This window comes from Mustela erminea, chromosome X, assembly GCF_009829155.1.
Source record: "Mustela erminea isolate mMusErm1 chromosome X, mMusErm1.Pri, whole genome shotgun sequence".
NCBI lineage: Eukaryota > Metazoa > Chordata > Mammalia > Carnivora > Mustelidae > Mustela > Mustela erminea.
In genome coordinates this window covers 41,817,235-42,058,503 of record NC_045635.1, presented here as the reverse complement: position 1 = coordinate 42,058,503, position 241,269 = coordinate 41,817,235, and the positions used below count along the sequence as shown (strand labels likewise).

General features: G+C 41.9%; 1 protein-coding gene, 1 long non-coding RNA gene, 1 other non-coding gene and 2 pseudogenes across 5 annotated transcripts; 1 reads left to right on the top strand and 4 right to left on the bottom strand.

Moving 5' to 3' along the window:
• Window positions 1-78,189: 78,189 nt before the first annotated feature.
• ZNF81 (zinc finger protein 81) lies at window positions 78,190-184,512 on the bottom strand. Of its 3 annotated transcripts, none has more exons than XM_032330322.1 (6): window positions 184,230-184,512; window positions 182,750-182,777; window positions 178,137-178,373; window positions 112,068-112,194; window positions 104,006-104,101; window positions 78,190-81,487 (listed from the first exon to the last, which is right to left on the bottom strand). In XM_032330322.1, the coding sequence occupies exons 3-6, from the start codon at window positions 178,206-178,208 to the stop codon at window positions 79,779-79,781; spliced, it is 2,004 nt and encodes a 667-aa protein (XP_032186213.1). In that variant the 5' UTR covers window positions 178,209-178,373; window positions 182,750-182,777; window positions 184,230-184,512; the 3' UTR covers window positions 78,190-79,778. The 3 variants fall into 3 exon arrangements, with proteins under 3 accessions (XP_032186213.1, XP_032186211.1, XP_032186212.1); XM_032330320.1 differs by having other exon boundaries at window positions 184,366-184,512; XM_032330321.1 differs by having other exon boundaries at window positions 184,386-184,512.
• LOC116583865 lies at window positions 83,731-83,944 on the bottom strand. Its single transcript, XR_004282949.1, has one exon. It is a non-coding gene; the product is annotated as a small nucleolar RNA U3 (small nucleolar RNA).
• LOC116582670 lies at window positions 112,668-114,170 on the bottom strand (annotated as a pseudogene).
• A 3-nt stretch (window positions 184,513-184,515) lies between the features above and the next one.
• Window positions 184,516-185,174, top strand: LOC116582671. Its single transcript, XR_004282491.1, has 2 exons — window positions 184,516-184,714; window positions 184,917-185,174. It is a non-coding gene; the product is annotated as an uncharacterized LOC116582671 (long non-coding RNA).
• Window positions 185,175-215,561: 30,387 nt separating this feature from the next.
• Window positions 215,562-220,221, bottom strand: LOC116582240 (annotated as a pseudogene).
• Window positions 220,222-241,269: the final 21,048 nt, after the last annotated feature.

Below are 241,269 nucleotides of genomic sequence, written 5' to 3'. Positions count from 1 at the left end.
ATGATATACATTGCTTCATTTTGTGTTTGTGCGTGTGTATTTTTATCGTGAGAGAGAGAAAAGTGTGAGTATCCAGGCAAGTTGGGCAGCTCACGCCCTGGGTCACATGACTGCTGGTGACCTATTGAGAGCCGTGGTCTGAACGGACATAGCCGAAGACCAGACTGCAGCATGTCTGCACCAGAGAGAGAGGTCCCACTCTGTGACTGTGTTCGTGGCCTCAGGCTGCTGTGGTTTTTAACTGGGGCTCAATCTCTGGTGGGACGGGGGAACCCAAGCTGTGTAAATCCAGGGCAGGGGAAGGATTTTGATTTAACCAGACAGGTGAGTGAGTCAGACCTCTGAGACCCTGCCTGTCTCCTGCCGGGCCTTGTTTTTTCCCTAAAGTATCCTGCAGGAAAACGAGCTGTGGGTTTGCTTTTTTGGAGCTACGTAAGTCAGACGTGTCCCATTTGGTGTCTTCCCAGGGAGGAGGAAGCTTGGGGAAGAAGCGTGGGGCTGACAGCCTTACTTCTGGGGCCGTCTGCTGAGAGGATGCCCAGGGGCACCAGAAAGGAAGCATTTCCTCTTCCCGCTGCTAGGGAATATCCCTGGGGTTTCAGGCCTGTCCAAGGTCTGAAGGGCGGTGTGGACAGGGGTCAGGTCTTGCCGTTTCATGTTGATCGTGGATACCAGCTTCCTGGGACACAGATGGCTGGCTGATGGGCCCTGGGTGTGAGCGGAAGTCAGTGAGGCATGGACCATGGGGCGAAAGGGGGAGGGGAACAGCAGGATACGGACGGATGGACAGAATCAGGAACATAGATGGAGGTAATGAAGGGCCAAGTTGGGGGGGTGGGGCGTGGGGGAATGAGAGGGCAGAAAGAGGGCGAGCAGGGAAGAGTAGGCAAAAATGTGGTAAATAGCCAGTGGGGAAGGTGCTGGAGAAAGAGCGGAGTAGCCGGGAACGTGAGTAATGGCTCGGAGAGTGAGTGAGTAGTCAGAGTGAATGGGCCGAGAGCGGATGTTGGCAGTGTGGGCAGAGCGGTGTAAGTTGGGACGTGAAGCTTGGCGAGAATGCTAGCGGTGAGTGGGGCGGAGTAGAGAAGGGTCAGACACGTGGCAAAGTGTGGCAGAGCACTGGCGAGTGTGAAGAGGAAGAGTACGGGTGGTTGTGGGACGGACCGCTGGATCTGGGGAGTGAAGGGTGCTCTGTGAGTTGGGCTGTAGGGTCTTGGGCTTTCAGGGATGCAGGGTCTCACGGTATTGGTGATGAGCGTTTGGTGAGGACTGAGTGGAGGAGCCAGGAGGTGGTCTGCACGGGTTTCTGTATGAAGAGGAGCTGCCCCGAGGACCGCAAGGTGACTTCAGGCACACGGGATGGGAAGAGCCCATGCTCGGGACACAGTGTTCAACAAATGTGCCTCCCATGTCCCACATTCTTGTTCCGATTTGTATATCCTGGGAGAGGGAGACCCCCTCCCCCACCGCAAGGATAACCCCGATGCCACCCCCAAGTCAGCTCTGCTGTGGCCATAGGCCAGCCCTAGTCCTGTCATCTTGTTTTACCTAAAACCTCTAAAATGGTATAAGTAATGATGGCTCTTCAACCTGTTTCCCAGGACCATCGAGACTACCCTCAGATCCCTAAGCTCAGCCCTGTGACCCTTGATTGGCCCTGTGACCACCCAGATCAGCACTGGGACCCCAGTATTTTAACCAGTTACTTTCTAGTGTCTTATTTCTTTAGGAAGGATCTCCAAACTGAACTATGACCCCTTCTCACCTCCTCCTCTGGGAATGGTTACTATGAGAAATTCCCTCGATAGAATGATGGCCTCTAATACACGACCAGCCAAGCCGCCCCAGAGGTCTCAGAATAGGAAGGCTCACAGACCAAAATAAAAATGCTCCAGTGATGCGGCTTATTGTCACTTAAAAAACACAAGATCCATATATTTAAAAACCCACCAAGAAGCAAACAGAAAGGGACGGGTAAGTTAACATTTAGAACAGGGGGCAAACTGGGCGCAGGACCACGTTTCCTGACTCCTGTGTTACGTAGTGTTCATACACCCTTACCTCCGTTCTCGCTCGGTCTCTCCCTGTCTCTTGCATCAGCCTCACTGATGACCAGAGTCGAAATTTAGACAAGGGGGCCAATCAGACTGAGGTTGCCCAAGGCCAAGGACATCTCCTACTGGCCCCAGCTATAGCTCCCCAGTTAGCTTCCGGTACAGTCCTGGGTTTTATCTGTGATCAATGGAACAATCCCGAGTGTCAGCAACTGGCGGTGAGTTTAGGTAAAATGCAGCTGTTGGTTTGGGTGGTAGGACACCTATGTCCTAGTTTTTGCATTCCTTTTCTGTCTTTAAGTGACACTTGTGTTTGTTCCACCACATATTCCATTTATTCTATTTCTCTTTAGCGTATCCTATCACTTACTGACTTACTCGCTAACTATATTTAACACATCGTACAAATTCTGCCTGTGCCTCCGAAGCAGCCTGCCCACTCCCTGTTGATACCTGACGCCTAATGAGTTCTGGTAGATCCCAAGCTCTTTTCTGTGCTTTACTCTTAGGAGTTTCCTCCCTCACATTTGCTTTCCTGTCCTCTAGAGGACAAGCAGTAAGAAAAATCAGAGGGAGTTCTTTGAAGAGGTTAATGAATAGGAGAAACCCAGACTGATCAAGGAGGGAAAACACAAATTGTCGAATTAGGAGTGATATAGTGGACTTTACAGATTTTATAAACATCAAACAAATTGGGGAATTATGAAAAAAAAACTTTATGCCAATAAAATTGACAATTTAGCCAATGTAATTAATGGAGAAAGTCACATCCTAATCTCTACAGATGCGGAGAAGGGAATCTCCTACGATTCAACATCCATTCATGATACAAATTCTTGGCAAACTGGGAACAGGAGACAACTTCCGTAGTCTGATAAAGGGTGTATTAAAAAAGAAAAACTTGGGGCGCCTGGGTGGCTCAGTAGGTTAAGTGTCTGCCTTTGGCTCAGATCGTGATTCCTGGGTCCTCGGATGGAGCCCTGCATGGGGCTCCTTGCACAGCAGGGAACCCTCCTCTACCTCTCCCTTTGCCTGCCACTCCCCCTGCTTGTGCTCACTCTGTCAAATAAATAAATAAATAAATAAATAAATAAATAAAATCTTTGAAAAAGAAAAAGGAAAAACTTAGTGGTGATAGAAAAAACTTTCCTCCTGAGACTAAGAATGAGAACTAGGATGCCTGCTGTGCCCACTTCTGTTCAACACTACAGGAGGACTTAGTGGCATACAGTGAGACAGAGGAAAGAGTGACTGGAAAGGAATAAAGCCCCCAGGGTTTTTTTTTTAAGATTTTATTTATGTATTTGACAGAGATCACAACACAAGTAGGCAGAGAGGCAGCAGAGAGAGAGAGATGGGGAAGCAGGCTCTCTGCTGAGCAGAGAGCCCGATGCAGGGCTCGATCCCAGGACCCCGAGATCATGACCTGAGCCGAAGGCAGAGGCTTAACCCACTGAGTCACCCAGGCACCCAAAGCCCCCAGTTTTTACAGATGACGTATGTACACAGAAAAATCCAAAAGCACCCACAAATGAACTGTTAGAGTTTTAAAAAGATTTATTTATTTATTTGACAGACAGAGATCACAAGTAGGCAGAGAGGCAGGCAGAGAGAGAGGAGGAAGCAGGCTCCCTGCTGAGCAGAGAGCCCGATGTGGGGTTCGATCCCAAGACCCTGGGATCATGACCTGAGCCGAAGGCAGAGGCTTTAACCCACTGAGCCACCCAGGCGCCCCTGAATTGTTAGAATTAAGTGAATTTTGCAAGGCTGCTGAATATAAGCTTGAACACAAACTGTTTTTTGTATTCAACTGACAACAACTAGAAGACAAACACCATAGCTTCAATTTGGTGAAAAATAATGGATGGGGCTAGGGAACGGGGATCCCCGAAAGGAGTTTACATGTGGGTGGGGTGGATTCCAACTGGGAAGCGTAGAAAACAGCTTAAAGCTTCTTACAGGGAGGAGAGAAGAAAGCAGAAGAAGCAAAGGTCGCAGCGTGAAGGACAGATCTGTAAATGTCTCATGCGTAAAAAGGATTGACGACAACGGGAGGGTTAGAAAATGAAAAGGCCAGGGAAAGGGAGAACGACCCAGAAGGGCTTGTTCCAGCTGCAAGAGGCAGGGATGACATCTTGAGGAAAAGAAATGGTTTCCTCAAAGGTAAGCAAAGAACATGGGGGGTGGGGAGGGTGGGAATGTGGAAAGGAAAGTTATTCCGAGGAGCTCACACCCATGTTCTATAACCACCAGAGGCCTACGTCCTCTCTGTTAAAGGCCCAAGATCTGTCAATTACGTGTCAAAGACATCTCCCTCTTCCATCATCACCCAGGGAGGATCTTGCCCTGCCAGCTGGCTTCTGTACATAGAAGGCAAGGAGAGAGCAAAAATAGAGACCGACTGTGCCACTAAACGTGGCAAGTTTAGTAAGCCAGGGGACTTACTTATGAGGCTTGTCTGGGGTGGCTATAAGAGGAGTCCATCTCCACACCCACTGGCCGGGATCTTGAAGGGATACAGAGGCCGTAAGTGGGCTCAGCCACATACACCAATCAGATGGTCTCAACTCTCTGAAGTCTGCATTCTTGAAAATGGCTCCCACGGTAAGGATGGTGGAAGAGTATACATTCCAAGGACAGGAGAGGGCGTGAGGAGCCTCTTGTGGCCTGGGTCCCACTCATGGATGAACTGGAAGTCCCGTCCTCCTGATGACCTCCTCCCACACCCCAGTCTTTGTGATTGGTTCTTATACTCTTACCCATGCCCGTCTTCTGCGGTGGGTCCCGAACAGTCAGCAAGAGCTATGGCTGGCACAGAAGTGCCTCATCTGTAGGCCATTGGGTGGCACTGGAGGCAGACACCCACAGCAACAGGACAGGCACTGCATTTCAAGGGCAGTGGACAATCCCACATAGGTGCTACGGCGGCCGCTCTTCCTACGCACCCTGCTCTGTTGTGTCTACTGGAGGATCTGTTGCTAGGGCTTGTACCCACGCTGGGGCATCAGCTGCCTCATTGCCTGGGGGTGTCACTGCCTTAAGGCCCAGGATGTAGAAGACAGAGAAGACTGCCTCAGGTTCTCGAAGGTGAAGCCAAGTGCCTTCCAACCTATCCCGACCCCCAAGAGGGCTTATTCCTGATCATCCACCACTCAGCTTCCTATTGTCCAAGTCACAGGGTCAATCCCTGTAGAACAGCCCAACTGTAAGGGCCAAGGGTTAACAGCGGGGGCTCAGGAGTGATCACCAGCCAAGCCACTCAGAGTTCAGCCTTACAGCTCCTGTGGCTCGTTCCTGTTTTGAGGCATCAACAGGAATTGCCCCTGTGCCCACTCTGCGGGCTGCAGGATGGCCACAGTAATTAGGACGGGGCATCTGGAGAATCTACATAATAAAGGGCCCAAGAACCCCCATATTTCTAGAGACAGCAGGCTGGCAGATGGGGTGTTCTTCTGCTGCAAACAGACATGGGACTTCATCAGAGTGGGGGGTTTGAACCATGGCAGAGGTAGGCAGACGGAACGTCCTCTCAAATCACCCTGTGGTAGGGAGGGAAGTTCTTTCCCTGATGTGTTGCTTCCTTCACAAGAGGCTTGACCCAAAGGAGCGCTATGTGCCCCGTTAGAAGCTGTCTCTCTGTGGGGGTATACTGGGCTTCTGCCCCCGTCCAGAGCTGGAACCCAAATCCTAGGGGTACTCTCCCCTGTTATTTCTGCCACAGTGCCCCAACCCGTGCCTTCTGGAGTCACATCCAGCTTAAACAGCAGCCTTCCCTCCGGGCTTGGGAGATGCCCAGAGTTTTCATCTGCTTCATCTTACCCAGACAACTTCCCCAAACCCCAGTGCTGTCTGGGTCTTGAAGGTCCTGTGGGTTCACGGCCCATCCTCTTCCTCACGGATGCTCCAGCAGAAGGTCCTGCAGCAAAGGCAAGACTTCACGTGTTAGCATGACGTCATCGATGCAACCGGCCCATCTTACCAGTGTGGGGAAAGACCGGGGACAGGTCTCGGGCTCCCAACCCATGACGCACCATGGGGCTGTGCAGGCCGCCTTGGGGAAGCACTTGGAAGACCCACTGGTGCCCCTCCCACATGAAGGCAAATTCCTCATCCTTATCGGAAAACTATACCTGTCAGAGTCTTTTCCATGAATCCCCATCAAGACGATGCACTTTTATAGGAACACTGTTGCCAAAGCACTTTGGTAAAAGGATGACCGTCTATCAATGACAAAAGACTTAAAAATGGTCATGACTAAAGATCTGATGGGAGTTCATGATAATACAATGGACAAGGGAATTTTTTTCTTTTTCTCAGAGAGACCAGCTCTAATGTATCTTTTATTTATACAAAAAGGGCCTATTAAGCAGGAGACACACCAAAAAAGGGTTGTTATGGCCAGGAGACAAGGAAGGAAATGACAGGCCTTTTGAGGCCCTGCTGGGAGAAGAGGAGTCTGGGGAAAGTGACGAGAAGAGGAAAATTGTTTTCTTTCTGTGACATCCTTAAAAAAAATAACAACTAGAATTATGATCAATAACATTATACCAGGAAATATCAGAGTTTTAGAAATTTCATACAATTTCTGGAACATTTATATTTATATAACATATATTTGGGGTGCCTGGGTGACTCAGTCAGTTGGGCATCTACCTTCAGCTCAGGTCATGATCCCAGGATCCTGGGATCGAGCCCCACATCGGGCTCCTTGCTCAGCAGGGAGCCAGCTTCTCCCTCTGCCTGCCACTCCCCCTACTTGTGCTCTTTCTCTGACAAATAAATAAAAATCTTAAAATAAATAAACATATATATATGAATATCACCTAATGAAAGTTTAGCATTACTTCTTATTTGATAATGCTTCCCATAAAATTTAATATATCAAATAAGCCTAACTAGTTTAATACCTTTCCTTTTTAAGGAGAGAGAACACATCTTTTGAAATGTTCCAGGGAACATCTTGGAAATCCCAAAGTTAGTCTGAGATCAAAAAGACTTCAGGATGGGGCGCCTGGGTGGCTCAGTGGTTAAGCCGCTGCCTTCGGCTCAGGTCATGATCTCAGGGTCCTGGGATCGAGTCCCGCATCGGGCTCTCTGCTTGGCAGGGAGCCTGCTTCCTCCTCTCTCTCTCTCTGCCTGCCTCTCTGCCTACTTGTGATTTCTCTCTGTCAAATAAATAAATAAAATCTTTAAAAAAAAAAAAAAAAAAAAAAAAGACTTCAGGATTTGGGGCACTGCCCAGGTGGCTCAGTGGGTAAGTGTCAAACTCTTGGTCTGAGCTCAGGTTGTAAACTTGGGGTTGTGGGATTGAGCCCCACATCAGGCTCTGTGCTTAGTGCACAGTCTGCTTGAGATGATCTCCCTCTCCCCCAACAATTCTCTAAAATAAATAAAATCTCTAAAAAAATAGCACTTCAGAATTTGTCTTTATAACATTTGTCAAAAATATCAAAGGAATTTAAAACACTTCATTAAACAGAATCATAGATTACTTTGAAACAATACTTAAATATCCATTTAATCAGAGACAAAGACTTCAAAGGCAAATGCAAAAAGTTACATAGTTACAAAAAAACTTAGCTCTTTCAATAGAGAGTTTTTTTTAAAGATTTATTTATTTATTTATTTATTTGACAGACAGAGATCACAAGTAGGCAGAGAGGCAGGCAGAGAGAGAGAGGAAGGGAAGCAGGCTCCCTGGTGAGCAGAGAGCCCGGTGCAGGACTCGATTCCAGGACCCTGGGATCATGACCTGAGCTGAAGGCAGAGGCTTTAACCCACTGAGCCACCCTGGTGCCCTAGAGAGTTTTCTTAAGTAACGAAAGACACTGCGCATGGGAAAGAATTTTGATAAAACATAGGATCTTTGTTTTCTAGGCAGGTTACTTAAAAGGTAAAGAAAACCTTTTCATAACTTTCTTAAGAACAGACCAATAGGACAAGAAAACTTTGTCTTTCTGGCAGATGAAAGAAAGTTAAGTTTTCATTTTACATAAGTACACCATTAATATTAAAATTTATTTAAGCCAAAATTATTTAAGCCAATTAAATCAAGCTCTTTTACAAATTAATTTTAGCAATATCCTCCAGATATAGGAAAACATCAGATATATATATATATATATATCTCCTAATATCCAGAGACAAACATAAACATAGAGACACAGAGTCTCTATAGCTTTCATTCCAGAACTTTAGTCACCAATCAGGTACAACAACAATGCAAAACTTACTAGTTGATAGCTAACAATTGACCAAACTGTGTCTCTAGCAGATGGAACAAGTTAAGGTCACCAGCTTAACATGGCTAAAACTTTTCCCCAAGATTTGTGGAGATTTTAAGATTTGTATTTGCCCTTGACAAGTAATCTTATGGATGCTTTGGGCTAGATTTTGGGCAAGGGAGCTTCTAGAGTAATATTTTAAAAAAGCCTCTTTCCCTTTTTTTCTCTTCAGTCTCAAGCAATTATGGGCAGTGATTACTTTATCTCCTGAGGTGTTTCCTTTCCTTTTCTTTTTTTTTTTAAGTGTTTCCTTTTCAAAGACGCAGTAAGATTCATGATTTCAAGGGACAGAGAGAGAAGGCAAGTTTTCTCCTAGGAGTTTTGGGGACATATTTCTCTATTATCTGAAATCTAGGATAACTCCAACTTTTCCTTTCTATCGGGTCATATGGCATGGGGCACTTCATCTCTTCCACCATCAAGGACCACAACACCCTCCTCTTCACTTTTCTCACTTTCCCAGGAATCCCGCCTCTCAGCATCCTTATCAGATTTTGCCACAAATGCTCAGACCCTTGGGGCGCCTGGGTTGCTCAGTCATTAAGCCTCTGCCTTCAGCTCAGGTCATGATCTCAGGGTCCTGGGATCGAGCCCCGCATCAGGCTCTCTGCTCGGCGGGGAGCCTGCTTCTCCCTCTCCCAGTACCCCTGCTTGTGTTCCCTCTCGCCGTCTCTCCCTCTGTCAAATAAATAAAAATCTTAAAAAAAAAAAAAAAACTAAACATACAAGGTCCTATGTAGGACACAATAATCATGAATACTGGATTACCTGGGCGAGCCTTCCTTGCCTAGGGACCAGGCGGCTGTCGCTCTGTGGTATCCCCTCTCCACCCAGAGGTCTTTGAGCGGGGCCTGCGAGCGGCCACTCTTGCCAGCCGGAGTCCTCAGCCTTCTCCTCAGATGTCACGGATCTGGTGGTGGCTCCATCCGAAATGGTCTTCTATTAGAGAAGGTCATCAGCAGGACGTGACTGCCAGGTGACCTGGGAGCTGGAGCCTGGCAATGGGAGGCTCCTCACCCCGTCTCCTGTCCTTGGAATGCCCGCCACTCCCACAGCGGGAGCCGTTCTCCAGGATGCAGCCTCAAGAGAGTGAGGTGTTCCCGAGACCACTTGGATTGTACACATGACTAAGCCCCGGTAAGGCGTCTCTAGAAAGTTTTATGATTCTGGCGGGAAGACACGAAGATCTCCTCATCTCCCGACCGCCCACGACATGCCTCAGAAGTCGCCTTGCTTATTTAGAGCTGCTGTTTGCTGATCTGGAATGGGCTGCCTCTTTCTTGGGGCTCCCCTTGTTCTCCATGTACGGGGGCCAGTTTGTGAAGCAACAATTGGCGAGCCATCCCCAAAGTCCAAAGAAACGCACCAGCTTGCCTCCCTGTCAGGAGTTTCCAGGGTATAATCTGGAACCGGCCCCCGGCACTCAGAGGGCAGGGAGAGAACAAAGAAAGAGGCAGGCCCCTCCAGCTGAGTATGCAGCTGATTTAATAAGCAAAGGAAACATCTATACAGGATTTGTCTGGGGGAGAAGCAGGAGGAGTAGATCTCGGCACCTGCCAGCATATCCTTAATGTTTACACGGAGAGAGGGTTTAACTGGGTTCAGTCAAGCACGCTTGCTGGTGTTCTCAGCACTGCATCACTGTCTCAAGGCACTGTCTCTGGAGAAGCCTCTGGGAGCAGGTAAGGCAAGTGGAACCCACACTTCAAGGACAGGGGTGGGGAGTAAAGAGCCTCTGATGGACTGGCTCATGGGTTAACTGTCGCACATGTGCTCTGGATGACTTTCCCCAACAAAATGGGCCTTGGGGAAGAAGAACCCACAAGAGAAATCCTGAGTTGGCAGTCAAGCTCTCTGCCAGGAGAGGGTAGGGATGGCCCAGAGGTTAGGGGCTTTCGGACTGCCCTGTGAGTATGGCGATGCCCCATGGTCCTGGCTGGTTTGGGGTGCTGGCCTGGGGAACCACGCAGAACGGACTGCAGCAGAGACGGCGAACAAATGGCAGCCACGGTGGGCTGGCCACTGCTTGAAAGGGTTCATCTGCCCAACTAGAGGCAGAAGCGCGAGTTAGAAAGTCAGGTGATGCGCTGAGATTAGAGAAGAACATGCAGTTATCTATTGCTTTGTGAGCTTCGGGGCTGGCAGACCAGATGGGGGGACAGGATAGTATGTTGGAGAGCTTAGCATGCCATTTTTCGAAGCTAGGAGGGTGCAAGCTGCTACAAATTAAGGAGTGAGCATTTTTTAAAAAGATTTTATTTATTTATTTATTTGACAGAGATCACAAGTAGGCAGAGAGGGAGGCAGAGAGAGAGGAGGAAGCAGGCTCCCCGCCGAGCAGAGAGCCTGATGCGGGGCTTGATCCCAGAACCCTGAGATCATGACCTGAGCTGAAGGCAGAGGCTTAACCCACTGAGCCACCCAGGCGCCCGAGGTCTGAGCACTTTTAAAAAACATTTCATTCATTTATTTGAGAGAGAGAGAGAGAGACAGAGAGAGAGAACGCACAGAGGGAGAGGGAGAAGCAGGCTCCCTGCTGAGCAGGGAGCCCGATGCAGGGCTGGATCCCAGGACCCTTGGATCATGACCTGAGCTGAAGGCAGATGCTTAATGACTGAGCCACCCAGGCACCCCTTCTGTTTAGGTTTTGAAAGCTATCTTTTTTCCTCATCCTCAAATGTTCATGAGTCTGTAATGACACATGATGACTACATGTAAATGGCCGTCCCTGGGTGATGAGGAAAACGTATAAGGGGATATCTTCTCTGTTCAAGAAAGAGCGCCTGTGGGGCCCCTGGGTGGCTTAATCATTGGGTGTCTGTCTTTGGCTCAGGTCACAATCTCAGGGTCCTGGGATCGAGCCCCGAGTCGGGCTTCCTGTTCAGCGGGGAGTTGGCTTTTCCCTCTCCCTTTGCCCCTCCCCCTGCTTGCATTCTTTCTCTCTTTCTCACTCTCTCCTAAATAAATGAAGTCTTTAAAAACCAAAAATAAAAAAGAACGCCTGTGCTCAACCTGGTTTGTGTTACATGTTGGAGGAGAAACAAAAATCTAACTGGAGAAAATTCTGCTTTTGGTGATGACAGAGAAGCTTTTAGCAGACCAGTTTTCCTGCTGAGATAAACTGAACAACTGGATAAAAGACATTATTTAGTTGGAGGCATCATAAAGTTGCTGGGGAGACAGAGAAGTGAGAGGCCAAGAGCACAGAGAATTCCAGGCCCCACACTGCCAGGCCAGATGAGTGTCCGGCCCAACTATAGTGCGCGCCACGTGGGAGAGACCACGTTCTCTGGTCTTGCCCTTACACACTGCACGTGGGGACTCCAGGCCCCGTGTGGGTGGCCACCTCAAAACTAAGTCTCTCTCCAGTGCCTGACACTAGCCAGGGTGGTGTCCTCTGGGTAGGTTCCCTGGTGTGGTGCTAGCACTGCAAGCAGATGGCCCTTACTGCATGGTACCATGTTTCTCTCATGGGCTCTCATGTCGTGAGGCCACCGGAATGGTACCACTGGCACATCCTAATTTTGGATGATGCTCGCAGTGAACATGGATGCCTTCTGGGCTCAGAGCTATAAAGACCCACCACCAATCCTCGGGTTTGAGCTACATGTGCGGGCCCGTGTATCAGCTCATCTGTTAGTGTTCTGACTATAGTGCCACCTCTGGCTTCAGCATTCAAGAACAGTGAGGTGTCTTTATTATAACAAAATGTAGAGGGAGCCTGGGTGGCTCAGTTGGTGAAGTGTCTGCCTTCAGCTCAGATCATGCTCCCGGGGTGCTGGGATCAAGTCCCACATTGGGTTCCCTGCTCAGCGGGAAGCCTGCTTCTCCCCCTCCCCCACCTTCCTGCTCGTGATCTCTTTCTCTCTCTCTCGAATAAATAGAATTTTTTTTAAAGATTTTATTTATTTATTTGACAGATAGAGATCACAAGTAGGCAGAGAGGCAGGCAGAGAGAGAGAGAAGAGGAAGCAGGCTCCTTGCAGAGCAGACAGCCCGATGTGGGGCTCGATCCCAGGACCCTGGGATCATGACCTGAGCTGAAGGCAGTGGCTTAACCCACTGAGCCACTCAGGCGCCCTAGAATTTTTTTAAAATGTAGAGAGCAAAAGGATAGAGAAAGATATAGCATGTTGAGACTAACTCAAGAAACTAGAAGTATCTATACCAATATCAGGCATGAGGACATGAACCTCCAAATTCAGGATATTCATGAACACTATGCAGAGTGAGGTGAAAGACAGAAGGGAGGTATATGCAGGAAGTTTCAACTGCATCTGTAATCGTTTATAAAAAGAAGAACTATCTGAAGCAAATATGGCAAAATATTAAAGCTAGGCTGGGGGCACCTGGATGACTCAGCGGGTTAAGCCTCTGCCTTTAGGCTCAGGTCATGATCCCAGGGTCCTGGGATCGAGCCCCACATCGGACTCTCTGCTCAGCGGGGAGCCTGCTTCCTCCTCTCCCTCTGCCTGTCTCTCTGCCTACTTATGATCTCTGTCAAATAAATAAATAAAATCTTTTAAAAAAATACTAGGCTGAGCATTCAAGTGTTTTTTTCTCTATACCTTTTAATTTGAAATATTTAATAATTTCAAAAAAATATAATGAATCAAAAAATTAGACAAATGCTCACAAAATGAGAAATGGGCATACATTTGAAGGAGGAAACATTAGGCAGGACGAAGAAGGATATTTTATATTAATAAAGGTAAACTTCATCAAAAGATATAATGGCAACGAATGTTCATGACCCAAACAACACTTAATATGAGTAAAGTGAGGGATGAGGAAGATGGCGGCACAGTAGGCGGACCCTCGGCTCCTCTGCTCCCGTGAACACAACTAGGTGACTACCAAATCCTTCCACATATTTCAGAAAGACCTGAAGATGGACAGGACAAACTCCATTAAAAAAAAAGGTGGGGGGGAGGGAGAAGCAGCAACACCTAACAAGGTTAAAAAAAAAGAAAGTGGAGATGTGATTTAGGGGACAAATGGATTGTAGGTGTTATGAAGGGGAGGGAGCTGGGCTCCCAGAGAGGAAGGGGAAGGAGAGAGAGAGACTGGAGAGAGAAGGGGAGAGGAGAGGAGAGAGAGAGAGGAGAGACAGAGGGGAGAGGAGAGAAAGGGGGGACATTATTTGCTCTTCTTGGAGTTCTTCCCTGACAGGCCGCATTCACAGAGATGCCTGTCGCGCTCCATGTCCCTCTCCCCCTCCTCCGCATAAACACAGCCGCCCCAGGGAAGCAGTGCAGTGCTGATGGCTCCTAACTTGCTTACACCAAGCCCCAGCCCCTGCACTCTGGCAGACTGCGCTTCTCAGTCAAGCTTGCCTCAGTCCCAGCACAGTGGGCCCCTTCCCCAGAAGACTAGCATCAACCCCTGCCCACACCACGTCTCCCGGCCAGAGAGCTCTGTGGAGCCTTGGTCCTGGTGGAAACAGTACCAGGTCTTACTTCACCAACAGATCAGAGCACGCCTAGTTACAATTCTCTACATTCTGGTCAAGGACCAAATGACACCTCACACAGCAGGCAAGGAGAGGCTTTAAAGATGACTGCCCTGAAGGACAGAGCAGCCAGAACACAACAGCAGAGCACACACAGCACACACCAGAGACGTGCTCTGAAACATCAGGCCCTGGGCACTCCATGACCTTTCTTTTCTTTTCTTTAAAAAAAGATTTTATTTATTTATTTGACAGACAGAGATCACAAGTAGGCAGAGAGACAGGTAGAGAGAGAAGAAGGGAAGCAGGCTCCCTGCCGAGCAGAGAGCCCGATGTGGGGCTCGATCCCAGGACCCTGGGATCATGACCTGAGCCGAAGGCAGAGGCTTTAACCCACTGAGCCACCCGGGTGCCCCCATGACCTTTCTTCATAAGGCCATTCCTCTCAAGAGCAGGAAACATAACTGACTTTTCAAATACAGAGAAGGCAGAGACTTAGACAAAATGCCATGACACAGGAATTCATCCCAAATGACAAGAACAAGACAAGGCCACAGCCAGAGATCTAACCAAAACACATATGAGCAGCGTGCCTGATGGAGAATTGAAAGCAACAGTGATGAGGATACTCGCTGGGCTTAAGACAAGACTGACTGGAAGACCTCATGTGCGTCCTTACCACAGAGAGAAAAGAGCTAAAAACCAGTCAGAAATGAAGAGTATAACTGCGATTGGAAACAGGCCTGATGCAATGAACAGCAGACTGGAAGAAGCAGGGGAGTGGATTCGTGACAGAGAAGACAAAATAATGGAAAATAAAGATGCTGAACAAAAGAGAGAAAGAAGAATGATAGAACATGACGAGAGACTTAGGGAACTCAGTGACTCCATCAAATGGAATATTGTATTATCAGAGTTCCAAAAGGAGAAGAGAGGGAAAATGGGGCAGAAAATTTGAGAAAATAATGGTGAAAACTTCTCTAATCTGGGGATGGAAACAGATACCTAGATCCACAAGGCACAGAGAACTCCCAACACAATCAACAAAAGCAGGCCAACACCAAGACCTACGGTAATGAAATCTGCAAAATGTGCTGATAAAAAAAAGCAGCAAGACAAGAGAAGTCCTTGACTTGACTTACAAGTGAAGACCCATACGGCCTGCTTCAAATTTATCAACAGACACTTGGCAATCAAGAAGGCAGTGGCATGATATGTTCGAAGTGCTGAATGGGAAAAATCTGCAGCCAAGAACACTCTATCCAGTAAGGCTAACAGAATAGAAGGAGAGATAAAGACTTTCCCAGACAAACAAACACTAAAGGAGTAGTGCCTACTAAGACAGCCCTGCAAGAAATATTAAAGGAGGCTCTTTGAGTGGAAACAAAAGACCAAAAGTGAAAGAAGACAATAAGGATTCAGAGAAAATTTCCAGAAACAATGACAAAACAAGGGGAAAAATGGCACTGAATACATATCAATAATTACTCTGAATGTAAATGGGCTGAATGCTCCAATCAAAAGACACAGCTGGAAGAATGGAAAAAACCAGATCAATCTACATGCTGCCTACAAGAGACTCATTTTAGACCTCAAGATGCCTGCAGACTGAAAGTGAGGGGGATGGAAAACTATTTATCATGTAAATGATGTCAAAGAAAGCTTGAGTAGCAATACTTACGTCAGACAAACTAGATTTTAAAACAAAGACTGTAACAAGAGATGAAGAAGGCACTATGTTATAGTAAAGGGGACTATCCAACAAGAAGACCTAATAATTGTAGATATTTATGCACCATTAACATAGCGTACCCAAATATATAAAACAATTAACATAAAGGAACTAATTGATAATACAGTAATGGTAGGGGATATTAACACCCCACTTACAAGAGTGGACAGATAGCCCAAACAGAAAAGAAACAAGGTGGGTCATGTGATAATTTCCAGAACAGATCACATATTAGTACACAAAATAGACCTCAACAAATTAAAAAAGACTGAAGTCACACCATGGACCTTTTCTGATCATAATGTTACAAAAGTTTAAGTACCGGGCACCTGGGGGCTCGGTTGTTTGGGTGATTACCCTCAGCTCAGGTCACGATCCTAGCGTCCTAGGTTCAAGTCCCACATCAGGCTCCCTGCTCCATAGGGACTCTGCTTCTCCCTCTGACCTTCTCCCTTCTCATGTTCTCTCTCACTCTTTCTCTCAAATAAAAATAAATAAAATCTTTTTAAAAAAAACTTGAAGTAAATCACAAGAAAAAATCCAGAAATACATGGAGGGTAAACAACATGCTAGAAAAGAATGAATGGGCCAGCCAGAGAATTAAAGAAGAAATTGAAAACCACATGGAAACACATGAAAATTAAAACATCATCATCCAAAACCACGGGGATGCAGCAAAGTGATTCTAAGAGGGAAGGGATGCAGGTCTACCTCATGAAGCAAGAAAAATCCCAAATAAACAACCTAACCTTATACCCGAAGGAGCTAGAAAAAGAGCAACAAACAAATCCTAAAGCCAGCAGAAGGAAGGAAATCCTAAAGATTAGGGCAGAAATACATGATAGAGAAACTAAATAACAATAATAATAATAATAATAATAGAAAATACCAATGAAACCAGGAGCTAGTTCTTTGAAAAAATTAGTAAAATTGATAAACCTCTAGCCGGACTTAACAAAAATAGAAAGGACTCAAACAAAATCACAAATGAGAGAGGAGAGATCACAACCAACACCACAGAAATACAAACAATTAAAAGAGAATATTCTGGAAAGCTGTATGCTGACAAATTGGACACCGTGGAAGAAATGGATACGTTCTTACAAACATAGAAACTACAAAATGTAAACAAGAAGGAATAGAAAACTTGAACAGACTGATAACCAGCAAAGAAACTGAATCAGTGATAAAGGTCTTTCAACAAACAGAAGTCCAGGTCCAGATGCTTTCACAGTCAAAGTTTACTAAACATTTATTTAAAAAATTTTTTTTTAAATATTTTATTTATTTATTTGTCAGAGAGAGAGGGAGAGAGAGCGAGCACAGGCGGACAGAATGGCAGACAGAGGCAGAGGGAGAAGCAGGCTCCCTGCCAAGCAAGGAGCCCGATGTGGGACTCGATCCCAGGACGCTGGGATCATGACCTGAGCCGAAGGCAGCCGCTTAACCAACTGAGCCACCCAGGCGTCCCTATTTTAAAAATTTTTTAAATTTTATTTACTTATTTGAGAGAAAGAAATAGTGAGAGAGGAAGGGCACAAGCAGAAGGAAGAGGGCGAAAGAGGCTCCCCACAGAGCAGGGAGCCTAAAGTGGGGCTTGATCCCAGGACCCTGGGATCATGACCTGAACCAAAGGCAGACGCTTAATGACTAAGCCACCTAGGCGCCCTGAAATTTTACCAAACATTTAAAGAGGAGCTAATACTTATTTTCTCATACTCTTCCAGAAAAATAGAAAAGGAAGGAAAACTTCCAAATTCATTCCACGAGGCCAGCATTACCCTGATACGAAAGCCAGATAAAGATTCCACTAAAAAAGAGAACTATGGGCCAATGTCCCTGATGAACATGGATGCAAAAATTTTCAGTAACGTACTAGCACACCAAATCCCACAGTACATTAAAAGAATCATTCACCACAATCACCTGGGATTTCTTCTTGCTTTGTAAGTGTGGTTCAGTATTCACAAATCAATCAATGTGATACATCACATTAATAAAAGAAAGGATAAGAACCGTATTATCATTTTAATACATGCGGAAAAAGCATCTGACAAAGTACAACATCCATTCATGAAAAAAGCACTCAACAAAGTAGGTTTATTTATTTTTTTTTAAAGATTTTATTTATTTATTTGACAGAGAGAGATCACAAGTAGGCAGAGAGGCAGGCAGAGAGAGAGAGAGGAGGAAGCAGGCTCCCCGCTGGGCTCGATCCCAGGACCCTGAGATCATGACCTGAGCCGAAGGCAGCAGCTTAACCCACTGAGCCACCCAGGCGCCCAACAAAGTAGGGTTAGAGGGAACATACCTCAAGAGCATAAAGGCCATCTACGAAAAACCCACAGCTCCTATCGTCCTCAGTGGGGAAAACTGAGAGCTTCTCTCTACAGTCAGGGATAAGACAAGGACGTCCATGCTCACCACTGTTATTTAACACAGTACTAGAAGCCCTCGCCACAGCGGTCAGACAACAAAAAGATACAAGGGACATCCAAATTGGCAAGGAAGAAGGAAAACATTTACTATTTACAGATGACATGATACTCTATAAAGAAAAGCCAAAAGACACCACCAAAACATTGCTAGACCTGATACACGAATTCAGTAAAGTCGGAGGATATAAAATCAATACACAGAAATCTGTTACATTTCTATATACGAGTAATGAAGCAGCAGAAAGGGGAACGAAGAGATCAAGCCCATTTAAAACTGCACCAAAAGCCGTAAGATACCAAGGAGTAAACCTAACCAAAGAGGGGAAAGACCTGTAACCAGCAAACTATAAAACACTGATGAAATAATGTGAAGACACAAAGAAAGGGAAAGACATTCATGTTTATGGGTTGAAAGAACAAATATTGTTAAAATGCGCACACTACCCAAAGCGATCTACAGATTTAAGGCAACCCCATCAAATTACCCACATCATATTTTCACAGTGCTACAACAAATAATCCTAAAATTTACATGGAATCAGAGAAGACCACAAATAGCCAAAACAATCTTGAAAAATGAAAGCAGGGGCGACCGGGTGGCTCAGTCACTTAAGCATTTGCTTTCGGCTCAGGTCATGATCCTGGGGGCCTGGGATTGAGTCCTCTGTCGGGCTCCTTGCTCAGGGGAGAGCCTGCTTCTCCCTCTCCCTCTGCTGGCCGCTCTGCCTACTTGTGCTCTCCCTGTGTCAAAGAAAATAAACACAATCTTAAAAAAAAAAAAAAAAGGTGTTGATAAGAAAAAAAAAAAAGAAAAATGTAAACAAACCTGGAGTCATCACAATTCCAGACTTTAAGTTACACTACAAAATTGTGGTAATCAAAACAGTGTGGTCCTGCCACTAAAGAGACACAGAGATAAATGGAACAGAATAGAAACCCCAGAATTGAGCCCACAATTATATGGTTAGTCTTTGATAAAGGAGGAAAGAATATACAGTGGGAAAGAGACAGTGTCTTCAACAAATGGTGTTGGGAAAACTGGACAGCGACATGCAAAAGAATGAGAGTGGACCACTTTCTCACACTGTACACAGAAATAAACTCTAAATGGATTAGGGACCTAAATGTGAGACCTGAAACAATAAAACTCCTAGAAGTGAGCCTAGGCAGTAATTTCTCTGACATCAGCTGAAGCAACATTTTTCCAGATGTCTCCTGAGGCAAGGGAAATAAAAGCAAAAAAATTAAACTACTGGGACCAAAATAGAAAGCTTCTGAAAAGTGAAGGAAACATAACTAAAAAGCAGCCTACAGAATGGGAGAAGATATCTGCAAACGATATATCTGATGAAGGGTTACTATCCAGTACAATAAAATAGTGATACACGGGGCACCTGGGTGGCTCAGTGGGTTAAAGCTTCTGCCTTCGGCTCAGGTCATGATCCCAGGGTTCTGGGATGGAGCCTCACATCGGGCTCTCTGCTTGGCAGGGAGCCTGCCTCCACCTCCCCGCCTGTCTGCCTACTTGTGATTTCTGTTCTGTCAAATAAATAAATAAAATCTTTTTAAAAAAATAAAATACTGATACAACTGAACACCTGAAAAACAAATAATTCAATTAAAAAATGGGCAGAAGACATGAGCAGACATTTCTCCAAAGAAGACATCCAGATGGCCAACAGACACATGAAAAGATGCTCAACATCACTCATCATCAGGGTAATAGAAATCAACCTATAATGAAATATCAGCTCTCACCTGTCAGAATGGCTAAAATAAAAAAAAAATACAAGAAACAACAAGGGGAACCTTTGTGCACTGTTGGTGGGGATGCAAACTGGTGCAGCCACTCTGGAAAATAGTATGGAGGTTCCTCAAAAAATTAAAAATAGAACCACCCTACAATGCAGTAATCATGCTACTGGATATTTTCCCCAAAACAGAAAAACAGCGATTAAAAGGGATACATGCACCCCTGTGTTTATAGCAGCATTATTTACAATAGCCAAGATACAGGAGCAGCTAGAGTGTCCCTCAACTGATGAATGGATGAAGATGTGGGGTGTGTGTGTGTGTGTGTGTTTATGTGCGTCTATTGTGTAGACACACACAATATACACATGCAATAGAATATTATTCAGCATATAAAGGAATGAAATCCTGCCATTTCTAACAACACGGATGGAGCTAGAGTATGATGCTAAGTGAAATTAGAAAAACACAAATGCCATGATTTCACTCATATGTGGAATTTAAGAAACAAACGAGCAAAGGAAAAAAAAGAGAATGTGACAAACCAAAAAAACCACACACTAAAGTGTAGAGGACTGGTGGGTACTAGAGGTGAAATGGAGGGGGATGGGTGAAATAGGTGATGGGAATTAAAGAGTACACTTACGATGAGCACTGAGGAATGAACAGCAGTGTTGAATCACTACATCGTACACCTGAAACTAAGTAACGCTATGTTAGCTGTACTGAAATTAAAATTAAAATCTTAATTAAAAAAAGAGTAAAAAAAAGTTAACTAGAAATAGACAAGAGCTCCCCAATCCGACAAAGGGTTAAAGATAAAGATCTATATAAATCCTACAGCAAATATTATAGTTAATGGTGAATGAGTAAAAGTTTCTCCTCGGATCAAGATCAAGAAAAGAATATCTGCTATTGTTATACCATTTTTATTCAGTGTTGAACTGAAAGTCCTATCCAATGCAACAGTTCAAGAAAAAGAGGTTGAAAAAGCAAGGATAGGAAAAACTAACACCATCATAATTTGCAGATTATACTTTTTTAATGTAAAAAGATTTAAAAGTATCTTCAGATCTATTAGATTGTAGAAGTGAAGTTAGCAAAATTACTGAATAAAATGTCAATATATAAAATTGTATATACACAACTGTATTTATTTTTTTTAAAGATTTTATTTATTTATTTGACAGACAGAGATCACAAGTAGGCAGAGAGGCAGGCAGAGAGAGAGGGGGAAGCAGGCTCCCTGCTGAGCACAGGGCCTGATGCAATGCAGGGCTCAATCCCAGGGCCCTGAGACCATGACCTGAGCTGAAGGCAGAGGCTTAACCCACTGAGCCATCCAGATGCCCCATACACAACTGTATTTCTACATATCAGCAATAATTAGAAAATAAGTTTAAAATTATGCAATTCACAATTATATCAAGAAATGTAAAAAAAAAACAAAAAAACCAAAAAACACTCCAAAGAATAAATATAACAAAATAAGTACGAGATCTCTGTAGAGAAAATTACAAACATTACTGAAAGAATGTCAGGAGCTAAATAAATATATAGCCTTTATTGGAACACCAAACATTGTAAAGGTATCAATTTCCCCCCAAACTGATGTTTAGTTTCAATGTACTCCCAGCACGCTTTCTGGACAATTGATAGATTCTAAAATACACGTGGAGATACAAAGGACCTAGAATATCCCCAGATCATTGTGAAAAACCAGACTGGAGGACTCACACTGCCTGATTTCAGGACTTACTATAAAGCTACAATGATCAAGACCTGAAGAACAGGGACAGACCTGTAAAGAAACAGAACAGATGGAACAATCTAGAAATAGAGGTACAAATCAGTTGAACTGCAACAAATTCAATGAACAACAAGCAATGCAACCTAACAGAGGAATTATAGTCTTTTCAAAGCAAGTGATGCTGGAACAACCCTATCTCTATTTGAAAAAGAACCAATCTTATCATTACCTCACATAAAAGCTCAAGATTGTTACATAAATGAGGCAAGTGTGGCCTGTATCTATGGGCCTTCTCTTGGTTGCTTCTTCATAGCGAACCGGGACCATTGCTTCAAAGCTTGCCAGTGCCAAACTCAAATCTTACAAATCCACTTGCTTTTAATATAGCCCAAATCATATTTTCGGCCAGGTAGAGTCTGCCCGCTTCACGTACCCTGCAAAACTGGACCCCAAATCCACCAGCCATAGATATGACAAACTGTGGGATCATAAGGGACACCAGGCAGCTGTTGCTGGCCTTGCTGCTGAGTGACGTCGCCCAGCTGTAGTTAGTTCCCCATTCTCCAATTCCCCTCCCCACGGGGAGTTGCACTGTTTTCTCCCCTTTCTGGGAGGGGGCGCTGTGCCATCGCCTCTGGAGTTTTCCTGTCATGAGGGACTTCAGTCACATGCCACCTGTCTTAGCACCACCAAAAATAAATAAATAAATAATTCCTGCTGAGAAATACTGACATCCTCTTGTGATCCCATCTCTTCTTTGATTAGCCCTAAATCCTCCAACTCACTACATGGGGTCATAAGGATGGGGCTTTGGTGACGATCAAGGAATTGGCACGTCTGTCTAGTCGCTAGGACACTCAAAGCGCGATGTGATTCTGGATGGCTTCAGGTGTTCGGGGCTCAAATTTGGACCGCCTCCATGTCACAGCCCTGTTCTTCTTAGTGGCTCCATCTTCTGTGGGCTTCTCTTGGGCCTCGTTAGCCTGGTCAAGTGGTAACCCCAGTATGTGGATGAAGCCACATCGTTAGAATGGACTTTTGGCATCAGAGGTGCTGAGCTGCCCAGGGAAGGAGAACAGCTCACCTGCTTGGGTCTTTGATACGAGACAGGGGCCAGATACCCTAAGGCCCGTCGTAGGCCTGATAGAAAAAGAAGAGGAGTGCAGGCCCCTAGACCGAGGGAGGGCTACTCCTGACCCCATGACGGGCCATAGAAGTAGGAGCTCCCCTGTGGCCGGGCCAGGGATTTGGGGAACATGGAAATGAGAGGATGCCCTCATCCCTGGAGACAGCTGTGACAGGCCAAGGCCAGCTGCCAAAGCGCAGCTGTGGTTGTGAGGGGACACACGCCTCAGATGTTGTGACATTGATCTATCCAATTGCAGATGTCATCATTCTAGCTTGTCCCTGGAGGGATATCAAGATCCTAACCCTTGGGCTTGGTTGGGTGAAGCATTACTTAAGGGGACCAAGGCAAGGAAGTTCTTATTCTTGACCCTCAACAGGACTCCAAAGGGGGTTGCTGTCTTCCTGGAAAGGGGCCCCCCAAGTCACCGAGAGGCGTGCTGGGCCTTGATTCCAGGCAGCGTCTCACCAGGACACAGCCTGGAGGGGAGTAAAAGCCCACATTCCAGGGGAAGACAAGATGGAGATGGGGGAAGGGCTGGCGGTACCCTGGGAGGCAAAATGCTAAAGATCTTTTTGTCCTGACTGTTCCCTTGGAGATGATCCCTCTTCTCATTATTGGAAGGGGCAGTCTCAGTCATCAGTGAGTAACAGCCTAAGGTTTGTATGCTGTTGGCGGGCACAGGTAACCAGTGAATGTTCCCATACTGGTGTGGGTGGTAAACACACCCCAGTAACAATCATGGCAAGGCACTGAAGGGTGACATCCTGTCACAGCAGACGTGAAGTGCTGTCCTGTCATTCCATTCCCTGACAGCCTGTGCTTACAGCCACTACCAGTGAGTGATGGCTACTTACAGATTATAGATGATTAAATAAGGCTTTCCCTACATTAGAGCTCCTCTACCAGATAATCACCCCTTTAGCGAACAACACTCAAAAGAATATGGGCAGGGCGCCCAGGTGGCTCGATGGGTTAAAGCCTCTGCCTTCAGCTCAGGTCATGATCCCAGGGTCCTGGGATCGAGCCCCACATCGGGCTCTCTGCTCAGTGGGGAGCCTGCTTCCTCCTCTCGCTGCCTGCTCCTCTGCCTACTTGTGATCTCTGTCAAATAAATAAATAAAATTCTTAAAAAAAAAAGAATATGGGCAAATGGTCTGGAGTTACAGACTTGGCTAATATGTTCCATTCAGTGAAAAGTCTCACAGGAGAGTTGACCATAATCTGCCTTCACCTCTGGGGGTCAACAACAGACCTTCTCTTGGTTGTCTGGGGGCGGGGGAGGGTAGACTTCAATAGTCTCACCATTGTGCATGGGTTTTTGCTGACAGGACCTAGATGCCTGCCCCTCACTCCCACCAAAATGCCTTTGGCATTAGATTGAGGACATCCTCTTCCCTGCACCTGCCAACTCTCCGTCTTACAGACCCACAACGAGTGAGCACCTTCCTGAGAGGGCACACAGGCCACTGCGTCACTTCAGAATGTGTAAGGTATAAGGTACCCTAGAAGGTCCTTTTACTCTGTTAAATTTGGGGGCTACATTTGGAACTGAAAAGCGTAAACTATGAGGTGCCTGGGTGGCTCAGTTGGTTAAGCATCTGCCTTCGGCTCAGGTCATGATCCTAGAGTCATGAGATCGAGTCTCAAGTCAGGCTCCCTCTCAGCGGGGAGCCTGCTTCTCCCTCTCGCTGCTACTCCCTCTGCTTGTGCTCTCTGTAAGATATGTAAATAAAATCTTTTTCTTTTAAAAAAAAAGATTTTATTTATTTATTTGATAGAAGACATAGCAAGAGAGGGAACAGAAGCAGAGGGAGTGGGAAAGGGAGAAGCAGACTCCCTGCTGAGCAGGGAGCCCGATGCGGGGCTCCATCCCAGGACCCTGGGATTATGACCTGAGTCAAAGGCAGACGTTTAATGACTGAGCCGCCCAGGCGCCCAACAAAATCTTAAAAAAAAAAAAAAAAAGGCAATCTATTCCCAATCTGGTAACAGAAAATCTCCTAGCATTCCAACCTTCCACATCCATAAGGAGGCTCGACATTTCCTAGAAGTTCGGATTTTGACACCAACACATTCTTCAGCCATACTATTTGCTAGGCCCTATATACCAGGTAGTCAGTCCATAAGTCTTCCATATTCAGTGGGGACCCGAGTGACAAGAGGCTCTAGATAAACTAAGGGAGGTTATTCAGTTCAGCTTTTACCCTATGTGCTCTGAGGGCAAGAGATACAATTAGAAGTTTCTGCCACCAGAGTTTGCTTCCTGAGGCCTCTGGACCAAAGGAACAGGCAAACTCCTACCCATGGACTTTTACTGTAATCAGCTTCCGGTCTCAACCCAAATGTGTTTGCCATTGGAGAGGCAACTCCCAGTGGCCTACAGGGCACTTTTGGAAACCTTGGCCCTTTCTGGGGCAGAGCGAGTTACCCCACAGACCAGGATTTCTAGTATGTCCTGCACAATGGAAAAGGTGGCCTGTGAAGTCAGATCAGCAACAGAGACCTCATTATTAAAATGGAAAGGATACGTACAAGGGCAGGTCATACCCAGCCCTCCTGGAGATTTACAAAGTCCACGAGGAAACAACCTCATATACTGCTACTGAGGTTGACTTGCCCCAAACCCAGAAATGCCTCTGCCTCCCACCCCCTGCTCGCTCAATGGGGACAACGGGGAGGATGCTCAGGACTCTCAAAGCAAGAAAAGCAATGGTCTTCCTTTATCAATGGAGTGAGCACTGGAGTATAAGAGGCCAGATAATGGACAGCTGTAGACTGTCGCCCCTATTCAAACAGTCCAAAGTCCATATGGGGTGGAGGAGTCAACCTAGCTCTTCCATCAGTGCCCCGACCCATGAGAGGTCGGGGCACTGGGGCATCATGGGCTCATGAAAATGGACTGTTAACAGGAGGTGTCATGGCAGAGAACAAAGCCATTAGGGACTGTACCAAATGCCAACCGTCTCTTCAATAAATGGTCTTGAGGGAACTGTCCAGGGACAGGCAAAATAAGATTAGACTATCTTATACCATGCATAAAAATTAACTCAAAATGGATTAAAGACCTGAATGTAAGACCTGAAACCATAACCTTTCTAGAAAAAAACATAGGCAGGAAGCCCTGTGACATCTGTCTTGGTGATGATTTTTTTGGACTGGACTCCAAAAACAAAGGCAACCAAAGCAAAAATAAATAAGTGAGGCTACATAAAGCTAAACGCTTCTGGAAAAAAAAAGGAAATCATCATCAAAATGAAAAGGCAACTCTTTTCCACATTGTATATTCTTGCTTCCTTTGTCATATAAGTGTGGGTTTATTTTTGGGTTCTCTACTGTTTTTTTTTTTTTTTGCCAAGACCCTACTGTTTTGATTAATATAGGTTTGCCATATACCTTAAAATCTGGAGCTGTGATGCCTCCAGCCTTGTTCTTTGTTTCAAAACTGCTTTGGCTGCCTTTCAGGGTCTTTGGTGGTTCTACAAAAATTTTAGGATTATTTGTTCTCATTCAGTGAAAAATGCTATCAGTATTTTCATAGGGATTGCATCAAATCTATAGATTGCTTTGGGTAGTATGGACATTTTAACAATATCAGTTCTGCCAATCCATGAGCAAGGTATGTCTTTCCATTTGTATCATTTTCAATTTCTTTCAAAGTACAGGTCTTTTGCCTCTAAATTTATTCCTAGGTATTTTATTCTTTTTGATGCAGAAGCAAAATGCAATTGTTTTCTTCATTTCTCTTTCTGCTGCTTCACTGCCAGTGTACAGGAACAGCATTAGTTTCTTGGTATCAATTCTGTATTCTGAAACTTTACCGAATTTCTTCCTTCTAGTAATGTTTTGGTGGAGTCTTTGGGTTTTTCCTACATGTATATCATCTGAAAATAGTGACAACTTTGTTTCTTCCTAACCAATATGAATGCCTCATTTCTTTTTCTTATCTGACTGACTGCTGTGACTAGGATTTCCAGTACCATGCTGAATAAAAGTGATGAGCGCGGACATCTTTGTCTTGTTTCTGGTCTCAGAGGAAAAGATCTCATTTTTTTTACCTTTTAGTAGGACGTTAGCTGTGTTGGGAGAACTGGCCAGCAACATGCAAAAGAATGAAACTGGACAACTTCTTTACACCCTCTGCAAAAATAAATTAAATTCAAAAATGGATTAAATTCAAAATGGATTAAAGATCTAAATGTGAGACTTGAAACCAGAAAAATACTACAAGAGAACACAGACAGCAATTTCTCTGACACTGGCTGTAGCAACATTTTTTCTAGATCTGTCTCCTAAGGCAAGAAAAACAAAAGCAAAAGTAAACTATCCAAACTACACTAGAATGAAAAGATTTAGTACAGTGAAAATAAATAAAAAATAAATAAGTAAAACAAAACAAAAAACAAACCATCCACAAAGCAAAAAGGCAACCCGCTGAATGAGAGATGTTTGCAAATGACAGATCTGATAAAGGGTTGGTATCCAAAACATATAAAGAACTCATACAACACAACACCAAAAAAACCCCCATCCTATTAAAAGTGAGCAGAGGACAGGAACTGACATTTTCCTAAAGAAGATATACAAGATGGCAAACAGACACATGTAAAGATGCTCAACATCACTGATCATCAGGGAAATGCAAAGCAAAACCACAATGAGATACCACCTCGCATCTGCCAGAATGGCAGTTGTAAAAAAGAAATATCAAGTGTTGGTGAGGATGTGGAGAAAAGATAACCCTTGTGCCCTGTTGGTAGGAATGTAAATTGGGGCAGCTACCACGGAAAAGAGTATGGAGTTTCTCAAAAGAAGTAAAAATAGAGCTACCATATAATCCAGGAATTCCACTTCTTAGTAATTATCCAAAGAAAAACACAAATGCAAAAAGATGTATGCAAATGAATAAAACACACAAACAAAAGGCAGAATCAGATCTATAAATACAGAGAACAAAGTGATGGGTATCAGAGCGATGGCGGGGGTGGGGGGAACAGGCAAAATGCGTGAAGGGGAGGGGGAGATCCAGGCTTCCAGTTATGGCATAAGTCCAAAGAATAAAGGGCACAACATAGGGAATATAGGCGATGGTACTGCAATAGCGCTGTATGGTGACAGATGGGAGCCACCCTTGTGGGGAGCACAGCATAACGCAAACACTTGTTGACTCACTATGTTGTACACCTGAAAGTAATGTAACTTTGTGTGTCAACTATGCTGAAGTAAAAAAATAAAAATTAAAAAATAAAACAAAAATATTAAAGTAATTTAACCATTAAAAATTAAAAAAAATATGCATCCCCATGTTCATTGCAGCACTATTTTTTTAAAAGACTTTATTCATTTATTTGAGAGAGAGAGAGAATGAGAGAGGGAGAGAGAGCATAAGCTGGGGGAGTGGGCAGAGGGAGTGGGAGAAGCAGGCTTCCCGCTGAGCCAGGAACCTGACACGGGACTCATTCCCAGGACCCTGGGACCATGACCCAAGCCAAAGGCTGACGCTTAACCGACTGAGCTACCCAGGCGCCCCTGTAGCACTATTTTTAATAGATAACATACATAAACAACCTAAGTGTCTACTGACAAATAAATGGATAAAATAAATATGAAATAAATATAAAATATGGTACATAAAAAAATCCTATTGACATCAAAAGGAATGAAATTTTGCTGTTTGCAACAACTTGGATGGACCTTCAGAGCATTATCCTGATGTATGTATGTACATATGTATATGTGTATGTATATGTGTGTGTGTCTGTGTGTGTCTGTGTGTATGTACGTAAGCAAGCCCTACGCCTAATGTGGGGCTTGAACTCATGCATGACACTGAGATCAAAACATGCTCGACTGACTGAGCCAGCCAGGTGCACACAGAACATCATTCTAGAAGAGATAACTCAGACAGGGAAAGATAGATGCTATATGATCTCACTTATATGTACAATCTAAAAAAAACCCTAAAAACTAAAACCAGACTCAGACTCAGAGAACAGATTGATGGCTGCCAGCGGCAGGGGCTGTAAGGTAGGCAAATGAGCGAAAGGAGTCAAAAGGCACAAACATGCAGTTATAAACTGAGTAAGTTCTAGGGAGGCAGGGTCTGCCATGGTTTCTATAGTTAATAATACTATACTGCGGGGCGCCTGGGTGGCTCAGTGGGTTGAGGCCTCTGCCTTCGGCTCAGGTCATGATCCCAGAGTCCTGGGATCGAGCCCCACATCGGGCTTCTCTGCTCAGCGGGGAGCCTGCTTCTCGCTCTCTTCTCTCTCTCTGCCTGCCTGTCTGCCTACTCGTGATTTCTGTCAGATAAATAAATAAATCTAAAAAAAATAATACTATACTGCATATTTGAAAGTCTCTAGGAGAGTATACCTTGAAAGTCCTTTAGCACAAGGAAAAAATGGTTTTGTAACGATATATGGTGATGGACATTTGCTAGCCTTCTGTGGTGATCATGCCACAATATATACAAATACTGAATTGTTACATTATATACCTATAGATAATATCAATTAAACCTCAATAAAAAAATAGCACAGCTTAGATTCTCCACCTATCCTGCCATCCTACAGCAAGAACTATCATAGAAAGAAATAGAGGCATTTTAAAACAAGAACTCCTGAAAGAACAATGGTCCCTCAGGTTCAAAAGTACAGGGGCGCCTGCGTGGTTCAGTTGGTTAGCCATCGGCCTTTGGCTTGGGTCATGATCTCAGGGTCCTGGGATCAAGCCCCACACTGGGCTCCCTGTTCTGCGGGAAACCTGCTTCTCCCTCTCCCTCTATCCCCACTTGTTCTCTGTTGCTCTCTCAAATAAATAAATAAAATCTTAAAAAAAAAAAGATCGAAAGTACTGCCCACAGTCCTGATTCCATTAAATTCGCACCCCCGTGGCATAACTTCATCATACGAAAATTCACAACAAATGAAAAGACCACCAGTAGAGATGCTCTGACTTCGGCTAGCATCCACATCCGCACCGCACCAGCCACAACTCAGCACCAGATCTCACGGACTGATTGCCCGCCCTCTCCCCACCCCGACTGCTGCACACAGATGACCCATGACTTTCACCTCTAACCTTTTGCTGTGTCCTCTCCTTACTGGAGAACTTCCTACGTACGTCAGCTCCACAGCCCCCAATACCCTACTGGTGACGAGGTTTGTCTGAAAACAACAGGCCACACACATGCCACAGGGTGACATGCGATGTGGGTCAGCGCGGAGACCCCAAGAACTGTGCCATTGCCTATTCAGATTGGTCTGTCCTGCTAACACGATCACAGACACCAACACGGAGGCTGGCGCTCCTCACCCTCCTGTCTCTACAACTAACCAGCAGCTCCCACTCTGGCTAAGCCAGACTCTACCATGTGGCTGTGACTCACCCAGATCTTCCAACTCTGGGGGCCAATTTTCCTCCAAATCAGATGAAATTGACTATTACCAACCAGTGCCAGCAAATGAACGGAGCAAAGGGCCACCAGCCCCGAATCTAATTTAAGGCAAGCCCAGAGATGGCATTCACCGGTATTACCACCGGGATGCTCGTGATTGGGGGATTCAAATTAGAAATGCCATCGTCCACAGCCAACACCAATAAACCCTACGGGATCACACTGAGAAAACGAGAGCTCTCACTAGTTCCCCCCCGCCCCGACGATGATAAATCAAACTTGGCCAACAACGTATGCCCTTAAAACTACTGGGCTCTTTTCCCATTCATTGTAATGCTCTCTTTTGTCCTTCAAGTACAAGCCACTCTCACTGAGGCAGAAGGAAAACTGTTCTCACCAAGTGACCCAGGGAAACTTACCATGAAACCTCCTTCCCGGCTGCTAATCTAGACACTAGGAGGGCCATGTTTACTACATCTCACCCAGGGCAAAGCAAGCCCAAGATATCAGTGTCTACAATCAGCTTGGGAATTCCTCTCTACCATTCCCTCACAAGGCCAAGGGCAAGCTGACACGTGGGGGAAATGTGCTTTGCAAACATTGCTGCATTCCTTAGCCACCACGGTGAACCAGCAGAGCTCCAAGGTGTCACAGCAAGGACAAGCCCCATGAAAAGCAGATCAGATGCCATGGAGAAATCTATCCGCCCACCTGAATGGGAGTCTTTCCACCCAAACCCACATCTACTTGCTTATAGCTACTGTAACGTCTGCTGAGTCCACCAAAACCGTCAAATGCCTTCAGAAATATTTGAGTGAGATGGTCACCCTTCTGGGGGAATTCTTGAAAAAAACGTCCAGGACTCCATAAGGGAGGAGATGGAAACAAGAATTCAAAATTTAGAGGCAAGGTTAACCTGGGAGGAAATTGACTGGTGTGGTCACATCACCCCCTCCCAAGGGGCACCCTCTGAGTCTGCCCTAGAAAAATGGCCCCTGGGACAGAAGTGGTAGAGTCAGGATCCCCACTCCGTGGGGCGTCTGCTTCTCCCTCTACCTCCTCGTGCTCTTTCTCTCAAATAAATAAATAAAATCTTCCAAAAAAGAGACAGAAAATGGCCAAATGTATAAAACAATTAATGTCTCTTTGGAAATAATTCAGTCCCTCCCCATAAGGATCCCACGAGTGTCCCACAGTTCATGACATCATTTGATGTGTGGCTAAATTAACAACTTTTTTTTCCAAACTGCTTAGAGTGCCTGCACAGTTTATTCCCCATACTGGAATCACACCGATGCTGCTTACTACACGCAGCCAGCAGGAAACCCAGACACCAGCGCACACTTAACAGAAAAAGGAGGAGGATACAGATTTACCCACCAAACCAAAGCCGTGTCTTGCCTTAGCCACCGCCATCCACAAGATGGCGCATGCTGGCCTTGCCAACCCGATTTTCAGGGGCATAGCGTAAGAACTACCTGGCTGAGCTCCTCCATCAACTTCTTTCATCAAGATAATCCTATTCCTGTACCCCCAACACCCAGCAACAATATCCAGAGGCTAAGCGTACAGAAATATGGCGCCAATCGTGGGCTGTGCCCATGACCAACTGCAAAGCTATTTGACTGCAACACTCTTTTTTTAAGATTTTATTTTTATTATTTACTATTTCTTTCTTTCTATATTTGAGAGAGAGGGGGGAGAGAGAGAGGATGAGAGAGGTGGGAGGGTCAGAGGGAGAAGGAGACTGCCCGCTGAGCAGGGAACCAGATGCGGGACTCCATCCTGGGACTCCAAGATCATGACCTGAGCTGAAGGCAGTCGCTTAACCGACTGAGCCACCCAGGCACACCAACACTGTATCTTTCTATTAAAACTCCCTGGAGCTTCAGTAAAGCCATACAAACTTAACCTTCACAGGAACACAGAGAATGTTGGCAGCAGGAGGAACCTGGTGAGTTTGGAAGGGAATCAGATGGTTTCCTCCATCATAAGCCTCCCTTCATCCAACACAGGACAATATTTCATGTACATGGGCATGGCTAAAAATTCCAGTAGCTTTAACCCCCCTGCCCAAGGACTTGCTCCCACAACTCATGCTAGCCACCACTCTCCATCACTGCAAATGAGCTTTTCAAACAGCCCCTCTTGTTCTAACCACCCCGCAATCACTAATTTTGGGGGCAAACTGCATACATTTGGGGTTTGGGACACTAAACGAAAAGTAACACAGGTAGCTATGTTTACAGAAATTAAACAAACGGCCCAAGAACTGAAACTCTTTGTCAAACCTTATCACAGTTTAGGGGCAACGGCGTTGGATACCCACCTAGCCCTCAATTGCTTATTGGTTGCTTGGTGTGGTGGGGTGAGGGGTTCTGTGTACTTACCAATTCATCTCTCTGCACGCAGGTAGATAACACTCATCCAGTTTCACTAACATTCGGGCATATGCACTGTAGAGGCCATAAAATCACTCTGTTGACTAAATAGATTGAACAAATAAAAATCTTTTCCGAGTCTCTGATTTCCCCCCACTAAATCCACTGACTGTCAAGGAGCTTTGCATTTTCAGTTTGTGCCTTCTTGGAATTCTGGTCTTGAGAATGGTTTACACAGTCCCCGAAATCCTGTTTTAAGAAATAAATTACAGGGGCACCTGGGTGGCTCAGTCAGTTGAGCGTCTGTCTGCCTTTGGCTCAGGTCATGATCTTGGGGTCCTGGGATCAAGTCCCGCATTGGGCTCCCTGCTCAGCACGGAGTCTGTTTCTCCCTCTCCCTCTGCCTGCCACTCCCTCTGCTTGTGTGCTCTCTCTCTTTCTCTGTCAAATAAATAAAAATCTTTAAAAAAAAAAGAGAAATAAATTACAACTTTTGTTATAAGACTATACAGGGACAGGGGATGGATTGCTATATAAATGAGCCAAAGAGAGTCCCTATATATTGGTCCTATATTGTTTACTTTTTCACGACAGGTCAGTACCATTAGCTCCTTGTGCTAAAGTTTTACATATCCCTGTGCTTTAAATATAGCCCTGAGAAGCAGATTTTTAACCATTTAGAGCCTGTCTGCTTTGTATACCCACAAAACTGCAGGCAAAATTTGCTAGCCATGGAGAAGATAAATCCTAGATCTCTAAGACTCCAGATCACTGCTGCTCTTCAGAACTCTTTAACAAAGAGACTCCCCATCAAGACACGGAAGTCCCCTCTCAGGTACCCCTTGTCTGGGATTTGCCCTGCCCTCCTCCCCTTCAGAATGGTGTGGCCCTTTGGAAGGTCTCCCCCTGTGAGCGATGGTCCCCATGTGTGCATCCTTTTAAAGATGGTTGTCTGTTCCTACCAATCTGTGGCCATATCCTTCTCCTTGATTGGCCCTGAAATCCCTTGGATTCATTATAAACATCCAATAAATCCATCAATGAGAAGCACCATACTAATAAAAGACAAAATCCACATGACCATCATCCGACAGACACAGGAAAAATACTTACTAAATTTCAACACTCTTTCATTTGTAAACGCCTCAATAAACTAGGAATAGAGGAAAATGTCCTCAATCTTATTAAGTGTGACTTTCCGAAAAACTACAGTTGATATTATACTTGCTGGTGAAAGACAAATTGTTTTGGACCTAAGTTTAGAAAAAAGGCAAGAATATCTTCTCTCCCTACTTCTACTCAAAATTGCATTGGAGATTTCAACCAATATAATAAAGAAAAGATACTAGAAGGAATACATACTGGAAAAGAAGTAAAATTGTTTTTATTCACAGACAACATGATCTTTTTATAGAAAATTCAGAGTTATCTACAATAAGAAAAAATCTACTAGAACTAGTAAGTGAGTCTAGCGGGGTCATGGGATAACAGATCACTATACAAAATCAGTTGCATTCTATATATTAGGAACAGTATAAGAAGAAAATTAAGAAAGTCATTCCATTTATAATAGAATGACAAAGAAAAATACTTAGGAATAAAGTTGACACCAGGAATGCAAGACGCATGCACTGAAAAAATACAACACATTACTAATAGAAATGGAATAAGAGCTTTTTTTAACAAATGGAGAGATATACTATCCTCATGGATTGGAAGACTCAGTATTTTTTTTTAGAGAGGGGGGTCAGAAGTGGTGGGGGGAGGGAAAGAGAGACAGAATCCTAAGCAGGCTCCACACCCAGCACAGAGCCTGATGCAAGGATCAGTCTCACAACCCTGAGATCATGACCTGAGCTGAAACAGGAGTTGGACACTTAACCCACTGAACCACCCAGATGCCCTAAGAAGACTCAATATCGTTAAGATGTCAAGTCTTCCCGAACTGATTTATAGGCTCAGTGTAATCCCTATGAAAATCTCTGCAGGATTTTTGTTTTGTTTCATTTTTTAGAAATTGACAAACTGATTCTGAAATTTATATGCAAATGGAAAGAGTATAGAATAGCCAAAATAATTTTGAAAGAGAACGATGTTGGAGGACTTACACTACCTGATTGCAAAGCTTAATATAAAGCTACAATAACCAAGACTTATATTTTTAGAATAAGGATAGATATATAGCTTAACAGAACAGAATAGAGTCCAGAAATAAATCCTCACATTTTTGTCATCTGACTTTTGGCAAAGGTGCCAAGGCACCTTTGGATAATCTTTCCAAAAAATAGTCCTGAAAAACAAAAAGTCCTGAAACAACTTCATATCCATATGCAAAACAAAACACAAAAAATGAAATTAGACTCATATCTCACCATATGTGACTCAAAATGAATGATAATCCTAAGTGTAAAGGCAAAGATGAAAAAAATCTTACAAAGGAAACATAGGAGAAAATCTTTGTGACTGTGGTTTACACAAAGATTTTGTGGATATGATTTTAAGAGTGCAATCCATACAAAATGATGGCATTGGACTCCACTGAGATTTTAAAAATATTTCCTGCAAAGACATCACTAAGAAAATGAAAGGACCAGCCACAGACTATGTGGAAATATTTGTAAATCATATATTGCATAAGGAATTATATCCTGATTATACAAAAAAATCCTTTTAATGCAGTAAGATGACAAACCGCCCAATAAAAATGAAGGTAATTGGGAAGAGTTAAGGTGGTGGAGGAGTAGGGGGATCCTAGGCTTGCCTCATCCCTCAAACACAGCTAGATAAATATCAAATCATTTTGAACATCCAAGAACGATCTGGGGACTGAGAAAGCAAACTGCATATCTAGAGGTAGAAAAACAGCCACATCATGGAAGGTAGGAGCTGCAGAGAGTTGATTTGGAGGAGCAAAGAATTGTGGGTGATAGGGAAGGGAGGGAGCCCTGATCATGGAGAGAGGAGGGAGGAGGAGAGAGAGAACAGAGAGGGAGGGAGAGAGAGAGAGAGAGAGAGAGAGAGAGAAAGCAAGAGGAGAGAGAGAAAAAGCAGTATGCAAGTGATTGCACAAGAAAAACTCTTCCCCCAAACCACTGAGTGGGAAAAGGAGAAGGGCTGACTACTGCAAGCTTTTATAAGCAGTGGAGCTCTAAGTCTCAAGTTTTAGAAGTCTGTGCCATCACTGGGGTCATGCTTGGTGGGCTAAGCAGTGCTCTGGTGGGGAAGGAGGGTGGAGGTCAGGAAGTGTGCAGCATGGCCTGAGGATCCCCTGGGTCGCATGGAGAGAAAGGTTTCCCCTTCTTGGAATGCATCTGGGAGAGATGGCACAGCCTTTCTGGGGACCAAAGAGGTGGCGGGCACCAACATGGTATCCTTTTCACTAGCATAGGAACAGAGATTACCTGCTGAGGGCAGCAAATCTCAGTGGTGACTTTCTGCTACACTTTATCATTAACTCTGAATTGCTGTGCAGTCGTGGACTGCTTTTCAGGGACAAACTGGCACTGGCCACAGTGTGGCAGGACCCTCCCCCAGGACAATCAGTGTGGGTCTGTGCCATGCAGGTCCCTAAAATTTGGAGTTTTTTTTTAAAGATTTTATTTATTTGTTTGCCAGAGAGAGAGAGAGAGCAAGAGCGAGAGAGAGAGCTCGAGCACATAAGCAGGGGGAGCAGCAGGCAGAGGGAGAAGCAGGCTGCCTGTTGAGCAAGGAGCCTAACACAGGGCTTGATCGCAGGACCATGGGATCATGACCTGAGCGGAAGGCAGACACTTAACTGATGAGCCACCCAGGCATCCCTAAAATTTGGAGTTTTGAAACCCAGCGGTGCGCCTGAGACCAAACATAGGCAGGCAGCTTGGACACAGGGTGAAGGCAGAGATCTGATGGAAGCCAGGGACACAACAGGGGAGAGTTTACTCTTCTGTGACGGCTTCCTGAAGAGTGGTGGGCACGAACTCCCCACTCTGGGGCAAGACAGCAGGGTGATGCCATTGTCCCCCCCCAACCCCACCCCCCCATCAGCACTGACCAACTTCAGTGAGCAACACAGTGTCCCCCAGTGGACACTGGAGCTGTCAGCACTAAGCCCAGCGCCCTGCAGGTAGAAGTCAGTGGGAGAATGAGCAAGTCCACTGATCACAGAGTGCCGCACAGCTTCTATTCTGGGGGATATAGAATCTAGTTTCTTTTTGCAAGCAGACCCAAACACACCTAGTTAAAACCTGCCAAACAATGAACAAGGTCTCCGCAGGCAAGGAGAAACTCCTCAGAGGACTGACCTGAGGGAAAGGGCAGCCGAAACACGACAGCAGGTTGCAGACTCTGAAACACCTCCTGAAACATCAGGCCCAAGACAGTATAGCACCACTTTCTAATAGAGCCAATACCCTCAGGAGCAGAATTATAACAGGCTTTCCAAACAATTACAGACACACAAAGGGACCCAGACAAAATGACAAGGTGCAGGAATTCACCCCCAAAGAAAGAACAGCAAGAAGTCATGGCCAGGGATTTAATCAATACAGACACAAGGAAGGTGTCTGAACAAGGATTTACAACAATAATCATAAGGAAAGTAGCTGAGCTTGAGAAAAGCATGGAAAAAACTAGACATTCTCTTACTACAGAGATAAAAGAACTAAAAACGAGACTGAAATTAAAAAATGCTATAACCAAGATACAAAACTGATTGGACATAATGACAACAAAGACAGACAAGGCAGAGGAACAAATCAGTGATAGAGAAGATAAAATTATGGAAAATAATGAAGCGGGAAAGAAAGGTATCAGATCATGAATGTAGATGTGGGAACAAAGTGATTCCCTAAAGCATAATAACATTCATATCATACAAGAGGAAAAAATGGAGGTTTATTTGAGCAAATTATAGCTGAAAACTTCCCTAATCTGGGGAAGGAAATAGACATTGAAATTTGAGAAGCTCAGAGAACTCCCATTAAATACAACAAAGCCCAGCCATCACCAAGACATAGCATAGACAAATTCATAAAATACACAGACAAGGAACAAATCCTGAAAGGAGCAAGGGGAAAAAAGTCCTTAGCCTACAAGGGAAGACATATCAGGTTACGGCAGATCTCACACAGAAATGTGACAAGCCAGCAGAGACTGGCAGGATAGATTCAAAATGCTGAATGGGAAAAATCTGCAGACAAAAACATTCAATTCTGGGCAACTGGGTGGCTCAGGTGGTTAAGCATCCACCTTTGGTTCAGGTCATGATCCTGCGATTCTGGGATCAAGTCCCACATCAGTTTCCCTGCTCCTTGGGGAGCCTGCTTCTCCCTCTGCCTCTGCTTTTCTCTCTCTCTCTCTCTGTCTGTCATGAATAAATAAATAAAATCTTAAAAAAAAAAGAACACTCAATCCAGCAAGGCTGTCATTCAGAATAGACGAAGAGATAGTTTCCCAGATAAAGACTAAAGGGGTTCATGACCACTAAACCAGCCTTGCAAGAAATATCAAAGGGGACTCTTTGAATAGGAGAAAAAAGACCAAAAGCAACAAAGATTAGAAAGCAACAGAGAACACCAGAAACACCAATTTTACACATAACACAATGGCACTAAATCTACATCTACAATAATTACTCTGAATGTAAACAGACTAAATGCTTGAATCAAAAGACATAGAGTATCAGAATGAATAACAATAAAAAAACACAAGACCCATCTATATGCTGGCTACGTTTTAGACCTCAAGACACCTGAAGATCAAAAATGAAGGGATAGAGAACCATCTGTCACTCTAACGGACGTCAAAAGAAAACCAAGTAGCCAAACTTACATCTCACAAAATAAATTTTAAAACAAAGATGTAACAAGAGATGAAGAAGGGCACCATATCATAATCAAGGGGTCTATCCACCAAGAAGATCCAATAATTATAAATATTTATGCTCCCAACTTGGGAGCACCCAAATATATAAATCAATTAATAACAAACATAAAGAAACTCATGGATAATAATACAATGATAGCGGGGGACTTTAACACCCCACTCACAGCAATGGACAGATCATCTAAGCAGAAGATCAACAAGGAAACAAGGGCTTTGAATGACACACTGGACCAGATGGACTTAACAGGGATATTCAGGACATTTTATCCTAAAGCAGCAGATACATTCTTTTTGAAAGCACATGGAACATTCTTCAGAACAGATCACATACTGGGTCACAAATCAGCCCCTGACAAGTACAAAAAGATGGAAATTTCACCATGCGTATTTTCAGACCACAACACTATGAAACTTGAAGTCAATCACAAGAAAAAATTTGGAAAGAACACAAATACACAGAGGTTAAAGAACATCCTACTAAAGAATGAATGGGTTAACCAGGAATTTAAGAAATTTAAAAATACATGGAGGCAAATGAAAATGAAAACATGATAGTCCAAAGCTTTGCAATGCAAAAAAGGTGATCCTAAGAGGGAAGTATATTGCAATCCAGGCCCACCACACAAAGCAAGATAAATAATAATCTCAAATACACAACCTAACCTTACACCTAAACAAGCAGAAAATGAACAGCAAATAAAGCCTAAACGAGAAGGGAAATAATAAAGATTAGAGCAGAAATAAATGATATAGAAACAAACAAACAAAAACCAGTAAAAAAGATCAACGAAACTAGGAGTGGATTCTTCGAAAGAATTAATAAAATTGATAAACCTGAGCCAGACTTATCAAAAAGAAAAGAGAAAGGACTCAAAATTAAATGAAAGATCCCCATGAAAAAGGAGAATTACAGCCCAATATCCATGATGAACATGGATACAAAAATTCTCACTAACATACTAACAAATTGAATCCAACAGTGCGCTAAAAGAATCATTCACCTCAATAAAGTGGGATTTATTCCTGGGCTGCAAGAATAAATTTATATTCATAAATCAATCAACATGATATACATTAATAAAAGAAAGGATAAGAACCACATGATCATCTCAATAGATGCAGAAAAAGTATTTGACAAAATGCAGCATCCATTCTTGATAAAAACCCTCAACAAAATAGGTTTAGAGGGAACATACCTCAACATCATAAAGGCCATATATGAAAGACCCACAGCTAATATCATCCTCAATGGAAAAAACAGAGAGATATTCCTCTACAGTCAGGAACAAGAAAGTAATGTCCACTCTCACTGGTGTTATTTAACATAGAACTGGAAGTCCTAGCATCAGCAATCAGATAACAAAAAGAAATAAAGAGCATCCAAATCAGCAAGGAAGAAGTCAAACTTTCACAAGATCTTGGGACATGTGAAAATGTTGTGAAATTCAAATTTTAGTGCCTGTAACCAAAGTTTGAGTATGACACAGCCATCCCTGTTTGTTTTCAAATTGTCCAAAACTGCTTTGTCATTACCATGGCAGAGCTGAGTAGTTATGACAGACACCACACACAGCCTAGAAAACCTAAAGTAGTTACTACCTAGCCCTTCATAGAAAAAGTTTGCCGACTCCTACGGTAGAGGACATGAAACATCGTTTCTTCAGATCAGTGGTTCTCGGCTGGAGTCGGTTTTGTCCTCCAGGAGCCATCTGGCAATCCCTAAAGACTTTTTTCATTGTCACAACTGGAAGGGATGCTACTTCATCCACTGAGAGGCCAGAGATGCCGGCAAACATCCTTCGATGCACAGGTCATCCCCCACAAGAAAGAATGATCTAGACCCAAATGTTAGTAGTACTAAGGTTGAAGACCCTGGTTCAGAGAACAGAGACGATGACATGTTTAAGACTGGATACCACGGCCTCATCCTGAATAAACTAAGTACTTTATGCCTACCCTTGACTCCACCTCTATGTCCAGCCTCTCCATCCCTACACTACACGTCACTACAGCCTGACTCCCTCCAAGGTATGTTCCCAGCAGGCCCTGCACACGGCCCTCACAATTCCTCGTCAGCCTCATTAACCTTCCATCCTTGCTGCCATGCTTTGCTGTTCTCTGGGATCTCATCTAATTTCACACAGCATCACCCTTCCAGTCTCAATTGGTCAGGCTATGTCAGTTCGGGCCCACCCACCCCTTCCCTGCCTACCTACCCAGCTGGTTCTCCTGCTTCTCCATCATTCCCCAGGCCCAGGCTGGGAAGGTCTCATTGGCTAGCCCATTTCCAGGGCTGGGAGGGGCAGAAACTGCACCTCACACCATCTTGATGGACCCACTCCCAATTTTTGCCCTGGGGAATGTTGCTTGGGGCAGAGCAGAGTCAGGGCTAAGTATTCAGGGATCTGTCCTCTTCCGTTATCACCCTCCACCCCAGAACACTGGTGCCGAAAGTGCAGTGGGGGATTGTGTCATTGAGAGAGCAAGCATGCTGCATAGTGGCCTAGCTATTAGGTCCAGCTTTAGGGCTCCAGTCACCCACGGGAATCTCTGAATCCTACCTCAGATGCTTGTGACAGGGGAACACCTGAACACCTTATTCCTAGGCCTTTTTGAGACTCCATTTTCTAATTTTTGAGTAGGCAAGGGTGATCACACACACACATGATGTGGGATGGCTGTGAGGATTATAAATACCAAGCATTATCAGGGCACTGATAGTATCACTGGGGTGCCAACATTAGTCAGTTGAATGTCTGACTCTCGATCTCAGCTCAGGTCTTGATCTTGTGCCCGTGAGTTCAAGCCCCACGGGGGCTCCATGCTTTACTTAAAATTAAATAAATACAGGGATTATGATTATTACTGGAATATGGTAGTAAGCAGAGCATTCAGAACAAGGCTGTAAGCATCCTGAGGAGCCTATGGGGGTTTCCAGGGCGAGAATGGGGCATTCTGATTGGGGGGGGATAGGGCTAGGCATGTGGTAATAGAAATAATAATACTAATAATAGCCAAGGCCCACATAGCCTCTACTATGTTTCATGATGCCCTGTGCTAGGGGCTTTCTACAAGAAGTTTGTTGAATCCTCCCCAAAGCCCTGTGAGGTAAATATCCCAACTTCAAGTGTCAAATGTTTTAGTCACCGGAGCCATCTCCCAGCTCGCAGAAACCAAGAAGTAAAAGCTCTGAATGGAAAACACCAACCTGCACTACCCAAGTGCACAGGGAAGCCAGCCTCACCCATGGGCACCAGCACAGAGCTCCTGAGAAACAGCAAGGTTCCTCCAGCCGGAGGGACAGCCACATCCTCAGAGGGCACAGTTTGTAACCACACATTCCTGTCCACTCTGGTGATCAACACTGGGCAGTGTGGAAAACACAGATGGGGATTTCTCATTGCTTTCCTAGACACACTGCTCTGGGGTTGGGGCATGGGGGAGTTAGATAGGGTTCCTACCCTAGAACAAGTCTGTGTTACACCTTGGGGAGAAACAGAAATCAAGAGAGGAAACGATGCCTCTAGATAGGAGGCCTGGAGAAGGACAGGGCTTCACTTCTGTGACATTCCTACCAAAGGTACAGAATCTGAAACCAATCAGGAGAAAACACCACACAGATCCAAACAGAGGGCTGTTCTAAAAGTGGGTAGAACCTTCAAGAGGGTTGAGGTCACGCAAATCAGGGATATTGCTTTGCTTGGGACACAATAATGAGGTACCACAGGCTGAGTGGCTCCAGCAGAGATTGATTTCCTCACAGTTCTGGAGGCCAAGAAGACCAAGAGGTCTGGTTTCATTCTGAGGCCTTACTCCTTGGCTTGTAGATGGCTGCCATCTCCCAGTGTCTTCCCATGGTCTTCCCTCTGTGTACATCTGTGTCCTAATTTCCTCTCTAAACTCTCAAATGGTTTGAAAAAAATACATACAAAATATATATGAACATGTATAGAGAGGGAAGGAGAGAGGGAAGAATCTTAAAGCAAATGTATCAAAACACTAACAACCATGGAGCATAAAGGGGTTCTCTGTATTGTTTATGGAAATCATCTCAAAGTTTGAAATTACTTGTAAATAAAAGGAAAATTAACTGGTTAGTTCCTTTGGGGTACGGGATCATTAGGAATAAGAGCTGTATTTTCGAGCAATATTTATGGCATCTTTCCAATTCGGCTAGGTTCTCTTTATTGAAGATGATCCCCTTACTTGCCCATGATCTCGGTACCTTGTTCCTACACTTTTAGTGACCCTATCTTACTTCACACTCTCTGCAGTTCTGTGTCTATAAGATAAGCAGCTTAGCACCATTCTAAAGACAAAGCTGTTGCAGCTGAGTGGGTCACCCAGGTCATCTTCATGAATCCCAGCCTGCTAGGACGGCTACTGCCCTGAAATTCACCCAGGGCACTACAAAGCATTTCCCTGTTCCCTGCAGGCATTTCGAGACATCTGTGTGTGTGAGACAGTGCACGGGTCCCTGACTATGCCCGTCTAGAATATGACAAGGACTCAGGACACTTCCTCTTACCACCTCCCCTCTCCATCTCACCCAAACCAAAAGGCCATCACCTTGACCCTAGAACCCAGTGATACCACTTTGTGTCTCCTGTCCACAGGAAGGAAGAGCCCAAAGTCTTCCACACCCTGGCCTTGGCCAGGAAGATGGGACATGCTCAGAACCCTTCTGGAAGAACCCAGCTAGCTTCCGCCTGGCCTCCAGGTCATGGTCAAGGCTCTCTCTGCTGCTGAGGGTGGAGGAGCACCCTTGTCAGCTCCCTTCACCCAGAGGGCCTCTTGGGGCCCATTCCCTAAGGGTCATCCAGCCCTGCCCTCCCTCTAAATCTGGGAAACCTCTGCCCACACCCTCTTGGAAGAGTGACCCCTCAGTCCTTCCTGTGTGCAGTGTCTGTCTGTCTGCAACCGTTGCTACAACTACTCTGCCCAGCACAGAAAAGACTTAAATTGAGGGGGGAGGCTCTTCTGGGCCCCTCTGACCTCCGGCTGGGTGATCCCCTTCACTCCCCCACTCTCTGCATAGAGAATAGCCATCTCTTTTCAGGGAAAGCTTCAGAGACTTTGACTTGGTGTAAGCCTCAGGCAGAAATTTCCATTTACCAGCTGAGAAGCAGATGGGCCTAGGTGAGGAAGAGCAGAATGGAGCAGGAAATGCTGTCACTCTGGCCTGGCCTGCGTCAAGATGCCCGGGGCGGTTGAGGGAGAGGAGGTGATGAAAGACCCGGACCCAGTGCAAGGGAATGCAGAGCTCACTGTTCAGGACGTGGGTCTATACTTAGCACGAGGCAAAACAGGTGCTGAACAGATGAAAGGCTTCTACTGGTGTACTTTGAACAGTTCTGATGTGTAGTTAATAAAAAAAAAATCTTGCTCTTGGGGCACCTGCATGGCTCAGTCGCTTAAGTGTCTGCCTTAAGCTCAGATAGTGTCCTGGGATGGAGTCCTGCGCTGGGCTCCTTGCTCAGCAGGGAATCTGCTTCTCTCTTTTTCTCTCCCTCTGCCACTCCCCCCAACTCATTCTCTCTCTCTTTCTCGCTCGCTTGCTTGCTCGCTCTCTCAAATAAATAAATAAAACCTTTTTAAAAAATCTGCCTCTTTTTCTTTTTGCTTTTTTTTGTATGAGTGGGATAGACATTGTTGGGGTCCTTTAGGGGTTCTGACACTGTCCCCTCCAGCCTAATGTTGGCTGCAGAGGGTATATCTGGTACTGATGGCATACCCTTGGTTTCTGTCTCTGTCAAGCCTATATTACACGAGAAGCATTTTCTGGGGGTATAGACATTTTAAATAAAATAACTTCTCCATACAGTCCACCCAAGTAACCGTTGCCCTCTAGAACAAACAGAGTAAAATTTGAGCTATCCATTTGTAAAGAGCAGTTGGTTTCTTTTGTGCAGGCCCTCTGTGACGGGATTTGTGTCCTCACACCCTAGGACCTTCAGGGCTTCACTTTGGAAGAATTCCTTGGTGCGGAGGGGCAGATGAACCCGGGGTCCTGACTCTCCTGAACTGTACCTTCCCACACTGGGGTTTTCCCACTTTGATAATCTCTGGCTCAACCAAAAAAAAAAGTTGTGTTTTTTTTTTTGAGGTGGATAAATGAGGGCAGAAGAATCCAGTTAACTTTGAACCTGACCCCATTTCCATACCACCAAATGGACTGGAGATCAGTAGGTCTCACAGGTGTGCATAGCTCACAAGCAAACAGAACTCAGTGTGACCACCCCCATGCCTGATACCAAAAGACCAGACAACAAAAGCAAAACCAAACAAGTGGGACATCACACTAAAATGCTTCCGCACAGCAAAGGAAACCATCAACAAAATGAAAAGGCAACCTACTGAATGGGAGAAAATATTTGCAAAGCATGGGTTCATTAAGGGGCTCGTATCCGAAAAACATCAGGAATTCATATTTGAAAGTTGCCAGAAGAGTAGATCTGGAAAGTTTTCATCACAAGAACTTTTTGCAACTATGGATGGAAACAGATGGTAACTAGACTTACTGTGATCATTTCGCAATGTAGGCCAGAGTCAAATCATTACGCTGTACACCTGAGACTGACATAATGTGATGTCAATTACACCTCAAGTAAGAGAAAAGGTCAATCCGCAGCAGAATGGATGAGGTCATGTGGTACGTCTATAGAATGGTATACTTGAAAGTAATGGATATAAACTACAGGCAGATGCAACAATGTGGGTGAATCTTATAAAGATAATGCTGGCTGGAAGGCTGAGGGCAAAGAGAATATACCACATGATACCATTACACAGACACAACTAAACTAACCTAAGAGAACTCAGGGTAATGGTTACCTTTGGGGGGGTGCAGTTACTGGTGGTAGACAGGCGGGAAATTCTGGGATGCTGGTGAGAATAGGGCAGCCCCTGAGGCCAGGAAGCTGGCTGGACACAGCTGGGCTTTGGTGTTCACCTGCTGAACCAGAACAATTTTGCAGACAGACCAAGTCCTTCTAGGACTGTGACGGATCAAGACAAAATCTCTCATCACGGCTGACAACAAAGACCTGAATCTTGCCCAAACCCCCAAAATGATCAACCCCCCCCACCTTTGTTACTTCATATGAGTGACTCATGCTTCTCTACCAATTAGTTGCAGTTTCTCTTCATTCCCTCCACCATATAGGTTTCCCATAGCCCTGCTTCCTGACAGCACCCAATCTAGATCTACATTTGGCTTCTCCAATCCTCCCCCCAAATCACCCCTCAGAGATTTCCCTTCCTGGAGGGGTTTATAGCCAGAGAGTAAGGGAGAGGTGAGGCTAGGTAGGGAGAGTCAGGGAGTGGCTCACAGAAATCCCAGATGTGGAGAAATGTTACAGACAAGATATTAACCAGAGAGGAAGGAGCATAACAAATCCACCTGGTTTGTCTTAAATGTTATAGACAAGGTATGTTACCAAGTTCCCTGGTCAGTCTTCTATAAACTACCCTCCACAAAAGCCCTCAGTAGCAACCCATTCCAGACCCCTCTCACTCTAAAGAGCTTTTTTTTCTTTCCTTCCTGTTCTCACCTTCACTTAATAAGCTTTCACTTAACTTTACCCTTTTGTCCGCAAGATTCATTCTTGGACTCCATGAGACAAGCACCCTTCAGCCTTGCAATACCAGGAAACCTCGACACTTACATGCTGTGCAGCCATGGAAAAGTGGTTTTGAAAGGTACATCGTGTCCCCCAGGCTGCTTGGGAAAAGGCATTTCCAGGTGGTCACATCAGGAGGGACAGGGTACAGATGCTGGATGAATGTGGTAGGTAACTGCGAACACCTGGGAATGAAGAATCTGGAACAGAGGGTATAAGATAATAGGTGTTTCGTTTTCTGTCTCAAAACCAAAACACCACAAAAAGGAAGAAAGAGTCTACAGACGCCTCAAATTAGATTAAAATAAAATTAAGATGAAAACAAACAGAAGCAGGAACAAGAACAGAAACATAATTAAGATACCTAGAGACTTCTAAAGTATGAGAACACGATATGACTTTTCCAATTAAATATGGCGGACTGACCACAAGCATTTAAATCCGTTTTTTCCGAAGACACAAAAATAACAACTGTAAATGAATGCTCTTTTTAATGTATTAAACTCACCATATGGGCAAAAGGGATAGAAGTCTTCAAAGCACAACAGATTTCTGGAAAGCAGCAGGGTGGGCACAGACCCGTTGAGGAGAAAATCTAGCCCAGATGGCTAGCGGAATCCAGGAGGGGCACAAGACATGGCAGACACCAGGTCCTAGGAAGGCAAGGGTAGGGGGTAGCTGGCAGCAGGGAACTGACTTTGTTTTGTAGAGGGGAATTGACTTGACTGGACCCCAGATCCCACCCCAAGTTTGGACTTTGGGCAAGTCCAAAATCAAGTAAAACAAAGTTGGTGAAAAAATTGATTCAGGGGCGCCTGGGTGGCTCAGTGGGTTAGGCCGCTGCCTTCGGCTCGGGTCATGATCTCAGGGTCCTGGGATCGAGCCCCACATCGGGCTCTCTGCTCAGCAGGGAGCCTGCTTCCCTCTCTCTCTCTGTGCCTGCCTCTCCATCTACTTGTGATTTCTCTCTGTCAAATAAATAAATAAAATCTTTTAAAAAAATTGATTCAGTTTTAGGGGGAGTGCTCAGTGGATCCAGTTTCTGTATCCAGGACAGGTCAGAAAAATGAAATAACATGGGTAAATGTTAGATGTCCACAGAGCACTGTGGTGCTGTATGGTGTGTGGTGGGTGTGAGTTGGGTCTGGGAGGGGCCGATGTATTGTGACCTTACTGTATCATGGGAGTACCACCAGGTCTGGTTGACCTTGTAATTCAGGTGGGTCTTGTTCTTGTGTGGTCCCCACATCCGGCCACTGCCTTCACAGCTGTAGGAACCACCATAGTGTCAAGGCAAGTCCATCCCTTGGGAGAGCATTCCGCCATCCCAAGAGTGCCGGGAGAGCAGAGGATTCACAAGCAAGAGGATGTCACATAGGAAGGTTAAGAGCTCAGCAGAGAGGCCCAGCACCTGGAAGAATGTGTCATGCACTGTCCTCCTTGGACTGATAAAATGCGGATGGATAATGATAGTACTCGGTACCTTCCTAGAAGATTAAAAAAAGCTGAAGAAAGTAAAGCACTTAGCACAGTGCTAGCACCTAAGGGCTGAATGTTAACCGTATATATTATTTCTGTTAGCACGTGAATATATCCCCCTAATCAGGATGCCCCTTTCTTGCTCTAGAAAACCCATCACAGCCTAGGCTGGAACGCTCTGCACCAGTCAGGAGGTAGCTACAGCTACCATCTTCATTTTAATGTCGTAATTGAAGAAACTGAGGCACGGATAGGAAAAGAAAACAAAGTGGCCAAGTTTACGCAAACCATGAACTTCAGAGATTCAGTGTGTCCGCAGTTCAAGCTCAAAGGCTAGGTAAGGCCGCAGCCACCCCGCAAGTGGGCGCAGCTCTCGTCCCGAAAGAGACGCTCACAAGGGCGCCCAAGATCATCTCTTGCTCTGGAAGGCTCCCTCACCCGTCTGGTGGGTTGTGAGAAACCGTAGTGGTAGGGGCATGTGGGGTGCCTCTGAAGGCCCCACCCCCATTAGAATGCCCCTGGACTCCCCGCCCCTTACGTAGGACTCTCTGAACCAACCTTCTTCCAAATACACCTCCCCTAAATGCCCGCCCTCCATGTAAACGCCAGCCCCACACGTCCCGCTCTCCAAGAAGTGTGCCCATGCCTCGCCTACCACATTGGACCGCCCCACTCATCCCGCCCTCACGTAGAACGCCCCACACTCCATCCTCAACGTAGAACGCACAGGCCCTGCCCAAAACGTAGAGCGTGCCACTCGTCCCGCCCACACGTACAATGCCTTTACATGCCCTGCCCACTACGTTAGACCGCCCCACGCGCCCCGCCTTCCAGGTAAAAAAATGCCCCTCTCGCCCCGCCCCCCATGTAAGTCCCGCCCCCACCCCGCCCTCCATTTAGAACTACCCACATGCCCCGCCCACCACGTTAGACCGGGGCTCTCGCCCCGCCCTACACGTAGAACGTCCCTCTGGCCCTGCCCCCGCGTAGAACGCCCCGCTGGCTCCGCCCACACACAGAGCATTCCCCCCCTCACCCTGCCCCCTACGTAGAGCCACCCACATGTCCCGCCCACCACGTTGGGCGCGCCACTCGCCCCGCCCACACGTAGAACGACCTCTGCAGCCCCGCCCACTACGTTAGACCGCCCCCACGCCCCTTCCCTGCACATAGACCGCCACGCTCGCTCCGCCCGCACGTAGAACGCCCCCCACACCCCGCCCTCTACGTAGAACAGCCCACGTGTCCCTCCCAGCACGTAGAACGTTCCACCTGCCCCGCCCACACATGGAACGCCTTCACACGTCCCTCCCACCACGTAGAACGTCATGTTCGCTCCGCCCCCAACGCGGACCACCTCACACACCCCGCCTCTCACGTAACACGCCCCGCTGACCCCGCCCCTCCCCCGTAGAATGTCCCACGGGTTTCGCCCACCTTATAGATCGCTTGGAATGCTTCGCTCTGCACGTAGAAAGATCGCCCAAGTTGTAACCTTCCTAGTCCCGAGAATAGACTCGTACCTGAGACTCCCGCTGCTCCAGTACCTCGGAGCACTGCCTTTACCACCCCTCCGTGGATGGGGCGAACCTGAGTGGAACCAAACTGGCCAATGAGAAGAGAAGGGCCGTGCTCTATAGAATTGGATGGATGGTGGAGGATTCTAGATTGGTGTTCAAGTGAGGATAGGACCTGTGAGAGCTGCTTCTGGGTCCTATGGGGAGCGTGAATAGCAGCGGGGCGGGATTTAGTGGATTTCAAACGACGGTGGAGAGGCGGGACGCACAGGTGGATTCAAGGCAGGAGTGAAGCTGGAGTATGTGAAGGATGGGGACTTGGGTGCACCCCTATGTATGTAATAGCAGGGGCATCTTAGCAGTTGGAAGTAATAGATGAATTAGATGTAACAGATGAAAATAGTAATAGATGTAAATGGTAAAGTGGGTCTAGGGTCATTGACAAGAAAGCAGTAGTAACGAGAAGATGGTCTCTTTTTGGTATTTTAAAGCTGCTGTATGACTTTGGGAGAAACAGTATTTCCTGTTAATTTCACGTTTGTCTTTATCTGTGCCCGTCACCTCACCCCAATTAATAGCAAAGCTGCTTTTTTCTTTCTCACTCTGAGCTGATTTTCACTCTTTTACTCTTCTTTCTAGCTGAGGGCAGGTGAGGTCAACCATAGAACATTATTCTGTGAAATTCAGATCTTAACCATTGTCTGGCTTCCACTCATCTAATGATGGTTTGGAGAACACAATAAGTGGTTGGATAAATGTACATTCTTCACATTGCTTCAACAGCAGCTTAGTGCTGGATCCTCAGACAGGACAGTGGCTGCATACCAGTATTCAAGACACTGGAGGGCCCACATTTGAACCCTGTAATATAGACAAATACTGTCAGAATGATGATAGAATGTGTAGTCCACTTGTAAGTCAGCAGCCAAGTTTAGCCAAGTTAAACGAAAAGAGCAGATCCCATTTTTAATCTGAAGAGCGTGCAGAATCAGATGTTGGGGCACTAGCAAAAATACCAAATATATTGATTTGCTTGTTTGTTTCTCTGATTTTTTTTTTTTTTTTTAGTAATGTTCAACATCTCAGAGAATCTGTTGCCTGGGTAGCTCTCAGTTGGTTAAGCAACAGCCTTCTGCTCAGGTCATGATCCTTGAGTCCTGGGTCTAGTCCAGCATTGGGCTCCCAGCTCTGGGGGCAGTCTGCTTCTCCTTCTGGCCTTCTCCCCTCTCATGTTCTCTCTCTCAAATAAATAAATAAAATTTTTTTAAAAAAGATCTCAGAGAGTCTATTAGAACATAGGTACAACATTCCTCCACCCTGATGGTGTGGTTTGGAGTTGTGGGGTCCGGACCCGATGGCCAAGAAAGAATTCTTGAGGCATCTTTGGTGCAAAAAGGTGGTTATATTAAAGCGTGGGGACAGGAGCCATGGGCAGAACGGGCTGCACTGGGGTTGTGAGGATCAACTGATTATATAAGATTTTCTATCCTATGGAGAGGAGGGTGATGATAGGGCTCCGAGAAATTGAGTCTACAGGTTTCTGGAGATTGCTTTTTGTTCCCTTGTAAATCATTAAGACAGTTGCAAACTGATAGAGACTCTTGCCCTCCATGACTGTGCTCTCCATCAGTTAACCATTTGGTTTTCTCTTTCAGGCAGCCAGGAGTGCCTGAGGAATGTGACACACATCCCACATGGGGCGGGGTGGGGGGGTTTGTTAGCTTCAGCTTTGCCCTCAGCTTGCCTTCTCTTCCTCATAACACAAACAAATGGACCGATATTCCATGTTCACGGATTGGAAGAATAAATATTGTTAAAATGTCTATACTACAGAAAGCAATCTGCAGATTTAATGTAATCTCTATGAAAATACCAACAGCATTTTCCACAGAATTATAACAAATAATACTAAAATTTGTAGGATATTTATATTTGATGTAATTATTAATATTTGGATTTATGTCATAACTTATTATTACTTTGCTTTTTTTATTAAAGATTTCATTTATTTGAGAGAGAGAGAGTGCACAGAGTGAGAGTGAGAGAGTGCAAGCAGGGCCTGGGGCAGAAGCAGACTCCCCGCTGAGCGGGGAGCCCCTTGATCCCAGGACACCGAGATCATGACCTGAGCAGAAGGCAGACGCTTAACCACTGAGCCACCCAGGCACCCCTATTATTACTTTTCTGATTGTTTCTTCTGTTTTTTCTCTCTTACTCCAGCCTTCTTTTTAATTATTTAAATATTTTCAGCATTAATTTGGCTTAATACATTTTTTGCTATATCCCTTTTAATATGTATTTTTAGTGGCATATCTATGATTTAAATATATATTAACTTTTCAGGGACTCATTAGAATTCATATTTTAAAACTTCATTTGAGAGACACCTGGGTGGCTCAGTTGGTTAAGTGTCCGCCTTTGGCTCAGGTCATGATCCAAGGGTCCTGGAATTGAGCCTTGAATCTGGCTCCCTGTCCAGTGGGGAGTCTGCTTCTCCCTCTGCCTGCTGCTCCCCTGCTTGTGCGTTCTCTCTTTTCTCTCTCTCTCTCTTTCTCTTTCTCTCTCTCTCTGGCATATAAATAAATAAAATCTTAAAGAAACAATAAAACTTCATGTGGAATGTAGAAAGCGTTCTCCTTTGTATTATTATCCCTATATGTTTTACATCTATGTGTCACTTATCATTTTGTTATATCCCAGCTGTGAACACACTCCTCAATATAGACTTTATGATCAACAGCCAATTTCCTTCAAGCATTCCTCCTTTGAAGTGAGCATGTTAAGCTTTCTCCTTGGAGGGCACTCACTCACCAGAGTGACAGGTCAGGAGGAAGCAGCTTCCTACAATTTCCGGTGTAGGGGAACCAAGGAATCTTCCCTGTGGGTTTTGAGGGCATCCAGTGGAACCTACCTAAGTCACAGGCCCAGAACATCATCTCTTCTGTGACCTTGCAGCCTCAGCCTGGCAAAAACCTGCCCACTGCCCTCTCAGCACAGATCTCCTACTCTGCAACCCCCCCACCCCCACCACATTCTTTGACCCTGCAAAACCCATATGCTGTACAAGTGACCAGGAAGAGTAGTTCAGTCGTATGCAGGTTCCCCTTCTGCACATTGTACCTGGGCTCTGAAGGCCATTTGTCCAGAGTGACTGTTGAGAAAGAATCCTTGAGACATTTTCAGAGCAGAAAGGTGTTAAAGCATGGGGGTGGGGGGGAGACAGGATGGTGGGCAGGAAGAGCTGCACTGGGATTGTGAGGAGCAATTCATTAAATACTTTTAAGTTGGGGGGAGGGGTGTAGAGCTCAAGGAAGTTTCCAGAAGGATTTTTGGATGTTAAAGAAGACATACTGGGGGCGCCTGGGTGGCTCAGTGGGTTAAGCCGCTGCCTTCGGCTCAGGTCATGATCTCGGGGTCCTGGGATCAAGTCCCGCATTGGGCTCTCTGCTCAGTGGGGAGCCTGCTTCCCTCTCTCTCTCTCTCTCTCTGCCTGCCTCTCCGACTACTTGTGATTTCTCTCTGTCAAATAAATAAATAAAATCTTTAAAAAAAAAAAAAAAAAGAAGACATACTGACTTGGGCGCCTGGGTGGCTCAGTGGGTTAAGCCGCTGCCTTCGGCTCAGGTCATGATCTCGGGGTCCTGGGATCGAGCCCCGCGTCGGGCTCTCTCCTTGGCGGGGGGCCTGCTTCCCTTCCTTTCTCTGACTGCCTTTCTGCCTACTTGTGATCTGTCTGTCAAATAAATAAATAAAAATTCTTTAAAAAAAAAAAAAGAAGACATACTGGATCCTGGAGGTCTGGCTCTTGTCAAGCGAAGGTGGCTTTTTGCCTGTAGCAAAGCATTGATGTGAAGGCATTTGGGACCTCCTTGACCATTGTCATACTCTGCCTGTCTCTGGTATTTATCAATGGGATGCAAATTGTAGGGAAAATTTATCTCCATTTCTTTTGCCTTTGTTCTCCTCCTCAGCATCAAGACTCCCACTGCGTGCCCACACGGTAAGCTGCTGATCATTGTACCTCCACTTCTGCTCCTGTTTGTCTAGGAATCTCAGACCAGCTCAAGTCTGGCTAAACCAGCCAACTCTTCTGCTCTCTGGTGGTAGAAACACACCTTCTCCAACAAGGTCTGAACTTCTTCCAGGTTTGTCCTGGATTGGTGTTTTAATCAGTTAGATTTTTAAAAATATTTATGTAATCTTTTCACCCCATGTGGTGCTCGAACTCACAACCCTGAGAACAAGAGTTGCATGCTTTTCCCCTCAGTTTAAGCTTGTTCAACACAAAAACCCAGCACTTGGGCCAGGCCAAGTCAACAAGCCAGGGCTTAGTATCTAATCTAATTGCAGTTTAAACTTCCTCCAGAATAAGTCTTAACCTGTCAACCAGGAATTTTCTGATCAGTAGCAATAAGGTAAAGTGACACATGAACCCTCTCCATCCCCCAAAGGAAGATGAGGTAATCCACCTAAAGACCCCTTGTCCTTCCACCTAAGGGAAGGTGAACTTGCTTGGAACAATCCTGTCTTTTCTTTTGCTAATAACTTTCTTGACTCTCCTTCCAAAAACACTTCCATTTTGTACAACTCCTCAGAGCTCCCCTCTACTTGCTAGATGGGATGTTTCCCCATGCATGAATCACTTAATAAAGCTAGTTAGATCTTCAAACTTGGTTGGTTGAATTTTTGTTTTTTAATAGGCTTCTATAAAAGAATATCATAGACTAGATGGCTTATAAAAAAATTTGGGGGTGCCTGGGTGGCTCAGTTGGTTAAGCAACTGCCTTTGGCTCAGGTCATGATCCTGGAGTCCTGGGATCAAGTCCTGCATCGGGCTCCCTGCTCAGCAGGGAGTCTGCTTCTCCCTCTGACCCTCCCCCTTCTCATGCTTTCTCTCTCTCTCTCATTCTCTCTCTCAAATAAATAAATAAAATATTTTTTAAAAGCCCAGAAATGTATTTCTCATAGTTCTGGTGGCTGGGAAGTCCAAGGTCAAGGTATTCAAGAGATTCTTCGTCAGGTGAGAGATTTATTTCCTCATTCATAGAAGACAGTCTTCTCATGGTGTCCTCACATAGCAGAAGAGGCAAGGGAGCCCTCTGAGGTCACCTTTGTAAGGGAACTAATTCCATTCATGGCAGGTTCACCCTTGTGACCTAATTACCTTCCAAAGGCTCCACCACCAAATGAATCATGCTGGGGACTGGTTTCAACATATGCATTCTGAGGGCACACAAACATTTAGTCTGTAGCATTCTGCCTCTGGTCCTCCAAAGTTCATATCCTTCTCACATGCAAAGTACATGCATTCCATCCCAAGAACCCTCAAAGTCTTAACTCATTCCAGCATCACTCTAAAGTCTAAGTTCAAAGTCTCATGTAAATATCATCTAAATCAGATATGGGTGAGACTCAAACTATGATACTTCCCGAGGCAAATTCCTCTCCAGCTGTGAACCTGTGAAACAGAACAAGTTAGGTGCTTCCAAAACACAATGGTGGGGCAGACATACAGTACACATTCTCATTCCAAAAGGGTGAAATAGGAAAGAAGAAAGGGGTAGTGGTTCCAAGTAGGTCCCAAACCCAACAGGGCAAACAACAGGAAACTCTAAAGCTGGAGAATAATCCTCTGTGCCTCAATGTTCCACCCTGTGGGCCCTTTGGGGGGCAATGTCACCCCTACCGGGTGCTACCCACAATGAAACTCTCTGAGGTGGCCCCACTTGTGCAGTCCCATCCTTTGAAACTGTTCTGGGCCACAGGGCACAGCACTCTGGGCCTGTGGTGGCAGTGACAGCCCTGAGGATCTCTAAATCACCTGCAGGGTCATTCTTCCATAGTCTTGAAGAAGAGTGCTTGGCTTCTGTTTAGATGGCTAGTCCATACTAATTTCCTTATCCTTGGCCACACTATTGGTGTCCTGATAGGATCCAGAATGCAACAACTACATACATTAAAAACCCTATCAGACAACGCTTTGATTTTTACTTTCAACCACAATGCACATCTTAAAGAGCTCAAGAGAACAGAATCTGTACCTAGCTATTTCACTAAGTTGCTTTTCCTTCATTCCTGATGTTCCAAGTATCCCTCTGTTACCATTTCCCTTCTATTTGAAACACTTTCCTTTAACTATGTTGGAGGGTAGGAGAATGGGAGAGAACGGGTAGAGCATAAGCACTCTGGTCTTTTTTTTTTTTTTTAATAAAAGCACCAATCCCATCCGGGGGACTCCACCCTCATATATCATCTAAGCCCAAGCACGTCCCAAAGACCCCACCTCTTAATGGTTTCAACATATAAACATTGGGGGGACAGAGTCAGCCCATAGTAGCAACTGGTCTGATTGGGGTCAGGCTGCTCGTTCCCAGCAGCCTTCTGTATAGAAGTTATATATCTTTTTAAAGCTTATTTATTTATTTATTTATTTGAGAGAGAGAAAGAGAGAGATAGCACAGAAGGAGAATGAGAGGGAGAAGCAGACTCCCGCAGGGCAGAGAGCCCGATGCAGGGCTCTATCCCAGAACTCTGGGATCATGACCTGAGCCAAAGGCAGACGCTTAACCAACTGAGCCACCCAGGCACCCCAACTGTAATTCTGTTTTCAAAGCCTTTTCAGTACTGTTTGGATGTGTCCCATGTGTGTATTGGTCTATCTCTTAGCTCATAGAAAGTCTTTGGTATTAATTAAGAACAGATCCATGCATGTAGGAAAGCAAAACCTCAGTTTTCAAATTTACTGGCTTCACTTGAAAGAGCATCAAGGAGGGGACTAAAGAGCACATTTATCATCACGAGCACTGGGTAATGTATAGACTTGTGGAATCACTATGTCGTACACCTGAAGTGAATGGAAAACTGTGTGTTAATACTGGAATTGAAATTTTAAAAAATAATTTTTAAAAAAGGAAAAGTTTCAGGGAATTGTATTTTTTTGTGTGTGTTTTGCTGTTACCTGTGGTAACTCATAGTACAAAGTCTCAGAGGGGAACAGAAAATATGAAGGCCTTTAACAACTTCCAGAAATCCCCGGAAAACCACTGGTAATTGTCACCCCTTTGAATGGTGTTGATGCATTTAGTCACACCTTCCCACCCTCACAGACTCTAGAAGCTCCCAGCAGAGATTTCCCCATGTCACTATCTTGGACACTGTTGTTAAAATACCACTGAATCTGGGGCGCCTGGGTGACTCAGTTGTTAAGAGTCTGCCTTCGGCTCAGTTCCTGATCCCAGGGTCTGGAATCGAGCCCCGCTTCAGACTCCTTGCTTGGCGGGAAGCCTGCTTCTCCCTCTCTCACTCTCCCTGCTTGTGTTCCCTCTCTCGATTGTGTCTCTGTCAAATAAATAAATAAAAATCTTTTTAAAAAATACCACTGCATCTGACTTCAGTTATATGTGGAATCTAAAAAACAACATAAATGAACAAACAACAACAACAGAAAAAGACTCATAAACACAGAGAACTAGTGGTTGCCAGAGGGGAGAAAGGTGGGGGGGGGATGGGTGAAATAGGTGAAGGGGATTAGGATGTACAAACTTTCAGTTATAAAATAAGTCAGTCACAGGAATGAAAAGCACAGTAGTCAATTATATTGTAATCACTTTGTGTGGTGATGGACATTTTGTAACCTATATAATTGTCAAATAACCATGTGGTACACCTGAAAATAATATAATTAGTAAAATAATATGTCAACTATACTTCAATTAAAAACAAAATTATATATATATATATAAAGTTGTATATATATTATAAAAATATATATACAAAATTTCGTTCCCCCTAATATTAAGCCATTTTTACATTCCTTTTTTTTAAGATTGTATTTATTTATTTGACACAGAGAGAGGGACAGAGAGAGAAGGAACACAAGGAGGGGGAGTGCGAGAGGGAGAAATGGGCTTCCCTCGAGCAGGGAGCCCGATCAATCCCAGGACCCTGGGATCATGACCTGAGCCTAAGGCAGATGCTTAATGACTGAGCCATCCAGGTGCCACAATTCTTACATTTCTGATAAAAACACTATTTGGTTTTAGTTTATTTTTCTTTTGGTATATTACTTTAGTATATTTAGTATATTCTCTATCACTTTTGTATTTATATTGAAAATGAGATTGATACTGGTTTTCCATTTGGAGGTTCTCTGTTAGTTTTTGCTATCATGATTATGTTACCTTTGTAGAGTGAATTTGGAAGAATCCCATCTTTTTTAATGATTTAAAACAATTTAGGGGCACCTGGGTGGCTCAGTGGGTTAAGTCTCAGCCTTTGGCTCAGGTCCTGATCTTGGAGTCCTGGGATCAAGCCCCACATCGGGCTCTCTGTTCAGTGGGGAGCCTGCTTCCCCTTCTCTCTGCCTGCCTCTCTGTCTACTTGTGATCTCAATCTGTCAAAAAATAATTTAGAATGGGAATAATCTATTTCTTGAAAATTCGAGAATGTGACCATGCAACTATTTAGACATCCTTTGAGGGAATAACTCTTCAAGAGTTTTTTTGTCTTTCATGACTTAGTGATTTAAATTTTGTTTCTTCTTGAGTAGATTTTGGTCCACTGGTATTTACCTTGAAAATTGTCCATTTCAGAGAATTTTCACAAAATTTAAAAATGTACTAGTATATAGCTATCCACATAATATTGTCTTGTAATAAAAAAGTCACAAGCTCAAGAAGTAAAACTGTCACTTTGCAGATGACATGACACTATATATAGAAAGTACTAAAGACTTCATCAGAAAACTATTAGAATGAATAAACAAATTCAGTAAAGTTGCAGGATACAAAATTCATGTACAGGAATCTATTGCATTTCTATATGCTAATAACAAAGCAGCAGAAAGAGAAAATAGGAAAACAATCCCATTTATAATTGCATCAAAAAGAAGACACTTAAGAATAAATTTAACCAAGGAAGTGAAAGATCTGTACTCTGAAAACTATAAAACACAGATGAAAGAAATTGAAAATGACGTAAACAGGGGTGCCTGGGTGGCCCAGTCAGTTATGTGGCCAGCTCTTGATTTCTGCTCAGATCATAATCTCAGGGTCCTGGGAGAGAGCCCCGCATCAGGCTCTGTGCTCAGCGGGGAGTCTACTTGAGGATTCTCTCTCTCCCTCTCCCTCTGTCCTTGCCCCTCCTCACTCTCTCTCTTTCTAAAACAAAGAGCTCTTAAAAAAAAAAGAAAATGACATAAATAAATGGAAGGATATACCATGCTCACGTATTGGAAGAAATAATATTGCCAAAATGTTCATACTACCCAAAGCAATCTGCAGATTCAATGCAATCTCAGTCAAAAAGTAATAGTATTTTTTCACAGAATTAGACCAAAGAATCCTAAAACTTGTATGGAACCACAAAATACTCCAAATAGCCAAAGCGTTCTTGAGAAAGAAGAACAAAGCTGGGGGTATCCCAATCCAAGACTTCAAGACGTACCACAAAGCTGTAGTAACCAAAACAGTATGGTATTGGCACAAAAAAGAGGCACACAGATTGACAGAACAGAATAGGGAGCCCAGAAATATACCTGCACTTATATGGTCAATTAATCTACAACAAAGGGGGGCAAAAATATACGAGTAAAAGATCATCTTTTCAATACATGGTGTTGGGAAACCTGGACAGCTACATGCAAAATAATGAAACCAGGCTACTTTCTTACATCATACACAAAAATAAACTCAAAATGGATTAAAGACCCAAATGTGAAACATGAAACCATAAAATGACTTTAAAAAACATAGGCAGTATTCTCTTGGGCATCAGCCTTAAAAATAAATTTCTAGATTTGTCTCCTTAAGCAAGGAAAACAAAAGCAAAATTAAAGTATTGGGACTACACTAAAATAAAAGCTTTTGCATGGTGGAGGACACCATCAAAAAAGGGTAATCTACTGAATGGGGAAAGATATTTGTATATTTGAATGGGGAAAGATATCCAGCAAGGGGTTAATAGCCAAAATATACAAAGAGCATATATAACAACACAAAAAAAAACCCAAAAAACAAAAACAACCTCCCCCCACAAAGAATCCAATTGAAAATGGGCAGAGGACCCGAATAGACATTTTCCCGAAGACATACAGGTGGCTAATAGACACATGAAAAGATGCTCAACATCATTAATCATCAGGAAAATGCAAACCAAAACCACCATGATAACTTCTCTTACACCTGTCAGAATGGCTAATATCATAGAGAAGAAATAAGAGGATGTGGATGTGGAGAAAAGGAAAAGCTAGTGCACTGTTGATTAGAATGTAAATTGGTATAACCACTGTGGAAAACAGTATGGAGAATCCTCAAGAAATACCATATGATCCAGTAATTCCACTACCAGGTATTTACCCAAAGAAAACAAAAGCACTAACTCAAAGAAAAAGATACATGCACACTTCTGTTTATTGCAGCAGTTTTTTTTTTTTTTTACAATAGTCAGGATATGGAAGCTACCCAAGGGTCCATCAATAGGTGAATGGATAAAAAATATGTGCTATATTGCTCAGCCATAAAAAAGAATGAAATCTTGGCATTTGGGGCAACATGGGTAAACCTGGAGGGTATTATGCTAAGTGAAAAAAGTCAGACAGGGAAAGACAAATACCATACAATTTCATTTATATGTGGAATCTAAAAAACAAAAGAAATAAATAAACATACAAACAAAAACCAGAAACAGACCCATAAATAAAGAGAACAAACTGGAGGTTTCCAGAAGGAAGGTGGGAGAATGGGCAAAAGAGGTAAAGGGGATTGGGAGGCACAAAGTTCCAGTTATGAAATAAATAAGTCATGGAGATGAAAAGCACAGCATAGGGAATATAGTCCATAATACTGTAATAATGTTTTATGGTGATTGATGGTAACTATACTTATTGTGGTGAGCACAGCTTAATGTGTAGAATTCTTTTAAAGATTTTATTTGAGAGAAAAGAGAGAAAGCATGAGCAGGGGGAGGGCTAGGAGCAGGGGGAGAGGGAGAAGCAAACCGCTGCTGAGCAGGGAACCTGATATGGGGCTCGATCCCAGGACCCTGATATCATGATCCGAGCTGAAGGCAGATGCTTGACTGACAGAGCCACCCAGGTGCCTCTATTCTACAATTTTAAAAGAAGTGATAACTTCTTCCTTGGAAAAAGAAAACACTTCCTGATCTCTCGCCACAACTGTGAGCTATGGTGGAGGGCATGGCCATGACACAGAGCTACTGGAGCCCCATTCCTCCTCCTGAGTACATAGGATACTGTCCCTTGAAGCAATGGGGACCATGGATATAATGAGGCTGGAATGGGGTTTGGGGCATACTGGACACTGTCTCCTGTAGCTTCTTCAGATGTGCGAAGGAAACTGCCCACTTACCCTTACATCAATTCTAAGTATCCAACAACAATTCTCTCTCCTTTTTTTAAAATATTTTATTTATTTATTTGACAGAGAGAGATCACAAGTAAGCAGAGAGGCAGGCAGAGAGAGAGGAGGAAGCAGGCTCCCTGTCGAGCAGAGAGCCCGATGCGGGACTCGATCCCAGGACCCTGAGATCATGACCTGAGCCGAAGGCAGCGGCTTAACCCACTGAGCCACCCAGGTGCCCCAACAACAATTCTCTAACACCACTTCCCCACCTCCACCCCCTGCTGTCAACAGAGGCCAGGTGGAGAACTTGGACTTCCAACCCTACCTGGCAATAAGACAATCCTCTTCACCTACCAGAGCACTGTCAGGGGATTCCTACTAGAACAGAAGATTTAAAGAAGATCCAGGGTCTCATAAGATAATACCTCAGATGTCCAGGGTACAGCAAAAATCACTTGTCCTAGCAAGAACCAGAAAAATTTCCACTTGAGGGAGAAAAGACAATTGACAGATGCCAACACTGAAATGACACAGATGCGGGAATTATCTGACAAGACCTTGAAAGCAGCCATCATAAAAAGACATCAGTGGACAAATATAACACATTGGAAAGAAATGATTCGGTTGGTCTGGGGCGGGCCTGAGCTTCTGCATTTCTAAGTATATTCCAGGTGATACCCTAGCTGCTGGTCTATAGACCACCTCCATGTAGCAAATCCAGTTGTAGGAGGCCTGATTGACACAGTCCTTAAAGGGGAGAATCTCTGACTCTCTTTGCTAGCTAGGACACTGCTTTTAGATAACTGGGCTCCCAAAAGTGCAGTGGAAATATGTAGACCAGGAAGACTTGACCTTGAGTTTAAGGACTTTCATCAATGTTTATAGTTTCAGGGTATACATCTTTTACCTCTTTGGTTAGGTTTATTCCTAGGTATCTTAGTATTTTTGGTGCAATTGTAAATGGGATTGCTTTCTTAATTTCTCTTTCTGCTGCTTCATTATTGGTGTACAGAAACCCAACAGATATCTGCACATTGATTTTGTGTCTTATAACTTTGCTGAATTCATTGATCCGTTCTAGCAGGTTTTTTTGGTGTAGTCTTTCGGGTTTCCTGTAGTATCATGTCATCTGCAAATCATGATAGTTTTACTTCTTCCTTACTGACTTGGAGTCCTTTCATTTCTGTTTTCTGATTGCTGTGTCTAGGATTTCCAGGACTATGTTAAATAAAAGTGGTGAGAATGGATATCTTGGTCTTGTTTCTGACGTTAGGAGAAAAGCTTTCAATTTTTCTCCATTAAAGATGTGAGCTGTTTTTCATATATGGCCTTTATTGAGGTTACACATTTTTTATTGTGTTATTTTAGTCACCAAACAGTACATCATTAGTTTTTGATGTAGTGTTCCATGATTCATTGTTTGTATATAACACCCTTTTTTGATAAAAATACTACCCTTTGCTACAGAAGTGTAGCAAAAATACTATAGAAGTGCCCTTCTCATTGCTTTATATTCAGAGACACATAACATTTATGTCATTTTCCTGGTGATGTTAACTTTGATCAGCTGGTTAACCCAGGGCTGTTAACCCAGGTTTCTCAACCATGAAGTTCCTATTTTTCCCTTTGCAGTTAACAAATATCTTGGGAAGATCTGTTGAGACTATGCAAATACACTGTTTCCCAGCAATCTTTCACCTACTAATTTTAGCACCCATGGATGGATCTTGTCTGCAACGATGATCTCAGTGGTGTTCTAAAACTGCTTTTCTAGGGTGCCTGGGTGGCTCAGTGGGTTAAGCCGCTGCCTTCAGCTCAGGTCATGATCTCAGGGTCCTGGGATCGAGTCCCGCATCGGGCTCTCTGCTCGACAGGGAGCCTGCTTCCTCCTCTCTCTCTGCCTGCCTCTCTGCCTACTTGTGATCTCTGTCTGTCAAATAAATAAATAAAACCTTTAAAAAAATAAATAAAACTGCTTTTTTAATGTCCTCATTCCTGTCGCATTTATTAATTAGAATTATTCTGTAAGTAAAAGTTGTCCTTCTCCCCTTATTTATTTATTCAGTTAGTTATTTATATTAATTTGGACTCATTTATTTTTTTCTATGTGTTATAATCTAATAGTATCATTATTTTCTTTTTCAAATTGTTGGCTATTGCAAGCTCTTTCAGATTGCTGTGGTGCCTGTTTGATATGCTCACATCCTTTTTTTTTTTTTTTTGTACTTCCTTAATTTCTGGGCCTACAAGACCCTCCAACTCATCTTCTATCTTCCCTGCCCCAGTTCAACTACTTTTTCGAGGAACTCTAGTTCCCTATTATTAGAAAATATTTAGAGACCCAGTTCTGGTTACTATGAATGCTCATTGGTATTCATTGGGCTATTATTGCTTCTAAGCCCTCTTAGGTAACTCAGAGACTTGGAAATATAGGAATGTATTATTAACTCATGCCATACACATTTTGCCTGCCTGCCTTCCCTCTTTCCATCCTCCTTCCCTGCCTTTCCTCCCTCCCTCCATTCCTTCCTCCCTTTCTCTGTCTTCCATCTACCTACTGACCTACCTACCAGCATCTGATTCCAACCCAACACCACAGAGCCCATTCCAGCCTTACCCTTTTCCTTAATTATAACTTCTTTCAGTCACAGGGAGAAATCTGGCTCTCATTAACTACAGTATATATACTTACTTGTTCCAATACAGCATTTCCATAACGAAGTTTCAAAATTGCCAACCCATACCCCTGGGAGAAACAAATTTATTAATTACCATACAGTATTTATGTTGAGTTCTTTTCACCAATATCCAATGAAAATGCTGTTTTCCAGGTTATGCAGGCTGTGTCTTTTCTTCTCCACCCTCTTCAGTGTGCTGTTATTAATTTGTCAAGTGGTTAGGTTCATATTTGAAAGTTTGTGTTCCATTTTGGTCCCCCCTACATCCATTTAAAAAATTTACATATTATACAATTCACACTTTCTATGGGTTTTGACAGATGAAGAGTCCTGTAACTACTAGCACAGTCATGATACACCAGTTGAAGAACACGAGTTGTTTCCAGCTTTTGGCAGTTATGAATGAAGCTGCTTAAACATGTACATATAGGTTTTAGTGTGAACATAGGTTTATTTATCTTGGGTGAATACCTAAGAGTTAGACTGCTGTTTAATTTTATATGAAACTAATTTTATATGAGAATATATGTTGAGGGGTGCCTGGGTGGCTCAGTCAGTTAAACATCTGCCTTGGGCTCAGGTCATGATCCCGAGGTCCTGGGATCGAGCCCTGCATCAGGCTCTCTGCTCAGCAGGGAGCCTGCTTCTCCCTCTCCCTCTGCCTGCCACTCTGCCTACTTGTGATCTCTATCACTCTGCCAAATTAATAAATAAGATCTTTAAAAAGTATATTTTTAATTTTATATGAAACTGTATAATGTATGAAAGCTCTAGTTGGCCCATATTTTTTGAAGCAGTTGTTATTGTCACCCTCTTGTGTTTCAGTCATTTTAATAGGTGTGTAGGGGTATTTCACTGTGCTTTTAGTTTTCATTTTCCCAATGACAAATAAGGTTGAACATATTTTCGTGTGCTTATTTGCCCTTTTATTTGGTTAAGAGTCTGTTCAAGTCTTTTGCCCATTTTTATGTGTTACAAAGTCTTATTATACATTATAAACTTTTGAGAGTTTTTTTAAACATATTCTGGATACAAGTTAGATATGTGTTTTCAAATTATTTTCTCCTAGTCTTTGGCTTGTTATCTTCTCAAGAAGAACAGTTTCTTTGATGAAGTCTAATTTATCTTTCTTTTTTTAACTGGACTGTGGGTTTCATGTCATATCTAAGAAATCTTTGCTAACCCAAGATCACAAGCTCTTCTTCCATGTTTAGTTCTAGAGGTTTTATATCTTTATGTTTCACATTTAGTTCTATGACCCACATTTTTGTGTTAAAATATACGTAAGAGGGGTGCCTGAGTGGCTCAGTTGTTAGGCATTTGCCTTCCGCTCGGGTCATGATCCCGAGGGTCCCAGGGTCCTGAGCCCCGCATTGGGCTTCTCCCTCTCCCACTCCCTCTGCTTGTGTTCCCTCTCTCGCTGTGTCTCTCTCTGTCAAATAAATAAATAAAATCTTTAAAAAATATACATGTAACATAAAATTAATCATTTTATCCATTTAGAAATGTACCATATGGTGGCATTTAGTATATTTGGAATGTTGAACAACCATCACCACTATCTAGTTCCAGAATATTTTTATCACCTCACAAGGAAACCCCCATCCATTAAGCTGTCATCCCTCATCCCCCCAGCCCCTGGCAACAACTACTAACTCCTGTGTCTACAGATTTGCTTATTCTGGATATTTCCTTCAAATGGAACCATATGATACATGGCCTTTTGTAGCTGGCTTCTTTCATGAAGCATAAAGTTTTCAAAGTGGACATAGTGGCATGCATCCATGCTTCATTCCTTTTTATGGTCGAATAATATTGCATTGTGTGAATATACCACATTTTGTTTACCCACCCATCAGCTGATAGACACTTGGATTATTTCTACCTCTATGACTATCTATGTACAAGTTTTTATTCGAACACATGTTTTCAACTATTTTGGGTATACATCTATAAGTAGAATTGCTGGATCATATGGTAATTCTGTGTTTAACTGGTTGAGGAACTGCCAAACTATTTTCCACAGAGGTTGTCCAATTTTACACTCCTATAAGCAAGGCCTGTAAGTTCCCATTTCTCCATATCCTTGCCAACATTTCAGAAATACAGAATTTCTTTCAGAAGAAAAGGAGGGAACACTTTCCAACTCATTTTATTAGACCAGCATTACCAAATACTAAAATCAGAAAAAGCTATGACACAAAAAGAAATCTGAAGACCAGTATCTCTCACAAACATGACACGAAAGTCATTCAAGTATTAGTGATAAAGGGGCACGTGGGTGGTGCAGAAGGTTAAGTTTCTGACTCTTGGTCTTGGCTCGGGTCATGATCTCGGGGTCATGGGATTGAGCCCTGCACTGGGCTCTGTGTTCAGTGCAGAGTCTGCTTTAAGACTCACTCTCCCAATGCCCCTTCCCCCTGCTCTCTCTCTCAAATGAATAGATCTTTTTAAAAAAGATTTTATTTATTTGACAGACAGAGATCACAAGTAGGCAGAGAAGCAGGCAGATAGGGAGGAAGGGAAGCAGGCTCCCCGCAGAGCAGAGAGACCGATGCAGGGCTTGATCCCAGAACTCCGGGATCATGACCTGAGCTGAAGGCAGAGGCTGTAACCCGCCTAGCCACCCAGGTGCCCCCTTAGTCAACATTCTGATGGAAGTTCTAGATAGTGCTGTTAGATAAGAAAAAGAAGTAAGAGGCATTCAGATTAGAAAGAAAGAAATGACTCTATTTCCAGATAATACTTTTGCATGTGTAGGGATAATTTAAAAACCTACAACTAGCACTAGTGAGTTTAGAAAAGTTTCAGGATATACTGTCAATATGTGAAAGTCAATTATATCCTATATACCAGTTATGAACAATAGGAATTTCAAATTTAAAAATATAACACATACAATATCACCACAAAGATGAACTACTGAGGTAGATACCTAACAAAATATGTATGGGATCTATATACTGAAAAGTAAAAGACATCAATGAAAGAAATCAATCATCATCTAAAAAAAATGGTGAGGGGGTCAGTGCCTGCGTGGCTCAGTTGGTTAAGCCTCTGACTCTTGACTTTGGCTCAGGTCACAATCTCAGATTTGTGAGATGGAGCCCCGTGTCAGACTGCACTGGGTGTGGAGCCTGCTTAAGATTCTCTCTCTCCGGGCGCCTGGGTGGCTCAGTGGGTTAAGCCGCTGCCTTCAGCTCAGGTCATGATCTCAGGGTCCTGGGATTGAGTCCCGCATCGGGCTCTCTGCTCAGCAGGGAGCCTGCTTCCCTCTCTTTCTCTCTCTGCCTGCCTCTCTGCCTGCTTGTGATCTCTCTCTGTTAAATAAATAGAATCTTAAAAAAAAAAAAAAGATTCTCTCTCTCCCTCTGCACCCCGCCCCCCTTTCCCTCTTTAAAACATAAATAAATAAATGGGAAGACAGACCATGCTCAAGGATTGTAAGTCTCAAAGAATTATGATGCCAATTCTCTCCAATTTGATCTATAGATACAACATAATTGTAACAGACTATATTCTAATTCCCAGAAAAACTGTTTTTTAGATACCAACAAAAAAATTCTAAAATTAATATGGTAAAATAAAGGAGCAAGAATATCCAAAACAATTGTGGAAAATAAAACAAAGTTGGAGTATTTGCATTACTTAATTTCAAGACTCACTGTAGAGCCCCAGTTATCAAGACAGTGTGGTATTGACAAAGTACAAGAAATGCAGATTGATGGAACAGAATAGAGAAGGGAGAACAATACAAAGAACTCTAAATTTGGCCCATACAAATGGAGTAGGCTGGTTTTCTTTCCTGTTAGAGAAAGAAGTACAAATAAGCAAGGACAGGGAGAAGGCTAAAGGAACCCTGTGGTACTGGGTTACTTTATACTGAGTATAAACTCATGCTTATTTAAAAATAGATACAGCTAAAGAAGTAAAAATAAATATGTATGTATCCATGGGTTAGAATATATATAAGTATTTCCTCACTCTTTGACACCAGTAGCAGTGATATGCCAGTAGCAATGAACACACCTAATATCGAGAGTTTGGTTTCTAATGCCACTTTCCAGCAAAGGAACCAGATCTCATTGGAGAAATAGCTGATTCTATATCTGGAATAGGGAAAATGCAAGATGAGCCTGGGCCAGCCTATAGTTGTATTAAATAAGGAAGTGCCCTCCTTTACTGTAAAAAATGGGGCCATGTCAGAGGGATGCAGGAGCCAACCTCAAAGACCTAACAATGGCCAAACCTATAACAATTTGTGCCACATAATAAAAAATGCAGTACTGGAGTATAAACAAAGAATAAAATAAATGTCCATTCATTCATACTGATATAAACAAATAATTGATTAAATAAATGGAGGATACAAAAGGCAAATCTTTCTTGCAGAAGAATCCCAATTAGTAAATGTAGAAGCAGGGTACCTGGGTGGCTTAGTCAGTTAGGTGTCTGCCTTCGGCTCAGGTCATGATCCTGGGGTCCTGGGATCGAGCCCCATGTCGGGCTCTCTGGGAAGCGGGGAGTCTGCTTCTCCCTCTCCCTCTGCCCTTCCCCCCACCCCACTTGTGCTCTCATTGTCAAATAAACAAATAAAATCTTTTAAAAAAGGTAAATGTAGAAGCAATAAGGGAAACAGAAGATCACTATTAGAGTAAGACAGCCATATTGCTAACGGGAAGATCCACTGATAAATGCTAAAATTACTGAGTAAAACTTTAAGGAGAAACAGGATGTTTGCATAACCTCAAAGTAATTCGCTTGTGGTGGTTTTAAGATATGACCATGAACCCTTTGATACCCCTCCGTCCAGAATAGTGGAGCTTAATCCCCTTTCTCCTTTAGACCCTGACTCATTTCTACTGAAGAGTGTGAAAACAGGAAAAATAACTTTTCCCTGTAACTTTATAACAGAGAAACTTGGGAGATAGCAAAGTAACCAAGGTTATTATCACCAGTAATCAGTCATGTTGCTATCAGCTGTCCTGGAATAACACAACCACAAGGGCACATGATCTCATAAGCTCATCCTCTGTTAATGATAAAACATCAGACAAACATAAGATACATGACTACTCTTCAAAAGTGTCAAGTTCATGAAAGACGGACCTGGGGTCCTGTATGTATCCATGTCTGCTGTCACAGACTGGAGAAGACTAAGGAGACATGACATCTAAAAAGAAAGTGATATCCTGGATTGGATCCTGGAATAGAAATAGCTGAGTAAAGGATTCATCTCGCCCAAAGAAAGGTTTGTCCCTTTGCCCTGGCTCCAAGGAGGTAGCTTCAGCCTTTTGAGTGTCTTGTTTGATAAGAGAATCTGTTTACCTGAAGGCTTGAGCCATGCTGGACAGTTCATGCTAAAAATGTAATTTATGGTATGGGCTTTGAGGGCTATGTGGTATCAGCTCAACCTCTGGAGGGCTAGGGACTATATAGATATATATCATGGGAAAATATATACTTGCTAAAATTAATTAAAAGAAAAAATGGGGCACCTGGGTGGCTCAGTCAGTTAAGTGTCTGCCTTCGGCTCAGGTCATGATCCCAGAGTCATGGGATTGAGTTCCGCCTTGGGCTCCCTACTCTGTGGGGAGCCTGCTTCTCCCTCTCCTCCCTGCTCATGCTCTCTCTCACTATCTGTCACTATCTAGGTCTCTCTCTCTCTCTCTCTCTCTCAAATAAATAAATACAATACAAAAAAAGAAAAAAAATAGAGTGGCTATTAGAATTTTTTTTTACCCAGGATAGGGTCATTTCATAATGGAATAAATGGGAATATATACCCTGTTCATGAATCTGAAAGCCCAATATTGTTAAAATGTCAATTATTTCCAAATAGATCTACAGATTCAATTCAATCCCAATAAAAACCCAAGCAGGTTCTTTTACTACTACTAACCAACAAACTGATTTTAAAATTCACATGGAATTTCAAAAGACCAGGAATAGCCAAAACAACTGTGGACAAGAAGAGTCAAGTTGGAGGACTTACACTCTCTGAGATCTGACTTACTACGAAGCTATAGTAAGCAGCAAAATGCCATAGTGATATAGAAGCTACCACAATACCAGGAGTGGTACTGGCAGTAAGACAGAAAAACAGAACTGAAATACTTCAAGAAATACTGCCAACTGATTTTTTACAGAGATGGCAATGCAATTCAGTGGAGAAAGAATAATCTTTTTCAACAAATGGCTCTAGAACAATTGAACAGCCATATGGAAAACAAAATGAACTTAAATCTTTTCATAAGACAATATAGAAAGTTAAATCAAAATGGATCATAGACTCCCCGCTGTACAGTATAACATATATATACTTGTTATATAGTATAACATGTCTAGATGAATGCATAAACTAAAATCTTAGTGACCTTGAGTTTTATAAAAATTTCTTGATCATTAGTCAAAAAGCATGACCTATGAAAGAAAGTATAAATGAACTGAAATTATTAAAATTAAAAACTTTTGCTCTTTTGTTATTCAAATGAAAGGGAAAACCTGGGAGAAAATGTTTGCAAAGTAAGTATCTAATGGAGGGTTTATATCTAGGATATATAAAGGACTCTTACAACTCAATAACAAGGCAAACAGCCCAATTTAAAAATGGGCAAAATATTTTTTAAAAGATTTTATTTATTTCTTTGAGAGAGAGACAGTGAGAGAGAGCATGAGAAGGGAGAAGATCAGAGGGAGAAGCAGACTCCCCTTGGAGCCGGGAGCCTGATGTGGGACTTGATCCTCAGACTCCAGGATCATGACCTGAGCTGAAGGCAGTTGCCCAACCAACTGAGCCACCCAGGCACCCAAAATGGGAAAAATATTTTAAGGAAAACATCATCTAAGATGATATAAAGATGGCAAAAAAGTGGAAGATTCTCAGCAGCATTAGTTACTAGGAGAGAGTACATTAAAACCACAGTGTGGGGCACCAGGGAGGCTCAAGTCAGTTTAAGCGTCTGCCTTTGGCTCAGGTCAAGATCCTGGGGTCCTGGGATCGAGCCCCGTGTCAGGCTCTCAGCTCAGCAGGGAGTCTTCTTCTCCTTCCCTGCCTCTCCTCCTGCTTGTGCTCTCTCACTCTCTCTCAAATTAATAAATAAAATATTTTAAAGAATTAAAATAAAACACAGTGAGATACCACGTTACTCCCACTAAAATGCCTAGAATTAATAGGAATAATCATACCCGGTGAGGGCAAAGCTATGAAGCAAATGGAACAATTATAATACCGCCCGTGGGAATATAAAATTGGTATATGACTTCAGAAAAACAGTTTAGCAGTTTCTTTTTTCCTTCTATTCTTCATTAACATATAGTGTATTATTAGCCCCAGGGGTACAGGTCTGTGAATCACCAGGATTACACACTTCACAGCACTCACCATAGCACATACCCTCCCCAATGTCCATATTCCCACCACCCTCTCCCTAGCCCCTCTTCCTGGCAACCCTCAGTTTGTTTCCTGAGATTAAGAGTCTCTTATGGTTTGTCTCCCTCCTGCTCCCATCTTGTTTCATTTTTTCCTTCCCTACCCCCAAACCTCCCCACTTTCCCTCTCCACTTCCTCATATCAGGGAGATCATATAATTGTCTTTCTCTGATTGACTTATTTCAGTTTAGCAGTTTCTTAAAAAGTTAACATATACACTCACCATATGACTAAGCCATTCATTCCTAGATATTTATACAAGATAAATGAAAGCTATATCCACACAAAGACTTATATATAAATGTTCGTATCAGTTTTATTTGTAATATAAACAGCACATTTTAATCAACACATGAATGGATAAACAAATTTGGTATATATATATATATATATATATATATATATATGTTTGTGTATAATGAAATTCCACTTAGTAATAAAAAGGAATGAATATAGATGCCTATAGCAACACAAATATATCACAAAAGAATTATGCTAAATGAAAGAAGCCAAACAAAAGTGCCTATTTTATGATTCCATTTATACAAAATTGTAGAAAATACAACTAATTTATCATGACTGAAAACAGATCAGTGGTTGCCTGTGGATGGGGGAATGGTGTAGGGAGGGACAGTTGGATGACAAGGGGGATAAGGAAACTTCTGGGAGTGATGAATCTGTTCATTATTTCTATTGTCATGAAGCTTTTAAAGGTGCACATATATGTCAAAACTCATCAAATTCTATTTACTAATGTAAATAGAATTACTAATTACTAATGTAATGTGTACTAATTATACCTCAATAAAGCTGTAAAATATACTCTGAGGACAATGGGAGAAATTGGAAAATAGACTGGCTATGAGATATCATAGAATTAGGTTGATAATGATAATCCAGTTATGTGGGAGAATGTCCTCATTTTTAGGGAACGGGTGCTCAAGTATTTATGAGTGTAACACTATGTCTATAACTTACCATCAAGTTTTTAGGAAAAAATTTACATATATGTTGTTGAATCTAGATGAAAGTTAGACACGTGTGTTCATGGTACTGTTCTTCCAGTATTTCTACATGGTTAGAAATTTGCATAATTAAAATGTGGGAAAAGTAATATTGCTTTATCATTTTATTGCCCCTCCTCCTCTTTGGAGAGAGAAACATCTTTATCCTATTGGAATGTAGGCAGATTTCTGGGAATTTCTCCAGGGAGAAAAACATTCTCTATCTTTATTGCCCAGGAATATAAATAAATCTGAGTACATTGGCTGTTAATGTCCAGACAATAAGAAGAGATTCATGGAGAACTATCTTTGAATGGGAGGTGGGGGACAATCACTCACAAGCAAAAATAATATTGATATGAAATGAATGTAGACTGGTACGAAATGGGTGGAGGAGATGACAAAGACATATTATATAGGCAATAATTGACATCCTTGGAAAAGAAATGGATCAGAAAAATATCCATCAGAAAAAAATTTTATAAAATACTTCACTGAAATGAAAGGCTTGAATCATGATCGAAACAGCTCATTGTAACTAAAATTACTTCACAAACATCAAGACCTACACATATGCTTCTAAAGATCCTTAACTTCGGGCATAAAAAAGGATTATATGGCAGAGAGGTACCAGAAAAAAAAAGGAAGGGGATTAGTCCAAGACTTCTCAATGGCATCACTCAGTTTTAAAAGAGCAACATTTACCAGATTCTCGGGAAAAGGAAGTAACTTACCAATCAGGGTTCAATGAGGGAAGTGGATTCTATAATTATTATGGAATAAGTAATTTTTATATGAATTTGACCAGGCACAACTGTGGGAGTAGCTGGGAAAGTAAAGGTATGGAAAGGGGACTTGGAGGGTAGAAGTCACTAAACCACCCTTTAGAAATGCTGGCATGGGTGGTGGGTAAGTCCCAGCTTACAGGAAAATCTGAGAAGCCAGGCACATTCAACTGCTGAATTGAGAAGGGCAAGGTAGAGCTTCTAGACAAGACTATGAAAAGCTGCCACCTTCGTGGGCCTCAGCCAAGCATCTGATGGTGGGCCTGGGACCACTGGTGGTCAGCAGTGCTGAGAGACACAAAGAAGGGCTGAATACAAAATGGAAGAGAGTGAGGAAAAATTAAAACGTCCTGGGTACCACTGCATCTGTCCTTCACTGTATCAAATCTTAAACTTGTAGAGTAATGGTTGCTCCTTCACTCTGATCTCCCAAATCTCATTCAATCTCTACTTCTGGCCAACTCCAGCCTGGAGTCAAATAGGATTCTTGAAAACGCATTTCTTGGTATAACCCAGACAACAATAGAGTAATTCAGCCCAGTGATCTAATATTTTTCTATTGAAAAAGTTTTGTGGTGAAGTAACATTGAGTTCAGAAATTCCTTCAGGTTTGCTCAGTTTTTTTCTTTAGTCAAATTCACTTCTAAAATAACACCCATCAAAGTTAACAGTGACATCCTTGTCACAAATTCCTAGAACTAATTTTCTGTTTTCATATGAACTGACCTCCAGTCCAGACAATCTGCCCGCTGAAACACTGCTTCCACGGTGTTTCCAATACAGTCTTCTGGGAGCCTCTTGCTCACCTGGTATGTTTTTACCTCTCTGGCTGCTCCTTCCCATTATCCTCTGTAGATGAATCCCTCTTGGCCTGATCCTCAAATATCGGTAGCACAAACCTTGGTCCTAGGCCTGCTTTTCCAGTTACCCAATACATTTTCTTTAGGTACCTAGATGAGACTAAGATGCCACAGACAAGCTCTCATATCCTGGCCAAGCACAGAGAATTATGAAGGGACCTGAGCAAGTACAGGAAGTGGGGTACATCTAATACTCACTGAGAACTTCTCTTCATGCAGTTTTAAGTGCTTTATACAAACAAGTACATTAACTCCTTGTTATGGGTAATTGTCCCCCCCCAAAAAAAAAAACATGTACAAGTTCTAACCCACAATATCTCAGAACATAAACCTATTTGGAAATTGTCTTTACAGAAGTATTCAAGTTAAAATGAGGCCATTAGGGTGGGCTTAATTTCATATGACTTGTGTCCTTACAAGAAGAAGAAAATCAGACATAGAGACAGACATGCAAAGGGAACACAATGTGAAGATACACGGGGAGAAAATGGGCATCTAATGTCAAGGAATGCCTGAGGCTACCAGAAACTAGGAGAGAGGCACTGAACAGCTCCTATCTTAGAGCTTTCAGACGGAATATGGCCATGCTGACTCTTTAATTTCAGAGTTTTGGCCTTCATAACTGTGAGACCAAGCAATTTCTGTTGTTTTGGGCCACTCAAGCTATATTGCTTAGTTACGGTGGCCCTGAGCAGTTAATACACTTCTCATATCAAATCTAGGAGATGTGTACTAGTGTGAACATCCTTTACAGCTGAAGAAACTAGGACAAAAGGATAGCTAACCTGCTTAAGGTAACATAGCTAGTAACTAGTAGAGCTAGGACTAAAACCTTAGCAGACTGGTTTCTGAGCCCATCTACCTAACCACTGTGCAAACTACCTCTTAATATTTTTTTATTAACATATAATGTATTATTTGCTTCAGGGGTACAGGTCTGTGAATCATCAGACTTACACAATTCACAGCACTCACCATAGCACATACCCTTCCCAAAGTCCATAACCCAGCCACCTTATCCCTACCCCCACCCAGCAATTCTCAGTTTACTTCCTGAGATTAAGAGTCTCTCATGGTTTGTCTCCTTCCCCAATCCCATCTTGTTTCATATTTTCCCTCCTTACCCCCCACGACCCCCTGCCCTCAAATTCCTCATATCAGAGAGATCATATAATAATTATCTTTCTCTGATTGACTTACTTTGCCTAGCATAAAAATATTAAGAGGTTAAAAGGTGAGAAACCTCTTAATATTTTTAACAGCATTGCTCCTAGTGACAAAAAAAGTTAAAAAAAAGGTGTGTGTGTGGATAAATCTTAATAAGAAAAAGATTGAATAAATTATTGCATATCCATCCATATGAACTATCATGCAACCATTCAAAATAATTGTTGAGTAATAAAGCAAGATGCAGAAATAGTTGTATGACATGATCCCATTATTTGAAAATCAAGGAAGAAAACAATCTTTATATAGCTTCTATCTGATTATAAGCATGGGAATGTATGTATGTCTATATATAATTAAAAGCACAGATTAAAACATGAAAGTGTTCATAGTAGTTGATTAGTATTGGTTATCTGTTGGAGATGAATAGTGGAGGAGGAAATCTGATAAATAATAAATGTATTAGTTAATTTTTTTTGGGTAACAAGCCCCCCAAAACTTAGCACTTAAAACAATCAATACTTAATCCATGATTCTGAGTTGTCTGGGGTGGGTGGGATGGATGGCAGAGGTTTTCTAGTCTGTGCCAGTGTATTACTGATCTATTACTACATAACCAGTTACCCTAAAATTTAGCAGCTTAAAACAAGTATTTATTATCTCACAGTTTCCATGGGTCTGGAATTCAGGTGAGGCTCAGAAGGATATCTCTGGCTGAAGGTCTTCATAAGGTTGCAGCCAAGCTGTCATTTAGGGCTATGGTCTCATCTGAAGGCTAGACTGGGAAGATATGCTCCCAAACTCACTCCCATGGGTCTCTCCATAGATCTGCCTCATGAGATGGCAGCTGGGTGAGCCATCTGAGACAGTACCTGAAAACATAAGCCACAGTTTCTCTGTAACCTAACCTTGGAAGTGACATCCCATTACCTCAGCATCATTCTGTTTACTAGAACCAAGTCACTAAATCCAGCCCAAGCTCGAGGAGGGGATTCTACAAAGGAGTGGCTACCAGGAAATGGGGATCATGCAGGGTCATCTCAGATGCTACTGACCACAGTGGGCTTGACCAGGGCTGGATGGCTAGTATAGCTTCATTTGTATGTCTGGCAGATGAAAATCTGGTTGGTGTAGGGAACCGCAACGGGGATGGTTCACCTCTATGCCATCACGGCTCCATGAAGTCTCTCAGCATCTAACAGCACAACCCAGGCCTTCTCATACTTGTCCTTAGGACAAAGAGGAGCAAAAGTGGGCAAACCTCAGTGTGTCAGCACTTCTCAAACATCTGCTTGTGTCATATTTGCTAATGTCCCATTGGCCAAAGAAATGGCTAAGCCCGGTTTTAAGGGTTGGAGAAGTGGACTCTATCTCTTGATGGGTGAAGTGGAAGAGTCACACTGAAAGGGGGGCATACATTCTGATGTTAATGGCCAAAGGAGACCATCCAGACTTCTGTCTTCTGCCTAGGATGTAGACATCTGTAAAGAGCATAGCTCCCATTCTTAGAAGAAGAAAAAATATGGGTAATCTACAAAATCATAACTTTTCTTAACTCATCAAAGAACTAAGACCGCAGAGAACCAATTATCTTGGTGTATAAGACAAGTGTCTCAGAGGAGATAGGAAATGGTCACTGGTTCACCTGTGGCAAAGCAAGAAGGAAGACGGGTCCACAGTACCAGCAGTAAGATTTCAGCAAGAAGTTTTAATGAAGTTCTAAAGGCTGAGTGTGGAATAGCATGAGGATATAGAACCCCTGAGAACTGGAGACCTAAGGGTAGTTGGCTTTCTCATGCAGGCTCTTTGCTACAGACCTCCACTGGATGCGCACAAGAAATGATGGGGGTAGGGAAGGAGACTGGAGAAGGCCTCTCTCTGTGGTGTAGGCATGCAAGGGGACAGCTGCTGATACAGAAATGGTAAAAAGCCCCAGTGGGACCTTACTTCCTTACAGAACAAAAGCCTTAAACCACTGGGGGAAGTGATGCAAACCCAGTTACCCCCAGGACACAGGTGCAGATCCACTGTGGCTAGAGAAAAAGGAAAAGGAAAAAAATCTTCCATTCATGGTGGAAGGGCAGATAATCATCCTGAGCCAAAACACTAAAGGCCGTTTACCAACAGGGAGGAATGGGATCACTGAAAAAACAAACAAACCCACCCTCAAGACCTAGGGATACAAGTCCTGCAAGACCTAGGGATATAAGTCCTGCCTAAAACTGAGGTTGGCCCAGGACAACTCCTGACCCCTACTCATCAGGTTACCAAGACCCAAGTAATAACAGCAGTCTACTACTACAGGAGGGACACGGGCATGGAGAGAGATCTTCCCTGAGATGCAGGCACACAGGAAGGGCCTAAAGGCAAGGGTGGTACAAGAATACTGAGAAAAATTATCTGGAAAACCAGTGCCTACCCTAAGCCCAAGGTAATCCTTGAGAAATTTGAAGTTTATAATTCAATGCAGGTACCACAGCAACAACAAAACCTAAACCCAGTCCAAATTCTGACTAGATGGACTCCCCCTTCCCCCCTTACTGATTTATCAGAAGAGCAGTCATGACTATTTCCAGGAAATAAATATTATTTACCTCGGTTCCTACTCTCCTACATACAACATCTGACATTTAGCCACAAATTATTAGATGCAAAACAGCGAGAATAAACACAAAGCAATAAAAAAAAAAATCCAGACTCGGCTGACCCAGTCATTAGTACTATCAAATAGGGAATTAAAATTAACAATGACTAATGTGTTAGAGAGGATGGTGGGAAGTGTGGACAACAGGTATGAACAGATGAGGAATTTCAGCAGAAATGATGAAAACTCTTAAGAGTCAAATGGAAATACTAGAAATTAAAAAAAAGAAAACATAACTGAGATGAAGAATGCCTTTAATGAGTTCATCAGTAGACCTAACAGAAGTAGGAGTTAAACAGACCTAACAGGGTAAGGGGTTAAAATCCATGAACCTGAAGATAGGGTAACAGAAATTAGCCCAACTGAAACACAAAGCAAAATGAAGATTGAAAAGGGACACACATATAGGGAGGGTAGAAATTTGTTAACATTTTTCTATCTAACACTATCTTCTGGTCATTAATTATTTATATTACCACACCATGCAAAATATGTTCACCCTCATTCCAAGGCCTCCAAATGTCTCATTCCAAATTAGGGCATCAGGCTCAAATACAGGACCTCAGGCCTTCTGTATCAGGTTCAGATGTGGCTGAAACTCCTTGGGTACAATTTCTCAGTTTCTTGATCCAGAGACCTGTGAGCTAAATGACAAGTTATTTGACCATCACCCCCGCCCATACACACACACACACTCACGCTGGTGAGCTAGGGACTACTGAACTGCAGTAGATACTCTCACTTAAAAGAAGGGAGGAACATGAGGCACATCTTAGTCACTGTTCCTTAACAACTCTGAAGTCCCACAGAGCAAATGTTGACAAGTCTCCCTGCTTCAGCAGCACATGATTCTTGACTGGGTCACAGTTCTACCTGGGAATGGCTTCCCAGTCCATTTTAATATATTGTTCTCGGGTCTTCTGAGACATCCTTCTTTTACCGTAAGAAATGGCAGCTGAGTAACTTTCTCTGCTTGCTTCCCATTCATAGAAGTTAGAGAAGGTAGTCCAAGGCCGCTTTTCATTTTGGACTGTTTCAATTCTTTTAAGTCTAACTTGAAGGTAGTAAAACTCTATTAGACACCTTATAGGTGTTCCACAAATCTCATTTGTATTTATTCCATGCCCCAAATGTCACAATGACAATTCTTTTTAAGACAGGGCCCTCTCTACTTTAGCCATGCATCAGGCTATTGGGCAGACAATGTAATGAAGTTTTTAGAAGCCATTTGGTTTAGCTGAGAGTCCCCAAAACACCAACTTAAACATTTCACACATTTTAAGAGGGTCTTAATAGCCGTTTCCATGATTTGATCTCTACCCTGAGACCATTTTTCATCTGGATTATTTTGATGACTGGAGAAATTTGGAGATGTGAGAAATAGTTATTTTCCAACCCAGCAAGTCCTGGATTTTTTTTTGTATTTCTTCTGAATTCTGCTTGTAAATGGAACAGTTATTTCCTTAGTTCATCTCTCTTTTGCAGCTAAAAAGCAGCAAATTGGTATTTTCAACATTCTGATGGAAATCTCCTTAGCCAGATCCACAAGTTCTTTTGGTAGATTCTCTATCTTCTCACAGAGCATGGTGACTGTTTTGCTATTCTTTTCCTTAGTAAATTATATGAGCTGCTGTCTTTTCCAGTCTTTCTTAACAGTTTTCCTCATTGTTTCCAGTCTCCACCTGCCACCCAGGCCCAGAGCTAATGCCACGTCTTGTGTTTTGTATAATCCCCCCAACGAGTATATACTTTAAGGTACTGTTTAGCGTTTTCCGTGCAACAAACTACCCAAAACTTAGTAGCTTAAAACAAGAAGCATTTTATGTATCTCATAATTCTTTTGGTCAGCTGCAGCAACTGGTATGGCTCTTCTGGCGTGGGCCACTTTGGCAGGGGCTGGAGGTTGAGGAAGGTCTCACTTTCATGACTGGAAGTTGGTCTAAGAGGCCTCCTATCTGTGCTCGCTAATCTCTGTTCCACAAGGTTTCTCATACCCACATTAGAGTACTCTTTAGTTTCTTCATGTGAAGGTCTCAGAATTCCAGAAAGCAGCAAGAGAAGACTCAAGGCAGACTTTTCTCCAGCCTCTTGAATCTCTTTGCTAATAATGTACAGTGGCCAAAGCAAATCACATGGCCAAGCTCAGAGTCAAGGAGTAGAGAGCTCTCTACCTCTTAATAAAAGAAAAAAAAAGAGAGTAACATTGCAAAGGGGTAGGCATAAAGGATGGGAGAGGTCTCTGGCTGTTTTGTCACTGTACCACAATGAAAGAAGAGAAACAAGCGATGTCGCGGAAACCAGTGTGAATGATAAGACTGTATTTATGTGTATTTATGTGTTCAAGTGAGATTATGTCTGCCGATGTGTATATATGTAAAACCATAATGACTTTAAAACTGTGGATTCACACAAGGATTCAATAGGAAAGATATTTGATGGACACACTTATATTAAATTCTAAAAAGAATTTCAATTCATTAACTCCTCCTGTTGTGTAATGGGTTCTGCCACAAACACCCTATGGAACTGAGAGTAGGTCCACATACCAGATACATGATTTTGTTTTCTCCCTTTCATTTTGTTGCCACTTCACATGGCTTAATAAAACACAGTAAACATGACTGTCCTTCACATACGTTTGTATGTATAGAATACATAAAAATGGAGCTCCATCTATAAAGAATTTGGTAACAATTTGCTTTATAATACTTTCTATAAGGGAGGCTTTTCCGAATGCATCATACCAACAGCATTTTTCCCAGGATGAATTCTATTATAGTGTGTGAGGCCCTGCAAACATGGAAAGTCCCTTTTATTCGACACATTTGTAGAGGGTTTCTTTTGAATAATTTTTCTCATCTCAGGTGGGAAAGGCTTGGATGGATGCATTGGACCATGCAGCGTATTCATAGAGGGTCTGTCTTGGATGGATTTTATAACACACACTTGGACCTGACTTCTGTGATAAGGCTTGCTCATTTGAAAGAAAAAGGGTTACTTTCATGTATGAATATTGCGATGCATGCTCAGGACCGATTTCTGAGTGAAGCCCTTTCCACAGTCACTGCATTTATAGGGTTTATCTCCGGTGTGAATTGTCTGGTGTTTATTGAAATTGGACCGGTCAGTGAATGCCTTTCCACATTCTGCACACATGTACGGTTTCTCTCCCGTGTGAATTCGCTGATGTACTTTGAGATGTGGTTTCTTGGAGAAGGACTTCTCACACTCAGGACATTTATAAGGCTTCTCTGTGGTATGAATTCTCTGATGTGTAATTAATTCTGATTTCTGGATGAAGGCCCTCCCACAATCAGCACAAACATAGGGTTTCTCTCCGGTATGAATGGTCTGGTGTTTATTGAAATTTGACCTGTCCGTGAAGGCTTTTCCACACTCAGCACATATATAAGACTTCTCACCAGTATGAGATTTCTGGTGAGTATTGAGATTGGACCTGTTGGTAAAGGCCTTCCCACATTCAGTGCATATATACGGTTTCTCTCCTGTGTGAATTCGCTTATGCATCTGGAGTTGTGACTTAGAAGGGAAAGATTTCCCACAGTCACTGCATTCATAGGGCTTCTCTCCAGTGTGGATTCTCTGATGGGCAATCAAGTGTGCCTTCTGGATGAACGCCTGCCCACATTCAGTACATATGTAAGATCTCTCTCCTGTATGAATTCTCTGATGCATCCTGAGTGTGGATTTTTGGGTAAAGGCTTTCCCACACTCCCCACACTTGTGGTGTCTCTCTCCAGTATGAATTTTCTGATGTACATTGAGGGCTGAGTTCAGGGAGAAGCCTTTCCCACATTCGCTGCATTCATAGAGTTTTTCTCCAGTGTGAGTTGTTTGATGTCTGAGTAGAGAGGACACCTGGAAAAATGATTTTCCACACTCATTGCATTTATAGGGTTTTTCTCTAGTGTGGGTTTTCTTATGCACAATTAATTCTGAATTCTGTATGAAAGCCTTCCCACACTCAGTACATATATACAGTTTTTCATCTCTGTGAACTCTTAGATATATACTGAGTAGTGGCTTCTGTGTAAACACATCTACGCACTTGCTAAGTTCATGAGGTTTTTCCATAGTGTGGATTCTCTGAGGTGGAAAGAGGTGTGACTTCTGGGTGAAGATCTTCCCAAATTCAGAACACATGTCTGCTTTCTCCCCAGCAGGAAATTTCAGATTGTGACTGAATGCTTGTTTGAGGCTGAGGACCTTTCCACACTGATCACTTTCACAGAACTGCACTCCTGTATGAGTGTTTTCATGGTTAGTATAAGAAGAGCTCTGCGTGAAAACTTGACCATGTCCGGTATTTTTATCAAAGTTCTTCACTGCATTGTTTTTACTAGGAATATGTATGTCTAAATTATGCCTAAAACTCTTTCCAAATGAGTCACATTTATGCGGTCTTTTCGGTGAAGGAATATGATTTGGCCTTGGATGAACAAATTTTCCACTGTCTTTATATTCAAAATCCCACTCTGTATTCACTACTTTCTTATTGATGAAAGCAGCATGACTCAGAGGTTTGCTCTGTTTTTCCTGGTATCTTTTTATCTTCTCAGAATCTTGCCACAGTTCTTCTAAAATGGAATACAGTGAGTCATCTCTTGTATCTTCACCCTCCATTTCACCGTGAAAGGAAGCTTTTCCAGAAATTCTCTTTTGTGAGGTCTTAATCCCAAACTTCCCATCTAAAAAGAGAGAGACAGTAAAATTGACACAATGAATAGGTAACAGAGGATTAAAAGGTACTCATAAACTAATATGAATTGAACATGGGGGAAACCGGTAAATATGATGATGATGGCCACAATGATGACAAGAGAGACACATATAGCATTTATGTGCCAAATTCCTGCATAACATTTACAATGTTCCAAGCACTGCTCTAAGAAATATATATACATATGTGTGTGTGTGTGTGTGTGTGTGTGTGTACACACACACACAACCCATCCTTTCAAAAGCCATTTGAGGTATTTTTGATTATTATCTCCCTATTGTAGATAAGGAAAGTGAAGCTCAGAATGGTTATTTATATAATTTGCCTTAAAACATATAGTTATTAAGTGTTGAAGACTGGCGTTCAACAGAAGAATTCTAGCTCTATTTTGGTAGGATATGAAGTAGGTGGATAGAGAGATATAAAGTAGGATGGACTGAAGATTGAAAAGACAAAGGTTTTAAGGGAAAATATCTGTGCAGAGACTAGGTTTGGAGGCGGTGATTTGGAGTCCAAGTTCACATTAGCTTTTTTTTTTAAAGATTTTATTTATTTGCTAGAGAGAGAGATACAGAGCGCAAGCACAGGCAGATAGAGTGGCAGGCTAGAGGCAGAGGGAGAAGCAGGCTCCCCGCCGAGCAAGGAGCCCGATGTGGGACTCGATCCCAGAACGCTGGGATCATGACCTGAGCCGAAGGCAGCCGCCCAACCAACTGAGCCACCCAGGCGTCCCAGTTCACATTAGCTTTTGATTCTAAATCCATGACTCTTGCTCCTTTTTGCTTATTAGCAATAGTACCAAATCAATGTGCTCAAAAATCAACTTAATTTGCTAACATAGTAGATTCTAAGAGTTCTCATTACAAGGAAAACACACTTTTTTCTTTTTTTGGCATCTTTATGACATGGATTTTAACAAGGCTTATTGTGATAATCATTTCACAACGGATTTAAGTCAAGTCATTATGTAGTACACCTTAAACATATACAGTGATGTGTGTCAATATCTCGATAGAACCAAGAAAAAACTAATTTGTTCATACCTATAGGAAACATACTGTAGCCATAGCCATCCTGTGCTATACAAACAATAACCAGATCTCTATGCTCCCAACTCTCCACCTAGGTCAGATTGTTTCCTTGGCCCTAAAAACATATACATCTAACAAGAAGCTTAGAATCAGAGAGAAGACAAGCTATCTGGGGAGGCTGAAAACTGTCCACTAGAATCTGTTTCATCATTCTTTTTCATTAACAGAGTAGAAGCCAGGCGTATGACTGCCTAGTCATATAACATTTCTCAGCCTCCTTTGAAACTGGGTATGGCCACGTGACAATGTTCTCATCCGCAGAATGTGAGGGAAAATGATGGGTACCACTTTCAAGCCAGAGCACTGAGACAGTAGGAATGTTTTCTCTATACCCTCTTCTACCTTCTTGCTTACTAAAATCTGGACTTGGCAGTAACACAGATACAAATGTGCAGGTGCCACCAAAAAACCCCCAAGAGATGGTGGGGTTATGTGATGGAAGGAACCTGGATTCCATAATAAACATGAGAAATGAGGTGTTTCAAAGGCCTGTGATATTAGAAAGAGAAGTAAAATTCTTTAGCATTTAAGTCACTGTACCTTATATCTTTATTGCTACAAATAAGCTTTAACATAATTCATAAACTAGTTTCACCCAGAGTGGGAATCACAAATGTTTTCATTATCAGAATAATGCATGAGACATATCAGAGTCTTGAAAATCTGCTCCTGCAATAGTAAGCTTCTCTATACCTTTCCTGAGCCCACAGATTCAATGAACAGCACATAAATGGAGAGTCAGCAGCCTAGATAACAGCTGCGTGTGCAAGCTTGCATTCTATTTGCCACTCACAAAACTGCCTCTGAAAGTCCCGTTTACTCGCGAATCAAAAGACACATTCATGCCCTCTCCTTCATTTAGCCTGCTTAGCACTTTCTTTTGTGCCATTTGAACATGTACTTACGCTTCATTAAGCAGTTTAAGCCTTTTGCTTTGAAAAATTAATCTGATCATAGTGCTAGGGAGACTTTTTTCCCCTAAAGCTCAACAGTAGACACTTTCTGTGCTATTCATTTTAATGGATTTCTATCATAATAGAAATACAATGCCTAAGCAGGGAACTCTTATTATTTGGTGCTGCTGCTTTTACTTACCAATTACAGTCTGTGTTCTACTGAAACCTCTCAGTAGAGTTTTTAAAAGTCCCTCCGGAAGGGAGAGAAAAACGATCATCATCAACAGCAAATGGCAGTAACAAAAAGCAACACCAAAAGCCGGCTTCACGCTCAGGAGAGAACACTGTGCCTCCTCCTTGTGGTTTCAGATACTCTACACATTCAGAGAGACTTCTCTAGTAACAAACTATAGAAATGAGCCCTGAAAGTATAGTCTTTTGAAAGTCCCTCCGAAATATAGCAAAATCCTCTTATATTCTTATCCTCCACAAATTCAGTGAGTTAATAGTGTTAAGTGTTCCCTTCATGTTTAGTGTTCAAACACTGAAAATAACCTACTCTTATTATTTTCAGGGACTTCCAAAAATTACTAGGGGCAGAAGCATCTGAGGGGCAGGGCAACAGAAACTGAGAAGGGCAATAAATTTGCCATTTCATGGAATAGATAATAACCTGAAATGAAACAATAGGAAAGTGTCTATTACCTGGATAGGCAGAACAAAAGATAATAAAGATCCTGGATGCAGAGACGAACTTCATCTATGGTAGGCATTAAAGATCAGGTGAAAATTTGAGGAATGCATGAATTAAGGAACTGTATGGATACAACCTGAACTGGAACTACATGGGCCACACTGGTCATGTGTTATATAATAGGGAATAATTGTAAGTTTACTTTGTAAAGCCCGTGACAAAGATAAATGCAATGTTTTAGGTAATGAAATCTATCAGGAGCATTTAGGATGGACCAGATAGAAGAAGCGAATCTGCAAATCTCATTAGGAATAAAAGAAGCCAAGCATAAGAAAATACAGATCTGCTTTTGGGTGATGCCACTAGGAATTAAGATGAGAGTGTATCTGGATAGTATTCTTAAAAAAAAAAGGAATTGCAAAGTAATTAGTAAGAGAAGATAACAAAGAGGGAAGAAATAAACAGAATCTGACAAAATTTGTAATTTTGTCAGAGGATTCCTGATGTGGGCAATGATGATGCCAATTCTTCACATACTAAGGAAGGATAAATAAAGTAAAATAGTCTATGGTAATTGGCTAATATGCACGTAAATGTGGTACTAGAATCCAGTTATAATATAGCAACTAGTGGTGTCAGCATAGAAGTCATCAGAATATAAATAAAAAGCTTAAGTGTTCAGAATGGAAGACTCTTTTGAGTTAATTCCTATAGGAACAAATATTCAGAAGATAGTAAATAACACCCATAACCAGGGGACCTCAGTGGGGGTAAAGCCTCTGTGGAAAAGAAAATGAGCAGATTAGCTGTAAATCAAGGAGAAAACAACTCTATCATTAGAAAAGATGAAATAATAGGAACAAGCTAATTCACTGAAGGGGAAACCCAAATGGATAACTGATATCAGAAAGAGCAAAAAACAGGGTGCCTGGTTGGCTCAGTCAGATAAGGGTCTGCCTTCAGGGCAGGCCATGATTTCAGGGGCCTGGGCTCAAGTCCCACACTGGGATCCCTGTTTGGTGGGGAGTCTGCTTCTCCCTCTGCCTTCTACCCCCAACTCGTGTTGTCTCTCTTATGTTCTCTCTCACACTCTCAAATAAATAAATAAAATCTTAAAAAAAGAGAAAGTACAAGAAACAATACCACTTTATATTCATTAGATGGGCCACAAATAAGAAATGCACATAATTCCAAGTGTTGACATAGATGTAATGAAATGGGCATACTTAGTGCACTGCATGTATATCCCAATGATCAAGTAATACCATTTCTATATAAATATCCCCAAGAAATAATCTCATAGGCTCATAAGATGTGTTTAAGAAATTCTTTGTTTTTAAAAAATTGAGGTTATTTCTACATAGTACAATTCAGATCTTAACTGCAGAGCTCAGTGGATTTTTTATACATACATACCCATGTAACCACCATCTAGATGAAAATATAAAACATTTTAATTGTTCCAGAAAGTTCCATTGCAGCTCTTCCTGGTCAATCACTGACTCTCAGAGATAACCACCACTCTGATCATAGACCACTATTCACTTATAATCAGAGATTAGTTTTGCTTATCTCTGAACTTTACATAAGTTGAGCTATATATACAGTGTGTATTCATCTGCACATGCGGCTTTTCTGTTCAATAAATTTCTTGAGATTCATCCAAGCTCTTGTGTGTGTCAGTAGCTCTTTCTTTTTCATTGCTGTGTATTATCATATTGTAAGAAAACAATACAACAGTAATCCATTCTCCTGTTGATGGACACTTGGGGTGTTTCATGTTCTTGGCAATTATGCTAATGCTGATATGAACATTCTGTACCTTTCTTTTGGTGGACATATGCATTCATTTCTCTTAAGTAAATGCCTAGGAGTGGCATTGCTGGGATACAGGACAGCTATACATTTAGCACCATTAGGTACTGCCTGTTTCCCAAAGTGGCTGAAAGTATTTACATTCCTACCATCGACATATGTAAATTCCAGTTGCTCCAAATACTCATTAACACTTGATACTGTAAGTGTTTCTAATTATATCCATTCTTTTGTGTATATGTGTCTGTATAGGGTTGTCCCATTGGGGTTTAATTTTCATTTCCTGGATAAGTAATGATGTGCAGCACCTTTTCATATACATAATGACCATTTATTTGGATACCTCTTTTTAAAAAAGATTTTAGGTATTTATTTGACAGAGAGAGAGATCACAAGTAGGCAGAGAGGCAGGCAGAGAGAGAGGGGGAAGCAGACTCCCCACTGAGCAGAGAGCCCAATGCGGGGCTCGATCCCAGGACCCTAAGACCATGACCTGAGCCAAAGGCAGAGGCTTAACCCACTGAGCCACCCAGGTGCCCCTGGATACCTCTTTTTTTTTTAAGTACCTACTCATGTCTCTTACCCATTTCTTTTACTACTGGGTTGTCTGCCTTTCTCTTTTTGATTTCTAAGAGTTCATTATATATTCTGAATATAAGTCATTTAACAAATCTATGTATTGCAATTATCTTCTTCCAGTTTGTGGCTTCCTACTCACTTTCTTTTTTCTTTTTTAAAAGATTTTCTTTATTTGCCAGAGAGAGAGAGAGAGTACACACAAGCAGGCAGAGAGGCAGGCAGAAGCAGCGAGAGAAGCAGGCTCCCTGCTGAGCAAGGAGCCCAATGCGGGACTCGATCCCAGGACCCTGGGATCATGAGCCGAAGGCAGCAGCTTTACCTACTGAGCCATCCAGGCATCCCCCTACTCACTTTCTTAATATCTTTCTGAAGGAGTGTAATTCTTCATTCTAATATCGTTCCACTTACTATCAAATGGGATGGGAAGTGTTCTCTCTCTCTTTGTCTCCAAAAGAACTTGAATGAGATTGGAATTATACCTTCTTTAAATAACAAGAAGAATTCACCAATGAAGTCATGTGGACTGGGAGCTTGTTTGTAGGAAGATTTTATTTTATTTTAAAGATATTATTTATTTAATTATGAGAGAAAGAGAGAGAGAGAGAGAGGGGGGACACATGCAGGGGGAGGAGCAGAGGCAGAGGGAGAGAAAAAGAGGAACTCAAATGGACTGCACTGAGTGTGGAGCCTGACATAGGGCTTGATCCCTTGGCCCTGAGATCATGACCCTAATGAAAACCAAGAGACATTTAACTGACTGAGCCACCCAGGTGCCCCTGCAAAAAGATTTTAAGTTATAAATTAATATTTTCAATAGATAAAAAGACTACTAAGATTTTTTTCTTTCTTTTTGTGGTATACCTTGTAATTTGTGATATTTAGTACTGTGTCCATCTAGTCTCAATTATAAAATGTGGTTGGTAATAATATCTTTTTAATATCCTTTTGATATATGTAGGATTTGTAGTGACATTTCTTTTTCCATTTGTGGCATTAATAATCTGTGTTTTCTCATTCTTTTTCTTGATTAGTCTTGTTAAAGATTTATCAGTTGTATTAACCTTTTCAAAGAACCAAGTTTTGACTTTGTTAGTTTTCATTATTTTATGTCCTGAGTTGCAAAGTTAGATCACCAATTTTTCTACTAATTCTAATCACCAAACTTTCTAATTTTCTGGTAGATATATATAAACCAATATATTTCTTTTTTAAAAAAGATTTTATTTATTTATTTTTAAATATTTTATTTATTTATTTGACAGACAGAAATCACAAGCAGGGAGAGTCAGGCGGGGGTGGGGGGAGCAGGCTCCCCCCCAATATGGGGCTTGATCCCAGGACCCTGAGACCATGACCTGAGCTGAAGGCAGAGGCTTAACCCACCGAGCCACTCAGGCGCCCCGTGATTTTATTTATTTATTTGTTAATTTGACAGTGACCACAAGGAGGCATAGAAGCAGGCAGAGAGAGGAGGAAGCAGGCTCCCTGCTGAGCAGAAAGCCTGATGTGGGGCTTGATCCCAGGACCTTAGGGATCATGACCTGAGCCGAAGGGAGGCTTTAACCCACTGAGCCACCCAGGCGCCCCATAAACCAATATATTTCTATCCGAGTAGTGCTTCAGCTTCATCCCACAAGTTCTGATGTGCCATATTTTAATTATCATTCTGCTCAAAACAGTTTCTAATTCCACTGTGATTTCTTCTTTGACTTTCAGGATATTTCCATGTTTGTTGCTTACTTTCCAAACATTTGGATATTTTCTGGTGTCTTTCTGTCCATTTTTAATTTATTTCAACAGTAATTAGAGAACATTTAGCATACGAGCTCAATCCTTTGGAATCTGTTACAATTAGCCTTATATCCTAAAATTGGGTTTATTTTGCTCCATATGCCATATGCACTTGAAAAAGTGTATATTCTACAGTTGTGGGATGTAGTGACCTATTGTATGTTAATTAGGTCACATTGGTTTATCATGTTCAAATCTTCTACTGTTTTTAAAAATATTTATTTATTTATTTTAGAGAGGGAGAGAGAGCATGTGTGGGAGGGGGAGGAGCAGAAGGAGAGGGACAGAGAGAATCTCAAGCAGACTCCCCATTGAGTGTGGAGCCCCATGTGGGGCTCAATCCCATAATCCCGAGACTATGACCTGAGCCCCAAATAAGAGCCAAATGCTCAACCAACTGAGCCACCTAGGCTCTCCTCAAATCTTCTATATCTTTAAAGGTTCTTTGGTCTCTAAACAGACAAAATCAGTTATAGAGATAGATATGTTAAAATCTGTAACTATGATTACACATTTTGTCTGTTTCTTCTTTTAGCACTGTCAATGTTTACTTTATATATCTTGAAGCTATGCTATTAAGTGCATAAAAAGATAGATTTTTAATATATTCCTGCTGAACTGAAGTTTTATCAATTTCAGAGAAAGAGAGTACATTGTGGAAGATAAAACAGATATTAAAACAATGATACAGGAATATTATGAAACAACCACATACCAAATATTTGGTAAAATAGATAAGATGTACAAATTCAAAGAAATCAAAATAAGAAGAAATTGAAAATCTGAATATTTCCATATCTGTTAAAGACACTTAATTTCAAAATTAAAGGTGATCCCACAAAGAAAACTTCAGATCCATATGAGTTCACTGGCATATTTTATCATCTATTTAAAGAAAAATTATAAAATTTAAAGCAATATTACACAAAATCACAAAACAGAGGAATGAACATTAAAAATTCCTAGCAAATATAGCAACTTTATACAAACTCTTTCAGAAGATAAGGTGGGCATGAAATTTTCCAGATCATTTTATGAGACTAGCATTAATATGATACTAAAATCAAAGATATTGTAAACAAAATATCCCCTAAAACTGAATATTAATACCTCACTTAAACACAGAGCTAAAAGTCCTTACCAATTATTGCAAACTGATTCAAGAAATACATAAAAAATGTTAATAATCATGATCAGGTAGGGTTTATCCCAGTAAGGCAATGTCAGTTTAACATCTGAAAATCTGTGAAATTCACCATACCAGCAGAATAAAATGTTCATCCTAAATGCAAAAAAAGCACCCAGGAAATCTAATACCCATTCATGTTAAAGACCTTCATCAAACTAGGAATAGAAAGAAATTGCCACAAGTTAATAAAGGACATCTAACGAAAACCACAGCTAATATACTCAATGCTGAAAGACTGAAAACTTTTGCTCTCAAAATAAAATAAAAAAAGGCATGTAGACTAAAAAGTAAATGGTAAAAAGACATGGTAATTGATGCAAAAAAAATGTTAAGGAATTTACAAAAATACTCACTAGAATTAATACATGAATTTATTAGCAAGGTCTCAGAATATAGGTTCAATGTACAACAATCAATTGTAAGAGTTCCACCTCTAGTTCCACCTCTAGTATGGAGAAACAAGCTCCTAAAAAAATCCTTCTACAGACAATAACTATATTCTCTAGAAAAACAAAACAAAACATGTACTAGTGGAGTAAACAAAAGCAGGGGGATTTTGAAGAGGAGTTAGAAGTTAGAACAAGTCTGAGCAGAGATCTAAGTTCCTACCCACCATAAATGAGACAGCATCTCCAGTTTGAGTCTAACCTAGTTAACAGCCTACTATGACAAAAACTGCCTACTGTAACAGAAAATGGTGTTACTATAATATAACCCTGATAATATTTGGTGTAAAAATCCAAAATTACTCAATATAAGATGATCCAGAAAAATTCCCCTTGGTCACTATCCAGTTCCTTCAGTAGTTTTTATCCCCCCAGTTTTTATTTAAATTCTAATTAGTTAAAGTATAGTGTAATATTGGTTTCAGGAGCAGAATTTAGTGATAAATCACTTACATACAACACCCAGTGCTCATCATAATGAGTGCCCTCCTTGATACTTATTACCTATTTACCCACCCCCACCCACCCCCATCAACTCTCAGTTTGTTTTTTAGTCTCTTATGGTTTGCTTCACTCTCTTTTTCCCCCTCTCCATATGTTCATCTGTTTTGTTTCTTAAATTCCACATATGAGTGAAATCATATGGTATTTGTCTTTCAGTAGTTTTTAAAGTGTATTTATCATAGTTAACAGTTTACATCTGTTAGATGAGTTGGTCTAATAGAAACAATTTAATCATATTAAACTCAAGTTATTTTTATATATGGTGTGAGGTACGGGTCAAGGGTATTTTTCTTCCAGTACTGATACCCATTTGTCCCAGCACAATTTGTTCAAAAACAAAATTCCCTTACCCCACTGAATTGTACCTTTGACAAAACTCAGTTGTCCATATATTTGTGGGTCTATTTTTGGACTCTCTCTTCTATTTGATTTATATATGTTTATCCTTACATCAAAACCACACTATCTGGATTATTGTAGCTTTACAATAAACCTTAATTAATACTTTTCCTTCTTTTTCAAGACTGCTATTGGCTATTCTAAGGCCTTTCCATATCCATATAAACTTTAAAATCTCTGCCAGTTTTTATCCCCTAAAATGACAAATAATTGATTGAACAAGTAGCCTACAATTCAGTAAAGCAACAGATTTCAACAACATGCAACCACCTTGATTTATACCCTATAGAACACAATACCCATCAACAGCTGAATATACATTCTTTTCAGACACATGGAAAAAAAGACAGACCAAACACAGAAATCATACAGATTATATTCTCAGACTACAACAGAATTAAATCAGACAACATAAATAGACAAGTTTCTTGAAAAATACAACTTACTATGTCTGACAAAAGATGAAAGAGAAAAATCTGAATAACCCTGTTTATTACAGAAATTGAATTTGTTATTCAAACTTTCCCGGGGTGCCTGGGTGGCTCAGTCAGTTAAACATCTGCCTTTGGCTCAGGTCATGATCCCGGAGTCCTGGGATTGAGCCCTGCATCACCGCATTATCAGGCTCCCTACTCAGCAGGGAGTCTGCTTCTCCTTCTGCCCCTTACCCTGCTTATGCTCTCTCTGTCTTACTCTCTCTGCCTAAAAAAAACAAAACAAAAAAACTTTCCCATCAAGAAAATTCCAGGTCCAGGGGCGCCTGGGTGGCTCAGTGGGTTAAGTCACTGCCTTCAGCTCGGGTCATGATCTCAGGGTCCTGGGATCAAGTCCCGCATTGGGCTCTGTGCTCAGCAGGGAGCCTGCTTCCTCCTCTCTCTCTCTCTCTGCCTGCCTCTGCCTACTTGTGATCTCTCTCTGTCGAATAAATAAATAAAATCTTTAAAAAAAAAAAAAAAGAAAAAAAAGAAAATTCCAGGTCCAGGGGAGAGGAGTCAAGATGGCGGAGAAGTAGCAGGCTGAGACTACTTCAGGTAGCAGGAGATCAGCTAGATAGCTTATCTAAAGATTGCAAACACCTACAAATCCAATGGGAGATCAAAGAGAAGAAGAACAGCAATTCTAGAAACAGAAAATCAACCACTTTCTGTGTTGGGCTGGCAGAAAGAAAGGGCTACTTAAGATGGCGAAAGTCCCCACCACAAATCCTGAGCTCGGACAGGAGAACAAAGACCCAAGCAGGAATCTGAAAACCCTCCCGCCCTGGGCTCCCGTGGACCAATGGGACCCTGACAAGCGGGAATCTGAGACCCTCCTGCCCCGAGGTCCCGTGGACCAATGGGACCCTGACAAGCAGGAATCTGAGACCCCCACCCCGGGCTCCAGTTGACCAATGGGACCCCGACGAGCAGGCGAAATATCCAAATAAGGGAAACTTCCCAAAAGACCCCTGAACTCCCCTCGAGGCCCCTTAAAAGCCCCCTTCTCCCTGCGTTGGGTGCGACTTCCGCCACTCTGCTTTCCAGAGTCACAGAACCTCGCTGGAGGGTGCCCACCTCCTCCCGGCGCAACTTTCTTGGCTCCCCCTCTCCTGAGCCCTGAAACTTCGCCGGACAGTGTTTTTAATAAATCTTGCCTTGCACCCCCTTTGCCTGGTGTTGTGTTTATCTCACTGGAAAAACTACATTCTGAAAGGTAGGACTGGCGGAGAAGTGAATCCAAAGTGACGGGAAGATAGACTGCGGGGGGAGGGGTCGGCTCCCGGCAAGCAGCGGAGCAACAGAGCACAAAATCAGGACTTTAAAAAGTCTGTTCCGCTGAGGGACATAGCTCCTGAGGCTAAACCAGGGTGAAGCCCATGCGGGGTCAGCGTGGCCTCAGGTCCCGCAGGGTCACAGAAGGATCCGGGGTGTCTGAGTGTTGCAGACCTTGCAGGTATTAGAACGGGGAAGCTGGCTATAGAGACAGAGCCAAGGAGTGAGCTCCAGCTCGGAGTTACCTTGAACCAGTCGCAGGCTCAGTGAGCTTGGAGCGTGGCCGGAGGCCAGGGAGACGGGAGTAAATGGGCGCTGTTCTCTGAGGGCGCACTGAGGAGTGGGGCCCCGGGCTCTCGGCTCCTCTGGCCAGAGACCGGGAGGCTGCCATTTTCATTCCCGTCCTCCGGAACTCTATGGAAAGTGCTCAGGGAACAAAAGCTCCTGAAAGCGAACCTGAGCAGATTACTCGGTCGGGCCCCTGGTAAGGGTGGTGCAATTCCGCCTGGGGCAAAGACACTTGAGAATCACTACAACAGGCCCCTCCCCCAGAAGATCAACAAGAAATCCAGCCAGGACCAAGTTCACCTACCAAGGAGTGCAGTTTCAATACCAAGGAGAGCAGTGGAATTCCAGAGGAAGAGAAAGCAAAGCACGGAACTCATGGCTTTCTCACCATGATTCTTTAGTCTTGCAGTTAATTTAATATTTTTTTCTTTTTCAATTATTTTCTCTCCTCCTCTGCTAAATTTTCTTAACTTTTACCCATTTTTAAACGTTTTTAAACTAGTTTATCTAATATATATATATTTCTTTTTTATATTTTTTCTTTATTCGTTTTCTTTTTTTAATTGTTTCTTTTTTTTTTTCTTTCTGAACCTCTTTTTATCCCCTTTCTCCCCCCTCACTATTTGGGATCTCTTCTGATTTGGTTAAAGCATATTTCCTGGGGTCTTTACCACCCTTTTAGTATTTCACTTGCTCTTTCATATACTCTTATCTGGACAAAATGACAAGATGGAAAAACTCACCACAAAAAAAAAAGAACAAGAGGCAGTACCGAAGGCTAGGGACCTAATCAATAAAGACATTGGTAATATGTCAGATCTAGAGTTCAGAATGACGATTCTCAAGGTTCTAGCCAGCCTGGAAAAAGGCATGGAAGATATTAGAGAAACCCTCTCGGGAGATATAAAAGCCCTATCTGGAGAAATAAAAGAACTAAAATCTAATCAAGTTGAAATAAAAAAAGCTATTAAGAGGTGCAATAAAAAATGGAGGCTCTGATTGCTAGGATAAATGAGGCAGAAGAAAGAATTAGCAATATAGAAGACCAAATGCCAAAGAATAAAGAAGCTGAGCAAAAGAGGGACAAACAGCTACTGGACCACAAGGGCAGAATTCGAGAGATAAGTGACAGCATAAGACGAAACATTAGAATAATTGGGATTCCAGAAGAAGAAGAAAGAGAGAGGGGAGCAGAAGGTATATTGGAGAGAATTACTGGAGAGAATTTCCCCAATATGGCAAAGGGAACGAGCATCAAAATCCAGGAGGTGCAGAGAAGCCCACTCAAAATCAGTAAGAATAGGTCCACACCCCATCACCTAATAGTAAAATTTACAAGTCTTAGTGACAAAGAGAAAATCCCGAAAGCAGCCCAGGAAAAGAAGTCTGTAACATACAATGGTAAAATATTAGATTGGCAGCAGACTTATCCACAGAGACCTGGCAGGCCAGAAAGAGCTGGCATGATATATTCAGAGCACTAAACGAGAAAAACATGCAGCCAAGAATACTATATCCAGCTAGGCTATCACTGAAAATAGAAGGAGAGATTAAAAGCTTCCAGGACAAACAAAAACTGAAAGAATTTGCAAACACCAAACCAGCTCTACAGGAAATATTGAAAGGGGTCCTCTAAGCAAAGAGAAAGCCTAAAAATAGTACATCAGAAAGGAACAGAGACAATATACACCAACAGTCACCTTATAGGCAATACAATGGCAATAAATTCATATCTCTCAATACTTACCCTGAATGTTAATGGGCTAAATGCCCCAATCAAAAGACACAGGGTATCAGAATGGATAAAAAAACAAAACCCATCTATATGTTGCCTACAAGAGACTCATTTTAAACCCGAAGACACCTCCAGATTTAAAGTGAGGGGGTGGAAAAGAATTTACCATGCTAATGGACATCAGAAGAAAGCAGGAGTGGCAATCCTTATATCAGATCAATTAGATTTTAAGCCAAAGACTATAATAAGAGATGAGGAAGGACACTATATCATACTCGAAGGATCTGTTCAACAAGAAGATCTAACAATTTTAAATATCTATTCCCCTAACGTGGGAGCAGCGAACCATATAAACCAATTAATAACAAAACCAAAGAAACACATCAACAATAATACAATAATAGTAGGGGACTTTAACACTCCCCTCACTGAAATGGACATATCATCCAAGCAAAAGATCAACAAGGAAATAAAGGCCTTAAATGACACACTGGACCAGATGGACATCACAGATATATTCAGAACATTTCATCCCAAAGCAACAGGATACACATTCTTCTCTAGTGCACATGGAACATTCTCCAGAATAGATCACATCCTCGGTCCTAAATCAGGTCTCAACAGGTACCAAAAGATTGGGATCATTCCCTGCATATTTTCAGACCACAATGCTCTGAAGCTAGAACTCAATCACAAGAGGAAATCTGGAAAGAACCCAAATACATGGAGACTAAACAGCATCCTTCTAAAGAATGAATGGGTCAACCAGGAAATTAAAGAAGAATTGAAAAAATTCATGGAAACAAATGATAATGAAAACACAACGGTTCAAAATCTGTGGGACACAACAAAGGCAGTCCTGAGAGGAAAATATATAGTGGTACAAGCCTTTCTCAAAAACAAGAAAAGTCTCAGGTACACAACCTAACCCTACACTTAAAGGAGCTGGAGAAAGAACAAGAAAGAAACCCTAAACCCAGCAGGAGAAGAGAAATCATAAAAATCAGAGCAGAAATCAATGAAATAGAAACAAATAAACAAAAAAAACAATAGAGCAAATCAATGAAACTAGGAGCTTGTTCTTTGAAAGAATTAATAAGATTGATAAACCCCTGGACAGACTTATCAAAAAGAAAAGAGAAAGGACCCAAATAAATAAAATCATGAATGAAAGAGGAGAGATCACAACTAACACCAAAGAAATACGGACAATTATAAGAACATACTATGAGCAACTCTACACCAACAAATTTGACAATCTGGAAGAAATGGATGCATTTTTAGAGACATATAAACTACCAAAACTGAACCAGGAAGAAATAGAAAACCTGAACAGACCCATAACCAGTAAGGAGATTGAAACAGTCATTAAAAATCTCCAAACAAACAAAAGCCCAGGGCCAGACGGCTTCCCAGGGGAATTCTACCAAACATTTAAAGAAGAACTACTTCCTATTCTCCTGAAACTGTTCCAAAAAATAGAAATAGAAGGAAAACTTCCAAACTCATTTTATGAGGCCAGCATCACCTTGATCCCAAAACCAGACAAGGATCCCATCAAAAAAGAGAACTACAGACCAATATCCTTGATGAACACAGATGTGAAAATTATCACCAAAATACTAGCCAACAGGATTAAACAGTATATTAAAAGGATTATTCACCACGACCAAGTGGGATTTATTCCAGGGCTGCAAGGTTGGTTCAACATCCACAAATCAATGTGATACAACACATTAATAAAAGAAAGAACAAGAGTCATATGATACTCTCAATAGATGCTGAAAAAGCATTTGACAAAGTACAGTATCCCTTCCTGATCAAAACTCTTCAAAGTGTAGGGATAGAGGGCACATACCTCAATATTATCAAAGCCATCTATGAAAAACCCACTGCAAATATCATTCTCAATGGAGAAAAACTGAAAGCTTTTCTGCTAAGGTCAGGAACACGGCAGGGATGTCCATTATCACCACTGCTATTCAACATAGTACTAGAAGTCCTAGCCTCAGCAATCAGACAACAAAAGGAAATTAAAGGCATCCAAACTGGCAAAGAAGAAGTCAAACTGCCACTCTTCGCAGATGATATGATACTATATGTGGAAAACCCAAAAGACTCCACTCCAAAACTGCTAGAACTTGTACAGGAACTCAGTAAAGTGTCAGGATATAAAATCAATGCACAGAAATCAGTTGCATTTCTCTACGCCAACAACAAGACAGAAGAAAGAGAAATTAAGGAGTCAATCCCATTTATAGTTGCACCCAAAACCGTAAGAAACCTAGGAATAAACCTAACCAAAGAGGCTAAGAATCTATACTAAGAAAACTATAAGTACTCATGAAAGAAATTGAGGATGACACAAAGAAATGGGAAAATGTTCCAAGCTCCTGGATTGGAAGAATAAATACTGTGAAAATGTCTATGCTACCTAAAGCAATCTAACATTTAATGCAATTCCTATCAAAATACCACCCGTTTTTTTCAAAGAAATGGAATAAATAATCCTAAAATTTATATGGAACCAGAAAGGACCTCGAATAGCCAAAGGAATATTGAAAAAGAAAGCCAAAGTTGGTGGCATCACAATTCCAGACTTCAAGCTCTATTAAAAAGCTGTCATCATCAAGACAGTATGGTACTGGCAGAAAAACAGACACATAGATCAATGGAACAGAATAGAGAGCCCAGAAATAGATCCTCAACTCAATGGTCAACTAATCTTTGACAAAGCAGGAAAGAATGTCCAATGGAAAAAAGACAGCCTCTTCAGGAAATGGTGTTGGGAAAATTGGACAGCCACATGCAGAAAAATGAAATTGGACCACTTCCTTACACCACACACAAAAATAGACTCAAAATGGATGAAGGACCTCAATGTGAGAAAGGAATCCATCAAAATCCTTGAGGAGAACACAGGCAGCAACCTCTTAGACCTCAGCCGCAGCAACATCTTCCTAGGAACATCACCAAAGGCAAGGGAAGCAAGGGCAAAAATGAACGATTGGGATTTTATAAGATCAAAAGCTTTTGCACAGCAAAGGAAACAGTGAACAAAACCAAAAGACAACTGACAGAATGGGAGAAGATATTTGCAAACGACATATCAGATAAATGGCTAGTGTCCAAAATCTATAAAGAACTTAGCAAACTCAATACCCAAAGAACAAATAATCCAATCAAGAAATGGGCAGAAGACATGAACAGACATTTCTGCAAAGAAGACATCCAGATGGCCAACAGACACATGAAAATGTGCTCCGTATCACTCAGCATCAGGGAAATACAAATCAAAACCACAATGAAATATCACCTCACATCAGTCAGAATGGCTAAAATTAACAAGTCAGGAAATGACAGATGCTGGCGAGGATGCGGAGAAAGGGAAACCCTCCTACACTGTTGGTGGGAATGCAAGCTGGTGCAACCACTCTGGAAAACAGCATGGAGGTTCCTCAAAAAGTTGAAAATAGAACTACCCTATGACCCAGCAATTGCACTACTGGGTATTTACCCTAAAGATATAAACATAGTGATCCGAAGGGGCACATGCACCTGAATGTTTATAGCAGCAATGTCTACAATAGCCATACTATGGAAAGAACCTAGATGTCCATCAACAGATGAATGGATAAAGAAGAGGTAGTATATATACACAATGGAATACTATGTAGCCATCAAAAGAAATGAAATCTTGCCATTTGCGATGACATGGATGGAACTAGAGGGTATCATGCTTAGCGAAATAAGTCAATCAGAGAAAGACAACTATCATATGATCTCCCTGATATGAGGAAGTGGAGATGCAACATGGGAGGTTAAGGGGGTAGGAGAAGAATAAATGAAACAAGATGGGATTGGGAGGGAGAAAAACCATAAGTGACTCTTAATCTCACAAAACAAATTGAGGGTTGCTGGGGGGAGGGGGGTGGGGAGAAGGGGGATGGGGTTATGGACATTGGGGAGGGTATGTGCTATGGTGAGTGCTGTGAAGTGTGTAAACCTGGCGATTCACAGACCTGTACCCCTGGGGATAAAAATATATTATATGTTTATAAAAAATTCAAAAAAAATTAAAAATTAAAAAAAAAGAGAAAATTCCAGACCCAGATGGTTTCATTAGTGAATTCCATGAAACGGTAAAAGAAGAAATAATAATTTTACACAAACTATTTCAGGAAAGGGAACACTTCACAACTCATTTATGTGGCCAGCAGAAACCTAATACCAAAGCCTGACAAAAATGTTGCAGAGAAAGAAAACTACAACCAATATCACTCATAAAAAATGCAAATACTTTAAAACAAAACATCAGTAAATATAATCCAATAATATATAGTAAGGGTTATATATCATAATCAACTAATATTTTATCTCAGAAATACAAAGTTAACATTTGTAAAATCAACAGGGAAGCCTGGGTGGCTCAGTGGGTTGGGCCTCTGCCTTTGGCTCAAGTCATAATCTCAGGGTCCTGGGATCAAGCCCTGCATCGGGCTCTCTGCTCAGCAGGAAGCCTGCTTCCTCCTCTCTCTCTCTGTCTGCCTCTCTGCCTGCTTGTGCTCTCTATGTGTGTGTGTGTGTGTGTGTGTGAAATAAATAAATCTTTAAGGAAAATCAACAAACTCACATATTAACAAAATAAAAGCAACAACTCATATGATTACTCTAATTAGATGAAGAAAAAGGAGTTGACAAAGTTCAACATATAGCCATGATTTAAAAAAAAAAAAAACACTCTTCAACAAGCTAAGATTAAAAAAGAACTTCTATAACCTGATAAAGGGCAGCTTCAAAAAATATCAGACATAATGGTACGCATTTTTTATCCCTGATATTGGGAACACAGGAGGCATGCCCACACTCAACACTTCTATTTAATATCGAACTGAAGGTGTTAGTGCAATAGGGAAAGGAAAAGAAACAAAAAGCATAAAATTGGAGACGAAAAAGTGTCTCTAATGTGATAATAACTACTTAGATGAAAAACCTCAAAGAACCTGCAAGAAAACTAGTAGGTCGATGTAGGAATGCCTCAGGATACAAAATAAATGTACAAAAATAAATCATGAGCAATTTTTACTAACAATGAACAATCCGAAATAAATTGGGAAAAAAATGTCATTTACAAAACTGTCAAGGAGCATCAAGTATTTAGGGATAGATTCAATGAAGGATGCAGAAGACTTATACACTGAAAACTATAAAACACTGCTGAAAGAATTCAAACATCTAAATAAATATAGAAAATACGCCATGCTTGTGGATTAGAAGGCCCAATATTGTGAAGATATCAATTCTCCTAACATCAATCTATAGAGTGAACTCTACTCCAAATAAAACCCCAGTAGGCTTTTTTAAAAAAGCGCAAACTACTTATGAAATTTATATAGAAATGCAAATGATCTAGAAGAGCCAAAGTAATTTAGAAAAAGGCCAAGTTGGAGAACTTATCCTACCTGATTCAAGACTCATTATACAAGCTACAGTAATAAAGAAAATGTGGGTTTGCCAAAAAGACAGTATATTGGGGCGCCTGGGTGGCTCAGTGGGTTAAAGCCTCTGCCTTCGGCTTGGATCATGATCCCCAGGGTCCTGGGATCAAGCACCACATCGGGCTCTCTGCTCAGCCGGGGAGCCTGCTTCCTCCTCTCTCTCTGCCTGTCTCTCTGCCTACTTGTGATCTCTCTCTCTCTCTCTGTCAAATAAGTAAATAAAGTATTTAAAAAAGTATATTAACTATATTTTCTGTGTTTTTTTAAAAGTTTTTAATTTTAATTCTAGTATAGTTAACATACAGTGTTATATTAGTTTCAGGTGTACAATATTGTGATTTAACAATTCTATACATTACCCAGTGCTCATCAGGGTAAGCGTGCTCTTAATTCCCATCATCTATTTCATCCACCCCCACCCCCCACAACCATCAGTTTGTTCTCTATAGTTAAAAGTCTATTTCTCGGGGCACCTGGGTGGCTCAGTGGGTTAAAGCCTCTGCCTTTGGCTCAGGTCATGATCCCAGAGTCCTGGGATTGAGCCCCACATCGGGCTCTCTGCTCTGCGGGGAGCCTGCTTCCCCCTCTCTCTCTGCCTGCCTCTCTGCCTACTTGGGATCTCTCTCTCTGTGTCAAATAAGTAAATAAAATCTTTTTTTTTAAAGGCTATTTCTTGTTTTTTCTCTCTTTTTCCCTTTGTTCATTTGTTTTGTTTCTTAAATTCCACATACGAGTGAAATCATGAGTTATCTCTGTCTTTCTCTGACTGACTTATTTCCCTTAGCATGATACTCTCTGGCTCCATCCATGTTGTTGCCAGTGGCAAGATTTTGTTCTTTTTTATGGCTGAATAATATGCCATTGTATGTATATCACATCTCTTTGTTGTTGTTATTCTTGTTTTTGTTTTTAAGATTTTATTTATTTATTTGAGAGAGAGAGAGAAAGAATGAGAGAGAGAGAACATCAGAGGAGAGAGGTCAGGGGGAGAAGCAGAGAGCCTAATGTGGGACTGGATCCCAGGACTCCAGGATCATGACCTGAGCCGAAGACAGTTGCTTAACCAACTGAGCCACCCAGGCACCCACATCTTCTTTATCTTATTTTCTGTATTGTTGATGCTTGGGCCATCTGGTGCCTTCCTCCTCCTGGACAGACCTGCCTCTCTCAGTGCTAGTTAATTCCTAGAGATAACAAATGAATTCCCTGGAAGCACACCTTTTATATGCAAACCAACCAATCCAGAGTCCACTTCCACCAACTCTCCTCCTTTGTTACACTCTCCCAGGTTGAGCCACTATCCTCCTGCTCTAATCCCTCAGTGCCAAGTACCAAGTTACTAGACGCAGTCCCTACAGCCCTGGAGCCCCACTGCAATTACTCAAACTAGCCAATCCGAAGCCTCCCCAGCTGGCTTATTCTGTTTCACCCATGCTTCCCCATGCAAATAACAATTAAGGCTCTTATCCATGCTTTCCCCTAAAACGTTGGCCTCCTAACTGACGCTGGTGCTTCCTGATGTGGCCCTGCACGGTATGGCATGTCTCCTCCTCTTGGGAACTGTGAATTACAAACTATCTTTTTCATGGCAGTCATCTCTGGATCTGTTGGTCTAACCTTGCCTGAATGATATTAAAGCCTACCATTATAAAACAGAAAGACTTATATATATCAACTGAGCAGAATAAAGAGTCCAGAAATAGGCTCACATATAAAAAGTCAATTGATTTTGATAAACCTGACTAGGAAATGCAATGGGGGAAAAAAAAAGCCTCTTCAGCAAATGTTTCTGGAACAAGTGGGTATTGTACTGATAAAAACAAACATTGTGGGCACCTGAGTGGCTCAGTGGTTTAAGCCTCTGCCTTTGGCTCAGGTCATGATCTCAGGGTCCTGGGATGGAGTCCCACATCGGGTTCTCTGCTCAGCAGGGAGCTTGTGTCCCTCTCTCTCTCTCTGCCTACTTTGTGATCTCTCTCTGTGTGTCAAACAAATAAATAAAATCTTTAAAAACAAAAACAAAAATGAACATCGGTCCTTACATCAAACATACAAAGTGAATTGTAGGTCTAAACTGAGAAAGCAAAAGTGCTATAACTTAGAGAATGAAATAGGAAAAAATCTTTGTAGCAGGCTACTATTTCTTAAACAGATCACAGAAAGCACTAGAAAATTTTAAAAGACGATAAATTAGACTCCATCAAAATCAAAACATTTGCTCCTCTGATAGGCACCAGTAAGAAGAGAAAAGTGAAAGCCACGAATTGGAACAAAATACTGGTGATGTATATATCTGGTGTAGGAGTTACATCTAGCAAATATCTACAACTCTGAAAACTCATTAAGCAATTAAAAACCAGGAAAGGTATCCGAATAGACACCTGAAACAAAAATGTACAAATGGTCAATAAGCCCATGAAATGATATTTATCATTATTTGTCAGAAGAATACAACTTAAAATCATAATGAGATACCATTACATCCACTATGACAGCAAAAATTAAAGTGATTGATGGTAACAGGTGTTGGCAAGGATGCGGAACAACAGAAATTCTCGTGTACTGCTGCTGGAAGGGTAGACTCACACAGCCACTTTGGAAGATAGCTTGGCAATTTCTTATAAAGGCACACATACATTTACTTATACAATTATATGATCCACCAACTCCACTCCGAGGTGTTCACCCAAGAGAAATGTAAACATATGGTCACACAACGACATGCCAGCATGTTCACTACACTGTACTCATAATACTCATAATAACCAAATAACAGCCACCTGTCATTAACAGGTATATGGATAAACAAATTACAGTCTGTTCATATCATGGAATAGTCTTTAGCATTTCAAAGCAATAAACCAGCAATATACTCAGTAACATGGATGAATTGCAGAATCGTGATGCTGAACAATGGAGGCAGACCTAAAAGGGTATAGACAGCAGGATTCCACTCACATGAAACCCTAATAAAGACAGATTTAATCTACAGTGACCGAAAGCCAGTCAGTGGTTTGCCTAGGGGCCTACTGACTACAAGGGGCATGGAGGCTCATTTTCACGAAAGGGAATGTTCTCCATATCATGACTGGGGTGGTGGTTAACAGCAGCGTGGACCTTCATCAAACTGGGCACTTCAAAGGAGACATTTTATTGTATGTAAATTATACCTTAATACAGTTGATTGATTTAAGACAAAAATCTAAGTGGCAGTGATCTCAAGGTCAGAAGATGGGAGAGAGGCATGGCAGCAGGGGAGACGGGAGAGGAGTGAGGAATCTGAAAAGAGAAGAGGAGGGGGGCTGGTTATCGATGTGTTTATTGGTATCTTAGAGTTGAGAAGAAGAAAATGAGGAGGATGAAAGTGAAAAGGTCCTCAGAAGAACAGGAGCGTGGCAACCAAGTGGTTTTCAGAGAGGGTAAATCCATTAAAACCTGACCATATGTATTGTTAAGAATCTCAGGTCCTGGGGGGTGGGACTTAAGGAATGAAGGCTAAAAATGTGATGGAAGGAGAAAACATTCAAAGAAGCAAGATCTGTAGGGAGGAAGCCTGGCATATGATTCTGCCTGTAGGAATTGCAGCAATTCTCCTTGGAGGAAAGCCAGGCAAAAAAGACAGCTGCTCACATTAAGGGAAATAAAGGGAGAGAACAGTCTGGTACCTAAAAGGCCAATGTTATCTCTTCTCAAGCAGTTTCCAAAGTTGAGATCCTTCAAGAAGGCAGCAAGAAATAGCATTTTAAAGGCATAAGCTTCTGAGGAAAAGCGTTTCCATGTCCCCCATCTGCCTGGGTCACACTCACTCACCCGTATGGCTCTGATGTGGGGTTTTTCTCTCCAAAATCCATGGCTCCTCTCCTTGTTCCAACTTGAAGATGACCTCTGGTTTGGGAACTTCATACCCTGTTAATAGGACATGACAGAATTGGGTCCAGCTAATTGCTTTCCACTTGGTGTTTTTTTTTTTTAAAGTAACCACTTTTCATTGGGAAAAGAGTAATAATCACAGAGGTCAATGCACTGAAGGATCTCAGGCCCACCAGGGACGCCACTGGCACACACTTCAGTTGGCTCAGGGTACTCAGCAGCTGAGAATGAAAATACTTTCATGGAGGCTCTGTGTTCAGTTTCTCGGGCTGCCGTAACAAAATACCAAAACCTGGGTGGCTCAAAGCAGCATAAAGTCATTGTCTCATGCTTCTGGGGCCTCAAGTCTGAAATCAGTGTTAGCAGGGTCAGGCTATCTCTGGCAGATGTGAGGGAGCATCCTTCCTTGAGTCTTCTAGCTTGTTTTCTGGCAATCTTTGATGTTTCTTTAGCTTGTAAATGCATCTCTCCTGTCGCATGCCCTTCTCCCCATGTATCTTCACAATGACTTCCCTCTATATGTATCTATTTCTTTTCTTTATTTAAAAAAGATTTTATTTATTTATTTGAGAGAGAGAGAGAGAGCCAGCACAAGCTGGGGAGAGAGGCAGAGGGAGAGGGAGAAGCAGAGCCCCTGCTGAGCAGGGAGCCCGACGCGGGGCTTGATCCCAGCACCCTGGGATCAGGACCTGAGCCGAAGGCAGATGCTTAACTGAGCCACCCAGGTGCCCACATATGTGTCTATTTCTTTTTTTAAAAAAGATTTTATTTCTTTTATTTGACAGAGAGAGATCACAAGTAGGCAGAGAGGCAGGCAGAGAGAAAGGAGGAAGCAGGCTCCCCGCCGAACAGAGAGCCTGATGCGGGGCTCGATCCCAGGACCCTGGGATCATGACCTGAGCCAAAGACAGAGGCTTTAACCCACTGAGCCACCCAGGCGCCCCATGTGTCTATTTCTATGACCAGATTTCCCTTTTTTTATAAGCACACCAATCATATTAAATTAGGGCCCACTCCCATGAACTCATTTTAACTTGATTACCTCTATAAAGACACTATGTTCAAATAAGGTCACATTCTGGAGTACTGGAGGTTCATATTTCCACTCTGTTTTTTCAGGGGGACACATGATTCAACCCATTAAAAATCTGCCCTTGGACACCCCCCCCCCACCAAATCCATGTCCTTCCCAGGTGCAAAATATACGAACTCCACACCAATATCCCCAAAAGTCTTGATCATTCCAGCATCAAGTCTTAAATTCAAAATCTATCTAAATATCAACTCCAAGTGTCAAATCTTATCATCCAGATCACCTAAATCAGTTATGGGTGTGATATGAGTATGAGTCATCTCAGGGCAGCTTCTCTCCACACAAACCTGTGTAATCAGACAAGTCATCTGCTTCCAAAATGTAATGGCAGGACAGGCATTCCCATTCAAAAGGGAGAGACTGGAACGAAAAAAGCGATCACAGATCCCAAGAAAGTCCAAAACCTAGCAAGACAAAGCCCATGAGATTTTAAGGCTTGAGGGTAATTCTTATTGGCTCCATTTTCTGTCCTCCAAGCCTATTAAGGGGGGGGGGGTGGCCCCACCCTGTTGGCCCAGGGCCAGGAATGGCACCGTTCACTACTACCTCTACTGGTCCACTAGCAAAATATTTCCTGCCTGTTCCTGTGCCCCTTCCACTCTGCTGTTCTCTGTCTTAGTTCCAAAGGGAGGAATGCGTCTGCCAGGAGACACCGTAGTGATTCCACTGAACTGGATGTTAAGTCTGTCTCGTGTGGACACTTTGGGCTCCTCAAGTCTCTGAATCAAAAGGCAAAGAAAGGAGTTACTGTGCTGGCTGGAGTGACTGATCCTGACTACTCAGGGGAAATTGGACTGCTACCCTACAGTGGAAATAAGGAAGAGAGTGTCTGGAATACACCTAATCCCTTAGGGCATTTCTTGGTCCTACTGTGTGCTCTGTGATGAAAGTCAATAGGAACTACAACAATCCAATTCAGGCAGGACTACTAATGGCCCAGATCCTTTAAGAATGACTTTTTTTGGGCGGGGGGAGGGCTGGGTGGCTCAGTCATTTAAGCGTCTGCCTTTGGGTCAGGTCGAGATCCCAGTGTCCTGGGATCGAGTCCTGGGTCAGGCTCCCTGGTCAGTGGGGAGCCTGCTTCTCCCTCTCCCTCTGCTCCTCCCACCCTCTTGCGCACACATGTGCGTGCACACATATGCTTGCTCCCTCTTTCAAATACATAAATCAAATCTTAAAAAAAGGAAAATGAAGTTTTGGGTCACACAACCAGGTAAAGAACCACAATCTGTTGTATTGGCTGCGGGCAAAGAGAACAAGGAATCATTAGTGCAAGAAGGAATTCTACCTAAAGACTGCAACACAGATACCTTGTCTTGGTTTGCAGTCTACTGGCCCGTCCTGAAGATTTTGAATTTAGGTTTACAGCATCACCTCACTCAAATTTCCAGCTTGCAGGCCTGGCCTTTAAATTTCAGACTTGTTGGTTCCTGTAATCAGGCAAGCCAGTTCCTTAAAACAAATCTCTTCTCTGGAATCTGTGAATGTATTCATTCTGTCTATCTTTCTCAAGGTTATGTCTGTATGTATTGTGTGTGTGTGTGTGTGTACTCTGTATATGTATATACCCATATCATATTGGTTCCATTTCTCTGGAGAACCATAATGCAGATTTTGAGAGTGGTGCTAGAGGAAGAGAATCCTAAGAATGAATTTTTTGAATGGGTTATGGGTTTTCTAGAATTGGTTCCCTACTCTGATCACATTTGAAGGCACTAATGACTCTCTTTCCAGTACTACAGAGCACACTGACAGTCCATGGGATGATGTGGCAAAAGAGATATGCAAAATATCCCCACTGGATACCTAGATACTCCTTATCAAATGCTTGTGAGAGGTATGGTTCTGGGTGACCTTGTATTTGACACCTTAGAAATTTTTGTCAAACTTACAAGTATAATAAGATTGCCAGATTGCTCCTAATTGTGCTGGACAAAGTAGAGGGGGGAAAAGGATGAACTCAGGGATTTGAGTTCCCAGCTCAAGCACTGCATGGATGACCTGAAAATTTCTACGTCTGCCCTGAAAGACACCCCTAACTTCTGTAGCTACAGAACTGATGCTGCTGAAAACAAAACCCAGAGTCTCATCCTGGCTGTGGCCACATTACAACACAAATTGAATTCCCAACCTTATAGGATGTGGGCTATTAGGGTAAGGGAACTGACTGAAAAGAAATGGGATCCAGAAATTTAGAATGGACATAGATGAGGACACTGAACTTCTAAGCTCTGATGAGTCTTCTTTTGAGTAGAAGCAGCCCTTCTGCCCTCATCTGAGAAGATAAACCCTACTTTGCCTGAGGACCCCACAACGACCTCCCCTGAGGTACTTGCTGATTTCTCTCACAACCTAGCCCTACCACCCTGACTTGCTTTTAGACCTAGAACTAGACTCAAGTCTCATCAGGGCCCAAGAGGGGAGGTACAGCATAATCCACGAGGCATAAAAGAACTGCATTATTGGTCCAATTTATACAGACAGAAAACGGAAACCCGGGTGCAAATGGATATTTAAGAGTGTGGGATAATGGAAAGGACATAAAGTTGGATTGATCAGGCCAAATGTGTTGGTATGTGCACACTAAGCAGATTGTGAATTTAATGTTGCTGCTTGAGGGGTTAGAGAGGGCTTGAACATTTTGTTTGCTTGGCTGAAACATGGATCAAAAAGTGGTTCGTACAAAATGCAACTGAAATGGAGAAGTGTTTTGGAAGAATTCTCTATACTACAGAGAAAGGCATCCAAGGGCTTGGGAGCTTGGCACATTAGACTCGATTTACCGTGTAAGGCATGCTCTTACACACTGGGAGGGTCCATAGGACATGCCTGGGACATGCAAATTTGTGAGGTGTGTGTGGGGGGTGCCCAGTATTCTTGAAGAACTCTGTGATTGCTTTTCTCTGCAGGACACAAATTGGGAAACCCCAATGCAATGAGACTAACTGGATTCTGGGGTAACAGGGGCCAAATGGGGGCACTGAATTGATAAATGCAAGATAGACATGGTTATTACAGTGCACACAGCAGGGTTAAAACAGTAATCAGAATGGTCTGACCTGCAGAGACCCATGGTGTTGGCCAGTTGCTTATGCTGTCCCTAGAAAAGAAACAGACGAGCTACTGCATTCTTACTTGATCTGCATTAGGAGAAGGGTTCTAGGGCAAGTGAACGAAGCCTAACGTGAAATGTAAAGAGTCTCATCTCCTCAGTCAATTTTCAGACTTGAGCCCGTTTATAGACCCAGAGCTCTGTGAATGAAGGGGAGCCCGGGTTCCTTGAGGAAGGACCCCGCTACACCGTCAAAATGTATACTGCTAATCTCTCTCTTCCCGAAACAGATTTATAGCCCTTTGTCAGGGTGACTGTGCAGGGAGGGAAAGGACATAATGAGGCTTTTCCGAGATTACTGGAGACCAGTTCGGAACTGACACAAATTCCAGGAGACCCAGGATGTCACCGTGGCCCACAAGATGGCATAGGGGCTTATGAGAGTGAAGTTATCAACGGGGTTTCAGCTCAGCTCCATCTCACGGGAGGCACAGCAGGCACCCCAATCCATCCCGTGGTTATTTCCCAGGTTCAGACTGCAAAATTAGAATACAGATACTCAGCAACCAGCAGAATACCCATACTGGTTCCCTGACCTGTGCAGTGAGGACTATTATGGTGAGAAGGGCCAAGTGGAAGCCACTAGAACTACCTCTACTAGAAAAAGAGTAAACCCAAAGAAATACTGCATTCCTCTAGGAACTGCAGAGATCAATGCTACCATCAAAAACCTAAAGGATGCCGGGGGAGTGAGTCCCACCACATGCCCATTCAACTCGCCTCTCTGGCCCGTGCAGAGGACAAACAGATCTTAGAGAATGACTGTGGACCATCAGGAGCTTAACCAGGTGCTAACTCCAATAGTAGCTGCTGTACCAGATGTGGGTTCATTGCTGAAACCAATTAACACATCCCTTGGTGTCCGGTGAATAGTTATTGATCTGGCAAATGTGGGGGGGGTTGTTTGTTTTATTTTTGTTGTTGCATGTTTTTTTTGAAATACCTGTTACTAAAGGTTACTAGAAGCAGTTTGCTTTCAGTTGGCAAGGCCAACTATACACACACACACACACACACACACACACACACACAGATAGATAGATAGATAGATATAGATATCTATATATATCTTCACTGATCTACCTCAGAGATATATCAGCCCTCCAGTCCTAATGTCATAGTTTAGTCTGTAGGGATTCTGATTGACTTTCCCTCCCACAAAATACCACTTTGGTCCATTACACTGATGACATTATGCTGACTACACCTGATGAGTGAGAAGTAAGAACCACTCTTAACTTACTGGTAAGAGAATTTGTATGGCAGAGGGTAGGAAATAAATCTGACCACAATTTAGGGGCCTTCCACCTCAGGGAAATTTCTATGGGTAGAGCAGTATGGACTCATGGGACCCCTAGAATTTTTTTTTTTTAAGATTTTGTCAGAGAGAGGGAGGGAGGGAGGGAGCACAAGCTGGGGGGAGCAGCAGGCGGAGGGAGAAGCAGGCTCCCTGCTGAGCAAGGAGCCCAACATGGGGCTCGATCCCAGGACCCCAGGATCATGATCTGAGCTGAAGGCAGCTATCTAACCTACTGAGCCACCCAGGCGTTCCCCTACCCTTAGAAATTTCGAAGTGAAAAGTAAGTTTTTGCCTCTGGCTCTTCCTACAAGTGAAAAGAGGGACAATGGCTACTGGGCCTCTGTGGGCTTCAGAAGCAATATATTCCACACCTGCGTGCGTTACTCTGCTCCATTTACCATGTGGTCCAAAAAACTGCTCGTTTTGAGCAGTGCCCGGAACAAAAGAAGGCTCTGCAACGGGTCCAGAGTGCCACATTAGCTGCTCTCTCACTGGGGCCATATGATCTGGTGGATCCAGTGGTGCTTGAAATGTCAGTGGCAGTTGGGGATAGAGCCTTGGGTAGGCCCCTAGAGGTGAACCACAGAGCCAACCTTGGGATTTTGAAACAGAGCCCTATCATCCTCTGAGGCTAACTGCTTTCCTGTTGACAAAGAGCTTTTGGCTCGCTATTGGGTCTCAGTTTACTTGCTCGCTGTATTTAAGCCTATTCATCAGTGGAAGAAAGGAAACTCAGCAAGGACTCCTTCGGTAATGTTCAGCAAACACGGAAGAGCCTGGTGCTGAATCCTCACACCGTGGTGGGACATGAGAACTATGGCAAGCGGTAGAGACCCACTCAGAGGGGGCCCAAGTCCTTCTGATCAAGCCCCAGCTGGTGGATGGTGTGAGGTCAGTAGCAGCTCCTGGAGCACTGAGCCTGAGTCTTTCTGGAGTTGTGCTGCTCTGGCATGCAGGCCGAGGTAGGTCACAAGCTCCTTCTAATGCTAAATAATGGCACAAACTCAATTGTCAACAAATACTGGAAGGGAAGGAACGCTAAAGAGAGCATGATGCTGTTAGCAGGTAAGACTTCAGGTAGGATGTGGCAACTCCACATCCTTGACCCTAGGTGGCGGCTCTGCCCCTTCAGGCCTGGAACCAAGTAGGTGGCTTGCCCTGTGGAACTGAGGAGGTGAGGGTCTTTCACATTCTGTTTTCCCAGCCTGGGCCCTCTGGGCCTGTGGTGCCAGTAGCAGCCATCTTGGCCTCACAACCATCCTTGGAGTCATTCATCCCTCTTCCAGAAGGCTAATGCATGGGCACAGCTGAATAGTTTTATCAGCCTCTCTCCTACCAGTAGAATCCCAGCTACCCCACAGCCTTCCCTCATTGTTTCCTGTCTCTGTCCTCTTCAGTCAAAGCTGACAGCATTTCTACTGACGTAGTTGAAGAAATCCAAAAGTCATACAACTGATCTCTTTCGCAACTGGTTGTCCACATCTTTGGTTCTTTCCAGAGTCTTATCCCATCTTTTGCATATGGACAGGCTGAGTATTTTCCAAATCTTCAAGCTCTGCTTCTTCTCTTACTAATGATTCCTTTCTAATATCTTTCTTTTCTCCTACATTTTATGGTAAGCAGCAAGGAAAACATAGGCCATGCCTTTAACACTTTTGTTTAGAAACTTCCACAGCTAACTACCCAAGTTTATCACTTACACTTTCTGCTTTTCAACCAACAGAACACAATTCAGTCAGGTTCTCTGCCACTTTGTAACAAGGATCTCCTTTCTTCCAGTTTCCAGTAACACGCTCCTCGCTCTATCTGAGACCAAAGCCCCGTTAGCGTCCATATTTCTACCAGTGAATTTCTTCAAGGCAATCTAGGCTTTCTCTGTCAAGCACCTTTCCAGCCTCTACCCACTGTCTGATTCCAAAACCACTTCTGTGTCTTTTTCAGTATTTGCTATGGCAGCATCCCCCTTGCCAAGGAAAAAAATCTTAGTTTCCTAGGGCTGCTTTAACAAAGTGCCACAAGCTGGACAGCTCAAAACAGCAGACATGCACTGTGTCAAAGTTCTGGAGACCAGAAGTCCAAAATCAAGGTGTCAGTAGGGCCAATGCTCTTTTTGAAGGAGAACCTTCAAAACAGGAAGGAACTCTTCCATGCTTCTCTCTCTGACCTCTTGGTGGCCTCGGGCATGTCTCCACTTGCAGATGCATCACTCCAGCGACCTGGCCATCTTCTTTTCCTTCACACTGTCTTTTCTCTGTGTGTGTCTGTCTCTATGTCTAGATTTCCCTTATTTTAAGCATAGCAGTCATACTGGATTAGGACCCACCAAAAAGACCCAGTTTGAGCTTGGCTACTTCTGTAAAGACCCCCAATTCCAAAAAAAGATCATATCCCAAGGTGCTTAGTCCTAACAGGTTAGGATTTCAACATAGTTTCCTTGGAGGAATACAATTTTACGCATAACACGCTCCTCGTAGTTTCTCCGAAGGGCTGTGCTTACCCACTGAGCGCAGGTGGCTGTAATTCTCCAGCGTCACATCCCGGTACAAGCGTCTCTGAGCTGGGTCCAGTTGCTGCCACTCTTCCTTGCTGAAGTCCACAGTCACGTCCTCGAATGACACAGAGACCTGTAACAACACAGTCCCGTTCAAGACGACAGGGTCAGCAGCGGGCGATAGGGAGAGGATCATTGAGGAATTATTTTTTAAGGATTTGTTTTTCACCAGAATATGCTATACAGTATGACTATTAAATACCCAGTTATATGTAGTGTTGTATAGCATACAAATATCTAATCATAAATTTTTGCAATTCATTGTATTCAACATTTAGTCAGTTTGTTTAAAGATCTGATTTATTTATTCATGAGAGAGAGAGGCAGAGGTGGAAGGGAGAAGTAGGCTCCCCCATGGAGGAGGGCTCGATCCCAGGACCCTGGGGTCGTGACCTGAACTGAAGGCAAAGGCTTCACTGACCGAGCCACCCAGGCACCCCCAGTCTTTCATTTTTAAAAATAATAATTTTGTACAGGATTTGTCCTCGATCCCATTTTGTTGTTTGTTTTAATGGGAAGTATTTTGTTTTACTTTACAGTCATTTATTGTGCTCCAGTGAAAGAGAAAAAGAAAGTGCTTGCATTACAAACACCACAGTCAAGTCCACATATGCCAGTCGCTGCAAACCAAACCACATGTGTCCGCCGGGTCTCTGGGCATGCAATTTGCTTCCACTGTAGGAATGGGGAGGGGGCAGGCCAAGACTGGCTCCGGGGGTTTTGCTAGGGGGAGAGAAATTTTTGTCCTGGGGGGCACCCACCTGTATGGGAGTCAGGAGACAGCTAGGGATAGCTTTGCTCAGTGTGTCCAGCTCAATGCTGGATCCTGCAGCACTCCAAGGAGGAGGGCCCCTTCCCCCACCACAGGCACCTCAGACTGCCCCCCTCAACGCTAACCCTGTAAGTAGGTCCAAGGGGGCTAGAGGACACCATGCAGGGTGAGGGAGTTGGTGGGGCCAGCTCGACCCTGCCAAGAGCAGCAGCCAGCCTCCTTGGAGGGAAGGCAGGGTGAGGGCCCCAGGGCCCCAGGCTGAGTTGTAGCAGCTGTGTGGGTGGTGGTCATGGGCAGGCTGGCCCAGCTCTGAGTGTTCAAGCATCAGGCAGTTTTGGGGGTCACAGACCTGGCACAGAGGCCCATACATGGTCATGCCCTGCCGCGAGGCCCCCTTGTTGCTGTCCATCTGCAGGCTGACGTTGAACATGTCACGGTGCTCCATGCTCATCCCAGGCTTGAGGATCTGTTGCTTGGTTCCAGGTGCAGTCAGCCTGGCTTGGCTGGCTCCCTTGTTGGTGGCCTGGTCTGGGGGGGTGTCCTTGCTCAGCTTGGGGTCATAGAGGTGGTGCCGGGTGCCATAGGCTGTCATACCCTGCTGGCTAGCAAATCTGTTGGTGACCATCTATAGCCCGATGATGTTCTCTTAGCTTCTCTGGCTCAAATTTTTGTTCCTGCTTCTCTGCATGCTTCACCCCTAAATTCACCTTATTCCTTTTTGTCTTGGCCATGGCTGGGAGGGTGGACTGCACCTGGGTGTGGCTGGTTTTCTCAAACAAGTCATGGCCTCAAAAATGTCACGGGACTTCACTCCATACTCGGTAATGGCCTTGATGCAGATGCCAATGTTTTCCAGCTGGTGCCAATTTTGGGTCGACTCATTGAACTTCTTCATGGAGCCTGGCTGGAACTTACTGATGAACTTCAAAGAATGATGCTATCTTTGAGGCTGTCTATGAAACTGTGGCTGATGTGGTGCCCTGTCAACCCCTCAATCCATTCTCAAAGCTCCTGCTCCTGCTTGTGGTCGTACTTTTGGGCCAGCTTGTTCTCGACCTCAACAGACAAGCCACAGGATGGCCCCTGGTTGAAGTGAGCGGAGGACATGCTGGCTGGTGGTGTGCAGTGGTGGCAGTGGTGCTGAGGACCGAGGCAGTAGCTAAGGCTCCATCTGCTTGTGTTCTATAACTTCTAGAAGGAAGCATGCACACTTTTTTTTTTAACTTTACATAGCTCCCTCTACTATTGTTTTAATTAATTCTTCACAAATATGGCCATTTTCTCTTCATGCCTTTTTAAAAAAGGTTTTATTTATTTATTGGAGTGAGGATAAGAGAGAGAGAGAGAGAGAGAGAGAGAGAGAGAATGAGGGGGGAGGGTCAGAGGGAGAAGCAGACGCCCTGCTGAGCAGAGAGCCTATGTGGGACTTGATCTGGGGACTCCAGGATCATGACCTGAGCCGAAGGCAGTTGTTTAACCAACAGAGTCACCCAGGCGCCCTCTCTTCATGTCTTTTTATTGCTCATATCTAATTTAATTCTGTAATGGTGAGAAAATATACTCTGTATGATTTCAACTTATGGTCTATCTATGAGAATGGTTCGTGTGTCCCTGGAAAAGAATGTGTATTCCGCTGTTGATGGCTGTAGTATTATAATAATATATAAATCAAGTTGGCTGAGTGTTGTTGAAATTTTCTACCACCATACTCATTTGTCTTCTACTTGTTCAACCAATTATGTGTCAACTTTCTGGTAAAAATTGGCATGGAAATGTTAAAGTTTATGTGGCTATGCAAAGGACCTAGAATAGCCTAGAATATGTAATGGTAAGTCTTATTATAAAACTATGATAAATTTACACAGTGTGGTACTGATGTAAGTACAGACAGATTTATCAATGGAGCAGAATAGAGAGTCCAGAAACAGGACACACATATGGACAACTGTTTTTTCACAAAGGTACCAAAGTAACTTCTATGGGGAAAAGGAAAGTCTTTTCAAAAATTGTGCTGGAACAATGGATGTAAGTTTTGTAGGAAAAAACAAACCTTGACCCATACCTTACACCACATACAAAAATTAACAATAACTAAGGTCCAGGACGACTGAATTAAATTTTATCAGACCAACTTTCACATAGGTAACAATTATACTCTGAGCAAATATTAAAAAAAACCAATCTGGAGGTACTGAAAAGTAACAAAAATCAGGTATTTACTGGAAGAGAACTGACAATTAGAAGAAGGGATGGCACTGTTGGGTTTACCAAGTTTACAGCCTTTAGCTTGTAAACAGACCTAGTCAATGCCACGCAGGGTAACTACAATTCCACTCGAAAAACTTCAGTCTTACTGAACTTGAAGAATCAAAGGAGAGTTTTGCAGTCATCATGACCACCAGAAAGACAAGGGAGAATTCAGACAGAAAAGAATGCCCGAGATCTGTGTGTTAACTCTTCTTAATTTCTGGTCTAGTAAATAAATTTAAAATTTGAGTTACCACACACCACAGAGGAGACCATTGCCAACTGGAGTCCAGCCAAATTAAGTGCTTACTAAACCAAATGAAACAAAAAAAATCATCAGTCTTCAGGGGAACTAAACAGAATTCAAAAGGTCTACAATATGGTTCAAAACACACAAGATACAGTTGAAAATAATCAACATAGAAACAGAAAGGTCCCAAGAGAAATAAAAGAGGTTCAAAAGGAAATGCAATCAGAGACTGACCCTGAACTGATTCAAAGCTGGAATTAGCAGTAAAGGATTTTAAATCAGGTATCTATAAGTATGCTTATGAGCATAAAGAAAAATACATTCACAGTGAAAGAATAATAGGATAGTTAAACTGAGAAGCACTATAAAAATAACCAACTAGACTACTATGAACAATTACATGCAAACAAACTGGATAACCTAGAAGAAATGAATAAATTCCTAGAAATACACAACCTATCAAGATTGAATCATGAAAAAATAGAAAATCTAAACAGACTGAATACTAACAAGGAGACTGAATCAGTAATCAAAAACCTCCTAACAAAGAAAAGTCAAGAATCAAATAGCTTCACTAAGAATTCCACCAAACATTCAAAAAAGAATACCAATCTTTCTCAAACTCTTCCAAAAAAAAACAGAAGAGAAGTTAATCTAAGGAGGCGAAATTTACCCTGATACCAAAGCCACACAAGGGCACAAGACAAAAAAATTACAGTTCAATATCCCTGAAGAATACAGATGCAAAAATCCTCAAAAAATGTTACCAAAATGAATTCAACAATACATTAAAAGAATCATATAAAATGGCCAAATGGGACTTATTCCAGAGATAAGGATGGCTCAACATCTGCAAATCAATCAATGTGACACACCACATTAATAAAGTAAGGATAAAATCATACTATCATCTCAGTAGATGCAGAAAAAGTAATTAACAAAGTTCAACATCCATTTATGATAAAAACTCTCAACAAAGCAGGTACAGAGAGAAGGTATCTCAACACAATAAATACAACATATGACAAGCCTACAACTAACATCATAATCAACAGTGGAAAGTTGAAAGCTTTTCTAAGATCAGAAACAAGACAAAGATGCCCACTCTTGCCACTTTAATTCAAGAGTACTGGAAGTCCTAGCCAAAGCAATTAGACAAGAAAAAGAAATAAAAGGCATCCAAATCAAAAAGGAAGATGGAAAACTGTCACTATTTGTAGATGACATCTTATTATACATAGAAAACACTAAAGATTCCACCAAAAAATCTATTAGAACTAAAAAATGAATCAATGAAATGGCAGGACACAAAAATCAATATACGAAAATCTGTTGTGTTTCTGTACACTAATAATGAATTACCAGAAAAAGAAATTAAGAAAATGACCCCATTTATAACTGCATCAAGAAAAATACCTATGTTTAAAAAAAGAAAAAGAAAAAAAAAAGAAAAATACCCCAGAATAAATTACCCAAGGAGGTTAAAGAACTATACACTGAAAATTTTAACACACTGATGAAAGAAACTAAATAAGAGAAGTAAATAGAAAGATATTGTGCTTATGGATAGGAAGAATTAATATTGTTAAAATATTACCAATTTACCAAATATATTTACCAAATATATTGCAGATTCACTGGAATCCCTGTCAAAATTCCAATGGTATTTTTCAGAGAAATAGAACAAACCTAAAATATTTATGGAACCACAGAAGACCCTAAAACAGCCAAAGCAATCTCCAGAAAGAACAAAGCTGAAGGTATCACAACCCAGATTTCAAACTATATTACAAAGTTATAACAATCAAAACAGTATGTTATAGGGCGCCTGGGTGGCTCAGTGGGTTAAGCCGCTGCCTTCGGCTCAGGTCATGATCTCAGGGTCCTGGGATCGAGTCCCGCATCGGGTTCTCTGCTCCGCGGGGAGCCTGCTTCCTCCTCTCTCTCTCTCTGCCTGCCTCTCTGCCTACATGTGATCTCTCTGTGTCAAATGAATAAATAAAATCTTTAAAAAACAACAACAACAACAACAACAAAAAGTATGTTATAGCATAAAAACAGATACTTTAGAGCAGAGCCCAGAAATTAACCCACCATAGATGGCCAGTTAATTTACAACAAAAGGGACAAAAAATACAGTGGAGAAAGGACAGTCTCTTCAATAAATGGTGTTGGAAAAACTGGACAACTACATGCAAAACAATGAAACTGGACCACCTTCTGACACCATACACAAAAATAAATTCAAAATGGACTAAAGACTTAAATGTGAGACCTGCAACCATAAAGCTCCTAGAAGAAAACATACCCAGTAATCTCACTGACATCAGTCTTAGCAACATTTTTTTGTAGATATGTCACCTCAGGCAAGGGAAACAAAAGCAAACATAAATTACTGGGACTACACCAAAATAAAAAGCTTTTGCACAGCAAAGGAAACCATCAACAAAACAAAAAGGCAACCTAGTGAATGGTAGAAGATATTTGCAAATGATATATTCAATAAGAGGTTAGTATCCAAACTACAAAAAGAACTTATAAAACTCAGTTCTAATCCCCCCCAAAAAAATCTGATTTAACAACAGGCAGAAGACCTGAACAGAAATTTTTCCATAAAAGACATACATAAAAAGATGCTCCATTGTCAGGTTACCTTGCATTTTTGTATATTTTATAACACAAGTAATATTTTCATGAAGTAATATGTAATAGATGAATAAAATAATAAATTATATATATTGGGAAAAAAAAGATGCTCAACATCAGTGATCATCAGGGAAATGCAGAGCAAAACCACAGTGCAATATTACCTTAATACCTATCAGAATGGCTAGAATCTAAAAGAAATAACAACTGTTGGAGAGGATGTGGAGAAAAAGGAACCCTTGTGTACTGTTGATGGGAATGGAAATTAGTGCAGCCACTGGGGAAAACAGTGTGGAGGTTCCTCAAAAAATTAAAATAAAATATCATATGATGCAGAAATGCCACTATTGGATATTTACCCAAAGAAAAGGAAATCACTAATTCAAAAAGATACATGTACCCCTATATTAACTGCAGCGTTATTTACAATAGCCAAGATATGGAAGCAACCTAAGTGTCCACTGATAGGTGAATGGGTGAAGAAAATGTGGTATATGGGCACCTGGCTGGCTCAGTTGTTAAGTGTCTGCCTTCAGCTCAGGTCATGATCCCAAGGTCCTGGGATTGAGTTCCGCATTGGGGTTCTTGCTCAGCGGGGAGCCTGCTTCTCCCTCTAACTTTCCTCCTTGTGTGTGATCTCTCTCTCTCTTTCTCTCAAATAAATAAAAATAAAAATTAAAAAAAAGAAGATGAGGTATATAAAATGTAATATTACTCAGCCACAAGAAAGAATGAGATCTTGCCATTTGTGACAACATGGGTGGGCCTAGAAAGTATTATCCTAAGTAAAATAAGTCAGACGGAGAAAACAAATGCCATATGACTTCACTTATATGTGGAATCTATAAAACAAAACAAATGAACAAACAAATGAAAAAATAGACTCTTATATACAGAGAGCAAACTGGTGGTTGCCAGAAGGGAGATGACAGGGGAGATGGGTGAAATAAAGGGGATTAAGAGGTACAAACTTACAGTTACAAAATAAGTAAGTCATGAGATGAAAAGTACAGCAAAGGAAATATAGTCAATGATACTGTAATAACGTACGGTGACTACACTTACTGTAGTGAGCACTGACTAATACATAGAATTGTTGAATCAAGATGCTGTATACCCAAAACTAACATGACCTTATTTTTTATAGAAAGATTTTTATTTATTTATTTGACAGAGAGAGAGAGATCACAAGTAAGCAGAGAGTCAGGCAGAGGGAGAGGGGGAAGCAGGCTCCCTGCTGAGCAGAGAGCCCAATGCAGGGCTCGATCCCAGGACCCTGGGATCATGACCTGAGCCAAAGGCAGACACTTTAACCCACTGAGCCACCCAGGTGCCCGGCAGTTATATTTCAATTTTTAAAAAAAGGAAAAAAAAAACCCTGAAACTCAAAGTGCTCTAGAAGAAAACACAAGAGAGTATCTTTGCAACACTGGGTCCAACAAGGATTTCTTGACGTAGTACAAAAAAAAAATCAAGATAAAAGAAAATTTTGATAAATGAGACCTTATCAAAATTAAAACTTCTGTGCATAAAAAGATGCCATTAAGAAAATGAAAAATCAAGACACAACCTGGGAAAAAATATCTGCAATACATATACAAAACACCTGTAGTGAGGATGTAGAAAAAATGCCTACAAAGTGATAACTAAGAGACACATTATGCAACTTTTTAAAAATGGGAAAATTCCTTGAACAGACACCAAAAAAGATCTCCAAATGGCCAATAAAACACATGAAAAGATGTTCAACAGCTTTATCCATGAAAACCAAACACTAGAAACATTCAAAATGTTCATCAGCAGGTGACTGCGTATAGAGATTGTGCTATATTCATACAATGGAATACCCAGCCATAGCAAGGAAAGATCTGGACAGACACAACCTGAATGACTCTCCAAAATATTTTGTTCATTTAGAAACAGAAGCCAAACACAGACCAAATGATTCTGTTTATATGAGAATCAAGAACAAGCTTGGGACACCTGGGTGACTCAGTCGGTTAAGCAACTGCCTTCAGCTCAGGTCATGATCACAGGGTCCTGGGATCGAGCCCCGAATCAGGCTCCCTGCTCAGTAGAGAGCCTGCTTCTCCCTCTCTCTCTCTGCCTGCCTGTCTGCCTACTTGTGATCTCTCTCTGTCAAATAAATAAATAAAATCTTTAAAAAAAAAAAAAAGAACAAACAGAGCTAATATATAGGGATTAGAAATCTTAAAAACTGGTTGCCTCAGGGGTAGGATACTGACTGGTCAGGAGGGTGACAGACCTGCTCTGTACTTTGGTTTGAGTGGTGGTTACTTGGATATATTTGTCAAAACTCATCAAACTATACATAATTCAATGTCTTTCAAATATAGCTCAGTTTCAAAAGACACAGAAAACAAAAGCATACGTTAGAAATATACTTAAGGTACACTGTGGGCCCCAAAAGGAAAGTAGTTCTACTGGGTGTGTAGGGTTAAGGTCTTTAGAGCTGGTACAGTTTAAACAGGATCTTGGAGGGGAAAAGTAAGTATAATGGAGATAAACAGGGGAAAATACTTTCTAGAAAAGATAAAGAGAGAGGTATGGAGAAAGGAAAATACATGGTAATTAAGGAAAGAATGAACAGCTCTGTAAAAAGGAGAGAAGACAATCAAATATGTTAGGCAGGTGATTATAAGAAAAAAAAAATCCAAGGAAGTATGCTAGAGTCTGATCATGAAAATAGTGTAAAAGCCTTTCCATGAAACAGTCGTACCTTGTTTTATCGGGGTTCACTTTATTGCATTTTGCTGATACTGCATTTTTCACAAATGGAAGGTTTCTTGCAACCCTGCCTTGAGCAAATCTATCAGGGCCATTTTTCCAATAGCATTTGCTCATTTTATGTCTCTGTGTCACATTTCGGTCATTCTTGAAGAATTTCAAACTTTTTCATTATTATTTTATTTGTTATGGTGATCTGAGATCAGTGATCTCAGGATGTCACTATTGTAACCATTTTGAAGTGTCATGAACTGCATGCATATAAGACAGTGAACTTAACTGGTAAATGTCGTGTGTGTTCTGACTGTTCCACCCACCAGCTGTTCCCCCATCTCTCTCCCTTTCCTTGGGCCTCCCTGTTCCCTGAGACACAACAATACTGAAATCAGACCCATTAATAATCCTACAGTGGCCTCCAAGTGTTTAAGTGAAAGAAGAAGTCACATGTCTCTCACTCTAGACTGAAAGCCAGAAATGATTAACCTTAGTGACGAAGGCCTATCAAAAATGGAGATAAACCAAAAAGCTAGGCCTCTTGCCCCAGTTAGCCAAGTTATGAACGCCAAGAAAAGTTCTTGAAGGAAACTGGAAGTGCTCCTTCGGTGAACACAGGAATGATAGGCAAGTAAAACAACCTTCTTGCTGATCTGGACAAAGCTGTAGAGGCCTGGGAAAGAAGACCAAATCGGTAGACACGTTCCCTTAAGCCAAAGCCTCATCCAGAGCAAGGCCCTAACTCTCTCCAATTCTGTGAAAACTGACAGAGGTGAGGAAGCTACCGAAGAAAAGTCGGAAGCGAGCAGAGGTTGGTTTATGAAGTGTAAGAAAAGAAGCTGTCTCCTTAACATAAAAGTGCCCGGGGAATCAGCCAAGTCTTGATGGAGAAACTGCAGCAAGGTATCCCGAAGATTTAGCTAAGATCCTTCATGAAGATGGCTACATTAGAAAACATATTTTAACGTCGATGAAACAGCATTCTGTTGAAAGAAGATGCCAGCTGGGACTTTCAGCGCAAGAGGGAAGTCCATGCCTGGCTTCAAAGCTTGAGACTAGATTCACTCTCTTGTTAGGGGCTAATGCGGCTGGTAACTTTGGGTGGAAGCTGGTGCTCGTTTACCATTCTGAAAATCCTAGGATTCTTAAGAATGATGCTAAATTGGGGCACCTGGGTGGCTCAGCTGGTTAAGCGTCTGCCTTGGGCTCAGGTCAGCCCCGAGTTGGGCTCCCTGCTCAGCAGGAAGCCTGCTTCTTCCTCTGCCTTTCCCCATGCTTGTGTTCTCTCTCTCTCTCTCTCTCTGTCAAATAAATAAATAAAATCTTTAAAAATACAAGAATGATGCGGAATCAACTCTGCCAGTGCTCTGTAAATGGAACAACAAAGCCCAGATGACAGCATCTCTGTTTACAACACGGTTCACTGAATATCCTAAGCCTACTGTTGAGACCCGCTGCTCAGAAACAAAGATTCCTTTCAAAATACTCACTGACAATGCACCTGGTCACCCAAGAGCTCTGCTGGAGATGGACAAGGAGATTAATGCTGTTCTCATGCCCGCTAACACAACATGCATTCTGCAGCCCATGGGTCAAGGAGTAATTTTAACTTTCAAGCCCAACTATTTAAGAAACCCACTTTGTAAAACTGTCATTGCCATAGATGGTGATTCCTCTGATGGGTCTGGGTAAAGAACATTGAAAACCTTCTGGAAAGGATTCACTGTTCTAGATGCCACTAAGAACATTCAGGATTCATGGGAAGAGGTCAAAATATCAACATGAACAGGAGTTTAGAAGACACTGATTCCAACCTACCCTCATGGATGCATTGGAGGGGTTCAAGACTTCAGTGGAGGAAGTAACTGCAGATGTGGTGGAAACAGCAAGAGAACCAGAACGAGAAGTGGAGCCTGAAGATGTTAGAGAATTGCAGTCTCATGATGAAACTTTAATGGATGAGGAGTTGCTTCTTATGCATAAGCAAAGAAAACAGCTTTCCCTCTCTCTCTCTCTCTCTCTTTTTTTAAGTAAGCTCTACACCCAACGTTGGGCTAGAACTCATGACCTCAAGATCAAGAGTCACATGCTTTACTGACTGAGCCAGCCAGGTGCCCCAGCAAGTGGCTTCTTGAGATAGAATCTATTCCTGATGAAGATGCTGTGAAGATCATTGAAATGACCACAAAGGTTCAGAATAGGACATAAATTTGGTGGCTAGAGCAGTGGCAAGGTTTGTGAGGATGGACGCCAGTTTTTTTTTTTTTCAAAGATTTTATTTATTTGACAGACAGAGATTACAAATAGGCAGAGAGGCAGGCAGAGACAGAGGAGGAAGCAGGCTCCCTGCTGAGCAGAGAGTCCGATGCGGGGCTCGATCCAAGGACCCTGGGATCGTGACCTGAGCTGAAGGCAGAGGCTTAACCCACTGAGCCACCCAGGCACCCTGTGTCTTTTCTTTTTTTTTTAGATTTCACTGATTTATTTGAGAGAGAGAGTGAGCTGGGGGGAGAGGCAGAGGAAGAAGCAGGCTCCCTGCTAAGCAAGAAACCCGATGTGGGACTTGATCCCAGAACCCTGGGATCATGATCTGAGCTGAAGGCAGACGTTTAACCGACTGAGCCACCCAGGCAGCCCCCCAATCCTCCAAACTGTCTTTTCAAGCATGCTTGAAAACAGCCTTAAAGATAGAGAAGTAAGGCGGGCGCCTGGGTGGCTCAGTGGGTTAAGCCGCTGCCTTCGGCTCAGGTCATGATCTCAGGGTCCTGGGATCAAGCCCCGCATTGGGCTCTCTGCTCAGCAGGGAGCCTGCTTCCTCCTCTGTCTCTGCCTGCCTCTCTGCCTACGTGTATCTCTCTCTGTCAAATAAATAAATAAAATCTTAAAAAAAAATAAGATAGAGTAGTAAGGCAGTAAGGCAGCAAATAGCCTTAAAAGATAGAGTTCCCCAACTCCAGAGCAAGGGAGGGGTTATATAAATTATACTCAAGGTAATTTGGGGCACCTGGGTGGCTCAACAGGAAGGCTCAGTCTCTCCCTCTGCCACCCCCACCTGGGCTCTCTCTCCCTCTCTCTGTCAAATAACTCAATAAACTCAAAAACTCTTTTTTTAAAAAAAAGAGAATTTCTCCCTCCAGGCAAAGATCAGGCAGGCTTACTGCTCATGATGAAAGATCTGGGGTCCACAGGCTTGGGGGTTCCTCCCCTACAATGGAACCCACAGCATGTGCAAGTATCATCCAGCCGTCTTTGTGGCACCCTTGAGAACTGGGGCCTAGAAAAGGGGCAGTGGCCCTTAGAGAAGGGCACACCAGCGCCCACGATTGACCCGAGTATACAAGTCCTTTGTCTCTGACTCAGCAGGCTCATGTCTTCTGCCAGCTGCCATGAAACTGTGGCAGGCTGTTAGCTTGCAAATGGGATAAAATTTCAGGCCCTTCATAGTTCCTGGAAGTTTGCGTGATTAGGAATGGTTGCACGCAGAGATGTGGCTTTTTGGAAAAGGAAGAATGAGGGCCTCACAGGCCTCTCTGGTAGGCAGAATGGATGACCCTACCACCACCACCACAAAGATGTTCCCATCCTAATCCCTGGGACCTGGGACCTTTGAGGGAAGTCCAGGGGAACCAGCAATGAATATGTTGACCTTATGAAGGCTCCCCCGTCACATTAAACTTATATTAAGTAAATATGTATGCGCTTCTCTTATTAATCTGTCTTTGTTAGTTTTCATTTTCAGAACCAGCTGGGGAACCTAAGAAGGTCAAGGAAAACTTTCTCCTCCCTTATGCTACCATGAAAATGGGCCGTGAGTGCCTCCCAATTAAAGTGAATATCCTAAAAAGGAAAAGGTACCACTGACCTCGGAAAGCCTGAGTTAGCCAATGGGCTCAGCTAGAAAGCAATGTGGCTGTGGGATGGAGACAGCCCCGAAGCTGAAACACGAGAACCCAGCCACCTGACACAGAGCTCTGTGCATCCTGGAAACATGAGATGTTCATTGGGTAGGCCCCGAGTAGCCGCTAGATGATTCAAATCCAAAAGTAAATGTAAAGACTTCCTGGCTGGCATGGATCTGCCCCTCCCACCCCATGCCTCATCCCTTCCTCTCTTTCTACCCTGAGATCAGTTGCTTTGAAGAAATGATTAGGGGTGGGACAGAGGCTCCCTGTTCCCAAGAGGGACCAAGGGCCATACACACCCTCCTGAGTACTCTGGAGAACTTCAGGGATGGGAGCGCTCAGAGTTTTAAGGCTTTGTTGGAGGCAGGTACTGGGACCATCCTATCTGATCCTGAGGGGCCAAGGGAACACCCAAATTAACCGATGGGGTTTTGGCATGGATTGGCGAGGAAAGGAAAGGAAAGTGACGGGGGTGACGGGGGGCTTTGGGCCAATTCAATGCAGTTATTGTGGCTTCCATGCCCAATGTTTCATGGGCTTGTTCTGTGAATGTTCATAAAGTCCAAACGGGGTCCTCCCATTCAGGGACTGCCCTAGGTAAAGATATGGTGGTGAGGCATGCAAACTGCTTCCCAATTTGCTCCCCAAATCCTCTCCTAGCTGGGCCAAGAGAAACAGCAGAGAATTGCTGGAGGACAAAGGGGAGTCACTGCCTTACGTTTTTCTGTCCCACTGGCATTGGAAGATGCTCTTCCATGGGTCTCTTGTGCTCTGCTGGGTAGGACAAGAAAGCAAGGCTCTAAACGCTTGTCTCCCTGGCATTTCTCAGGTTCATGTATGAGGCAAGCAACTTTGAGGCTGGCTTCCAGGCTGCTGGTAAGCAGACTGCCCAGGTTCTGTCATGCAACACACTGCCTTCACAGGCAGCTGTCAAGAACAACCTGAGCTGCCCCTGGGAGAACTGTGGCTTGGGTAAGGTTAAAAATGAGGAAAAATGCCCCACATCACTTGCCATCAGGAAAATATGAATCAAAACCACAATGAGATACCACCTTACACCAGTTAGAATCGTTAAAATTAACAACACAAGAAACAACAGATTTTGGTGAGGATGCAGAGGAAGGGGAACCCTCTTCCATTGTTGGTGTGAATGCAAGCTCGTGCAGCCACTTTGGAAAACATCATGGAGGTTCCTCAAGATGTTAAAAATAGAGCTTAACCTACAACCCAGCAATCGCACTACTGTGTATTTACCCCTAAATACAGACATAGTGAGAATAAGGGGCATGTGCACCCCAATGTTAATAGCATCAATGTCCACAATAGCCAAACTATGGAAAGAGCCTAGATGTTCATCAACAGATGAATGAATAAAGAAAATGTGGTGTGTGTACACACACACACACACACACACACACACACACACAGGAATACTATACAGCCATCAAAAATGAAATCTTGACATTTGCAACAACGTGGAGGCTATTATGCTAAGCGAAATAAGTCAATCAGAGAAAGGCAATCATCATATGCTCTCACTGAAATGAGGAATTTGAGAAATAAAACAGTGGGTCATAGGGGAAGGGAGGGAAAAACAAAACAAGATGAAACCAGAGAGGGAGACATATAATAAGAGACTCTTTTTTTAAAAAAAAGATTTTATTTACTTATTTGACAGAGAGAGATCACAAGTAGGCAGAGAGGCAGGCAGAGAGAGAGGAGGAAGCAGGCTCCCTGCTGAGCAGAGAGCCCGATGCGGCACTCGATCCCAGGACCCTGAGATCATGACCTGAGCCGAAGGCAGAGGCTTAACCCACTGAGCCACCCAGGCGCCCAATAAGAGACTCTTAATCTCAGGAAACAAACTGAGGGTTACTGGAGTGGAGAGGAGAGGGAGGGCTGGGGTCGCTGGGTGATGGACACTGGGGAGGGTATGTGCTATGGTGAGTGCTGTGAATTGTTAAGACTGATGAATCACAGGGGCACCTGGGTAGCTCAGTGGGTTAAAGCCTCTGCCTTCAGCTCAGGTCATGATCCCAGGGTCCTGGGATGGAGCCCCACATTGGGCTCTCTGCTCAGCAGAGAGCCTGCTTCCTCCTCTCTCTCTGCCTGTCTCTTTGCCTACTTGTGACCTCTGTCTGTCGAATAAATAAATAAAATCTTTTAAAAAAAAAGACTGATGAATCACAGACCTGTACCCCTGAAACAAATAATGCACATATGTTAATAAAAAATAAAAAATAAAGTAGACAAATAAATAAAATCAGAGAATAACAACAACAACAATAAATGTGGCTCATATACACAATGGAATGTTACTCAGCCCTCAGAAATGATGAATATCTACTAGTCACATCCACATGCATGTAACTGGAGGGGATTATGCTGAGCGAAAGAAGTCCAGCAGAGAAAGACAATTATCATATGGTTTCACTTATATGTGGAACATAAGGAATAGCGAAAAGGACCACAGGGGAAGGGAGAGAAAATTGGACAGGAAGGAATCAGAGAGGGAGACAAACAATGAGGGACTCCTGACTCTGGGGAAACAAACTGAGGGTTACAGAAAGGGAAGCGGGTGGGGGGGATGGGGTAATCAGGTGACGAGCATTAAGGAGGTCATGTGATGTGATGGGCACTGGGTGTTATATGCAACTGATGAATCATCAAACACTACATCTGAAACTAATGATGTAGTCTATGTTGGCTAACTGAATTTAAATTAAAAAATAAAAAATAAAAACAAGAAATTTCCCTGTAGCCAAAATGGAGACCCTTTCCCTTTCCCTTAGAGCTTTTCCTTAAGAAAACAGATACTTGTAAATCCTTCCTCTGCCCCTTGGATATATATGTAAATCTTTAGAAAGGTTAAATAAGACTTTTGTTAGTATTACAAGCCAAGAATGTTTTTCTTAGGGGCCTGGAAGCCATCTGAAATGGAAACATCAAGATAGGTTCCCAACCGCCCCCCACCCAAGTTGTACTATCATTGGCTTATCACTGAGCCAGGGAAATCTGATTTTGCCTTTTATTTTTATTTTTTTATTTTTGAAAGAGATAGAATGAGAGAGAGCATGAGAGAGGGGAGGGTCAGAGGGAGAAGCAGACTCCCCACTGAGCAGGGATCGAACCCGGGACTCCAGGATCATGACCTGAGCTGAAGGTAGTCACTTAACCAACTGAGCCAGCCAGGCGCCTTGATTTTGCCTTTAAGATGAGTGCAATTAACTAGCACAAATGGCCCCTCCAATTACCAGGTGAATTTAGGATGAACTATGCAAGAATGTATAGTAAATGGTGCTGTCAGGTCCTCGCTCCATGACTAGTTACCATTTATCTCAAAAACATGCAGATAATGGACTATATCTGCTCAGCACAAAAGAGGGTGAGAGTTCTGTCTATCTTTGCAATCTCTTTAGTGGATTACCCATCATGCAAATCACAGTCTGGTTTAATACTCAGAAACAAAATTCTTTTCCTTCTTTTTTTTTTTTTTACATTTGTAGAAATAATTTCTTAGATTGCCAGGAGGTTTTATTTTTAATTTTCCCCAACAATCTGCTGATAAGGATGGGATAGCCTCAAAGTTCCTAAACCAAAGGACGCCTGGGTGGCTGAGTCACTTAAGCATATGACTCTTGGTTTCAGCTCAGGTCATGATCTCGGGGGTCTTCAGATCAAACCCCGTGTCAGGTTCCATGCTCAGCACGGAGTTTGCTTGAGATTTTTTTCCCCCTCCCTCCCCTTCTCCCTCTGTTTCTACCTGTACCACCCCAGCCTCCCCTCCCTCTCTCTCTAAAAAAAAGAAAAAAACTCCTGCACTTAACAGAGCTGAAGGTGAATTATAAAATATCTCCCTTCTAGCTCTGTGTAATTTTCAAATACCAGCTGGACAAGTCATGCTCTCCAATTTCAGATTTTATCCTTGAGTAAACATGTATAATACAGGACCTAAAATCCATCAGTATCACCACTAGTTTTGATGGTGGAAAAATATGGTTAGCAGGGAATGTTGCCTGCAGGTCTTTCTCTTAAAGAGCTAACATATCTCCATATAACATTTGGAATGGAATCTATTTGGAATGAGAATCCAGTATTACAGTGGCCTGAGGACAAGGCCTTTGGTTTGAGTGAATTGACTTATCGGTGGTGGTTTTTAGAAGAACCTTGTCTTCAGCCATTGAATTACTTGTGTTCCTGGGATGAATCTCACTCCAGGGGAAAAGGTAAAAATTATTTGAAAAGAATGAGCAAAACTGAAGAAGAAATGAAAGAATTAAAGCCACGTTTTCTTTACCAAACTCTCCTCCTTTCTCTGCCTTCCCCACTCCCTTCCTCCTCTTCCCCTAGATATCTTTATCTTTATCCCTTCCTGTCTCAAACTAAGTCCTTTTAAGAGGGAAGCTATGATCTTTGAGACGGGCAATTCTGTTAGTTAGCAGATTGCCCTACAAAGGACAAGTGCACAACTTTTCGAGCCAGTAATGAATTAAGTGCTCTGTAGTGATGAGGTCTGTGCACCTCACGCGCTAGCTGGGATTCGATTTCACGCTTCAGCTAGCCTCCACCTCAAGAGTCCTTCTTATCCACATACCCTGTGGCTAGGAAAACAGAGATGGTAAAACAACACCGTCTGGGAATAATTGGGAACTTCGAGATAAAAGACTGTGTCCTCCTAAGATGGCAACAGGATAGAGAGTAGCAAGGGCAGTCGCTTGCAAAAGACAAACCAAGAAGGTGCTAGGCTGAAAAATACCAACACAGGGATACCAAGTCCCCTATACGTGATGCCAGATTGTCACCTAAGTCTACGTTTTTCCTGATTGCCTGAGAAGACAGATAGCCCTTCCTAACCACATCACATCGATGTCATGAAGAAGCTCCCTGGGCTCCCCAGAAGGGACTTGGAAGGGGAAGAATGCCCTTTTACTCTGCCAACGTTACTCATCAAAGGCCTTCTTTTCCTGTGCCCAGGGAAGACCCACCGAAAGTTCACACAAGTGCCTGCCAGGGTTTTTGCAGCTTACAACCCCGCAAGTGGGGATGTTCACTGGCTGCTACAGAGAATTCTGCAGCCAGCGGGTTTTTGACTGTTTGGCAGAACAAGCCCGTCAGGACTTGAAGGTGACCCATTGCATCAGGGGGTATCATGGCCAAAAGACCCCAACTATCTATTGCACCCCCCCCAACAATCCCAGAAAAACAAAGGGCTTGGGGCGCCTGGGTGGCTCAGTTGGTTAAGTGTCTGCCTTCGGCTCAGGTCATGATCAGGTCATGATCTCAGGGTCCTGGGATTGAGCCCCATATTGAGTTCCCTGCTCAGCAGAGTCTGCTTCTCCCTCTGCCCCTTCCCCCCCTGCTCGTGCTTTCTGTCTCTCTTAAATAAATAAAATCTAAAACAAAAACAAAAACAAAAAAACCTAAGGGCTTTGGGGACCCACTGAAAGGGGCTGCAAAGGCCAAAACTGAATCCTTCCTAGCTACAAGTGAGTTGAGAGAAATGACAGCGGTGTACCCAGAACAGGAGTGAGTTTCCTGTTGACGTCCATCCGCAGTTTGTTGAGGTTTTCTCACAAGATACTGTGAGGGATCCAGGGGCAGACCAAAGTCACCTGCTGGTACTACTCACTTCAGTCCCTGCCTAGGATGGACTACTGCTCAAGTCCTAGCAGTAGCTGCTGAGTCTGGAGATGGTCTAGAGAAAGACAATGAAGAAGAGAAACAACTAAAAACCACTGTGTTAACTGCAAGGTCACAAGTATTTTCTAAGGGAATATCCCTACTCTGGACAATAAGAAGGGAGCCAAGGCAGGTGAAAACTGTATGTCATTGTGTCAAGAAGCCAAGTCATTGAAAGAAGGTTTATAGAAAGAGGCTCCAGAGGACAGACGTAAGAACAAGCAACAAGGGAATCAGGAGCCCTGGCAAAAACCCTCAGTCAGGGAATAATGGGCAAATGGCTCAAAAGTTGAGGAAGCCTTGGAGGTGGGAACCTGTGAACCATAAATTCAATAACTTTCCCTCAGGCTAAACAATGCATGCCTTTTCTGGTAAATACAGACGCTACTTATTCTGCAATTCCTTCAGAAATGTGTCACTTGCATCTAGTGGTAGGTCCACCCCAGTTGTTGACATTGCAGGGCAGCCTTCAACGTGTTCCTTTTCTTCCACGATCTCTTTATAGACGAGTCATCTGATGAAGAACATGCCTTCTTTCTCCTGTAAACCTACGAGCAAGATACCTGCTTGTGAATATGCTATGCAAAAAAAACGCCACCATATTTTGTGCTCTGGATGGAGTGTTATGGTGTTACCTGCTGAAAAGACACCCGATTTGGTGGCTCTGTGCCTTCAGAAAGAAAATGAGCATGAGAGAGAGTAGCAGGCTCAAGCTGTGCTGGAAAAATAGCCCAGACTGGGACAAATCAATGCATTGCTTTGGGACCTAGAAAATAATGATACTGATTCAACTAAAGAGCTAGAATTGATCAAAGAAGTGTACCAATAAGATAAGCTCTGGCCATGTGTAAAACAATATCCTTTGTTGAGAGTCCCATTAGGGAGAATAAAATCAGTTATAAGAGAGTTAGGAAAACCAGGGATAATTTAAAAAGGGAATTCACCCTATAATACTCCCATACTTCCAGTAGAGAAGGAAGGTAAATTTGACAAAGATGGACAATCACTACATAGATTTGTACAAGATTTGGGGTGCCTAGGTCGCTCAATTGGGTAAGCATCTGCCTTTGGCTCAGATCATGATCCCAGGGTCCTGGGATCGAGTCCCACATTGGGCTCCCTGCTTAGCCAGGGAGCCTGGTTCTCCCTCTGCCTCTGTCCCTCCACCACTTATGGTGTCTCTCACTCACTCTCTCTGTATCAAATAAATAAAATGTTTTTAAAAAGATTTGTACAAGGTTTTAGAGAAGTTAATAAATCTGGTGTTCCATTAATCCCTAGAGTTCCTAACCCAGTAACTATTCTGACTTCGATACCAGAGTCTGCAAAGTTTTCTGTAATTAATGGGTATTCTGTTTTTTTTTTTCTTTCTGTTCCTCTAGCTTATGAGTCAAATTCCTAAGGATTTTACTTCTTAAGGACTCCAGTATTTACAGCAAGGGACTCTCCTACTACTCACTCTAGCCACTCGCAGGAAAGCTTAGTGAAATCTGTTCCACTAGAGGAATCGATAATTATTCAATATGTAGATTATTTGCTCTGCAACTAAAGAACAATGCAAAATGGGTACTGTGGCTTTGTTACAATTCCCTGCTTCACAGGGCATAAGGCCTCTCTGGACAAATTCTAGTATCGCCATGCTGGAGTGAAATATTGAAGGGATCTGTTGTCATGTAAAGGCCGTAATTTAGCTGATGAAAGGCTATATTCCAATAAGACATTCAGACCATAGCAGGGACTAGCGCACAGCAGATCCCAATTTCCCAGCTTCCATGGGGGAAGGGGCGTGGTTCGCAGAAGCTCTAGTGAGAAACACTCACAAAGTGGAATCTACAGAGTCTCTGGTTTGGTCCCTAGAACCTGAAGAGGCTTATAAGCAGCTGAAATTCGCTGTAGGTTCTCCCCCGCCTTCGGAGAGTCCAAACCTTGTAAAACCTTCCCGCTTGTCTTACACAACTTTAACTCCAGAGGTGGGGTTCAACTACAGACCATTGGCACATTTCTCAGTTGCAGATGCTTTGGGCTAGTGGAAACAGCCACCATGCTTAATGAGAAGACTCAAGCCTTTCCGTGGGATCGCTGGACTAATCTGTACATCCCATATGCTAAGACAGCTAACCTACAAGTATGTAAGACCCAACATTTATTGGTGCCCCCATCGGATTCTGATAAACATTACTATCCAGTCTTAATCTTGGGCTTGGAAGATGCAACCTCCTAAGCCCTGCTGCTCTTTTGCCAGATCCTGGCCAAATAGATGAGCATGAGTGTGTAACAGTAACGGAAGGCACTAGGAAGCAATCTGATGTTTCGGATATTCCCATTCAAAATGTGTATTTGGCAAGGTTTACTGATGGGTCACTGGCCCAGGAGGAAAAGGGCCATCTTGAGGCTTCATGCATTGTGGCCACTGCTCAGGAAGTCTTGGAAGATTATGTTTTGCCTGGAATTAAATCAGGAGAAGCTGAGTTCATAGCAGCTCTAGGACGCAATTCTTGGTTTAGGACTTAAAAGTGAATCTATATATCGATCGTAAATATGCATTTGATGTCTGTTATGTCATAGGGAAAAATGTGGAAAAAATAGGGGAGTCTTGACTTCAGTGGGGACTAAAATATCTTACAGAAAGTGAATATTCCAGAGGGTAGTGGATTCCCAACTGCCTGCTAAGATACCAGTTATCCGTTGCAGAGTGTTCACGGGGCAGAATGACTGAACTTTGAAAGGCAAGGATTTTGCTGGCAGAGCTACAAAAGTCTTACTCATAAAATGTGGTGGACTCAACTTAAACACCCCACTTCTGATACACGAAGAAACTTTCATCCTTTTTTAAACAGATGCCTTCCAAAAGGAAATGGACAAACAGATTACGAATGGGGATAAAAAGAAATTCAGCTGTACCACGGTTATTACCCAACAATGTAATTCCTGTCCACAGTCTTCACAAATTTGGTGAGTACTGTTAGGTCGTCAACAAAATCAGCCAAGTTGGAGAGGGATTTTAAAGGCCTTAGCCTCTTACGATGCTCACCGAAAAGATGAACTTATTCAAAACATATTAAAGAGATGTGCTATTTGTCAGCAGAATTCTTTCTAGGCTGTTCCCAAGGTAAGCACCAAAATTTTGCCCCAACTAACTTTACCAGGACCGGGTGGCTGTTGGATTTCACAAAATCAATGCTTGCAGAAAAGGTAAGAGGTTTTGTCTAGGTATGGTATACATGATGTCAGAAGAGCCTGAAGATTTCCTTTCTTCAAAAGCTAATGCTCAGGCAATGGTAAACATTCTTTTAATAAACAGAATTCCCACTTTGGCGATACCAGAGCATACTGAATCAGACAGAGGAGGTCAATTTATTTCCAATCTTGGTTAGGAACAACACAAATGATTTCTATAAGCTATCACATAGCTTATCATTCTTTGTTCTGTGGACATGCTGAGTGAACGAGTCAAACTCTAAGATAAAAAAAGTCACTGGCCACAATTCAGTGACCAACTGGGGTAAAAACGGCCTATAGCTTTATCACTAGCTTTGTTAAAAATTAGAACCTCTGCCAGCAAGCACAAAATCTCTCTTTTTGAACTTATGGTTGGCAGGCCTATGAATTTTGGTCTGAGACCATGTCCTGTACCTAACTGAATGCTCTCATAATCATATTCAATACTTAAAAGGGTTTCTCCCTTCCCTAGAAGCTCTAGGACATAAAGTAATAAGATCCTGGAAGGACCCCCTGAAGAAAGTCTGCCACCTCTATCAACCAGAAGATGGGAGAGTCATCTATCATGCTAATGGACATCAAAAGAAATCCCGGTAGCCATACTTCTATCAGACAAACTAGATTTTAAAATAAAGACTGTAACAGAGATGAAGAAGGGCACTGTATCATAATTAAAAGGTCTATGTATTATAGAGGGCACGGATTGCATGGAGCACTGGGTGTGGTGAAAAATAATGAATACTGTTTTTCTGAAAATAAATAAATTGAAAAAATTTTTAAAAAAGGTCTATCCATCAAGAAGATCTAAAAATTGTAAATATTTATGCCCCCAAATTGTGAGCACCCAAATACATAAATCAATTAATAACAAACGTAAAAAACTTCATTGCTAATGACAGAAAAATAATAGGGAACTTTAACACCCCACTTACAACAACGGACAGATCATCTAAGCAGAAGATGAACAAGGAAACAAGGGCTTTGAAATACATACTGGACCAGATGGACTTAACAGATATATTCAAAACATTTCATCCTAAAGCAGCAGAAGACACTTTTTTTTTCAAGCACATATGGAACATTCTCCAGAATAAATCACATACTGGTCACAAATCAGTCCTCAACAAGTACAAAGAGACTGAGATCATATCATGCATGTTTTCAGACCACAACGCTATGAAAATTGAAGTCAAACATGAGAAAAAATGTGGAAAGAACACAAATATATGGAGGTTAAAGAACATCCTACAAGAGAATGAAGGGTTAAGCATGAAATAAAAGAAGAAATTTAATAGGGACGCCTGGGTGTCTCCGTTTGTTAAGCAGCTGCCTTTGGCTCAGGTTGTGATCCCAGGGTCCTAGAATCGAGTCCCACATATGGCTCCTGACTCAGCAGAGAGCCTACTTCTCCCTCCCACTCTTCCTGTTGCTCTCCCTGCTTGCATTCTACCTCTCTGTTAAATGAATAAATAAAACCTTAAAAAAATTCTTTAAAAAAATATGGAAGCAAATGAAAACGAAAACACAACAGTTCAAAACATGATTCTGGATTTCAAGCTATATTACAAAGCTGTAGTTATCAAGATAGTATGGTACTGGCACAAAAACAGACACACAGATCAATGTGTCCAGAAATGGACCTACAACTATATGGTCAACTAACCTTGGACAAAGGAGGAAAGAATGTTCAATGGAAAAAAGGCAGTCTCTTCAACAAACAGTGTTGGGAAAACTGGACAACAACATGCAAAAGAATGAAACTGGACCCCTTTCTTATACCATACACAAAATAAATTCAAAGGGAATTAAAGACCTAAATGTGAGACGAGAAACCATCAAAATCCTAGAGAAGAACATAGAAGAACTTCTTTGATATCAGACATAGCACCCTCTTACTAGACACATCACTGATGGCAAGGGAAACAAAAGCAAAAATGAACTATTGGGACTTCATTAAGAGAAAAACTTTTGCACAGCAAAGGAAACGATCGACAAAACTAAAAGGCAGCCTATGGAAAATGAGAATATATTTGCAAACAACACGTCTAACAAAGGATTAGTATCCAAACTCTATAAAGAACTTATCAAACTCAACACCCAAAAAACAAATAATCCAATTATGAAATGGGCAGAAGACATGAATAGACACTTTTCCAAAGATATCCAGATGGCTAACAGACACATGAAAAGATGCTTAACATCACTAATCATCCGGGAAATACAAATCAAAGCTACAATGAGATACCACCTCACACCTATCAGAATGGCTAAAATTAATAATACAAGAAACAGCAGGTGTTGGTGAGGATGTGGAGAAAGGGAAACCCTCTTACACTGTTGGTGGGAATGCAAACTGGCGCAGCTACTCTGGAAAACAATATAGAGATTCCTGAAAAGTTTTTAAGTAGATCTATCCTATGACCCAATAATTGTACTACTAGGTATTTACCCAAAGGATAAAAAAATACCGATTCAAAGGGGGCACATTTACCTCAAAGTTTATAGCAGCATCATCAACAGCCAAACTATGGAGAGAGCCCAAATGTGCATCAGCTGATGAGTGGATAAAGAAGATGTGGCATATGTGTATACACACACATTAAAAAATGAATATATTCATTCAAAAAGAATGAATCTTGCCATTTGCAACTATGTGGATGGAGCCAGAGTTTATTATGCTAAGCAAAATAAGTCAAAGACAAATACCACATGCTTTCGTTCATATATAGAATTTAATAAAGAAAACAGATGAACATATGGGAAAGGAGAAAGCAAGAGGAAAGGGGGAGAAACAAACCAAAGGAGACTTCCAGTGATAGAGAACAAAGTGAGGGCTGATGGAGGGAGGTGGGTGGGGGATAAGCTAGATGAGTGATGGGGATTAAAGAGGGCACTTGCTGTGATGAGCAGTGGGTGTTGTATGCAAGTGATCAATCACTGAATTCTTCTCCAATAACCAATATTGCACTGTATGTTAACTAAAATTTAAATAACAAAAAATAAAGTGAAGACACCTGAAAAAAAAAAGTTAATCAATGAAAACAACTTTAGATCCTATCAATCTGGAGATGGCATCTCCGTTAACAGTTTACTAACTAGCCTTTATCTACATTAGTTTCCTCCCATGTATTTACCTTCCCACAGTCTGGTGTCACTGGAAGCCTAAAACTGTTTTGTTTTTGTCCTATCACTTCTCCATTAATGTATTGTTCTCTGTTGCAGATGCTCTATAAGCCAGAGTTCTAAGCTACCACTTTGTGTTCCTCATTCTCCCTTGGGTATCTCCTATGAATACGAGATATATATATATATATATATATATATATATATATTTGTTTTTTTAAAGATCTTATTTATTCATTTGGCAGAGAGAGAGAGAGTGAGAAAGAGAACGCAAGCAGGGGGAGTGGTAGAGGGAGAGGCAGGCTTCCCGTGGAACAGGGAGCCCGGTTGTGGGGCTCAATTCCAGAACCACGGGCTCATGACCTGAGCCAAAGGCAGATGCCCAACAACTGAGCCACCCAGTGCCCTGAGATATACGTATTAATAAACTTCTTTTTGTTTTTCTCTTGTTAATCTGTATTTTAGTAAAGGGCTCAGCCAAAAACTTAGAAAGGATGGGACAAAAATTATTTTTTTCCTCCCCTATAAGGGATTCTAGTGAACTTACTACTATTTCCATATACTGCCTTGCTGTCCTAGTAACAGTAGGGTTATTTCAATTACTTAAGCATCACATTTCACTAGAAAACAAACATGTTATTTGTTACACTGCTTTTTCTGTACTTCCAGTAACTGTCTCCACAATTACATATTTCCAATCGATTCCATATTGTATTCCCAGAATAGACACGACACAGATTTGTAATTCCAACAACCCAATTATTGGCAGACTAAAGGTGGAACCATCTTCATTAGTAATTTTTTATAATACCAAAGTAAAGTAACTAATAGGCATCAAGATACTCAAGCCCTAATTTGATCCACAATGTTCTATTAACTGCTTTGATCAAAAAGATCATTATAAAACAAAGAAATTATAGAACAAAACAAAGAAAAAAACTACACTACAGTCAAGAGAACTGTAGGAGTAACCCCACTAGCAAATTATTCTCTTACCTTTACTATGGTAGGGGTTTGGTTCAATAAAACTACTAATAGATGTAAAGAGAGTGATAGTAAATTATATCCAAACTGGTGGAAATCCTTTCAATAGACCCCCTCAAGATTCATACTTTTATATACTGTATATATATAATATAGAGGTCTTCCTTCTATATTTGGAACATGGCAACACCCTGAGCCTATTTTAATATCCCCCCAACAGATTTTTTTTAAAGATTTTATTTATTTGACAGAGAGAGATCACAAGTAGGCAGAGAGGCAAGCAGAGAGAGAGAGAGAGAGAGAAAGGAGGAAGCAGACTCCCTGTCGAGCAGAGAGCCCGATGTGGGACTCGATCCCAGAACCCTGAGATCATGACCTGAGCTGAAGGCAGAGGCTTAACCCACTAAGCCACCCAGGTGCCCCCCCCCAACAGAATTATAGGTGGATGGTTTCTCTTAATGTATCTGAGGCCAATATCAGTTTTCACAACCAGACATGTAATCCTTGAGCCCTCCCATTATGGAATCTGTTTAAGAGGGCTGTTTGAAGCCAGACATGGGAAAAGAAGACTTATTAGAATACAGTCCTGGGAGGAACAAGAACAGGCACAGGTACAGTGATCCCTTATGATACTGAGACTTTGAATAATAAACTTAGAGCTTTGAGAGAATTACAAAAACACACAATACAATTGCAAACCTCATTGAATCATATCATGCAAGATGGTTAAAAGCCATGGGAGTTCAAGTAGGATGGAAATGGAGAACATTTTGGAATTGGACTGTTTGTAATAATTTAACGACAGAACAAAAGATCACCATAAAGGTCTCAGAGCTACCCATCTGCACAGCCAAGAAGCAATTAGCTATCAAATAGCTCCGTGACAGCATCACAGTTCAGAGTTACAGGACTGTTCATATTTAAGGGAACAAACAGATATCAGACTATGACTACATCAGAAGGGACAGAGAAGAATGGTATAAAAAGCATCTAATTAACAGACAAATCTGGCATTTATATAAGTGAAATAAGTCAGTCGGAGAAAGATGATATCATATGATTTCGCTCATATGTGGAATTTCAGGAACAAAAACAAATAAGCAAAGGGGGAAAGAGAGGGGGCAAACCAAGAAACAGACTCTTAACTATAGAGAACAAACTGATGGAACAAACTGAGGGGAGTGGGGGGGAATGGGTGAAATAGGTGATGGGGATCAAGGAATACACTTGTGACCAGTATACATGATACTGGGTCATGTATGGAAGTGGAGAGTCACCATATTCTACATCTGAAACTAATAACCCATATTACACTGTACCTCAACAAACTGGAGTTGAAATAACTTGAAAACAAGAAGAAGAAAATCTTGCATTTATAGAGACTGTGGAAGATAAGTCTAACATCACTGGGTTAGTTTTAGGATGCAAATTCTCTCCATTCCCAGTATGGATCGATAAACAAAGGTGGATGCCTGTTATTGATGGAGGTTTGTGTTATAATAATACAATTTTTGATCTGGACCAATGCGAAAAAATGGCCCAGAGGCTGGTGTAAGGGCCTATTTAGCCAGAGAAGCTCCAACCTGACCCTGCCCCCCCACTCAGGGAACTTACTTAAAAACAAGTCCCGGCAACCAGTCCCAGGTAACAAAGCCCAGATACAAGGGTGGGTCAGGCCAGGTGGAGGTATCCGGATCGGTGGGGGCGTATACTGTCTCCCTAGCTACCAAGGAGTATGGGGCCCGCCCTTTGGGCACCAATTCTGACCAAGGTGATAGGCTAGTTGAAATATCTACTAGGGTAAATTGTAATTCAATTGGTCACTTATGTGTGACCTAGCATGACTGTGTAGCTTTTTCTGTGTGTTACAATCTCATTGGTCACCTGTGCGTGGCCAGGCCCAACCATGTGGCCTTTGCCCTTAAAAGCTAGTCTGTAAGGCAGAGAGAGGTTGCCTCTTTGCAAGAGACGGCCCTGGCCTGTCAGTTTGATTCTCCATGCTTGGTGCGAAATAAAGCTTTGCTTGACCTTTGCTTTGTATCAGTCTCGCTCCTTTGACCATGGACCCAACAGCTGGTTTTTTTCCTCAAGACTTAAAACAATTAGGGTCCAACACATGAATCACTGGAAATTCAGTCTACACCCTTCAAAACGTGTCTTGTAATAATACACTACATAATGACCATGGGTGTCTTTGTGCTTTGCATCTGGGAAATCTTACTTGGGCAGACAACAACTAATGCAGGAGTAAATTATGTAAACATGATGTTACTTACTGAATTATAGGAACTCAGGAGAAATTTATCAACCTTACAAGAAAAAACTCTTTGATTAAAAATTAGATTATCAGACTTCTAGAGAGCTACTCTTTGGACATGGATTGGGTAAGACTTCCTAAGGAATTACAAAACAATACTAATCATTTGAAAAAGCAAGTAACAGACAATACAACAGTTTGTAAAAGTAATCTGTGAGAATGGGCAATTTTTGCACACAGCTAATTAAGAATATGCTTTAACTACTGGTAAAACATACTGAAAGGTTTATTCCCTAAGGCAAATACGACACTGAGTTTTCCACTTGTGCTATGGAAATTTTCATAATTGCTCTGTTTTGTTATTGTGTGGACTTGTTGGACATTTAGGTGACTGTAAATTGCCCAGAGAAAGGTAGAAACTTTAATGGATATAATTAGAAAATTGTGGTATTATTGTTTAAAGATTTTATTTATTTATTTATTTGAGAGAGAGAAAGAGAGCATGAGCAATGGGCAGGGGCAGAGTGAGAAGGAGAAAGAGACTCCCCACTAAGCAGAGAGCCTGTCGTGGGGCTCCAGCCCAGGACCCTGAGATCTTGACCTGAGCAGAAGGCACCTACTTAACTGACTGAGCCACCCAGGCGCCCCCAAATTGTGGCATTATTATAAAAGAAGGGGAAACTGCAGGGTTTAGGAAATTGAATTTTCCCTGTTGTCAAAAGGGAGAAAGACTTTTTCTTCCCTCTCTTTTCTTAGAGCATTTCTTTGAGACAACTGGTGTTTGGAAATCCTTCCTCTGCCCCTTGGCTATGTATATAAATCTTGGAGCCTGCTTCCTCCTCTCTCTCTCTCTGCCTGCCTCTCTGCCTACTTGTGATCTCTCTCTGTCAAATAAATAAATAAAAAATAAAATCTTTAAAAAGGCTAAATTAAATAAGCCTTTGGTCGGCAACACACAGCCCAGGAATGTTTTTCTTAAGGGCCTGGGAGCTATCTCCCTGAAATGTAAACAGCAAGGAAAATAGCATCCTTATCTCCCTATCATGCTGAGAGCTTGGCCGGGGCACCTGGCTTGAAGCTCTAACTACCTGCTTGTCGCAGAAACAGAAGCTTGATTTTGCCTTTGAACAGAGACAATTAACAAGCACAGATGGCCATTCCAACTGCCAGGTGAATTTAGGATGAAAGAATTAGAGTGAAACGAGCTTTCAAGTCCTCTTTCATGAGGATAAGTTATCATTTACCTTGAGAACAGGCATGTAAGGGACTCTCTCTGCTAGGCAACACAAAAGGGCTGATATTTCTTTCTGTCACTGCACTCTCTTTAGTTAATTGCTTGTGATGTGCATTTCAATCTGATTTAATGCTCATTCAGGAAAATGGTTTTCTTTCTGTTCTCCGTTTGTAGAGATTTCCTGGGCTGCCAGATTTTACTCCCCACCGCCCACAACGTGCAACCAAGCTGATTCTGGACACTGTGTTTTCTGTAACAGTCTTTCACTGGGGCGACTGGGTGGCTCAGTCAGTTAAGCATCTGCCTTTGGCTCATGTCATGATCCCAGGGTCCTGGGATTGAGCCCCCATCAGGCCTCCTGCTCTGGGGGAAGTGTGCTTCTCCCTCTCCCTCTGCCTCTCCCTCTGCCCCTGCTTGTGTTCCCTCTCCTGCTATCTCTCTTTCTCTCTCTGTCAAATATATAAATAAAATCTTTAAAAAAAATAGTTGTTGCTTAAAAAAAAGAAACACACATTGAGATACCACCTTACACCACTTAGAATGGCAAAAATCAATGAGGCAAGAAACAACAAGTGTTGGAAAAGTTGTGGAGAAAGGGGAACCCTCTTACAGTGTTGGTGGGAATGCGAACTGGTGGAGCCACGTTGGAAAACAGAGTGGAGCTTCCTCAAAAAATTAAAAATAGAGCTACCCTATGACCCAGCAATTGCACTCACTACTGGATATTTACCCCAAAGATACAGATGTAGTGAAAAGAAGGGCCATATGCACCCCAATGTTCACAGCAGCAATGTCCACAACAGCCAAACTGTGGAAAGAGCCAAGACGCCCCTCAACGGATGAATGGATAAAGATGATGTGGTCCACACACACCATGGAACATTATTCAGCCATCAGAAAGGATGAATACCCAACTTTTGCAACAAAATGGGTGAAACTAGAGGAGATCACACTGAGTGAAATAAGTCAAACAGAGAAAGTCATGTATCATATGGTTTCACTAACTTGTGGAACATAAGGAATACCATGGAGGGCATGATGAGAAGGAAGGGAAACATGAAGGGGGATAAATCAGAGGGGGACATGACGCATGAGAGACTATGGACTCCGGGAAACCACTTGAGGGTTTTAGAGGGGAGGGGAGTGGTGGGGGAATGGGTGAGCCCGGTGGTGGGTATTAAGAAGGGCACAGATCACATGGAGCACTGGGTGCTATACGCAAGCAATGAATCATGGAACATTACATCAAAAACGAATGATGGTCTATATATATGGTGACTAATGTAACACAATAAAAAATAAAAAGTCTTTTATCACTGACTCATGAGTTTCCTGAGTTCTTCCCATACTTGAAACTGTGGCAAGTCAACCTGTTAGCTTACAGGTAGGGGGCAAATCTCAGACCCTTCACAGTTCTTGACAGCGAGGACTAAGACCACTCTGTGTTCACATGGCAAGGCCTCTTGAGTACTTTTGCAGTGTACTCACGGGGTTAACAGGAATACCTTGGTATTTCACACCAGTGAGTGGGTTAGTTTAGCAAGACTATGTCTATCCTCTGCTGTCCAAACTTTTCACTATACAGATGAAGTCCCCTTGGTTCACCAGTTAGAAGTCTTAGTCTCAATGGCTCTGCTGATGGTATCATCATGCCTTTGCCATCAGAGGTAGCTGGTAAACCCTGTCAAAATTCAGGGGTCTGCTCACCAAGTAAAGTGTCTGGGACTTCTGGGTGGATTCACAATACTCTACCTTTCTTGCAATCACAGAAAAACTTCCACTTCCTTGAACCCAACCCCCCAAAAGAGAAGCCCAGCATTGTACTGGACCCTTTGGATATGGGAGATGGTAAGTGCCTTACCTTGACATTCTGCTTAACCCTTTATATTGGCTAAACGCCAAACCAGTGGTTTTTGAATGGGGCCCAGACCAACAGGCAGTATAGGATGCTGTCTAGCAAAGCTGTGGCATATTCTCTGTTCTCTGCCTTCAGGGTCTTAAAAGCTCAATGAGCCTACTGAGCTAACAGTTGCTATTAACTGATGATTTCACCTATTGGGGTCACTAGTAAAGGGAGGTAACCTCTACTTGGAAAAGCCCACTGGGGTTTTGGCCTTGTCATCTTTCTGCTACAGCTGCTAGCCACGTGCCTTATGAAAGGGTAGCAACACGCTTGTTACTGGACCCTTGTCAAAACTGAACACCTGGGGCGCCTGGGTGGCTCAGTGGGTTAAAGCCTCTGCCTTCGGCTTGGGTCATGATCCTGGGATCCTGGGATCGAGCCCCCACATCGGGCTCTCTGCTCAGCAGGGAGCCTACTTCCTCCTCTCTCTCTGCCTGCTTCTCTGCCTACCTGTCATCTCTGTCAAATAAATAAATAAAAATCTTTTTAAGAATAAATAAATAACAAAAACAAACAAAAACTGAACACCTGACCCATGGAGGCCATAAAACTCTCTAGCCTGACACTCCCACTCTGGGGTAGGTGAATTCAGACTTGATGACTCACAAGATGGGAAGGACCCCCCTGCCCAACCCACCCCCAAATTCTCACTTGTCTAAAGGAAAGAGTATATTCAAGAGCACAATGGGCCTGGCTCCAACAGTATCTTAGCTTTATAGGAAAATGGGACAGCTCTCCCTCTGGAGGAAATTTATTTCCTGCTTTGCCAAGCAGAGAAGTGCTGCTGGAACTCATGGGGCCCTGGATTCACAAAGCTTTCCCCCAAAATGCCTGGACCTATTCCACTGATGGTTTGGCCAAGCTGGACTCTAATGGCTTCCACTGGGCCCTGTCACTGGTCTACCTCAGCAGAACCAAGAATGGATGTAGGCGCTCTACTCAGCAGGCCGAACTCAAGGTCATTCTCAGTAACACTGGTGAATATTCCCTTTGACAGTTATTGATCCTCAGCATATTGCCAATGTCCAGCTGTTCATTCTTCCACTTTGAAGACTACAGACTGAGAGACGGGGCAGCCCTCTTTGGTAGCATGGACTGTGGAAATAAACTGTAGCTATTAACTGGAATCATCTGGGTCACTCAAACAGATGCCTATGAGAAGGGTCCATTCTCTGATGACACTGACCAGACTCAAGCTGCTGGTTGAGCCTTCTCTGCCCAGGTTACTGCCTCTGCTTTGTGCACCCATCAGCACACTGGCCATGGCAACACCTCCATCAGTATAAACTGGGCACACGTTACAGGACTCTACCTTTCTGAGGCCGAAGCTATCATTGTGCACCGAACGTGTTACTTCTTCCAGAAGATGACCAGTTGTGATGAGGAAGGGCCCATGCCGTGAAGAATCACCCGCCGGCTCATGACAAACCGACTCTATCACACCTCAAGTCCCTCCCCTCAGAGCTCTCACTGGTGTTGCAGCATCGTTGCACCATTTTTTTTTCAGGTTAAAGTGTTAACATTTCAATCTGCTTATCTGGCTCCAGCCACACAACTGTGGCTCTTAGAATGAGACATGTGTCAAGTTTTTAGCTTTCTGCACTATTTGCAGCCTGAAAATAGTTCACCTTTTACTGCAAAGGCCACGTAACAATGGGCCGATAGTCAAGATAGTTCACGGACTTCCACACCGGGCATCTGGTACTATTGAGCACTGGAATGGTCTCCTCATAAAATGGCCTCAAAAGAATTTCATACTCTCTTTCCCCCACCACTTTCTGGTCTATATACCCTAGCGAGGCAGTTTGGTCAATGAATATGGCTGTCCCCAGAATAATCTTTCAGCCATTCTCTGGGTACTGATTCAAATGAAAGGTATTAGGGGTTATATGGACCTATTTTGACAATTTGGGATCCTGTCTTAAACGTTCCTGGGTGTAATGTTCTTTTTTCACCTAACGGCAACCCCAGACTGGTAACCCTCTGGGTGGCAGCCCAGCCAGAAGGCAGGGAGCCTAAGAATTTAAACTGAATTCTGGTTCAGTCACTTGAATTCTCCAGTTGGATTGACAGCGTCCTAGATCATAAGGATAATTACCACTCATTTTTAGCACATTACGCAGTGTCCCCCTGCAGTGACTTACATGGGCCAAAGTACAGAATGTAACAAACCTCTATAAACTTATAAAAATGCCCTTGTTCCTCCTGTACCTGACCCAGTCAGATGAAAAGTCTGGGAACTAATAGCAGACAGCTGATCGGGAGAGTTGAATTTATAGTAACCAGAATTGGACCGAATGATTCTTTGTCAGTAAAGGGAGAGCAACAACACAGAACCTGAAGAGGAAACACATAAAGACCCTTAGAAGAGGGCGCCTGGGTGACTCAGTGGGTTAAATGCCTCTGCTTTTGGCTCGGGTCATGATCCCAGGGTCCTAGGATCGAGCCCTACGTCAGGCTCTCTGCTCAGCGAGGAGCCTGCTTCCTCCGCTTCCTCCTCTCTCTTCTCTGCTTGCTTCTCTGCCTACTTGTGATCTCTGTCTGTCAAATAAATAAATAAATAAAATCTTTAAGAGAAAAGACCCTTAGAGGTCCAGAAAAAGGAGGGATAATCTTTGTCTTTCAGAACCACCCTGTGGAGATTTCCTCACAAAGGAAAGTGCCTCAGTACACTTCCCCCAAAATGCTGCAAGGGCCTCGAAATTTAACTATCAAGGTCTGCCAATACATGCAACCAGGATGTTATCACCTTCTCCTTAACCTTGCTGAGCACTCTATCAGAAACAGCAGGGAGGGGCCCCGGCTCCTGCAGCCTACAAGCGAAACAGCTGTGAACACCTCTAAATGTCTTCTCCAACCACTTCCCTTAACCATCACTCAGTCATTCTGTGAGGCAGAATCATGCCACGTGGCTAGTGACGTGGACACACGGGACTAGTCTCATATTTCCAAACAGTACCGAGAACCCTTGACAATGCTGAACTACTGCACCTGAGCCCTGAAAATAGCGACAGTTAAGAATTACCCCCACCTGGGGACGCCTGGGTGGTTGTCCTTTAGTTAGCGTCTGTCTTCGGCTCAGGTCAGGATCCTGGGGTCCTGGGATTGAGCCCCATGTTAGGCTCCCTGTTCCCTCTCCCTTTGTCTGCCACAGCCCCTGCTTGTGCTCTCTCTCTCACAAAAAAATAAATTTTTAAAACCTTTTAAAAAAAGGGAAAGAAAGAAGAGAAATACCCCTACCTGTTTGTGTTCTTCCTCAAGAAGTGACTTGACACAAAAAAATTCATTCTTCCCAGAGAACTTGGATAAGGCTGGCTGTCCACTCTTTCTCATGACTCCCAGAAGATTCTCAAATGACTCCCTGGTTTACCCATGACAAGGCCAAATGCAGATCCTTCCCCTCTTGCCTGAACCTGTGGACAAGGTCAGCACAGACCCGCCAGCACAGACCCTCCAACTCCCTGTTTTTTGTCTCATAAATGATTAACTAAGATGAGAAATCTGTCCCTCTTAAACTAGGCAGACACGATAAACATTTCTTTTTCAGCTAACTGATTTGACTTTCCCTGCTTGAAAACAATGCCACCCATACACCTCCCCACTATAACTTGTGCACCCCTCCCTGTGAAAGTAAAAGACAAAACCACTGTGCCCAGACACCCCAATGTTCAGATCTTAAGTATTCTCTCAATTGCAATAGCCTGAATAAAATCAATTTTCTTGCTCGTTCAGTTTTTGCCTTGGACAATTTGGTGCCATGACTTGAAGAGGACTGGAAACCTATCTCTGGAACCCCATCTTCCCCAGCCAGGTAGTGAGACCACGGCAAGCGCACTGTGTTCCTTCCCTGGATCCATGGGTCCTATGATGAGTTCAACTCCTGATCCCTGTGCCCTGGCACCACCCATGGTTGTACACTAAGGATGTGATTTTCATTCTTCTTTTGGCTTTATCTTGTTGCTGGATTTTGTTTAACCTTGGTACTCGTTGGAAACTCTCAATCCAGTTCTCTACCCCTTCATAAAAAGCCTGTAAATTATATGCCTCATCACTATGGCAACAATTCACTACCTCCCAAAATAGGCTAATTTGTAACTAAGGACAACTAAGAACTCCAAAGTCCCCCTTGGGGCATTTGAGACCTCCCTTAACGTGTTCATTTTTGAAGCACTCTCAAATCTTGGGGCTCTAAGATCTTCCTTCACCAATGGTTAGCTTATATTGTTTGGCACAAAGAGGTTGAAAAATGAGAAATTATCTCCAATCTACCCCAAACTAGACAGTCCCATAGGGACTATCTCTCACTACCAATATACCCCTCCTGCTACTCCTTTACCCCCAACTAACCCTCACAACCTTTGCCTCACCAGCACCCTCATGGGTGCCACCCCAGTTCTTTCCCCTAGTCACTATTCCTCCTTATTCTGTAGATTCCTTTTAGCTCTACTTCAGCCCCTACTCCCCCTCTTCTACCCTCTGTGGCTCCATTAAACTCTCCAGCTCCCAAATATCCACCCTAACCTAAATTGCTACCTTCTCCAACCTGAGTGCCTAGCTGAACAAGGTCTGCTCTCGTTCAGATCTACATGCTATTGTTAAAGACTTCCCAGACCTCTGTAAGAACAGAGAAGAATTTAGTAATCAATTCAGACCAGTCTGTGAGGGATAGTCTCCTGGGTTCCCTGATTATATCAACTAATGAAACTGCTAGTGGGCCCCAAAGATGGACCTTCAAAAAATCAGAATACCTCCGAGGCTAATATGCAAGTTAAAACCACAGGAGAGAGCAAACACTCTACAGATTCAATGCAATCCTTATCAAAATAACAATAGCATTTTTCACGAAACTAGAACAAATAATCCTAAAATTCATACAGAATCACAAAAGACCCTGAATGGCCAAAGCAATCTTGAGAAAGAAGAACAACACTGGGGATTATCACAATCCTACATTTCAAGATTTACTACAAAGTTGTAGAATTCAAAACAGTATAGCACTAGCACAAAAACAGACACACAGATCAATGGAACAGAATACAGAGTCCAGAAATAAACCCACAATTATAGGTCAATTAATTTCTAGCAAAGGAAGCAAGAATATACAGTGGACAAAAGACTGTCTCTTCAAAAAATGCTGCTGGGAAAAATGGACAGCTACATGGAGAAAAATGAAACTGGATTACTTTCTAACATCATTCACAAAAATAAACTCAAAATGGATTAAAGACCTAAATGTAAGACCTGAAACCATAAAAATCCGAGGAGAGAACATAGTCAGTAATTCCTCTAACATCAGCTGTAGCAACATTTTTCTAGATAGGTCTTGTCTCTTCAGGCAGGGGAGACAAAAACAAAAACTCCTAGGACTACACCAAAATAAAAGGTTTTGCAGGGCAAAGGAAACCATTAACAAAACAAAAAGATAACCTACTATATGGGAGAAGGTATTTGCAAATGATATATCCAATAAGGGGTTAATATTCAGAATACATAAAAATCATATACAACTCAACACCAAAAAAACAAACAGCCCAATTAAAAAATGGAACCTGAATAGGAGACATACAGATGCCAACAGACACATGTAAAGATACTCAGCATCACTAATCATTGGAGAAATGCAAATCAAAATCACACTGAGATATGACCTTATACCTGCCAGAACGTTTAGAATCAAAAGACCAGAAATAACAGCTGTTGGCCAGGATATGGAGAAAAACAAACCCTCATGCACTCTTGGTGGGAATCCAAGCTGGTGCAGTCACTGTGGAAAACCATATGCAGGCTTCTCAAAAAATTAAAAACAGAAATACCATAAAGATCCAATAATTCCACTCCTGGGTATTTACCCCAAGAAAACAAAAACACTAATTTGAAAAGATATATGCACCCCTATGTTTACTGCAGCATTATTTATAATACCCAAGATACAAAAGCAACCTAAATGTCCGTTGATAAACAAATGGATAAGGAATATATATATATATATATATATATATATATATATACACACACACACACACACACACACACACGTACACACACACACACACACTGGATTATGCATCTATAAAAATGGATGAGATTATGTCATTTGCAACAACATGGTAGACGCAGAGGGTATTATGCTAAGCGAAAGAAGTCCAACACAGAAAGACAAATACTAGATGCTTTCACTCATATGTGGAATCTAGAAAAAAATTAATAAGCAAACAAAAGGCAGAATTGGACCTATAAATAAAAGAGAACCAACCAATGGTTGCCAGAGGGGAGGGGAGTGAGAGGATGGGCAAAATGGGTGAAGGGGAGGGGCAGATACAGGTTTCCAGTTATGGAATGAATCATTTAGGGGAATAAAAGGCACAGCATATGGAATACAGTTAATGGAATTATAATAGTGTTACCTGGTGCCAGATGGTGACTACACTGGTGGTGAACACAGCATTGTGTATAGAGAAGCTGAATCACCATGTTGGAGAGAGACTTTTAGAATCCAATGCATTAGTCAAAGATACAAGACTGCAGACAACAAAGAGATGAACTGATCTCTCACCAGAGACACAGATTAGAAAATATCTGAAAAGATGACTCCGGTCTTGGCTTTCAACAATCAACCCATGGCCACCTTGGTCACTAACTCTTCATGGTCCACAACCAGAAATTACAGACATTATCCAAAAACATAATGTAAACTGGTGAACCACTCTTCTCTCTGAACTACACTAGATCAACACCTTAAGGACTCCACAAGTCAACACAACGTGAACCCATGACTTTTCAACTTAAATAGTTAGAAGGACACAAGTCAGGGCAATCTGTTCCCCACAAAACCTCCCCAGATAGGGACACTTGCAGATACCATCATTAAAGAAAAGGAAAGGGGCATGAGACTTGGGATTTCTTGCCCTTAAAATAGAAAAGGGAGGGGCGCCTGGGTGGCTCAGTGGGTTAAGCCTCTGCCTTCGGCTCAGGTCATGTTCTCAGGTTCCTGGGATCGAGCCCTGCATCAGGCTCTCTGCTCGGTGGGGAGCCTGCTCCCCCCCCACCTGCCTCTCTGCCTACTTGTGATCTCTCTCTCTCTCTGTGTCAAATAAATAAATAAAATCTTTAAAAAAAATACAAAAGGGAACAAGAGTCTCCAAATCCCTCTTCCCAGTGGCTTTCCTCAAAGGGATCTTCCCACTGGTGCCCACAACTGACTCAGTGTATGAGGGGAAATAATCATCCCCAAGCCAGGACATTCTACCACCTTCCACTACCAACACCTTTTCTTCTCCTATTGCACTCCCTCAGAATATAAATACCATACCCACAGTGAAACTGGGTAATGTGCAATGCAACTTCCTTCCATCTAAACCTCCTTCTGTCTTACCAGGTTCTCTTAGTACCCAGCACAGGGCTCCGTCTACCTCCACTACCTCAGGAAGCCCCCTAGGGAAAAAACAGCTCTTTTACATGAACCAGGGACCTATAAACCCTCTATTTGTGTCCATATGTGTGTTTACATGTCTGTGAGTAAGTAGTATTTTCCTATCTCTAAGGAAAAATGAATAGTCCTAAACCCCCGCCCCAAATTAGGTAACTTGGAACTTCTAATACTTTCAATGTGCTCAGAACAAAGTATTCTTACAGAAACTGACTCAAATATTTTAAGAATTCAAGTACAAGCAACTGAGGTAAATTTTTGACAAATGAGACCAGTTCAACACTGTTGGTTTAAGTTTACAAAAATGTAAATCCGTACTTAACCAAACTGAACCATCATTCTGACAAACTTTACTTCAAAAGTAATTGTGTTTTGTAGTGTGTTAGTTTGAATATAGTTTCCAGTATGTTTAGGTAACTAATAACCTTGGACTTATGTTAAATTACGCCTATGTCATTTAAAGGTAAGACAGAGGGCGCCTGGGTGGCTCGGTGGGTTAAAGCCTCTGCCTTTGTCTCAGGTCATGATCTCAGGGTCCTGGGATCGAGTCCTGCATCAGGCTCTCTGCTCAGCAGGGAGCATGTTTCCTTCTCTCTCTCTGCCTGCCTCCTGCCTACTTGTGATCTCTCTCTCTGTCAAATAAATAAATAAATTCTTTTAAAAAATAAAGGTAAGACAGAAAACTGAAGCATTAAGCATAATTTTAAGTTTACATACCTTTTGCATCTTATTTTTATAAAGTACAGGGAGGCTACATATATTGATTCTGTTAATGAACATGTTCAGTTTTGCCAGTGTGATAAGTTGTACTACAAAGGCTATTAATGGCTATGAAAAACTGTGAGATGTATAGTCATAAGACCTGCTAGTCAGCTATAAAATGCTGATGTGGGGCAGACAATTCAGTTATTTACAGCTCTTAGTTTTCTCTGGGAAAAAGAAGTTATTGTAGTTAAAAAGATGTAATCAGTAGGGGTATCTGGCTGGCTCAGTTGGTGGAGCATGCAACTTTTGATCTTGGGGTTGTGAGTTTGAGAACCATATTGGTTGTAGAGATTAATTAATAATAAAATCTTAAGATGGTAATCACTTCGTTTCCAAGGAGTTTAGTAGCCCTCCTACTACTATAATCATCAGTGAACCTTCCTTGAGTTTGAGCAAGGCAGTACATTAAGCAGGAGACAAAGGCTTATTTTAACAAAAAATCAAAGCACACCCAGTTAAAGGTCCAAACACTCCCCGCTGCAAGCAAGGAAGAACTCTGCAGAGGACTGACCTGTGGGGAAGATCAGCCAAAACACAGCAGCAGAGTACACACAGCATACACCAGAAACACTTTCTGAAGCACCAGGCCCTGGACGGTGTATGACGCCTTCTTAATATATCATTACTCTCAGAAACAGGAAACATAACAAGCTTTCATAACATGCAAAAGGCAGAAACCTAGACATAATGACAAGATGGAGGAATTCTCCCCAAAAGAAAGATCAAGAAGAAATCACAGCCAGGGATTTACTCAAAACAGATATATGCAATATGTCTGAACAAGAATTTAGAAGAACAGTCATAATAATACTAGCTGGGTTTGAAAAAAGCATAGAAGACACCAGAGAAACCCTTGCTGCAGAGATAAAAGACCTAAAAACTAGTCAGTCCAAAATAAAATATACTATAATTGAGATATAAAACCACCTGGATGTAATCACAACAGGGATGGAAGAAGAAGACAAGAGAATAGGTGATACAGAAGATAAAATTATGGAAAATAATGAAGTTGAAAAGAATAGGAAAAGAAAAATATAACACAGATATAGACTTAGGGAACTCAGCAATTCCACAAAGGGCAATAATATCCATATCATAGGCGTCCCAATAGAAGAATAGAGGGAAAAGGGGGCAGAAGGTTTATTTGAACAAATTATAGCTGAGAACTTCCCTAATCTGGGGAAGGAAACAGGCATTCAAGTCCAAGAGACATAGAGAACTCCCCTCAAAATCAACAAAAACAGGACAACACCAAGACATAGCAAATGAAACTTGCAAAACACAAAGATAAAGAGAGAATTCTGAAAGCAACTAGGAACAGTCAGTAACCTACAAGGGTATACATTTAAGGTTAGCAGCAGAGCTGTCCACAGAAACATGGCAGGCCAGAGAAGAGCGACATGATGTACTCAATGTGATAAATGCGAAAAATATGCAACCAAGAATACTTTATCCAGCAAGGCTGTCATTTAGAATAGAAAGAGAGATAGAGTTTCTAAGACAAGCAAAAACTAGAGGAGTTTGTGAACACTAAACCAGTTCTGCAAGAAATATGAAAGGGGATCCTTTGAGTGGGAAAGAGACAACAAAGCAACAAAGACTAGAAAGGACAGAGACAACCTATAGGAACAGTGACTTTACACATAATACAATGGCACAAAATTCCTATCTATCAATAATTACTTTGAATGAAAATGGACTAAATGCTCCAATCAAAAGACACAGGGTATCAGAATGGATAAAAAAACAAGACACACATTTTAGACCCAAAGACACCTCCAGATTAAAAGTGAGCAACTGGAGAACCATTTATCATGCTAATGAACATCAAAAAAGCTGGAGTAGCCATACTTACATCAGACAAACCAGATTTTAAACCAAAGACTGTAATAAGAGAAGGAAGAGGACACTAATTCATAATAAAGGGGTCTATCTCATCAAGAAGACCTAACAATTATAAATAAATATTTATGCCTCCAACTTGGGAGCAGCCAAATATATAAACAATTAATAACAAACTTAAAGAAACTCATTGATAATAATACGATAATAGTAAGGGACTTTAACAGCCCACTCACAGTAATACAGATCATCTAAGCAGATCAACAACAAAATAATAGCTTTGAATGATCACTGGACCATAGGGACTTAACAGAGATATTCAAAACATTTCAGTCTAAAGCAGGAGAATACACATTCTTTTTGAGTGCACATGGAACATTCTCCAGAACAGATCACATACTGGGTCATAAATCAGGCCTCAACAAGTACAAAGAGACTGAGATCGTACCACACATATTTTCAGACCACAACGTTGTGAAACTTGAAGTCAACCATGAGAAAAAATGTGGAAAGACCACAAATACAGGGAGGTTAAAGAACATCATAACTAGAGAATGAGTGGGTTAGCTAGGAAATTAAAGAAGAAATGAAAAAGACTTGGAAGCAAATGAAAATGAAAACACAACAGTCCAAAACCTTTGGGACACATCAAAGGCAGTCCTAAGAGGTAAGTATATACCAATACAGCCATTCCTCAGGAAACAAGAAAAGTCTAAAGTACACAACTTCACCTTATACCTAAAGGAGCTGGAAAAAGAACAGTAAATAAAATTTAAAACCAGGAGAAGGGAAATAATAAAGATAAGAGCAAAAACAAATGATAATGAAACAAGAAAATCCAGTAGAACAGATTAATGAAACTAAGAGTTGGTTCTTCAAACAAATTAATACAATTGATAAATCCTGAGCCAGACTTATCAAAAAGAAAAGGTAATAGATTCAGATAAATAAAATCCTGAAAAAAATGAGGAGCAATCACAACCAATACCACCAAAATACAAACAATTTTGAGAATACTATGAAAGATTATATGCCCAAAAAACTGGACAATCTGATAGAAATGGATAGTTTCCTAGAAATTTACAAACTACAAAAACTGAAACAGGAAGAAATAAAAAATTTGAACCGATACACAACCAGCAAAGAAATAGAATCAATAATCAAAAACCTCCCAACCAACAAAAGTCCTGGGTGAGATGGCTTCCCAGAGGAATTCCACCAGACATTTAAAGAAGAGTTAATACCTAGTCTTCTCAAACTGTTCCAATAAATAGAAATGGAAGGAAAACTTCCAAACTCATTCTATGAGGCCAGTATTACCTTGATCCCAAAATCACACAAAGATCTCACTAAAAGGGAGAATTACAGGTCAATATCCCTGATAAACACAGATGCAAAAATTTTCAACAAAATACTAGTAAATTGAATCCAACAGTACATTAAAAGAATCATTCACCATGGTCAAGTGGGATTTATTCCTGGGCTGCAGGGGTGAGTCAATATCCACAAACCAATCAACGTATATACTGCATTAATAAAAGAAGTGGTAAGATTCATATGATTCTCTCAATAGATGCAGAAAGAGCATTTGATAAAATACAGCATCCTTTCTTGATTAAAAAAAAAAAAAAGTACGGGTAGAAAGAACATACCTCAACATCACAAAGGCCATATATGAAAGACCCACAGCTAATATCATCCTCAATGGGGAAAAACTAAGAGCTTCTCCCCTAAAGTCAGGAACACAACAGGGATGTCTACTCTCCCCACTGCTGTTCAACATAATACTAGAAATCCTAGACTCAACAATCACACAACAAAAAGAAATAAAAGGTGTCCAAATTGGCAAGGAAGTGTCAAACATTCACTCTTCACAGATGACATGATACTCTATGCAGAAAACATGAAAGACCCCACCAAAAAAATTGCTAGAACTGAAAAATGAATCAGCAAAGTCGCAGGATATAAAATCAATGTACAGAATACACCCATAATGAAGCAGCAGAAAGAGAAATCAAAGAATCAATCCCACTTACAATTGCACCAAAAACCATAAGATACCTAGGAATAAAACTAACCAAAGAGGTAAAAGACCTGTACTATGAAAATTATTTTATGAAATAAATTAAAGATCACACACACACAAAAAATGGGAAAACATTCCATGCTCATGGATTGGAAGAACAAATATTGTTAAAATGTCTATACCACCCAAAGAAATCTCTACACATTCAGTGCAATCCCTATCAAAATACAAATACCATTTTTCACGGAGCTAGAACAAACAACCCTAAAGTTTGTATGGAAACCACAAAAGGCCCCAAATAGCCAAAGCAGTCCTGAAAAAGAAAAGCAAAACTGGAGGCATCACAATTCCAGACTTCAAACTCTATTACAAAGCTGTAGTGATCAAGAAAGTATGGTACTGGCACAAAACCAGAAACACAGACCAATGGAACAGAATAGAGAGCCCAGAAATTGATCCACACTATATGGTCAACTAATCTTCAACAATGCAGGAAAGCAGAGCCAATGGAAAAAAGATAGTCTCTTCAACAAACAGTGTTGGGAAAACTGGACAGCAACATGCAGAAGAATGAAACTGGACCCTTTCTTACACCATCCACAAAAATAAATTTGAAATGGATGAAAGACCTAAATGTGAGACCTGAAACCACAAAAATCCTAAAGGAAAAGACAGGCAGCAACCTCTTTGACCTTGGCTGCAGCAACTTCTTACTAGACACGTCTCTGGAGCCAAGGGAAACAAAAGCAAAAATGAACAACTGGGACTTCCTTAAGAGAAAAACTTCTGCACAGTGAAGGAAACAGTAAAAAAAAAAAAAAAAAAAAACAAAACAAAACACAAAAAACAAAACAAAACAAAAAACCCAAACCAAAAACTAAAAGGCAACCTACAGAATGGGAGAAGACATTTGCAAATGACATATCTGATAAAGGGCTAGTATCCAAAATCTATAAAGAATTTATGAAACTCTACACCCCCAAAATAAATAATCCAGTTAACAAATGGGCAGAAGACTTGAGGAGACATTTCTCCAAAGAAGACATCCAGATGGCAAACAGACACATGAGAAGATGTTCAACATCACTCACCATCAGGGAAATACAAATCGAAACCACAGTGAGATACCACCTCATACCTGTCAGAATGGCCAAAATTAATAACACAGGAAACGACAGATGTTGGTGAGGATGTGGAGAAAGGATGTGCATTGTTGGTGGAAATGCAAGCTGGTACAGCCACTCTGGAAAACAGTACGAAGGTTCCTCAAAAAGTTAAAAATAGAACTACCCTAAGACCCAGCAATTGTACTACTGGGTATTTATCCCCAGGATACAAAAATACTGATTCAAAGGGGCATATTCACCCCAGTGTTTAGAGCAGCATTATCAATAATAGCCAATTATGGAAAGAGCCCAAATACCCACTGACAGATGAATGGCCAAAGTAGATGTGGTATATATTTACAATGGAATATTACTAAGCCATATAAAACATATATATCTGAGCACTGTTCATCCCTGATAACCACTATTTTCTCCCCTACCACTTTCCAATTGGCCTTATGGACTTTGCTTGGTTCTACCCAAAGCCTCTTCCCTCCTGAGTGACCAAGGCCAATGTTAACCACAACCATTTATTCATAAGGGTTCCCACAATGCCAACACTATCTGTAACCCCTATGGATACTACTTTTTATGTGGCTGTCAGCCTACCTCTGCCTTCCTCACACCAATCTTTCCTGAGTTTGCAATCCTTGGCTGTGACCTTCGAATGTTGAAAACCACCCCTCTGCTGACCACGTGACCCTTTGGAGACTTGTACAATCACTCCAAAATGAGGGAGCTACTGGGTGCTCTTGAACTTCCCTGGGAAATGAGCAATTCCCTCTTTTATGCACTGCCTCTTCCTGAGGGCCATTTCGCCCACCAAGAGAATTCTCCAACTAGAATTCTTTTTTTTTAAATTAATTTATTTATTTGACAGACAGAGATCACAAGTAGGCAGAGAGGCAGGCAGAGAGAGAGGGGGAAACAGGCTCCCTGCTGAGCAGAGAGCTGGATGTGGGGCCCGATCCCAAGACCCTGAGATCATGACCTGAGTCGAAGGCAGAGGCTTTAACCCACTGAGCCACCCAGGTGCCCCTCCAACTAGAATTCTTAAACTAGAATTCTCTAGTTCAAAATCTCTCCTTCACCCTTGCAGAAGTAATAAATGACACCACTTCTATCTTCGGAGCACAGTAAATACATTTAACCTCAATGGCCCAAGTCACAATGGACGCTCGTGTAACTCTTGACTTCCTTCCTAGCTGGGGAGGCATCTGTGCCAGAGCCAACAACACATCTTGTTGCACTTGGACAGACACCGCAGGCCAAATAGGACAGGTCATCACTAAATTCAAGAAAGTGACTTGCATTTCTAAGGTTGATATGAATGACTTATGAAACACATTCTCCTGGCCAGAATACGGGATCCTGGCTGTGAGGTATATTGCAAGGATCATCAGTCCTTCTGTGTCTCATCTTCTGCCTTGTGGTTGGGGACGCATCCTTCCCATAGTCTTGGATGCTACTATTCAGCCAGTCTTGACAAATGATTCAACAACATATAATCCAGCAGACCTGGAAACAACTTCACCTTCAACAGACTTTGCATACAGAGGCGAAAACTGAGCTGACAGTTTTACATGCAGAGACCAAATGTGGACTGACAATTGTACAGACCAGGGCATTCCCATACTGCCTTGTTTCCAGACATAATTGTTCAAGGAACCTCGACCAAGAGGGGGCCTGACAATGGAGAATACCACTTGAGGCCTGCACAGAGCGATAGCTAAGAAACCACCTCACCCTTGTTTGCTCTTGGAAATGATTTATGGCAAAGAACACCTTTCCCCATATACTTTAGATAAGACTCGCTGTCCTCTTGTTCTCATGCCCCCTAGGACTCCTGGATTTACCTGTGATGAGGACCAACACAGACCTTTCCCCTTTTGTTGAACCTGCTGAAAGGCCAAACACAGACCCTCCGACTTCCCCATTCTTTGTCTCATGAATGATTAACTGACCTTGGCCGTCTGTCCCACATAAAGCAGCTAGACACAGAGATAAATATTTTCCTTTAAGCTGAGACTTCCCCGGACTGCAGAAACAATCACACACCTGCCAATCACCCTACTATAACTCTTCTGCTCCTCCCTATCAGTGTAGAAGACAAAACCACCCTACTGAGACAATCTGGTCTTCAGATCTGGGGTGCTCTCCTCACTGCAACAGCCTAAACATAATCCCCTTCCTTTCTAGTTCACTTTTGTCTAAAGTTAAATTTAAAGACAGGTGACATTGGAGGCAATCCCAACCTGTGTCCCCTGCCCCCTAGGGATCCTATTTAGAGGGCACCACTCATTGTAAACACCACTTTCATCTGGGTGGGGGGACACCCTGAAATTGTACTTTCTGTGTGGAAGCCAGACATTAACTTGCCTTCTCTCCTCTCCAAATCACAGTAATTGGCATCTTAGGAGTGGTCATAAGTGACCTCCAAGTGTTTAAGGTAGAGACTGGGGGTTGAGGTAGACCTTAAACGACTCCGGAGATCTCTCCAGAAGGAAGCTACCTTTGGTTTGCTACGAGGAGCTTCCTAGAAGGATAAACGGCTTGTAAATTGATGTGCACCCTGAGGGCACTTAGTCCTATAATGGGGATCATCCGATTAGAAAAGGTGGTAAGAAATGTGGCCCTGACTTTAGCTGAGGTGATCAATCATCTCACCTTGGCCTCAGAAGGCATTCAGTCAGCCTCAGCTTACTTGTCCAGGGTTGATACAGAGGATGAGAGCGTCCCATGGGGCCCAGGCAGAATCTGTGCAATTGCTAATATGGGCCACTGCCCCTTCATACCTCGGGCCAGGCGGAAAGGTCAGTATAGCAACCTAAATTGAAAAGCCCCTGGCTTTGGACGGCAAAACTTAATGACTTCCAGGATCTGTATAGCTGCTTGAGTCTGGAATCCTGGAGGTCCTGCTTGAGCAAAATACTGCAGCATGGCCTCATTCTGCCACTTGGAGTCCTGGATAACAGCTTTAATCAAATGCTGCAGGAGACAGACAACAGATTAGGCCCCCGCCTCTGGCCAACAGAGTAGCGTACCCATGAGACGATCCGCAGAAGCAAGACCATACAGAAATGACACTGGATACTGCGGATGTGCGATGGCTAGCCAGTGGATACTGCTGGGAGGCAATCCTCCACAGGACTCTCTCGCTTCTGTGTGTCTAGTGAGCACAGGCACGGGCTGCCCTCTGTTCCAGACTATCTTTTCGAGGATGTTCGCAAGGCTAACAGCCTTGGAACACACTGGTGCCATCCCCCAGGGCAGAGGACAGGTCTGCTTACTACTCATTATCAAAGATTCAGGTAATCCAAGGAACCTGCGGTGTGTGCAGATGCCACGTGGGCATCTTCGGGTCACCTTGAAGGAAACTGGCATACAGGCTAAGACAGCGGCTAGTATTGCCATGGGCCTTAAGTCCTCTTTCTCTGACCTAGGTGGCTCAAGTCTTCTGCCAGCACCCAGACCACTGTGGCGGGCTCACCGGTTAGCTTGGAAGTAGGAAAAAATCTCAGACCCTTCCCAGTTCTTCTTTTTTTTTTTTTTAAGATTTTATTTATTTATTTGACAGGGAGAGACATAGCAAGAGAAAGAACACAAACAGGGGGAGTGGGAAGGGGCGCAAGCAGGCTTCCCACTGAGCAGGGAGCCCTAGGCAGGACTTGATCTCAGGATCCTGGGATCATGACTTGAGCCAAAGGCAGACACTTAACCCACGGAGCCACCCAGCTGCCCCCCTACTCCTGGTTCTTGACAGAGAAACAGGAACAAAATATAATGCCATGGATGGAGCTAGAGAGTATAATGCTAAGTGAAATAACTCAGAGAAATATAAATACCCTATGATTTCACGTATATGTGGAACATAAGAAACAGACAAATGGGGGCATCTGGGTGGCTCAATTGGTTAAGCATCTGCCTTCAGCTCAGGTTGTGATCCCAGGGTCCTGGGATTGAGCCCCACATCGGGCTCCCTGCTCAGCAGAGAGCCTGCTTCTCCCTCTCCCTCTGCCTTCCACTTGTGCTTGCTCTCTCTCTATGCTCTTTCTCTCTCTCTCTCTCAAATAAATAAATAAATAAAAACTTTTTAAAAAGAAAGAAACAAGACAAATGAGCAAAGGGTAAAAAAGGAAAGACAAATTAAAAAAACAGACTCTTAATCACAGAGAACAATCTGATGGTTACCGAGGGGCGGTGGGTGGGGGATGGGTGAAATGGGATGGGGATTGAGGAGGGCCCTTGTGATGCGCGCTGGGTGATGTATGGAACTGCTGAGTCACTATAACATACACCTGAAACTAGTATTACATTGTAGTTTAACTAACTGGAATTAAAATAAAAACTCTGGAAAAATGCCATGTGTGAACTTCATTTGGATTCTGATTTGAAGGAACTTCGAAAAGACATTTGCTTGAGCTGCCTTAAAAATTTGTGTAATGTGCTGGCAGACCTCAATAAAAAAGTGAAAAACAAACAAACAAACAAGATACACAAATGAAGTCTTTAATAGTTCCTGCCCAGATGGCAGGGGACTAAGAATTACGCCTAGTAAACAAAATGAAGTGGAAATGAATCACGACTTTAAAATATAATCGAGAAAAAATGACAAAAATATGGAAGAGAGGAAATTCAATATATGTATCATTTGTGTCCATAGATTGACCCAAACAAATTGAACAGACAAGCTCTCAGAGTTCAAGGAAAGCTTACAACAAATAATTCTTGAAAGAGCAGTATACACATCTTGTCACTACTCATATTGGACAGTTAACAGACACTGTTCCAACAATTGCAATATTAATCATCTTTTATAAGATTAATGCTATAAAGGTAACCATGGAAAGAACCAAAATAGAATTCAACCCTTTCAAATTACTAGAAGGAACCCAAAACAAAGCAAAATAGACCATATAGTGAAAGATATTTTTAAAAAGCAGCATGAAAACTAGAAGGCATAATATAAAACATGCCTTTTCAAGCGCTGTATAGGAAAAATGCAAAAAACAATGGTAAAAAGAATGAGCAAAGGTGTATCAGGAAAAGCCAGCAGAAAGGCAGCAAGGTCTCCATTTTAATATCAATCAGAGTAGAATTCTGGGACCAAAAAAAATGAGACAGAATAAGTCACTTCCTAAAGATAAAAGACTCAGTCCAAAATAAAGAATTCTGGATATCAACATATAATGAAGTCCCCACAGAAAGGAAGCAAGGTCTCCATTTTAGTATCAATCTGAGGAGAATTCTGGAAAAGTATTAAATGAGATGAAGGAAGACAATTCGTAAAGATAAAGGACTCAATTCAAAATGAAGAATTCTGGATTTTTTTTTAAAGACATTCTATTTTTTTTAAAGATTTTATTTATTTATTTGACAGGCAGAGATCACAGGTAGGCAGAGAGAGAGGAAGGGAAGCAGGCTCCCTGCTGAGCAGAGAGCCCCATGCGGGCCTTGATCCCAGGATCCTGGGATCATGACCTGAGCTGAAGGCAGAGGCTTTAACCCACTGAGCCACCCAGGCGCCCCAGAATTCTGGATATTATTAATAAACTCCCATTGCATCACTGACAATTCCTACTGTGAGTTTTGGGAAGGAAGTAAAGTGTCAAGTGCCAACTTTGATACTTTTTTAAAATCAAGCCCAAATGTTGAATTTTATCAAATCACTTTTTTCCAGTGATATGTGAATACTGGTAAATTACATAGAGATTTTGTAATACTGACCCATGTGCTCAGAATGGAAACTTTTTAAAGGATCTGCTGCATTCCATTGGATGATATTTCATTTATAATCGCCCCATCACTATTCACAAGTGAGAATGATCTGTAACTGGTGTTCCCTTTGTCAAGCTTCTGTACCAAAACATTAGGCAGAGAGTATAAGAAACCCTTGGGAAAGTAAGATTCGGCAAAGATGTGGAGTAGGTAGTGGGAATTGAAGCTTAGAGCGTAAGAAAGGAAGGGTAGAGGGTTACGGAGATGGCTTAATGGGGACTCCCAGCATCTGCTGAGAACTGTATGAGGTTTGTGGCTATAGAGGGAGTTACCCCACCCGCATCCCAGTTCGAGGAAGCAAAACCCTGGCCAAAAACCCAACCAACAGGAGAGGGTATTAAACATACAGAGCAGAAGGTTTACTCTGAGAGCTTACAGGAATTATTTATTCAGTGAAACATCTCGGCTGCAAGTGGATCAGGGGTCAAGGGAAGTTTTTTTGAGATGAAGAATATTACTGCATGTTATATGCTTTGGGAAGGTACCAGCACAGAAGGGGAAAGGTGGTGATATAGGAAAGAAAGGATACTAAAGGGGTAGGGTGGGGGAAGGGGCTCAGTGGAGAGCTCATTTCTTATTTAAGATTTTATTTATTTATTTGAGAGAGAGAGAGAGAACACAAACAGGCAAAGAGGCAGGCAGAGGGAGAGAGGGAGAGAAGCAGACACCCGGCTGAGCAGGGAGCCCAATGCAGGGCTCCATCCCAGGGCTCTGGGATCATGACCTGAGCTGAAAGCAGATGCTTAACCGACTAAGCCACCTAGGCGCCCCTCCTTAAAAAAAAAAAAGATTTTATTTATTCATTTGACAGAGAGAAGAGTGAGCCTGAGCAGGGGCTAGAGGGAGAGGGAGAAGCAGACTCCCCACTGAGCATGGAACCCAGCATGTAGCTGGATCCCAGGACCCTGGGATCATGACCAAAGCCAAAGGCAGATGCTTAACTGACTTAGCCACCTAGGTGCCTCGAAGCTCATTTCTTTTTAACAGGAAGGAAAGTCCGAGGATTATATGAGGTCATGAGGATGGGGCCCTCATGCTGGGATTTAGACTGGGGTCTTCCTATAACCAGCCTTAAAAGAAATACCAGAGAGCCTGCTTACCCTCTGCAATCCCTCTCTGCGTGTGCAGAGATCATATGAAGACTGTGAGATGGTGGCCACCTACAAGCCAGGAGGAGGGCCCTGCTGGTGCCTGGATCTCTGGGTCTCAGACTTCCAGCCTCCAGAATTGTGAGAAAAAGAAAATTTCCTGTTGCTTAAGCCGCTGAGTCTAAGGTATTTTCTTGTGGCAGCTCGGGTCAAGACGACCTCTATGTATTCTGAGAGATTACTTGTTTTCTATTTAACACATAGTCATGTAAAATATTTTAATGTTTGTAAGACAATTTATTTTTGCTAGCTTTTTTTTTATTTTGAATTTAATTCCCAGTGGTTATAGAATATGATAATCTACATTAGAGCAAAGCTTTAGATTACTTTTCTTTGTGTGATCAAGGGTAGGTTAAAACAGTTAACGGTAGAATTAACTATTTCTGCTAGTTTTAATTTTACATAGTTTAGCTATATGTGTGCTGGTAATTTTTGTATTTCTTAGTATTTCACAGTTTGAACCATTTACCTTCATCCTCTGTGATGTTTTTCCATTCCCTCTGGTCTGATTAAAAATGCAACCCCAGGGACGCCTGGGTGGCTCAGTTGGTTAAGCAGCTGCCTTCGGCTCAGGTCATGATCCCAGCGTCCTGGGATCGAGTCCCACATCGGGCTCCTTGCTCGGCGGGGAGCCTGCTTCTCCCTCTGCCTCTACCTGCCATTCTGTCTGCCTGTGCTCGCTCTCTCCCCCTCTCTCTCTCTGATAAATAAATAAAATCTTAAAAAAAAAAATGCAACCCCAGGGGTGCCTGGGTGCCTCAGTGGATTGAGCCTCTGCCTTCGGCTCGGGTCATGATCTTGGCGTCCTGGGACTGAGCCCCACATCAGGCTCTCTGCTCGGCGGGAAGCCTGCTTACCCCCCTCTCTCTCTGCCTGCTTGTGCTCTCTCTCTCTCTCTCTCTGTGTCAAATAAATAAATAAAATCTTTTTAAAAATGTAACCCCAGATTTCCATTGGTTCTTGTTTGCCAAGTGTATCATTTTTTTTTAAAGGTTTTATTTATTTATTTGACAGACAGAGATCACAAGTAGGCAGAGAGAGAGGAGAAATCAGGCTCTCTGAGGAACAGAGAGCCTGACACGGGGCTCGATCCCAGGACCCTGGGACCATGACCTGAGCCAAAGGCAGAGGCTTTTTTTTTTTTTTAAAGATTTTATTTATTTATTTGACAGAGAGAAATTACAAGTACACTGAGAGGCAGGCAGAGAGAGAGAGAAGGAAGCAGGCTCCCTGCTGAGCAGAGAGCCCGATGCGGGACTCGATCCCAGGACCCTGAGATCATGACCTGAGCCGAAGGCAGCGGCTTAACCCACTGAGCCACCCAGGCGCCCCCCGAAGGCAGAGGCTTTAACCCACTGAGCCACCCAGGTGCCCCCCAAGTGTATCATTTTTTGTGTCCCTCTGGTTTCACATTTCCTGGCTCTTTTCATTTTAAGTGTACTTAAAAGTTTATAAGGTAATGCTTGATGTTGGACAGTTTTTGCTTTTTTCCCCCCATCCAGTCTGAGAATCCCTTTTAAGGAATGATTTTAACTGAATCATCCTATGTGATTACTATAACACTAAGACTGATTTCTGCTATTTATGTAGTTCATTTCATTTCTTTTAATCTCCTTGACAAATCAAACTTTGGGTGTCTCCCCACTTAACGCTCATCTGAAAATTACCCATTTTACTTTACTCTTCTGCTTACTTATTCCAACCTAAGACCATAATTACATAAATGTTTCTTTAACAAGCTCTATCAATATCCATATCCTTCTCCTAAACAAGACTAAGAGAACCATAGTACTGTTTTTCCTTTCACTCACTCTCCAATGGCCTCTTGTGCATATAATTGTAATTTTAATTCCAATTTGTAATATACGCTCATACATATTTGCATTGTATTTTTTTCCTTTAGATAATAGAAACAAAAACTGATGTCAAAAATATAGCTGAAGAGTTGCACCTGGGTGGCTTAGGTGGTTAAGCATTTGCCTTTAGCTCAGGCAATGATCTCAGGGTCCTCACCCTCCCTCATTTTTCCCTCGCCCTGCTCATGCTCTCTCTCTTTCCCTCAGTTGTGCTCCTCCTCTCTAATAAATAAAATATGTAAAACAAATAAATACATGTATTTGAAGAAAATATTAACACACTAATGGATTGAAATGCAAAGATTACTTGAAGAAGTACAGACAACATACCTTATTCTTTAGAAGGAATTCTGAATTGTCATAAAGGGACAAATGATTCTTAAAATATAAATGTAATACAAGCTCACTGACAACAGCAAGGACATTCGTTTTTAAATTTGGTAAGTTGATTATAAATTGTGAACAGAAATTAAAGCAATCAAGAAAAAGGTAAATTTTTGAAAAAGGGCAATTGGAGACAGCCCTACAATCTTTCTTTTTTTTTTTTTAAGTAGGTCGACTTCTTTTTTTTTTTAAGACTTTATTTATTGACAGAGAGAGGAACAACCAGAGAGGGAACACATGCAGGCGGAGTGGGAGGGAGAGAAGCAGGCTTCTTGCTGAGCAGGGAGTTCGATGTGGGGCTCAATCCCAGGACCCCAGGATCATGACCTGAGCTGAAGGCAGACACGTAACAACTGAGCCACCCAGGTGCTCTATCCCTACAATCTATTAGAATAAATTATGAACACAGAGGAATTAGAATCAAAGATTAGGACTATTATTATTATTTTTTGGTTTCTGTTTCAAGTTTTTATTTAAATTCTAATTAGTTAACATATAGTGTAATATTGGCTTCAGGAGTAGAATTTAGTGATTCATCAGCATTTTGACTATTATTAGGTCAATGGCACAGAATAAGGTCCATAAATACAACCAGAGTTATATACTGGAATGTATACACATACTAATGTAGTAGTGTATGTTAGTGGGGAAATACAGATTATTCAATAAATGGTGTTGGGACAGATGATAGGCATCTTGAAGAAAATGAAAATGGAGGAGTGCCTGGATGGCTCAGTGGGCTAAGTGTCCAACTCATGATTTCAGCTCGGGTCAAGATTTCATGGGTGGTGAGATTGAGCCCTGAGTTGGGAGTCTGCCTGAGATTCTCTCCTCCCTCTGCCCCTCCCCTATGTACACACACATGTGATCTCTCTCTCTCTCTCAAATAAACAAATCTTTAAAAAAAAGAATTAAAATGGATTCCTAGCTAAGGCTTTTACAACAACCACCAAAAATCTAGATAGTGAGAGAAGTAAAGGTTAAAATAAAAGATATGAAAGTACTAAACACACACACACAGAGGGTTTTTTTTAAAGCATAGTTGACCATTGGGGAAGGCCCTTCTAGTTCTGACACAAAACTTGGAGGACATAAAGATTCATAAATACAATTATGTGAAATGCATGGAGAAAACACTAAAAAAATAAAATTAAATTAAAAAAAAAGACAAATGAGAAGTTGAGGAAAAATATTTGGGTCCCCTACAAAAGAGCTATTCTCCTTAATAAATAAATAGCAACAACCTGATAGAAAAATGAGCAAAGGAAATTTATATCAGCTCAGGAAGAACATCATAAATGGTTCTTTAAACACAAATATATTTAACCTCGGCCATACTAAAAGAAATGCAAATTAAATCTGTACCGAGATACCATATTTTAACCTATGTGAGGTGCCAAAAAGAAAAATTAAATATGACAAAACCCTGCTCCAAAGGGTACAGTAAAAACAGGCCTCTTTTATAACTGATACAATCCACAAGGAAAGCCACTTTGCTATATCTATCAAAAAATGAAAATGCATGTACCATTTGTCCTGAGAATTCCATTTGCAGAATTTCTCTTCAAACATACTCCCTTTTGTGTTAAGTGAAATCTGTATAAGGACTTTCACTGTAGCACTGTAATAGCAAAAGATTGGAAATACCTTAAAATGTTCATATATTAGAGTAAGATTCCAATTCACCTTTAAAAAGAATAAGGAGGGGTGCCTGGGTGGCTCAGTGGGTTAAAGCCTCTACCTTCGGCTCAGGTCGTGATCTCAGGGTCCTGGGATCGAGCCCTGCATCGGTCTCTCTGCTCAGCGGGGAGCCTGCTTCCCCCTTCTCTCTGCCTGCCTCTCTGCCTACTTGTGATGTCTGTCTGTCAAATAAATAAATAAAATCTTGGGCGCCTGGGTGGCTCAGTGGGTTAAGCCTCTGCCTTCCGCCCAGGTCATGATCCCAGGGTCCTGGGATTGAGTCCCACATCGGGCTCTCTGCTCAGCAGGGAGCCTGCTTCCTCCTCTCTCTCTGCCTGCCTCTCTGTCTACTTCTGCCTACTTGTGATCTCTGTCTGTCAAATAAATAAATAATCTTTAAAAATAAATAATAAATAAACAAATAAAATCTTTATTAAAAAAAAAAAAGAATAAGGAACTAGAAGCACCTGGGTGGCTCAGTTTGTTAAGCGTCCAACTCTTGGTTTTAGCTCAGGTCACAATCTCAGGGTGGTGAGATCAAGACTCCTCTTAGGCTCCACGCTCAGCATGGAATCTCCTTGAGATTCTCTCCCTCTGCCCTTCCCCTTGCTCATGCTCAAGTTCTATCTCAAATAAGGAAGTCTTTAGAAAAAAAAGGAAAAGTCAACTCATCACACTGAATGATCACCAAGATTTTTTATTAAATAAGAAAAGCAAGTGTTGGAAGTGTAAAAACAGATATAGGGGTGTGAGGGGGGGAGCTGCCTTTGCAAGAAAGTGTATATGGGAGGAGACTGAAGTCAAAATCAGAAGGTACAGTCGTGTCCTGTTGGTGGGAATGCAAACTGTGTAGCCCTGTGAAAACAGTATTGGGGGGGGCTCCACAAAACGTTAAAAACAGAACTACCCTATGATCCAGTAATCACACTACTGGGTATTTACCCCCAAAATACGAAAACACTAATTCAAAGAGATACATGCACCCCTATGTTTATTCATTATTTACAATACCCAAATTATGAAAGCAACCCAAGTGTCCATCCATAGATGAATGGATAAATATGGGGTGTGTGTGTGTGTGTGTGTGTGTGTGTGTGTGTGTATAATGGAATATCATTCTGCCATAAAGAATGAAATCTTGCCACTTGCAACAACATGGACAGATCCAGAAAGTACAGCAGTAAGCGAAATAAGCCAATCAGAGAAAGACAAATACCTTGGGACTATGACCTCACTCATATGTAGAGTTTAAGAAATGAAACAAATGAGCAAAGGGAAAAAAAAAAATAGAGACGCGAGAGACAAACCAAGAAATAGACTCTCAACTATAGAGAACAAACTGATGGTTACCAGAGGGGAGATGGGTGGCAGATGGGTCAAACAGGTGAAGGGGATTAAAAGCACACTTACCGTGATGAGCATTATACAATCATATAAGTTATATGATTATATAAATTACCGTGATGAGCATTATGAGCATTATATAATGTATAGAGTTATTAAATCATTATATTGCCTACTTGAAACTTATAGAACACTGTATGTTAATACTGGAATTAAAAATTTAAAACTTAGTAAAACAATTAGAGGGTACATATATTTTTCCTTTTCAAGAGATTTTTATTATGAAAAACAGTATTCACGTAAAGATACAGGAAACAAATACTTGGCTTACTAATTATTCAAGGCTAATACCTACCTAATTCCCACCCTGGTGTGGGAACAGAACATGGCCAGCTCCTTGCCCAGAAGCCTTCCTCACGCCTCTTTTCCTCCTCCAACACCCAACCCCCACCAATCAAGGAAACCACTGTACTGTCTCTAACAGTAAACACTTCCCTGGTTTGCTTTCTAGTTTTACCCCCTCACTATACACCCAATACAGATTCATTTGGCCTGTCTTAAAACTTTCTGCGAATGGTAATCGCACAAATGCTTTCGGGTCTGGCTTCTTTCACTCGATTTTGTGTTCAACCTTTTTATCCGGTCTGCTATTAATGGACATTAAAGTTATTTCTAGGTTCTGGCTGTTATAAGGAAAGCTACGGTGAGCGTTTATACATGTGTCCTGGTGTATCAGCCAAGGATTTCTGTTGCATTTTTTCTTAGGAGAACTGTTTCCACATAGGGTCTACACGTGCCTGGATGAAGAAGGCTAAAATGTTTTTCAAAGAGGTTGTGCCAATTTACGGTCCCACCGGCAGTACAGACGTGCAGACGTGAGCTAATATATCAACAGCTGTATTGCTGCCCATAGCACGAGCTGCTGATATGGCTCTCTAGCCTCCCGATGCTTGTCATTGTCAGTCTTATTTTAAGATTTTTCTTTATTCATTTGAGAGAGAGAAAGAGAGAGAGCAGGAGCCGGGGGGAGGGGCAGAGGGAGAGGGACAAGCAGACTCCTGGCTGAGCCAAAATCCAACGTGGGGCTCGATTCCAGGACCCAGAGATCATGGCCTGAGTTGAAGGCAGACGCTTAACCAAATGAGCCACCCAGGTGCCCCTCGGTCTTCTAAATTTTAGCCTTTCTGGTGAAAGTGTAGTGGTATTACACTGTACTTTAAACTGTGTATTTCCCTGATGAGTAATGAGATTGAGCACGGTCTCAGGTGTTTATTAGCTATCTGGGTATCTTCTTTTGTTTCGTATCTGTTCAAATAAAGCCTCCGACTACTGGGTAGTCCGCTTTTCTTATTGTTTGGTTGTTCTTTAAATATGCTTGGTATATGTCCGGTCTTGTCTATCTCTTCTCCCACTCTGTGGCTTATAATCTTCTTCTTAATGTAAGTGATAGTAGTTATCACTTATCAGGATAGCAGTTATCTTTGGGAGTAGGAGGACTCTGGAATGTTAACTCTGGATACTTTCTAGATCTACACAGTGAAAAAAATCACTGAGCTAGACATGTCTGTCTTGCACACTTTTCTCACATATGTTGTATCTTACAATAAATATCTTTTAAAGATAGGCTTAATCTATGACCCATTAACTCCACCACCATGTACATAGTTAAGAGACAGGGATATACATGTATATTGGGGACATGATAAAAATGTTCACGGCAGCATTGTTTGTAGTTCATATTATATTTCACCAAAATTAACAAAACTGATAAAAATTTATTTAGTAGGTCACCGTTTTGTGAAATAAAAAGGATAAAATAAGAATGTGTTTTCAGCTGCTTTTATTTGTATCAAACATCCCTAATCACACAGAGAAAACTAACTAACCTGGTTAAATGTATTAGAGAGAACTGAGCTAAGGAGAAAGATAATTTAGACTGTTACTTTTATATTTTTAAATTTTATATAGTTGTATATTTTTGAATTTTTGAGCCATGTGTTGATATCATTAAACTAAAAAAAACTCATTAATATCCTTATAGTGATAAGATGGCTTATCCATAAAACAAAAACAGCACGTGGGGTGCGGGGGTGGCTCAGTCAGTTAAGTGTCTGACTCAATTTTGGCTCAGGTCATGATCTCAGGGTTGTGGGATCAAACCCCACATTGGGCTCCCTGCTGAACAGGGAGCCTGCTTCTCCCTCTCCAACTCCCCCATGCTTGTGCTCTTTCTCTCTGCGTCAAATACACTTGATCTTAGCCAAAAGGCCGAGAAGCAATCTCTCTCTGTGTCAAATAAATAAATAAAAACTTTTTTAAAAAATTCCAGGGAAAAGAAAGAATTGTGCAGAAATAGTAATCACAGCATAGCTACTCCATGACTGAACTATAAAGAGTTTTAATAAACACCGATGAGGAAGCTGATCAAAACAATACCATTGGGGTGCCTGGGTGGCTCAGTGGGTTAAGCCGCTGCTTTCGGCTCGGGTCGTGATCTCAGGGTCCTGGGATCGAGTCCCGCATCGGGCTCTCTGCTCAGCAGGGAGTCTGCTTCCTCCTCTCTCTCTGCCTGCCTCTCTGCCTACTTGTGATCTCTCTCTGTCAAATAAATAAATAAAATCTTAAAAAAAATACTATTTATAGGCAAATGTGTATGTTAGTGGGGGTGTATGGAAAAGGTAAATTTCCATCTTCCTTAACGGTAAGTCAAACATTAAGGGCCAAAATTTTTTTTAAAGATTTTATTTATTTATTTGTCAGAGAGAGTGAGCACAGGCAGACAGAGTGGCAGGCAGAGGCAGAGGGAGAAGCAGGCTCCCTGCTGAGCAAGGAACCCGATGCGGGACTCGATCCCAGGACGCTGGGATCATGACCTGAGCTGAAGGCAGCCGCTTAACCAACTGAGCCACCCAGGCGTCCCAAGGGCCAAAATTTTTTTAAAAATATCAAATCCATTAAGCAGAGTTAAGAGTGCTTGCCTCCAGGGAGCCAAAATCTGACAAAAAACAAAGCAGGAAAGAGCCATTTTTAAAAGACAACTTCAAAAGCTGTTTGCCACCCTTTACCACTTGTAAATAAAACTAAAAACTAATGTTAAATCACAAAGTGGCAAAAAATATTCACAAAAACATACAAGAACCATAGTGGGTCATGAACCCTAACATTAAAAAAAAAACCTTTAAAAATCCTTAAGCTATGAATCTAGAAATCAAGTAGAAGAAAAACTCTGGAAAGAATAAAACACATGGAGGCTAACAACGTGCTAGTAAACCACAAATGGGTCAATCAAGAGGTCAAAGAGGAAGTAAAAAATATATATAGACAGGTGAAAATGAAAACACTATAGTCCCAAATCTTTGGGACTCGGCAAAAACAGTTCTAAGAGGGAAGTGTACTGAGATCAGGCCTACCTCAAGAAGCAAGAACAATCTCAAATAACCTGACCTTACAGCTGAAGGAGCCAGAGAAAGAAGAACAAACAAAGCCCAAATCTAGAGAAGGAAGGAAATAAAAATATTAGAGCAAAAATAAATGAGACAAAGACAAAAAAAAAAAAAAACAGAAAAGGGCAATGAAGCAGATCAACAAAATTGATAAACCCTGATCTCATTGAGAAAAAAAGAGAATACTCAAATAAATAAAATCAGAAATGAAAAAAGACACAGGACAAGTGACCTCACAGAAATACAGAGGATCATAAGGGAATATCATGAAACATACTACGCCAACAAATTGGACAGCCTAGAAGAAACAGATACATTCCTAGAAATATCATCTCCCAAAACTGAATGGAGGAAGAAACAGAAAATTTGAACAGACTGATTAACAGCAATGAAATCGAATCAGTAGTCAAAAAAACTCCCAAAGAATGGAAGTCCAGAACCAGATGGTTTCATAGGTGAATTCTAAAGAATTACTACTGAGGTGCCGGGGTGTGCAGTTAGTTGAGTGCCTAACTCTTGGTTTCAGCTCAGGTTGTGATCTCCGGGTCGTGGGATGGAGACCTTCATCAGGCTCCACACTCAGCTTCGAGACTGCTTAACATTCTCTCTCTCCTCCCTCCTCTCCCTCTGCCCCTACATACACACACACACACACACACACACTCTCTCTCTCTCTCTCTCAAATAAATAAACAAATCTTTTTAAAAGATAAAAAAGAGCTACTATCTATTCTTTTCAAATTATTTTAAAAAGTAGAAGAGGAAGGAAAACTTCCAAATTCATTCTACAAGGTCAGCATTTTCCTGATACCAAAACCAGACAAGGATACTACAAAGAAAGAGAACTACAGGCCAGTATCTCTGATGAACATAGATGCAAAAATCCTCAACAAAATATTAGCAGACTGAATCCAACAATATATTTTTAAAAATCCTAACCCTAACCCTAATCCATAGTCAAGTGAAATTTATTCCAGGGATGTAATGGGGGTTTAATACTCATAAACCAGTGAGTGTCATACAACACATTAACAAGAGAAAGGATAAAAACCATATGACCATCTCAACAGATGCAGAAAAAGCATTTGACAAAGGATAACATCCATTCATAATAAAAACTATCAATAAAGTAGGTTTGGAGGGAACATGCTTCAACATAATAAAGGCCATATATAAAAAACTCACAGCTAACATCATAGTCAATAGTGAAAACCTAAAAGCTTTTCCTCTAGGATCAGAAACAAGACAGCTACATGCAAAATAATGAAAATGGGGTACTTTTTTACAACATATATAAAAATAAACTTAAAATGGATTAAAGATCTAAATGTGAGACCTGAAGTCACAGTAATCCTAAAAGAAAATACAGATAGTAATCTCTTGGACATTGCCCTTAGCAACATATTTATGGATATGTCTCCTGAGGCAAGAGAAACAAAAGCAAAAATAAACTATTGGGACTGTACCAAAATAAAAAGGTTTGCACAGCAAAGGAAACCATCAACAAAATAAGAAGGCAAGGGGTGCCTCGGTGGCTTAGTGGGTTAAAGCCTCTCCCTTTGGCTCAGGTCGTGATCCCAGGGTCCTGGGATATAGCCCCACATCGGGCTCTCTGCTCAGCGGTGAGCCTGCTTCCTCCTCTCTCTCTCTCTGTCTCTCTGCCTACTTGTGATCTCTCTCTGTGTGTCAAATAAATAAATAAAATCTTTTTAAAAAATAAAAAAAGTAAGAAGGCAAACTACTGAAAAGGAAAGGATATGTGCAAATATCTGTCCAATAAGGGGTTAATATCCAAAATATACAAAGAACCCTAAAATCATCTGATTAAAAACCAGGCAGAGGACCTGAATAGATACTTTTCTAAAAAAGACAGACAGGTGGCCAACTGGCTCATGAAAAGATGCTCAACATCACTAATTATCAGGACAGTGCCAATAAAAAACCACATGAAATGTCACCTCACAACAGCCAAAATGCCTAGAATCAAATAGGGAAGATATAACAGGTGTGGGGGAGGATGTGGAGAAGAAGGAAGCCTCGTGCACTGCGGGTGGGAATGGAATCAGGTACAATCACCTCGGGCAGACAGTGGGGAGGTTACTCAAAACATTGAAAATAGAATTACTCCACGATCCACTGATGCCACAACTGGGTACTTACCCAAGGAAAATGAAAATACATATTCGAAAAGGTATGTGTACCCCTATGTTTATTGAAACATTATTCACAATAGTTAAGATTAAGGAGGAACCCAGGTGTCCATCAATAGATGAAAGCATAGAGAAGATGTGGTACACACACACACACACACACACACACACACACTCACACTGGAATGTTACTCAGCCATAAAATAGAATGAAATCCTGGGACTTCTGGCTGGCTCAGTTGGTGGGGCCTGTGACTCGATCTTGGGGTTGTAGGTTCAAGCCCATGTTAGGTAAAAAGATTACTTAAAAATAGAATCTTTTTTTAAAAGATTTTATTTATTTGACAGAGATCACAAGTAGGCAGAGAAGCAGGCAGAGAGAGGAAGGGAAGCAGGCTCCCCGGGCTGAGCAGAGAGCCGGATGTTGGGCTCGATCCCAGGATCTTAGGATCATGACCTGAGCCCAAGGCAGAGGCTTTAACCCACTGAGCCACCCAGGCGCCCCAAAAATAGAATCTTTAAAAAAACAAAAAAAAAAGAATGAACAGGGGATCACACAAGGAAAACACTTCCCCAGAGGCACTGACTGGAAAAATGAGAGGGGCTGATCATTGTGAGTTCTTACAAGAGGTGGAGCTCAAAGACTAGAGTTTTAGAGGTCCGTGCCATGGCTGGTGTGAGCCCAGCAGGTGCCATGGCTTTCCTGCAGAGAAGGAGGGCGGAGGCCTCAGGGCCTACAGCATGCTCTGAGGATTCCCTGGGGCACACTAGGAGAGACAGTTTCCCTTCTTGGAGGACACTGGGGATAACTGGTCTTGCCTCTCAGGGGCCAAAAGAGCCAGCAGGCACCATTGTGCTCCCCTGCCACTTAGCATAGGACCAGAGACACCTACTGAGGGCGGCTAACCTGGACACTGGCATTTTGTTGTATTTTACTCTAAACTCCAAGCCCCTGTGCTTTGGTGTGACTGCCCTTTTGGGACAAATTGGCACCAGCCCCAGTGCGTCAAGACCCGCCCCCAGAGGACCACTGAAGGACCACACCATGCTGGGTCCCTAAAGTTTGAAGTTTTGAAATGCAGCTGGCCTTCCTGGAATAAAAGACAGGTGCCCTACACTGCAAGGCAGGCAGGTGGCCTGGACATGAACAGGGTGAAGGCAGGGATCTAAGGGACACCTGGGACATACGAGGGGAGAGGGTCTGCTCTCTCTTGAGGGCTTCCTGGACAGCAACGGGCACAGACTCCCCTCTCCGGGGATGAGAGAGAGGGCTGGTGTGATTCTTCTCCCCTACCCAGTAGGATGCACTGAAGTCAGGGAGCAGCACAGCACCCACAGTGGGGGCTGGAGCCACTTACACCAAGCCCCACCTCTCTGTGCTCAGCAGGTGTTTCTTTACTAGGGCCGGTGTACCTGAGACCCAGGGCAAGAGGCTCCTCCCCGAGAAGACCAGCACAACCCCCTCCACCCCCGCATATACCACATCTCCTGACCACAGAGTGCTGCAAAGCTTCAGCTTGACTGGAAAAGCATCAGGTCTCTTTTCAGCAAGCAGACCAGAGTGCACCTAGTTAAAACTCGACACACTCTGGCCAAGGTCCAAATGCTCCCCACTGCAGCCAAGGAGAAACTCTGCAGGAGACTGACCGGACGGAAAAAGCAGTGAAAACACAGCAGCAGAAGGCACACAGCATACACCAGAGACACTTCCTGAAGCATCAGGTGCTGGACAGTATAAGACTACTTCTTCATTAGGCCATTACTCTCAGAAGCAAGATATATTACAGACTTTCCTAACACATAGGAGAAAACAGAGACCTAGGGGCGCCTGGGGGGCTCAGTCAGTTAAGTGTCTGCCTTCGGCTCAGATCAGATCTCAGGGTCCTGGGATAGAGCCCCAGGTCAGGGTCTATATCACCAGTAAGTCTGCTTCTCCCTCTCCCTCTGCCCCTCCGCACTGCTTGTGCTCGCTCTCTCTCTGTCTCAAAAAAAAAAAAATAAATAAATAAAATCTTAAAAAAAAAAAAAACAGCCCAGAGACCTAGATAAAATGCCAGAATAGGGGATTCATCCCAAAAGAAAGAACAAGACAAGTTCAGGCCAGGGATCTAACTGAAATGGATGTAAGTAATATGTCTGACCCAAAGCAACAACCATTAGGATACTAGCTGAGCTTGAGAAGAGCATAGAAGACGCCAAAGAAACCCTGGCTGCAGAGATAAAAGACCTAACTCAAACTATCAGGCCAAAATTCAAAAAACTATAACTGAGATGTGAAATGGACTGGATGTAATGACCACAAGGATGGAAGAAGCAGAGGAATGAATAAATGATACAGAGGACAAAATTATGGAAAATAATGATAGAATTGGGAACTCAAGAACTCCATAAAGCATAATAACATTCATATTATAGGAGTCCTAGAAGAAGAAGAGATGGAAAATGGAGCTGAGGTTTATTTGAAAAAATTATAGGTGAAAACTTCCTTAATCTGGGGAAGGAAACAGACATCCAAACACAGGAGGCACAGAAAACTACATCAAAATCAACAAAAGCAGGTCAACACCAAGACACCTTGTAGTAAAATTTGCAAAATACAGAGATAAGGGGAAAAAATCCTTAAAGCAGCAAGGGAAAAGAAGTCCCTAATTTATAAGGGAAGACAAGTAAGGTTAGCAGCAGATTTTGCCATGGAAACCTGGCAGGCCAGAAGAGAGGGGCAGGACATATTCAATGTGCTGAATGGGAAAAATATGCAGCCAAGAATATTGTATCCAGCGAGGCTGTCATTCAGAATAGAAGGAGAGATGAAGAGTTTCCGACAAACAAAAACTAAAGGAGTTTGAGACCACCAAACCAGCCCTGCAAGAAATATTAAAGGGGACTCTGTGTGGGAAAGAAAGACCGAAAGCAACAAAGACTAGAAAGGAAAAGAGAAAAGCTCCAGAAACAACCACTTAACAAATAATACAATGGCAACAAATTTGTATCTTTCAGTAATCACTCTGAATGTAAATGGGCTACATGCCCCGATCAACAGTTATGGGGTATCAGAATGGATATAAAAAACAAGACACACATTTTAGACCCAAAGACACCTCCAGATTAAAAGGAGGGAGTGGAGAACCATTTGTCATGTTATGGACATCAAAAAAAGCTGGAGTAGCCATACTAACATCAGACAAGATTTTAAACCAAGCTTGTAACAAGAGATGTAGAAGAGCATTAAATCATAATTAAGGGGTCTATCCATCAAGAAGATCTAACAATTGTAAATATTTATGCCCTCAACTTGGGAGCAGCCAAATATATAAATCAATTAATAACAAATATAAAGAACTTATTGATAATAATATAATGATAGTAGGGGACTTTAACACCTCACTGACAGCAATGGACAGATCATCTAAGCAGAAGATCAACAAGGAAACAGGGTTTTGAATGACACACTAGACCAGATGGACTTAACAGATATACTCAAAACATTTTCTCCTAAGGCAGCCAAATATACATTCTTTTTGAGTACACATGGGACCTTCTCTAGAATAGATAACATCCTGGGTCACAAATCAGGCCTCAACCAGTACAAAGAGACTGAGATCGTACCATGCATATTTTCAGACCACAACATTGTGAAACTTGAAGTCAACCACAAGAAAATATTTGGAAAGGCCACAAATACATGGAGGTTAAAGAACGTCCGACTAGAGAATGAGTGGGTTAACCAAGAAATTAAAGAAGAAATTAAAAAATACATGGAAGCAAATGAAAATGAAAACAGGATAGTCCAGAGCCTTTGGGATGCAGCAAAGGCAGTCCTAAGAGGGAATTATATAGCAATACAGGCCTATCTCCAGAAGCAAGAAAAATCTTAAATATACAACCTAACCTTACACCTAAAGGAGCTAGAAAAAGAACATCAAATGAGTTTAAGCCACCCAAAGAAGGGAAGTAATAAAGATTAGGAACTTCACACAAGGGACATGAATGACCCATAAAAATTCCCTGATTATGCTGCTTGCTTAAGGAAAAAGTCATACAAATCAAAATCACAAGACATTATCTTTCATTCTGGATGAATTCCTGGCCCTGGGCCCCTCTTCCTCCTCACCTCACAGGAGTCGTCACAGGTCCCCATGCCCAGAGCCAAGGATGGCCTAGGAGAGCTCCGGTTGGCTGGCATGTTCCCACTGGACCTCAGCCCTCCAGCTCTCTTGCTGATGCTCCTCCCACAAGCCTGAAGCCAAGGGGTCCGTGGACTCAGTGAGAGCTGTCGGGGCCAGGAAGCAGCTCCTGCGGCCTCCACTACGGGGTCTGGCCCACAGGCTCCACGAGGACTCCAAGAAACCTGGAAAGACAGTGTCCACATGGTCAGTCATTCAGCATTCACCCCAGAAATGCTTCCGGGGGGTACCAAAGTACAGTCCCTGGCCTTGCATACTGTGGGGTAGACACAGTCCAGTCAAATAAAAGGCATGACCTATTCTAGTCATCCATCAAAATGGAATATGAGCAAGACCATGAGATACAGACGACCATCACTAAAGCCTTAAATTCTAGCTTTGGCAACTTGTAGTGACGAGAATATAAAAACGTTTCTCAAGTTTTCTTTTCAAAATGAGTCAAAACTCTTCACCTCAAGGAGTTGTGAAAATTCAACGAGATGACGTTTATAAGGGACCTGGCAGCAGGCTGGCCAAGGGAACTTTTTTTTTTCTTTAAAGTTTTTATTTATTTGAGTAACCTCTACACCCAACGTGGGGCTCGAACCCATGACCCCAAGATCAAGAGTCGCCTGCTCCTCTGATTGAGCCAGCCAGACACCTCTAAGCTTTTTTTTCTTCTTCACAGTTTCACAGTATATCATCGTCGTCCAGGGAACAGTTAATTCACATTAGCAAGTACTGTCATTACTTTAAGGGATCAGGTAATATGTGGAAGGGGGTACCTCACTTAATTTACACAATGATCATCTCACCTGTGTGTTGCCACAATTACTATTATTTCATTTTATGCACACAGAGACAGAGGCTTAGCAATAAAGTCAAAACCACTCTACCCGGCTTCAAAATTCACCTTCTCAACACTAACACACAGTACTTTTTGCGTGGTAGGCTTAAATAAACGCGGTTCTGTTTAACAGATGTTAAGAACCTGACTGTGATTTGGAACACACAGAAAAAGTAGATTTTTTTAAAACAGAAGAGATAGGCCATAAGGAAAATGCTAATAGCCTGGGATTCCAATGTCTTAACTACCTCAGAATAGTCAGAGGTAAATGTGTTTCTCCTCTCACAGGATCTAGGGAGGAGAGGATCCCTCTGTGTCTACGCTGAGGAACAATTTTATTCTGATCAACCAATAAAAGCACTACAGATTTAGTCGTTCTTGCTGGGAAAGGGAAAGTATCCTTTATAAGATGAAGAGGAACTTAATTAAGAAAAGCAGAAGTAAGAAATGGGATAAAGAGGAAACAAGAAAGTAAATAAGGAATAAAATAAAAGGCATGAACACATTGAATTTTAAACCCATAAACATGATGTTGTATCAGAGAAGGACTAGGCTTTCTTTCCTGATGCCCATGGAACTTGTATACAATTCCATTAAATAACTTGGCCACGAAGAAAATCTAGTAGGGGCACCTGGGTGACTCAGTTGGTTAAGTCAAGCAACTGACTCTTGGTTCCAGCTCAAGTCATGATGTCATGGGGCTTGGGATCCAGTCCCATGTAGGGCTCTGGGCTCAGCAGGGAGTCTGCTTGAAAGAGTCTCTCCTTCCCACCTTCCCCTCACTCAGTCACTCGCTCGCTTTCTCTCTAATAAATAAATCTTTTTTTTTAAAGATTTTATTTATTTATTTGACAGAGAGAGAACACAAGTAGACAGAGGCAGGCAGATAGAGAGGAAGGGAAGCAGAAGAAAATCTGGTAGATGTTTTAATGTTGGGAATTGATAGGCTACATGGTCTGATCATAACATAAGACGCTCAGTATCATTAGTCATTAGGGAAATGCAAAGCAAAACCAAAATATTTCATTCATTAGCAGATCGCTTCACATCCATGAGGATGGCTAAAATAAGGGCTAAAAAAAGACAGTAGCAGGTATTGGTGTGATGGGAATAAACTGGAGCTATCATATGTTGCTGGTAGAAATATAAAATGGTATAGAGCCACTCTGACAAACAGTTTGGCAGTTCCTCAAAATGTTACCCATAGAGTCACTATATGATCTGGCAACTCCACTCCTAGGTCCTTCGTCAGGAGAAATGGAAACACATGTCTGCTCGAAAGCTTATATATACAACTGTTCACAGCGGTATTATTCATAGTAGCCAAAAAGTGGAAACGACCTCAATGGCAAATGAGGTGGTTTCAAATGAAAACGAATAAACAAAAAATTTAGTATAGCAATACAATGGAATATTATTTGGCAATTAAAAAGAAGTACTGACACGTGGTGCTACAGCATAAATAAACCTTGAAGTCAATATCTTATGGGAACGAAGCCAATTGCAAAAGACCCCATATTTTATTATTCCATTGATGTGAAATATTCAGAATAGGCAAATACGTAGATATAGAAAATTGGTTAGTAGTTGCCTAGTCTGGGAGTGTGGGGTAGCATGAATGGTCAATGTCAGCTAATGTGTATAAGGTTTCTTTTCAGAGGTATTGAAAATGTTCTAAAATCAGATTGTGGTGATGACTGTACAACTCTGTGAATGTAACAATAACCTCTGAACGTATACTCTAAATAGATGAATTTTATAGTACTGGAATAGATCTAATCTATTTTGTATATCTAAATAAGTCTGTTTAAAAAAAAAAAGGAAGACTTGCCTAAATAACCCAAGGGTCAAAGTGGGAAGTCAATACAGAAGCTACACGAGTCTTGGAAAAATCATGGAACACACGGAAGTCATACAGAGTGAAATTTACAGCTTTAAGTGACTTGATTATAATTAAAAATAAATATAACACAAAAGAGATAGGTATTCAGCCTAAAACATTAGAATTAGGAAAAACAAAACTAGGTAAAGCCCTCCAAATAAACTAGTCATTAATAAAAATAAATTAATTAAAAATAAATTAAATATAAAAATAAATTTAAAAATAAAAAAATTAAATAACTCAAATAAATATACTATGGGGTTTAAAGAAAAAAAAAAGCTGGTCCTTTGAAATGACCAATGTCACAGATAACCTCCTAGCAAACTAGATAAAGGAGATGAGTTGTTGGGGTTTTTTTTTAAGATTTATTTATTTGCGAGAGAGTATGTGAGAGAGAGAGGGAGAGCGCGCGCGAGTGTGTGTGCGCGTGCACACACGAGTGGGGGAAGGGGCAGAAGGAGAGAGGATACAGACTCCCTGCTGAGCAGGAAGCCCCATGCAGGGCTTGATCCGAGGACCCCAAGACCATGACCTGAGCCAAGGCAGATGCCCAACCAACTGAGTCACCCAGGCATCCCAAGGTGAAGAGTTATAAAAAAAAAAATATATATATATATATATATACACACACACACACACACACACACACATACATATGCATATACAGAAATATATATCTGTATATATATATTTTTTCCAAATATGTGGAAAATCTTTCTCAGGGCAGTGTTTCAAAGTAGTTATTGTGGGATATTATGCATAACTGTATAGCAACATTTTTTTTTAAAGATTTTATTTATTTATTTGTCAGAGAGAGCGAGCAAAGGCAGACAGAATGGCAGGCAGAGGCAGAGAGAGAAGCAGTCTCCCTGCCGAGCAAGAAGCCCGATGTGGGACCCAATCCCAGGACGCTGGGATCATGACCTAAACTGAAGGCAGCTGCTAAACCAACTGAGCCACCCAGGCGTCCCTAGCAACAGATTTTAATCCTGATGTGAAACAGGTGCTTCCCTAGCAAGGTGTAAATTAACAAAGTTAATACAGGAAACAACAGAAGAGAAAAAAATGTAGAAGAGACCAGGGAAAAAAATGACATAAGACAACAAATACAAATAGTAAGACTCTGACACACAGAAAGGAAAGGCAAACAGTCCATGGATCTTACGGCCTGAGGAACGACACATTCGTGAGTTCCCAAGGTTTCCTTTTCTTCCCATATATCAGAAACAGGACACTGGAGAAGTTTATAACTCAGAACTGTCAACAGCCATAAATGAAAAAGCTCTAAGAAATGCCTAATTACCTTAACCACAGGACCAAGAAGAGGGTTGCCTAACTAAATACCACCCCACTCCAGCCAAATACTAACAGAAAACACATTCTCTTAAAGCATCCAGGCAACATTCTCCAAGACATACCACACCCAGGGTCATTAAACAAACTTCCATCAATTGCAATCTATATCCTCTAATATCATCAAACTAGAAATCAACAACAGAAAGGTAACATGAGAGTCTCCAAACACTTGAAAAGTAAACAATACATTTCTATATCACCCATGGATCAAAGAGGTGGTCTCAAGGCAAATTAAAAAGTCATGAATGAAAATAAAAATACAACATATCAAAAGTTGGGAGATGTAGATAAAGCAGTGTCAAGAAGGAAAATTATAGCACTAAGATGTTTATATGAAAAAAGAATTAAGGTCTTAAACCAATAATTTAAGCTCCCATCTCAAGAAACTAGAAAAAGAACAAAGTAAACCCAAAGCAAGCAGAAGGGAGAAAGCAATAAATATAAGAGCAGAAAGCAATGAAACTGAAAACACTTACCAAATTGTTGAATCACTCTATTGTATACCTGAAAACAAACAAAAATAGTTGAGATAAAATATATATGTAAATATAGAAAAAAAGAAAAATTGAAAACAGAAAAACAATACGGAACAATCACTGAAACCAAAAGCTGGTTCTTTGAAAAGAGTGATAAAATTGGTAATCCACTAGCAAGACTGATAAACAGAAAAAGAAACAAGATACAAATTACCAATATTAGAACTGAAACATAAGATATAATTACAGACGCTGCAGCCATTAAACAAAAGTAAGGGAATACCACAAATAACTTAAACGCACATAGATTGAATTATAAATTCAATTGGATGAAATAGTCCAATTCTTCACAAAACACAAACTTCCACAACTCACCCACTATTAAATATCTCTCTTAAAAGATTTAAATAGACAACCTGAAGCCATATAACTACTACAGAAGTTGATGCCATCATCAAAAAGCTTCCAAAAGGAAATGTCCAGGCCCAGAGGGTTTCCCTGGAGGATTTTACCAAACGGTTAAAGGAAAAATTAGCATAATTCTACACAATCTCTTCCAGAAAATAATTCCTACCTCATTCTATGAGGCCAGTACTACTCTAACACTAACACCAGACAAAAACAGTACAAAAAACTAAAACTGTAGACCAATATCTTTCATAAACCGAGTGGCAGAAAATCCTTTAAAAAAAAAAAAGCAGTAGCTAATCCATTCCTGCAACACATGAAAAGAATTATACACCACAACCAAGTGAGGTTTATTCCAGGAATGTAAGGCTGGTTCAACATTCAGAAATCAATTAGTGCAATCTCCCATATTAACAAGCTAAAGAAGAAAAATCACAAGACCACATAAATTCATACAGTACTGACGAATTTCAACACACATTCATTACAAAACCAGACAGACACACAGATCAGTGGAACAGAATAAAGAACCTAAAAATAGCCGCACACAAGTATGTGCGATTTATTTTTCACAAAGGTGCAAAATAAGTCAAGGAAGGAAGCATAGTCTTCAGCAGATGGTGCCTGAGTAATTGGACGTCCAAACAGATGAGCTTCAATCTAAGTCTCACACTTTATACAACACTGAACTCAAAATGCATCGTGAACAGCAGCAGGAAGGAGAAATGGACCCAACACCAACACACTGGAGAATTTCTCTCCCCTCGGGAACAGGAGAAAAGGACAACAAATAATGTAAATTGTGTATGACACGGGTGACAACCAAACAACTAAATATAATTTTTGATTAAAATATGGAACATTTATAAAAATTCACCGTGGCCTAGGCCACGAGTCTCCTCCTGTTTGAAGGAATGAGCTGCACGTAGACATTTTTCTGACCACAGAAAACTAAGGCTAGAAATCTATTAAAAAAAATAAACTTCTGGAAACTAAAAACGCACTTCTAAATAACTCGAGGGCAGAAGAAAAATCAACTTTTAGGGAACACTTAGAACGTAATGTACCGAACCTTGGGGGTCTTAGAGTGAACTTCAGGACCTTAACGTTGAGAAAAGAGGAAAGCCTGCAAAATAATGATCGAATCATCCAGCCACGGTTAGACAACCGATTCCACCACTGACCACACAGAATTCCCCAACACTCACGCTCCCCGGGGCCCCATCACCTCCACATCCCTCCGACACAGAGCACTGAGATCCTTCTGACAACTATTAAACCACTGCTGAGAACCGGAGCCGCTTCCGGTCACCACCCCTAGCACCGCCCCTTCTCCGGGTTTGGGGCGACGAACGAAGGGGGCGTGGTCCTGCACACGCGCAGAACCACATTCGAAGCCGCTGTCAGCCCAGAGTCAACATGGAGATGTTACGGAATCGATGCTTTGGCGCGTTCAGCGCCCCTCGGCCGTGTTGTCAGGCGGGGAACATGGCCGCGCCCGGGCCGCGGATCCGGTGGGGTGCGCCATGTTGGGGGAGTGACCATTCCGTACCGAGGGTAAGGAAGCCTCTAAACTCACAGAGCAGAGCCGTGGACCTGTCTCGGTGGCGGGAAGCATGGGAAGCGACGTTCTTTTGGGCGGTCTTCCTGGAGGAGGGGGTCTTTGGATCTGTACTCTGGATCTATCTAATAATGTTCAGAGAAGCTGTAGGGCTTCTGGAAAGATGCAGAGGTGCCAGTGGCTATTCTCTCACGGCAGATACCACACGACGTGAACGGAGGGGAGAAGTCAGACTGGTTTACAGTCCTCTCCTGGAACATACCACGAGCAAAGAAGGGGAAGAAATTGGGGGTGGGCAAGCCTCCTAGGATATAGCACGGAGGGAAAAAGGGAAGTCAGTGTCAGATTCCCCTGTGTTGTGCTTGTAGGGGTTGGCTGCGGGGTCTGACGCTCCCATAGTCCACATTATCTCCCACTTCAGCAGCCCCAGATGAAATAAAATATGTACCAATAATACTTTTTGACTTTTCCTTAATCTGAAGCAATATGTCAATAAAAACATCTTTAGGAAACCATTATTTTTATTTCCACATAGAATAAAATCTGCATTGTGATAGTGCCCTTTGAAAAATGTGGCTTTAAGACAAGACTGATTCTACCCTTGAACTGGTTTGCCATCCCTAATATTACTTCTAATATAGAAATTCTGGAGATGCCCATTCCCTTCTAGGACATGTCACTGGGGTAGAAAAGGAAGACATCCTGTTGGTCTTTAGCTGGGAATGCCTACTTTTCCTTCAAAACCAAGTTCAAATATCTCCTCCAGGTAGAAGGCTCTGTACCCTGCTGAAGGCTTTTCCGAATTCTCGGGTGAGGAAGGTACTTTGAGGCGACCGGACACAGGCTCAGGTATGGACTTACTAGATGCTCTCTGTCCAGTCACATCCCCTCTGGGGCTCAGTTTCACAGTCTGGAATGTGAGGGTGCTGCACTCAGACAGAGACCATCTGGGACTAATTTGTAGTCTGACAGATCCATCAGTCAATGAGGGAGACCACACACCAGAGGAACCAAGGAAGCACTAAACAAAGGAAAAGGTAGAGTTATAGGATTCTGAGGAATGATGAAGATCAGGTGAAATAGAAATGAAGCCGTGTTTGGGTGACCTTAAGGCAAAATGGGGCTATGTGTGAACTGCAAAGGGAACTGAGTCCCGTTTTCCTGAAAACAATAAAGTTTAGGTGTAGAACATTGTGTCTAGATACCCCTTATGTCTGGTCAGGGTTGGAAATCCCAGCTGCTTCTTTGTGTCTAAGTGACTAAGTGCAGGGAGAAAATGACCATCCCTTCCTTGAATAGGGAAAGAAGATGGTTGGGCCCAGCCCAGAAATGCCATCCAATGGTGGGATGAGCAGAGAGGCAGGAGCCCCTTGACCTTGACACTTATTGAAGCCCCTGCTCTGGCCCTAGGGCTCACTCCATCACGCCTGCTCCAAGGTCTTTTCTTTAGATGTCTTCCTTCCCTGACCTACCCCCACTACTCTCTAGCTCCTCACTATGCCTTAGTTTTCTTCATAGCCTTTTGTTTTATCAGAATGATCTTATGTATTTACTCTTCACTCATTTACTTGTTCATGCTGATACTGAAGTGATTTCTGCTTCTCCTATATGTGGAGTGATTGCTTTATTTTTGGCAGCTTTACCACACATGTAGAGAGCAGTAAATCACACTCAACCAGGGTCACTGTCTTAAGAGATAAATTATTCCCTCCAAAAGACTTGTAGGCCTCTCTGGGTGACACAACTAATTATAAAATTGATTCGGTAGCAGTAATGCAGGAAATGCTATAGAGATGGAGAACTTGTAAGTATTTAAGACCCTATTTGTTCATCCATCAAATATTTATTGATGACCAGTCATTGCTCTTGGTACTTGGTAATAGGTAAAAAAGACAGACCCCAAACTCCTGGCTTCGTGAGCCCAACATCCTAGTGGGGAAGAGGGCAATAAACACTGTTTGTCGGGGCACCTGGGTGGCTCAGTGGGTTAAGCCTCTGCCTTCAGCTCGGGTCATGATCCCAGGGTCCTGGAATCGAGCCCCGAATTGGGCTCTCTACTCAGCAGGGAGTCTGCTTCTCCCTCTCCCTCTGCTTGCCTCTCTGCCTACTTGTGATCTCTCTCTCTCTCTCTCTCTCTGTCAAATAAAAAAAAGTTGATAACTGCTAACAGGGGTAGATGGGACAGTAATGGGAGTTAGAAATGTTGGGGGAGAGGAGCTGCCACTTCAAATAGAGAGATCAGAGTCTCCTTTCAAACTCTGCAACTAGGGATGCCTGGGTGGCTCAGTCGGTTAAGTATCTGCCTTTGGCTCAGATCATGGTCCCAAGGTCCTGGGATCAAGTCCTGTATCAGGCTCCTTGCTCAGCGGGGAGACTTCTACTCCCTCTACCTGCTGCTCCCCCTACTTGTGCTTGAACACTCTCTCTCTGACAAATAAATAAAATCTTTAAAGAAAAAATAAAGTAAAATAAAATTAAAAAAATAATTCTACAACCGACTGTGCGGAATCTTCATATTTACCCTGGCAACCAGTTGAAAACAAGGAGGACTGCAAGGTCAGAATATTTACCCAGCTGCAGCTAAGGACAGAATGATGAACACCTCTTCGTCCTACGGTAAATGCAGAGAATAGTATCCACAGTCTTCTGATCAGCCTTGTCTTGCATGCCGTCTTCTTTTAGTAGATGAGAAATACAATATGGTAAAATATTATCCATCTTCCACTGACAGAGGTAAAGGAAAACCTCATAAAAGCATCAGGTTCAATGGCTAAGCAGGGACGTTTGGACCAACAGCCACAACCCTTTCCACATGTCAGGAGTCAGAAGGCAATGATAGCTTATTTATTTTGCACCCAATGGTTTTTTGTTGTTGTTGTTGTTTGTTTGTTTTTTTTAAGATTTTATGTATTTATTTATTTATTTATTTGACAAAGAGAGAGAGAGAGAGCCAGGAGCACAAGCAGAGGGAATGGCAGAGGGAGAAAAAGAAGCAGGTTCCCTGCTGAGCAGAGAGCCCGATGCAGGGCTGGATTCGAGGACCCTGGGATCATGACCTGAGATGACGGCAGAAGCTTCACCGACTGAGCCACCCAGGTCCAAATTTTTAATGGAAAATTTTTACACTACACAAAAGCTGAAAGAATTGTACTACGAACATCCAAATGCCCTCCCCCTGGGTGTAACAACTGTTAACTTTTGTCACATTTGTATAATCTCTTCTGTACATACATACAGGCCCCATCATTTTAAAAATAATGTCATAAATAAATAAATAAATAAATAAGTGTCCAAAGAAAATTATTTAAGTAACTGAAGTAGAGGTTAAAGGCTGTATTCAGCTGATGGGCATCAGGTAACCCCACGCCTGACCCCGGACTGAAACGGGCTTAGGGTTTTTATAGGGGAAAGTTGGATATGTGTCTTTGCAGTCTGGGCTTAGGTGACAGTTTTTTTTTTTTTAACCTTAAGAGAAACTCACCCTTAAAGGTTTGTTCTAGTTTTTGAGTCCCTTTCTTGATCAGAGCCCCAGACCGTCAGAACAGTACCTTCTAAGAATTGTTTTGTAAGCCTTGTGGCTTATCCACTAGTCCAAGTTCATGCGGGAGGGGGAAGGATAGATAGCAAAAGAAAGAAAAAGAGGACTCCAGTATGTTTGTTTTATAATACCTTTCTACAATAAACTATAGACATCATGCTCTCTGAAAGCCAAATACTCAGCATGTAGCTCCCAAGGGACCGGACATACAAATGGACAATGGCCAGACTGTATACAGAGGACGCTTGAACAAACAGTTTTTACCACACAGGTCTACTTACAGGCAGAATTTTTAAAATAAATACAGTATAGTATTGCAAATGTATTTTCTCTTTTGATTTTAATACATTCTTTTCTCTAGCTTACTTTATTGTAAGAATACAGTATATAATACACAGAACACAAAATATGTGTTCATCAGTTATCAGTAAGGCTTTGAGTCAACGGTAGGCTATTAGTAGTTACATTTTGGGGAAATCAAAAGTTATTCCACTGCGTGTGTTGGGGGGCGGGCAGTGACCCCAAGCCCAGCATTGTTGAAGGGTCAACTGTATTATGACAATAGAACTCTGACCTACAGCCTCTAGCAACAATCCCGGGAATCCAAACCATTGCCTCTATAGCAATGTGTCTAGATGGCCAGGACTTGGTCAAGGACGACCAGCCTCCTCATTTCTTGCCCCCACTCTCCACTTCCAACTCAGGTCCAACCAGAGAAAACCAAACCTGCTTCCCAAATCAATCACCTAGGATGTCCTGCTTCTATTAGAAAGCCAACAGCTTTTCAATTAGGGCATACCTGAAGCCCCCCCCCCCTTTTTTTAAAGGTAAAGCTTGTCCACTCCTCTGTCTCTGCCAAAAGGCAAGTGACAGTGTCTGACCTCCTTGTTAAAAGAAGCTCGGAATGAATGGCCTTTGCTTTTTCTCATTTTGTTTGTCTTCATTCATTTCCACAGGGCATACCTGAAGTCTTTATTTTCACTATAAAGCTTTCCTAGGTGATGCTGACCACCTCCCTTGCTGTAGAAATCTCTGTAGTCTCTGTCCTCATTTGGGTCATCTTTGGATATTTCCACACACGCCTAAGAACAGGATTTTTTTTTTTTTTTTTGCATAGCCAAAAGCCCATTCCCACATCTAAGAAATCTGAGATATGACTTTCAATTTTTTAAAAAATTTTATTTATTGGGACGCCTGGGTGGCTCAGTTGATTGAGCAGCTGCCTTCGGCTCAGGTCATGATCCCAGGGTCCTGAGATCGAGTCCCACATCGGGCTCCTTGCTCGGCGGGGAGCCTGCTTCTCCCTCTGCCTGTGCTCGCTCGCTCTCTCTCCCTCTGTCTCTGACAAATAAATAAATAAAAATCTTTATTAAAAAAAAGATTTTATTTATTTATCTGAGAGAGAGAGAGAGCGTGAGTGCATGTGTGTGTGTACACAGGTGAGTGAGGGGAGGGGCAGAGGAAGAGGGAGAGGGAGAAGCAGACTTCCTGCTGAGCAGGGAACCTGATGTGAGACTCAGTCCAGGCCCCTGAGATCATGAGCTGAGCCAAAGTCAAATGTTTAACTGACTGAGCCACCCAGGCACTCTGACTTTCAATTTTATTTAAAAATTATCATATAGTAAAATTAACTTCTTGGTGTACAGTTCACTAATTTGAATACATGTACAGATTTGTATGACCACCACCATGATTGAGTTTCAGGCATTTCCATCACCTCCCCTAGCTCCTTCTGAAAATCTTACCACACTTAAGAAATTTAACAGTGGGAGCACCTGGGTGGCTCAGTTGTTAAGGGTCCTGGGATCAAGCCCCATATCGGGCTCCCTGCTCAGCGGGGAATCTGCTTCTCTGTTCCTCCCCTGGCTCTTGTGCATTCTCTCTCCCTCTCTCTCTCTCTCAAATAAATAAATAAAATCTTAAAAAAGAGAAATTTAACAATGATAAAATAATAGTGTGCATCCTAAATTCAAATGTTTCTAATTATCCTCAAATTTCTTTATAACTTTTTTTTTAAAGATTTTATTTATTTATTTGACACACACAGAGAGAGAGATCACAAGTAGGCAGAGAGGCAGGCAGAGAGAGAGGGAGAAGCAGGCTCCCCGCTGAGCAGAGAGCCCGATGCGGGGCTCGATCCCAGCACCCTGGGATCATGACCCGAGCAGAAGACAGAAGCCTAACCCACTGAGCCAACCAGGGGCCCCTCTTCATAACTTTTAAATCCCAAATTCAAATAGGGTTCATGCCTGGCATTTGGATTCGTTCATGGCATCACACCTCTTTAGTCTCTCATCTCTCTCTAACCTAAGAGCATTTTCCCAGCCTGTTTCGTCTGTCACAACCTTGATCATTTTGAAGAGAGTTTACCAATTGTGGTGTAGGTGGTTCTCATTTCTAATTGTTTCCTCATGAATAGATTCAGGTCGAACAGCCTGGGAAAGAAGTTTGCCTGGGTGATTTGTCCCTCTCAGTGAGTCGTGTCTGGAAACATGTTTCTATGTATCCTCTGTTTGGTAATGGCAAAGTTTAATTTCCTCGTTGTAAAGAAATATTTTTTCTTTTCTGTAAAAATTTGACATTGTTCCTTCCTCTTGCGTGTTCATTTGTTTGTTGAGAATTATTATATTCATGTGCCAGCATCATAACATATGTGCAGATACATTACATAATGCACAATTAACATAATCACAGTACCATCGTCACACCTAACAAAATTGACATTATTGCTGGGAACCACTTTAGACTTGTGAGACTTAGAGCCAGGCACTTAACGAACTAATCCACCTAAGCACACTTGCCCAGGCTCTTTCAAAAAGCTCTCCCCAGCTGCTAGGTCAGCACGGCCTTCAGCTGGCATGGACTCTCCTACTGTGGTCAGGAAGGGCTTCCCATAAGGGGTACGTGAGCTGGGTTTTGAAGAATGAGTAGCGGTTCATCCATTGAAGAGTTATGATGGATTCCCTGAAGGGGCAATGGTATCTCCCTAATTTCCATATTTGAGGCGCTACGGGGTAGCAGACTCATTGCGAGGCAATGTTGAAAATTTGTGGTGATGCTGCACCAGCGTAATTATTACTTAGATTTAGTTTTATAAGGAGCTATGAATAATAGAGTGATCTAGAAGATGCTTTTATTGACACATTACATTAGACAGAGAAAACCACCATTGACATATCAATGTAAAACTTATTTTTATTGATACCTATTTTTATTTTAGTTGAGGTGGCTTGGTTAGCGTGGGGGCTGATTGAGATTATGGGCAGGTTTAGGGCCTCTCCCACGCTGTGCTGGCCTCCACAGCACATATACTAAAACAGGCCCACATGCCCCTGCCCAAGGTGGTGGGACTGGATGCTACCACTCAGCCTCTTCTCCCTCTGGCGAGTGGAGGACTATACTGCTCCTACTGCGTCCTTTCTAGCACATTCTATAGTATCACCCAAGGGAAGGTACTATTGTGGCATTTCTCCCCTCTCTTCCAATGACAGATTTCAGATTCATTTAGGGTTCTCATTGTTTCTCGTCATTAGTAATGACTCCCCTCTCCTATTGTTGCAGGGTATTTTTCTCACATTGTCTAAGAATGCATCTCATGAGCAACAGGGTGAAGTGATGTGGTAGGGTGAAGTGAAGTGAAAAGTTTATTAAGAGGAGGTGAGAATAAAAAGGAAGGCTCTCTAGAGTGAAAGGGGGTCCCCAATGGGTTGCCACTGAGGGCTTTTATGGTCTGTCTTTTATAGGAAACTGACCAGGAAACTTGGTAAATTTCTTGTCAATATCATGGTGGATTTTTGACTATCATGTCTATATTTAGAACACACCTGGTGGACTTAAAACTGTCATGAGAGCAAACAAGGTGTTCATGTAAATTATCTCCACATCTGGGATTTCTGGGAGCCTGGTTACATAACTCCCTGCCTGACCCTCCTCTCCTTTCCTCCTGCCTGTCTCTCCCTACCTAGCCTTGCCTCTCCACTACTCACTACATCCCTTGGAGCCCCTTAGCATCTCCAGAAGTTGAACTCCAGACCTGAACTCCAGAGACTCCTGTCTACCAAGAGGTCTACTTAAAGAAAGATGGGCAACTCCTTCACAGGGCAGCCCCACTGTTTTTCTCATTGAGACAGGAGGCAAGTTTTTTCCACCTTATGGCACAGACTGTCTTCCAAGATGGCAGCTCCCACGGAGCAGTGCCATTCATTCTACTACACCCTTATTCTGAGCCAAACAGAACTGGGGATGGTAAGGAAACTTTCACAGCCAGTAAGTAACTTCACCTTGCTGACTGTGGAATGCAGTTTCACAAGTGCTTTTGAGCTTGGACATGAGACACCGCCCCCCCACCCATTTCTCCCATAGACCCCACGGTGTTAGAGGCCAGAATTCAGAATGGAAGAGGTTCTTAGGGGCGTGGGCTGATGGTTTTGCAGTAGCTGCCTATCTGGTACTGTAGCCTGAGTGATGGGGGGCATTAGAGTCAGTGATGGGGTTTCTGTGGATTCAGTGTTGGGATCTTTTAGATCAGATGCCCAGCTAATTATTAGTCAGCCTTACTTTTTCTAATTTTAAGCATTAAGGCCATACATTTCCATCTAAGACCCATAGGATTCGCTATAGGGTATTATTATTCATTTCCAAATATTTTTTAAATTTTGATGATGGTTTCTTTCATTTCACACATCATTCTGAAGCTCGTTTCTAATTGCAGTAAACAGTTAATCTTTTACTGATTTCTTTTTCTAAAAGATTTTAATCTATTTATTTGACAGACAGAGATCACAAGTAGGCAGAGAGGCAGGCAGAGAGAGAGAGAGAGAAGCAGGCTCTCTGCCGAGCAGAGAGCCCGATGCGGGACTTGATCCCGGCACCCCGAGATCATGACCTAAGCGGAAGGCAGCAGCCCAACCCACTGAGCCACCCAGGTGCCCCCTTTTACTGATTTCTAATTCTAATTTCTCAGTGGTCAGATAATGTGAATTGTGCCATGAATGTTCCTTGAAACAAGTGGAGACTTGTTTTATGGTGAACTCCTTTGCATCTTTCCATAAATGTTCAATCTATTGCTTTAAAAGACTATGTGTTCTCCAGTTGTTAGATTCGCGGTCCAAAACTTGTATACCCTCTCTGATTTTTTTCACCTGTTTGCTCTCTAGAGGGCCGTGTGATGGGGATTTTGTGTATTTCTCTTTGCTCCTGTTAGTATTTCTGTATGTGCATCTTATTAGATACAGGTGTGTGTACTTTATTTTTTTAAGTGGACTTCAAACCCAACCGAGGCTGGAACTCAGGACGCTGAGATCAAGACCTGAGCTGAGATCAAGTTCCAGACCCTTAACCGACTGAGCCACCCAGGAGCCCTTAGGTGTGTGTGTTTTTAAATTTTGCCAAATGACTCTCAAAAATGTTATACCCATTATATTATATACATATATGTATATAATATATATTACATACTCAATACATAGATAAAGTATATGAAATATTCACACCAGCAGTGTATAGATTCCCCATTTTCCCAAACGCTCTCCAGCACTGAATGCTGTTCTTTTTCACTTTTTTTTTATCATTCTGAGGGATGAATAATTATATCTAGTTCTGTTTGACTTTTTTCACCTATTGATGAGTTGAGCATCTTTTCTAGATAAATGGGCCTTAGATTCCTTCTGTGCATTCTCATGTCCTTTGTTTATTCCTCTTCTCTTCCCCTGACTTTTACATAATGAACTTCCTTGTACTCCCTCATTTGAACCTCACTGATGTCATATCTGTTCCCATATGCATTAAGATCAATGTCTGGACAATTTCTTTACATAATTTTCTTGGTTTTTTGAAAAAGATTTTATTTATTTATTGAATGGAGAGAGAGAACACAAGCAGGGGGAGCAGCGGAGGGAGAAGCAGGGTCCTTGCTGATCAGGGAGCCTGATCCAGGGCCCAATCCCAGGACCCCAAGATCATGACCCGATCCAAAGGCAGATGATTAACCACCTGAGCCACCCAGGTGCTCTATTTCCTTGGCTTTTTATATTTCCATGCAGAGTTTGAAATTGTTTTACCAAATTGGAAAAGAATTGGAATTTTTCTTGTCACTTCATTACCTCAACAGGGTTAACACTGAAGCAGTGATGTTTTTATTTTACTATATTTCTGTCCAGGAATATTCCTTCCATGTGCTTAAGTTTTGTATTATATCTCTGAATTATAAATATTAGCTTTCTTATTCCTAGTCCAGTGCCATTCTTGTATTTTGTGGGATTTTTAGGAGTTTTGTGTTTGTTGTCATTATTAGACTCAGATGTTTTTCCTTTCCATATGTTTCAATCTGCTGTCATTTTCTTGTACCCCACCACCTTAACCGAAATTCCTAATGCTAATTTTCCAAATATACAATGCTATGACCTACAACTAAAAATGATTTGCTCTCCCTTCTCAATATTTAACCAGTTTATTTCATCTTCATATTTAATTAAATTGGCTAGAGCTTTCAAAACACTGTTGTGATAGGAACAACCCCCATCTTGTCGCTAGTTTTAATAGAAACATCTTCAGCATTTTACCTTTTAGTACTGTGCTTCCTGGTGATTTCGAGACTATGATCTTTGCTGAATTTTCATAGTTTCTTTCTAGTCTTGTTTTAGTTTGAGAATTACTGCTGAATTGTGTCAAATGTCTTTTTATATCCACTGATATGATTGTGATTTTTTCCTTTGAATTTGTTGATATAATTTTTAAAAACCTGGTAACTGTACTAACATTAACTATATTTGTCTCACCTGAAAATCCAATTCAGTCATGTGGTTAATTTGGTTTTGGTACTTGCTGGATTCAAATTGCTAATATTTTATTTAAGATCTTAGCATCTGGAGGATAAAATAATCTGCAGGTAACTGCTTGTTTGTATGAAGACTGTATTTTTCTAAGGTGAGGTTATAATGCTTCATAAAATGAATTTGGAATATTCCCGGTTCTTCCTATTGCTTGAAACGGGGATTGGCAAACTTGTAACAAAGGCAGCCATAGACAATATGTAAATGAATGGACATGATTGTTTTCCAATAAAATTTAATTTACAAATACAAGCTATGGACCAGATTTGACCTGCAGCCCATAATTTGCCAACACCTAGTCTGGAACTATTTAGAAAGTATAGAAATACTCTAAAAAAAATCCATATGAAGTCAATTTCATCCTGGTGTCTTTTTTTGTACTTTAGTTTTTACTTTGAAATAATTGTAGGTTCACGAGGCATTGCAAGAAATAGCACAGAGAGCTAGAGTCTTTTAAAATAATGCACACACAAACTTCTCAACTTCTGCTCACTGATCACTTAGGGTTTCTTTTATTGTTTCTTTTTTTTCACACTAATTTGGTTAGTTTATATTTTGCTGTGGAAGCACCTGTTTCACTTATTTATTTATTTGTTGGTGTTTGTTTGTTTGTTTGTTTTAAAGACTTTATTTATTGGAGAGAGAGTGGGAGAGCGCACCAGCAGGGGGAGGAGTAGAAAGAGACAGACAAGCGGACTCCAGGATGAGCAGGGAGCCCAACTCCGACTCTATTCCAAGACAGTGGGGTCCTGACCAGAGTCAGACGTTTAACTAATCGAGCCACCCAGGAGCCCCTCACCTCCATATTTAAATGTTGCTACAGAGTTGCACATAGTATTCTACTAGAAATAATATTTAATGGAATATCCCCTCTACTGATAGTATCTCCTCATTCCTAATACTGCATTTCTTTCTTTCTATCTCCTTGATCAGATTTGCTAGTTCATTATGTAACTGATCATTTCAAAGGATCAGTCCTTCACTTTATTTATACTCTCCTTGTACATATCACACACACACACGCACACAGGCACACACACGTATAATGCATTTGTTTTATTTGTATTGATTACTACTCCCTGAGGGTTTTATTAATGTATTTTTGTGTTTTTTTTTCTAATTGCTTACGTTGAGTACTCTCAGCTTATTTATTTTGAGGTTTTCTCACATCTTAATAGCAAGACCATGTAGGACTGGAAATTTTCTTATAAATATAGCTTTTGCTCTGTCCAATAACTTTAAAAAATTTTTTATTTATTTGACAGACAGAGATCACAAGTAGGCAGAGAGGCAGGCAGAGAGAGAGGGGGAAGCAGGCCCCCCGCTGAGCAGAGAGCCCGATGTGGGGCTTGATTCCAGGACCCCGAGATCATGACCTGAGCTGAAGGCAGAGGGTGAACCCACTGAGCCACCCAGGTGCCCCTGTCCAATAACTTTTTTTAAAAAATATTTTATTTGCTTATTTGACAGAGAGAGAAGGAACACAAGCGGGGGGAATGGAAGAGGGAGAAACAGGCTTCCCGCTGAGCAGGGAGCCCGGTGTGGGGCTCAACCCCAGGACCCTAGGATCATGACCTAAGCCAAAGGCAGATGCTTAACCACCGAGCCAGCCAGGCACCCTGTCCAATAACTTTTCAAATGAAGTATACAGGAGTGCTGTGTGTGCACCTGGGTCCAGTTTTTAGTTTTTAGTTATATATCTCTTTTTAGTTAATGTTATTGTACTAAAAACACATACCATAAACTTTGTCATCTTAACCATATTACGTGCAACGTTCAGTAGCGTTAAGTAAATTCATATTGTTGGGGCACCTGGGTGAATCACTCAGTTAAGGTTAAGCATCTGCCTTCGGCTCAGGTCATGATCCCAGGATCCTGGGATAGGCTCCCTGCTCAGGGGGGAGTCTGCTTCTCCTTCTCCCACTCCCCCTGCTTGCACTCTCTCTCTCACTGTATCTCTCTGTCAAATAAATAAATAAAATCTTTAAAAAAGAAAAAAGTATATTCACACTGTTGGGCAACTACTCTCCAGAACTTTTTCGTCTTGCAAAACTGAAACAGAACTAATCCATGTGTAGTGTATAATATTCAAGCTACTCAGAAATATAAAAATAGTATAATGAACCCCTTTATACCTATCACCCATGTATAATAATTTGCAACAGTTATGAGCGTATGACCAATCTTGTTTTATTAACTACTGCTGGGTTTTTATTTAAAGCAAATCACTGAAATGATATTTCATTCTTACTTCCTTCAGTATCTGTCTCTGTTTTACAATACCATTATCACACTTAATTAGGGAAACGTATTTAATAGTATTGATCAGGTGTCATATCTTTACTCACTTTCTATCCATTCTTCTATCAGTTATAGAGAATATTGTTGAAATCTCCATTTATACGTGTTGGCTTCCCTAATTCTTCTTGCAAATTCTATCCGGTTTTGATTCATGTATTTTGCCTTTTTTTTAAGTTTTAATTTTAGGGCACCTGGGTGGCTCAGTCAGTCAAGCGTCTGCCTTAGGCTCGGGTCATGATTCTTGGGTCCTGAGATGGAGTCCCGGGTTGGGCTCCCTGCTCAGCAGGGAACATGCTTCTCCCTCTCTCTCTGCCCCTCCCCCCTGCTCATGTGCTCTGTCTCTCTCACATAAATAAATAAAATCGTTAAAAAAATAAAAGTTTTAATTTAAATTCCATTTAGTTAACAGTGTTATATTAGCTTCAGGTGTACAAGATAGTATTTCCACAGTTCCATACATCTCCCTGTTTTGATTTTTATTTCCCTGATGCTGAGTGATGTTGAGCCTTTTTTCATGTGTCTGTTGGCCATTTGTATGTCTTCTTTGCAGAAATGTTTGTTCATGTCTTCTGCCCATTTTTTTACTGGATTATTTGGTTTTTTGGATGTTGAGTTTGATAAGTTCTTTATGGATCTTGAATACTAGCCCTTTATCTGATCTGTCATTTGCAAATATCTTCTCCCCTTCCATGGGTTGCCTTTTAGTTTTGTTGACTGTTTCCTTTGCTGTGCAGAAGCTTTTTATCTTCATGGTTCAACATTTGCAAATCAGTCAACATGATACATCGCATTAATAAAAGAAAGGACAAAAACCAACCAAGAAGAGGTTGCCGCCTGTGTTCTCCTCTAGGATTTTGTTTGATTTCCTGTCTCACATTTAGGTCTTCCATTCGTTTTGAATTTATTTTGTGGATGGTGTAAGAAAGGGGTTCTTTCTTTTGCATGTTGCTGTCTGGTTTTCTCAACACTATTTGTTGAAGAGACTGTCTTTTTTCCATTGGCTATGCTTTCCTGCTTTGTTGAAGATGAGTTAAACATAGAGTCATGGATCAGTTTCTGGACTCTCTAGTCTGTTCCATTGGTCTATGTGTCTGGTTTTGTGCCAGTACCACACTGTCTTGATGATAACAACTTTGTAATAGAGCTTGAAGTACAGACTTGCGATGCTTCCTGTTTTGGTTTTCTTTTTCAACACTACTTTGGCTATTTGGGATCTTTTCTGGTTCCATACAAATTTTAGGATTGTTTGTTCTAGCTCTGTAAAAAATGCTATTGGTATTTTGATAGGGATCACATTAAATGTGTAATAATGTTTGTTCTTCCAATCCACAAACATGCAATATTCTTTTCATTTCTTTGTGTTTCATTTGATTTCTCTCATAAGTGTTTTATTGCTTTCAAAGTAAGGATTTTTTAACTCTTTGATTAGGTTTATTCCTAGGTATCTTGTGATTTTTGGTGCAAGTGTAAATGGGATTGATTCCTTGATTTCACTTTCTTCTGCTTCATCATTGGTGTATAGAAATGTAACATATTTCTGTATGTTGACTTTGTATACCATAACCTTACTGAATTTGTGTATCAATTCTAGCAATTTTTTGGTGGAGTCTTTCGTGTTTTCCACAGAGTATCATGTCATCTGCGAATAGTCTGACTTCTTCCTTGCTATTTTGGATGCCTTTTACTTCTTTTTGTTGTCTGATTGCTGAGGCTAGGACTTCCAGTACTATGTTAAATAACAGTGGAGAGAGTGGGATGTCTCTGTCGTGTTCCTGACTGTAGAGGAAAAGCTCTCAGATTTCCCCCATTGAACATGATATCAGCTGTGGGTCTTTCATAGATAGCCTTTATGATGTTGAGGTATATTCCCTCTACCCCTACTTTGTTGACGGTTTTATCAAGAATGGATGCTTATACTTTGTCAAATGCGTTTTCTACATCTATTGAGAGGATCACATGGTTCTCTTTTTTTAAGATTTTATTTATTTATTTGACAGAGAGAGATGGAGAGAGAGAGTACAAGCAGAAGGAGTGGCAGGCAGTGGGGGAGGGAGATGTAGGTTCCCCACTGAGCAGAGAGCCAGAGATGGGGCTCAATTCCATGATGTTGGGATCATGACCTGAACCCAAGGAGACCCTTAGCCAACTGAGCCACCCATGTCCCCAGATCATATGGTTCTGATCAATTCCTTTATTAATGGGATGTATCATGTTCATTGATTAGCAAATATTGAACCACCCTTGCAAACCAGGAATAAATCCGACTTGATTATGGTAGGTGATTTTTAAAAATATTTTGTTGGAATCAGTTTGCTAGTATTTTATAGAGGATTTTTGCATGTATGTTTATCAGAAATATTGACCTGTAGTTCTCCTTTTTTGGTAATGTCTTTATCAGGTTTTGGTATCAGGGTAATGCTGGCCTCACAGAATGAATTTGGAAGTTTTCTGTCCTTTTCTATTTTTTGGAATAGTTTCAGAAGAATATGTATTAGCTCTTTTTCATGTGTTTGGTAGAACTCACCTGTGAAACCATCTGGACCTAAACTGTAGTTTTTGGGAAGTATTTTGATTACTGATTCAATTTCATTGCTAGTTATTGGTCTGTTCAAATTTTCTATTTCTTCCTGATTCAGTTTTGGGAGGCTATGGGTTTCTAGGAATTTATCCATTTATGCTAGGTTGTCCAATTTGTTGGCACATAATTTTTCATATTTTCCTATAATCCTTTGTATATCTGTAGTCTTGGTTGTTATTTCTCCTCTTTCATTTATGATTTTGTTTATTTGAGACCCCTCCTCCTTTTATGAGTCTGGCTAAAAGTTTATCAATTTTGTTAATCTTTTCAAGGAAGCAGCTCATGGTTTCATTGACCTGTTCTATTGCTTTTTTTAGTTTCTATTTTGTTTATTTGTGCTCTAATCTTTATTATTTCTTTCCTTCCTTCCACTGCTCTTATGTTTTATTTTTTCTTCTTTTTCTAATTTCTTTATGTGTAAGGTTAGGCTGTTTTTTTAGATTTTTCTTGCTTCTTAAGTTAGGCCTATATTGCTTATAAATTTCCCTCTGAGAACAGCTTTTGCTGCATCCCAAAGATTCTGTACCATTGTTTTTTCACTTGTCTCCATATATTTTTTTATTTCATTTTTTTACTTCTTGGTTGATCCATTCATTGTTATTAGCATGTCACTGAGTTCTCTTAACCTATTTTCATTTTTGTTATTCTTTTTACTCTCTCCCATTCAGCTTGATTGCTTTCCATTACTTTGCCCTCCAGGCTGCTGATCTGTTTTCTGCTCCCTCAAGTCTACTATTTATTCCCTATAGTGTATTTTTAATTTTGGTTATTAAGTTCTTCATCTCTGATTGGTTCTTTTTTATGTTTTACATCTCTTTGTTGAAAGTCTCACCAAGTCCCTCCACTCTTTCCTCCAATCCAGTGAGTATCTTTATGCCCATTACTTCAAATTCCCTATCAGGCATATTATTTATCTCTGTTTTGTTTAGCTTTCTTACTGTGATTTTGTCCTGTTCTTTAATTTGGGACATATTCCTCTGTCTCCTCATTTTGTATAATTATCAGGGTCTATTTTTATGTGTTAGGAAAATCTGCTACAGCTCTGCTCTTGAAAATAGTGGCCTTATGAAGAAGGGGTCCTGGAGTGTCTCCTGCAAAGTGTCCAGCAAAGTGTCTCCTGTTCACCAGAACCTGGCACTTCAGGGGTATTTCCTATGTGTGTTGTGTGTGCCCTGCTCTTGTGGCTGAGCCATACTTACCTTCAGTCCAGTTACCAGCAGTAGCTCTCTTTGTCTGTCATGCAAAGGGTTTGGTCCCTGTGTTGTCCATGGGCCAGTCTGGGGCTGTGTTGGGCTTGAGCTAAATCAGACCAGGCATTTCCCAAAGCTGTAGTCACACTGAACTGCAAGGCACTTGTCCTGGGTTACCCTCTGAAATGCTGTTGTTGGTTAACAGGGCCTGCAATCAGACCAGATGTGTGCCCCAACACACTGCTGATGCTGCCATTCAACTGGTGTGATTACCTTCCTCTCTCCCTGGGGCAGGAGTCACTTTGGAGGTCTGCTGGCCCCTCTCAGGGATTCTTGCCAGGCTTGCAGCACAACCTGGGACGGACTCTTACCACTGGCATATTGGAGGTCTTGTGCACAGGAGAATGTGGGGGTAGGGCACACAGTGCCAACAAGGTCCCCACTGGTCTGCCACCTGAGGGGATCTGCAGCCACTTGGGGAAATTTCTGCTGAGTGCAAGGGGGCTGGAGGGGGTAGATTCCCAGAAATGTGTGGGTGCAGGACTTGCTGTTAGCAAGCTAGGTGGAGAGTGTTCACACTGGGCTGGTTCCTGCAGGTGTCTGTGTTTCTAGGCTGGGAGTTGGGAGAGGAAAATGGTGCTCGCCAGCTCCTTTGCTCTTGGAATAAATATCTTAAAGATCCTTGCCACTCCAGCATGCGTTCTGACATTATTAAGTAAATTGTCTTCCTGTATACCCAGGCATTTTCAAGCTGCTGTTTCTGTGCTGTATCTCGGTGGGGCTGGTGTTGTGCTGTCTCTTCAAGTATGGGGACCCCATTTCCTCTTGCTCTCTGGCTCTCCCAGAGCCTAGCCGCTGATTTTTAAAGGGCTCAACACCCCTGCTGATTGTAAAAATTCACGAAATCAGGCCTGTCTGGTCTTCAAAGCCAAATGTAATGGGGGATTTGTCTTCCCAGGGTGGGTCTCCCATGTCTGGTGCGCCTGGTGTGGGGTTTACTCCTCCCCCTCTCTGAACCCATGGTGTCCCTCCCTCCAGGGACAGTCCCACAGATCCATTTGTCTCCCAGCTGTGTCTCCAGACGGTTCCCACCCTCTTTGTTGTGGCCACTCTATTTTTTTTAGCCATGGAGAGTCTGTTCTGCCAGTCTTTGGGAGCGTTTTCTAGGATATTTACAGTAATGAGGGTATTATCTAGGTGTATCTGGGATCCTTCTACTCCACCATCCTTCTGAGAAGTCTAGTTCCTTATTCTATTGACTCATACAGTAGTATCTTTTCTCCTTGCATTAAAGCTATCCTGTATTACTATATTTACCTATGTAAAGGGACATTTCTCACAACTATTCAATTCCCTCATTCTCAGTATAGGAACTGGACTCATCATTGTCCAAATCAGAAAATTTTCTCCCCTTCTAAATTCTGCATTCTGAAATTCCTACCCTTATTTCTCTTTCTGAAAGCACTATTTAAATGTCCTTTCTTTTCAAGTCCCATCTATGTCACCTTAAACCACATTTATATTTTATCACGTTTGGATTATTCTGTCCTTAATGGAATTATCTAATTCCAGTTTTTAACAAATTCATTTTAGGTACTCTTGACAGATTTCATTACCTGAGCCATAACATTTATCTTATACTTGCTTTACAAAATAAAATTGCAGTTACTCCCTATTGTGCAGCACATAATTATATTCTCCTTGCTATGAAAACAAGCCACATACTTCCCATTTAACCTTATATCTATATATCTTCCATAATGTATGCTTGACTTCAGTTTTTTTAATGTTTCCTCCATGGCAAATTCCTTTCTGCCTCTAGGCTATTGACTGTTTAGGGCTCTGACTCTTTAGATACAGGTTCTCCTGTTCCATAAAACTAGTTCTTAATTAATCCAGCATCTAATATTCTTTTCCCTTCTTCACCACCATCCCCTAGAAACACAGAACAAAGAGAAACTTTCCCCCTTTATTTTACTTTTTAATTTAAAACGTTTGCAGGTAATACACTCACAAAGTTTGAAATCTAAAAAGTGTGAAAGAGTGCACAGTGAAAAATCTCACTCCCAACTTTGTCCCCAGTTCTCTTCCCCAGGGCTACCAGTGCTAATCATTTCTTAGGTATCCTTCTGGAAATATCCATATACAAAGAATTTTTTTTGAAGATTTTATTTATTTATTTGACAGAGAGAGAGATCACAAGCAGGCAGGTGGGGGCGGGGGAGCAGGCTCCCCGCTGAGCAGAGAGCCTGATGTGGGGTTCCATCCCAGGACCCTGAGATCACGACCCGAGACAAAGGCAGAGGCTTTAACCCACTGAGCCACCCAGGCAGCCCGTATAAAGAATATGTTTTTTTTTAATTTTTAAAAAATTTTTAATAGACATATAATGTATTTTTATTCCCGGCGTACAGGTCTGTGAATCGCCAGGTTTACACACTTCACAGCACTCACCGTAGCACATACTCTCCCCAGTGTCCATAACCCCACCCCCCTCTCCCGACACCCCTCCCCCCAGCAACCCTCAGTTTGTTTTGTGAGATTAAGAGTCACTTATGGCTTGTCTCCCTCCCGATCCCATCTTGTTTCATTTATTCTTCTCCAACCCCCCTAACCCCCCACATTGCATTTCCACTTCCTCATATCAGGGAGACCATATGATAGTTGTCTTAAAGAATATGTTTTTAAATTGTGTGGTCTATGATCCTTTCTTTCCTAGATCCCCTTTTTTTTAAGTCATTAAAGGAATGCAAACTTATTTATTCTTTTTTAATTAAAAAACTATTGAAATTTTTATTGGGATTGTTTTTTTTAAGATTTTATTTATTTATTTGACAGAGAGAAATCACAAGTAGTTGGAGAGGCAGGCAGAGAGAGAAAGAGGAGGAAGCAGGCTCCCTGCTGAGCAGAGAGCCCCATGCAGGACTCGATCCCAGGACCCTGAGATCATGACCTGAGCCAAAGGCAGCGGCTTAACCCACTGAGCCACCCAGGCGCCCTGGGATTGATTTTTTTTAATGTTATGTTAGTCACCATACAGTACATCATTAGTTTGTTTTTTTTTTTTAAGGAATATTTTTTAAAGATTTTATTTATTTATTTGAGAGAGAGAGAGTGAGAGAGAGAAAGCATGAGAAGGGGAGGGTCAGAGGGAGAAGCAGACTCCCTGTGGAGCAGGGAGCCTGATGCAGGACTCGATCCTAGGACTCCGGGATCATGACCTGAGCCAAAGGCAGTTGCTTAACCAACTGAGCCACCCAGGCTCCCACGTCATTAGCTTTTGATGTAGCGTTTCATGATTCATTGTTTGCACACAACACCCAGTGCTCCATGCAATCTGTGCCCTCCTTAATACTCATCACTGGACTCACCCATCCCCCCACCTCCCTTCCCCTCTAAAACCCTCACTTTGTTTCCCCGGAGTCCACAGTCTCTCACGGTTCATCGTCTTCCCCTCTGATTCTTAATCTTTTTTTTTAAATCCTTAGTAAGGGATGCCTGGGTGGCTCAGTTGGTTGAGCGGATGAGCATCTGCCTTCAGCTCAAGTCATGCATGATAGAGTCCTGAATTTGGCTCCCTGGTCAGCAGGGAGCCTGCTTCTCCCTCTCCTTCTGCTGCTTCTCCCTTCTTATACTTTCTTGTGCTCTCTGTCAAACAAAGAAATAAACAAAAATCTTTTTAAAAATAAATCCTTAAGAATAAGTGCAAGAGCAATATTTTATTCTTAAATTTTCTAACAGAAAAATGGAGAAACCAGTTCAAGTACTGATATTATTGATTTTTGTGGAGATAGGCAAACCAGAGTGTTTTCTTTCAGTGGATGTTTTTTAAGTGTGTCAAAAAGAATTAAAAGAAACAGATTAAGAGTGGTAAGGGAAACTATGGCTTGAAAACAAAAAAGAATTTAGCCTTTGTTCACTAATTATTTTGGTAAAGTGAACAACTCTTACTAAAAAGGAATTAAGGTGGCTAGCATAGATAGTGTCTGCTTTTAAAATTCAGAGAAAATAATGTCTTCCTAGAGGTGTGGTGAGGTCGCGAGTTAATTTTCAGAGTATAGGACTCTTAAATGATCTAGGAATCATACATACACTTTGAATTGGCACAAAGGAGCAGAGAAAGGCAAGATTAATGGAAGAAGAGTATGAATAATTATTGGATTTGAGAATAAACTGGATTTTTAAAAAAATTTTATTTATTTATTTATTTGTTTATTTGTGAGAGAGAGAGAGAAGGCGAGCGCACAAGCAGGCAGAGCGGCAGGCAGAGGTGGAGAGAGAAGCAGACTCTCTGCTGAGTAAGCAGCCAGATGCAGGACTTGATTTGAGGACCCTGGGATCATGACCTGAGCTGAAGGCAGCGGCTTAACCAACTGAGCCATCCAGGCGTCCCTAAACCGGATTTTTTTAAAAAAAAAAGATTTTATTTATTTATTTGACAGAGAGATCACAAGTAGGCAGAGGCAGGCAGAGAGAGAGAGAGTGGGGGAAGCAGGCTCCCCACTAAGCAGAGAACCCGATGTGGGGCTCGGTCCCAGGACCCTGAGATCATGACCTGGGCCGAAGGCAGAGGCTGAACCCACTGAGCCACCCAGGTGCCCCCCCAAGTGGATTTTTTAAAAGATTTTATTTATTTATTTGAGATAGAAATAGAGAAAGAGGGAGAGAGAAGTGGCCAGAGAGAGAGGGAGAAGCAGGCTCTCTGCTGAGCAGGGAGCCCAAGGCAGGGCTGGATCCCAAGACCCTGGGATCAAGACCAGAGCTGAAGGCAGACGCTTAACTGACTGAGCCACCCAGGTGTCCCCTAAATTGGATTATTTGAAGAAATGTTTGCTACTAGTAGAATGCAAACTCACATTCATGGCTATTTTTTTCCAGACTGATGATTCCACTTATGTGCTGCTTTTAGTCTGTGGGCTCAGAGTGTTAAATACAATTATTTTCAGTGTAGGCATGAACTTTTTACACTGAAGGTTGGTAGTTGTAACTAAATATTGTCCACTCAAGTAAGTTTTTAAATGTAGCAAAAAGTTGGGAAAAGTTCCCAATCCATGCATATCAATTGGTATGCTTAAGATCTATAGAATAAAGGAAAAGAGGCTTGGGGATATAAAAAGTACCACACAAGAGCGAAGCAACAGTGAAGTCTGGGGGACAAGACAAAGTTCTGGATTCCAATATTTTAGCCTGACTTTTTAAAAGAAGAGAACAAAAGTGGATTTTGTGATACAACCATGCTCAGATTCTTATAATTTGGCGAAACTGGATAAAAGAATAATTTATTAATTCTATTAATTTTAAAGACCTACTATAGTTCCTCTTTTATACAAATCATTGAAATAATTAAGTTATTTCCCATTCTAGGTAACTTGATGTATTACTTAGGGTAAAGCTAAGCCTTAGGTTAAATCTAACCTCTCCTATATATTACCCATGTTATCTTGGGAGAATTATTTACTCATTTTGAGCTTTAGTTTCTTCTAAAGATGTGTCTAACAGGGTCTAACATAGATGACTTCTGTGAGGATTAAATGAGTTTCAAGATATGTATGTATGTGCGTATGTACATATGCATCACCTAGAACAGTACCTGGAAAGTGCTAAGTGCTGTATAAGTACATACGATATAGCAAGAACCATAGGAGTGTTTCCTGTGACCATCATCATCATCATCTGATGTCCTTCTGTCCAACCTGGATCAGTTCCACTTAGCTCATCTGTATTTGGTGAATTACTCTGTTTCAATCTCATGTTCTTTTTCTTTTTTTAGGAGGGACACATCGGATTAAAACCCTATAACAGAGAATTTTCATAAAAGCTTATTTTACAATGAGATAGTGAGCGAATTCAAGAGGAACCATCTATTGTTTCCATGATTAATAAAAACTGTAGTAAGATGATAACCAGAAAGAGAAATATAAAGAAAACTAAAATAGACTTTGAGTCATGTGTCTTTCATCAATAAGAACACATTGAATAAGAAGAGAGACTATGAATCCAAGTCCTTGGAAAAATGTCACATGAGCCCACACTTGATTCATAAAATTTTACTCAGTTTTTCCTGTACTAACTGTGCTAACTCTCATATAGGTGCAAAATTCTGTGAACCTAATCAATGTGGTAAAGTACTCAGCCATAAGCAAGAACATGTTCCTCTTCCAAAAATTTTTATTGGGAAGATGGCCTATGTATGCACTAAATGTGGGACATCTTCACTCAGAAGTCACACTTGTTTGTACAACAGATTATCCACTCTTGGAAAAAACCCTGTGAATGCAATGAATGTGAGAGAGCTTTCACCCATCAGTCAAAACTCAGGTGGCCTTGGCGAACTCATGCAGGCAAGAAGCCCTATATACGCACTGAAGGTAGCAGGCTCTTATCCTAAAGACACACTTGATTGCACATCAAAGAACTCATAGTTGGGAGAAACCTTATGAATGTAGTGACTGTGTGAAATCTTTCATTTCCAAATCACAACTCCATGAACATAGGAAAACTCACACAGGAGGAAAACCCTATGTAAGCACAAAATGTGGGAAGTTCTTCTCCAAAAGATCAAATCTCCTTGCACACCAGAATACTCATACTGGAGAGAGAGGTTATGTTTGTCTTGAGTGCCAAAAGGCCTTCACTTACAAATAAGTCTTGATTACACATCAGAGAATCCATACTGGTAGAAAAACCTTCAGAAGGCAGTCACTGAGGAAAAATATTTACCCAGAATTCTCTCCTCAATGTACCTTGGAATTTTCTTACTGGAGAGAAACCCTGTGGATGTACTGAGCATGGAAAGGCCTTCGGCCAGAGGTCAAAGTTAATTATACATCAGAAAGGTCAATTTAGAAACTCTCTGAATGCCATGGTTGTGGGAATCTTTTCACTTTCAAGTCACAGCTCCATGAGCATCAACAAAGTCATACACAAGAGAGACCCTACATACACAATAAATGTGGGAAGGCTTTCACCAAAAAATCAAATCTCCTTGCACACCAGAAAATTCATACTGGAGAGAAATCCCATACATGTCATGAATGTGGGAAGACTTTCACATAGAAGTCAGTTTTGATTATACATCAGAGAATTCATACCGGGGTGAAACCTTATGAATGTGGTGACTGTGGGAAATCTTTCATAAGTAAATACCAGCTCCAACAACACCAGCAAATTTACACAGGAGAAAAACCCTGTGTATGTACTGGGTGTGATAAGGCCTTCACCAAGACCTCAAGTTCGAATAAGTACCAAAGTACTCATCCTCAAACTAACCGTTAAAAATGCAACAACTGTGGGAAAGGCTGCATCCAGAAATCAGCCTTTGGGATGCCTCAAAGTATTCCCATAGAAAAGCAAATCTGTTTCTTCAGTCTGAGAAAACCTTCTCCGGGAGGTCAGATCTAAATGTGTGTTATAGAATTCCTGAAGCAGAAAACCACATGAGGCGGTTCATGAGAGAAGCTGAGGGGAAAACTTCTAAGAATGCACCAGAGCAGCAATTTGCCTCTTTGCCCATCCTCGTTAAATGGAGTAGATACTGTTGGGGCCTCACCCAGACCTTCTTTACTAGCCGGAGCACACATCCCCATCTGTTGTGAGCACTGCAACGAACAGCTTACACCTGTGACTTTCTACAGAGAATTGCTCTTGGCTGACCATAGTGCCAATGTGCCTTGAGATGCCTAGGAAGCTACACCCTCTTAAGGAGTAGCCCACAATTGACTTACTCAGGAATATGAGAGCCCTGTTCCTGCTTTCAAGGAGGGCAGCTTTGTGGTGCGGTTCATGGGGCAGACACTCCTCTCCTTCCCCATCCACCTTTCCCATGTGCCAAGACAAGGCTAGACTTTTCACGAAACTACACCCTTGCATGGACTCCTCCTTCCCCATCCTTCTTCTTGTATTCCTGTTCACATTTCACCTAAGGAAGACACGGAACAAATAATGGCCACCCAGATGCCATTCTTCATGTGTACGTGTATAAGGAAACCCAACCTAAGATACGTAGAATTCATGGAAACAGACAGAAAAAACCAAACTGTTTAATTTGGATGCTTTAGGGAAAGACTTCCCATAAAAAAGTATTGTAATATAAGTTGATACCAACTGATCCAACTATCCTTTTAAAAATAATCCTTTTTTCACAGACCTGTACCCCTGGGACTAAAAATACATTATATGTTTATTTAAAAAATTATATAAAAATAAAAATAATCCTTTTTTTTTTTTTTTTTTTTTTTTAAATCTGGCCCTTCCACTGCAAGAGCTGAGTAGATTCCTAGAGGCTCTCTGGTTTGGTGGAAAGGATCTGTGAGACATACTCTCAGTCTCTTAAGGGAGCCCTTTGTGTGACTGGATATTCCGACATTTCATCTTTCTAAGGCTTTAGTAAAAGTGTGTTCAGTTTACACCCTCAGCCTTTTTTACTGACCGTCCTTCTTGGACACTGACTCTCTTAATTTTAGTGTCTGTTGCCATCCAGATAGGCTGAGAATTTTTTTCTCTTCTAAGATTAGATCTTAATTTTGCTTCAAATTGCAACAACAGTACTAAGTGACATTTTCCAAGGAGAATTTACTCAGAGATGAAAGATTTATCAAAAGTTTCACTTGTCTTTGTTATATACATACATATTTCAATACTCAAGTAACACTTAACACATTATTTTTTTGTCTTACAATATTCAATTTTATTCAACGTTATTTTCTGATTGACCCAAGCTTTTGTAATTATTATAGCTGCATAAAATGTAGAAGTCGATTGAACGATCAACAGTGATATATTATTAATGGGACAGTGGCCTATTTTTATCCAATACAGTGTTTCCTGATTTGTCAGGGTGAATACAAATGTACTTCACTTGCTCAAGAGAAATTCTTACTGCATGTATATATGCAAGTACAAATTTGTTTATTTTTTTAAAGATTTATTCATCTGAAAAGAGAGATTGAGGAGGGGCAGAGACAGAGGGAGAGAAAGAATCTCGAGGAGGCTCCCCACTCAGCAGAGAGCCTGATGCCCAACGCAGGGTTCAATCTAATGACCCCAAGATCATGACATGAGCCAAAATCAAGAGTCAGACACTTAACAGACTGAGACACCCACATGCCCCATAAGTGAAATGAATATACTAAACATTCTTGTACATAAACACCAGAGCACGTACCTAGAAGAAATATCAGGAAGCAAATAAATCAAAATGTTAATAGAATTTATATTTAGAAGATAGAGGTTAGAGGTCATTTTAACTTTTCTTCTTTCTGCTGATTTATAGTGTATAAACTTCTGTCATGAATATAATCATTTCTGTAATAAACCTAACTAAAATAACAGGAGTTTTAGAATATATACAGTCTTAATGACCCCGTGACCACATGCCTGTCCCAGAGGTGAGAGCATCCACAGGAAGTTCTGAAGCAGGGAGCTGTTGGGCAGCATCTGACTCTTTCATCTCCTTCTCATTTACAGATTCTCAAGGGGAACTTCAGTGTGAGATTTGGTCTTGGCTGTGGTGTGGTGAGGGTGGAGGACACATTCAGGAGACCTGGTTCCAGTCTAGTGTTGTCACTCACCATCGGGGAGGCCCGGGAAAGTCAGTTTTTTTTCTCAGGACATTTCATTATCTTTGAAAGGAGGAAAAACCAGAAGAGCCCTGGAGACTCTTGTCACCCTATTGCCCTGCCACCCTTTCAGTTCCAAAGAAAAGGGATTTTTTTCTGCCCTAGATCAGGATAGAGGAGAAATCAGCAAATTCCCAGAGACGGCAGAGTCAGGGGCAGAGGAGGCTCTGGTGGGGATTGGCTGAGCACCTGCAGTGAGTCAATGGACAATTCAGGGCCTGTGGTGGGGGTTGGGAGTAAAGTCGTATCTCCCCACCTAGGGCTGCCATCCACATAGAACTATCCAGCAGATACCCTGCAGGGAGCCATCCCCTTACTACAGCAGGCATGGAGCTGACCCTCCCATCCCACCTATCTTCCATCAGTTACATCACGTTTTCCACTGAAACACACAAGGCTCTGGATGTGGGATATCAGCCACACAGGGCTCACTCTCAGCAGGAGGATGGTGAGCTGTCCCAGGGACAGCAAGTCCAGAATCTGCCGCTTCTGCAACTCAACTGCCACTGCCCTATGGACCCAGTGACCGATACGAAGTATTTCATTCCATTTTCACTGCAGCCTTGTCTGCTAGAGGACAATGATTATCATTAGGCCCATTAGGCCCATTGGGCAGTAGAAGCAGCTCAAGTGCAATAGTGCTAGGTCATCTGCCCCAAGGTCACACTGCTAGCAACTGGAAGGGTGGGGAAATATTTAAGCCAAGGCCTGCTGACTCCAATGTGCCCACACCTTGTGATACTGAATCCCATACAGGGTCAGTTCTCAATCTACAATACTTGTTTTCTATTGTCCTCAAAGAACTCAGGCTGAGGAGTGACCACATCTCATATGCATAAACTGAGCTTTTGCATTTTCTGGTGCACATCCAGGGCAATCTACATGGCCCTTCCTCTTCTGACAGAGATGAACACTCAAATTTACTCCCCCACTATCCCCTTCTTGGACACTGGAGACCAGGCATGGATCCGGTCCTCCAGGGACTGACCATCTCAGGACCATTGACCTTTGGTCACCTCGGGTCCCAATCCCGGGGACCATGCCCTTGATTCCTCTTGCTGCCAATCATTTACAGACCAGCAGAAGCCACCCGTGGCTGGACTACAGGGACTGCCGGAGGACACTTTCCAAATTCCCTGTTACTGGCATGTCCCAGGCTCCTCATATCATGAATCCAGTGATGGCAAATTACTACATCCAAGAGACAACCCTTATCTGCTTTCCACAGGAACTTTGAATAATGCCCAACACAGGCACACCTGTGCCACACCCCCATCAGGTTTCCAATCATCAGTCTTCCCAGACTGCCAATCACTGACCTACATAGTTTCTAAAACTGACTTACAGAGAGATCAAACACTGACCATTCCTGAAGGATGTTATGGTTCCCACTCTAGAAATCAACTCGGGGGCGCCTGGGTGGCTCAGAGGGTTAAGCCTCTGCCTTCGGCTCGGGTCATGATCTCAGGGTCCTGGGATCGAGCCCCGCATCGGGCTCTCTGCTCAGCGGTGAGCCTGCTTCCCCCCTCTCTCTCTGCCTGCCTCTCTGCCTACTTGTGATATCAGTCTGTCAAATAAATAAAATCTTTAAAAAAAAAAAAAAAGAAAGAAATCAACTCGGTGTCATTCACAAAATCTCTGACTCTCTGGGCCTGATAATATGGCTCCACATCCCCACAGACACAGTGACCCAAGACAACATGCACTTAATATTTCATAGCTTTGGTGGGTCAGGAATCTGAGCACAGCTTAGCTTGGTCCTGTTTCAGGTTCTTTTGTGTGGCTACAAATGAGGTGTAAGCCAGGCTTAGGGACTCATCTAAAGGCTCAACTGGGGAAGGATCTGCTTCCAAGCTCATTTATGTGGTTCATCTGGGATGTTGGACTAAGAGCCTCAGTTTCTTACTGATGGTTGGAGGCCACCTTCAGTTCTGTGCCACACAGCACTTTCCAACATGTCAAGCTGCTTCAAAGCAGCTAATAAGGAAGAACAACTGTTAGCAAGACAAAAGCCACCATCTCTTGTAATCTCATCACAAAGGTGGTATGTTCTCATATCTTCTAACCTATTGGTTAGAAGCAAGTTACTTAAATGAAGGGGATTACACAGGTCATGAATATCAGGAAGCATGAATCATTGGAGGCCATCTTGGAACTACTTCCCATAGACCATTAAGAAATAAGGACTCCGATACAGAGATCCTATACGCCTTCCCAAAATACCATTCCTTAATGCAAAAGAATGATGGTTTTAGACATGAAATATTTAAGAGTACTCCACAGACTTATTGTATTTGAGGAAAACACTAAAGGAAGTATTCTAAATAAATGAATACTAAATCAAGAGATAGATCTCAAAATAGGAGAACGAAACAATGGTTAGCGATGACACTTGTAAAATACACACCCTTGGGTATACATTTGTATAGCTATAGTTAAATTATGATAATATGGCTGGGGATTTTGAATTAAAGTGCATAAACAATGAATTCTGGAACACTGAAAATAAAGAACTAAAATAAAATTTAAAAAATAAAATAAAATGTTAAGTAAGTTTTCTTGAAGCAGAATTGACTTAGCTTCAGAAAAATATGGTTTTCACATAAGCAACTTAAATTTCTGTACAAAAATCCAGAAGTGATATTCTTCATCTTGCTGAGACAAACATGAAGGATAGAGCAATTTCCTTTACAAAGAAAAGTTTAATTATATTCTGATCATTTAACAGAGAAAACAAATTAAGTCATGTCTGTTAGAAGTAAAAATGTATATAATGAACAATTAGTAAGAAAAAAAATTTCCAAACTAATGAGGTAGGAGGAGGGACAAAAATGAACCGAAACTTCATTGAGCTATTAGGAAGAAGAAAAGGATAAAAGCTGTATTTAGGAAATAGTAAAATCAATAAAAAGCATAATACAAAAAAGATAAAATTATCATAATTATATAAATTTAAATGGACTGAATCTCAAGACCCAAATGTGGGATTAGGGCAAAAAACATATACAGTTAGAAGAAGCTTATCTTAAAGATAAAAACACAAAATAAAGATTTAGGCAAAGATACACAAGGTGAGTGGCAACAAAGAAAAGCAGCAGTGGTGATGTACTTACCAAAACAAATTCAAAGTCAAAAACACTCAAACAAGGAAACAAACCAAAGAGGAAACAGACAAACAAAAAAGACAAAAGAAGGAAAATACATAATGCCATTGTGCAAAATGCCCCAAGATAGACACTTTAGGATGCCCCTCACACACACACACACACACACACACACACACACACACACACACACAACCAAACCCACAGAACCACAAGGAGAAAGTTATCTAAAAATATGATTGCATTTATCCTACCTTTTTTGTTTTTATTTTTTATTATGTTCAATTAGCCAACATACAATACTTCATTAGTTTTTGATGTTGTGTTCACCAATTCATTAGTTGCGTGTATTCTATATTTTTTGTAAGTAGTGGGTAATGGTTACCATTTCAGATTCTGATCATAGTAAAATCCTAATTACAAAAAAAGAAAGAAGAAAATAATCAAACCAGTTAGAAACTAAGAAACTCTCCTCTGTGGCTAGGATCAAAGTGAGTAATCAATTCCAAAATCGCATCTTTCATACCAGAGTTTAGAGGAAACCACATTTAGAGGAAAGTGTATAGCCTCGAATCCATACACACACACACACACATACACATAAAGACTGGGAAAAAACAACTGAGTTAAGAATTTGGCTCAAAAGATCAGAAAAAGAACAGGAAAATTCAGTCAGTATGTGAAAATGAAACACCAAACATGAAATCAAGAAGTGGCAACTAATTAAAATGAAAGTTGAAATAAATAAGATAAATATAAAGTTAAGCAATATAAGTAAATTAAAAAGCTAGTCCCTTCATAAAATTAATTATATGGATTAGTCCTGGAGAATCTGATCAAATTAAAAGAAATACAATATTATTAATTTAAAAAAAGACATCTCATCAGGTAGAAGGCAGTATCACCTAGGTATGGTGGAAGAGGAGATGTAAGCCTAGAGCAGCATACCTAAGCATTTAGGTAAAATGTGTGAGTCCCTGGGAAAAAAGTAATTATGAAAATTCATGGAAAAATCCTCAAGGGACCAGGGAGTAGAGAAAAAATAGAAGTGTTCAAGTCTCTCATTTCAAACATACCAGTAGTCACAAGCAGCATTACCAGACACACCTCCACTGACACAGGAGGACTGGCTGGGACTGACCAAAGCAGGTATGGCAGAGGTCCCGGGCTGCTTCTGGCATCCCTATAGGTATGAAATGTTCATGACCCCATGGAGCTTCAATGTACAGAGCAGGCTGGAAAGGACAGACCCAGAGCAGTATGGTAGGGGCGGGGGGAGGAGAAGATATGCTTGGGTGGTGGTGGGAGATGGACAGAACGGGACTGGACTGGCAGGGACCAAGGCTGACTTCTGTTCTAGAACTGGGACCTAATGGGATGGCAAGAGGTGGAACAAGATGGGCAGGGGCAGGGATGTGACTCAGTGTCCCACAGTGGAATTATCAGGGAGGACTATTCCACACTTGTCCATCTCCCATCCTAGTTTTCTAACCCCTCTGGCCCGGGGAATGGAAAAAATGGGACAGGAGTTGATGAACTGGGTGTGCACGAATCAGGTGCCAATGACATATCAGACGGCCTGCGAGGAGGGACTGCAGGGAACAAGGATCGCTGGCCCCTCCTCTGTAAGGTCATGGCTCCCCTGACAGAAGGCGGCTCACCAAGTCCCAAGTGGCCATCACTTCATAGCCTCTTCTGCACATGCCCAGGAGCCACCCCCCCAGTATAGTTACACTGTCACCCACCACCATCAGAGGTTTGAAATTGGGTCTGTGGCTAGACAGAAGGTGTGGGGGGATATTAACAGTCCTTGTTCTTACAAAGTTTGTTAACGAAACTCTGGAAGGTGGGGGAATGCAGGCAGGGCAGATCTCCTGAGCCTGCCAAGGTTCAGGGAAGAAAGAGACAGGCGGATGGAGGAATGGATGGAAACAGGGGAATTCTGAGGCCCCCTTCCCCTGAAGGAGTAAACAGATGCAGGAGACCGAATGGTGAAGAGAGAAGCACAGAGAAGCTCGAAGATGACCTAAGAAAAAAAGGGGTGATAGGAACAAGGATGGGAAGAATTCACTGAATGTCTCCCTTTGCAGAGGATGTTGGGTACAGGATCTCAGTCGAGCAGGGCTCAGCTGTCTACTTTGGAGCGCAGGTCAGTGGTGAGTGGGTCATGCTGGGTTGTCTGGTGAAGCATCAGAGCCAGCAGCCCCGCCCGGTTCATCATAGCTGTGCGCACCTTGCGCTCCTGCTCAACTAGCTCTTCCAGCTTGTGCAACTGTGGGAGGTGAGCATGAGAGGGGGACTCCGGGATGCGATCCCACCCTTCAGCCCCGGCCAGCACTGCAGCCTACCGCACGAATGCGCTCTAGGTCCACCTCGGCGCGCCGCAGCTTCTCCCAGCAGTAGTGGAGGTTGCACAAGCGTTTGGGGAGGCAACAGAAATTACCAGTGACCTCAAAGACATTGTGCACTAGTGGGCAACCGCACACCTCATCATCGGGTATCTGTGAGGAAGAATGAAGGATGATGTGGTATGGAGGAGTGTAGAAATCCAGAGTGCTCCGGCAGGCACTGTGAGAAGACGGAGGAGGGAGGGCAGTCTGGCAGGAAGAAGAAAAATGAGGAGTGACCTGACAGTGGCAGGGCGGGGGGGGGGGGGGGGGGGGGGGGTGGAGAAGTTCTGGGATCAGGTAGAGAAGAGGAGGTGAAAGGGGAATGACCATGCCTGGAGGGTGAAGGAAGAAGTTAAACAAGCAGAAATGGAGGCATGGAGGTGATCGGGCAGGGAAGACAGAAGAACAGGAAGAGATCAGACAGGAAAGGAAGGACGGAGGGGAGGTCTGACAGCAGGAGGTGAAAGAGGGTGGGTAAAGCATGGAAGAAGTGAGGCAGGAGACGGGGAAGGTGGGAAGAATGGAGGCTAGGGAAACAGGGAGGAAGAAAGGATTTAGGAGATAACAGGCAGGGAGATGGCTGAGGCGGGCAGAACAAGGGCAGAACAAGAACGGAGGCAAGTCTGAAAGCAAGGAAGAGAGGGAAGTCGTGCGGGGTAGGAGGGAGTAATGTGGGGCAGTCGGGCAAGGGGTGGGAAAGGAACGTATGATGGGCAAGCAAGTGCAAGAGAGGAAATGCGGCGAGGAGCGGAGGAAAGGGAGCCGGTCAGGCCGGGAGGGAGAGGGAGATGGAGGAGGTTAGGTCAGGCAGAGAGGAAGCCCGCAGGGAAGGTAGTCAGCCAGTAAGGAGGGGGAAGGTGGGGTGGGCAGGAAGGAAGAAGGGGGCCCATGAGGGTCCGCCAGAAGTTATGAAGGCAGTCAGGCAGAGGGAAGAAGGAGAGAGGAGGCTGTCAAGCAGAGAGGGAGAGAGGTAGGTGGTCGGGCTGCGAGCAGGGACAGGTGAAGAAGGATGGTGAGGTAAGGAAGAAAGAGTCACCTTGTTATCTCTTGAGTGCTCAGGGCACAGCACCTGGAGCCTTTTACAGTACCTCTTACTCTTTGGGTTGTAAACATCACAGAAGAGCCTTGTGGCCCTGAGGGAGGTTGAAAGTGAAGTGCTAAGGGTCAGAAAAGGGGGGCCTTGTGGCCTGAGGGAGGTTGAAAGTGAAGTGCTAAGGGTCAGAAAAGGGGGTCCCACTCTGAACCCCTGTCCATGCTTTGGCCCTAAACCCCCCATACCCTGCCCCTAGTCCACCCACCTCTGTCTCTGAGCCCACCCTGCTCCTGACCCTGTCCACATCATGCCTCTCACCTTGACTAATACTCACCCTTCAATGCAAGTGGGGTACATGGACCCGAAGGACGTCTTGCACTCATACTGGGAAGAAAGGGTACAAATGGAAGGAACTGTGCATGCACACAGCATGCCCCCCCATGACAAAGCCCCAAATAACACATTTGTCCCTGTGGCTTCTATGCGCCTGTCTGCCCAGCCGATGTCACCCCTCACCATTGGCTGCTGCTCCAATCTTGGCCCTCCTACTAAGGATGGAAGAGAAGCACAAACGGGTAGAACCATGGGTGTGTGTTGCCTTCCCTTCTACAACAGACACCCAGGCACCAAACCTACCCTCCTTCCCATGGATTCCACCCAGCCAAAAACACCTTTGCCCCATCTGCCCCCAGCCAGTCCCCCAACCTTGGCAAAACAGCGTTCCATGTGGCGCAGGGCAACATGCATGCTGACTGACTCCCCGCAGGAGACACAGAAGATCTGCAGGTTTACGCTGTTCCCGCTACTTTTGTTGGTCTGCACAGGACAGTGGAAGGACCAGTGAAGCAGTACAGTGGGGAGGGCTAGGGAAAGATTTCAAATACCTTTCTGCTGCATTCTACCCATTCCCATTCACCTCCTCATTGCTGCACACAGCCTGCTGCTTGCCGCGCAGAATTATGGCCTCAAGTTCATGGAAATGGCACTCCATGTCCTTCAGGCGGGTGTGAATGTCCTGCTGCTCACGGTGGATGCGCTCCAGCATTTTTTTGCCTTGCTCCTCAGCAATGCAGGGACTCTTCTGCCACTGCTGGATGCGCTGGGGCAGAATCCTATAGATGCGGCTGGCAAGGGAGACAGCAAGAAATGGAATGGGCCATCACAAGAAGAGACAGATGAGGGCCTGAGCATATAGAATAATGAACAGTAGACGAATGGGATGGGATGGGATGGGGGATGGATAGACGGGTGAACGACCACAAGGGTGGATGAATGGGTTGCTGGATAGAATGTGTATGGGGGTGTTCGGTGGGTGGCTGGCTGTAAGGTGGATGGGTGGGTGAGTGAGTGGCTCAGTGATGAGAGGACACGTGGGTAGAGGAATCAATAGACTTTCGGATGGCATAGATTATGCCCTATTTACATGCTGCTGCTTAACTTCACTCACTCAGCTGCCAGTTTCATGCCACAGTCGTCCGAGCAGTACTTGGAGCCTGGCCGGGTGGGGTACACACAGCCAGGTCCCAGGCACTGCCGCAGCGAGCCTAGCTCCTTGGCGTCTGTCTTCTCTGTGTGTTTCCAGTTTTCTGTGAGCTTTTTCTTCTGCTTCTGCTTCTGCTTCTCTTTCTGTGGGACAAGAGCGGTCAAGGCAGGGAGAGGAGAGTTTCCTAACCTTGTACCCCTGCCCTGTATTCTACTCCTGACCCCTGTCTTCCTGCACCCCCCCATTCCACCATTTCTGTCACCTTCCATTCCACCTTTATCTTCAAATTCTCCATTTTCTTCACATTCACTGCTGGTTTCTGCAGCGCACACTCCAGGAATGGGAACTCCTCAGTGTCACTCATCCAGGGCTGTAACCCAGGAAAATGCCGGCAGGTCTTCCCAAACTGTTTTTTAAATGATGCTGGGGACACTCCCTGCCTTTGTTCTCCTTGTTGCTCGCCCTCTCTGCCTTTGCTGTCCACTTCTTTCCACCCAGGGTCCCTGACATACTGTCATCAGGTTTTGTCAAAAGTCTGCTATGCAAAAGCCCTGGCATAGTTTTCAGTCCTGAGGCAGGTCCTTTTCAGACAACATCTGGGGTGTGTCTATTAGCTAAGAGGCTCCCTTCACTGCCAATGGCACTGCCAGCATCTGGGATGGCCTGGACTTCGGCAGTCCACAAGGCAGCTATGACTGAATGGGCAGTGGCCAGTGTGACCATGGCAAGTTCTCTGAGGGTATGATGGGCAAGAGCTGAAGGGAAAACCCTTGCACCAGCTCCACTCCCCCATCCTCCCTGTGTCCTGGACTTACCAGACACCAGGGGTTACAAGCAGGGCACCTGTGATGGTGGGAGGAGGGCTCTGGTTTGGCGCTAAATGAGTGGGAACAGACTTAACCTGTTCCAACACTCCTAGTCCCACCTTCTGACTAACATGGCCAGATCCCACTGCACTTGCCTGGGACTGACTGGCACCACTTGGCCCTGCTTGCCCACTTTATCCAGACACACTTGGGTGGTCAATCTCAACCCACTTGGGCCACCTGAATGCATAAGACCCTGCCTTTCTGCTCAAAAAAGCTAGCCTACACTCCCTTACACTTGGTCAACTCAGCCTGCCCCACCCTTCAGGACACACTTGCTACGTGGCTTACCCTGCACCACGGACCCAAACAAACCAACTCTGCCACCTAAACATGCATGAGCCCACCCCCTCAGAATGCTCCGCCCACCCATCTGCCCGACCTAGTCCACCTAGTCTCTCTAGGAAATGGCTGCCAGACTTCTGCCTTGGACACGTTCTGCTTCACCTTACACTCCCAGCGTGGTGGGTCTCATATACTGCACCAAGGCATACCTAGCCCTGCCCCGTGCAAGGCCCTGTCCTCTTCCCGGACTCTCTCAGCCTCGTACGCTTCTCTCCACTTCCGGTACATATCCGGTTCTGCTTTAGCTCCCGCGTGCTAAGCCATGCCAAGCCCTACCCCCCACTCCCCACATGCACATGCTAAGTCATGCCCTGTCTGCCCTGACTCATCTAGAATATTTTGAGGAGAGTTATTCTGAAAAGTACTCTTGCCTGTACCCAGTGACACCAAGTAAAATATATAAATATACAAAAATTTTAAAAATGTTTGTGTATATATATACTCACACACAAACAAATCACACAAGCGAGCAAGTACACACACTGAAAGAATATATACTTTTGATTAAGGCAATTACCAGTTGGAGAACTCACACTATTTTTGAGCTAGAGATGCAATATTAATTAAAAAAAAAACTGACCCTGGAATTAGCCTTAAAGGAAAACCAAACACATTCCAATAAATAAGTATCACATAAGGCACAGATAAGTTGCATTTAGATATTAATAAAAGGCTTAACTTTTTAAAACTGAAAACGCACTTCTAAAGTAACTCTTGCTAAAAAGAAAAATAACTAAAAATAGAAAAACTCACAACCTAATAAGACCAAGAACAATACATACCCAGCTGTGGAACTTTAAGATGCAAATATGAGAAAAGAAAAACAGAAATTAGTGATCTAAGTAATCAATTCAGATTAGCGCAAGTCACTATCCCGACTCCAAAGACCCCCTTTAGTAACCCGCAAATTGTTCCGATGACCCCGCTCATTCCTCCAGTCACTGAACCTACAGTCCCCCGTCAAAGTTCTTCAAACTACCTCAGCGCCAAGTAGGCGCTAAACTGTGAGGAACTTCGTGGCAGGTGCAGAGAAAAGGTCCCGTAGAGCTACTTCCGGCTCCGGTATCGACCTTAACCCCGCCCCTTCTTAAATGTGTTGGGTTTGCGCTTGCTCAAGACCCCGGCAGAACTGCTATACTGCCCAAAGATGGAAGAGCATGGTTTCAGAGAAACAACCTCTGTACGTGTTGCCATTCTGCAGAACGTCACCACAGGCCTACAGGGATACACTTATGACTTCTAACGTCAGCACCCAGTTTCCTATATTGGAGTGATTGATCATTGCCTATTTGTATATGACGGGGAAATGGGTCTCCTTATCATTTCCAATTATTTTAATAATTTCTCATTATTACTATTTTATTATCTTCTATTATTTTAATCATGTGGTAAGCAATGAGGAAAACAAACAAAAACACATAAATAAATAGCCAAGAGAGTAGAAAAAGATTTATAGAAAATTCAGGAAATAAAGAAAGCAAAATGTACGAAGTTAGGAATAAATTCACATTTGAAGTTCATATTTTATTTCATAATCATTAATAGAAAATTATTAATCAGATAAATTCTCCAGTTAAGGTCAGAGATTGCCATTTTGGATGAAAAATAACAAATCTAGTTATATGCTGTTTGTGCCAAACTTAGCAAATCATTAGGATACAGAAACATTTGAGATAAAGGGATGGAAGAAAATTTTCCAGGTGCATGTTAATCAAAATAAAGCAAGGTCAGCTATTTTAATATCAGACTAAAGAGACTAAGACAAAAACTTATTAATTAGGATTGAAAAGGTCATTCTCTAATGACATAATTCACAGTGAATATATAAAAAATTTCAATCTTATACACAATTAAATGGTATAAAATATATATGCAGAAAAATATATTAGAGCAAAAGGTAAAATCAAATAATATTCCCACTGTACAGTATAACCCTGCTGATCTTTTAATTCCCACTCACTCTTCAAGACTTAGCTTTAGCATCGTTGTCTGGGAAGATTCTGCTACCTTTTCACTTGGATGATCAGCCTCTCTTCTGAATGAACTTTTGGACATAATTCTAATAGCAAGGCTGTTCCTTTTATTTTAATCTTGAAATTGAGGAGGAAATGGGGGCATTGCCTACCCTTCACACCTGTTTTGTGTCTGTCTTCCTCACTAGAAATGAAGGTAGGAAAAAAGTTGGTCTTGGTCAATGCTGGTTGCCTGGTGCCCGGTATACTGCCTGACACACAGGGATATCCAGTAGCCATCAATGATCAAAGGAATGTATCAGGGCCCCTGCCCCTCAAGTGTTGTTGCAAAATGGCAATTTACTGTAATTTATCTGGCTCCATATTATTCCTTGAAGATAAAAGCAAAGGTATATCAGAATTTACATTAGAGTTATATTTAACAAATCATTGACAAAAAAAAAACATTCAAAACATTCAAAAAATGTTTAAGATCTTTCTGTTAAGAAGCTGTTTTTCCCTGATTCAAGCCTGGTATCTAATGACAGTGTCCCCAGCTAAATCTTCACAGCTTTTATCAAAACCAGTTTAGGGGTTGGGGCAGGAGATAAGAAATCCAGGTTGAACTCAGGAGTCGTGTGTGAACTCTAAAGAAAGTATTATCTCGCTATGGTCTTGAAAGTTTATAAGCACTACTTGTGGGGTCCAAGCTAATGTTTTAACTTCTCTTTGAGTTATTTTTCACCACTGTGGCCCATTCAGTGAGTCTTGGGCAGCTTTTCCTCCCCTTCACCTCTGACTTCATGCCAACTTCTCCAGTGTCTTGTGTCTCTTTACTGCTGTTTTCGTTCATTCCCAAATCTACAGCACTAGTTCAGGCTTCTCATATTTTACATCATAATGAACTTCTACCTCTGAAATGTGACTGGTTGATCCACTTTGCCTTCAGGATTGTCTTCCCAAGAGACCACAGATGAAGAAATATGTCACCATCTTCCTTGGGAATCTTCCTTGGATCCCCAGAATCGGAATCAATTCTCCACTCTCTGATGCACCCCTCAAAATTCTCAAAGGTCCCCACTTTCCTGTGGCAGACAAGTCCTCTTCCCAGGCCCTCCAGGTGTCAAACACTCAGGGCATCCTGGACATTCACTCTCTTGTCAATCCAGCATTGGTTTCTACATATCAGGCCTTTCTTCAGGCCTACCCTTCTTTTTTGCTGATTCCTACTCACCTTTCAAGACTCAGCTTTGGCACCACCATCTGTGAAGTTCCCTCTACTTCTTTTCCAACTGGGCGGCCTGCTTCTCTTTTGAATGTACTTGTGGGCATACTTAGAATGGTGAGGGGTGTTCCTTTTACTTGGAATCATAAAAGATAAGGGAATGTTTGCCTGTACCTCTCACGTCTGTTCCATGTTTATCTGTTTTTTGCCTGCCAGCATTCTGCTTGTCTTTCAAGGCTAAGCTCAGTTGCTTGCCCCCTAAGATGCCTTCTTCAACCCCCTTGTTCCTCCTTCTTCAGTTTTTCCAGAGAAATTCTGTCATTCTGCTTTGTGTCATTGTGTGCATGGCAGGGTTCTCTCCTCCACTAGACAGTAAGGCAAAGTTGAATGTGAATGCCCTGACTCCTAGCCCAGTGCTCCCACCAGTTTCTAGTGATTCTTGACTTATGCTTTGGTCTCTTCTGACATCCCAGATACAGTAGATGCTAAGTGCCTTGTGAGCAAAAGAGTATCTCCTTAGATACAAACACCAGAATGGCCATCCAGATGGGATGGAGCAAAAGCATGAACAAGCCCAAGAGTAGATACTCTAAATTTGACTTTTCCTCTGCAGAATGCTTCTGTACTTATAATTTTGGTTTTTATCACATCTAATATATCAAATTTTCTTTTATAGATCATGTGTTGGGTATCATATCCAAAACTCTTTGCCTAACCCAAGATTGTAAGGATTTTCTCTGATATTTTCTTTCAGAAGTTTTATAATTATATATTCAGCCTATAGGTGTATGGTCTGTTTAATCTAATTTTTGTATAAGGTATGAGAAGTAAGCTGAGGTTCATCTTGTTTTGGGGGGTTTTTTGGAGTTCTTTACATAAATATTGATTCCTCCAGAATTATTTATTGAAAAACAACCCCTTCTCAATCAAAAAGTCTTTGCACTTCATTAAAAAGTCAGTTGGCAAGAAGAAGATTCTGAGAAAATGGAGGAGTAGGAAGCACCAGAAATTTGTCTCCCATCTAGACAACATTATGCTGGCATAATCTTCCTGGTATAACTATCGAATTTTTTATATATTTTTTATTTTTAATTGTTTTATTATGTTGTGTGAGTCATTATACAGTACATCACCTGGTATAACTATTTCAGGACTCTGGAGAAGAGAGAATACTTAAATAATGACACAAAACTTCATAATTTGATGAAAGATATAAATATAACTGTCCAAGAAACTCAATGAACTCTAGGTAAGATTTACTTGAAGAAAGCTACATCAGGACACATTGTAAATGAACTTTCCAGAGACAAAGAATTTTGAAAGTAGCAAAAAGAAGTGACTCATCACATATAAGGCATACAAGGGATTCTCAAAAAAGTTAAAAGCAGATTTCTCCTCAGAAGCTTTTTGAGGCCAGAAGACAGTGCACTGATGTATTCAAAATGCTATGAAAAAAGACCTGTTAACCAAGAATTCTATATCCAACAAAATTGTCCTTCAAATATGAGAAAGAAATTATGACAATCCCAGCTGAACAAAAGCTGATAGAGTTCATTACCACTAGAAGTGCCCTGAAAGAAATGCTAAAGGGAGTCCTACAGGTTGAAACGAAAGGACAATAGACACTGACTTGAAACGATATAAACAAATAAAGATCTCAGTAAAGGTTAATACATGGGCTATTATAAAAGGTAGTATTATTTTTAACAATGGTACACAACTACACTTATTTTCTACATGATTTAAGAGACAAAAATGCAATTACTGAGGAGATTTTTCAAGATGGCAGTGGAGTAGGAGGACCCTAGGCTTGTTTCATCCCACAAACACAACTAGATAACTATCAAATCATTCTAAATACCCCAGAAATCAACCTGAAGACTGAAAGAACAAACTCCATAATTAAAGGGAGAGAAGAGACCACATCATAAAGGTTGGGAAGTGCAAAGACATAGCGTAGGGGAGAAATGGATTGCAGATGCTGCAGGGGGGAGGAAGCCATGGTTGCAGAAAAGGGCTAGAGAGAAAGGAGCACACAGGGAAACACACAAGGAGAATGTTTCCCCAAAGCCACTGGCTTGGAAAATGAGAGGGGCTGGATTTGATGGGTTCTTGTAACCAGCAGGGTTTTAAACCATGGAGTTTTAAAGGTCAGAGGGCTTTGCTGGGATAGAGCCTGGAGGGCACTGCCCTGCTCCTGGAAAGAAGACAGGCAAACAACCTGAGGGCAGACAACATGGAAACAGCAATCTGGAAAATTCCTGGGACACACAGTAGGGGTATTATTCACTCTTCTCAGAGCTTGTCCCCAGAGGCAGCATTCACAGAGATGTCTCTCTGGGAACATTCACAGATGTAGCTGGCTGGTGTCATTTCCTTCTCGCACCCCTCAGCATAAACGCAGAGCCACCAGAAGGAAGGAGCTCAGTACACTGGCTATCTAACTTGCTTACACCAAGCCCCCAGGCCCCTGTGATCTGGCAGGAGTTCCTTTCTTAGTCAAGCTTGCCTCTATCCCAGCACAGCAGGCTCCACCCCCAGAAGACCAGCACAAACCCACGCTCACACCATATCTCCTGACCAGAGAGTTCTACAGGGCCTCAGTCCTGGTGGAGTTGGTGTCAAGTCTCATTTCACAACCAGACCAGAGCACACCTAGATAAACTAGCCACACTCAGGCCAGGGACCAAACACTGCACAGAGCAGGCAAGGAGAGTCTCTGCAGATGACTTGCAGAAAGAGACAGAAGCCAAACACAACAGCAAAGGACATGCAGTGCACACTGGAGACATTCCCTGAAACAAAAGAAGTCCTTAACTTATAAGGGAAGACTACCTAGAGGCTACCTAGAGATTTCTCAACAGAAACTTGTCAAGCCAGAAGGAAGTAGAAGTGCTGAATGAGAACAATCTGCAGCCAAGAATACTCTATCCAGCAAGGCTATCATTCGGAATATAAAAAGAGATAAAGAGTTTTCCAGATAGACAAAAACTAAAGGAGTTTGTGACCACTAAACCACCCCATATGGGGATCGAGTCCCACATCAGGCTTCTTGCTCAGCAGGGAGCCTGTTTCTTCCTCTCCTTCTCCCCCTGCTTGTGTTCCCTCTCTCGCTGTGTCTTTATCTGTCAAATAAATAAATACAATCTTAAAAAAAAGAAAAAGAAAAACTGGATATCAAAGCAAAGACTGTAAAAATAGACAAAGAAGGGAATTATATAATAATTAAAGGAACAATCCAACAAGAGTATCAACAATTGGAAATATGTATGCACCCAACTTGGGAGAACCCAAATATATAAAACAATTAATAACAAATATAAAGGAACTAATTATTACTAACAAGAACAAGAACAATAACCCACTTACACCAATAGACGGGTCATCTAAACAGAAAACAAATACAGAAACAATGGCTTTGAATGACACACTGGACCAAATGGTCTTAACAGATACATTCAGAATATTCCATCCTAAAACATCAGAATACACTTTCTTTTCAAGTGTAAATGGAACATTCTCCAGAATAGATCACAAATTAGGTCACAAAACAGGCCTCAACAAATACAAAAGATTGAAATTATACCATGCACCTTTTCTGACCACAACACCATGAAACCAGAAATCAAACACAAGAAAAAATTTGGGAAGACCACAAATACATAGAGGTTAAAGAACATGCCACTAAACAATAATGGGCAAACCAGGAAATTAAAGAACAAATAAAAGAATACATGGAAATAAATGATAATGAAAACACAATAGAGTCCACAATCTTTGAGATGTAACAAAAGTGGTCACAAGAGGGAAGTATATAGCTATACAGGCCTGCCTCAAGAAGCAAGAAAAATCTCAAATAAACAACCTAACCTTGTACCTAAAGGAGCTAAAAAAAGAAAGAAAGAAAGAAAAAAGAACAAAACCCAAAACCAGCAGAAAGAAGTAAATAATAAAGAAGATAAAGAAGAGAGCAAAAATAAATGATACGGCAACTAAAACAAAACAAAACAAAACAAAACAAAACAAAACAAAACAAAACACAGTAGAACAGATCGATGAAACCAGGAGCTGGTTCTCTGAAAAACTACTAAAATTGATAAACCTCTAGCCAGACTTATCAGAAAGAAAAAAGAAAGGAACCAAATAAATAGAACAACAAATGAGAAGGAGAGCTAACTAACACCACAGAAATACAAGCAATTATAAGAGAATATTATGGAAAACCATATGGCAACAAATTGGACAATGTGGGAAAATGGACAGATTTCTGGAAACATATAAACTACCAAAACTGAAACAGAAAGAAAAAGAAAATTTGAACAGACTGATAACCAGCAAAGAAATTGAATCAGTAATCAGTAAACTCCCAACAGACCAAAGTCCAGGGCCAGATAGCTTCAGAGGGGAACTCTACCAAACATTTAAAGAAGAGTTAATACCTATTCTTCTCAAACTATTCTGAAAAATAGAAAAGGACAGAAAACTTCCAAGTTCATTCTATGAGGCCAGCATTACCCTGATACCAAAATTATATGAAGACTTCACTAAAAAAGAGAACTACAGACCAATACCACTAATGAACATGGATGCAAAAATTCTCAATAAAATGCTAACAAACTGAATCCAACAATACCTTTAAAAAATCATTCACCATGTTTGAGTGGGATTTATTCCTAGGTTGCCAGGGTGGCTCAATATCTGCAAATAAATCAGTGTGATACACCACATTAAGAAAAGAAATGATAAAAACCATATTATCATTTTAATAGCTGCAGAAAAAAAATTTGACAAAGTACAACATCTATTCATGAAAAAAAACCTCCAACGAAGTAGATTAAGAGGGAACATACCTCAACATAATAAAGGCCAGCTATGAAAAACCCATAGCTCATATCATCTCAATGGGGAAAAACTGAGAACTTCTCCTCTACAGTCAGGAACAAGACAGGGATGTTCATTCTCACTGTTATTTAAGATAGTACCAGAAGTCCTAGCCACAGCAATCAGTCAACAAAAAGAAATAAAAGGCATCTAAATCAGCAAGGAATAAATCAGACTTTCACTATTTGCAGGTGACATGACATTCTATATAGAAAACCCAAAAGACTCCACCAAAAAGCTGGTAGAACTGATACATGAATTCAGTAAATTTGCAGGATACAAAATTAATGTACAGAAATCTGTTGCACTTCTATACACCAATAATGAAGCAGTAGAGAAATCAAGGAATCAATCCCATTCACAATTGTCCAAAAATGATAAGATCCTAGGAATAAACCTAACCAAAGAGGTGAAAGACCTGTACTCTGAAAACTATAAACACTGATGAAAGAAACTGAAGATGACACAAAGAAATCAGGAAGCATTCCATGCTCATGGATTTGAAGAACAAACATTATTAAAATGTCTTTATTACCCAAAGCAATCTACATATTTATAGTAATCCCTATCAAAACACCAAAAACATTTTGCACAGAGCTAGAACAAATATTCCTACAATGTGTAAGGAGCTACAAAAGACCCCAAATACCCTTAGGTAAGAAAAGCAAAGCTGGAGGCATCACAGTTCCGGACTTCAAGTTGTATTACAAAGCTGTAATGATCAGGATAGTATGGTACTGTCACAAAAATAGACACACCGATCAATGAATGGAACAGAAGAGAAAACTCAGAAATGAACTCACTACTGTATAGTCAATTAATCTTTGACAAAGCAGGAGAGAATATCCAGTGGGAAAAAGACAGTCTCTTCAACAAATGGTGTTGGGAAAACTGGACAGCCACAAGCCGAAGAATGAAACTGACAACTTCCTTACACCATCCAAGAAAGTAAATTCAAAATGGATTGAAGACCTAAGTGCAAAACGTGAAACCACAAAAATCCTGGGGGAGAACACAGGTAGTAACCTCTTTGACATTAGCCATAGCAACTTCTTTCTAGATACGTCTCCTGAGGCAAGGGAAACAAAAGCAAAAATAAACTATTGGTGGTAGAGGGGTGTGCCTGGGTGGTTCAGGCAGTTAAACATCCCATTCTTGATTTTGGCTCAGGTCATGATCTGAAAGTTGTGAGATTGAGCCCCGCATCAGGCCACATGCTGGGCATAAAGACTGCTTAAGATTCTCTTTCTCCCTCCCCCTCTCTTTAAATAAATAAATAAATAAATAAATAAATAAATAAATAAATTGTACCTCTCATCTTTTATTATTATTTAAGATTTTATTTATTTATTTGAGAGAGAGAGTACATGCGAGCAAGAGAGTGAGATAGAGAGCAAGAAAAAGAGAGGCAGAGGGAGAGGGAGAAGCAGACTTCTCAGTGAGCAGGGAGCCTGACAAGGGGCTGGATCCCAGGACCCTGAAATCATGACTTGAGCCGAAGGCAGGTGTTTAACTGACTGAACCACTCAGGCTCTGCACTATCTCTCATCTTTTACAAAAAATTAGAAAACTACTGGGACTTCATCAAAATAAAAAGCTTCTGCACAGTGAGGGAAACGATCAACAAAACTAAAAGGCAATCTATAAGTGGGAGAAGTTATTTGCAAGTGACATATCTGATAAAGGGTTAATATCCAAAATCTATCAAGAATTTGTAGAACTCAACACCCAAAAAACCCCAAATAATCCAATTTAAAAATGGACAGAAGACATGAATAGACATTTATCCAAAGAGGACATCCAGATGGCCAACAGACACATGAAAAGATGCTCAACATCACTTATCATCAGGGAAATGCAAATTAAAATTACAATGAGATATCACCTTGCACCTGTGAGAATGGCTAAAATTAAAAAAAAAAAAAAAAACACAAGACACAATAGGTGCTGGTGAGGATGTGGAGAAAAAGGAACCCTCGTGCATTGTTGGTAGGAGTGTAAACTGGTGCAGTCACTCTGGAGAACAGTATGGAGTCTCCTCAAAAAGTTAAAAAAAAAAACACCTACCCTCTGATCCAGCAACTGCACTACTGGTATTTACCCAAAGACTACAAAAATACTAATTCAAAGGAATACATACACTTCCATGTTTGTAGCAATATTGTTTACATTAGGCAAATTATGGAAACAGCCCAAATGTCTATCGACTGTTGAATGGATAAAGGAGTGTATATATTTACAATGGAATATTACTCAGCCATCAAAAAGAACGAAATCTTGTCATTTGCACAGGACATGAATGGAGCTACGGTGTATTATGCTAAGTGAAATAAGTCAGAGAACGACAAGTACCATATGATCTCACTCATATGTGCAACTTAAAAGACAAATGAACAATGGGCAAAAGGCAAACCAAGAAACAGACTCTTAACTATAGAGAACAAACTGATGGTTACCAGAGGGAAGCTGGGTAGGGGGATGGGTGAAACAGGTGATAGGGATTAAAGAGGGCACTTGCTGTGATGAGTACCAGGTGTGGTATGGAAGTATTAAAATCATTATATCATATGCCTGAAGCTAAAATTACACTGTATGTTAACTAACTGGAATGTAAATAAAAACTTTAAAATGCAATTATTAATCTAGGAGGAAGTATTATTGTAAAAATTATGTATCTCTGTTTCATTAGGGTTTTTTTCTGGAGTATTATCTTGTTCTTTCATTAGGAACATATTCATTATTCTCTCATTTTATTTTATTTTCTATGTTTGTTTCTATGAATTATATAGAACAATTACTTCTCCTGGTCTTGAAGTAAGGGTCTTCCACGGGACAGTCCTCTGTATAAACTGCCATCGCGGCATTTTGTCTGGCTGGAGTTGGAGTGAGCATGGATTATAGATGTCGTGGGATGTGCTGTGTTGGGGCAGTTGGAGGTGGAGCAGATGTGGGCCAGGAGGTCCTAAGGAGCTCTGAGTGGCAGCTGACCAGGTGGGATGGCTGGAGCTGGAGTAAGTGTGGGCCAGGTATTCCCAGGGTGCCCCATGCTGGGGCTCCTATGGGAGGGCAGTTGGAGCTGGAACACTCAGGGGTCAGGGATTCCTGGGTGCTCTACCCAAGGGACATCCTGGTGGGGCAGCTGGAGCTGGATTAGGTATGGGCCAGCAGTATTCCAATGTGTACTATGTCAGAGTAACCCAAGTGGGAGAGTTGGGTCAGGGGCAGGCATGGGGGGGTGTCTTAGAGTACATTGCACCAGGGGGCCTTGGTGGGATGGCTGGACCTGGGGCAGATGTGGGCAGGGGGAGCTGCCTTGGGGGTATGGCTGGAGCTGATGTGGGCTAAGGGCCTGAAGCTCACTGGAGGAACCCTGAAGGCTGGCTAGAGTACCTTTACCTGCTATCAACTCACTTAAAAATGTATCAGATGACCACCAAACAAAATTTCAGTTTAAATTCACTTATAGTTAGAAAAATGCTCATCACGTTTTCCACTGAAACACACAAGGCTCTGGATGTGGGATATCAGCCACACAGGGCTCACTCTCAGCAGGACTATGGTGAGCTGTCCCAGGGACAGCAAGTCCAGAATCTGCCGCTTCTGCAACTCACCTGCCCCTGCCCTATGGTCCCGGTGACGGATACAAAGTATTTAATTTCATTTTCACTACAACCCTGTCTGCTAGAGGACAATGATTATCATTAGGCCCATTAGGCCCATTGGGCAGTAGAAGCAGCTCAAGTGTGGTAGTGCTAGGTCATCTGCCCCAAGGTCACACTGCTAGCAACTGGAAGGATGGGGAAATATTTAAGCCAAGGCCTGCTGACTCCAATGTGCCCACACCCTGTGATACTGAATCCCATACAGGGTTAGTTCCTGATCTACAATATTCCTGTTTTCTATTGTCCTCAAAGCACTCAGGCTGAGGAGTGACCACATCTCATATGCATAAACTGAGCTTTTGCATTTTCTGGTGCACATCCAGGGCAATCTACATGGCCCTTCCTCTTCTGACAGAGATGAACACTCAAATTTACTCCCCCACCACCCCCTTCTTGGACACTGGAGACCAGGCATGGATCCGGTCCCTCAGGGACTGACCATCTCAGGACCATTGACCTTTGGTCACCTCGGGTCCCAATCCCGGGGACCATGCCCTTGATTCCTCTTGCTGCCAATCATTTACAGACCAGCAGAAGCCACCCGTGGCTGGACTACAGGGACTGCCGGAGGACACTTTCCAAATTCCCTGTTACTGGCATGTCCCAGGCTCCTCATATCATGAATCCAGTGATGGCAAATTACTACATCCAAGAGACAACCCTTATCAATTTCCACAGGAACTTTGAATAATGCCCAACACAGGCACACCTGTGCCACACCCCCATCAGGTTTCCAATCATTGGTCTTCCCAGACTGCCAATCACTGACCTACACAGTTTCTAAAACTGACTTACAGAGAGGTCAAACACTGACCATTCCTAAAGGATGTTATGGTTCCCACTCCAGAAACCAAACCAGTGTCCTTCATGAATGTTCATAGCAACTTTATTCTTATTAACCCCAAACTATCCAAACAACAGGTGACTACATAAACAACCTGTGGTACATCCATACAATGAAATACTATGCAATAAAAGGGAACAAAAAACCTGATACATGCAACTTCATAGAAGAATCTAAAAATCAGTATGCTGAGTGAAAGAAGCCTGAAAGAAAGGAGTACATACTGTATGATTCCATTTAAATGAGGTTCTAGAACAAAGCCAACCCATAGCTATAGAAGTCAGAATAATGGTTGCCACTGGGTGGGGAAGATTGACTGGGAAGAGACCATAATGGAACATTCTAGAATGGTAGAAATGCCTTGGTCATTGGAGGTACAGGGGTCTATACATTTGTGAAAACTCAAAACACGATATACCTAATATGGAAGCATTTTAATGTACATAAATTATACTCCAATTAAAAAAATCAGAAATACAGTTTGTTACAGCAAAATAGTTTCTTGTATGCATGTCTATGTAAAATCTGTAGGATACTGACTCTTGGAAAATATCCGCTGGTGACCCATTGGAGATGGAAATCATGGGAAGAGATTGACAAATAGTCCTTACTTCTCCATCCTATTACATCCCTCACTCCCTGAGCAAAAAAAGATTTTTCTTGCATACTAACCAAATAAGTCATGGGGAACTGTGCATTTTAAAGAGTCCGTGAAGTGAAATGACCTCTTGCTAACTGTGAGAGACTTTCTAATATCATTCATTCAGCACATATATGTGGCACTAATCCTGGTGCAAGCATTGTCGTAGTCCTGGGTAGTTCTGTTGTAGTCCTCTCTCCCCAGCAAGCATCAAACAAAATTGATCCATCCTCTCTACTCTGGCCACTGTCACGCTGGTCCCAGTGGCCTCAGGTGAAACTTCAGGTAGGGAGAGGACAACAGGAAGATCCCTGTGAATGTGAAGTTCTAAGAGCCGAATCTGTGAAAGCATCAATATACTCCAGAGAAACAGACTTGTTTCCTCAAAAAGATGTATGAGTTGGTATTGTCCTGAGATAAATCCTGTGTTCTAAGTTTTGTCAACTTTTCTTTTATTGAGGGGTAATATACACAGTAAAGTGTATAATATGCTCAGATATTAAGTATAAGGTTTGATGGGTTTTTGACAACTCACTGAAATCAAGACATAAAATATTTCCCAGAGATCTCCCTCATGACAATTCTGGTCTATACACTGCCTCCCACTCAAGGTAACCACTATCCTGCTTCTTGTCACCATAGACTAGATTGACCTGTTCTAGAGGTAATCACACAGTAGAGAATCTTGCATATGGAGTCATCGAGTCATATGGAATCCATGTATCTGGAGTCAAATAATATGGAAGCTTTTGTGTCTGGTTTCTCTCAGCAGAAGCCTTCTGAAATTCATCCATGTTGCATCAGTCAGTACTTTTGTTTCTTTTCTTTGCTGAATAATATTCCATTGTATGGCTATACCAAAATTTATCTACCCATCCACAAGTTGTTGGAAATTGGGACCGTTTTTCCCTATTATGAATGAATTCTCAGATTTACTAGATTCATTATGACTCCATCCTCGACTTCTTTCTTGTAGCCAAGGAGGGAAAACAGGAAGTCTGAAGTCACTGAAAGAGAAAGAAAGTGCAGCTTGAGAAGGAATGTGGCTGTGAAACTAGCCTTGGTCTTTGTGACTAATACAGGGGACCTAGCAAAACAAACAAACAAATAAGCAAGGTTTAACAAGTTTTTTTTTTTTTAAAACCAACTTCAGGAAAACAGAGCAGAGGCTTTCTAGAATAGGCTCCCTACATAAGGTGCCGAAGTGAAGGGATTTCTTCACCCCACAGCACAGGACTTCTCTGATTTGTTATTGCATGGGTTGGACAGGAAGAGATCTTGGGCCCAGTTTCTTGTTCAGCTTATGAGAATAGAAAACATTAGAAAATGGCAAAGAGTCCAAGGATATAGGTGTGAGTACTCCAATACCCAGCTAGAGCATGATCCTGTCCAGTCTGTCCCAGGGCTTATATGACATCGCTCATGGGGGAGGCAATGAGGAGGAGGGGAAGCACTTGGAGTGCCTCACCCTGCATAAATGGCCACAAGTGAGCATTCCCTTCCACATCCTGCTATGATAAATATGTAATCTCTGTTGTACATATTGTGAAAACTTCATGAGACAACCCTGTTTTCCATGGCCCAGGACACTCATAAGTCCCCCATAGAAGAAGAGCACCTAGAAGGGTAATGGAACAGAGATACCCCTGAACATTGGCATTTCACGTAAGTAGGACAAGCTACAGAAATGAAAATGATAGGCAGAGAGAACTTTCCAACTTGTGCACTATTTAATTTATTCCCCCAGTAAATCCTCAAAAAATAGGGATTATTGCCATTTTACTGATCCAAAAGGTATAGCTTAGAGAATTTAGGTTATATGCCTGACTATAAATTCTGTGGTGGATCCATGATTACAACCAAAATTTTTTGACCCTAATGCCTTGTCTGCAGTGATACTCAAAGGGGCTTGCTACAGGCATCAAATCTGAGTTATTCTCTACCATCCTAGCAAGTGCTAGCTGTGATCAAGTGATACCAAGTGACAGCTGAGACAGGTAAATTGTGGTATCACATATTTCCCATTTTTTCCCTAGCATTTGCATCAAGTTTTGTCTTATATATATATTTTTAAAGATTTTATTTATTTATTTGACAGAGAGAGAGGCAGGCAGAGAGAGAGAGAGAGAGGGAAGCAGGCTCCCTGCTGAGCAGAGAGCCCGATATGGGACTCGATCCCAGGACCCTGAGATCATGACCTAGTGCATATGGTTCTAAAATTATGACTTTTTTAGTGATTAGAGCTTTTTTAAACCATTATCCAGTTATTCTCTTTTAGTATTTTGACCATAATGTCTATATTGTCTGCTATTAATATAATTACACCATCCTTCGACTTTCAACTTTTCTGTCCTTATGTTTTAGATGTCTCCAGATTGTAACTTGCACTTTTTAAAAATCCCAGTGCCATTATTTATCTTTTAGCTGGTGAGTTTAGTCTATTACACTTACTGGGATTATTGACATGTTTGAATTTATTTCTACCATCTTATTATATGCTCTCTATTTGTCCTATTTTTCTACTTGTATTTGCTTTTTTCCCTTTATTTCTAGCCCTTTTGGGGCCAAACTTTTTTGTTCTTAATTTTCTCTCATTCCATTTTCTCTGTTCTGATTTGTAAGTTGTTTGTGTTTATTCTTGTAAAGGCTATTTGAGCTTTCAAGAATTTATAACCACGAGGCGCCTGGGTGGCTCAGTGGGTTAAAGCCTCTGCCTTTGGCTCAGGTCATGATCCCAGGCATCGGGCTTTCTGCTCAGCGGGGAGCCTGCTTCCTCCTCTCCCTCTGCCTGTCTCTCTGCCTACTTGTCATCTCCGTCTATCAAATAAAAAATAAAATCTTTTAAAAAAAGAATTTGTAACCACATAAACGTTTGTGAATATTTTACCTATATCAAAATAGTACAAAAAAAAACTAGAAAATTTTAAATCCTGTCATGTTCATCTATTTGCAAAATACACCACAAAAACCTCAGTTCCCAGATAGTAAAGTAATGGGAAAAGAATGGTTAAAATGGTACATTTTATGTTATGCATATTTTGCCACAATAAAAAAGAATTAAAAAGATATACAAAATAAACAATAACAAAAAAGTTTGTACAGTTATACTTGATATTAATTGAAATACTGGTAAGGGCAAAAAAGAATTGCCATTTATGCTCATTGTCTCCAATTCCTATCCTTCCATTTTCTCTCTAACCCACTCCAATAAAGATTTTGCCCCTATAACTACTGAGTCAGGTTTTGGCAAAGACACCAATGATCTTCATAAAGCTAAATTCAAAGGAAACTCCTTTTACCTGACCTATCAACATTGGATAAAGTTGATCCCTCTCTTCTTGAAACACATTAAATCACTTGCCTTCTTAGATATGATTTTCTTATGTCTCCTCTATTTCTCTTATTCCTCATGGGCTACTCTCTCAATCTCCTTTGCTGGTTACTCTTCATCTCTCCTACTTGCCAAAGTTAAAGTACCCCAGGGCTCAGTCTCCAGGCCTCTTCTCTTTCCCATCTAGGCAGTATAGACATTTTAACAATGTTTATTCTTCCGATCCAAGAGCATGGAATGGTCTTCCATCTTTTTGTGTCTTCTTCAATTTCTTTCATGAGTGTTCTGTAGTTCCTTGAGTACAGATCCTTTACCTCTTTGGTTAGGTTTATTCCCAGGTATCTTATGGTTCTTGGTGCTATAGTAAATGGAATCGATTCTCTAATTTCCCTTTCTGTATTTTCATTGTTCGTGTATAAGAAAGCCACTGATTTCTGCACATTGACTTTGTATCCTGCCACATTGCTGAATTGCTGTATGAGTTCTAGTAGTTTGGGGGTGGAGTCTTTTGGGTTTTCCATATAAAGAATCATGTCATCTGTGAATAGAGAGAGTTTGACTTCTTCCTTGCCAATTTGGATACCTTTTATTTCTCTTTGTTGTCTGATTGCTGTTGCTAGGACATCTATACACACTTTCTAGGTAATAGTATTTTAAAAAATGTTTTTATTTAAATTCAATTTAGTTAACATACACTGTATTATTAGTTTCAGGGATAGAATTTTGTGATTCATCAGTTGCATATAACAACCCGTGCTCATTCCATCACTTGCCCTCCTTAATGTCCATCTCCCAGTTACCCCATCCCCCCACCCTCCTCCCCTCCAGCAACCCTCTGTTTGTTCCCTATAGTTAAGAGTCTCTTATGGTGGGACACCTGTGTGGCTCAGCTGGGATTGAGTCCTGGGATTGAGTCCCAAATCAGGCTCCCTGCTCAATGGGGAGCCTGCTTCTCCCTCTGCCCCTCCCCCTGCTTGTGCTCTCTCTCTCTCTCTCTGTCAAATAAACAATAATTCTTTGGGGCGCCTGGGTGGCTCAGTGGGTTAAGCCGCTGCCTTCAGCTCAGGTCATGATCTCAGGGTCTGGGGATCGAGTCCCACATCGGGCTCTCTGCTCAGCAGGCAGCCTGCTTCCTCCTCTCTCTCTCTGCCTGCCTCTCCATCTACTTGTGATTTCTCTCTGTCAAATAAATAAATAAAATCTTTAAAAAAAAAACAATAATTCTTTAAAAAGTCTCTTATGGTTTGCTTCCCTCTCTGTTTTAATCTTATTTTATTTTTCCTTCCCTTCCCCTACATTCTTCTGATTTCTTAAATTCCACATATGAATGAAATCATATGGTATTTGTCTTTCTCTAACTGACTTATTTTGCTTAGCATAGTGACCTCTAGTTCCATCCACATCATTATAAATGGCAAGAGTTCATTCTTTTTGATAGCTGGGTAATATTCCAATATATTGGAATATATATATATATATATATATGTACAGATATATATGTATCTATATATGTATCTATATAAATAAGATGGATGTGGTGGTGGATATATAAAGAAGATGTTATATATATATATATATAACATCTTCTTTATATATCCACCACCACATCCATCTTATTTATATAGATACACACCACATCTTCTTTATCCATTCATCTGTTGATGGACATCTGAGTTCTTTCTGTATTTTGGCTATTGTGGACACTGCTATAAACATTGGGGTGCATGTGTCCTTTCAAATCACTATTTTTGTGTCCTTTGGATAAATATCTAGTAGTGCGGTTGCTGGGTCATAGGATGGATCTATTTTTAACTTTTTGAGGAACCTCCACACTGTTTTCCGGAGTGGCTGCTCTAGGTAATATCATTTAATCTCATGGCTTGAAGTACTATTTTTAGACCAAGACCTTTGAATTTATATCTACAGGTTTATATTTAGACTCTTGGAAAACTACACCCAGACATCTTTCACTTAGGTTCCACGCAGGCATGTCTAACTTAACATGTTAACAACCAAGCTCCTTTCTCCCCACCAACACCATCCAAGACTGGTGTTCCCATAATCTCTTCCCTTAAGGAACTGAAAACTCTAATATTTTTATTTGCTCATGAGAGAAATACTTGGCCCCTTCTTCTGTGTTGTTCTTGACTTCTTTTTTTTCCCTCGAACATGCCACATCCAACCCATCAGAAAAACTGTCATGTCTGTCTTCAAAATTTATCCAGAATCCTACAACTTATTGCCCCTATCCACTGCTGCCGCCATCATACAAATCACCATTATCTCTCACATGGATTTCATAAGGTCATAAAGGTGGAGTGCTCATGAGTGGGGTCAGTGCCTTTATAAGAGTCATGAGAAACCTTGCTTCCTCTGTTCTGCTTTCAGCCATGTGGGGATACAATGAGAAGTCAGTCGTCTAATTCAGAAGGGTGCTCTCACTAGAACCTAAGTATGCTGCCTCCCTGATCTTGGACTTCCCGCCTCCAGAACCGTGAGAAAGAAATTTCTGTTGTTTATAAGCCACTAGCTTATGGTATTTTGTTATAGCAACCCAAGCAGACTAAGATTATCCTTGTGAGTATAAGATAGCTCCTCCAACCATGGCATTGTGCCCACTTTCCTGACAGGAAAAAACAAACAAACAAATAAACAAACAAACAAAAAAAACATGGGAAAGGGCAAAGAAAAAAATGTGACGAGAATAAGCCTGATGATACAATTCTATTTTTAGGAGTTTCCTTGAAGTACCAAGTGATTTGTGCCAATTTCTCATTGGCCAGAATTGTGGTTCTTATGCTGCAAAAAATGACTGGGAGTTTATTCATAATAACACGCAGTACTAGGCTGAGAAAAATCAGTGTTCTCTAAGCATGGAAAAAGAGGAGAATGGTTAATAGGTAAGTAGCTAGAAGCATTTGCCATACTAGAACAGACATCAAGTCCTAAAAAATAACAGAGTCAATTTAATGAAGATAATGTTCTTTATACAGTTTGATATTACAAAACAAAAATGTAATTGAAATATACATATATCAAAGAGCACATAAAATTTGAGATAACTTAAGTCATCATTATGGAAATTTGACATTTGGAATGAAACTCTTTTTTTAAAAAAGATTTTATTTATTTACTTGAGAGAGAGAAAATGATAGAGAGCATGAGAAAGGGGAGGGTCAGAGGGAGAAGCAGCCTCTGGGTCGAGCAGGTAGCCCAATGCGGGACCGGATCTGGGAACTTCAGGATCATGACCCGAGCTGAAGGCAGTCGCCCAACCAAGTGAGCCACGCAGTCGCCCTGGTATGAAATCCTAATGAAAATGATACATAATAAGCCTTGTGTGTTGTAGCTGAAGAGTTAGTTAAAGGGTTGTTTATAGTCTTAAATGTTTACATTGCAAAAGAAGAAAAATTAATGACCTAGTGGTCCATTCTGAAGGTGAGATGCTGACAAAAACAATTACATTCATATAAAACAATTACATTTATTTATATTAAAACATTTCTTACATTTATTTATATAAATATATATTTATATATAAATTATATAAATATATTTTATATATTGTTTATTTATATAAATATAAGTTATTTATAAATCTATATTTATAATGTATAAATTTGCATATAAATTTATATATTTTATATGTTTTTATATATTTATATATAAATATTTATTTTATTTTTATATTTATATATAAATATCTTATTTTATATATCAATATATTACATGTTAATTCATATATTACATATTTATACATTAAATATTATATAACATAATGTTATGATATAATAATATATAACATTGTTATATATTATATATAAATATATAATATATATTTATATGTGAATATAGTAGATATTTTTATATAAATATATAAAATAAATATAACATATAAATATATATTTATATATGAGTATCTATATTTTACATTTATTACATTTATTTATTTTAAAAATTACATTATAACATTTACAAGGTCTCTCTCCCATTTTAAATTCTCATGTGCAACAGGAATTGAAAGCCTCCATAGTTTCCTTCCCTTATGAGTTCTCCTGTGTTTCTTGAGGGAAGAGGAATTACCAAAGTTTTTCTCACAAATTTTGCATTCATAGGGTTTCTCCCCAGTGTGTATTAATCCTGAGCCCTCAAACTGAAATCTGTTCCATGCCAGTTATACTCATAAGGTTTTTATCTAGTGTAAATCTTCATGCTTTCCCAAATTCATGGCATTTTCATAGGCCTTCACCCTGGTATTTATTCTCTTGTGCTGAGTGAAGTTAGATCTCATGTGGAAAACTTCAAAAAGCATTATATTCATTGGGTTTCTCTTCAGAACAGTCTCTCCTATTGATGAAGAGATGAGTGATAACTGGAGACATTCTTCTATTCATTCCCTTCATTGGAGTTCTGTCCTTCTGTTATGTCTATGATGGACATTATATTTTTTAATGATTTCCTCTGCATATATATGGCTCCTGCCTTAAATTTTTTTCCAAGTTGAACGGGTAATTCTTCTTCAGTAAGGCTCTATTATGCCCATTATTTTCATACAGAGATTTTATAATTGTTTATGGCTGAATTATTTTATAAACAATATCTGTGTCAAATTAATGGAACTACATATGTGAATTTTCAGTAAAAATGTGTTTTAAGCTAAGTTTATAAGACTCATAGTGTATTTCCTGGTTTCTCCTGAGTGAATTCCAGTGCTTAAATGACTTCCCCAGTTCTTAGAAGG

Bases quoted from the DNA above. Each gene is read 5' to 3' on its own strand.
- ZNF81 (XM_032330322.1), bottom strand. From the start codon at position 178,208: ATGCCAGCCAACCGGAGCTCTCCTAGGCCATCCTTGGCTCTGGGCATG. The intron at 112,195-178,136 runs GTGAGGAGGAAG...GTGTTGTTACAG, and splicing joins CCTGTGACGACTCCTGTGAG to GTCTCTGTGTCATTCGAGGA. The intron at 104,102-112,067 runs GTAAGCACAGCC...TCCTATTAACAG, and splicing joins CAGCCACCTGCGCTCAGTGG to GGTATGAAGTTCCCAAACCA.